Below are 283,786 nucleotides of genomic sequence, written 5' to 3'. Positions count from 1 at the left end.
GCCTGGTGTCAGCGAAAGAAAGAGACAAGCAGATGCACAGAACAGCACCGAGGGCCCAGGAGAGGCTCACGCACTAGTCAGCCCATCTTTCCAGACAGACGGGCAGTCCAGCGGAGAAGGCACAGTCTTTCATCAAGCGGTGCCGGCACGGCTGGAATTCCTACGCAATAAAAAAGAATCTGGAAACAGTCTTTACACCTGTCACACAACAACTAACTCAAATGGCTCATAAAGCTACATGTAAAATGCAAAACTATAGAACTTCTGGAAGAAAACACAGCAGAAGAAAATCTAGGCCACCATGGGCTTGCCAATGATAATGTTTTTAGATACAACCCCAAAAGCATAATCCATTGAAGAAAAATGGATAAGTTGGGCTTTTTTTTTCTGCAGTCCTCACCTGAGGATATTTTTTCCATTGCTTTTCAGAGAGAGAGTGGAAGAGAGAGTGAGACAGAGAGATAAGAACCGATGTGAGATCGCACGTGCCCCCAACCAGGGCCGGGGATCAATCCTGCAACCAAGGTGCGTGCCCTTGGCCGGAATCAAACCTGGGACCCTTCGGTCCGAGGGCTGACGCTCTAACCACTGAGACAACCAGCCAGGGCAAGCTGGACTTCATAAAATCAAAAACTTCTCTGCCAATGACACTGCTAAAAAGAACAAAAACACGAGCCACAGGCTGGGAGAAAATAGTCACAGAACCCATATCTGATAAAGGACCAGCATCTAAACTACACAAACAACCCTTACAACTCAACAAACAATAAGAAAACAACCCAATTTAAAAATGGGGGGAAATCTGAACAGATATCTCACCAAAGAAGATTCACAGAGGGAAAATAAGCATATGGAAAAAATGCTCAAAATCTTTTGTCATTAGGAATTATAAATAACAATAAAATAAATCAAGGAGGTGCTACTACACACCTACCAGAATGGCTAAAATATAAAAAACTGACAGTACTAAGTGCTGATGAGGGGGCAGAGCAACAGGAGCTCTCACTCGTTGCTGTGGAAGCGCAGAATGAAACAGCCACTAAGAAGACAACGCGGAAGGTTCTTTTTTATTGAATTTATTGGCATGACACTGGTTTCAGGAATGCAATTCTACAATACGTCCTCTGCCTATTGTATTGTGTGTTTATCACCAGACAAGGAAGTTTACAAACCTAAACATAGTCTCCCTATGTGATGCAGTGATCATTTAGAGATACTCACCCAACTGATGTGAAGATTCCCACAAAAACCTGTACACAAATGCTATACCAGCTTTATTCATAATCGCCAAAAGCAGGAAGCAGCCAAGATACCCTTCAACAGGTGACTGGATAAATAAACTGTGGTACATCCGTATAATGGCATATTACTCTGCAATAAAAAGACATTCATTATCAAGCCATGAAGATTTAGAGAAAACTTAAATATATATAACTAAGTGAAAGAAGCCGGTCTGAAAAGGCTACATATTATATGATTCCAATTCTATGACATTCTGGAAAAGGCAAAGCTATGGACCATATAAAGACCAGTGGTTGCCAGGGAGATGGGTAGGGGGATCAAATAGACACAGGACAGGGGCAATGAAGCTGCTCTGTGAATACATGATATGATGCATTTGTCAAAAAACCCACAGGGCTTTACAGCACAAAGGATGAAACCTAATATACGCAAAATTTAAAAATCGTTTAGGGGGTCAGGGAATCCCAGAAAGGAGTGAAGACTGTAATAAGAGAATCTAACTCTATTACAAATGCATGAAACAACCTCAGTGGAGGGGATGGGGGGAAAGATGCTGACCCAAGTCGTTCTGGAAATGAGTGGGGTCTGTAAGATGAAGACTGAAGGAGGTGCCGGTGAGCACTGTGCCCCGGTTGGTTAACCACGGGGACAGGTTGCTGCCTCGGACGCTGCTAGACATGGACACTGGAACCTGACAGTTAAGTAAAAGGTTGGTGGCTGGTAGAATCCAGGTGCCTCAGGTTGAAGTGGGACTTTACAGATAAGTGAGGGGAGGAGCTCAAATGATCCGTGGGGTGATGGATCAGACTTGGAGACATCAGCCTGAACTCGAGTTCAGAATCGATACAGATGGTTTTCCATACAGAGATATTCATAGGTATGTGTGTACACATACACGAGTTCCTACACGCCCTTCCCCTTATTCTGCCAGCTGGGAGGGCCCAAAAGCAACAATACCCAGTATTAGAGCACATCCGGCATGCAGACCTTGGTTTTTAATACCATTTTCCAGTCAAAGGAACCAGGGTTCCTTGGAGAAGTGGCCGATTCTGAGGCTGTGGAGGAGAACTGTACAGAATGAGCCTGGGGCACCTTGTAGTGCCAGAGAGTAAGGAAGCACCAAGGGGGGGAAAAAAACAACACCTACAAAGCTGGAACAATTGAAGCAACAAAATAATTAGATTATAATCCAAAGGATGAAATAAATATACATGAGTCCATACTAACGTAAATAAATGATTGAATAAATACAGGGTGGGGCAAAAGTAGGATTACAGTTGTTTGTGTGGAAAAAGACATGCAGGTTATGATTATTACAATAGCTTCATGAACTCTGTGTTTCGAGTACTCACAACTATTAACCTACTTTTGCTCCTCCCTGTGTATAAACACAGGAGACAAGACAATCCTCCCTTGCTGAAGATTTCCAAATAATTTATACAGGTAGTTTGCCCTCCTGGAAAGGGAGTATAGCTCTCTACTCCTTAGAGTGTGGGCTGCAGAGTGACACCCTTCTAAACAGTACGGTATGGAAAGTGGGGAGGGTAACCTTAGAGCAGAGAAATCTGATAAACATCTCAGCCAGGTGACCAAGGTCAACATCACCAGAGATAAGTCATGTGATATCCTGTACCTTTTTTTCCCCCCCCAAATTTTACCTCTACCTTGTTCTAAGAAGAGAGCGTCCCAGCCTCATAACCTGGAGTTTATTGTTATGTGGGTTGTGCACGGTTTTTGCTTTGTTTTGTTTTGTTTTTGTCTCTTTAGGGAAGCCTCGTCCATTGTGTGAAGATGCGATGAGGATGGCACTTTATCTCTGGTTTTCATCCCAAAACCCATAATTCCACTATCATCATCAGAAAAAACATCTGACAAATCCTAGGTGAGGAACATTTTACATAATGCCTGACCTGAACCACCCAAGAGTATCAAGGTCATCAAAAACAAGGAAAGTCTGAAACCTCGCACTTCCAAGAGGAACCTAAGGAGACATGATGAGTAAGTGGAAGGGGATGCTGGGACAGAAAAACACATGGGGTAAAAACTAAAGAAGTCTGCATGGACCACAGTCATTAGTTAATAATAATGTGCCAATATCGGTTCATTAACAGAATGAAAGAGGAAAGAGCCAGTAACATCAAAATAGATCAATAGAAATTATCCAATCTGAAGAACAGAGAGAAATAGGATTTAAAAGAAATGGTCCCCTTCAGGGATCTGTGGGGGCAAGAGCAAAATGCCAACCATACATGTAACTGGAATCACAGAAAGAGGAGGAAGAGACAATGAGGAAGAATAAGCATTTAAAGAAATAATACTTGCCCAGCCGGGCATGGCTCAGCGGTTCAAGGATCCAGGAGATTGCGGTTCAATTCCCAGTCAGGGCACATGCCCCAGTTGAGGGCTTGATCCCCAGTCCGGGGCGTTCAGGAGGCAGCGGATCAATGATGGCTCTCTTGTCATTAATGTTTCAACTCTCTCTCTCCCTCTCCCTTCCTTTCTCTGAAATCAATAAAGACATATTTTTTAAAAAATAAAATAAAATAAAGAAATAATACCCAAGATTTTCCAAATGTGGTGAAAGGCAAAAATTTAAGGATTCAAGAATCTCAGCAGACCCAAAGCAGAATAAAAAGAGCAAACAATAGTTGAATTATTGAAAACCAAAAGCAGAGAAGAAAGTCATAAAAGCAGCCAGAGGAAATGACAGTCACGTACAGAACCATAATTCAAACAGCTGATTTCTCATCAGAAACTATGGAGACAGGGCAACAGTAGAATCACATCTTTAACATGCTGAAAGAAAAACACAAACAAAAAAAACCCTGTCAACTCAAAATGCTACATCCAAAGAAAATATCCTTCTAGAATGAAAGTGAAATGACATTTTCAGGTGAAGGAAAGCTAAGAGAATTAGTGTCCAGCACACCTGCACTGCAGGAAATCTTAAAAGACTTCTTTGTTCAGGTAACAGGATGTTCTCTTTGGCCAACTTGAGCAGGAGAGTCTGGAAGGCTGAGGCCTGAGGCTGGGGCTGCAGGAGGCTGGAGCTTGGCTGGGGCAGGAAGCTTCAGAGTGGAATAAACAAGCAGGGCCAGGAAGCCAGACCCCTTGATCACAGTGGGGAGGAGGGAGCCCTGGGCCCCTCTGTCCCCTCACTCAGGGGAACAGGTCAGGGGACACATGGAGAAAAAACGACAGAGTCTTTGAGAGACAGGTGCCACCATTGCCTCAGAATTCTGTGCACAGCAGCAATGGGACCTCCTACTCAGGAACCCACGGGCATCAGACTGCAGGGTGGGTGGAGAAGCAAACTGGGCTGTGGGCAGCTGGGAGAAAGCACTCCCTGAGGCCCGACCAGGGGCTTGCAAAGGACACAGCACCCCGAAGGTGGTTCTGGGCTTGTTCCCAACACCCAGAGCAGGCTACACAGTCAGCAGCTGGGGCCACTGGGCCTCGGGTGTCAGGGTGGTGTATAGAGCAGGCCCAGCCCAGAGAGAGCTGCTAATTTGAACCAAATGGGCCGGGGCCTCCTGACACACAGCTGTTCCTGAGCGCCTTTGAATGCCCGCATCCTCTCAGCCTGGATGCTGAGATCAGAGCAGATGCTGGGGCCGGTTTCGGGGACGGGAACATACTTCCAGGAAGCTGGAATTGGGGCAGCCTGGTAGCCTGAGGTCGGGCCTCGGGGTGTCTGAGGACACGAGTTACACTGCAGGGATTTGCAGGCAAAGGCACAGCTTCTAGGAGAGGTGAGAGCCAGGGTCAGGTGAACCACAAGGAGGGCACAGGTCCCAGGCCCACCCCAAAAGCCATATGCCCAGGGCTTTGGGCACTCTGACCTTGGCCTTCCTCCCAGATACCTTCCCCAGCTCCCTCTGGCCCCAGCACTTTCCTCTGGGTTTTTCAGCTGTTTGGACCTGTATGTTCCTGGAACAACTTGAGCCAGTGGAAGTCACAATGAGCATTGATTGCATCCAAAAGACCCCTGATGTCTGACTGATGTTTCTCAGAGGTTGAGCGTCCACCCATGAACCAGGGGGTCACGGTTCGATTCCCGGTCAGGGCACATGCCTGGGTTTCGGGCTCTATCCCCAGTAGGGGGTGTGCAGGAGGCAGCCAATCAATGACTCTCTCTCGTCATTGATGTTTCTATCTCTCTCTCCCTCTCCCTTCCTCTTTCTGAAATCAATAAAAACATATTTTGAAAAAAGAAGATGGGGAACTTGTCTACCCCAGAGGGGCAGGTCATGTGGTTGTGCTGACATCATTCCTGTGCAGGTCCCAGGGCTGGGAAACACCTCCAAGGGAGGGGCCTGGGGCCTACAAGCAGGAAAGGATGGTGCAGGGCACAAGGGTGCCCCAGGCCCCAGGCATGACATCGTGGGGAGAGCTAATTCTGGCTAAAGTGCTAAGGGCTGAATGTGCCATCCCTGTGCTCCGCGATGGGGACCTTCATCCTCTGCCTAAGGAAACGGGGCAGATGGAAAGGACAGAAAACCATGAGTCTGACTCGGTGCCATCCCTCCCCTCCCCCACCACAACCCAGAGGTATGGGCTGCTCTCACCCCAGTTTTATGCCTCTTGAGCCTGTTTGATTGTTTTCTGGATTGACAGGGTCCCAACCACTACACCCACCTCTACCCTTCCCATCCCCCTACCTCCAGTTAGGGGCCCAGTGTCCCTGGCCCTGGGATCATCTGTTCCCAGGTCTGGGAAAGCTTCCCTTTTTTCATCACTAAGGTGGCACCCTGCTCAAGACTCACATGGCCACCTACCTGCCAGGCACCCTGTGGAAGAGCGAGTGGGCAGCTTAAGCCTAACCTGGCACCCCCTCCCCTGTTCCCTGTCCCCTCCCAGCCTGCTCCACCCCTTCCTCCCCCAGCTCCCTGTCCCCTCCCAGCCTGCTCCACCCCTTCCTCCCCCAGCTCCCTGTCCCCTCTCAGCCTGCTCCACCCCTTCCTCCCCCATCCCAGCAAATGGCTCCACCTTCCTTCCAGGGTTCAGACCCAAACTTGAGAGTCACCCTTGACTTCTGTCTTCCACCCCAACATCCAACCCATTGTGTATTTCTGTTTCTCCTCCACAGCCAAAGTTCACCCTCATTCCAGCCAGTCCCCACCCACCTCCACAGCCACCACCCTGGTCGGAGCCACCACTGACCGCGCCCACCACAGCCTGTTTCTCCGCACCCAGAAGCATCCTGAAATCCTAAGTTAAATTGCATCACTGCTCTGCTCAGAACCCACCAGGGATGCCCCAACTTACCCCACAGCCCTCACACCAGGGCCACACCAGACCCGGCCTCTAACCCTGCCCTGCCTCCCTGATCTCGGCTACCAGTCTTTCCCTTCCACTGGCCTCCTGCTGTTCCTCAAACCCACTTAGCAAGGCCTGCCTCGGGGCCTTTGCGCTTGCTGTTCCTCGCCTAGAATGTTCGCTCCCGAAACACTCATGCAACTTGCCCCTCTCCTCATTCTGTTTAAACATCACCTCTTCGGCTCCTCTGGGACCTCCCTTCCCATTATTCTCAGTCCCCTCGCCCAATTTTCACTGTCCCACTTAATCTCGCCTGCCATCTTCTACTGGGTCGTTATTTATTTATCCACTGTTTGCCTCCCTCTCTCGGTTGTCAGCGCCCTGAGGTCAGGGTACTGACTTTCTTATGCACTGCTGGAACCCCAGTGCCTAGAAGGGGCTTGGCACACAGTAGAGCAGAATATATATTCATTGAATGAATGAATGAATGAATGAATGAATGAATGAATGAATGACAATTGCATTTCATGTGATGTTCCTGGCACTTTCCCATCCATAGCATTCTTTCACATCCACGGTTTCCCTGGAACACAATCAGGAAAGGGAGGTTCAGAGAGGGTGAGAGATTTGTGCAAAGCCACACAGCTCAAACTTTCCCCTGAGTCTGTCTGGGCCTCTCCCTTCCCCTCATGGGATTCAGGGTGTGTTTGATGGCTCTCGGGGCCTGTGGGGTGAGGGGAAAGTCCCATAGGTGCTCTTCAGGACACAGGGCAGGTAGGGTTTGGAAAGAGCCAGACTGAGGGTGCCACAAGCCTGAACTATTCATTGGGTCCCTGAGCCAGTCAGGTTCCCCAAGTCCCCAGCCCCTTGTCTGTAAAATGTAGGTTCCTGTTGAAAGAACTAGACTAGGAAGAGCACGCACCACTGTAGTAAGGTCAAGACCGTGGGCGCTGGTGTCAGGCTGCCCAGTTCAAATTCCAGACCCTACACCTGCAGGCTGTGTGGCCCTGGACAGGTTACATAACTGCTCTGTGCCTCAGTGTTCTCATCTTTAAAGTGGGCACAACAGTTTCTACCTACCAGACAGGGCTGGTGGAGGGTTAAATGAATGGATGCATGAAAGGGCTTAGCCTAGCGCCAGACCCATAAAACCTGGGGAGATATTAGCAGCAGTAGCAGCAATAATGGAGAGCTCACGGCTCTGTGTGGACCCCCAGTTAGTTCTCAGTAACTTCAACAGGGCTGTACCTCCCATTTGTTCCCTGGCCAGCCCCTCCATCTTCATTGTTCTGAACAACCTAGCCTCCCAGCATGCAAGTAAATCAGGGCTTGTTCCCACTGAGGTGAATGGGATGGATAGGTGCATTGGTGGGTGGGTGGGTGGATAGGTGAGTAGATGGATAAGTGGATTGGTGGATAAGTGGATGGAAGATGGATGGATGGATGGATGGATGATGGATGGATGGATGGATGGATGGATGGATGGATGGATGGATGGATAGATAGGTGAGTGGATGGATAGGTGGATTGGTGGATAAGTGGATGGATGGATGGATGATGGATGGATGGATGGATGGATGGATGGATGGATGGATGGATGGATGATGGATGGATGGATGGATGGATGGATGGATGGATGGATGGATGGATGGACAGGTGGGTGGATGGATAGTTGGGTGGATGGATAGGTGAGTGGATGGATAGGTGGATTGGTGGATAAGTGGATGGATGGATGGATGATGGATAGATGGATGATGGATGGATGGATGGATGGATGGATGGATGGATGGATGGATGATGGATGGATGGATGGATGGATGGATGGATGGATGGATGGATGGGTGGATGGATGGATGGATGATGGATGATGGATGGGTGATGGATGGATGGATGGGTGGATGGATGGATGGATGGATGGATGGATGGATGGATGGATGGATGGATGGATGGATGGATGATGGATGATGGATGGGTGATGGATGGATGGATGGATGGATTATGGATGGATGATGGATGGATGGATAGGTGAGTGGATAGATAGGTGAGTGGATGGATAGTTGGACTGGTGGATAAGTGGATGGATGGATGGATAGATGGATGGATTATGGATGAATGAATGATGGATGGATGGATGGATGGACTGACGGATGGACAGAAGGATGGACAGATGGATGGATGGATGGATGGATGAAGGTATAGGTGGGTAGATGGGTGATGGGATGAATTCCTGGATGAACGAGTGGATGTATGGACGAGTGGGTGGGTAGGTGAAGAGATGGACTCCAGAAACAGTGCTCTTCTTGTGACATCTCACTGAGTCTTTCCCATCATCTGAAACACAAGGAAGCTTTAATATTCTCGGAGATCTAAAAGAAACTAAAATCTTATGAGCCAAACACACTTGACCTCAATGGGCCTCAGTGTCTCCTCATATGACATAGTGAGAACACAAGCCTTTCTATATTTCCAGCTTCCCAGGATGGCCCTGTGAAAGGACAGGTACAGCAGCACCTCGAAAATGCCAAGCGCTGCAAAGAGCTTGTCGGAAGATAATGCCAGTCTCGGCAAGGCGCCAGGGGTGTGGTGGTTAGACAGGCCCTGCCAGGCCTGCCCAGGAGTGCGCATGGGCGTGCCCTGCTGGCAGGCACGCTGGCAGAGGGAGCCAGCAGCCTTCAAGGCACTGGTGCTCTCTGACCCAGTGATTCCACTTCTAGGAACGGACCTGAGGTAATCAAGGATTCCCGCAGAGACTTGGCTGCATGGCCACGGCACACCGCCCCGACGGGGAGGTCCAGCAGCGCGGAGCCCGGCCTCAGCCAGGCCGGCTCTCCTGTGGAATATTAGGCAGCTGTGCACACCAGCTGTTTGAAGAATGACTCAGTGACATAGGGAAATACTTGAAATAAAACCTTAGTGAAAAGAAATAAGATAGGAAACTACATGCGGGGGAAGATGTCAGCCTACTCGGGGAGGAGTCTCTGTATGAGCATGTGCGTGAGAAAGGTCCTCGGCGGATAGACACCCAAATGCCTGGTATCTGGGGAGGGAGTGCTTCCTGGTAGTTTTCCATATAATCCATATGGGGTGCAAACCGGAGGGCTGGCCGTGGGTGGGCCTTGACCTCTGACCTCTTACAAGCAGGGAAGCCCCCTGCCCTGTCCTCCCAGAAGAAGGGGACCAAGTTCACCGGAGCAGGGGAGGGGGCACCCCCTCCAGGCGCCCTGAACAGAGGCCTCCCCCTTTCCAGCAATGGGGTGCATAACCCTCCAGGCCCTCCTGCGAGCCTCTGGGGTGGGATTACGGAGTCTTGCTCGCATGCTTGCTTTGCTGTCTCTCTCGCTCTCTTTTTTTTTTAACCTTCCAGGTTTTCTACAAAGAGCAAGAACAACTTTGCTGATGGAGAAAAGCAACGCCATAGGAAGCCAGCCAGGGGCGTTGGCGGCTCCTGGATTTGTCCGGACCCCCACCACCCTCCACCTGCCTGCAAGGGGCCTGCTCCAACCTGTACTGGACAGAAGCCAGAACCTGCATTGGAGCCAACAGACAGCGTGGGGCTGCTCCCTGCTCTGCCCGGACTAGTGGAGGGTCACGGAGACCCTGTGGCCGAGACTCAGTTTCCCCTTGGATACAGCGAGGATACACGCAAGGATCAGCGGATATTTGCAAAAATAGGGGATGAGGGAGGGTTGAGAGCATGAACTAGGGAGGGCGCCTCCTTTCCCTCCTCCTGGCTCTCACAGCCCTGGGGGCCCCCAGCCCGTTGCCCTGCCCACCCGGCAGGGAACATCTGGCACTGGGGAGGGAGGCAGGAGGATGGGGCGGGCGATGGCTCTGTGCCTGTGGGATTACAGGCAGCAGCTCCTGGGTCTGGGGCCCCTGGTGCTGTGGAAACTGGAGCAGAGTCTCAGACCCCAGCCTCTCCTCTAAACGCTGGGGGCTGCAGGAGGAGGGAGCAGCTGCTTCAGCGGCAGAGACAAAGGGGGGTCAGGACCCCGGATCAGAACATGTTCCCTACCTGAGTCTCTGTAATTAACACTCTGCTGTCTCAATTTATGAGAAAATATATAAAACACGTAATTGCCTTTGTATTTTGGACACTTGTTAGGAGAATAATAAATGTTATTATTTATTAATATGGAAATGAATCATTTGGTTTTTAAAATTAAACATTAAACCGCTCACAAATTAAATGTAAATTATGGGGCCCGGCACTGATGGAGGAGGCTCCCCAGGGAAGGGCCGCTCAGCTTCTCCGCAGAAATGAGCCGCGTGGCCCTTTAATGAGGCGCGGGGGTTTGGAGGCGGCGGGGTGACCCGGGGACACGAGCTGCTCGCAGGGACATCCTGCCCCCTGCCGGCCATGTGAGGAGCCGTGGTGCAATGCGGGAGCTGCCCGCCAGGCGGCTTGTTCTGCAGATCTTTCCAGAAGCACTTAATCCGCACTGGGTACCAGTGCCCCTTGCCTGGCAGACAGCACCCCCAGTCACTCATGAGTTCCGTGGCACAAATCTATTAGGGGTGGGGGTTTGGCCCCCGAAAACCCTGCTCCCCTAGAGGAAAAAATACAGCTCCTGCTTGCATCGGGCTGAGGCAGGGCTCCTTGCCCAGCTATCAGCACTAATCCCCGTGTTCAGCGCCCCCGAAATGAAGGAGCTTTATCCCCACTTGACACGGGAGCAGAGAGCAGCTCAGAGATGTCAGTGACTGGCTGAGGTCACACAGCCGGAATCTGGGGGGGGTCTCGCATTCCAGCCCAGCTGTGCCTGGCCCCCTCCCGGTCAACCTTCAGGTTAAGACTTTCTGGGCACCCTCCCTCACCCCCACCCGACTCTGCCTCCCCTTCACGCTAGTGTCCTAGCGATGGCCGTTGGGCGCTCACGATGTCCCAGGCCCAGTATCATAACGTATGACAGGTGAGGAGCCCGCCAACGGGCCCAGGCTGTGATCTGACCCCAGAGCCCGTGCTCCGTCCCCGCGGGTCTCCGCTGTGCGCCCAGGCAAGGGCACAGCCCCTCAGAAGTGCGCCGGGAGCGTCTGTGGAGGGATCAATGAATGAACGGAGGAAAGCTGCCTTGCGAGTTATCGCCAGGAACCCCTTGAGGGCCTGTGGGGTTGGGTCACTCACTGTCGGACCTGGGTTACCCCTGGGGAGAGCTGGGGCTGGGACCAGGAGCTGATGTGTGCCTGGAGGCAGTCCCGGCACCTCTCTGCACTCGGATCACCCCCCGATTGACGGATGAGTGAGGGGGGCGGCCAGATGTCCCGGCCGCCAAGCAAGCACTGCAGGGGCGCAGAGAAGCCCTGGGGTCCATCTCAGCCTCTGTGACCCTGCCCCCGGGAGCCCAGGTCCCCAGTCACGTCTCAGGCCCCTCTTATCCAACATCTGGTTTGGGAAACGCTTTCTTCCACCCGATGGGACTCTGTCCTCTGCCCTCCTGCCCCCCCGCGCCCCAACCTTGGACGGAGGAGCCCTCAACCTGCCTCTGCCCGCCCAGCTCCCGCCGCGGAGTAGGACAGCCAGCGGCTCCTTGTTGTCTCGGTTATCTCTCAGGGCGGCTCAGACACCAACTAATTTGTTTCAATCTTGCCCCCTCCCTTCCTGATCAATGTTTTAACCCAGCCGCTCTGTTAAATGACTTGTTCCCATAGCAACCATCAGATACACGCGTGGATGCGACTCGTCTGCTTCCTGAGCCCCAGCGCCTCCTAAGAGCTCGGAGGGAACCAGCCTCCTTTCATATCCGCCGCTGCTCGCTGCGAGGCGCGGGGTATTGTTCAGAACAAGTCATTTTAAAAAACAATATTAGAAAAAGAACTTAACCAGGTTTCTCACCAGATATAAAGTTGTTTCATAAGGTGTATCACTCCCAAGAAATATGAAATCAGATCTTTTTAAAAAAAAAAAACACAAAACGTTGACCAAGTTCATCTTTGTTCTGAGACTCTTTTCTTGGGAACTGAGCTGAAACATGCACACAGTTCTCTGCGTGAAGCTATCAGCTGCCTCATTTATAAAGAGGAAAATTGAAAACAGCCTGAAAGTCCAACAACAGAAGATTCAAACAAACGAGGGTCCTCACGCTTAAGGATATTACAGAGGTGTTTAAAACGCTCCCTGCGAAAGGGAAACGTGCGTGTCAGATGATCCGAAGTGAACCGGGGTGAAGAACTGTGCCGCCGGGGGCGGGACACGATGAATGGAAGCGAATCTGAGCTACGTAAGGAGACACTCAGATGAAACATACGCACCAGGATGGGGACAGCGCTGTCTGGGTGGCGGGCCCGCGGTAATTTTTTCTCTATTGTCCTTTATTCAGCAGATAGTCGTGGACTTCCCGCCGGGCCAGCCCTGTGCGAGGCACTGGGAGCCCAGCGGTGAATTGCACTTCCGATCGCTTCCCGAACGTGCTTAATGAAGATGTTCCTTTTCGACGGAAAAACAATGTTTGTAAAGCTAGGGTACGTTTCATTTATCACATTGACGACAAAGTAAAGATAACATATTCCGTTGGCGGGGGGGGGGGCGGCTGTGAGGATACAAGCCTCCTGCTGTGGAAGGATGGACTACAGCTACCCATGAGAGATCCCCCCAATAAAGCCATCTCCCATTGAACGGGCCCCCCATCTCCACTCAGGTAACTTGGGGGTGAAGCACCCCCATGTTGACCTTCACTTCTCTTCCAGGGAGCCTGAGCCGTAACAACCGCCCTCTGCCGAGAAGAAAATGCTGGCAGCGGGCACCACCCGGCAGCTCCTGCAGTTAGTCTCAGGGTGGGGGGGCGGCACGTCTCTTCGCCTCTCCGGCCTCAGTTTCCCCGCTGGCCCGATGAGGGCGACGATGCCGACCTGGCAGGCTTCCCGTGCGGACGGCGCGGGGCCTGGCACGGGGCACACCATCCACACAGGCGCTCGAGTGCTTTTTTTCGCTTTTTTTCTTTTTGCTTCCTGAGATGGAAAGGACAGTGAAAGCTGGCGTGTGGTCACCAGCAAGCTCCCAGTTACAAGCCCCTCTTCCTTCCCTGGGGACCCCTCAGGAGCCTGGGAGAGCGGGCCTCGAGCAGGAGGTCTCCACGGCCACGGACGAAGGGCTTTCCCTGGGCAGGGCCCACAGCCTTGCCTGCACCACACGCAATGGTTTTGACATTCAGCAAATACCCTGGCCCAGCGTTTTCTAGTTTCGACGGGCAGGGTCACAGGGAAAGGGGTCCCTTTGTATTCCCAAGGCTGCCCCCTTCCCCTCCAGGCCCCGATACCAGGCCCACCGGCTTCCATGTCCAGCCCCTGTCCCCTCGACTCCCCCCCTGAACCCCTTGCAGGGGCCACCATGGGGCCACTTGCATGCTGAGTTTGTTCAGCTGTTCCAGGTTATTTGAAAACTGATAAAACCTTGTCTTTACAAAAAAAAAAAAAAGCCCTGTCTTTAATGGGAATCCAGTGTTTTCTTAATAGTCCTAACTCAGCAACTAAAGGAATTTTCCAGACTTGAAAAAAGAGGGGGGGTGAGAACCAGTGATCACCTCTGGTTTCTGACGGAGCATGCACAGGCCTGGCCGCCGTCCAGGTTCAGAGCAGGGGGAGCGGGTGCGGGGAGAGGTTCTGGCTTCCGGGCCGGCGCTGCACCAGGAAGGCTGGGGACGGCGCTCCGCCGGGGGCTGGAGGGTCGGGACCTAGGGCCCTGAGCCTCGGAGGGAACAGCATGGGGTCCGGGAGGAACAGCAGGAGGGTCCTGGGGGAGAGTGGGGGAGAAGGTGGGATTGTTCACATTTTCCGAGCCTGTCCCACATAAGTGCGTGACAAGGGCCCAAGCCGGGTGGGTGGGGATGCCAGGTGTGCGCCTGACTTGGAACAGTGGGGTGATGCTGAGGACTGGGTGGGGCATGTGGGTCCCACCGCCCTTCCTGGAGGGCTCAGGCACCAATCCAAGTCTGCAAACCCCACATGGCCTCAGCCCCAGCAGCTCCGCCTCTGGAAGTTGATCACCAGAAATAAGTGAGGCCGGGAAGGGTGATGTAGCTCTTCTCAGGTTCGTCGCTGCAGCATTTCCGATGCACAATGTTTTCAGTGCACAACGTGGAACGTGCCTGATGCTCACGGGACGGGTTGGATGAAGCAACTTATGCTCAGCCACACTCTGGAATAGAAATAAAAATATTTCTAGGTGATAGATGAGACCATGAAAAGGTGGTCTCACCCAGCCGTCCATGAGAAAAGCAGATTACAGATGCTGTGGACAGTCTGTCGCCAGTCGAGTCTAATGGAATAGCGGAGATAGCTAATCTCTATCTAATTAACACACAGGCAAAAGGAAAGGTCTAGGAGGAAATATACCGAAGTGTTAAAGTTCTGAGTAGCTTCCCTGTTTCAATTCTCTGCATTATCTGATATTTCCCACACAAATTAATGTATGTTTTTGTTCATTTCTGAACATGGCCTGGGCCCAGCCGTTCCTGTGCGGCCTTGGGCAAGTTACTAAACCTCTCTGTGCTTCAGCGTCCTCTCCTTTCCAGCAAGGACAGCACCTGCGGAGGTGAATACATGCAAAATGCTTAGCTCACTGCCGGGGAGATTAAAAGTACCCAAATGTCAGCTGTTTTTATTAATCGCTTGTTTCTCTACCTATAAACATGTCATTGTCTTTGGTGCCGAGATTAAGGCACAGAAAGCTAACCGCCTGGGGAGAACTGACATGAAAGGGGCGCGTGGTTAATTCATTACACTCAGGAGCGATGCTGTTGGGCTCTTGGAGAGCCCTTAGCGGGGGAACCTTTTGAGGATTTTGGTCATCGAAAGAGCAGTGGAAAGCCTGACAGTGAAGAGTCTCAAGCAAGGAGGTGAGCTGAGAAGTGCATGGTTTAGAAACTCACTGTGTGGACACTGTGGACTGAGGGGGGCCCCGGGGAGTGCCTCTAGGCCACGCCAACACACGGGCTACCTCCCTCTAAGGCCGGCACACAGTCCTCAACCCACGCGGTCCTAGAGGCTGTCCCCTGTGCCCAAGTCCCCTACCCACCTGCCTCCGAGTTCACACGGGGAATCCCATCCCTGCCCACCCTGCCGCCTCCCACACCCCCACACCCCCTCCCCCTGCTCCAGCCGCAGGGGCCCCTTGCCGCCTCCTACCCACCAAGCACACTGGCTCCTCGGGACCTCTGCTGCCAGCTCCCTGCCCCAGGACACTTCTCCCAGAGCTCCCGTGGAACCTTCCCGGTTCCTTCCAATCCTGCCAAAACGCCGCCCCCTCTGTCTGGCCTTCCCTGATGGTGCCAGGCCACACGAGCAGCCTCCCATCACCCCCACCCCACCCCCGGGACATAGTATGTGCTCAGTAAACGTTTGTGGAATAAATGTAGACACACAGGGCGACAGATGGAGAGAGACAGTGGAGAGAAGACAGCCCACGCTGTTTGTAGCACTCCTCTCGGGCATTGTGAGTCATTGTGTGTTCTAACCCATACACTCCAGCACTCTCCAAATTTTCCACAGTGAACTAGCATTTCTGCTGGAGTCCTGAGTTTCCAATCATTTGTTAGAACAGGAGTTGAATATCAGAGCACTCTGGGCAGGGAACTGGCCCAGCTCTAACTTTGGGAAGTGAGAGGAGATGCCTGTGGGGCTGGTTCCTCTCCCCCCCACCCCTCCCCCTTCCTTGTTTCCTGCCCAGAGTCCCCTCCAACGGCCCCTCCCGGCCCCTGGGAGGAGTAACATCAGCAACCGGAACCCTCCCGGCACCCACCCTAGTTCTGCACACAGGTGAGGCCTGAAACTTGCCTAAATCCCCCGGGGGACTGGCCTGCACCCAGAAAACATGAGCTCCTCCCCGTTCCTGGTGACTTGTTAATTCTATATGTCACACATGTACACGCAGGAGGGACCGGCCTCTTCTCACTGGGTTGCCCAGGACCCAGCGTGATGTCACCTGGTTGGGGGCAGTGCTGAGTGTAGCAGTTAAGAGCACGGACTCTGGGTCCATACGGTTTGGTGGGACATCCAGCTCTGTCCCTGGATGTCCAGGGACACCCCTTCACCTTCCCAGGCTCCTTTCCTTTATTATTATTATTTTTTTTTTTTAATATATTATTTATTTAAAAAAAATTTTTTTTTTTAATATATCTTTATTGATCTCGGAGAGAGGAAAGGAGAGGGAGAGAGAGAGAGATAGAAACATCAATGATGAGAGAGTCATTGATCCAGCCCGCAACCCGGGCATGTGCCCTGACCGGGAATCGAACCCCGATCGCCTGGATCCTAGGTCGATGCTCAACCGTTGAGCCACGTCCGGCCGGGCAGGCTCCTTTCCTTTAAGTGGGACCCACCAGGGACTGTGAAAATCGAGGAGCAAGAGGTGGCATAGCCCAGCGAGTGTGGCTGGCCGAGCGGCAACCCATGAGCCAAGAGGTCGCTGGTTCCTTTCGGGGCTGGGTCCCCAGTAGGGAGCGTGTAGGAGGCAGCTGAGCAGCGATGTTTCCCTCATTCATGTTTCTATCTCTCTACCCCTCTCCATTCCTCTTTCTGTAAAAACCAATGAAAACATTAAAAAAATAAAAGAGCCGGCATACAGTAAGCACTCAACAGGCGCTAGCTACTGTCAGTCTCCCTGAAGTTTTAGAATAAATCGGGTGGAACCAGGTTAAGCACTGGCCCACCTCCCCCTCCTTCCCCACCCTTGGGGCTGTGCGGCTTCGCACTGTGGCCCGGCCACTTCGGAAATGGCCGGGGATAGCGTACACCCGTGACGGGCTCTGAGCCACTGTGACAGGTTAATGAATTCGGCCGCAGCGCCCAGACACCGCTGGGCCGGGCCGCCGGCCTGGGCCTGACCTTTAAAGGCGAGCGCTAAGCCCCGCACCGCTCACCGCCCATCGATGCTCGCGGACAAGCCCGTCAGAGGGAAGAGCGATGGCTCCCCACCGCCCCCGCACCAAACACTGTGGCTCCTTCCTGAGTCATAACGAAACTGTGCAGAACCGTTTGGTTCTCCCCGCAGCCCTGGCCGTGAAAACTCGGGCACTTTGCGCCGTGCCTGCTGGTGCATGCCAGCCTGGCGGGCTCCTTCACCCACAGGCCCCGGAGGAGGGGGCTCCAGCCTCTCCACAGAGCCCTAGCTTTAATCAGCCTCCCTTTATGACCTTCCCACGCATCTTCTCCACCCCCTTTTGGACAGACATTCACGGAGGACCACCTCAGTTCAGGCGTCTTTGGCTACAAGGAACAGAGAACACCAACCTGAGCTAAAACGATGATAATTTGTATTAGTTCGTGTAACAGGACGTCCGTAGGTCGAGCGGGTTTCAGGTGGGCTGAGTCGGCAGATCGGTGTTGTCCTCAGGGACCCAGGTTCCTGTCCTCTCTCTGCCCTGTGTTCCCGTCTCTCCCCCTCCCCCCCAGCCGTGGTTTTTGCAAACTGGAACCGAGGGCGGCTGCACTGCCGTCCTCATAGCTGGACCCAACATCTCTTCCGGCGACTCCCTTTCTCTGGGAAGAATCTAGGCCCGATAGCAATTCCATAACCTTCCTAAACTCAATCATTGCTATTCTGACACCTCAGACTGTGTGTGTAGCCCTCTCCTCCAGAGCGCACCCCACAGCGCCCCACGGGCAACACCCAATGCAAGGCCCTGGCCTTCCCTCGCGTCCACCGGAGAGTCGGGTTACGATGTCAGTTATCGGCTGTTGGTCAGTGAAACCCTTTGTTTTGCAAAGATTTGAAAATTTTTACTTTTGATTTGCTTGCGTTTTGCACAATTTTAATTCTATCACCAGAAGTCTGTTTTGTTTCTTTACCTCAACAGGGATGAGTTTGGGTACTAGAAGTTCCCGATAAGGGGAAATTGGCTTTGTTAGCTTTCCTGATTGCTACTTTATTTTTAATTTATTCCTAAAAACTGGTTTTACAGTTAGCCAAAGCCTGATTCTTAATTAAATTTCATAACGAATTATTATTTGATTTTAGAAATACAGAAACAATGCTTACATGTTTAAAAAATAATAATTTAACATACTTTAAGCAAATTGGTTCTTTAAAGGGGACTGTGGGCATTTACAGCAGCAGGAAATGTCTTTTCAAAATGTATTTATTGCACACTGTGTGCAGGTGATAGTCACTTGTCATGAATTTTTCCAAAAGTTAACTCCAGAATTAAATACAAATCAACATTTACTACATCCCATTTTGTTCGCCCCATGCTTAAGTTTATTTTCATATTTACCTATTTTTTTTACCATTTAATAATGCAGACAACCTTTTTTAAAAACCCTTGAAAACTTGATTTTCAGCATCTGCGAAGGCCTTGGGTGTTCCTGAGTCTGGCCCATCTAAATGGACGCCCTTTTACAGGTGTGTTTCTACTCCCTCCATAGGACAACTGTTTAATTAAAGCCGGGAAGTTACCGTCACAAAACAAGCAGAATTCGCCCCCAAAAGTCCAAGCCGTTCATTAAACAACATAAAGAGAATCGCTGCACTTGGAGAGCCAATTGCCCCGACAATTATTCCCACCTCGGCCTAAATGTCCTATGTGGTTGGAAGAATTACCCAGCGAGGAGGGACCCGGCCCCTCGCCAGCACCTGACCACGTGCATGCACCACACGTGTTGTGTTTGGGGCGGGGGGGCTTTTACCAGCATCCACCGGCGCCAATCAAGAGACAAAGTTCTCTGCCGAGATCGATCGTCTGGTACCCAGCGGAGCCCAAGGAGCTGGTTACAAGGTCGAGCAATTAAGAGCTAAAGCCGAAAGGACTCACATAATTGCGGAATCGCTCATTTTCACAGCCTGATTGGAAATTGTCAACACTGTGTCTGAGACTAATGAAGCAAAGGAAATGGAAAAGGTGACATTTTCGAATAACATTATTAGTAAACGAATTGACGACGCGTCCATAGCAAAGACGGTTCCGATCCAGGGGTTTATTAGGTCCAGAAAGGCTTCCACGGCAGACTGAGGAGTCGAGATATTAACGCCTTGCTAATTGGGCTCCGATAACAGCGCTAATTGGAACACCTAAAGGAAAGAGACTGGGGAGGCCCTGTCTGCTCTTTAAAATAGTCCCTAAACAAATTACTGGGAGTGAAACGTTCAGACTGGTAAATTAATACCTGGAGATGCGGAGCTCATTACGGAGGCCCCGCCGCGCCTCGTACAAACGCGGCTGTAATGATGCAAGGTGTAACTGCTCCAGGTCAGGCTCGTTCTAGAAAGCCCCGAGATCCAAGGCACGCACAGCATGACTCACCGCCTCTCCCGTCCAAAGCCTGCGTGCAGATCTGCCTTCCGCAGTGAATGGCAGGATCAGAAGGGTGACTAAGTCCGAGCTGTAACAGCACCGCCTGTCTCATCATTATGTGGGTGGGAAAATGACATCAGAACAGGGGGCTCGGCTGTCTCATCCCCCAAGTGGCTGTCCAAGGAATGATATTTGTCAGGCTTTTAAGAGACAAGAGGAGGACCGGGGGTGGAAAATTGTAAATGACTCACTTAGCGGCCTCACTCGGCTTGAATAAATGGGGTACTTACCCTGACAGGGCGGGACACCTCAATGAACTTCAGTGGGAATTGCAGAGATTATCGGGCAGAGCGGTCCTTCAGTCACGCAGGCAAAAGACAGATCCCAGTGCGTGAGAGCCCAGGAAATGTCACGCTCTCAAGCCCTTCCCCGGGAATCTACCAGAAGGCTGGCGACGGGCATTAGGCGTGTTTAACTGTGGGTCTGGGGGAAGTAACATGTAAATATTATGTGCCCTAACAACGTTGGAAGAATGCAATTTGAAACTGGGAGTGGGAGCATCAAGAGAGAAAGGGGGGGAAATGGAACAGACTCATTGATTGTCACGTAAGTAACAGGTGGGAGACAAAGGAGGTCACTTAACGCTGACAAACCGTATAACGTTAGCTCGCACTGCCTGGAACTGCCAATATCTGACCGTTTCTGACCTACGAAAATGACAGCTTTATAGTACTGAAGCTCATTATCAAAGATACTGGAATAGAAACAGCCAATGAAACAAAACTGCAAAGTTCCCTAACTTGCCCAAGAAATGCAAAAACTAAGACATGCTAGGACATGGGGGAAACTTGAGAGCTTGGTGCTGAGTGAAGTGAGGCCACGTGAAATGCCCAGAGCTGTCCAGAGCGACAGGAAGCAGGCTGCCAGGGCCTGCGGGGGGCGGGCATTGTTGCTTAGTGGAGGCAGGATTTCTGTTGGGGGGGTGATGGGAAAGTTTTGGAAATCATGGTGGTGGTTGCACAACACTGTAAAGGAACTGTATGTGCTGTGTTGTACACTTTTAAACGGTTAAAATGATAACGTTTATATTATATATTTTTACTACAATTTTAAAAAATGAGTAATGTTCCAAAAACCATTGAATTGCACACATGAAAAATGGATTAATTGTATGGTATGTGAACTAGATCTCAACAAAGCTGCGTGGCTCAGCCGTTGAGCATCGACCTAGGATCCAGGAGATCGGGGTTCAATTCCTGGTCAGGGCACAGGCCCGGGTTGCAGGCTCCTTAATCCCCAGCAGGGGGCGAGCAGGAGGCAGCCGATCAATGTTTCTCTCTCTCCCTTCCTCTCTCTGAAATCGTTAAAGATATATTTTAAAAATAAAATAAAAATAAGAACAAAGGAAACAGATCACCTAGAGAAAGAAACAGAATCATTGTGATGCAAACTACACAGTAAATATTCTGCAGAGTAAAATGGGAGAGTGGGGGCCTGCGTGTCAATCAGAGCAGTGAATGCAGATCGGCGGAGCTCATCTCTCTGAATCAGGTTTCCAATCAGCTCAGAGCGCAGCCAGCTCTAATCAGAGTGATTGAGGACAACAGACGGTCCCAGGCCGGGCGAGGGGGGGGGCGCGACAGGCGGCGGAAACCAGGCAAGCGCCCCGGTTCCACCCTGATATTAGACAAGGGAGAAGTCGGGCCAAAAGCATTTAATGTGACAAAGACGTTACGCTATTAGGCCCGCAGAGATTTAAGCACCAGGAATGCGGCAAATAGCCTTTGCGGAGACAAAGCCATGGGGGATGTGAGGAGAAACGACTGAAACGTGCTATGGTTTGGGGACAGCGCAGGGCTCTTGGGCGAGTGAGCAAAAAAACCGAGGAAGGTCATAAAATCACTAAATCCAAGCAATAAGGGATATCTGGCATTTCAGCCAAAGAGAACACGCCTTCTCAAATATACGTGAAACATTCACACACACATACACACGCGCACGCACACACCGTCACAGTCCTTTTCATTAAGTAGGCGTGATCGCGATCGACTCTGTTGATCACATCTGTGTTAAAAGCGAGAATTAAAAACATTCAAAAAAGCAAAGCTTCTGCCTGGAAATTCGAAATGTCTCTCCAAGAGCTCTCAGGTAAAGGGCAAAGCAGAAATTGCAGCTGTGGGGTTTCTTTGGGAAAAAAAAAGAACAGCAACAGGCCTCTGGGCCTCCCTGGGAGGGTTTTAAGACAGTTGGGGGGAAATCATGACTTTGAATACTTCTGTCCGTAAAAATAAAACAGTGAAAACAAGCGAGCTAAACCTCCAACTCCAAAGAACTAGAAGCTGAACCGCAAAGTGACGTAAGGAAATGAGGGAGCCGGCGGAAACTGATGAGGCGCCGGGCGTGGCGACCATGCAGCCACTTCGGGGAATCAGTCCGGCAGGTCCCCGAAGGTTAAGCCCAGAGTCAGCCCGTGACTGAGCAATTCCCGGGGTCCGCCCACGAGAGATGAAAACACACCCACACGAAACTCGGACAGGAACGTTTACAGCAGCGTTATCCGTGCTGCGGGGTGATGACGGGTTTTGCAGCCAGAGAGTGGCGCTCCGCACAGCGTAGTGAACACTAAATACCACCCGAGTACGTACTTGAAAATGCTTAATTGAATGTCATGCGCCTTGCACCTCAATTTAAAAAAAAAAAACAATTAATGAGGTAGGCAGTAGAAAAAGCCATAAAGCTAATAAATCAAAATTCTGATCTTTTGGGAAAATGAACTAGAGAAGCCGTTTATTATCAAGAAGAAAGGACTGTGGCGCGTGCGTAAGAGGCCTCGCGAGGAGGCCGCACGCCGCGGGACAGGAGTTGTTAAAAACCGTAATAGACCACTTTGCTCAACTCTGCGAAAATAAATGAAAACCCTGACGAAACGGATAGTTTCCTAAGAGAGTACAATTTACCAAAATCGGTCCCAGCAAAGACACGAAATTTAAACGGCCTATTTTCACAAGAGAAATAGAGAAAATTATGAAGGTCTGCAAAAAGAAATAGGGAGAAAAAGACAGAAACCGGTGAAATTGGTTAGCGACAAGAGCAGAAAACTTAAATCGATTTTCAAATGCTCAGATTCTCTCCGGGTAAGGCAGAATGAGATTTCTCTGAACGTGCCTTTTTAAGTTATTTTGACTTTGAACCGCGTTAGTCTATTACACATTCATAAATTCAACATTTTGGGTGGGAGCTCCGAAACGGAACGCAAACGGAGGCAAATGGATAGATAACTGCATATCGGTTTGAGAACATCCCCGCAGAGAAGACATGAACAATTAACCCAAGTGCTTTTCAAACACGTTAATCTGTTTGTGTAAAGGAGAGAGGAGCTAAAGGAAACCTTGAACTTGACCGAGAAGTTTGTCGTTGGCTGCCGCAGCTCCTAAGCTTGTTTTCTGTGTATTGTAGGATTGAGCAAAAAACTAAACATTTGGATGTTATGAAAAAAACAAAAACAACGGGGTTTTTTGCAGCAGGAAGGGGTACAAAAAAGTGCAGCAGGGGAGAATGGGGAGAATGGGGAGACCCCCCCCCCCCGTGTTGGAATGAAGCTAGAAGTATCAGTATCTTAACTGTTTACTGTCGGGCTCTCCCCACGGAATCTAGAAGCTGCTAACAGGCTTGGGACAAGAAAATCCAATTATTTGTGCCAGGTCGTAAGAAAGCCCTGAAAACTGATGGAGACGCAGGGGGATTTCACAAGAACCAGCTTGTTTGTTTGGATCATTAACATTTCATGAGGTTATAGTTTTGATTAGGTTCGAGCTCATCCTGCCAGCTATTTGTGTTCTATCCCACAGGGTCTCCATTCTCAGCCTGCTCTTCCTCTGCCTGCTTTCGGGTTAAGTATTTTTCATGATTCTTTTGTAGCTCCTTTTTTTTTTTTTTTTTTTTTTTGCCTTATTAAGTGTCTTTATTATTTTTTGTGGTTACTTTCAAGATTACAGCGCACACCTTTAACTTATGAAAAAATATTCCGTTCTGTGTGTAACATAAGAAACTCACAACAGCAGACTTCCTTTTCTTTGGTCTTGCTTGACCTTTGCGCTTCCGTGGTCATATGTTTTTTTCTTTCGTAAATGTGTGAAACCGACAATATATTGTTACTACTTTTCTTTTTAAAGGATTTAAATAACTTTTTAAAATCCTGTCTGTTGACCAACGCAGTTGCCATTTCAGAGACATCATCCCTTTGATAGAGCCGAGTCTCTACGTGGCCCCGTTTCCCTCCGGTTGACATTTCTTTTAGCATTTTCTGCAGTTCAGCTTTTGTTCTTCCCAAAAGGTCTTTATTTCACCGTCACTTTTGAAAGATATTTTCATTAGCTCTGGAAGCCTAGGTTTTCTCCTTTTCATGCTTCAAGGGTGTTGCTCCACTGTCTTCTTGCTTTGATTGTTTCTGATGAGGAATCTGCTGTCATTTTCAGTTTTGTTTCTCTGTAAATGTCTCTTTCTCCCCTGGCTGCGTTTACGATGTCCTCTTTATCACTGGCTTTGAGCAGTTTGATAACGATGGGCTTTCAGATAGTTTTTCTCGGGTTTCTTGTGCTTGGAGCTCATTGAGTTTCTTAGGGGGACTGAGTTTATAGTTGTCATCAAATTTGGAAACAATTTCAGCTATTATTTCTTCAAATGTATTTGGTGTCCTCTCCCTTTCTCCTCTCCCTCCGGGATTCCAATTACCCACATATCAGGCAACTTGGAATTGCCTTACAGCTCGCTAATGTCCTTGTCATTTTTCATTCTCTTTTCCCTGTTTCCTTTCAGATTGTTTCTATTGCTATGATTTCAAGTCCCTTAATCTTTTCTTCTAAAATGTCCAAACTTCTGCTAATACCATTCATTGCATTTTTTCATCTCACAAATCATTGTTTCATCTCTAGAAGTTTGACTCGAGCCATTTGTATCTTAACTTTTGGAAAAAATAGAATACAGTTATAATAGTTGCTCTAATGTCCTGGTCTAGCTCCAACTTCTGTATCACTTCTGGGTTGGTTTCCACTGATTGGTTTCTTTCTCCATTATGGGCTGTAGTTTTCTGCTTCTTTGTATGCCTGGTAGATTTTGCTTAAATAACGGACGTCGTAAATTTTACCTGGTTGGGTGTTGGATAGTGTTTTATTTCTTAAATATTCTTTTTATTTTTTTATGTTTATTGATTTGGGGGTGAGGGAGGGAAAGAGAGAGAGCAACATCAACTTGTTGTTCCACCCATCCATGCATTCATTGGTTGATTCTTGTATGTGCCCTGACCAGGGATTGAACCCACAGCCTTGGCATATCAGCACGACACTCTAACCAACTGAACTACCTGTCCAGGGATATTCCTTAAATATTCTTGAGCTTTGTTCTTGGATGCTGTTAAGAAATATTGTGTCCTTTTGGGTCTTCCTTTTAAGGTCTGTTAAGTGGACCAGAGCAGTGCTCAGCCTAAGATGAGTTATTTCCCGTGACTGAGCAAAGCCCTCTGTGTACTTTACCAAATGCCTCATGAATCTCTGAGGTTTCCGGTGTGGCTGCTTGGAACAGGCTCTAACCCCAGTCCTGCTGAGCACTGAGGACTGTTTCCTCTACCCTTTGGGTGGTCTTTCTCTACATGCACACTCATCGCTGCTGAGCTGAGCATTCAGAAGAGAGCCCATGCTGACCTCTGGGTTCTGTCTGAGCATGACTCTCCCCTCTCGGGTCCCCTGTCCTGAAAATACTAGGTAATTGTCCCCCTCAGAGTCTCACTCCAAGAGTCCACCGAGCTCCACCTCAGAAACCTGCAAGGCAGCGAGCTGGGGCGACGGCACAGCTCACCCCGTTTGTTTTCACCTCTCAGGGATCGCCGACCTTGTTGCCGGAGTCCCCATGTCCTCATTAGCTTGTCCACTCTTTGGTTGATTCAGGAGGAGGAACATATCTGATCCCTGTTGGTTAGAAACAGAAGTCTCTAGCCGTTCATATGTAGGGTACTTATTCATTTTTTTGGGTTTAAATACACATAATTACTGAGATATTTGGGTTTAATAAGTTCTTTACACTCTCCCACTTGATCTATATCTCTTTTTCTCTCTTTTACGATCCACTTTCAATGAATTGTTTTTTATTACTCCAATTTTTTTGCTCTGTGAGCTTGGAAGTTATGCAGTCTTTTATTATTATTCTAGTAGTTACCCTAGAGATTATAACATGCTTCCTGAGCTTATAAAAATCTCATATTAAATGATGCTCTTATGAACAATGCGAAAATCGTAGAACATTTTAACTCTATCTTCCCACACACAAAACATAGGCCGATGTTGCCATGCGTTTTCATTCCATCTGGTTTTTTATTATTGTCGTTGTTGTTTTGTTCATTCCCACCTGAGGATATTTTTCCATTGATTTCTTTCTCTCTCTTTTTTTTTTTTTCTTTTAGGGAGAGTGGAAAGGAGGGGTTGGAGAGAGAGAGAAAGACAGACAGACAGAAAGACATCAGTTGGTTGCCTCCTGAACATGCCCCAACCGGGACTGGGAATCTAACCCAGGACCCTTTGGTGCTCGGGCCAATGCTCTAACCCCTGAGCCACACAGGCCAGGACTCTCTTTGTGTCTTTAACCCACCAGGACATTATTATTGCTCTATACTTTCAACATTTACGTATATCTGCCTGTATATTTACTGCTTTATTGTTCTTTACGCCTCCCTACATTTATCCTTTTGCCTGAAAAATCTCTTAGTATTTTCTCAAGTGTGTTTCTTCTCACACCAAACTCTCTCTGCTTCTGTCTGTCGGAGAGCGTCTTGAATTTACCTTCATTCTTAGAGGGTTATTTTCTTTGCATTAGAAAACCCTGGTTCGGCAGCTACTTTTGTTGTAGCCGTTTAAAGACACCATTCAAATGCCTCTGACTCCCTTTATTTCTGTTGAAAAGCAGCTGTAAGACTAAGGAAAAGCGGTGGACCCCCCTCCCCCTTTGCTCTGGTGGGGACCCAGAACATTCCAGCCTTTTGAGGTAGGGAAGGAAAATTCAGCTTGGTCACCTTACCCCCTAAGCGGGGTGAGCGACCATGGAGTTCTAGCGCCCTCTGGTGCCCGGAGGAAGACTTACTCCTACATCGTGAAGAATTTCTGTCATCTGACAAATACAAGGTCTGTCCCACAACAATCCTGCAAAGAGAAAAGACAAAATGTGTGGAGAGAAAAAACAATAACAAGCCCACAGGCACCCACAGGTCTCAAAATAAATATGTTTAAGGAGATGAAAGACAAGATAGAGGATTTTGGCAGAGCTCTGAAAACTGTAAAAGAAATAAGGTAGTAACCTTGGCCTCCCGAGACCGGTGCAGACTCCCTGGGCCTCACTTGTCCGAGAGCCTCTGGCCGCTCGTTTGCTTCCTCACTTGCAGTGGTAACTGGGCCCATGGGGGCTCCACCCAGCTCCTACCCCAGGTCTTCCCTGTTACTACCGAGACAGGAAAGCCCCGGGACTCACTCAGCTCTCACATATGTGCAGCACAAGGTTGCGGGGAGGGGCAGTCGTCCCTGGAGTGAGCCACCAATGAAGGGGGGCGGCTCCGACTGCTGAGTAAACTTTTCCCCTCCTGCTCCTGAACAGCACCTGCTGAGATTCAGTCACGTTACAGCCTCTTGGAAGATGATGCCACCAGAGAGGGTGGCCATCAGTTGTCACCAGCCCTGTCCCTGCTGTGCCCTGGGCACTCCAGCCCCTCCCTCCTGATCGCCTGATCTCCCCTCTACTGAGCCGGTGCCCCCCCCCCCCGCCCCGTCGTGTTCCAAGTTTGCTGGTTTCTTGTGGCTGCTGTAACCAAGGACCACAACCAGTGGCTAAAACCACAGAAATTCACTCTCACAACCCTGAGGACAGGAGTCTGACATCAAGGCGTCAGCCAGGCTAGGCTCCCTCCAGAGTCTTTCCTGGCTTCTTCCAGCTTCTACGTAGCCCCAGGAGTTGCTCGGCTACAACAGCGTCACCTGGTCTCTGCTCCCTTTTCATGTGGCCTTGTCCCCTTTGCCTTTCTACTGCCTCCCCTCTGTGCTTGCCGGGCTCTGTGTCCAAGTTTCCCCCCCTTTTTATAAGGATGCCGGTCATATTTGATTAGATGTGATATGTATACCTATACACAATGAGATATTATTTAGCCATGAGAAAGAAGAAAATTTTGCATTTGCGACGACATGGATGGACCTACAGGGTATTGTGCTAAGTGAAATAAGTCAGACAGAGAACGACAAATACCATATGATTTCACTTATATGTGGGATCTGAAAAAGCTGAACTCATAGAAACAGAGAGCAGAGTGATGGTGACCAGGGGCTGGGGGCAGGGCAAGGTTGGTCAAAGGGCACAAGCTCCCAGTTTTAAGGTGAGTAAGTTCTGGGGATCTCATGTGCAGCATGGTGACAATAGTTAACGATACTGTATTGTATACCTGAAGGTTGCTAAGACAATAGATATTAAATGTTCTCACCACAGGGGGAAATGGTAATTATGTGAGGTGATGGAGGTGTTAACCAACCCTATTGTGTTAATCATTTATCTCTCTCTACATATATATACACGTATGTATGTGTGTGTGTGTGTGTGTGCGTGCGTGTGTGTGTGTATATATATGTGTATATATATATATATATATATATATAAACTCATCACACTGTCCACCTTAAACTTACACAATGTTCTATGTCAATTATATTTCAATAAAGTGGAGAGAGGGGGTAGATGCTAAGAGGAATAGAGAAGTGGGAAGATCCACCACATATGTGTACACCCTCTTTAGACATGTAAAGAAAACACATGTGTAACGAAACAAAACAATAACTGAACAGTACTTATTCATGGGGGGGCGTGCAGAATAACAATTGAAGAACTTGTGCCCCAGAATTTACCCAAATAGATGAAAGGGGTCAAGCACAGATTTAGGGAAATTGTTAAACCCAAGCAGGAAAAGTAAAAGGAAACACACACCTGGATACATGGTGGCACAACTGCAGGAAACTAAAGCAAAAGAGAAAATAGCCGACATAACCAAACTGTAAAAGACACCTCACTTTCAAAGACTGAGCCCTTCAGTCTCTCAGGACATCCCACACAGAATTAGCAACCCCCTTACCCACCCCCCGGGGAGAAACAACCCCAAAATGCAAGGTTATCTCCCTGGTTTACACTCCTGCCAAGTCCTAGCCCAGTCATTCTTCTCTGTCTTATCATGTCTCTGAGACCTTCAGGAGGTGACGGTTCAGGGCACATGCCCAGGTTGGGGGTTCAACCCCAGTAGGGGGCATGCAGGAGGCAGCCGATCAATGACTCTCTCATCAATGATGTTTCTGTCTCTCTCTCCCTTCCCTCTGAAATCAGTAAAAACATATTCTTTTTTAAAAAAAGAATTTTTCCAAATTACCTGGGTTTCAGGATTACCCGAAGCAAGACCCAAATTTTAATGTTTAAAATGTGTAAGTGCTGCCCGGCTGGGCGTGGCTCAGCGGTTGAGCATCGGCCTAGGATCCAGGTGATCAGGGTTCGATTTCCGGTCAGGGCACATGCCCAAGTTGGGGGCTCGATCAATGACTCTCTCATCATTGATATTTCTATCTCTCTCTCTCCCCCTCCTTTCCTCTCTCTGAAATCAATAAAGATATATTTAAAAATAATAATAAATAAAAGTTTTAAAAAAATAAAAATAAAATGTGTAAGTGCTGATTGGCCCCATAAAAGAGCTCGAGGCCCAGGGGGTTTACAAATGAATGCCAGCTAACATCCAAACAGGGGTGATTTCCACGTTAGTTGAAATATGCCAAGTCACAGAAAAAAGTAGGGAGTTCCTCAGTTCAACTCATGAAGTCAACGTATCCTTAATAGCAAAGCTCTCTTAGGTTATTCTTCAAAAAGAAAAAAACAGTTTTTATTTCGTAAGATGGATGGGAAAATAAGGAAAGCATTTCAAGATCAAATTGAATTTGTATTAAACAAATACGAGATGAATTTATTTTTATGGCAGGAAAACAAGGATGTGCCCCTATCAATTAGACAATAGATAGAACTAATTAAAACAACAACTGGAGTATTAAAAACTAAATTGGAGTAGAAGGAAACTCCTAAACTTAACAGACTATTGGCCAAAAGCCAGCAGCAAACACCCAATGACACAGAGAAATTCCTATAAATATCAGGAATTCGGTATCACCACCGTTACGCAATATCGTCCCGGAGATGGCAGCCAAGTTACAAAATGTGGAAACTAAAAGCCAGAATTCTGCTTTTGGCCTCAGGTTCCAGAACAAATTCTTTCAGGCCTAGCTGAGCTCGCCGAAAATAGGAGAGAAAGTAGCTATGAACTGTGAGCATCAAGTACCCGGGAGGGACGGGAGGGCCCTGAGGACAGAGTGGCAGTGCCCCGGGGACGTGGGCAGACGGGAGCTCCGCCTGCACATCCTGCATGGACACAGGCCTTGGGGGGGTGGGTAGGTGACCCCAACTTGGAGCCATTGCTTGCGTACTGGTAAAAGATGAAGTAAACGTTCCCGTGAGGGAGTTGTCCCCAAGTCAGGCTGGAGGACACCCCCAGAGAAAGGTGAAGCCATAGCTCACAAGCATGGGGGGGGCCTGGGGGGAGCAGAAGAAAAGCAGCACGTTGGGACTCCCCGGATCAGCAAGTAGGGAAATGCATGCGGAGTGGTTAAAGGAGCGTGGACACTGTCACAGCTAACCAAGAGATAACAGGGGCACTGTCATTGTGGGCGGTTTTGTGTGTTTTTTTGTGTTGTTTTTTTTTAAATGTCTTTATTGATTTCAGGGAGAGAGGGAAAGAGAGAGAAACATCAATGATGAGAGTCATTGATCGGCTGCCTCCTGCACGCCCCCTGCTGGGGATCGAGCCCGCAGCCCGGGCATGTGCCCTGACCCGGAATCAAACCGCGACCTCCCGGATCCTAGGCCGATGCTCGAGCGCTGAGCCAGCCGGCCGGGCAATATCACTGAGGGTTTGCTTTGCATTTCCCTGATTAGTGATGCCGAGCACTTTCTGATATACCTGTTGGCTGTTTATGTCTTCCTTTGAGAAATGTCTATTCAGCTCCTGTGCCCCTTGTTTAATTGGGTTGTTTGCTTTATATTGAGTTGCTTGAGTCCCTTATATGTATAGTTTGGACCTGACCCCTTTTAGCTTCCGCCCTGGAGCATGGCCCTGAAGGGCGGGAGAGAAGAGGCCTGTCCAGTCAAGTCCCCCTCTTTCCTGAGCGGCTGCGTGTTGCAGGGGCCAAGGGGCTGAACTGGGGGGGGGGCGCCCCCAGCAGCCCACCATGGTCCGCAGTCCGCAGTTCCCCGCCTGGGCACAGCCTGGGTGTCATGATAGATTTTAACCACCAGACGGCGGGCGATGATCATCTTTGCTCTTAGTCTCAGAAAATTTACTTAGGACCTTAACCCCTTATCACGGGTATGGTTTGCAAACAATTCCTCCCAATCTGCAGGCTGGCTCTCCACTCTGTTGACGGTTTCCTTTGCTGTGCAGAAGTTTTTAGTTTGATGCGATCCCATCGGCCTATTTTTGCTTTTGCTGCGTGGGCTTTTAGGCTCCTATCCAAAAAATGATTGTCGAGACTAATATCAAGTTTTCTCCCCTGTGTTTTCTTCATCAATAATTCTTAAAATTTAATAACATGTTGAAATGGCTATCTTTGGAATGACTTGGGTCAGATGAAATAGATTATTAAAATCAGTTTTGCCTGTTTCTTTTTCACTTTTTTAACACGGCTCCTGGAAAATGTTTACCTGGGCACGTGGCTCGCCTTCGCGCCTCCCAGACCATCTCTCTCAGACCGGCTGCTCCAGGCCCTGGCGGCCCCCAAACTGCATCCCTTAGGCCACCCCGGGTCGAGCCTGCCGCCTCCCGGCCACCTCCCCTCCTCTGCACGTGCCCCACCGGCGCCCTCACGCCCACCTCCAAACCCCCGGGGCCCTTCCAGGCTGCGCGGCCCCTGCCTCGGCCCAGGCCCCTGCGCCTCCGCTCCCTCGGCTCCCTCGGGCCCCAGGGCGCTCACAGTGCACCCGCAGCCTGCAGCCGGGCGATTCTAACACCAAGCCGGCGCCGGTCGAGAAGCTGGAGGAGAGCTGGCAAACGGGGTGACAGGTCCCCCTCCAACTCTCCAGAGCCGAACTCAAGCGGGGCCTGCAGGCAGATGGGCAGCCGGCTGCGTGCCCACTCCAGTGCCCTCTAAAGCTCACCCCCCCACACACACACAAGGCCCTGTGCCCCGTGGGAGAGCTCTCTCCCTATGTCCCTGGGCAACAAGGCAGCCGAGACCATGGACAGGTCCCGCCACGGCTGGCCGCCCGCCACCCTTGGGCACCGGCTCCCCCACGGCAGCCACCCTCCAGCACCCCTCGCCCCCCTCTCCGTTGGCCAATCCCCACTAGATCCCCTTAGGAAAAGCACCTCTCTCCCTCATTCCCTTGCCCTCGGTTTTTCAGTAAGGCTCTGAAAGCCTCGATTCTGGTCCCCAGCTTCTCTCCCCCCACTTTCCCCTGAGCCCTTTGGGTCAGGCTTCCCCCGCTCAGCACTGCAGGGGAACCACCCAGGCCCCTCTGCCTCGCTTGGGATGAAAGCCGAAGTCCTCGCAACGGCCCACAAGGCCCAGCCGGATCCCAGTGTGATCCGGCCGCCCACTGTCACTGCCCTCAGCAGCCACCGTCCCGTGGAGCAGCTGTTTGCAGCCAAAAGCAGGGGAACCTGGAGAACAGGTGAGGGCCAGGGGACCCCTTCTTCGGGGCTGACAAGAGGACCCAGAAATCCTACAGCCGCCCCCCCCCCCCCCCCCAGACACACACACACCCCAGCCAGGATCTCGGCAGAGCAGAGGACAGGAGCAGCAAGAACTCTGATTGCCAAGCGTTTCAGCCGAAGAACCATGAGTTTCTCAAAGGACTGTTTAAACGATCATATTAGAGTAAGGTTACTACCCGGGACTCCGTCCCCTTCTTACCACCCAGCAGATGGTACCGCTCAAGAGAGATCCGATTAATTAAGAAGGAAGATTTAAAAGCCCTGTTTTCTTTGCACATCGGATGCATTGTGAGTGATCTGTGACCCCGCTACACACTCACATATGCACAGAAGACCAAAAAAAGACGAAGACTGAAAAGAAAGAATTCAGACCAAAATATTAATAGTGGTGATGAGTGAGTGAGTGATGACATTAAGAGTGACTTTGTTTTCTTCTTTATATTTTTGTTATTTTCTAATTGTTTCACAATGAGTGAGAGCTAATTTTATAATTAAAAGAGTATTTTCGATTTTTTTTTTTTTTTAATCCTCAGCTGAGGATATTTTTTCCATTGCTTTTCAGACAGAGAGAGAGAAACATTGGTGTGCGAGAGACACATCGATGGGTTGCCTCCTGCATGAGCTCTGACCTGGGCTGGGGATCGGGCCTGCAACTGAGGTACATGGCCTTGCCGGGAATCAAACCCGGGACCCTTCGGTCCGTGGTCCGACGCTCTAACCACTGAAACACCCAGCCAGGGCTCGTATTTTAGATTTTAAAAGAAGATGGGAACTTTCACTTTCAAACAAGATGGAGTAATAGAAATTGGATTTACACTCCTGCCTGAAACAACCAAAATAATGGTTAAATACATGAAACAAGAGTTCTCGAGTCACTGGCTCTCAGGCAACAAAACACAATAATCCTTGAGAATGTGGAAACAAACAGAGTGAACCCCACAGCCATCCAGCTTACTTCCTGGAGAGGGTTTCTAAGCCGTGGCATAGAAAACGGTACCCCAGTGGAACTTGGCCAACCCCTGGAGTTGAGGAGACAGAGCTGAGAGTTCAGGGAGACCAAGATGGATAGAGCAATTAGGACAGAATACCAGAGAAGGGCGAGAACCCAGGGATCTGCAGAGTCCCCCTTGGGCATTCAGCTGAGAACTGATGAGCACGGGCCTCTAAGGAAACAACCCAAGGCTGGGAAAGAACCATCTGAAAGGATCGGTGGTGACTTTGCCTGATATTCACGTACAGCAGGGAACAGTATCTGACCCAACCATCCCGACTGGAAAACTCAGAATTCGTGGGCACTGGGAAAGTACTCAGAAAGGTCTTATCCCAGAAGCGGGCAATAATTAGTCCTAGAATAAAAGCTACTATGTACCTGCCTAGCACGTCATAAAAGCAAGCCCAGAGATTATCAAGCTGTGTGCAAGTAGCTTAACTGTATTCCAAAACAAAGTTCAAGAATATTTATAGCAACAAAAAATATCTAGCACCCGACAAGATCAAATGGACAATATCTGGCATCCAATCAAAAATTTCCAGACATGCGAAAAAAGCAAGAAGACAAAGAGACTACTCAGTCCATCAAAATCAACTCATACCTGAGACAGGTGTTACAATGAGCAGAAAAGACCTTAGAGCAGTTTTTCAAACTGTATTTTGTACATTTGCGTGTTATGTAGAGACATGAAAGACATTTTTTTAAAAAGACCCAAATCAGGTTTTTAGAGATGAGAACTATAATGTGTGAAGTGAAAAGAACACTGGATGAAATTAATAACAAATGGACATTAAAGAAGAAAAATTTAGTTAATTCTAGACAAAGCAATAGAAATTATCCAAAATTAAACCCACAGAGAGAGAAAAACAACAATTTTTTAAATGAACAGACTATCAATGAGCTGTGGGACAACTTTAAATGGCCTAACACACATATAACTGGAGTCCCCAAAAGAGAGGGGTTCAGAAAAATGTTTAAAGAAATAATGGCCCCGTAGCTCTAGCTGGTTTGGCTCAATGGTTAGAGCGTCAGCCCGAGGATTGAAGGGCCTCAGGTTTGATTCTGGCCAAGGGCATGTATCTCGGTTGCAGGCTCAGCCCAGATCGGGGCTCATGAGGGAGGCAACCAGCCAATGCGTCTCTCTCACATCCATGTTTCTCTCTCTGTCTCTCTGTCTCTCAACTTCTCTTCTACTCTCTCTGAAAAGCAATGGGAAAAATATTCCCAGGTGAAGATTTGAAAAAAAAGAAAAAGGAAAGAAAGAAAGAAAGAAAGAAAGAAAGAAAGAAAGAAAGAAAGAAAGAAAGAAAGAAAGAAAGAAAGAAAGAAAGAAAGAAAGAAAGAAAGAAAGAAAGAAAGAAAGAAAGAAAGAAAGAAAGAAAGAAAGAAAGAAAGAAAGAAAGAAAGAAAGAAAGAAAGAAAGAAAGAAAGAAAGAAAGAAAGAAAGAAAGAAAGAAAGAAAGAAAGAAGAAAGAAAGAAAGAAAGAAAGAAAGAAAGAAAGAAAGAAAGAAAGAAAGAAAGAAAGAAAGAAAGGCCCCCAAAATTTCCAAATTTGATGATAACTATAACCCCACAGATCCAGGAATTACAACAAATCCCAAATCCAAAGAACATGATGAAAGCTCCATCGAGGCACATCATAAACAAATTGCTCAAAACCAGTAATAAAGAGAAAATCTTAAAAACAACCAGAAGAAAAAAATTACATCATGTAGAGAAGAACACGGCTAAAAGGAGAGCCCTCACCAGAAACCAACGCCGGTGGCACCTTGAGCAGAGCTGTGGGAAAATGCATCTCTGTTTAGGCCACCAGGCTGCGGGGTCTTGTTGCGCCAGCCTGAGCTGACACACACACCATTGAAACAGCACTGGGGGGGCCTGTAGGACACTAAACGCCCGTAGATAAAAAACAATTTCACATCGATGACCTCAGCATCCACTTTGAGATAGTGGAAATCATCAAAATAGAAAACAGAAAGTAAATAGATAAAATCAGTGAAACCAAAAGCTGATTCTCTGGGAAGATCCATAAGATGGATAAACCTCTCACGAGACTGATGGGGGGGGGGAGAAAGAAGGCACAATATTGTCAAAATCAGGGACAAGAGAGATGCTATCCACAGATGCCACAAATATTAAAAGGATCACAAGGGAATGTTATGAACGTTATGTGCATAAATTAGACAATTCGGATTAAATGCACAAATTCCTTGATTGACAAACGATCAAAGTTCTCTCAAGTAGAAATAGATAACCTGAATTGGTTTATCTATTACCTGTTTATCTAGCGATTATCTGTGTCATGACCTTTGTCTGTTAAAGAAATAGCATTTACTGTGAAAAAACCTTTCCTCAGAGAAAATTCCAGGCCCAGATGTCTTCACTGGTGAATTCTACCAAAAGAGTAAATATTTCCCAATTTATATGAGACCAATATTACCTTGATATTACCAAAAGGAAAGAAAGAAGGAAGGGAGGGAGGGAGGGAGGGAGAGGGAGATAGAAACATCAATGACGAGAGAGAAACATCCCCCGGCTGCCTCCTGCATGCACCCTACCGGGGATTCCGCTGGAGGCAACCCCGGCATGTGCCCTGAGCAGAAATCAAAGTGGCAACCTCTGAGCACACAGGATGACACTCAACCACCTGAGCCACACCGGCCAGGGCTATTTGTTATCTTGACAACAGTGAAGGTTTCATAGCTGCGTGTCCATGTCAATGCCTATCGAGTTGCCCTCTTTAAATATAAGCAGTTCATTGCACGTCAGCCGATTGGACCTCAATAAAGTGAAGATAAGATGAAAAACCCTACACATGAGAAGGTGCCCGCTCTTCCCTTGTCCAAAACCTGCTTCCCTGACTCTCTGCTCTTGACCATTGAATCGCTGGACAGGCTGATGCCAGAGCCCAGGACACCTGGCCTCGGAAAAGCTCGGAATTCCCAACGGGCTGGGCAAAGGCCAAGTTGCAATTTGGTTTAAAAAGCCCGAGTTACTCATTTCCAAGAGGACGGCACCCAGGCAGCCGGGGTTGGGGCCCACTCTGCCCCTCATCTGTGCCCTTTCCCTGGAGCTCCCGGTGGCCGTGCACTTCCTCCCGGAGGCAGTGATTTTGGTGTCATTTCAAAACCACCCAGGCCTGGGTCTTGATGCTCTCAGCAAAGGCTCAGACCAGGGGTTCCCACACTTTGGTGACACCTTCATCAAAGGCGGGGCATGGGGGACGGGCTGAATACAAGCCCCAGAGCAGACTCGGGAACCTGTGTTTTAACAAGCTCCCAAGAGATCCTAACATCCACAAATGTTTGCAAACCCCTCGCTTGGGACTGGCTGACCGCAGCAGGGACCCCAGCATTGTCCCTGGGGCAGTGTGCAGACAGGCTGCGTTCCCCTGAACTCTCCGAGCAGTGGCTCAGAGGAGGAGCCGAGGGCAACGTCTACAGTAAAAGGCAGAATTGCTTCCTGGAGGCCTTTCAGGAGAGTCACTCGAGGGGCAAGGACTGGGTGTGTGGGAGGGAGATGGACCAGATACCTTCAGCCCGGCCAGGCAGAGCCTCTTCTCACTTTCAGAAGGAAAAGACGACCACCAGGCCATAGCAGAAGCCCCCCAGTTTCCCTGCCTCCCTCACTAAGCTGCTCTCCAGGGGCCGGAGGAGGGAACTGGGAGCTCAACCAAAGAGGGGCAGCCTGGGGGGCAGAGGAGGGGGAGCGATGGAGCCACCCCAGGGGGCAGCGGCTGCCCTGCCCGAGGGTTCTCAGGCTGGGGTGCACCGTGGGGCTGCAGCCACCCCCCTGCAGCGGGCACACCGAGAGCTCAGGACGCCTCCCCGGAGAATGCCACAGCCATAGTTTGGACTCAACCACCTGGGGTCCCCATCACACAGGGAGACCGTGGTCCTGTCACAGGAAAACCGCGGACTTTGCATCCGACGGAGGCAACTCACATTCCAGCGTTATCAGTTTCCAGTGTTATCACGTTCACAATCATTCACAGGCTCAAAGGTTCATTGACTGGGAGCTAATTAGCTGACCTGTGGGTCCCTGGCTCCCGGGCCTCCCAGACCCTGACCTCCCTTTATCTTTTTTATTTTTTTAATTTTCTCTTTTAAAAGTAGAAGGCAGCTAATATTCTGATTAATTTCAGAAATCTCTTAATTAGGCTCTAGTTAGCTCGGGGGAGGACACCTCTTTTTAGATTTCATTCGTCCCTGCATCATCACGGATATCTGCCGCAAATACTTGTAAACTACCGCTTGCTCCCAGCATCCTGCCAGGAGGTGGGGGTGTAGCTTTAAACATCTCTCTCCACGTGCAATTTCTAGTCTGGTGGAGAAAACTGGTTTATCACTTAGAAAATGTCATCTGAGATCGAGGAATTAAAACTTAGAAACACGACTTTTTATTGTGACCATATAGAGAGGAGAAAGGGTTTAGAGAAAACTGCTTAGGTGACCCCAGGTTCCGTGAGCAAAAGAGAAACCTAACATACTATGTGTCTCAACAGGTGCTACTAGACACCTCTGTGAACTGGGTAAAATGATTTGGCAGAGGGGACAGTTATCACATGTAAGTGCCCTTGTCTTCTAAAATGTGTCCTTCCCTTTCAAGGAGCCTCCCTAATGTGACAACTTCAGGACTGACAAACTGGATCCACCCCCGAGGTCCCTGGGCCACGTCACCGGGGTAATAATTTCCATCCCGGAGGGTTGTTCTAGGATCAACAGGTTGTGAGTAAGCAGCATGTACCCAGGTGTCCACGCTGGGCACTGGGCACCTTGACCGAGGGGTGCTGCATCATTCGGGTTCTCTCCACACCGGGGGCTCTGAGAAGAAAGTCATGTGGCTCTGCCAGCACATTTAACAGCTTTTTCAAGGAAAATATTTCAATATTTAGGCACTACAGTTTTCTTTCCTTTTTTTTTTTTCCATTGATTTCAAAGAGAGGAAGGGAGAGGGAGAGAGAGAGAGAGAAACATCAATAATGAGAGGGGCATCACTGATCAGCTGCCTCCTGCAGGCTCCCTGCAGGGGATCGAGCCTGCAACCCAGGCACGTGCCCTGACGGGGAATCAAACCCTGATCTCCTGGATCTGAGGTAGACGCTCAAGCACTGAGCCATGTTGGCCGGGCTGTGGTTTTCATATTGGTGCTGGGATCCAAACAACAAAAGCTCAGTCTGCAAAAGGGAGGAGATGAGAAACCAGCAGGTTTATTATCCTATACATCACTGCTCGCGGGTGAACATGCCCACTAATGCCTGCTTAACTAATACACTACATTGCCGTTGGGGCCCTGCCATCGTCTAAATGTCTGTGCACCCCACACCCTCCACCTCAGAGAGCATTGCTGTGAAGTGTGTGGGGCAGATGTAATTGTGTGTCTAACATACAATGTTGTGTGTGCTGAAGCATGTCACGTGTAAACAATGAGCATTTTACAATAAATATTGTATTAAATCACCCCTGATTCTGGGGGGCCAACTGGGCTCAGCTGACTGGTCCTCGCTCGGGGTTTCCCACGCGGGTCAGTCAGTGGCTAGGGGTAGAGTCATCTGAAGACTTTGTCACCCACACACTGCTCTTGGTGCTGCAGGAACACCCACACCTGGCCTCCTCATGAGCACTGGGCTTCCTTACAGCATGGCGGCTGGGTTCTGTCCTGGGAGAAAGCCGTTTAGGACCAAGTCTCAGCAGTCACACAGCACTACACCCACCATCGTCACATGCCTGCTGGGTTCCAAGGGGAGGGAACATAAGTCCCACCTCTGGACGGGAGGAATGTCATTGTCACATAGTAAAAAAGAGCATATGGGGTGGGAGACCTTGTTGGGGTCACCTCTGGTGAGTAATCTGCCTCATGGACCTTCCGAGCACAGAGTAAATAATCACATTTTCCTTTATTTCAAGGCCTGCTGGATGGTTCTCTATGAACCCAGTGTCATTGCCATCTGAGTTATGAACTTGCAACTAATACGCATGCATTTCTTTGAACAAAAATCTACTTCTGACTTTTCACTGTTCAAATTCATCTACCCACTTCTCCCAGTAAACTTGGCTCTGCCACACTTCAGGGCACATTCGTCCCCCAGTCACACTGGCTGCTCCTGAGGCTGGGAGCTTCGCCCCATGTGAGAAGGTGGGTTCCCCAATCGGGTGGGTTAGCGGTTGAGGCACGTGTCTCTGTGGGCAGGGAAACCGACCACAGTTGAAATTCAGATGCAGCGGCCTAGGGCCTTTGCCTGTCTAGATTCAAATCGGCAGAGATGTGGAAGGAACAGAAAGGAGGGCCCACGGCACACAACTCGCACTCTGAGGACACTCTACCCTTGCTGCAGCTGACATGGGCAAGAGAGGCTCTGAGACAGGTCCTGCAGGGCATGACTCAGGGTGACAGGGAGCGTCCTCTAACCAGCCCTGGGCTATATGCCAAGGCCATTCACTCCCACAGGATACCCATTGGAGCTCATTTTTTATGGCTTGTTTCTAGTCTTTTAGCAACTGGGCTGTGTTGGAATTGTTTAGCTCAGACCCTTCCACCGAGGGTTCACTTCTGGGCAGGCTCTGAGCCGGGCCTGGGACAGGGCAGGATTCAGACACAGCGGTGCCTGCTGCAGCTCACAGGTCCCTGCATGGTGTGACAGGCAGTAATGGGGTGCAGGGAAGAGTGGGGACTAAGGGAGCCCAAGAAAGCATGTCAGCCAGGTGATGGAGAAGGGAAGCCCTAGAAGAGCTAGCCAGAGGGGTGGGAGGAGGTGGGGAAGGCACGAATGGCCTCCAGTGCAGGTAGGTATGGGCTTGTAGAAATCCAGGGAGGACACCGCGGTGGTTTTATTAAGGCTGGGGTGAGGAGCGGGGTTGGCGAGGTGGGGGTGAGGGGTGGGGCTGAAGTCAATGGAAGCCAGGTGGCCAAGGTCCTCAGAAGCCACGTCAAGGGGTTGAAGTTCATCTTGAAGGCCCTGGGGAGCTTCTAAAGGGATCTCGGTCAGAAGCGACTGGATCAGATTTGGGTTTTTGTGGGCAGTGGTGGGCAGGAGCCTCTCCCAAGAGGCCCACATGCCTCTCTGGCCCTGGGCACTCCACTTCTCTTAGCCGAAGCTGCCCCTGCTGGAGGAGCGGCCACCCCACGGCTCATTCCTCCCCGGGGCCCTCATCCTCCTGACTCCTTTCCTCGCCTCCTGAAAACCTTGCTCAGCTGCCCAGCTGGTGACTTTGAACCCTTCCAAGACTTGCCGCCCTCGAGATTTAGGGAGTTACCTATTTTCTCATGAACTGTCCCCACCTCCACCTTTGGACTCCTAGTCAGCCCCTCCCCGCCTTTCCACCCGCACGCTCACTGCCCAGCTCTTTCCAGCCCACACGTCACGCATCTCACAGCCTGATCGCAAAGCACTGCGCACCTGGCAGGTGCCATTCCCACCCCGCTCAGCCTGAGCTGTCTCAGCACCTTGGGTGTGTCATGTTGACCCCTCTGCAGGGCCTCCCCTCCCTGAGGTTCGTGCTCTCTCCCGGCAGGGCCTGCTCTCTGCTCCGGGGCCTCATGGGACAGTGGAAAAATCTCAGGGTCCCCAAGCAAAAGACTCTGAGGCAGGCTCGTGGAAATCATGTGACCTAGACAAGCTATTAACTGTCTCTGGCCCCTGGTCTCAAGGTCACCTCTCCTGCTGTCATTGTCCCTCCCCCCCCCCCCCCACTTACACAGACACACCTGGGAGTTCTGACCCCCAGGACCTCAGAATGTGACCTATTTGGAGATGGGTCTTTACAGAGGTGATGAAGTTAAAGTGAGGTCATCAGGGTGGGTGGGCGCTGATCCAATATGACGTGTCCTCGTAAAAAGGAGAAACTGGGACACAGACACGCACAAGGAAGACGTTGTAGAGACACAGGGAGAAGACAGCCATCTAGAAGCCGAGGAGAGAGGCCTGGGACAGATCCTTCCCTGCGGACACCTTGGCTTGGCTGCTGTGCTTAGTGACAGCAGCCCGAGGACACTAATTCCCCCGCCCTGCTGACTTCCTGAAATGAAATAACCACCTGGAGGGGCTGTGCAGAGGCAGGGGCTGAGGGCTCACTCCTGCCTCGAGCAATCATTGAGCACCTACGGTGTGCAGGGGCTACCTCTGGGTGCTGGGGTGGGCATGGGCGCTTGTGTCAAGTCCTTTCTTTGCTTCCTTTATCCTCTGGGCCACCCTTTCAGTGGACTCGGTCTCAGACTGTTACAGTCCTCGCAGCTCCTAATTAATCAGTGGGCTCACAGTAGGTGCCTAATAAAGGCCTACAGAATTGATTTAGTTTAGATTTGTGATAGCTGCAAATTATCCGATGAACAAATCTGTATGTGGGAGGGCTGAATATTTTTAGTCTTCAGCAACATCCAGAAAAACTAATCATAGTTTAGGCCCAAAATAGCGTCATTTATTTCACACCATGATGGGCCATCTCGTTCTGTAGGGTGTAGGATATCGGGCTGCAAGTGACAGCATCTCGTTTACTGTCACAGCCTCGTCGAAACTTCCACAGGCACAGATTGTGGCTTTGGAGAGTGTTGGAAGTGAGGTTACATTTTCTGGGTGTAGCCAACGGTAGATAAAAGGCATTTTGTACGGTGAATCATGCAGAATCTTAATAATCCTAATAACCCTGTAAGTCATTTTTAACTGGCCTTTTGAGAGCTCTGCTTTATTCTTCGGTAAGAAAGACAGGAAGGGATGGAGGGAGGAAGAAAAAACTTATATATTTGAGGCAAAAGCAGTGCCCACAGTGTGTGGACGGCCAGAGACACTGGGCAGAGAGTTTTCAGCACAAAGAGGAAAGAATCCCAAGGCATGCAAGCCAGGAATAGTTACAGACGCCAAGTGTCTCAGCAGAAATCTGCTGGGCATATGGCCCTTTTTTGCCTTCATGCCACTTTTCTTTGCTCCTACGGGGTCCAAAGAAACCAGCGTGAATTCACAGCTGGCCACAGCATCCCAATCCATGAAAAATAAATGAGGGCACATTTTCAAGCTCCAGGGGAACACACTCCCATGTTCAATCCAAAACACATTTACTGAGGGGCTAAAATATGCCAGGTCCCACGGGAGTGCGGGAAGGGTCCTTCACCAAAGGAGGGTACACCCTGCCTGACAGCTCAGTTCTGCGGTCATTTATTGAGTGATTACTGACTACCAGACACCGCGCTCAGCTGGGGGACTGGGGGGAAAAGACCAAGATGAACACGCCATGGTTCCTGCACCTAAAGGGATGATAGATCCATGAAGGAGAGAGATTCACAGAGTACATATTTCCCTTTTCACTCTCATAGCAATCTATGAAGGAGGCACGATCATCACACCCATTTTATAGATGTGGCAACTGTGGCATAAGGTTCGGGCATGTCCCTATAGTGGGGTTAGGAAATAGAGGAGGTGGAATGTGGATCCAGCCTGGCTCTACGTGCTGGGCTAAAGCGGTAATCCCAGCACAAGAGATGTAAGAGATCACAGGTAAGAGATGAGGGGGTGTACAGGTAAGCAGCCCACAGGAGAGGCCAAAGATAATGCTGCCCTAGGGGTGCTGAGCTGGTGCCTTTGAAATCCAGAGGAAGATCGACATCAACAGGGAGATGGGGAGGCATCAGGAATGGGGTAGACTATGAGCTGAGTTTGAAAATTTATGAGGATTTTGATAGGCAAGGAGGCCAGGGAAGCCCAGCACAGGTGCCGCAGGAGCAGAGGCAGGACCAGGAGGGCTGGGGGTGCTGGAGAAGATGAGAGGGATGCAGATGGAGCAGAGGCATCACTAAAAACCGCACGTTAAAAAGATTATACACCATGACCACTGGGATTTATTCCCGGAATGCAAAGATGGTTCAACACACGAAAATCAGGTGATGTAATACACCACTTAACAGAATATAGGGGGGAAAACAAATGATTATCTCAGTTGACGCCAAAAAAGCATTTGACGACATCCAACATCCCTCATGATATAAACACTCAACAAATGGGTAGAAGGAAACTACCCACTGTAATAATGGCTATATACAATAAGCCCACAGCTAACATTACAGTCAATGATGAAAGAGAAAGTTTTCCCTCTAATATCAGGAACAAGGTAAGGATGACTGCTTTTACCACTTCTTTCAACACAGTACTTGAAGTCCTAGCCTGAACAATTAGGTAAGAAAATTTTAAAAGGGGGGCACATCCAAATTGATACAGAAGAAGTAAAGTAGTAAAGTTATCTCTGTTTGCAGACAACATGACCTTATATGGAGAAAATCCTAACGATTCTCTTAAACAAAAACCTGTTAGAATTAATCAGTGAATTCGGCGAAGTTGCAGGATACAAAAATCAACACTCAAAAACAGGTTGTTTCTATAGACTAATAATGAACAACCCAAAAAGGAAATTAAGAAAACAATTCTATTTACAATAGCATCAAAAAGAATAAAGTACTTTAGAAAAAACTTAACCAACGAGGTAAAAAACTTGCACACTCAAAACTATAACACATGGCTGCAAGACATTAAAGAAGGTGCCAGTAAATTAATAGACATCCTGTGCTCAAGGATTAGAAGGTTTAATATTGTTCAGATATCAAAACTACCCAAAGCAGTCTACAGATTTAATGCAATCCCCATCAGAATCCCAATGGCTTTTTTTTTAAGAAATAGAAAAGTGCATCTTAAAAATTTATTTGATGTCTCAAGGGATCCTGACTAGTCAAAGCAACCTTTAAAAAGACAAAAGTTGGGGGGGGGGGGTGTCTCACACTTTCTGGCTTCAAAACACATTACAAAGCAACAGTAATCAAAACAGCATGGTACTGGCATAAAGACAGACATGTAGAACAGCAGAGTGGAATAGAGAGCCCAGAAATAAACCCTCACTCATAAGGTCAAGCGGTTGTCAGAAAGGGTGCCAAGGCCATTCATGGGGAAAGGACAGTCCCTTTGTGAAATGGTTTTGAGAAAACTGAAAATGCAAGGGAATAAAAGTTGGACCCCTGCCTTACACCGTACACAAAAATTAACTCAAAGTGGGTCAAAGGTCTAATCATGAGAGCTAAGACTGTGAGCTCTTAGAGGGAAACACAGAGAAAAAGCTCTGTGGCATTGGGTTTGTCAGTGATTTCTTGGATATGACACCAAAGCACAGCAACAACAAAGGATAAGTTGGACTACGTAAAAAATTAAAACTTCTGTGTCTTAAAAGGCACAATAGAGTGAAAAGACAACCTACAGGATGGGAGAAAATATTTGCAAAAAATATATATGGTAAGGGGCTCATATACAGAATACATAAGGAACTCTAACAACTCAACAACAACAAAAACTAATTAAAAAATTGGCAAAAGATTTGACAAGATTTGACTAGATATTTCTCCAAGGAGGCTATACAGACAGGCAACACGCTTATGAAAAGATGCTCAACATTCCTAGTAATTAGGAAAATGAGAACCAAACCACGATGAGCTATCACCTCACACCAATCAGGTTGGCTGTTATCAGAAGAGAAAAAGACAAAAAACGAGCGCTGGGGAGGGTGTGGGGAATCTGGGACCCCGTGAAAAGAGTTCGAGGGTAGAGCCGGTGGCTCAACGGATAACCCTTCCGACGAGGGATCAGAAAGAAGGTTCCAGGTTCAGCTCCTGGCGGCTCAAGGTTACCCTTCATCATTCCTGGGGAGGCCGGGAGGTGTGCTGTGTCCTTTGTAATCCACGTGTGTCGAAAGAATTGAAGGCAGGGTCTCAAAGAGATATTTGCGCACCCGTGCCCCTAACGGCATCTACTTATTTGTTTTTTAATCCTCACCTGAGAATATTTTTTTCCACTGGCTTTCAGAGAGAGAGGAAGGGGGAGAGAGAAATATCGACGTGGGAGAGACACACAGATTGGTTGCCTCCTGCACGCCCCCCCCCCAAGGGAGCGAACCCACAACCCAGGAGTGTGGCCTTGACCGGGAATCGAACCCGCAACCCTCCATGTGTGAGCCGTCGCTCTAACCACGGAGCCAAACTGGCCAAGGCCCTAAGAGCTTTCCGCACAATAGCAAAAAGGTGGAAGCAATTAAAGCGCCCACCAAGGGGTGAGGGAGAAGACAAATGTGACCTACCCACACGACGGACGGACGATTCCTCGGCTGAAACGAAGAAGGGAGTTCTGGCACCTGTTACGACGAGGGCAAATCTTAAAAAAGATACCGGTCGCAAAAAATAAACCGGTCACAAAAAGACAAAGACTATAGGATTCCCCTTTTTTGGTGGTGGTGTTGTTGTTAATCCTTACCTGAGGATACTTTTTCCATTGCTTTTCAGAGAGAGTCAGAGAGAGTCAGAGAAAGTGGGGGGGGGGGAGAGAAACATCAATGTGAGAGAGACACGTCGACTGGTTGCCTCCTGCATGCACCCCGACCGACCAGGGCAGGGAGGGAACCCACAACCCAGGCACCTGCCCTTGACCGGAAATCAAAGCCGCGACCCTTCGGTGAGCCGGCCGGTGCTCTAACCACTGAGCAACACCGGCCAGGGCTGGTATTCCACTTTTCTGAGGTACCCCCAGTAGTCAAATTCACAGAGACAGAAAGTAGGGTGGTGGGTGCCAGGGCCTGGGGGTGGGGGAGTCATTTCAGTTCTGAGAGGCGAAAAAGTTCTGGACGTGACTATGGATACACTAAACAGTATTGAACTGTACGTTTTAAATGGCTCGCATGGTCATTTTTATGGTATGCGCATCTTACCGCAATTAAACGTTTTTTTAGAAAGGTGGTCTCATTACCTTCCAGTGATGACTTGGGCGGCAGTTCCTGCGAAAGGCCGTCTTTCCCGCCTCCCGGGACAGGCGTTACCTGGGAGGGACTTCTGCTCCCCGGAGCAGGGGCTGTGGAGTTCCGTCCAGATGACGGACAGTTCCTTCTACGCGGAGTCTGCAGGCGCTTCTGGTTTCCACCCAGCGGCCTCTGCAGAGCTCACAGGAACCCCGGAGTGGGCAGGGCGGTTGCATCACATCCGCTTTACAGGGTTCAGGCCGGGCTGCTCCACCCCGCACGGTGGTATTCGGGGAAGGAGGGTTCTCTGTTGTGGGGCTGTCCTGCGCACCGTAGGATGTTCAGCGGCATCCCTGATTTCCAACCTCTAAATGCCAGTAGCGGCTCCCGCAGTTGTGACAACCAAAATATCTACAGACACTGCCAGATGTCCCCGGGGAGACAGCATTGCCCCCATCTGAGAACCACTGATTTGCAGGGTCTGAGCCAAGGTCACACAGAGGCTACACATAGACCGAGCCTTCTCTCTCCACATCTCCCATTCCTCCCCGAACGTCCCCGAGAGCCACCCCAACCCTTCCCGTCCCTGCTCCATGCAGTGGAGCAGAGCATCCAGGGGACTTTGCCGGCCTCCCGGCCCTCCGGCTCCAGGCGGGGGGGCCGGGGGAGGCACAGGTGAGAGAGGGGAAGGAAGGAGAGAGGCCGGCTCCTCAGCCCCCACACGCACTGGGTTCTGAAGGTGACTCAGCGGGGCTCTGGCATCCGGCCTCCCTGGGCGCAGTCAGGCACAGGCACGGCCGGATCCCAGGCCGCCAGCCCGGTGTACTTTACTCTCCCAGTCATTTGCTTGACCCCTGCCTGCCTCTCCGCATAGATTTTTCATTGATTTACTCCCAGTTAGACCTTCTTAACTGGGCCATCTGTTTCCTGTTAAAACCAATAACCCCAAACTTAGGACAAGAGCTCAGACTCAACACTCGGCACGCGGCCGGTGCGCATCCAGGCCCTGCCTTCTGCGGCCTCTTGCGGCTGCGGCCCTCCTCCCCCCCAAACCTCCTGATCCCGGGCGCTAATGCTCTTTGGCCACACATCTCCCGCCTCGGGCTAAGTTACTTCTGTCCTGTCTTACCCCAGCCGTGGGGCGTAGGGATTGGGAGGCAAAAGAAAGGGCTTGTATGTCACCCCCCACACTCATAGACGTGGAATTATAGTTTGTGTTCTTTCTCTTTTCTTCAATTCTTGGATATAAAACTTATTAAAATGTTTTTTTTAACTTTCTTTTGGAACTTCCGTAGATTGTTTTTGGGCAATCTATGAAGCTTTCGGTTTTAGAACCTTCATAGATTCCTCGGTTTGGTTTTTGTAGAGAAAGTACTCCGGGCATGAGCTGTGGCGCTGGTGGTGTTTGGTCCCAGCTGGTGGGGTCCAGCTGGCCGGCAGCATTTATCAGAGCTCTTTTTTGCCTAATAGAGCTCTCCAGGTGCCCTTGGGCCTGGAGGTAGTGACTTTTGAGTGTTTCCTGGGCTCCTCGGAAGTGAATAGGACCTCACGTCAAATCACTGTCCACGGGAGGGCCATGAAACACGTGCGGGCTTACACGGGCATCTCGTTTCATTGTAATCTGACTTAAGTCACTGGCACCCACCTGCTCCCCACTCCTCCACCCCATCTGCAGGCAAAACTTGCAGTGCTGAATAAATAGGCCCATATTCAATAAGAAATGTGGAAAAGAAATGAGGAAAACTGGAGTAGAGGAGTTGGACTTCTAGGGTGGGGAAGCCTCAGGGTGGCCTTGAAGAACTTTACTGTCCAATCCAGGCTACAGGCAGCCCCTTTCTAGGAGAGGTGAGGCGCAGGGGCTGCGAGCCTGGTGGGGCTGGTGACATAGACAGAAGGGGGCCTCGTAAGCACACCCCAGGCTGAGGAGGAGACCAGGGCCTATGAGAAGCAGCAGGGGGTCAGAGAGCAGTCTGAGATGTGGGCCAAACCACAAGGAGCTGCGGAATCCATTTCTTACACAAGCACCAGGCACCAGGAAACACAGAGAGCCAGGTGAGGGCTTCTCTGGGTCCAGGAGACCACAGCTGCAGCACGGCAGGCAGGGCCGGGTTTAAAGTGGCTCCAGAAGGGGCCCTGAGAGCAGGGTAGCTGTGTCATAGGCACCTCTGAAGGTAAGCAAGTGGGAAGAGCTTCTGAGGGTAGGCACAGGGAGGGCACCACGGCCGATTCTGGGTCCAGGGCTGCCTTCTCTCTGCCCCCCTTTGATGGACCACTTCTGCTCCCCAGAGTGAAGCAGCAGGACTCGGTGGGTCTGCTGCTGTGGCCCCAAAGGCCTAGGTGGGGACCTCTCTGATCCTCTAGAGAGACCTCAGAGCCACAGAGGAAGCAGCCCACTGTACAGAGGAGCCAAACATGGAAAAAGCATGGCTAGGTTACCAGGGGCTATCTCAGAAAAGTGTCCCAGAAGGGTGGGGGTATGAAAAGCAGGGGTTTTGTGTGATACACACAGTGCCTTTAAGAACGTGGAAGGTGAGGCATCTCAGAAGAGGTTGCTCTCAGGTACACGTGTGCATGAGCGCGCACACACGAGTGTGAACGCACACTCTATCCCATTCATAGCCTATCACCCCTTCTTACGAGAGCAGGTGCTCCACCTATCTTTAATGATGTCCCTGTAAATGCCCAGTGGCCAGGACACTGCACCCAGTGTCCCCTGTGAACGTTCCCTAACCGATACTGTTCATAGGATGGCCCTCTCTAATGTGGGCAAATGAAGACCAGTTCAATGGCCAGTGAGGAGCACATGTGCCAGGCGATGGTGTTGGTTACAATTTCTCTGATTGCTGTGGTTTCAGGTCATTGGGTGTTAACTAGGCAGCTTTTCTGGTATCTTGTTCCTACACTTCCCCTCAAACTCAAACTGACCTGATAAATACCTAACCTGTCATGCATGGGCACTCTACCCTGAGTGTCAGATCTGTATTTCCATTTGTCACCTAAGACACCTTTACCAGCATGTGGCAGACACAGCTCAGGCTCAACATGTCCCAGAAGTGAAATCACATTCCCTCAGAGACCTGCTGTCTTCTTGAGTCCCTTCGTCATCCGTGTGTTGCCCAAACTACAAACATAGGCATTAGCTTTTTATCCTGCGCTCTGGCTCTCTCCCACCTGAGCGAGTCTACCTCCTCGCTGGGTATTTGTGGTCCTCCCTCTTCTTACTGCCAGAGATGCCTCACCAGCACCCACCTGGGCCATAGCTAGATCCTGGTTTCTCTCCTGGCCTCCTATCTCCTTCCCTAACCTCCACGTTCAGCCACGGATATCTTCTAAAGTGCAAATGTGAGTATGCCACTCCCAGTTTAATATCCTTCAGTGACCCCGAATTGTATTCAAAAGGAAGTCCAATTCCTTGGGAAGGCTTCCTAGGGTCTTAATCAGCAGCCTTTGTTCCTTCCTTCTAATCTCCAGCCCTAAAAAAATACTCACGTGCAGTGCTCTTTCAGGCTTCCAAGCCAGACCACCCTCACCCCAGTCTTTGTCGACTTGCCGCATGCCGTGTTCTTCTGATTGCTGATATTGTTTCCTTCTACCCCGAGGATGTGGAGTGCTTGAGGACAAGGGTAGTGCCTTGTTCTCCATGGGATCCCTTGCACCGTGCTTTGCACATTGCAGGCATCCAGCAAATGTCTGATGAATGAATGAATGAATGAATGAATGAATGAATCAATCAATCAATCAATCAATCAATCAATCAATCAAGTGCTACATCAGGGGCTGTGATACAAGGATATTGGAGGCATGGACTTGTCTCTGAGAAGCTCCCAGCCGCCTTAGAGCTTCATGGTCATAAACTAATAGTTTCAGAACTACTCCTTTTAGATATGGACTTATACTGGGTTTATCATATTGATAGCATGTGTTTTATTTTTTAAATAAAATATTATTAAATTAACTAGGACACTGCTCTCTGCACGTCCTATTTTTCAACTTGTTTTGGAGAAACTATTAACCCACTTAAAAGACTAATCAAAACCCGTTTCTTCTGCACATATAGCTGTTTGAGGTTGTGCAACTTACCGGTAATTATTCCTCTAAAAGTGCACATTTAGACACCTGCAGGCAGCACTTACTTTCAGGACCTCCCACGACAATCACTTTAGATCTCCCCCCCCCCTTGCTGTCTTTTAGCTTTCCCATCGCAGAGCAGCACAGAATAACCAAAAAATGCTTTGCCTGGCAACTTTCGATAAAAAGCGAAAACCGGGGCCTAAGAGATCGCAGTGACTTCCAAGCGCCCGGTTGCTAAGATCAAGCTCCTTAGTTGTCCCGGGTGACGCTGCAGGGCCGCGCACACGTGAAATCCGTTCTCTCCGAGGGTCCTGCTGCCGCACGTGTTTCTCGGCCGCCGATGCCTGGCTCGGGTCTCCGCCGGCTGTTGGCCCTGGACAGACCGCGACGTAGCGAGCGCATGAGTTCACCCTCCCCTGGTAAGCTCAGCTCCCCGGAGCTATCGGCGGGGTGACACAATCACGACACTAGTGGTCACACTGCAGAGGTCCCGTCCTATAGTTTACGATAAAGCCAAATTAGAGGATAAAATAAAAGCCCACTGGCCCAGCTGGAGCCTCCGGATGGGCACCAGTGGGCGGGGCCTGCGCTGGAGGAGAACAGACGGGGGCTTGGTGGGCGGGGCCTCCGCTGGAGAACAGACGGGGCTTGGTGGGCGGGGCCTCCGCTGGAGAACAGACGGGGCTTGGTGGGCGGGGCCTACGCTGGAGAACAGACAGGGACTTGGTGGGCGGGGCCTCCGCTGGAGAACAGACGGGGACTTGGTGGGCGGGGCCTGCGCTGGAGGAGAACAGAGGGGGGCTTGGTGGGCGGGGCCTACGCTGGAGAACAGACAGGGACTTGGTGGGCGGGGCCTCCGCTGGAGAACAGACGGGGGCTTGGTGGGCGGGGCCTACGCTGGAGAACAGACAGGGACTTGGTGGGCGGGGCCTCCGCTGGAGAACAGACGGGGGCTTGGTAGGCGGGACCTGCGCTGGCGGGCGTGGCCTACGCTGGAGGAGGCGGGACGGGGCTTTGTGGGCGTGGCCTACCCTGGAGGAGGCGGGACGGGCACCGGTCGGGGGCACCTAGCGGGGCCCCGCGAAACCGCCGCTCGCGCGGCTTCCGGGCCTCCTAGCTGCCCGGTAGAGTGGCGCGCGGGCGCCCTCGAGTTCGACGAGCACCGCAGCGGCGAGGGAGCGAGGCCGGGCGGCCGCCGTTCGCGCCGGTCCGCGGCCCCCGGTTGCACTAGCTGTTGCCGTCCGTTTCAAACGTGCTGTTTCCGCGCCTCCTTTGCCCCTGCTCTCTCGGTCCCCCACCTCCACCGTGGGCACCGGCCCGTCGCCGTAGTCGCAGCCCCAGTCCTCGGACGCGGCTCGGCTCTCCCGGCCGGAACCTTGCTGCCGCCGCCGCCGCCGCCCGGACCGAGGCTGACGTGAGCCGCCGCACGGCGGGGGCAGCGTGACAAGGCCCCGCGCAGGCGGCGGGGATGCGGGAGAACGTTAGGGCACGTGCGGGCGCCTTGGCCAATGGCAGGGCGCCTAGAGGGCGGTGGGGCGGGGCCTACGCGGGGGCGGGGCGGGCGGCGCCTGGCGGCGGCTGGGGAACGGGCGGGGCGGCCCGGGGAGGGGAGGGACGTCCCGGGGAAGGGGCGGGGCGTCCCGGGGAAGGGGCGGGGCGTCCCGGAGGAGGGGCGGAGAGACGCCGCCGCCGCCGCCGCCGCCGCGGCTGCCGCAGCCTCAGGGAGCCTGGAAAAGGGGAAGCGCGAGCGAGCGAACCGCTCAGTCCCGGGGCGGTGGCGGCGACGGCGGCGGCCGGGAGGGCGCGACGGCCGGGGCGGGGGCGCTGCTGCTGCGGGGGGGTCGGCAGCAGGGGCGGCGGCGGCGGCGGCGGTCCGCATCAGCCATGCCGAATAAAAACAAGAAGGAGAAAGTGAGTCGGGGCCCGGGCCACGGGACGGGACCGGACGGGGCGGGCGGGCAGGGGAGGGAACCGCGCGGAGGGCGGCGGGGAACTGCCCGGGAGCGGGGCGCGGCGGGGCTCGGGGTCCCGCGCCCGACCGCCCGACGCCGGGGTCCTGAGGGCGCTGGGGTGGCGGCCGTGCCCAGGCCGGGCCGGGGGTCCTGAGGGCCGGCGTGGGCGCCCGGGGCGGCGCGCGCGGGGCCGTGAGGGGGCAGGTGCGGCCGCGGAGGTGGTTGACCCCCCTCGTACCCTGGGCGGGGGCCGCGGGCTGGGGGCCGCGGGCGCCTCGGGGGGACCGCGGCCGGGGAGGGGGCGCCGAGGGGCGCCCTGTGCCCGCCGAGGGCCGGCGGCGGCCGAGCGCCGCCCTGGGCCCGGGTCTGTTGGCGCCGGCGGCGGGGATGCTGCGAGCGCGCGGCGCTGCGGGGGCGGTGCTTCGGGCGGAGCGGCAGCGTGCGGGCTTCACCCCAGAAAGCCGCGCTCGGGGCTCGGCGGGGAGGCCGGGGGCTGCGCTGCGGGGCTGTGTCCGTGCCGGCTGCTCCGCTTCTGCCTGTTTCAACCCCAGACGCGGAAGACGGGGGAACGGGTCCGAGCGTGGGGGGCAGGGGGTTCCCAGTGTGAAATCGCTGAACGACTTGATGAGAATTTCTCGCTGGTGTGGACCGAAACTACCCCCAAGTCCTACTTACATTTGATAAATCGGTTTCAGAACCGCATTTTGATTTATCTGTTGTTTAGCAGTCTCAAACTTTGAGAAAACCTAATTAATTCTGTTTGATGTTTCCCAGGAAGGAACAAAAGCCGGAAAAAGTGGAAAAAGTTCAAAAGAAGGACAAGACATAGTAGAACCAGAGGTATCTATTCTCAAATATTCACTTTCTGCGTTTTCACAAACAGCTTTTAACTTAGGGCAGAAAAACCGAGGCTGGTAAAACCTAGGGTTTTGTGGCGTTTCCCTCTAAGAGATTTTCTTCTAGTTCTTTCTTCGCCCTCAATTTTAGCTATTTTGGTTTTTATTCTACTCTGGGTAAATACGGATTTTTCTGTGACCATCGTGTGCATCTGTGCTGCTGTTTGTGGGTTCATTCCCTCCACCTCGAATCTGGCAGCAGTCCGGTGGAGACTGGTTTCACAGGCTCTGTCCAGCTGGGCTGTCCAGCTGGGGTCCTTCGTGTTCCTTTTAGCTTTCATCCTGCCCCTTCCCTCCTTTGCAAGCGCCAGGTCCCCCTTTCAGCAGCCCATTTTCCCACCACCCTTGCTGTGCTGGGTGCTGCTGGTTTCCTGGGCCAGCTCTTTGCTGTCTGATCCCCTTAGCCTCTTTCCCCAATAGTGTTGGTACACTTTGGTTTATCTGGTTTGGGTATTTTTGTACAGTCTTCTGTCTTTTCACATTTTCTTTCTGCCTGTATTGGCCAATTCCGACTTCTTTTGCTTCCTGACTTTGGGCTCATTGCGGAACAGCTGGGACGCCCAGTGGGGTTGTGTTACCTGGTGGGGTCGATGTAGCCTCTGACATAGTTGTGATTTGAGAGCATTTGCAGAGCCAGCCCCTGGCTTTGCCTTTTCTTCCTGTGACTGGCTGTTGAACTGGAGGACCTCAGGCTAAGGGTCCAGGAGCTGTCTGGAGCCCAGCAGAGCTAATAGGCCCTTTGAATCAGTGGGAGCAGAGAAGCTGCTTGATGTAGTGGCCTGGTTCTCTTCCAGAGCCGGATCCAAGGTCTCTGATCTTATCACAGATGATATTAATTTGCAAGTGTCAGACCCCTTCCTGTAAGCCAAATTAGACTGAGTTCAATTCTGCATGGCCATTATCTGTATATGGTAGCCCCCCTTTTTTTTTTTTGAGCCCTAGGTTACCTTTTCAGTATCATTGGGTGCATTCTAAGCATTCAGCAGGTGGTTTATTCCAGCAAATCTGTTGCCCTCCCCAAAGCATAAGGCAGAAATCTTAAAGGTTTCTTGACTGTTGGTAGTTAGGGATTGTCTGGACCAGTCTTTTCCTGTCTTCTCCTTATAGCAGATAATCAAGTTTTACGGTGGCGTTCTTGCATTTCACTTGCTTACTTCCATGTCACTCTTTTGACTAAATCGACTTAAATGCAATTTAGTGTCTCCAAAAGGGTGTATGCTTTTTAGGGTTTTTTTTATTAGTTTGTGGATCTTTCATTAAAACTGCTAAGACTTCCTAGTGCTCCCTCAGCCTTTCTTGCTCACATACCCGCTCCTCCCACTGTTCTCATCACAAAGAAGCTTCAACAGCTATGGTTCACTTGTTCCTGTTTTAGCCGAAAGAATCTGGCTGTAAGGATGGATAATGTTAAGTTTGAACCTGAAAAAATCAGTAACTGAAGGATAACCAAACCACAAAATATATAAAATGGGTGATTTTAAGGTAGATTGGGTTCCCAGACTTACAGTTGCTGAAGACTCTTTGGGTGTGGCCTTCAGTGTCTGATGTGATGCCCCAGTTGTCTTTTTGTATTTTTTCTGGTGCTACTGTCTTAAGAGCTAGAGTGACAGAGCTTGAAGTCACCCCTGAAAAACACTGAGATGTTGGGCCCTTCACTCCTTCCTCACGAGGGTACCAGAGGCAACATGTCATGTTCAGCATGACACTAGGCAGGTGACTGTGTAAATGATTTTGCAGGGATACAGATTGAGGCACTCAGTTGATCTGAACTTTGAGTCGAACCTTACTTTTTTATTGCTGTTTTCTCCCCTCAGTGTTCATCCCACTTCCTCACATCGAGTTCCACCCACTTAGCAAACATGATTGACTTGGACAGGTGGATTAAGCCATTCCTACACACTCTTTCCCTTCCTCACCTTGCAGTATTACCCTGAACTTGAATATTGTAACCAGGATTCATTTTGTTTTGACATTCCTGTGTTGCTTTTTATTTTTATTTTTTGTTAATCCTTACCTGAGGATATTTTTTCCCATTGTTTTTCAGAGAGAGTAGAAGGAAGGGAGGGAGGGAGCAAGGGAGCGAGCAAAACATTGATGTGAAAGAGAGACATCGACTGATTGCCTACTCATGCAAGCCCTGACCAGGGGCAGGGAGTGAGCTAGCAACTAAGGTACATGCCCTTGACCAGGAATCGAACCCACAACCCTTCAGTGCATGGGCTGACTCTCCAGCCACTGGGCCACACTGGCCAGGGCTCAAAGCCTTTTTAATACTGCATTGTCTTCAGCCTTTGCTCAGGTTACCCTGTGCACGTACCTCTGTCAGGACAGGTGCACTTTCGGGGCTACAGCCCAAGATATGTGCAGGACAAGAGATGTGCCAGGGCGGGTTGGCCAGGGCTGGGTATAGTCCCCACAGAGAACACGTCCCAGAGTGTGGCCTACAGTTGAGCGACTGCACGGCTCCAAGTGTGGGAAGGTCCTGACGCTGCAGTCCTGGCTGGCTGTTGCCTAGGCTCTCAGGAGAGGGGCCCGTGGCTTACGTTGCAGAACACCTTTTGGTTCAAACAAGGAACGTTTGATGACCTGGGTCCTTAGCAGGGAAATGAAGTCCCAAAGTAAAGTATAGAGGTGTGGGAACATCTCAGCCCTAGGTTGGCTGAAGAAAATGCTGACCCCTGGTGGCCTCAATCAGTGACCTAGTTCCTGCGGCCCTGGTTCCTCCTCTCTAAGGTGACTTGGTGGGTTTAAGATTTGGCCATTTTTTTACTGAATGGGACTAGGAATGGCCCCTCTTGAAAAAAGAGTTCCCTGCCATGTGTGGCAGGATATCTTTCAGTGTGACAAAATACTGGTCATAACTGCTGCTGTGCAGCTTCGGCCTTTTTCTAGAAATTTCTGCTCCTTGGATAATATGTGTTGGTACATTTTTCTTTTTTTTCTTTTTTTCTGTTTCAAATAGAATGTTTACGTTTGACTTGCTTGTCCACATGTGTCCTGGGAATAAAAGTTTCTGCCCAGCACCTGCTGCTGGTTCATTTCATGGCGCACTTTTAAGGAGGGAGGCCACAAATGGGCTCATGAGCCACTTGAAGTGGGACATTCTGGAGGTTGACGGAGGAACTTGTCTTGGAGCAGCTGCTCTTGGTGTAACACTCACAGCTGTGGAAACATAACTGGGGACATCTTACAAATATTTAAAATGTTAATAAATTGCTCAGAGGGTCCTAAAGGCCATTTTGGAGGATCACATCATGCGATGATGTGTTTTGTTTTTTAATTCGTGTACTGTACCCAGAGTTACAATTTAAAAAGTGTTAATGCTTTTTGTAAAGTGATTCGTTTTAAGCATATTAACGGTTGCCCAAGGGTTGTTCCCCAGCAGTGCATTTTGCACATCCTATCTCAGTTCGGTTTTTGTTCGAAAGTCTCTACATTAACTCTTAACATAATATCTGTGCTTTAAAGAAAGCTGAACAATCCATTCTCCATCTTGATAGCTCATTTTAACACCTACGTGTAGTAATAACTTCTTTCTCTTTATAACCTGTTCCTTTACATTTCCCTGCTGCCGCCCCCTAGTGTCTCAGGGACAGGGAGCCAGGCCAAGCCCACTTAGGTCCCATAGGTGTAGGGGATGGAGTCATGTTTTAGAAACTAAAACTGAAGTTTTTAAAATGTTGCCCAGCCGGGCATGGCTCAGCGGTTGAGCTTCGACCTATGATCCAGATTGGGGTTCGATTCCTGGTCAGGGCACATGCCCGGGTTGCAGGCTGCATCCAATCAGTGACTCTCTCATCATCGATGTTTGTCTCTCCCCCCCCTTCCTCTCTCTGAAATCAATAAAGATATATTTTTTAAAAATAAATAAATGTTTATTAATTCCTCTAATAATAATACCCATTACATGTTAACATAAACAGCATTTTTATGAAAAATGCGTTTTCAAGAAAATTGTTTTGACGTTCTAGTAATTTGTCTCTGTAGTAGAAATTTTAACCAGAGTTGGAAGAGAACAAGGAAAGTCGTTTTGTCGGCAGGTGTGTTTTCTGGGGAGGCAGCTGTGCCTATCACCCGGAAGGGGAGACTCCCCGCTCCCCGCCCCAGAGCACCAAAAGCCACTCTGTAGTCTCAGTTCTGAACTCGGGCTCTGCTGGGGGCTCTCTTTCCGTCGTTCTGTTCCCAGCTATTTCCCGCAACCCTAGACTGGACTGTGGAGAAATTCTGAGATGACCCAAGGAATGGTGCCTTAAATATTTTTGAAATCCATGTGTAATTATAATGTAGGAAATGGAATTCCCCACTTTTATTTTTTTTAAATATATCTTTATTGATTTTCAGAGAGAGGAAGGGAGAGGGAGAGAGAGAAACATCAGTGATGAGAGTCATTGATCGGCTGCCTTCTGCATGCCCCCGACTGGGGATCGAGCCTGCAACCTGGGCATGTGCCCTGACCGGGAATCAAACCTTGACCTCCTGGATCCTAGGTCGATGCCCAACTACTGAGCCACGCAGGCTGCGTGGAATTCCCCACTTTCCATCGTCACGTCTTGGTTCATTCTCGCCAGCAGCTCTGTTGAGGAAAGCTGAGGCTCTGCAGAGAAGACAGTCAGGGGTGGGAAGGCATTTGAGTTCGGAGGAGGGGAGCCAGGAGCTTGCCTCCCTCAGGGCAGTGGGGAAGCAGTTCTTCCCCGAGCTGTCCCCTTTCTCGTGCCCACTCCTGTCCTGCTTCCAAGCTGGACGCTTGGTAGACTCTGGGTGCCTCCTGTGAGATCCACCGCTCTGGGGCAGGCATCCCACCCCCGCTACCTGTGTGGGCCACTGCTCCCGTGGTCCTGTGCTCTGTAGGAAGTTCACCACCGTCCTTGCCCTTCCCAGGAGATGCCGGTAGCCCCCCACTTCCTCCAGTGTGACAACCACAAGTGACTTCAGACATTACTGGATGCCTCCTGGAGGGCAAAATGGCCTGCTGTTGAGACCACTGCTCTAGCAAGACTCCTTCACAAAGTACATTAGCTCATAAGTCATACCCAGCACGTACACGCCTGAGAGTAGCGTCTCCTTCCTTTCCCGCAGCAGTGCTCAGGCAGAAGGGGTGTCAGCACCTTTACGACCTTGTAAGTTAGTGGGGACCCCAAAGAGCTTTATTTAGTGAGTTATTGCTGCCTGACAGGTTTCATAGAGAAATTAAAACGGAACATTTTAAAATATTAATTCATCTAGAAATAACACCATAAATCACATATTTTTATGAGAAATAAAGACAAAAATTCACTGAGAAAATGGCACTGCTCTGTTTTTGCAAATCTCTTAATGTCTGGTTTAATTGGAGGTACCTGGCTTCTCAGGTCCGCTCCTACGTTCAGTTGGTTTTGATCATGTGTCTTGTAGCCATTGAAAAATGAAAATGATGGTTGTGTCTTACTGTTGTCATAAAAACAGCGGACCCCAGAAAGGGCCTAAGGCCCCAGCTTGGAGAATGGCCATTACCCTCTCCTGTCCTCCCTGCTGCCATCTGAAGCCTTTCACCGTTTTAGCTGCAGCTCCAGTCCTTTATCTTGAGGACTAAGGAGGATTTTTCTCCCCATCTTGGGCCATATTTTTTCCATCTTTTAAATTCAAGTAGCAATTATTTGCTCTACTGGTGATGATCTGTACTGCCGGGACCCCTTCATTTACCTGTGACTTGCCTCCCCAGCTAGATTGCGTCATTGAGGACAGCATTTAACCTGATGCTGCTTTGCACCTGCCTTTTCTGTTGGAGCCTGGAGGCAGGAAGTATGTGATGGTGGAGCGGCCCCCTGCTGCATCTGGGGAAGCTGGGGAGTCAGTCTGCCACCAGCATGAGTCATGGTGACATTTTCCTAAGTCACAGGGAAAATGCATCTGAATGATTTCAGCTATAAAAAGTCTCCAAGGTTCCCTAAAACGTTGGGAACCCACCAAGGTCAGGATACTGTGGCGTCTAGTGCAGCAACATCCTAGGTGATTGTTTTGCAGGTTCTGTTATTGTCTCAATTTTTGTTCGGCAAAGCACCCCCCCCCTTCTTGGCAGGTTGGAGAGCACCCTCTGCGGAAGTGCCCGTGCCGCTTCCCAAACCCAAACCTACCGCCACCTTCCTTTTCTCCACCTGGGGGAGCAAGAGAACAAGCCTGGAAGTTCAGCTCTCCTGGGAAGTGCTGTATTGGTTGGAGGACATTGGATTTTCTTAAGTTTATTTTTGTTTTTAGAACAAAAGGGGTGTTGCTCTGACCTCGTGCCATGTTTGCCCAGGGGGACTGTTGAAGTGCCTGGGAGCCCTGCTGTTAGACCTGCACTGTGCATACGGCAGCCTCTGGCCACGAGTGTCTATTGAAATTAATGAAAATTAACTTTAGAAATTCAGTTCCTTGGTCACAGGAGCCACATCACAGGTGCTCCAGAGCCACATGTGGCTAGTGGCTACGCTGTTGGACAGCAGACAGATCATCTGCTTCACAGAAAGTTCCATCAGTCAGAGCTGCCTTACACCCTAGCAGGGTTTTTCAAACTGTTTCTAATGTGAGTACGTTTAACTTTGTTAGCTATCACTTTTTGATATGAAATATCAAATTTAAGATTAAATTTAAAAGAAAACAAATTTGCAAAGGAGAAAGAAGTGGAATAAATTGGGAACAGAAGGGAAGGAAGAAGAAGAGGTAATTCAGTGGTAAGGTAGGAGGGAGGCCCTGTCACCACTGGGCCTGGGAGCCCCTATGCTCTGAGGACCTGACATGCAGATGAGGACCTGCTGTTGCCAAAGGAGTGGGCCTAGAGACCCAAGGGAAAGTGTCCTTCTTGACTTTCTTTTTAGATACTTTATCTTTATTTATGAAAACACAGTTTAAAAATAAAATTGTACAAAAATCTATAGTTCCCATGTCCCCTGATCCACTGTCAGTACCCCACAGCAGAGCAGACCTCTTTCCACTGTTGTGCTGATTGACCCCGCATCTAGACCCCTGGGAAGCAGACCTGTGTGGTGAGGGCGGGGCCCCCTGCAGCCAGGCCCCCCTGCTCAGGGGACTGGACTGTCCTTTTAGCTCTCTGTCCCTCTCCTCCCTTTATCTTGGCTGTTCTCTTATATGTTGCTGACTCCCTCCTGTTGATTCATTTGAGTCACCCAGCAGGGTGACTACATTCTGAGATCCTGCTGTGAGCTGAGCGCCATCGTGGGTGCTGGGGACTCAGCAGTGTAGGACACAGCCGCGGTTTGCTCCCAGTGAGTGCTATGTGCGCTAGTGCTTTTAAGGGGCACTGGTGACTTTGGTGTAAGAGCGTCTCACACTTTGCAGAGCAGTGGCCCTGGGGCTCCAGGCACCAGTAGCTCCCTCTGGTCACTGTGTTCCCAGAACTGTACTCACAGATTTCCAGAAACCCCTAGTGGGGCAGGACCACATCTGACAGCCCCCTTGCTAGAGACGCAGGTGGTCAGGGATGGTCTTGCCAAGGAGATGATGTTAAAGATGAGACCAGAATGTGAAGGAGCCAGTGGTGCAAAGATCTCAGGAAGGGTGGTCCAGCTGGCAGAAGCAGGTAGTGCAAAGGCCCTGCAGCACAAGGCAGCTTGTGTGTCCTCCAGAGAGAAGGCCGGTTTGTCTGAAGAGAAGTGAGGGTGGCTCAGGTAGGAGGGGTGAAGCTGGAGAGATGGGCGCAGGCAGGGTCCAGTGGGATCTTGTCAACAGCCATCAGCAGGGTTTGGGGTTTTTATCTAAGCTAATGGGAGGCCAATGAGGAATTTTGAACAGGAAGTGAAATTATCTGACTTAATATTTAAAAGATCTCTGAGAAATAGAGAAGCAAGAATTGAAGAGGGGAGACCACTAGAAGACGACGCCCTGTCTGATGCAAAGGTGAGGCCCTGGAGCAGCTGATGGTGGGCTCTGGACTTGGGCGGCTTGCCAGCTGATCACTTGCTTTATAGGCCTGAACTGAGAGCTGGCTCTTGTGGCTTCTGACCCCTGAAGGCCAGAGTGCAGAGATTTGCTGGGAGGGGCAGCTCCAGCACCAGCAGCCTCAGTTTTCCTAGACAGCTTGGTCTCTCCTCCTAAACACTGGTTCACCAGAGTCATGCAGACGTTCAGTGGCTGTGGACAGGTCATTCGGACTAAAAACTAATCTTTTCCTTTCTACATCTTATTCCGCTCAGGGTTTCTGAGTTCTGAATCCTGAGCCTCTCGGGGGCTCTGTGAGGACAGATCACCTCCTTCCCCACCCCACCCCCACCCCACCCCTTGCACCCACCTCTCCATCTCCTTTCTGCTCCCCAGGCATCTGTTGACTGCTCTTGTCCTGCACCAACGACTCCCCATGCAGGGCTTTTGTAGTGGAGGTTTTAACCTCCCCATTCCTTCATTATCACTTGTAATGGGGGCTCACAGGTTTGCTGATGGGTGTGAGTGCCTGGTCAGACTTGAGTGTGAATAACTCCCTGTCCTTCCCTTATTTTCACCTCTCAGCCAGGGATTGTTGGCCTAGTGTAGAGGTCAGGAAACTTTTTCTGTAAAGGGCCAGATAATAAGTACTTTAGGCTTTGAGGGCCATACATTCTCTGTTGCAACTACTTAGCTTTCCTGTTGCAGCAAGTAAGCAATAGACAGCATGTAAACAGATAACCGTGGCTGGGTGCCAATAAAACTTTATTCACAAAATAGGCAGGAGGCCAAATACGGGCTGAAGCTTGATGACCCCTGGCCTGGTGGAATCCAAATCAATTTCTGCACTTAGAGAAACTCTGGCAGAAGCTGGGCACTGTTGGCACTTGGAGGGTCTCTGCATGGGCGCTTACCTGAGACCAGCAGGGGTTGCACCCCGTGAAAGAAGTAGTGCTTTGTTTTGTTTTGTTCTGTTTTTTCACTCCACTCACCATCTAGAAGCTATTGAGAGACCAGTGGTTTGACCTCGATGGAACAATGAATGCCCTACGTCTCACTGTAAATGTTTAGGCCTGCAGCGTTGGAATGGAAGGGAGAGGCGCTGCTAGTATAGTGATCCCCATACGGGAAGATGCCTAGGAATGAGGCTTTGTCACAATTCCAGGTGCCTGGTTTGTGGTTTGACGGAAATATCTCCAAGTACAGAAAACCTTCCAAACACTTGGGGATTTTTTTCACTCTAAATGTGTGGGGTGCTGTTGCCTGGCTGCATAGAAGTTTGGGTTGGGGGCTGGGGGTGACTGCGAGGCACTGGGATATGCAGGCTTGATGCATCTTGTTAGAAACTGCAGTGGGTCACTTTTCCTGAGGTGAAGGAAGCCTCTAGAATCTTGTTCCCTCTGCCTTCCAGGGTGCAGCCATGCGCACTGGCTGCTGTGGAGGAATTGAGGGGCGTGCCTGGCACCCCTTAGGCAGACAGTGCTTGTTGCCCCTGCACCTGCCTGTGGGCCGGGCACTGTGTAAGTGAGTGTACACATTTTTGTTTGAACACCTGTTTTCAGTTTTTTGGGGCATTTACCAGGGAGTGAGATTGCTGGGTCCAGCCCTGCCTGGGGCTGGCCACTTCCCTCCCCGTCCTGTAGGACCCACTGCCAGAGCTTCGAGGATCCCAGCTCCCCACACTGAAAACCCCTCTGTGGAAGGGCACAGCTCCCACTTCGCTGGCATAGCTTCAGGCTGAGTCTCAAACAGTGTTCTCAGATCATCCCAAAGCCCCCACGTCCCTCCGAGGAAATGCAGTTGCCTCTGAATGTGGTGAGGGCCACATGCTCTCTCAGAAGCTCAGGGCTGCGACCCAGTGACAGGGAAAGGTTGGCCATTTTGATTTGGGTTTGATACATAACACTGACTTTAATAAATAATTTCCGTCACTGAACCAAAAATAGGCTGCAGTCAATCCTGCGCATCTGTTGCTCCACGGAATGAGGAGGTAGAGTCAGAACTGCTGTCCCCTCCGTTCCAGGAGTGACAGGAAGATCTGAGTCCGCTCAGATGTTACCCAAGTCAAGTAGCTAAACACGACCATACCTCTGCAAAACTCTCATCAGGACAGATAATCCAGGGTCCGTGCTGGGAGTAAACACCTAAACCAAGCAGCACAGCTGTTGTTTGTCACTTAGTGTCCCGCCGGCGGTCCTGCCTCCCTGGGCCAGGCACAGCCGGCCTTCAAAGCAGGCATGCCCGCTGGCACCGGGGCCTGCTGTTCCGTCCCCCTCAAAGAATGAGGGGGACAGAGGGTGGCACCGTTTAGGAAGGGGGGCTAGCGGTCAGACGTGGGTGCCTCTGCCCTCCAGTGCCCCTCCCCTGCTGTGCACCCGGCACTGGCCTTGCTGCCAGGCTCCTGGCTGAGCTTCCAGCCTCCGCAGAGAGGTACCCGCCAGCCCCGTTGAGAGGACACGCGCAGGCCGGTCTAGAGGTCGGGCACAGAGGAAGGCTGCTCCTGGCTGTGCCTGGGACAGTGCGGGCGGCTGGACGGGGCTCCTGACCAAGCTGAAAGGGAACAGATGAAACGCTCTCTTACATGCATGAGACACACATACGTTCACCACTACTGACTGCTCACAGTGTCGCGCAGCGGCCACCGCTGTCCACTTCCAGAGCTTGGTCCTCACCCCGTGAGGCAGTCACCCTGCGTCCCAGCCCCTGGCAGCACTGGCCTGCCTCTTCCTTCTGGGGAGGGCCTGTCCTGGGTGTTTCATGTCCGTGGATCGTCCAGCACGGGGCCTGTGAGTACTTCATTCTTTCTCATGGCTGAATAATGCTCCATCGCCCGGCCGTGACATTTGTTTCATCAGGATGGACACTCTAGTCGCTTCTGTCCTTGGTTTTCTTAAGCACTGCTGCTCTGAGTGTGAGCCCCTGTGCGAGTCTGTTTGCACACCTGTGTCAGTTCTTTGGGTGTGCACCTCGGAGTGGGATGGCTGCGTCCTGAGGTAACTGGGAAGCTACCAAGGACCCGCCGGCCTGGTGTCCACAGCAGCTGCGCCGCTTTCCTCCCACGGCGGTGTCGGGGTCCCAGCTCCTCCCCGTCCTTCCCATCACTGTTTTCCATTTTGTAAAACTCTAGCCACCCCGGTGGGTGTGAAGTGGTCTCACTGTGGCTTTCATTTCCCTGGTGGCTAACGATGTTAGGCATCTTGTCATGAGCTTATTGGCCATTGTATAGCGCCTACGTCACCATTCAGCATGACCAGACCCCTCTTCTCCCAAACACGCGCGGCCCTCCTGAGACCCTGCTGCTCCCCTGATGCCGCCTGCTTGCTCCTGCCACCGCGCTTCTCAGAGGTGTCGGGGATGCCCTGCGTCTTCCTGCCTCGCCCTCCGCTCCCTTGCCCGCCCCACAGCCTCTGCCACCCCCAGGCCATCAGACACTGGCTTTAGTGGCATTTAGCAGGGTTGACCCTCCTTCCTTCCTGAACGGCTCTGCCCTCCGCCTCATGGTGCCCCATCTTCGTTTGCCTCACTGGCTGGGTCTCCGCAGCCCCCGTGTCGCCGCCTCCTTTGCCCTCTCTGCTCACTGCATGCTCTTGTGCTCCACGGTCTCATTCATTCTCTGACCGCGGTGACCAGGTAGCGAGTTGACCCCAGGTTGGCATCTTGGCTCAGAGGACGGTGTCCTGAGTGCTAGCTGTGTGACACCAACTGGTCCAGGCTCTGGTCCCTGAGGTGGACAAGACAGATGAAGACAGGCCAGTCTTGCTGTGTCCAAACCCAGTGGGACAGACAGTGACCAAGGAGAATGGCCGCTGGGGCCGGGGTAACAGAGAAGAAGGGTGTGGAGGCAAAGGCAGAGGGGTCATTGGAACTCCTCACCTGGGACACTGGCGTCGCCATGGGGGCACCTCAGGCTAGCACATCCAGTTAGACTCTTTCTCCCCATGTTTCTCTCCTGTCTCAGCGACCTGTCCCACTGTCCTCCACCGTATGTCAGCCAGAGGTCCGGGAGGTCTCCCTGACCCCGTGTTGTCCTGCACGTCCACTCTGTCACCCAGCACCTTGATTTTTGGCCCAAGCGCTCTGCTCTGCCCAGTGTTCATTTACAGTCCTTGTCGCTCATCTGGACAGCTGGAAAGGCTTCTGCTTCTCTCGCCCTCCAGACTGCACCCCACACCAGAGCCTTGGGGCCTTTTACAGGAAAAACATGTTGGTGTTATTGCCTCACTCAGACACTTTCACTGGGCTTCAAGTTGCCCTTGAGAACCTGGGTTGGTGGCTCTGAGACTCCTGCCGCCACTCCAGCCCCACCCTGTGCCTGCCTGACTCTGCTGTGACCTGCAGCTGTGCTTGAGCCCCTTGGCTCCCAGTGATGCCTGCATGGACACTGCTCCACGCGCGCGCGTGCACACTCTTCTCTCCTGCGGGCCCCCACACGCCCTCAGAGGAGCCTTCCTCTCCTTGCAGGTTCCTCGGACTCCTGTCAGGTACTGGGCAGCCCTGTGTTTTTCCCAGAACCAGACAGTGCGGTGTCCGGGGCAGGCAGGGTCAGCGCTGGTTACAGAGAGGCCAGGGCTGAGGCGCAGTGAGGCTGGCCCACCTGGACAGAGCCATCTTTTCTGGGAGTCGCTGCCGCCTCGCCTCGAGGAGGAAAGTGCTCGGGAGGGAGGCCAGGGGGTGAGGCCAGCAGGGCCCAGGGAGAGGAGCCATGGTGTGGAGTCGGCAGGCCATGGGGAGAGCTTGCTTTTCTCAGGCAGGGGAAGCCTTACTTCAGCGTGCCCCGCAGTGGACTGTGGGTCCCACGCATTTGTTCTGTTTCATGACTTAGCCAGTTGCCACTGTAGTGTGGAGGTCGTTCTGTCGAGGGGGAGGGCAGCAGGAAGCGCTCCCGTTCCAGGTTGACCCAGGCGCCCCCAGGGTAGTTGTGTGGGCAGCACCGGATGCGGTATTACAGAAATAAAAAGCCCGTGTAAACTCATCTCCAGGACATGGGTGTGTAACATTGAAAACAAGGACATCTGGGAGGAGCTGTTGCTGTCTGGGGAATAGATAGTAGGCTTTTCTGGGAGCATCTATAGAGAGCAGAGCAGGAGAGTTTTGAGGTCGGGAAGCCCGAGGAGGAGGAGAGCGGTGGGCGAGGTTTTCGAGGAGGAATGACAGGACTTTCGTGGTCAGGTGGGAGAATGACAAATGTCAGGGACAGAGGCCAAGATACCCATTGAGGAAGCAGCTCACACTGCGGGGAGGAAGGGAGCCCAGGCCCTCGCCCTGTGCAGGTGCGTCAGCGATGCACTCTGACGGCCTGGAAAATGTCCTGGGACCGCGTTCTTAAGCCCCTTGGTAAAGGTAAAGCAGCCAGCCAGTGGGGCTCAGGGGGTTCAGCATCATTCATGCAACCAGTAGGCCACCTGTGTGAGATTCCTGGTCAGGGCACATGCCTAGGTTTCAGGCTCCATCTGCAGTGGAGGACATGCAGGAGGTAGCCAGTCGATGCTCCTCTCTCATCAGTGTTTCTGTCTCCCCTTTTCTTTCTGAAGTCAATAAAAAAAATTTTTTTTAAAGTAAAGCAGGCCCACTTCTTAGTAAAACTTACTTCTTGGTAAAACTTCCATTCAAGGATGAGAGTAAATAATTAGGGGTCCGAATCGATAGGTCTGCTCTCCTTGGCCCTGTGTGATTGGAGGGGTGTGTGGGTGTATGTTTCTAGGATGAGTTTGGTCAGCTTTCAAAGATCATGTGTGTGGGTACAAAGTCCATTTCTCCGGCAGACTGCAGGGCAGGGAGAGCGGGCATCTTCGCTGCCCAAAGAACCTGGGTGGCTGACACTCACCAGTGTACCTCTCTGCTGTCACTACCAGGGCCAAGCACAGCTGAGCTCCACAGGGCTCCCTGCACCTGCTGGTCCCTTTGGGCCTATTCAGATGACAGAGGACCCCACTCCGCCGCATGTGCCCTCAGCATTCATCCACCTCTGCTTGAGTGTGTGCGCTGCTCCTCACCTTGCAGGCCGGCTGTGTGTCCTGGGACAACCTGGTTGTTGCAGTGCAGTCTGGAGATGAGCACTGAATCTGGAGCCAGGAGGGAAATGCGAGAAGAGAGCAGCTAGAAAGAGCATTTCCTGAGACTCAAGGGCAAAGCGCTCTCCTGTAGCCTTTCCTGAGCCCCAATGCCCAGTGGTGAGCCAGCGGGGAAACCTGTCATTTATGGCCTGGTCAGCAGATTAGCTTCCTGTTGCTGCTGCACAAATGACCGCACGCTTAGTGGCTTAAAAGAACATCAGCTTTCTTCTATCTTACAGTTCTAGAGTACAGAGTCTGAAATGGGGCTGAAATTAAGGTGTCGGCATGGCTAGTTCCTTCTGCAAGCTCTAGAAAAGAATTTGTTTCCTTGAGTTTCCCAACTTTTAGAAGCTGCCTGCACTCCTTGGCTCACAGTCCCTTCCTCCATCTTCAGAGCCAGCTCGTGCACATGCCAGCCTCTCTCTGACCTCCGAGTCTTCATCTCATTGCCCTCTGTTTTGTAAAGACCTGTGTGGTTAACCGGGGTTTACCCTGATGTCCCAGGGTCACCTGCCTTTGCAGGACCCTTCACCTCATCACATCTGCAGAGTCCATTGCCAAGCGAGGTCCCAGGATTAGAATGTGAACGTCTTTGGATGGTCATTATCAGCAGCCAGTATACATATCAGCCTGTATGGTAAATATTTAAAAGTCAAGGGGAAGATAAAGGAAATTAGGTAGATCTGTGATCTCTCGAGGTAGAGCATACAGGAGGTAGGTGGAGCCCCACAGTCCAGAAACCGTAAGGAATTATGTTGTTTGCGGCGGAGTGGAGGGTACTGTCGCAGAGTAAAGCTTGTGTACACCATTTCCGTACTCTAATTGTGCTAAAAATAAATCATCTGACATACTCATTTGTTTTTGTTTTTATTTTGTAAACAGATTTCCATCAGGAAAAACAGCCTTGTTGGTGTCCAGTCTACAGTATCTAGTAAAATAAAAGTGCCGTCCATTCAGCCCCTAGTGAAGAAAGACAAACGGCAAAATTCCTCCAGGTTTAGTGCCAGCAATAATCGAGAACTTCAAAAACTAGCATCTTTAAAAGGTAATTTTTATTATTTGTCTCATAAAGATAAATGTTGCCTGCTTCGGGAAGCATAACGTTTTGAGTTTGCTGTTCTTATACCTTTGCTGTGTTTATATTCTGTAGGCTCATCTTTTCTTCTTTATTGAGGTTTTTTTTTTAGATTAAATGCCATTAACTTATTTCCTCAAGCAGTATTTTAAGCTCCAGTGCTACTTAAGATAAAAATCTAACCATGAATGTGTAATAGGTATAATACACTAAAAAATAACAGGGAAGACTTAAAAGCTTCTCATGAATTCTGACTAAGCCAGCCAGTTCTCTCCGGGCGAGTCTTCTCTTTCATCTGTCTCAGGGCTCTACAACTGAGACAGGCGCCACCCCAGTTCGAGGAACTGTGAAGACTGTGGTAGAACCCCTTGGTTCTTCTGGTGTTGGAGGAGTGAGCACTGGAATCACAGTCCTTGGTGGACTTTCTCCTATGAGTCAGGGAATAGAGCTCTTTGCTTTGAATTTTCCCTAAAATGGCACAGTTGCCCCCTTTCTACCTGAGGGTGTTCAGTTCCTAAAAGTGTTCCTCCAGGAGATTTTGAGATTGAAGTACATAAAACTTTTTCAAAGAAAATAGGGTAGGGATCCCAGAGTCAAATGTGAACCTCTGAAAGACTTTGTATTTACTAAATCTAAGACTGGCATAATCCATAAAATAGACATATTTCATACCTCAAGCACATCATCATTCGCCTTTTACAATTCTCATTTTGTATGAGCTCAGGATTTGGTGCAGATGTGTGGGGTAGTAGGGTGCAGGGAGGGATGGAGGAAGGGTTGGTGGAGGGAAAGACTTACAGATTCTTGGATGCACTTCCTGCTCCTAGGTTGATAGGAACCCACTCAGTGCAGTTTACAGAGCTTGAATCTGACTTGTGTTTGGTTTAGCTTTGTGGCAGATAATATTCGTTCTAAGTCATTTTTGAAGAGTCTTCCCCTCCCAAATAGTCCATGCCTTTCTCATGCCATTCATTCATTCAGCAAATGCTGTATTAAGCACCTACAGAAATGCCCTGTATTAGGTACTGGGGTGCAGCATTAAACAAAAACCGGGGCCTGCTCTGCTGGCGCCAACATCCTGTCCCAATGGGGGAAACAGCCAGAGAAGAGTGTGTGCCCATGACTCCTTCCAGTACCCCTCGGAGGCCGGCCGCAGACATGGGATGTCTGTGGTGGAGAAGGTGTCCCATGACCATCATTGAGCCTTCTCTGTTCAAGCCCCATCCCTAGTACCCATCACGGAGATGGGGCTTGGCTCCTGCCATTAGGGCTTAGGGCCCCATGCAGAGGCCCAGGCCTGCAGGTTCTTGCTGGCTTCCTATGGTCTTCCAAGGACTCTCTGCACAAGCCTCTTCCTCCAGGTCTCAGTTTGCGATTCTTAACCTCCACTTTCTCTTTTTCTCTTTACACCGAGTAAGAATGGCACGCAGGCTGCTTGCACTTTCCCAGAGAGACCTGTTTTCTGTTGTACGTCCACGTGCCCAGGGAATTTCACACTGGTCAAGTCAGTTCCCTTCGCTGGTCTTGTTTGATCAGTCTCTCTTGGCCATTCTGAAACACTAGTTCTTCTGCATATATGTTAAAATAATTTTGTCTAGTTCAGAAAAATAGGAATTGATCGGAATGACACTGAAGTTATATGTTAGTTTGGGGAAGATGGACACTTTCATGATGCTCGTTTTCCCATCGAGGAAGATGGGGTATATCTTCCCCTTTTCTGGGTCTTGTTTTCTGACTTTCTATGAGATTTTATGATTTTCTTTTAAATCTCTACCTTTTCATTAAATTTATTCCTGAGTACTTTATATTTTTGTTATTTTTATGACTGGGTTGTATTTTTTTATTTCTGCTTCTAATTAGCTCTTGCTAATCTAATGAAAAGCTGTTGGGGTTTTTTTAACATTTTCTTATTCTGTCATCTTACCAAATTTTCTTATTAATCTTAGTAATTTTTTTACTGGAGTCTGCATATATAGTCTTGTAATTTGTAATTAGGTACTTTTATCTCTCTTCCAATATTTATGCCAATATATACTAGTTACTTTAGGACCAGTAAAACATAGATATCACAGATGAGAGCAGGCCTCCCCGCTTTCTCCCATTTTGGTAAAAGGCTTCAGCATGCCCTGGTTTTTTATGAAAATGGCCTTTGGTTTCTGGTAAAGGGCCCCAACCCAGAGTGCAGATAGTCCACGGTCCACCTTCGCATGGCTCTCACTGCCCCCGTGCCACATGATTGATGCCAAGTACTACTGCTGAGTTTTATCAGATTCTGTATGGTTTTTCTCCTTAAGATGTTAACTAATTGTGTGTTGATAGACTTTCTGCTTTTGAACTACCCTTGCATTACGAGGATAAACCTCAGTATGGCGCAGTATTTGATGACATTTATGTGGTTCAGTTTACTAGTTTTTATTAGAGTCTGTGCTTCTGTATTTGCCACGTGAAGCTGGTCTGTAGTGGTCTTCCTTTCCATGCCACTGTATTTTATCCGCTCTAAGATGTGTTGATACTGGTACGTCGTGATCTTTACTGAAGATGGCCTGCAGGTTTCCTGCATCTCTCTCACTCTGTGTCCGATGGTAGGGACTGCTCAGCAGTAATCAGACAGGGAATGGCTCATGTGGTCTTCAAGTCCAGGACGCAGGGTTGAGGATCGACTTAGAACTCAGTGGGCCTGGCTTTTCTCAGTGATAAATCTGTAGATTCCTTCCATGTTGGGTCATTTTAGAGTGGATCGTGTGTTAACTCATATATTATGTTCTTAACATATCTTTTAACGCCTTCCACATCTGTGGTAGCGATGCCTCCTAATGAGCTCATTTATTCTTTTGATTATTTTGTTTTCAGTATCATTCATTTTCACTTCTATCTTTAATTTCTTATTCTATTTTGTTTTATTTTCCCATTTATTGAATACAGAGCTCACTTATTTTTAGTTTGTTTTTAATAATAAAAGAATGTAAAGCTGTGTATTTCTCTGAATATAACTCCAGCTATAGTCATAGATTATCTTTCTTTTTTTTTTCAAATCATAGATTTTTTAGTCTTACTGAGGCATAATTTACATGCTGTAAAATTTACTACTTGAAAATGGAAATTTTCATTATTTTAATAAATGTGTAGAGTTGTGCAGCCATGACCACAATTTGGTTTTAGAATGTTTCCATTCAAAAAAAGTCACCTTGTGCCATTTGCCATCAATCTGTACCCCTATCCCCAGCTGGCAATGCTGATCAGCTTTCTGTCTCTGATTTGCTTTTTCTGGCCATTTCCTGTCAATGAAATCATGCAGTATGTAGCCCTTTACCTACTGGAACATCTGGTTCTTTCGTAGTATAATGGTTTTGAGGTTCATCCCGCTGAATAGTTTGTTTGTTTCCAATGCTGAATGATGCTCTGTTACGTGAGCATCCCACCCTTGTTTTCCATTCACGAACTGATGGGTGTTCGCGTTGTTCTTTGGTGTAATGAACACTCGCGGACAAGTCTGAGTATAAATTTTCCTCTGCCTTGGTCGGATACCTAGGAGTGGAATTGCTGGCTTGTATGGTAAGTTTATGTTTCATTTTTTTAAAGAAACCTGCCAAACTGTTTTCCAAAGCGGTTGCACCATTTTACATCCACATTCTTGCTGCTACTTGCTATTGCCTGCCTTTTGGATTATAGCCTTTCTTGTGGGTGTGTAGTGGAATCTCCTTCTGGTTTAATTTGCATTGCCCCAATGACTGCCGCTGGCACACGGCTTTTCACATACCTGCTGGCCATTTCTGTATCTTCTTTAATGAAATGTCTATCAAAGCTTTTGCCTGTTTTTAAATTGGCTGTCCTCCCGTTACTGAATTACAGTTGATCCCTGAACAATGTGGAGGTTAGGGATGCCAGCCCCCTGTACAGCCGAAAATCCACATATAACTTCCGACTCCCCAAAAATTCGAGAGGGGGGGAGGGGGAGAAGTTGGGGAGGGAGAAGGAGATTAGAGAGGAGGGACTTGGACTCTAGAGCTCTAGCTTAGGTTATTTTTGTGACATTTTCAAAAACATGGCAGCTCACCTTCTTGGAGCCCTGATTCAGTCTCTTCCCAGGCTTCTACCTCAACCTGCTTTTCCCATTTCCTCTCTGTCCCACTGCTGCTCAGTCGGGATTCTCTTCCCAGCACTTTCTCCCCTGTGGGCCTAGTTCTGGAAGGGGCCCTCAGCTGCTGAGTTTTGAGGGTTCTGGGCTCAGGCAGGTTCGGCCCCTTCAGACTTGGCCGTGGCCACTTTGCTCTCGCCACTGGAGGTACAGCCCCTTTAGTTTGCAGTGCTGTTCTAGGTGGGCTCACCCAGCTGTCTGATTGTTTCTGAGCTTCAGCTCCAGCAGCAGCCCCAGCTTCTCTGCTGTCTTCCTCACAGACTCCAGAGCATGCAGGTTTTGTAGCTGCTGGTCGTCCACCCCTTAGGCTCACATGTGTATGAGGACACATTGTCAGCTAATTCTGTTGCTGATGGTGGCCACAGGCTTTTGGTTCTACCATCTTAGTTGCTCTGTATGACTTTGTGCAAGAATTTAGAGAGATTAAAAAACTATGCCACACTTTTTTCATAATTGCCGAAACATGGAAGCCACCAAGATGTCCTTCAGTTGTTGAATGGAGAAATAAACTGTGGCCCATCCAGACAATGGAATATTGTTCAACAATAAAAAGAAATGAGCTATCAGGCCATGAAAAGACATGGAAGAACCTTAAATGCATATTACTGAGTGAAAGAAGCCAGTCTGATAAGGCTGCATCTGTATGATTCCAAGCATATGACATTCTGGAAAAGGCAAAACTGTGGGGACAGTAAAAAGATCAGTGGCTGCACTGGCTGGTGTGGCTCAGCATCGTCTCATGTACCAAAGGTTGCAGGCTCGATTCCCAGTCGGGGCGCATGTGGAAGGCAGCCAGTCGATGTTCTCTCTCAAATCAATGCCCCCCCTCCTCTCCCTCCCTTCCCCCCTCCCCCTTTCCCTGTCTCTAAAATCAGGGAGCATGTCCTCAGGTGAGCATTAAGAAAAAAGGTTGGTGGCTGCCAGGAGTTGGGAGGAGGGAGGGATGAACAGATGTAGGACAGGATAGTTTTAGGGCAGGGAAACTTCTCTGTGATACCACAGTGGTGACTACGTGGATGGCATTTTGCATTTGTCAGAACCCACAGGTGTATACCACGGAGTGCCCCTGATGTAAACTGTAGTCTTTAGTTACGTTAAGTCCATGAAGCGTAACGAGTGTACCACACTAACGCGAGAGGGTAGTAATAGGGAAGGGGGGGTACTTTACGCTCAGTTTTTCTGTAAACCTGAAAATTACAGTCTGTTCATTTTTTTTAAAGCAATGCTGCTTTTGGATATTTGAAGCCCAGCCTTTTAAAACCGTCCGTCACTGTGTTTGTTTTGTCTGTGGTCACCTAGAGTGGCCCACTCATTGGTCACTTGTCCTCCACCCTTTTTGCAACTAACACTTTCTGGACCTCAGACACCACGGCCATTCTCCTGTTTAAATCATCATTTAGAATTGTCTTTAACGAGAGCCTGCCAGTGGCGAGTTCTCGAATTCGTTTATCTGGAAAATGTCTTTATTTTGCCCTTGTTCCTGAAATACACTCGCTGAGTATGAGCCGTGGGGTGACCTGTTGCCTCCGGGACACGGAGGATAAACAGCTGGTGGCCCTGACTGCTTCCCTGGACGTTGGGAAGCCAGAGCCACTCTTCGAGGGGGTGCTGGGAGCTCTGACCACTTTCCTGATTTTTGTCCCTGACTTTGGTTTTCAGTAGTTTCAGGGGTTTCTTTTTATCAGTCTTGGGGATTCTTCTGGGATCTGGATTGTTTTTTCCTCATAGTGAAGACTCTTTTCTTTCTGAACTTTTTCGTTTCCTGTCTTTTTAACCCTCGCCTCTCTGCCTTTCTGTTTACATGCTGTGTGCTTTTTTTACTCCTCACCCGAGGATGTGTTTTTATTGATTTTAGAGAGAAAGGAAGGGGGAGAGAGAGAGAAACATTGACCTTGCCTCCCATACGTGCCCGACCGGGGCTCACACCCAGAGCGTTTGTGGTACACGGGCGATGCCCAGCTGACCGAGCCACCCCCGGGCTCCAGCGAGCCTCCTGCCCAGTCTCAGCATCATTCATCTGTGGGCCAGTTTCTTTTTCTTCATTTTCAACTCACCACTGACTCATACTTTCAAAAAATACAATGAAAATAAATTACTATAAAAATGAAATACAAGACAACCACCAATTACTTTATTATTATAGTCAGTAGACATGAAATTACCTTGTTAAATTGCTGTCCAAATTTCTAAACAGCATTCGCAGTTTCTGTTACCTCATAGAGAACCTTCGGGTGAGTCTAACATGTATTTTGTCAAACCCACCTATTGAGGTTTTAATTTCAGAGGTTTTAATTTAAATACTCGTTTTTCATTCATTGGAAGCTCTGTTTTTAATCTGCATTGTGCTTTTTAAAATGTTTTCCTATTCTCTTGCAGATACCATAAAACTTGTCATTTCTTTAAGCATAGTAGGCACAGCTGCCTTGTACGTAGTCTCCATCAGATAATTCTGGTGTCTGAAGCCCTGGTCATAGTTGGCTCATGAAGTCTTATTTCCTTGTGTACCTGACTAGTTTTTATTCTGTGCTGATTGTTGTGCTCAAATATTTGAAATCAGCTGAAAGCTAGAATGAAAGTATCTCCCACAGGGATTCGATTTTGCTTCTGCCAGACACCTGGGGTCACTACCGGTCTGGGAGTGCCAGTGAACAACAACACTGGTCACGATTAGTTAAATTAGCCAAGCCAGTTGTCCAGTAAAATGTCCCCTTTTTTCCCTGTGGTTCCTATAAGTGGAAACCTTTTTTATGGAATACATAGAGATGGTGCTGTGTAACTCGGAAGATAGTGTCATTATTGTGGGGGATGCGTACTATGAAGTGACTATCAGAAGTGATGCAAAATTTTACCCCTGTGATAGGGTGGCGACAGATTGAGCTCTCCAGTGATGTTTTTCTTTGCAATTCAGAAGGTACTAGTGGGGCCCTGGCCAGTGTGTCTCGGTTGGAGCGTCATCCTGTACACCAGAAGGTTGTGGGTTCGATTTCTGATCAAGAGGGCGCATACCTGGGGTTGCTGGTTCTGTCTCCGGTCCAGGCGCATGCAGGAAGCCATTGATTGATGGTTCCCTTTCTCTTCATTGTTTCTCTCTCCCTCTCTCTCTCCCTTTCTATCTCTAAAAATCAGTAAACATGTCCTCAGGTGAGGACTTTTTTAAAAAAGATACCAGTGGTAACCCGCAAGGTATATTTGGCCTCCAGCCAGGCGTGTTCCCTGCCACCGGCACGCTCACTCCGTGCCCGCCGCTGGCCAGCCCTCGCCGAGTCAGTGGTTTCGCTGGGGAGCTCAGCATTTCACCTGGCATCCTCCTGACAGCAGAGGGATTCCTTACCAGCTGGAGATGTGTGGTGGTTTTATCATAGTTCCTGCTGGCAAGTTAGGATAAGCTGAATTCTTTGCCGAGTTACCATTTTTCCTCAAATACTGAAAACTCAAAGTTTTTTCCTGGCTTTCTCTTTTTTGAATATTATTATAGACTCATGTGTTTCATTGGTTTCAGTGTGTTTAGTCATTAATTTTTCCGACATGCAGATACATAATTGTAAGCACTGTGTATTTTCTGACATGGCTTCATTTCTGTGATTCCTTGATTTCTGACACATACGATGTCCCTCGGCTTGTGTGTGCCCTCCCAGCCCGACTTGGAATCGGCCACTTTTCCGAGAGCCCTCGCGCCTTGCAGTGGGGAACAGTAAGAGGCCAAGATCTGGGCACTGAGGTGCTCATTGCTACTGGGCCGATGTTGTTGCTCTTAGGTGCTTTCCATTAAAGAAGCTAGGATATAAATATAAATATATTTTTAGTTGTGCATTCATATTGATATTTCAAATTCAACTTTAACATTGTAGTTTTCACTTGTTTTTGAATTTTCATAATTTTATCTCTTACACTGAAAGTCTTTCTTACATTGTTGACATAATTATTGCTGTATCCTATTAAAACAATTCACGGTAACAACATTAGTATTATTACAAACAGTAGGAACTATGAATTGACTGTTTCATTGTTGGTGTTTTTATTGGGATCTCATCAGATTTTAAAAACATCCAGGGAAGATTTGCTTCTTGGGGATGTTTGCCGCCTCCTGAGAGTGCGCTGCATCCTTCCGTTTGTTCAAGGCCACTTGCGTTTCCTTTAGGGTGTTTTTAAGTTTCCCTCCTGTGGGTTTTGCACATTACTTAGTAAGTGTCTGCCCAGATATTCTGTTGTTACTATACATGGGGTCTTCTCTCCCATGGTGTCTTCCAAATAGTTGCTGATTGTTTATGTGAAGGCTGTAGAGTTGTGTCTTCCACAGCTGCTCCCCTACTGAATTATCTTCTTGTTTGCAGTCGTTTTTCAGTTGATTGTCTTGGGTGTCCAGGTATCTAACTAGATTTGCACGTGAAGATAATCTCACCTCTTTGTTCCTGATTCTCATATTTCTGGTGTCTTTCTCTTGAGTTGACTGAAAATTCCACTAAGGGGTTCCGTGCGGCAGTGCAAGTGGATGTGTTTGTCTATTCCTGACTTTCATGGAAATGGAAGCATGATTTTTAACATCCATTTATTATTCCATTCTCTGGGCACCCCGGGTTTTGTGCTGCTATACACTGGGCTGTAATGTAAGTCCTTTGTTCTTATTGTTCACATCCTTGAACCTCTGAAAGCTACATTGAAGGAACAGAAGTACTGGACCAAAGATGCATTTTCAAGAGCCCTTCATGCATACTTTCCAGAGATGACACCGTACACACACTGCCCCGAGCACGGGAGAGGCCTGTCCCAGTCCTGGGGTCACTTAGAAGCTTTAGTATTTCCTATTTTTATTTAAGGCTAGTGAAATAAGTCAGTGAAACACAAATACCATGTGACTTTACTTATATATGCAATCTAAAAAACAAAGCAGAAATGGACTTATAGACGCAGAGAACAAACAAATGGTTGCCAGAGCGGGGGACAGAGGTGAGGGAGGGACATGCTTCCAGATATGCAGTAAATAAGTCACAGGGATGTAAAGTACAGCATAGGGAATATAGTCAATAACAGTGTAATAACTTTGTACGGTGACAGTTACTAGACTTACCTTGATCTTTGTGTAAGGGGTAAAAATGCCAAGTCACTATGTCACACACCAGAAACTAATGTGATGTTGTATGTCAGCTGTATTTCAGTTTTGGGTTTTTTTTTAAGTGAGACTAAATGTGTTCTCCAGGCCCTGTTTATGCAAAGATTTTTCTGAATTAGTCCCCTTTTTTAACATTTTTGGTCTAGAAGGTAGAAGTCTTAAATGTTAAATGAAGAGACCACTTTTTTTAAGTGACTTACGGGAGGTTAGATTAATTCTGGGCTCTGTTTCTTGAGGCACTCTCTCTGTGTTAGAAAAGAAAGGCCTGGGAGGGTCAAAGTTAAAATAGAACAAGGTAGGACTTAAATATTTGGTCTTTTAGGAAAGAAGTTGCAACATTATTGGGAGAATTTACTAGAATTTCTAAAAACTGGCTTTTGAGTCGCAGTTAAAAGTTTATATTTCTCGCTCTCCTTTTGTGAAAATATAATACTTCAGCCTCATTCAGCACAATATTTTTTCTGATACAGTTGAAAGTTTTGCCACCACGGGGATTATTTTCCTGTCTAAACATGAATTAGAGGAGCTTAGCCTCTTGCCCATTAGTTGAAGAATAACAGAAATGGAGAGGGCAGTTCCCAGAGCAGACACTGCTCTCGTCAGGCTTTTCTTCTGTGGTCCAGTTGTGTCCTCTATCATGTCTTGATTTCCATGTCTTCTCCTGACACAGTAATGAGCGGGAGTGGCCCTGGACGTGGTGAGGCAGGTGCCAGTTCCCAGCAGGTATTTACTGTCCACCTGGGTTGTGTGGAGCGTGGAGCAGTGATCAGGACGACAGCAGATCCAGACGATTCTCCCCTCCATGGTTGTCCAGCTCTGGCCCCTCCTGGCTGTGTTCTGCTAGCAGCTGGGCAGCAGAGGTGCCATCATGGCTGCTGTTGTAAATAAGCGAGAGCTGGTCTCACGTCAAACAGCCTGAGCCCAGCCGCAAGCCGCAGCCAGCCCAGCCCTTTCAGGGAACCCTCCTGCCCACTGTTCTCGGGCCACAGATGTGGCTGTTACTCCATGGGTGAGTCTCAGGCCTCTGCAAGACCCTCTGGGCAGAGCCTGGGGTTTGGTGTCAGCGGGTAGCTGTAATCACACACTGAATGTTTAGCTCAGGCCTTCCCCAAACCTCACCTGGATTTCTCCCAGCACCTTACATTCAGCACACGCTCTCTCTCTCCCTCCCCCGCCGCCCCCAACACATTGTTCCTAGGATGGTCCCATCCTGTCCAGTCCCTCCAGGCCCCATGGATTTCCTCGGTGCCTGCCTTCCCCAGAGGCAGCCTCCCCGCCCTGCTGGTTCTGTCCCCTCCAGGGTCTCCTGAACCACCCTGGTTGGAACCTGCCTTATCTTTTTTAAATTGTGGTAAAATATACATAGCATAATATTTGCCGTTTTAACCATTCTTAAGTGTGTAACTTAGTGGCATTGAATATATTCACAACACCTTGTGCCCGTCACTGTTGTCTGTTCACCACCCCACCAAACCCCTGTGCTCTTCATCCAGCCATCGCCCCCGCCCCTGGCAGCCACCGTCTGTCTCTCTGGTTTCAACTCCCCTCGGTCCCTCATAAGTGGATCATACAGTGTTTGTCCTTTTGTGACCGGCTTTTCCACTGAGCATGACGTCCGCAGGCTCATCCGCGTTGCAGCATCTGTCAGAGTCTCCTTCCTTTGCAGGCTGAGTGGCACCTGCATGGCTGGGCCTGTTGCTTGTCCTCGCCCGCGTGGCCTGGGGTCTCAGAGCGCTGTGCACGCGCTGCTTCGCCCACCACGCACGCTGCCTGCAGCCTCCCCCGTGGCAGGGCAGAGGCGGTCTGTGCGTCTGTCGTGGTACCTGGACCAGTATCTGTCAAGGGCCCCAGAAACACGTTTACTGAAGAAATGTAAAGCACTTCGGGCCCCCACCTGTTCCTTTCCACAGAATTGCTGTAGTGTCACCCCTCGTGGGGCAGCCAGACTCCGTCCAGGTTCATCACTCCCCCTGCCTCAGGTCCTTTGTAAAATGGGGTTGTCACTGCAAGTTGACACGAAAGCACTTGGGTAGATCACGTGTTCTCTGTCTACTCTGTGTTTCGTTCCCGCCTCCTCAGGACAAGGAAGGGCTGGGGGACCTGCTGGCTTTGAAGGTTCCCCAGCCCAGGTCCCCTGACAGCACTCCAGAGAAACTTTCCTCTGTCCCCTCCATGTCCTCCGGGGCCTGCTGGTCCACCCTTTCTAATCACTTGCAGGACTTGCTCACATCAACACCACAAGCGCCTGTCCCTTTGCCCTTGCTGTTGGCAGCAGGAAGTTCCCTGGCAACCTTTGAACACAGCTGAATGCCAGGTAGCTTTGATCTGCCTAAGGAAAAAGTCTATTTTAAACTGTAAGTGAAGCCAAATTTTTTAGGTTAGATTCTTACCCGACGAAACATATGTCGTCACACACAGTTTCCAGTTAAAGCAGTGACAGCGCCCGCGCCTGCAGTTAAGGTGCCTGGTGTCTGGGTCCGAAAAGACTACTGTCTCTTAATGAAGCAGATGTAAAACTTCGTCACTAAAGTGAGCACATATTTACTTTTCCTACAGAATTGCTGGGGATGTGCAAAATAAAGCCTTCGGCTGAATTTAGAAACTAGAATTTGAAAGCTGTATTCAGAAATGCTCCCTAGAGAGAAGACCAGTGGGAAGTATTTATAGGCCATTTGTTTTTAAATAAAGACCAAAACGAAGTGACAGAGACACCAGAGGAGGGAGGATTATTCCTTTCTAAACCTTAGTTCTGGAGCAGCACAGAGATGCTGATCTGCGGTGTCCCTGGGAATGCACTGAGACCTGGGGCTGTTTGCACCCCTTCTCAGAGTGAGCTCAAGCCCTTCCCAGTGCGCCAGGGTGAGGGAGGAGAGGGGCTGGTGTCACAGATAGGCAGCGAGCCACAGAAGGCAAGGAGGACCGTCACAGCGGGACTGGAGTGCAGGACTGGAGTGTTGGCAGACTGAGCCAGGCTTCCGTGTTGGGGGGAAGGAGTTCTCCTCCACGCGATCAGATGGCACATGTTTCAGAGTTCTGTGCCACAGGGAAGGTGTTTAAGAGTAGTAAGGGTTTTTGTAGGGTCAGAATTGGGCATTACTCCTGGATTCATCCATTCTCTTAACTTTGGTTGCGCACTTCTGTGCTGAGCACCGCCTAGGGGCTGGACTGGGAGGGAGCCTGGGCCCAGGGAAGGAAAGGGAAGGCCTCCTGGAGGGGTTAATCCAAGCAGAGAGCCTTAATGTGGCTCTGCCACACCCCCCACTGCAGCCTGAGGGATCTTTCTAAAGTGTATCAGTGTCCCCTGCTCCCCTGCTGCCTGCATCTCACTTGTCATGGCCAGAGAGACAGTGTGTGGTGGGATCCTGCCTGGGTCATAGCTGTTTTCTCCTGAGCTCTTCACCCCAGCAGAGCCATATAGCACCACCACCCACCCCCCGTTGTAATATTCCCATCTCCTAACAAGTGAGAAGTAGGGAGAACACATATACCCCTTTCACAGATGAGGAAGGACCTCTAGCCCAGGGTTGTTCAAGGCGGCCTTTCCCCAAGCAGGTGATGAAAACTTGTGTCCTGGTGCCAGCTACATGGCTGCGACTGCGTTGGAGCCTCTCCTGGGTGGCACTGCTGGGTGCTTGTTGCATCAGGGAGCGGCTGAGCCTATAGCCAGGAGGAGCACATGGGTTCCACGCAGCGTTGACAGCCTTTCAGTAAATAGTGAAGTCATCCATAACTGATCCTTCCAGACGGGAGTTGACATCCTCTGCCTTGTCGGTTTAGTTTGTCATGCCTGATGAGGCTAATTTTTGTGTGTGTTTTTACGTACATGATCTCCTTTGTGCATTACAACAGCCCTTTCCATCCTATTGCCTGGCTTCCCATCACAGCACGTTCTCTGTTCTCAGCCTACCCCTGAGAGACAGCAGTGATGAGGGATTCTCCCTACTGTAATTTAATCTGTATATCTTTTCAAAAATCATTATTTTTAATTTTCATGGAAGTATTATATGCTTATTTTAGCAGTACTGAAAAATATAGAGAGGTTTCAGAAAGAAAAACATTTGTAGCCATAACACTCAACAGTGACTACTGTTAATATATGGGGAGTATTTTTTTTTTATTTATGATTATGCTATTTCTAAAAAAATTATACTTTTCACTTACACTTTTATTTTACAAATTTATAAATATTTTTTATATAGTATTTTACTGTGTGATATAATCCCTTTGCATTAAGGTAGTTTCTGATATTTCAGAATCATAAATAAAAGTGTGATGCTCTTAAAAAGAATAAAATACTCAGGAATTAACCTAACCAAGGAGGTGAAAGACTTGGACATTGAAGTCTATACAGTGTGTTGTGAAGACATTAAAGAACACAAATAAGTAGAGAGACACCTGTGTCTGCGGGCCAGAAGATTAACATTGTTCAGATGTCAGTACTGACCAAAGGGACCTACTGGCTCAATACAGTACCTGTCAAAATTCTAACAGTGTTTTTTCCCAGAAATAGAAAAATCCATCCTAAAATTCACATGGAATCTCAAGGGACCCTGATAGCTAAAGCAATCTTGAAAAAGACAAAGTTGGAGGTCTTACACTTACCCATATCAAAACTTACTGCAAAGCTACAGTAATCAAAACAGCATGGTACAGGCATAAAGACAGACACGTAGAACAGTGGAATAGAGCGCCCAGAAATAACCCTCACACATACGATCAAATGGTTGCCAACAAGGGTGCCACCCATTCATGGGAAAAGGACAGTCTCTTCAAGAAATGGTTTTGAGAAAACTGGATGTCCACCTGGAAAAGAATAAAGTTGGACCCTTACCTTACACCACACACAAACACTAACTCAGAGTGGATCAAAGACCTAAGTATAAGGGCTAAGACTCTGAACTCTTGGTGGGAAACATAGAGGAAAAGCTCTGTGGCGTTGGATTTGTCGATGATTTCTTGACTGTGACACCAAAGCACAGGCAACAACAATAGAAAGGATAAATTAGACCATCAGAATGTGAAACCTCTGTGATCCAAGGACACAGTCAACAAAGTGAGAAGGCAACCCACAGAATGGGAAAAAGACTTGGAAATCGTTTATCTGATAAGGGATTGATATCCAGAATTTATAAAGAACTTCTACAACTCGCCCTGCCAGGCGTGGCTCAGTGGTTGAGCGTCAACCTAGGATCCAGGCAATCGGGGTTCAATTCCCTGTCAGGGCACATGCCCGGGTTTTGGGCTGGATCCCCAGCAGGGGGTGTGCAAGAGGCAGTCAATCAATGACTTTCTCATCATTGATGTTTCTTTTTTTTTAAATATATCTTTATTGATTTCAGAGAGAGGAAGGGAGAGGGAGAGAGATAGAAACATCAATGATGAGAGAGTCATTGATTGGCTGCAGCCCATAACCTGGGCATGTACCCTGACCGGGAACCGAACCCCGATCGCCTGGATCCTAGGTCGACGCTTAACCACTGAGCCACGCCCGGCCGGGCTCATCATTGATGTTTCTATCTCTGACTCTCCTCCTCTCCTTTCCTCTGTCTGAAATCAATAAAGATATATTTAAAAAAAAGAACTCAACCATAAGAAAACAAACAATCCTGTTTAAAAATGTGCAAAGGATTTGAATAGACATTTCTCCAAAGAAGATACACAGATGGCCAATAAGCACATGAAAACATGATCAACATCACTGATCATTAGAAAAATGCAAATCAAAACCACAGCAAGATACCACTTTACACCCATTAGGTTGGCTATTATCAATCAATCAAAAAAAAAATAAGCCTTGGCAAGGATGTGGAGAAATTGGAACCCTTGTGACTGTTGGTGGGATTGTACAATGATGCCGCCACTGTGGAAAACTACACGGCAATTCATCAGAAAATTAGAACTAGAAATACCATATGATCCAGCACTTCCACTTCCCAAAAGAATTGGAAGCAGGGACTTAAATAGACATTTGTTCGCCTGTGGTATATTTACCCATTATTTATATTATCCAAAAGGCAGAAGCAAACCAGTGTTCATTAAGGGATGAATGGAACAAGATGTGGTTCGTCCATGTAGTGGAATATTATTCATCCCAGAAAAGGAAAGAAACTCTGACAACATGGATGGACCTTGAGGACATTACTCTGAGTGAAATAGTCTTGTCACAGACAAATTCTATATGACTCCACTCATATGAGGTCCCTGGAATAGTCAGATTCATAGACAGACGGCGGAATGGTGGGTGTGGGCGCTGTGGGAGGGGATGAAGAGGTCCTGTTTGTTGGGGACCGAGTTTCAGTTTCACAGGATGAGAGTCCTGCAGATGAGTGGTGGCGATGGCTACACAGCAGTGTGAGTGTACTCGGTGCCACTGAACTGTGCACTAAAAAGTGGTTAAGATGATAAATTTTGTGTTATGCGTATTTTAGCACAATTTTTAAAAGTTAAGAAAATGTAATGCTCATTCATGGCTACTGTATTTCTAGAATGGATTCCCAGAAGTAAAATTACTTAAAGAACCTTGACACATATTACCAAATTATTTTCCAGAGGGATCAGAACCATTTCTAGATTTGTCGGGAGGGTTATAGCTTGCTTTTACCAGTATTGAGTAATTATCATTCTTAAAAATTATTGCTGATTTGATAGGTGAAGAAATACTTTTTTTTTTTTTTTAATCCTGACCCAAAGGTATTTTTTCCGTTGCTTTTTAGAGAGAGTGGAAGGGGGAGAGAGAGAAACATCGATGTGAGAGAGACACATTGACTGGTTGCGTCCTGCACATGCTCCAGATGGGGCTGAGCTTGCAACCAAGGTACATGCCCTTGGCTGGAATCGAACCCGGGACCCTTCAGTCCTTGAACCAATCTCTAACCACTGAGCCAGACCAGCTAGGGCAAAAAATACTTTTTCATACATTTATTAATTATAGTTCTTTTGTGAACTGAATCATTTAAACATTGAGACCTCAGTTTTTTTCTTAATCAGTTATAGTATATTAATTCCTTGCATTTGTAGCATTTTTATTTCCTTTTGTTTTTCAGAGGGAACATGCAGAAATTTGAAATTTTTTAATGTGAGCAATATCCCTTAGGGGTTCGGTGTTTTTAAATGTTTGCTTCTGCTTGAAAATTGACGTCCACTTCCCTTTTCTTCTAAAGGCAGTGGAGACTTGAGGTTGTCATTTCAGTCTGTTTTTACTTAACTGTTTAACCCAACTCAGATCTTATGTTGGCATGCAGTTAAGACTTAAATTGATTTCCCCACATATAGCGAACCAGTCACCCTTTCCATTGATTTGAGGTTCATTCTTTATCATGGTATTACAATTGTGTAAGTATTTTTATCGATTTGAGGCTGTTGCCTCTGTCCCATCCACCTGCCCCTAAGCCCATGTCACACTGTCACTAAGTCATACCCTTTATAGTTGGTAGGGCTGGCCTTTCTCATTGGAAGTGCTCTCATTCTTCCTGCTGCTTACTTTTCCTGGTGAACTTCAGGATTATTTTGTCAACTACCCAGAAAAATAAAGAGACACAGGTGAATTTTACTGTAAACCAGTTTGGGGAAGAATTAACACCGGCCTGTTTACAGTATTTATACTTCCAGTCCAGAAGCATACCTTATCTTCATTTGTTCAAGTTTTTTCTTCCCCATGCTATGGTTTGTTTGTTTATATTTTAGAGTGTGTTTCATGGGTGATTTCCAGATCACAGTCTTTCAGTTCTTTAAAAAACTACATACGCATAAGGTGTCAGAAGAGCACGGGAGTCGCAGAGAAAGTTGAGTTCCTTTGATCTGAGACCATCAGGAAATGTCTTCACTTTTTCTTTCACTTCTACTCTGAATGTTTTACATAAGGATTCTAGGAGTTTTCTCCCTTATTTCTGCATCCCAGTTCATCAGCATGGTCTTAGGACAGGCACATTCCCCATCTCATCTCAGATGAAAAATTAAGTATTTGAGGGCAGGTCTGTCTTTTTAAAGTGCAGACCTGCAGTAAGCATGTGCTTCTGGACCCATTGCCAAGCCCCCTGCACGCCTCATTCCTAATTGTACTTAAGTCTGAGTTCACCTGGCATCACTCCCTGGGTGAGGGGGTGAGGGTGAGTCTGAGGGAGCGAATCCTGGGGAGCCATCTCACCCACCTCCGACGAACCCAGAGGGTCAGCACCCAGAATCTAAATTCACATCACCTGACTCCAGGCACAGGTCGTCCACATGGCAGAGGAGCCAGGCAGGCGGGAGGCCCCCGCACCGATGGCCACTCCCCGTTGCTTGTTATAATTTCGTGGCCGGCTGTGGGCTCCAGCAGCATCCTCAGCTCTGCGGAAGGAAGGGCCAGGGTGGGGTTTGGTTACTTTCACTTGTTTGTTTGTTTTTGGGGGGGTTTTCTAATCCTCGTCTGAGGATATGTTTTTATTGATTTTAGAGAGAGAGGAAGGGAGAGCGAGAGAAACACCCACTGGCTGCCTCCCATACTCGCCCTGGCCAGGGCTCCAGCCCGCAGTCTAGGTGTGTGCCCTGACTGGGAATGGAACCCACAGCCAGCCTTTTGGTGTACGGGACAGTGCTCCAGGCAACTGAGCCCCCAGGCCAGGGCAGTTGTTTGTTTTTTTAATGGCTGTTGATACACATAGTAAAAACTACATTCTTACTAGTGAGGGGGACTTAATAAGCACCTTGAACAGCGCACAGTGAAATGGGAACATCGTGCAGGTGTGACTGCTAACCCCAGTCGTGTCCAGGTGTTTCTCCCCACTGTGAGCATGTTTAGGAGCCAAAGATGTTTCTGCATTCTTTTATCTTTTTTGTTAATCTTTTTTGTTAATCCTCGCCTGAGGATAATTTTCCCATCGATTTTTAAAGAGAGTGGGGGGCGGGCCGGAGAGAAGCAAACATCGATGTGAGAGAGACACATCCGTTGCTTGCCTCCCATACACGTCCCGACTATGAAACCTGCAACTGAGGTACTTGCCCTTGACAGGGAATCGAACCAGAGACCCTCCAGTGCTCTAACCACTGGGCATACCCGCCAGGGCGTTTTCTGCATTCTTGTTCAGAAGTAAGTGGGGTGGGAGGAGTGGTGTGAGAAATTATAAAAAGAGAAGACGTGGTTCAGACAGATTTAGTTGTACTTGTGAAGAAGTGAGGACTTTCTTAAGTTCTGCCTGCAGAGAGATTCTTCTTAGAGTTTATGTGTTTTTATTTGATGCTCATAATGACATTTTTATTTTTTTTTGTGGGGAATCTGTCCAACCCCACACACACCCCACCCCAGTACTCCAATTGACAGCTTTTTCATTAACCCTTTTTACAGATAGGGAATTAAGATCTGAACAAAAGCTTTTAATACTAGCTCCATAAAAATAATTGAAATATATTTTTAATTTAAATTTTTTAATGTAAACAAAATATCTAAAACTTAAACGATCCTAATATGTTGACATCTTTAAAATGCAAAAATAAACACTGAATTTTATTTTGACTTTTTAAACTACTTTCTAGCTATTTAAATTTTTTATTTTCCATACAATTTTTAATTTTTTAAGTTTTAACTGAATTTTTCCAATAAAAATTAGATCTGGAGAATAGCCAGTGTTTACGGGTTATAAGTTTATAACTTGGTGGCAGGAGACGTTGACAAGAATCCAAATTCACGAATTGGGACTGTGTAATATTTGAATAGCCATTTGATTTTTTTAAAAACCAGGATTGCCAAAATGCTAACTAACATACAGACATTAAAGTCATTAGAATTAAAAATAGAAGGCTGCCAGGTGGGTATAAAAATCCATTTACTTGGGGGTACCAGCTAGGGGACTGCTGAAATGTCAGGTCCCGTACACACACCCACACACACTTGTTCTGGTAGCTCTCAGACCATCTGTTTACAGTCTGGCGGGGCTGTGGCCTCGGTCCTGCCCCCTGAGAGATGGGACCTTTGCCTAAAAGTTATTGAAATGAAGACCGCAGAAGCCGAAAATGCCCAGGTTTCTCGTGCACGCTGACAGCAAACAGAAGGCTCTTTCCATTTGCAGGTTTTCTTAGTGTCATTTTAAGTTGCAGCTTCCGGCCAATGGGCGGGCTCCGTGCTGCTGACGTCACGCGGCAGCCAGTTCCCTCCAGCTGCAGAGCTTCAGTTTGGCTTTTTTTTTAAACTAAAATGGAGGCTGCTTTCTTGCCTTAAGGAGTCCATTGCCTTCCCCGCCGAGTCTAGATGTTGACATGTAATAAAGCGGGCAGGATGGTGGTGGATGCGGCCAACTCCAACGGGCCTTTCCAGCCCGTGGCCCTTCTCCATATTCGAGGTAAGTCAGCGTGCGTTTCCCCGAGTGGGAGCCTCCGTGGCTGGTTAATAAATGGCTATTGTGCTTCAGATAAGACCAGCAGGAAGTCCTTTCCCGCAGAAGTCGCCGGTGCCCTGCAGACGGGACCAGGGGCGGCTGGGCGTGGCCCTGCAGTTGGGCATTTTACAGTCTACTCACAGAATTTGAGTCTTGAGAGAGGCCTTGCATGCATAGTTCAAAGCTGGTTTTTCTGCTTTCTGCTCGCTCTCCCATCCCCCTTCCCGAGCTGTGCTGATGTCAAAGGATGTGAAGTCACCGCCTGGGGAAGGTGTTGGGTGGGGGGAGGAAGGAGAGGCGGGTGGCAGTGCCTGGCCAAGTTGTCCGTCCACAGAGTTTCTGTTACATCTGTGTTGCTTAATACTGCAAAGGCGGCGTCGGGGGCACATCTCTGAATTAAGATGAACTGCAGTCAGGAAATGTGCAGAAACCATTAGAAAAGAACTTCCATTAAAAGGATTGTTTCCTTCTTGCTGCGGAGCCTAAAAGAGACATACATCTGTGCTCTGAAATGTTGAAATCCATTGTGGGTCATGATTTCTGAAATGTTAGCGCTTTCCTGGACACCTGGGAACTGTTTTGCATTTAAATTGACTCTGTATTGCCGTTTGACTTTAAAATTTAACATGGCAACAAGTTTTCAGTGTGTATATAGGTTACTTTCAATAATTACAGTTTGCCTGTTATAGTTTATACAAAATTTGGCTTAACACAAATTTAGCTTAAAAGACAATAATAGGAACATCGAAATGTGAGTGGTGGTGGAGTGTGCTTATTCTTAGTTGATATTTTAAAACATTTGTCATGCAAATTTTGTTCAAAATTGAGTTAAATAGAAAATAGATGTTACACTTCTTCCGAACACTTTAAAATGTGTAATATCACAGCTGTGCCTTAACCAGACAGTTCGACCTGTCGGAATCCCCTCTGCAGCCCGTGGGAAGGAAGGGTGGGGGAGCAATTTCTCGGTGACGTCCGTGTGACTAAGATGCCGGGCAGGGTTTCCCAGATCCCAGGGTGGACCCAGGGAAGATAAGCGCACAGGAAGACCCAGTCAGTTGGAATAAAATGGGTGTTGCTTTTCTCTCCAACCCTCTTTACTGGAGAGGGTGGAAATTAGAGTCCACAGTGGCCAACTTGTAGGCCGGGCTGTGGATTCGCTGTTTTGCAGTGCTCCCAGGAAACAGCAACCGTTGCCGAGCATGGCCTGTAGGTAATTCAGCTGCAGACCCAAGCAGACAAAAACACATGCCATTGTTTTTACATTTAAGTTAGTTCTGAAACACTACTTAGCAAGAAGATGGTTGTATTGCATATAAAATCTACATTTTTATACTTTTAAAGTATCTTATCAATAATAGACATTTTGGGTTTGTGAGTTTCCTGATTTTATTAGACAGGATACCAGTTATTTTTTTGAACTATGAATTTATTCTGAAATGAAATCATTTGACTTTATATCTTACACCACATTGGGTTTTTAATTTTTTTTTTAATTCCAAGACCTCGTTATGGCCTGTTTGTACTTTCTGCAGTTGGGTGAGTGGTTGATTGATTGCCCTCTAACCAGAGGGAAAGGGGTGGAGTGCACTAACCTGAAGGGACTGGAGTTCTTAAGAAGGGGTCACCTTTAGGGACCTAAAACTAATTTCTAATTCAAACAGTGGGGGTACTTTCTAATTTCTAATTGAAGAGTGCTTGATTTACTCATGAGGACTTTCTAAGAGAAAGCATGTTAATGAGAGGTTCAGCAAAGTATTTTATTTATATTGGCTTGTAGAGTCTTGATCAGTTTAATGTCCAGTTAGTACCTCTGCTGTGTGTCCAGTGAGGGTCAGGTCATTAAAAGTGACTGAGACAGTGCAGCAGAGGAACCCTGGTTCAGTGGAAACCCAGCAGGGGCCCTGGTGTGCGGGACCTGGTGTAGTGATGCTGGGAAAGGGCCCAGGGGCAGCACTGAGGGGCCCTCCCTCCCTCCCTGGGGATACCTCGCTTCCCACTTAGGAGAGTCTTCCACAGGGCAGGGACAACAACCTGCCCAAGGTCACAGGGCCTGTAAGTGGCAGAGCCCGGACCCAAACCCAGACAGTTGTGTGCCTTTGTTTAGATGGTAAAAAAAAAAAAAACCACCTCATTTAAAATGGAAATCTGGGCTGTTTGTAGAACCTCTGCCACAGGATTAATAGCAGTTTTTCCCAAGGCCTTATCAACACCCATCTGTTTCGGCAGCCTCTTTTGTGTGACAGTTTTGTGCCCAGGGCCCATTTCTTCATTTATTATACAGATATTTGTTCAGTCCCTGCCTCTTCCTGCCAAGCAGGGTCCTAACTTGGAACTTGAAGCAATGGTGATGGCCTGGCTTTCCCAGAGTTTAAAGTGGTCCCTGAGGGCACGCAGGGGGCAGTCAAGTAAACAAATAAATCAATACTATCACTACACTGATTAGTAGTCCCAATTGGCTGGGTAGTTTCCTCCTATTAGATGGTCTGTTGTTTTCCAGTTAGCATATTCTAAAAAGCTCACATGTGAAAGGGACATACTGTTGAAACTTAGTGTAAACTTTTCTGCTGGTGAAAGGAGGGAAGTGCCTGAACCCCACGGCTGTGAGTTTAGCTTGATGACTTAAATCCTGTACTTCCCGCGCTGGCCAGGAGAGCTGTCTCCTCAGCAGAAATGTTATCTGTGCTGTCTGTCCACTGCCATGGTGGCCCCTGGCACATGTGACTGTTGAGCACTTAAAATGTGGCTAGTGCCACTGAGCAATTGAATTTTAAATTGTATTTTATTTCAAATTTAAGTAGGCGCATGTGCCTAGTGGCTGCTGTATTGGACAGCACAGCTCTGGGTGGGACTGACAGTGTTTTCCGTTTATGGGCAGTCACTATTTTTGGCTGTGATGAAAGCAGCCATAGACAGTAAGTAAACGAAGGGGTGTGACAGTGTTCAGTAAAGCTCCATGTACAAAAGCAGGTGGCATATTTCATTGGACCCAAGGGCCATCGTTTTCGGGCCCCTGTTCTAGACTGTTGCTTGAATTTTTTTAATCCTCACCTGAGGATATGTTTTTACTGACTTGAGAGAGAGAGAGAAACATGATGTGAGAGAGAAACATAGATTGGTCGCCTCCTATACGCGCCCCAACTGGGGATCGAACCTGCAACCCAGGTATGTGCCCTGACCAGGAATTGGACCCTCAACCTTTTTGGTGACCAACCCAGTTGGTCCAACCAGCTGAGCCCCTGCCGGAACTGTTGCTTGAAGTTTTTAGTTGCCTGTTAAGATAAGCAAAATAGGTGTCGTGTGGTCTTCCTTGTACTTGGTGGCTTGGCGGGGTTCCGGGAGCTAGGCCCTCCATAGAGCTCACGTTCACGTCCAGAGCTGGGCTAAGGCAGGAAGAGCCAAGCCAGGAAGACGCCGCTGGCCAGAGAGGAAGAAGCTGTCTGACCCTTTTCCAGGGGCTGTTACTCTGGCCTCAGAAAGCTGCTAACGGCTCTCGTCTTGCTCTGGTCGTTCGCAAGCTCCCCGTCTGTGCGTCTGTGTTTGAAAGACTGGTGGGAGCCAGAGAGCAAATGACGTTTTGTGTAAACGCATTCTTCCTGGGAAGTGGGGGTCTGATGATAGAGAAGTTTGTCTCACGAGTCTTCCTGGATCACCGGTTAGATGGAAACCTTCACCTTCCCAGTCAAAAGTTAGAGAGGAACGTACAGGACGCCGTCGGGAAGATGCGCTCCACGGTGCCGTTTCCTGCTGCGCTCCATCTAATGGCTTCGCCGGCGCTACTAGTAAAAGCTGCGCACACACGTGGGCCCCTCCACGGACAACACGCCTGCTGATGTGCAGTCAGGGAATGCCAGCGAGGACATGCCTCGGATGACCCTCCTTCCCCCAGATCAGGAAGGAAAAGTGTTCCAGTGATGACCAAAAGCAAAAGACCCTTCCTTCAAAAGATCAGCCAGTGGCTCATCCCTGAAGAGTGCAGCCGCTGCGGGTTTCTTCACAAGCACCTGTGTGTTGCATACCTGCCCCCTGCCCTGAGCTCCCTGCAGTGCCCCCTGCGTAAGGAGTTTCTCCTGTATTCCTGAGGTGTGGCACTTAACCAGAGCAGCACAGGGGAGGGGGCATGTTTGTTTGCAGCCTGCCCACCCCTGGTAATTGGTCTGCCCTCAAACTTGGGTACAGCATCTGATCATGACTCCTGGCTTGCAGCAAAGCTGAACTCCGAGAATTGTCCATTAAAATATATTACTTGTGTTGAAGAGTAAGAGAAAAAAGAGGTAGTTAGTCGTCAAGAAAAGTGTGTGTTTAAGCCTAGGAAAGGACCGACACCTCACCAGCAGAGTGGCTGGGTGCATGCGACCTCTGGCCCCATCTGTCTCGCGTCATGGCAGGGCGGTTCTCTAACCGTACAGCACAGGTCCCCTCCTGGGAGGTGAGCAGGATGTGTCCTGCCGTCTCTCTTCCCAAGGTCACCAGCTTGGAAGGCCAAGTCCAGTGCCCCTGCCTGGTCGGCTGTCCCGGGAGGGGAGGCACACGTATGGAGCACCTCCAGTGTGTGGGCCAGGGCCCGGCCGCCCCTCTGTTCTCCCGCTGAGCCCCAGCACTGTGAGGCAGTGTCACTGGTCTGTTCTAGAAGAGCAGGGGGCACCCTTTTGCCCAGGGCCACAGAGATAAGTAAAGTGGCAGTCAGCCCAGCTCCCTAGGTGCCAGGGCAGGGTGTTGAGGGGTGGCTGTAAAAGCTCCCGTCACCTGTACCTCCTGATTATGTTTTCTGTAGTGGAATATGTTTGAGTGTCTGGAGTTCACTCATCTCAGGTTTGAGCGAGAGTTTATGAAGCTCCACGCGCACATTCTTGGTATGAGGGAGAGTTGAAATGTCCTTTCCCTGCTGTCCCATCTCACGAAGTCGGCCAGGTGTGCATCGTTGGCTTAATTTTCTCATTTCCATGAATCATAGCACCTTGGGGAAGGCCGTGGTCAGCTGGGTATTTCTCATGGCATCTGAGACCATCTCCGAGTGTGAGCTCTGGTGGATTGAAAATAAAAAGTTATTTCTCTGAATGACCACGCAGAAAGCATAGTTATTTGGTGTATTTCTTAGATAATTACTTGGTCAGTTAAATAGTACTTGTCAGGCTCATGAGAAGCTGTGCAAGGTGCCTGGTTGAAAAAGTTGGCACTGGTAACCAGTCTGCTGGGGCCCTCCTCTCCTCTTCCCTGTCCAGTGGAGACAGTGCCACCAAGGATGTGGAGACAGAGAAGAGAACTCTGAAAAACGGGCAGCTCACCCTCTCATGATGTACTGAAAGACAGGCCTATCGAGTCGGGAAGACATTGGCTCAGGGCACAAGGATAGCAGGCTAATACAGCAAGTGACGTCTGGCTTTGCTTCATCCATAAATCAAAAACTCTTCCAGCTTAGAAAACCAAACTTAAGAGATGTAATAGTGAAATACAGTGAGCAAATCTGTATTGGATCTCTGTTCTAAAAAAACAAAGTCAAACCACAGAAGACATTGTTGGGGCATTTGGGGAATTCTGACCCTCTTAACGGCAGGTGCAGCAGGGCCGCTGTCAGGCTGTCCTACCCTCAGGGCTGCAGGCGGGTCCAGGAGGGCCCAGCGCCATCTCCGGGAGGACTTCAGACAACAGAGAAAAGCTGCTGTGCTGCGAGGGTGCTCAAATGCGAGCACCTGCCGGATCTGGGGAATGGGTGTTCCGGTGTCCGCTCAGCTTCTCTGCAGGTTTAAACTTTTCCATAATGTTGGAGAAAAGTATCTTTAAAGTGTTTAAAGTGTTCTGCTTTAGGGAAAATGTGCAGAAAAAATGTCATTACTTAGAATTGTTTCCTGAATTGTGAGCAGTGGCCTTTTATGTTCGAGCTTCGGCTTTTCCTGTGTTTTCCTTTTTATTTCATTGTTGATAAATTAGTGGCCGGCAGTGAGATAATCAGGCTGAGCCATGTGGGTGGGCAAGGTTGAGACCTGTGCCAGCGCCTGGGTACCAGTGGCCCCTGGGTGCTGCAGCCTCACAGGGGCACCCACCTGCTGGCACGGCCTCCTTGCTAACTCCCTAGTGGCTGCACAGACCACTGCTGCATTATCTTACCAAACGGTATTTTGGGGGTGTACACCTTTTTTGATGTTTATTGGCATTTTTATTGGTCTTTTAAAGGGCAACAGCCTTTAAGGCACACTGTAGGAGAAAACCAAGGTTCCCTCTGAACTTGAGAGGCAGGGTGCTTGGTGGTTGAGGGCAGGGAGGGGTTCTAAAACCACAGGGTTGGGGTGAGATTCCCCACCCCCACCCCACCCTGCTCTAGTCTTGGGAAAGCGACTCAGCTCTCTGTGCCTGGACCCAGGAGTGACATGAGAACGAGGTGACTGCCTCTGGGTTCAGTGAGGGTAAAATGAGTGAGGTTGTATACAGTGGGGAAGATGGTGAGACTCAGAGTGCTGGTGGTCGCCGCGGTCCTCCCTTTCCTAGGTCACATGTGGCACCTCAGAACCAGCACCTTAACCACACTCGCTTTATTACCTGTCTTTGTTTCTCCTGTCACTTCACCACCTGAAGAAATGAGAGCCATCCTAGTCCTGGAGTGTGTGCTGTGGCTGCTGCGGGGTTGTGTATGTGAAGTTTCCTTGTAGGACAAGCCCATTCCCCATCTCCAGGGCGGCTCCATCCAGGGTGCAGACTGCTCCGCGGTTGCTCCCGTGGGTCCATCTGTTAAGTAAAATAAGAGACCAGCATTTAGACACATTCCTCCCCTGCCCATTTTAGCTCTTCTGAAGAAAAGCATTTTTACATAACAGTCATAAGGGCTTATTTAGAAGTTAGAGACGTTATATGTGATTGTCACAAATAGGACGACTTCACTTGTCACTTCCCTTTAGCTGTTTTTAATGCAGACGTTGCTTTCTGTTCATTAGCAACTTGACTTCCAGAAACTTCCTGTCTTATTGTCAAATCAAGAATATGAAACTCCTGGATGCGTTTTTTGTGTTGAGGTTTTTTAATTGAGATAGTATATGAACTAAGTGGGATCTCAGCCATCACCTTATATCTTATTGTTTCACATTTTAATGCTGTGATATTTTTAATAGAATTGGAGCTTTAACACTGTTTGGTTAGATTTTTCAGTCTTATTGATGTAGATGAACTTTTAGTGCAACACTTGGATTCTTTTTTTTATTTTTATTGAGAGAGAGAGAGAGAAAAACATCAACTTGTTGTTCCTCTTATTTATGCAGCATTGGTTGATTCTTGTATGTTCCCTGACTGGATGAAACCCAAAACCTTGGTGTATCAGGACGATGCTCTAACCAACTGAGCTACTGGCTAGGGCACAAGATTTGGATTCTGGTCTGCTGGTTGTGTTACCTACGAGCAGTGTGCTCTGATGACAGCATTTTGACTTACTGTAGAAAGTTAAGGAGAAGAGGAATGTTCACTCAGGAAACAAACCCAGCTCTCCCTGAGCTGCTGGTGCCTGGTTCTTGGTGGGGAGGGTGGCATGTACGTGTGTGCGTTGTCCACAGTGTCCGCCCATATGTACAGCTGGGACTTGTTTTCACCTTTATGCAACAAGCTGAGCTTATCCGGGACGGCACTTGCTGGCCGTGTTCTCAGAGCTCGGAAGCTGTGAGGGTGTCCTCAGTCCTTACGCAGGGCAGCGCCACGGAGGAATCCCAGAGCCACTTCCGGGGGTCTGCGAGGCCACGACTGTCTTCATAAGAATACCGAGGCCTCGGCTGCCCTTCCGCTGCGTGGCCAGTTGCCTGCATGTGCCAAGGCAGCGGTCGCTTCGGAGGCTGCCTTGTCCGTAGAGCAGGGCAGCAGTGTGCAGCCAGCGCCGCTGTCCTCCCCCAGGTGCGCTCCGGCCCGACCTAAGAATTCCGGGTGAAGCATGAGATGCTCAGTTTTATTGAATCTCAATCCTGCGTACACAGCTTTTCACACTGTGCGATGAACGCAGAGTCCACGTAAAGCCCTCGGCATGCCGGAGCACAGTGCTGTCTCCAGGAAACGGGCAGCCTTGTGAGTTGCAAGCTGAACTAGCCACTTTTCTCAGGAATGTCATTTTTACTTGAAAGAACAAAAGGCAGGGTGGTTATTAAGACTTGAGTATTTGACAGGCCGTTTCCTCAAAAAGGAGTAAAGTGAGCCTGTCAACTCGAGGGAAACAACAGTGACCCCATTGGTCGCCTGTGATAAAATTCGAGCTTGCAAACAAAAATGTGGGTTTTGGAGAACTTGAATCTGCCAGCGTGAGCTTGACCGCTGCCATGGGAATGAGTGATGTTGACACGCGGCTTCTTGACGTGGACAGGGAAAGGAGGTCTGTCTGAGTCCACGCCAGCACTGGCCAGATGCTGCCGCAGAACAGGCGTGGGCAGAGGAGCCGCTCCAGTGCAGGACGCGCCCAGGCGTTGACGTAACTGGAACACCCAGCATGTAACCAGCACGGTTTCAGGTTCCATGGTGCAGCTGATCTTTAAGAAACTGCCACTTGTTGAATCTTAGTGTAGAATCAAAGAGCATTACAATTTTTTTTAAGGCCATTGAAATACTTCCCTTTTGTAACTAAACGTGTCTATGTGAGGCTGGGCTTTTGCTCAGAAACGTCAGCCAAAACAGCATATGAAACAGACTGGATGCAGAAGCCAAAATGTGAGCCCCCTGTCTTCTGCCAGGTCAGACACTGAGATGTGCGACAATGCAAGAGGGCTACCCTTCCTAGTTTTCTAATGAAGGCGTTTTCTAATGATACTTAAGTTAATGTGAAATAAGCCCATTCTTGTTCTTTTCAGTGAATTAATAAGTATTTTAAACATTCTCTAATCTGGTCAGCATCATAGGTTTAACCCCCATAACCCAAGCTCTTCAGGCTCCTTCATGCTTTTTTATAGTGTGCATGGGTCCTGACACCAAAACACTGAAAACCCTTGAGCCAGGTAATCTCTCTAGCGTGAGCTGGATGTTACCCTGACCCTATTTTCACAAACTTCTGTCTTTTTTCTCTTCCCCATGAAAAAAAAAATCCCCATTCATTAATTAGCCAGCTAATAATGTAAACGGGCCTCTTGGACCACAGTGAGGCAGTGGCTGCACCCAGCCCCTGTGCAGTGGGCAGTCGAGTCACCCCAGGACCTGGAGCCACCTTTTCTGCCTTAGCTGCCTTTTATCTCCTTCTGATCTTTTTAAAGAATCCGTATGTGAAGATAACCACTTTTAAATTTTTAAAAAATTACAAATAAAACTAAAATTCTCCCTGGCCTTATCCCCCAAATCAGTCTCCTACCTTTCCCGGCCATCTCAAAGTAAATTCTTTGGAGTTTGCTGTGTATCATTCCAGACACACGAGCGTGTGTGTTTTCACATAAATAACATAAATATGCATTTATTCATAGGAAGTATATAGTATTTTTTGTTTCTTCTTGGGGTCCTTCCTGGGATCCTTGATGAAGTCTCCATCCCTGCCTGCACCTGTGCACATGTCAGGTTTAAAAATGCACTTGATTGAATTACTTCTTTGGGGGGAATTGAAAGGAAGACGCTTAGCTTGCCTCCAGCCTGCTGCCCCCGGGACACCACACAGTGAGGATGCACAGATTCCCCCTCAGGAGACTGCTGTGCCTGTAGAAAACTCAAGCCACGGCCCCGTGAGGGAGGGCTTTTAAGACTAATAAATCCAGCTTTTTTTTTTTTTTGCAGATAAAGTCACAGATGACATATTGAAAAAGTATTACTCATTTTAAACAGAGGTTAACTTAAGTTTACACTTTAAACCAAAGTTAAGCTTATGATCTGAAATTTCTTACTTCCTCTGTCCCTACTTCCTCCCCTCAAGCACTTTCTTATTTTATCTCATTTATTTTCCAGGTGAGGCCTTCAGGTATTGAAATGACCTTTTCCTAAGACATGTGAACTCTCTTATTCAAATAGTGCAATGCAGTGGTTATGGATCCTGCATTTTTTAATAAGTGTTGTGCATTATATGCATATTAATCTTGAATTTTGCATTTAATTTTGATACGAGGTGCAATTATCAGTATCCAATTAAATGAACATAGATTGTCCTGCCTCCATAGGTTAGAAAAGTACACGTGGGGGGAGTGCGTATGTGTGCACCTGTTTATGTGAAGCCAGATACCACCTTATGAAAACTAGCTCAGTCTGTAGTCTTGTTACTTAGTATAATTGATGGGCTTCAGCATTTGTTTATTTGAGACTTTTCTCTATTTTTAAAAAGGGGGAGAGCTTTTAAGTGGAATGTAAGATAAACTTAAGCCCCCAAAATAGTTTTCATGCTATACTTCACATTTAAATGTTAAAAACAATAATAATAAAGGGAGGTTTAAGAAGTATGTTCAGCAGAGCGCTCTTTGGCAGGAAACGGGAACTTATCAGCCAGTCAATAGCCTTAACTGTGGCATCCACGGTAACTACCACATGCTGCCCGAGTAAATATTTATACCAGCCCAGTGTGTGTGGAACGAGGCACAGCCCGAGAGTCGATCAGCTCCTCTCTGCCACCTTGCACAGATCCGGGCGCCAAGCCTTTCCTTCGCTTGTTTCTCCCTGGGTTTTCCCCGTTGTTTGAGAAGAGAAGTATACTGGGAGCACTTCGGTACTCCTGGTCGCAGCTCGATGGACACCAAAGGAGAATGCTGGGACATGTTTGTCATTAACACCCAGGAACCTTTCTGATCTTCAAAGCTCCTTGCAAGTGTTCATTAACCATCTTCTTTCCAATGAGCTGCAAACAGGTCTTGTTAGTCCCCTTTTTACAGCTGTGGAAACCAAAGCAGAGAGGCTCCCGACTGCCTGAGGTCCCAGGAGGAGCTGGTGACAGAGAGCGGGCGAGCACAGGGTTTCTGACTCAGGCTGTGGCTCACACCTCTGTGCGCACCAGCTGCTCCTGCAGGTTCCTTATCACCGCGATCTAGCCACACAGTGCCTCATGCTCCCGGTTTGTACGGCGGTGTAGAGCGCAGTGCAGCTGAAACCAGGCTAGCTCATCTATGGTGTCATCTAGAACAGCAAGAGATGCAGATTCTGGGTCACGAAGGTAAGGCTGTACCTTGGGGGTTTGTGGTTATGGAGAAAATGAACTCAACTGAGCCTCACATTGTCTGGCAGCCCGCAGGGCCCCCTTGCCCCTTAGCGTAGCCTGGCAGCGCTGAAGAAACCCAAACCCTCATGACAGTTTTCCTCTTGGTGTAAGGATTTTGTACATCCTGAGGGAGTCACATTGAAGTTGCATCTTCGGCACAGCCGAGGAGAGAGTTTCAGTGCTAAACATCACCTGACTGCTACCAGAGGCTGCTCATGAGTCCTCTTAGAGTTGGGTTGGGTGTATTGCTCCATGGGTGGTGATGCAGTGAGGACCTCTTTGGGGGGTCAGGGAGAGGCATTCTTTACCTGAAAACTGGCTGTTTTAGGATAGGCAGTTGTCCAAGGGGAGACAGAACTACTTCTTGATGCTGCACACAGTTGGGGGGTTGTTTACACTGTATTAAGGAAAGTCTGCAACCCTGTTCCTGATTCCCATGAAGCTCTGCTGATGTCTCCTTCCTCATGGCCCGCTTTCCGCGCTCTTGCTCACCTCGGTCGCCTGGTGGTATAGCAGCCCTGCGCTCTTGCCTCTGCCAGATGAGGTCAAAATTAAAACCGAAAATTTCAGTTAACTGAGTTCATTCAAAAGGCAGGAACACGCTGTGGAATATACTGAACACAGAAAGGAGAACACAGTTTAGCTTTGACTTCTGCCTTACAGCCACCAAAAGCCCTGTTTAGCGGAGGGCATGCCCGCGCCTGCCCCGCAAGGCAGAGGGGTGCGGGCGGCGGGCGGGCGGGGCCTCCCAGGAGTCCCACTGATCAGCTCCGCGGTGGTCCCGGGGAGCAGTCGGACCCGGTGGGGTGACTCGCTCGGCAGCCTGGGGAGTGTAGGGGATGGGCTGTGGCAGGGGGAAACCCTGGAGAAGGGTTTGTATCGAGTGAGCACTGACTCTTTGTGGACCTGCGGCCTCAGCCAGCGACTGAGTGGGGCGGGGGTCGCCGAGCGGGCCGCAGGCCATTATCACTCCGCAGGAGGCCGGAGGACGTCTTATGGTTCTGAGTGAAACTCAGGCAAGAAATTGAAAGTGATGTACCGGTGTATATTTGAGCCATGTGAACATATTTTCTATTTAAGGAATTAAAGGAAAAGAAGAGAGGGCACTAAAAGTAAGAGGGTGTCCTGAGGACTAGTCCTCAGTCAGAGCAGGGGTTGCTGTCGTGGCACCTTTGAGGTTACCGCTGTGCTTTCAGTCAGCTAACTGGCTAGAACACACATTGAAAGGCTGAGATCTGGCCCAGCCGGCGTGGCTCAGCCAGTGAGCATCGACCTAGGATCCAGGAGATTGCAGTTCGATTCCCGGTCGGGGCACATGCCCGGGTTGCGGGCTCGATTCCCAGTAGGGGGCGAGCAGGAGGCAGCCGATCAGTGACTCTCCCATCATTAACGTTTCCATCTCTCTCTCTCCCTCCCTCTCCCTTCCTCTCTGAAATCAAATAAAGATATATAATCAAAAAAAGAAAGGCTGAGATCTGGGCTCGGATGTGAGACCTGGCCAGGAATGAGCTCTGCCCGTCCTTCCCCAGCCTTGGCTCCCGCTCCTGCCCGGCCTCGTTGAGTACTCTCCTCTTTCAAGAGGGTGCCGTGTGAGGATGCAGGTGGACGGGGCGGGCAGCCACCCCACAATATCCTACCCAGGCCTCACTCAGATGGCATCATTCTGGTGAAGCTGACCGGCTCTTGTTGTGTGTCACTTAGTTGAATGAACCAGTTTTGCTGTATGTCAGACATTGTCACTGCAGCCAGCCCTATTCCTTTCTTATCTGTGAATAAAGGCTGTGAGAACCAAGTCTGCCGGAAACCAGAAAGTTCAGTGTCATCTTCAGCCGAGAGGCTTCTCACAAATTTCTGGGGCAGGGAGGGACTTTAAAGGAAGTTGTTGGAGGTAAGGCCTAATGTCATTGGTTTTCCTGGTGGCACAAGAGAGGAGGCCTGTGCAGAAAATCGAGACAGGGAGTGTGGAGAATGAAGGAGCTGACCAGAGACAGGGGAACATGGAGTGGCCTGAAGGGCATGGTCAAAAGGGTGGTCGGGACTTTGTCACAGCAAAGTCTTCATATACAAGGTGGGGCAAAAGGAGTTTGCAGTTGTTGGTATGAAAAGTGATACAATTATTAATAAAAAGCGTAAACTCTGTTTTGTGTACTCGGAGCTGTAAACCTACTCTTGCCCCACCCTGTATCTTGATGCCAGTTCCTTGTAGATAGATAAGCGCTGCAAATATTTTCCCGTCTCTGGGTTGCTTTCACTTTCTTGATGGTATCATTTGCAGCACAAATGTTTTTAATTTAGATGAAGTCCAAGTTATCTAATTTATCTTTTGTTGCTGTGTTTTTAGTGTCATATCTAAGAAACCATTGCCTAATCTAAAGATTTGCTCTCATGTTTTCTTTCAGGAGTTTTATAACCTATCTCTCACATTTGGTCTTTAATCCATCTTGCGTTAATTTTTGTATATGGTATTAGGGAATGGTCCGGGTTCATCCTTTTACAGGTGGATGTCCAGTGGTCCCAGCACCCTTTGTTGAAAAGGCTGTTCTTTCTCATTAAGTGGACTTAGCATGCTTGTTGAAAATCAATGGACCAAAATATGTGGGCTTATTTCTGAACTCTGTTCTATTCCTTGGTCTGTATGTTTGCACCAATCTTGATTACTGTAGCTTTGTCGGAACTTATAAAATCAGGAAGTGTGAATCCTCCAGCTCTGTTCTTTTTCAGAATTGTTTTGGTGTTGGCGTCCCTGGCATTTCCATGTGAATTTCAGGGCCATTTTGTCAGCACTGAGCCCCATGTGCACTCGGGTTGGGTAGATCAGGACAGTGTGGCCCAGACCCTCCCTGGCAGAAGCTCCAGCTCTGAGGGGAGACCCTTCCTGTGGGGCATCCAGGACCTTGGCCCAATATGGTCTAAGAACCCCCAGAATGTATGTTTCTGAAATCTCAGCATTTGTCATTAAAAGCGAATTGAATTTTGTATTTTATAACTATCACAGTTAATGTAAAAATATTGAACATGATTGAACTACATTGTAAACTGATGTTCTAGGGAGTGTATCGTGTTTACCCTGTGGCTCTATGCACCCCCAGAATGCATACCCCAGTCTAAAAGGCCCAGCTGAGGAGAAGCCTGCCTATTAGAGTGCTTGTCTTTGTAAAGGTGGCAGATGTAACCCTGGCTGGCCCGCGTCCACACTGGCCAGTGGTGAGTCCTGACTCACAGCATGGTGGTGTCTCCTGCAAAGCTGCCATCCTCTCTGTGGACTCTTGAGCTAGATTTAGATCCTGTCAGCCTTGGCCATCAAAAAGATTTCATTCTTACGGGATGAAATCCATTTCATGCCTAAGTTATCTTTTTTTAAAAAATATATATATATCTTTATTGATTTCAGAGAGAGGAAAGGAGAGGGAGAGAGAGAGAAACATCAATGATGAGAGAGTCATTGATGGAGCCCACAACCAGGGCATGTGCCCTGACTGGGAATCGAACCCCCATCACCTGGATGCTAGGTTGACCGACAGGCAACCGCTAAGCCACGCCCAGCCGGGCGCTAAGTTATCTTTTTTGGAAAATCAAGTTCTTGGCCAGGGAGCACGCGTACTTACTTCACCTAGGTGCAGGTGTACCAGAGGTGGTGGTCCAGGCTCAGGCGTTCCCAGACGCCGTGCCTCTGTGGCAAGGCCTTTAACTGTCCACGACAAAAATAAAGGTGACGTGTGTTTTTCAGAAAGCTAAGTTTATTTCGTTTATAGGACCACTTTCTGTTCTAAGGCTGTCCTTTTGGGTATTAAAATGTTTTTTCTGTTACGATTTTTTTTAATGTTCTAATTTGTTAGGGTGGTAAACCAATGTCAGTCTTTAAGATTCTTTACAAAATTTTACTGGTCGGTGAATTTCTAACTCCAGAACATCATTTCAAACCACAGATCCTAGATTTTCACCTTGTTTACATTTGGAATTACCATGTAGTATTTCAGATATTTTATGTAACTTAAAAGCTCATTTTTTAATTCCTTTTATATGACATGTCCAGGATCGGTAACTCCATGGAAAGAGAGTGCAGATTAGAGGTGCCAGGGCCTGGGGGAGCAGGAGGATGGGGAGTGAGCACGTAAAGGGTGTTATTCTGGGATAAAGAAAGTTTTGAAACTAGAGGGAGGTGGTGGCTACACAACAGTGTGAATGCATTAATGCCACTGAATTGTACACTTTAAAATGTTTACTATATGTTACGTGAATTTCACCAGTATAATTATATATATATGGAGTGGGAGGGGGAGTGTTTTACTCAGGTTATATGAATCTTGGTGAGCTCACAATACACACACACATACACACACGAATGTACACATGCTTCACATACATCATTCATTTGTATCTCGAAGCATAACCATTAGAAGCTATTGGGTAGACAGCCTTTCTGCTCTGGGTCACAAGAAGGTTTGTTTAGCGCTCCCTGAGACACAGATTTCCCTGGTCTGGCCTCAGAAACAATACGCATCCGCCATCTTTTGCAGCCTCACCCTGGAGAGTTGAAGTTCTGAAATCACCTTCAGGAGGAATCTGTCAAGTGTCTCCTCCTGCTCTGTCTAGTGGGTGGATCTGTTCTCCGTGTTCACTGGGCCACTGGCCACCAAGCCAAGGGCAGGGAGCCAGCCCTGTTCTATAAATTGTGAGAGGCAGCGTGAGATCTGCCCTTCCCTCCCCCAGGAAGGGGAGGGGAGGGGGAGGGGAGGGAAAGGGAAAAGACCCCGCATTATGTTGAAGTGAGTGAAGTCCTGTGACTTCTAAGGGCAGCGTTCCTTAGACTCTCTCCCTGCTGCTTCCAGAAGGAGCCCACAAAGGGGAAATGCCAGGTCAGGTCCCCGCCTGGGCTTGGAGTTCTGGGACGACCTGAGCATTCACTACTGTTCAGGCTTCTAGTTTTCTAAAATAATTGAGCTTGTTGCCAAATGTCACCTAAACTACTGATTGTGCTTTACTTTCCATAGAACAGTAAGATCTCTTATAACTCCATAAAGTTGGAATGTCTTCAAGAAAGATGATTTTTTCACTTAACTTGGACTGTGTTTGTAAATGTGTTGTGTGTTGTCAATGTTCAGATGGTTTTCTGTACATCGACCCTGATCATGGGACAGCCTCACACACCCTGGTCACACAGGAGGAAATCAGACCCACCACCCCACTTGGTGGCAATCCTGGCCCCAAGCCCCACCCCATCACCCTGAACTGCACCTTCAAATTGCATTTCCTCAGGAGCCAGCAGCTCGGCCCCACTTTTGTTGTTGTCGTTTTCTTTCTTAAAGGATTGAAATTGTGCTCCTAGAAACCGACGCTGGTTTAGTGTCTATAATGACAAACTAGAAAAGCTTTCCGAAATTGTCTCTTCAGTCCCCTGACAGCACAGTTTGGCATTCTTGCCTCGTAAGAGCTGGAGCTGAAATTAGGATATGTGTGGTGTTATCTGAGCCTCGGAGTCTGGGAATAACAATTTTATAAGAGCACACCTGGTTTTTCAGGCCTGTCATTGAGACAGAAGATCTCAGATATATTTTGACAAAGAAGCACTGATGTGTAATTCCTAATGATGCCAGATTGCCCTCCCCCTGGTTCTTGAAGACTCACTGTGCCTAGTCCATAGGAGAGAGAATTTCCAAACCCATCAACCCCGGTCCCTGTTCCAGCCCACATTCACCACCCTGAAACACGCGTCTTTCTGGCTCTCCTGTTTGTGATGTTAAAACCCTAAGGAAGATGCCTCCCGTGTGATGTGTACGATGGGACGCCCGCCTGTCACAGTATGTTCCTTAAACAAGTAAAAGAAGGAGCCTGCTGTTTACATTGCTTGAAGTTGAGTTTAATTTGTCCAGAGGTACTCTTTTTTTTTTTTTAAATATGTCTTTATTGATTTCAGAGAGAGTAAGGGAGAGGGAGGGAGAGAGAGAGAGAAACATCAATGATGAGAGAGTCATTGGTCGGCTGCCTCCTGCACGCCCCCGACCAGAGATCGAGCCCACAACCCGGGCATGTGCCCTGACCAGGAATTAAACCCCGATCGCCTGGATCCTAGGTTGATGCTCAACCGTTGAGCCACGCCCAGCCGGGCTCCAAAGGTGCTCTTCAATTAGCAGTATTACGATGTAAATATGAAGGCAAAACTGAAAAGAGCCAGTCGATAGTCTGAGACTGGTCTAGAGAGTCTAACACTGGGTTTCTAAATAGTATTTAATTTATAGACGTAAATGCTGGCCAGGGGATCAGCAGAAGCTGAGAAGACTTGTCTGTCTGTCCTCTCAGTGTGAGAAACATGACGTACAATAGGAGTAGAATGATCTTGGCCCTCTTTCAGGACAGGCGACAGAGACGCCAGAACCTGCGCTGTGCTGAGCAGTAACAGCATAGAATCTGTGAATTAGGGTAAATTAGGGGTTCCTGTTCTGGGCTTTCCTTTACTTGTTGGGTGGCCCAGGATTCCTGAGCGCCGGAGACGCACCCCACCCGGGGTATGGGAGATAATTCGGTGATCAGAGTTGAACATTGTTTTAATAATTATCTGTTTCAAATCCATGATTTCTTGGGTTACTGTTGCTTAGGTCAGAGCTTAGTAAAAATTGTGTCCGTTTAAAGAAAAGCACTAAGTAAATAAAAGCATGACTGGGCACAGTTGTGGCAGAAATCAAGAAGCAGTTGGTGAATGAACGCCGAAGTGCGGGAACCGGGCCGCCCGCTCTGCTCTCTCCTGGAAGACTGTTCGGAAGGAGTTTGGTTCCAGGCACTGGAGCCCCTGCAGCTGCCCTGGGAGGCTGGCAGCCAGGATCCTGGCGGCCTGGGGGAGGGGCACCCCCGGCACAAGTCACAGCTCCCTCCCTGGCAGCCTCCACCCCCTGCCCGCCTCTTCACTTCTCCGTGGAATTATGGCAGGAGCCAGTTACTTAACCTGCTAAATACCTGCTGCTGCTTTTGCAGAAGGGGACTAATAGCAATTCTCCCGTGGAACAGCTGTGGGTATTTAGTGAGAGGAGGGTTTGAACGCTTGGTACAGTCTGGAACACACTAACGTCAGTAATGTTAGCAATGACAATGGGTCGATCTGCCCTGTTCTTCCATGTTTCCAAATTGAGATTCCAGTCAGTGAAAACTGATCTTGATAGCTTCAGTTTTCAAGAGAAATGCTTTGATTTGGCCAAAACATTGCCCTCTAATCAAGTTGTTTACTCTTGGCCCAAGCTGCCTGGGAGGGGGTGGGGTCCAGGTGTTACAAACACCTGCAGCTATTGTGGGCCTGTGGGTGCTGGGTACTGCTGTTAACTGGCTGGTGTTGGGGCGCTCTCGTTAGCCTGGGCAGGGCGGGGGCTCCCACTCCAAGGCGGCCTCCACCCTTCTGGTGTGAGCAGTCTTGCCCAGCTTGGTCTGATGGAGCAGAGGTTTTAAGAAGGTGGATTATTGAATGTCAGCTAGATTCCTAGACTCACAAAGTTTGGCACAAGTTGTTACAGGATCACAGTGTTGCCTGAAACAACTGATTTAATTACTGGTTTGATAATTCTTCAGAAACCACCACCATGGTGACCCACTGTGCTTAATCTTGCATTCGTGCTGGGCTCTGATCACCCAGCTCCAGAGCCCCCTCCACCCTGCATTCCAAGAGGACACAGTGTGATGGAGTGGGAGGGCCTGAGTTTGAGCTGTCTCTCCCAACTTTTGTCAAGTCAGGTAACTATTCCACAATGGAGTTTTCTCCTGGGTTTGTGGTCAGGATCAAGCAGCATGTTGTTTATAACTATGTGTCTAAAACATCGAAGTACTGCAAGTAGGTTTTCTTACCAATTTTCTCTCCCGTAAGGCAGCGGGGAGAGCTTTGGCTTTATTTCCGATTCACTGAACCCAGAGTTTGAATGGTCTGTTCCTCAGATTAACCAAGTGGTCCAGTAGGGACAGTCATGTCACATGTGAAGGCCACCTAGAGCATGTGAGCAGAGTGATGTGTTGACCTGGGACCCTCAGGCCTAGCTCTGGAGCTAGACAGCCCTTGACCTCGTCTGTTCTGCTTGTCCCCTCGTTCAGGCTGCTGAAGTCAAATGTGGGGCTGGAAGCAGTGACAGCGATACTGAGGCCAGTCTCAGGAAGATGTGGTCTTTTCCATCTGTACAAAAAACAGCCTCCACAAAAAAGGAGGTGAAGAAAGATGATGACATGATAAGGCATCTAGGTGTAGCTGTTGACGTCCTCCGGCCACCAGTAATTTAACCTGGGTGGGTCTTTTCCTCTGTTGTTCCGGTGGCTGTTCCAGGACAAATGGCTCAAGGGAAATGCTCTTTCCAGACTCACTGTCTTATAGGTGAAACGTCAGTCCTGGCATCAGAGTCCCCTCAATTATGAGGCCATATAATGGCCGTCAGGTTGCTTAGGGGCTTTTGTACGAAGGATTTATACAGTAAGATGCTAATTTGGTTTATTTGGAGTCTGGATGGGGATTAGAGGAGCGAATCTTGATTGTGTGCTAGGAAGATCAGAAATTAACCCTCTCGTAGACCACCACTAGCCTGTCGCCTCCAGGTGACCCGGCCAAAGAGCTCTGAGAAAAAGTCCTCAAATCTCAAAGGCGCTTTCTTAAATTCAGCTCCTGTGAGCACGTGATAAAAGACCCTTAGGTCAGGTCTGGCAGGAGCTTCTGTTTTGCTTCCCTTTCTCGACAGGTTCCTGGAGAAGCATCTCCCTTTCAGGAGTGTCCCAAACAGTAACAGTGAGGGAAGCATGGCCTTCGTCCTCTATGCAGGGTCTCTGATTCTGTCTGGCTGATGGCCACTGGCCGGGAGCTGTTCCTTACAGCCCAGGGACCATGGCTCCTTGGCAGCGGGAGTTGAAGGAAGACACTGGCACACACAGGGACAGCAATGTTCTTGGCCCTTTAGACCAAAATCACAGCTTCTGGGATCGTGCACATGCCCATAGCTAGTTTCTATGACATGCAATCTTTATTGTAAAAGCCATTCTGTAATTTTGGGAATTTATATCTCAAGGATCTGAAGATCTTCAAAATGCTATTTAAACTGAATAAATTTATTTAAGTATAATATCTAATGGGGTATTAAATACATTTTTCTAGGCTAGCAAAGTCTAAGGATTACTTCCATACATCTGAGTTACATTTACCCTAATATGTAACCAGTTGAGCAAATATGGCTCTAACTTTGGCCTTAAATCCTAAAACGAAATGGGTGATGTGCTGTGTAGAAGGGCATTAAAAAGAACGGGAGAAATATGAAAAAGAAAAAAGAAATATGTGAGCATGTTAACCTAAAATACAAGGCCTTTCATAGTGAGAGGCAACAGCATTTAGTTGAGATCAGGAAGAATAGTTTTACCTGATGTACTGATTCAGGCAGAAGGCCGAGCAGTGTTCCGATGAGACAAACGCAGAGGGGGGGGAACAGTTGCACCCATAGAAGAAGGCCTTTCTCTTGGTGCAGATAAGCTAACACAGTGATGCTAATTCTGAACAGCTTAATTTTCTGTCCAGTTCTCATCAGGCCAGTAGTCGTAATATCTGCTTTCTTGCTATCTTTGCAAAGTTCTTTGGGCACCAGGTTGTTTAGGCCGAGTGCAGAGGTTCTTTTGCCTGCTTTAACGTTCCTCTGGCGTGGCAGCTCTGGCTCCAATTTCTACTAGTTTTTGACACACAAATGGCAATAGCAGGGGCCAAGACCTTTATTCTGGGCAAAGGTGATTGATTCAGGCAGGAAAGATTCAGGCAGGCAGGAGTGCTTCCTCACGCCAAAGCATGGTTCCAGGATGACAAAACCACTGTGAGCATACGTGGCCTAGTGATGGAACCACAAGAGCTGGAGGGACACAGACCCTGAGGCCAGGGGTGGAGGGAGATGCACCCACTCCCAGAGCAGATGGTGACCAGAGTTATTACAGCAAAACAGGAGAGACTTCTGAGAGCAGGTGTTAGTGGGGTTTTAAGTTTAACATACAAACATTCACAGAGAAAGGCTCTGCAGTTTGTCAAAATTTGAAATGAGTAGAGACCACATTCTCTCATGTGATGCAGTAAAAATAGAGTAAGTGCGGAGGTAGAAGCAGGCCTCCTGGTTGGTGCCGGGTGGCCTCCTGGACCTTCCGCGGGCCTGGCCCTCTGGCTCCTCGTTAGCTTCCCTATTTCAGCCGGACCCATCCTTGGGGGCCGGCCCCTGGTGCCATCTAACCCATCACTAGGGTTTCTTCTTTCCGAAAATTGTTTTATTGGTGTTTTGGTTTTGTTTTTACTTGCTTGTCTCCCCCACTTGACTGAGCTCTCCATTAAGGCAGGGACCTTACCTGTCGGGGTGGAAGCTGTTTCCTCAAAGTTTACGGCACTGCCTGGCACTCGGCAGACTTTGAGCAGGGTGTTCAAATGAACCACAACTAGTAATAGGAACAACTGTGCTGCAAGGACCGTCCCAAGCACTGATATTATTATCACAATTACTCCTTACATTCACCCCAAAGGAGGCACGGCCAGCGTCCCCATTGTCCCGTTAAGGGTCGAAGCATAAGCTCAGCAAACCGCCCAGGAAGTGACAGCAGGTGAGCAGGAGGGCTGAGCGCTCAGACCCCGGCCCCCCAGGCAGGCCTCCGTGAGCGACTGTGAAGTGGGGTGTCCTACGGAGGTAATGTGTAGACGCTTATTAAATAAGAATGAGAAGAAATTAAACACTTTTTTTAAAAGATAGAAAAGGGCCGAAGTAAATGAAAGAATTTCTGTACTCCATAAAGACAGAAGCGGAAATGGATGGTGAGGAAACTGCAAACAGAAAAGGGTAAGCCTGAGAGCCGGTTGGGGGGCAGAAAGGCACCCACGAGGGGCCTGTGGCAGAAGTCACCGCGCAGTGTGTCCGGTCAGAGGAAAATGCCTGGACGTCTCCATAAATCTGAAGGTAGCATCTGGTGAAATTTAACTTCCATTCCTTATGTTTGCGGTATGTTTGTTTTTAACCTTTTGAAATAATTTCAAATGTATGGAAAGTTGTAGAAAAGTACAAAGAATTTTCTTTACCAAGTTTCACCCATTTGTCAGCGTTCTGCGACATTTTCTCTGTCGTTCTGCTCAGATACAGATTTACGTTCAGGGAGCATGGTGGTCCAAGCAGCCCCTCCTGCCTTCAGGGCCCTGGGTTTCTTTCTGCCTTGAGACAGACAGGGCAACCCCAGATGCAGGGCTCAACTCTTGGGTTTCTGTTGTCTTCTTGAGCATATAATTTCTATTTTGTGAGCTTATTGGTGCCTTTAAACACATTGTTGTAAAAATATTTTCTTGCTGCAGAGGAGAGACCTCTAGTTTTTTAAAGAAACTGAAAAAAAAATGGTTTGATAAATTATATCACACATGTACAGTGAAATTTCAAACAATTGCAAATGATGTTTTAATTCCACATTTTTCTGAAAACAAAATTCTTTAAAAAGATGTACATCATGTATTAGCAGTTGAATACTAAGTTCCAGTTTTATTTAAAGACCAGTGGTCAACCATATGGAGAGAGAAAGATTTCACGTGTAGATTCACGCCCTGGGCTTTTTGTATGTTCCTCCTGTGGTACCCATTTACTAGTTCTTGTCCTGGATTTAAAAAGAAAACTAACGCAGTCCTTCCCTGTTCCTGTCTAGAGACCCCGCTGTGTTTCCATCCTGACCACTGCTGGGTTCTGAGGGAAGGGCTCTTTCCATCTCGTGGAGCCAGAGTAACCTAGCTCTTCAGATATGGAAACTGAGGCCCAGAAATCCCAAGCAGCTGGGACAACTGGGTCACCACAGTGTTTCCTGCCGCTCGGTGTGCTAGCCACTTTCCAGTTTTATTTATCTTCTTACCCTGTTAGCTTCTAGCCCTCCCTCCACTCCCCAAAAAAGCTCCACCATAATCCTTTATAAGCCTATCAAACTTTAAGGATATTTTTCCATTCAAATCTAGTTATGCCACAAATTGATAGAAACTAAACCGTCAGTGAACTCGCCGGAGGATCGGCCCCTCGGCGGCTGCTGGACACATGTGCCGTAATTGGATTGGGGTTCGCTCGGCCTCTCGCCACGTGTGGAGCTGCCCTCGCCCTGCGCTACTCGGGAGCCAGAGCAGCGCGCGGCCCTGGGCCCCGCTCGCCGGCACCGCCGCGCAGTTGTGTTAGGCGCAGCCAGACACCACCGCCGAGAGCCCACCTTGCCATGGGGACAGATTGAGTTGCTGAGTACAGTGCGTTAGTGGCCTGCGTGGAAATGCCTGGGGAGGAGGGAAAGTGCTGCTTCCATAATGGACATGTTTTTAAGGACAGGAGCGTAAACAATATAGAGTGATAAAAGCAAAGACGTCTCCTGGCGCCTAGTGAGCAAAAAACAAAACCCAGGAGCGTTTATTGTGGACGTATTCTGTCTCAGACGTTCCTCGAGCACATCACTGCTGTTCATTCACAGCAGCCCACTAGAGATAGCAATCCCCATTTTCCAGTTAGGAAACTGAGGCCCAAAGAAGTGAAATGCCGTGCCCACAGTCACCAGGGTGGTAACAGGTGGTGTCCCTGCCTTCCACTCAAGTTCCAACCCCTTTGTTCGGCTGCTGCCGGTGTCTCAGGAGCTCTGTTAGTGTTTGCAGAGTGAGGGATTCGGCGACAGAAACCAAGGGGCAGCTGCATCTGGTGATGGCCTCAGAGAACCACAAGCATATGTTGTTTTGACTTAACTATAAAACTTGTACCATAAAGAACAAGTTTTTGAGAGTACTTTGTACAGACTGGTAGAATTTAGAGGGCTAGACCATGGAGGCTCCTCAAGAAGGCACCGGCTCAGGTCACCGGAGTCGCGGGCAGCTCCAGCATGGAGCACAGGGCGGCGTCCTGCTCCAGGTCCCACACGTGTGCTCTGTGTCCGGTCGGGTGCTGCCACTGCTGGGTATACCGGCGTGGCCTCCCGTTTGTAGTCAAGCCCTCTGGTTGCAAACACAGCAGTCGGGAGTGACGGTTTCGGGGGATGGGCAGCAGGCCAGGAGCAGGGCCTGAGATGGGCAAGTGACCAGGGGCCGGCATCTCGCCCGGAAGAGCACATCCGGCTGCCCTGCCTCAAAACCACTGGGCTACAGCTCCCAGGGGAACTTCTTGTGCGTGTTTCCTTTTGGTGGTTCCTCTTGGCGAGTGGACAGTGGAGCTCCTCTTCCCAGGCCCAGGGCCGCTGACATAGCCACAGGTGGAGCCCCATGTCCCCAGCAGACTTAACCCTCACCAAACCCTGCCACCTCAAGAAAGGAGGAATTGCATGGAAGTGTGTACATATATGATTTGAAGCATAATTTCCGTTTCTTTTGTAATTTTTAAAAAAATTTATTGAATTCATTAGGGTGACGTTGGTTAATAACATTATTTAGGTTTTAGGTGTACTGTTCTATAACACATCACCTGTATATTGTGTGTTCACTACCCAGAGTCAAGTCTCCTTCTATCACCATTTATCCCCTCTACCCTTTTCTACCTCCCTCACCCCCTTTCATTTTCTTGTGCAATTTGGGATCAAATACATAGAAAAGGATCCGCTAAATGTCTTTCAACAGATTCCAGAACACTGGTGTTTCTGGGCTTAACTAATAAAATGTCAGATATTAAGGTGGCGTGTTCTCCAGGGAAGTGGGCTTTATGGTCAGCTCCTAGGATGATGCGTTAAATGGATACAGTTGCGTGTGATTGGGCAGCGTGATGTATTCGGGCCCTTTTATAAAGTGGAGAGAGGTGCGTGTCGTCCGGGCCAGAGTCTCTGCACGCCTGCTCCCTTTGTCAGGGGCGCTGCTGCGCTCCAGACTGCTCACCTCGCTTAGTGGTTTGCTTTGTGCAGCTGGGGAGCTGCCACTGGCGAGTCTCCTGAAAAATGGCAATGAACTTGACTTTTGCCCTCTGACTGTTTGTGCTCCGTCCAAGGACCTGCCTATACTCGTTGCTTCAGAGCCATGACTCCCCTGTGACAGGGATGTTGGGGCAGGACGCACCGCAGAGCGGTGTCACCGCTAATTACCCCTGCCTTGAAGAGGCCTGCTGTGAGGGGGCGCAGGCGTGGGAGTGAGCATGGTGCTGGTGTCACCCCAGGATTACCCTCCAGTTTCACAGACCTGGGACCAGGCCCTGGTCCGTCACACCTGCCAGGCACAGGTGGACAGACCTGCGTGGGCTCGTCCTCCTGCCAGAGCAGCCTTCCAGTGTTTCTGTCTTATTGTATCTAAGCTCTGAGTTAAAAGCCTTCTCTTTATTTATTTATTATTTGGTTATTCCTGACCCAAGGATATTTTTTTCCATTGATTTTTAGAGAGAATGGAAAGCGGGAGAGAGAAACATCGATGTGAGAGAGACGTCAGGTGGTTGGTGTCCCATCATCTCCCCCCCCTTCCCCCCCACATACACCCAACTGGGGCCGGGGATTGAGCCTGCAACCCTTTGGTGTGAGGGCCGACGCTCTAACCATGGAGCCACACCTGCCAAGGCTAAAAGCCTTCTCTTTATAATTTATGTATTGAGACAGTAAAGTGACAGGCGCAGGCAGTGTGGATGTTTCCACTCAGTTTACGCCTCAGGACTTTTTCTTGCCTCTACCTTGCGCATCCCACCTGGCCCAAGAGCACCCTGACTGGGGGCCCCTGCACAGGAGTGTGGGACTCACTGGCTATGAACACCTGCAGCTTTGTCCCCTCAGCGTTATTAGTTTATGTGACACATTTGTTGAGCGCCTGTCATTTGCTGGATACAGGGGAGGTGGAGGGTGCCACACCTACTCTCGGCCTCTGTTCCCAGGATTACAGTGTGAGTTCTGTGTCAGAGCAAATCCAGGGCCCCCACTGGGGAGGCTTGTCCAGTCCCCAGGAGGCCATAGGCCACTCCCCACCACCAGAGCTGCCGGGCCCTTGGAGACAGGAGGACCTATCATTTCTCTTTATTGGCTTGTATCTTTAACACTTTTCCTCCTACCAGGATTAGTTGATGCCCAGGTGAGATGAAGAGTGGAACCCAGCATAGGCTAATATTAACAGTTAACTAATATGACCCCACAGGGGTGGAGATGAGGTCAGCAGGACCTGGGAGTAGGGACTAGAGGGGTCCAGCACCGATTTTCATCTGCTTCATCTCCCCACGGGGGACACAGAGTCCCTGGTTCCGTGGTTCCCTGTGCACGTTATGATGCTGGTATCACTTTAGGGCCCCGTGTCCCAGGGCTCTCTCCCAGGCCCTAGCACACGGGCCCTGAGGCTTACTTGACTCCATTGTCCCTTGATTGCCACCTGCTGTAGCTCTGGGTCAGAGGTCGTGTGTGAAGAGCCCAGAACTCACCTTGAGAGAGCACATGTCCAAAAAGATCACTCCTATCTGTCAGACAGAGGAGGGAAGAGAGAATAGGAAATAGAAACTGGAAAGAGTGTGTGCATATTTTCAGTACATCCTTCCCACAGCTCTACACTGTTCTGTCTGCTGGTAAACGTAGTCCAAGCTCTGGACTCTTCCTTTGGCAGTTTCTTTTTTTTTAATTTATCTTTGTTGTTAAAAGTATTACAGATGTCCCCTTTTTCCCCCATCGACCCTTCCACCTCACACCCACTCCCCACCCCAGGCCTTCACCACACTATTGTCTGTGCCCATGGGTTATGCATATAAATTCTTTGGTTAATATCTCTCCCCACCTCCACCTTCCCTCCAACATTCGTCAGCCTGTTCCATGCTTCTATGTCACTGAATCTGTTTTGTTCATCAGTTTATTGTTCTTTAGATTCCACATATAAGTGAGATCATGTGGTGTTTGTCTTTCTCTGCCTGACTTATTTCACTGAGCATAATACTCTCCAGGTCCCTCCATGCTGTCCCAAAGGGTACAAGCCAGTGATCCCACTTCTAGGACTATATCCTAAGAATCCGAAACACTAATCAGAAAGAACTTATGCACCCCTGTGTTCATAGCAGCGCAATTTACAACAGCTAAGACCTGGAAACAGCCCAAGTGCCCGTCAGTAGATGAGTGGATAAAAAGCTGTGGGACATTTACACCATGGAATACTATGCAGCTGTGAAGAAGAAGGATCTCGTACCGTTTGGGACAGCATGGAGGGACCTGGAGAGTATTATGCTAAGTGAAATAAGCCAGGCAGAGAAAGACAAACATCACACGATCTCAATTCAGCTGTTTCTTGTTGGTCAACTGTGATAAAAGCAGTTGCTTTTCCTGAAATGGTACCTGTCCTTGGGCTTTAGATGATGAGCTCCTATGCTGCTGGAGCTATTGGTCACCAGGTGCATGCAGTAAGATTATTTAATGTTCAGTGTTTCACCAGAAGTGCTTGTCTAAGTGGGTGAAGAGACGTGGCTCCACTGAAGTGTTGAACTCGCTTATCCTAATGGGGAGTGTCTAGCCAAGGCTGCAAGTTCAGCTAAGATCTCTTGAGTTCCTCTTGCGTGTCACCTGTCCCAGGAGGTGAGGACACATTTCTGAATGTACATGTGTTTCCACAAGAGGCCTTATAGCTTATGGAACCTGAGGCTTAGATTGTCATGACTTCACTCCATTCTTACTGTGGCAGAATCGAGACTAGGAATCATTCATTTCTCCCAGGATGCTTCCTTCCCTGAAAAATTCACTCACCTTCATGAAGAGCTTTTCTGCGGAAACCAGTCTCCCCTGGCCCGCTCTTATCTCCCGTGCCACTCCCTCCCCGCCCAGCCAGTCCCCGTGAGGATGCCAGTTCTCAGGGCAGAGGGCAGGGCCAACTAGACCAGCCATTGCTTTTTGAAATGGAAATATCTGTCTTACAAAATTACACTGTAATTTCATGAGAAAGGGGCAGTGAGGGGTGGGGGGCAGGGGGAAGTTGTGAGGAAAGTGAATGTCACCCCTTTCTGTGTGTGCAGATAGAGGGGAACTGAAGAATCAGAGAAGCCCGAAGGGAGGGAGGCCTCTAATGTCCGAGGAGGGAGGAGAGAGCCTCAGGTTGTGGGATCTGCACCAGGTCTGCTCGTCCTGAACAGGTTGGCCCCCTGGTAGAAGATCTTGTTTTTCAGGGAGGAGAATGTAGCCTGGGTGCCTGGGTGACACTCAGTACGACATGCTGACTGGCCACAGAGCTGGGTTTAAAGGGAACACTCATAATGGATATTGAGCTGTAGGTTCTAAGAAAATATTAGTTTAAGGTGAAAGTGTGGATGTAGAAACTGTAGCCAGCATTATATTGTTACCACATTTCTGTGCAAATTAGCAGGCAGGAGGCCTGGGAGAGGGCACAGCGTGCTGGGGACAGGAACGCTGGCTGCTCCTGGTTGTTTCTCCTGGACCACCACATTGTGCTTCAGAGTCCTGTCTGCTTCGCATCACCGCTGTCACTGTGTTGTTGTTTTTTAATATATATATATTTTTTAATATATCTTTATTGATTTCAGAAAGAGGAAGGGGGAGAGAGAGATAGAAACACCAATGATAAGAGAGTCATTGATCAGCGGCCTCCTGCACATTCCCGACTGGGGATCGAGTCCGCAACCCAGGCATGTGCCCTGACCAGGAATCGAACGTCGATCTCCTGGATCCTAGGTCGACGCTCAGCAGCTGAGCCACCTCGGGTGGGCTCACTGTCTCCTTGACATTAGGTCATGTAGACAGCATGAGGGGCCTCTGGCTGTTTATAAAATAACACCCGCCGAGAGACCTGACCAGAGTCACAGCCTGTGTGCTGAGGCCAAACCAGTGTCTCCTCGAGGCAGAGTGCTCCTGAGCTGAGGGAGCACAGCCGTTTTTAAGGGTCGCCAAGAGAGGAGGGAAAACCACCGTCAAGTGAAAGGCGCAACTTGATTTGTGGATGTTCGTTTGGAAAATGTATACGTTAGAATGGACAAACTGTGACACTGCATTTTGATATTGAGAAACTTACTGTCATCTTGAAAATCATCAAGTTAGGAACAGTTGGAGAGAATTAACTCAACTTTGAAATTACGTGGAGGCTAAGGGTCAGGGTAGAAGTTCGTCTTATCCTGTCATCTACATAGAAGTGAGTATTTCACTGCCATGTTCATCACACTTTCAGGTTGTAGAAGTTGGATTTATAGGGTCACAAGTCGCTGTTAGCAAAGATGACCCTGCCAGGCCAGCGCCTGAGGAACCAGAGTTCGGATGTCGTGGTCGCCTCCTGAGAAGACTGGGGAACTGGTTTCATGGACTCGCCTTCTCCGTCCAAGTAGAACTTTTTTTTTTTAAATACGTCTTTATTGATTCCAGAGAGAGGAAGGGATGGGGGGAGAGAGAGAAATAGAAACATCAGTGATGAGAGAGTCATTGATCGGCTGCCTCCTGCACGCCCCTGACTGGAGACTGAGCCCGCAGCCTGGGCATGTGCCCTGACCGGGAATCAAGCTGCGATCTCCTGGATCCTAGGCCGACGCTCAACCGCTGAGCCACGCCCAGCCGGGCCCAAGTAGAACTTCCTGCTCTGGCATCTTAATTTCAGTCCCTGGGTCCCTCCTGAACAGACCTTTCTTATTCCCAGATCAAGTGCGTTGCTCATCTGCTTCAAAGCCTCTGTGGTCCAAATCTCTCTACCCCCAGTGCTGTTCCCGTTTCTCTCTCAGAGCACCTCTGCCAGCCAGACCCAGGGTGCCAACATGCCTATTAGGAGCAGCTTCTTTGAAGACCTTAATTTTATCTTAAGTTTGTGTAGACTCCGCATTCTACTCTGATATATGTGGCATTCTTTGAATGTAAGTAGGTTTTAAATTATGGTATCTCTCAATTAAATTACCTGAATTTGTTTCCTTCAGATTGATTTGTTCATTCAACAAATATTTGAGGTGCCGCTGTGCTCAGCCAGTGTTCCCTCCAGAGGCTCAGTGGTGAACAAGACGGGGGCCGTCCTCTGAGGATTTCTGAGAAGGACCCAGTATGATTGAGGGCTTGTAAGATAGAATCAGTAGCGTCCTTGTTTAAGGTTCTGTCTTTTGTGGGGGTTGGTTTTCCAGGAAAATGCACCCTATTTCACTTGTCCTCTAACTTCCAGGCCCTCTGGTTTGAGAAGTGGCATCTGTAGATGACGCCTTCCCCCCGAGTGGGGCTTCAGTCCCTCCGCAGCACGCCTCCGCCTCCTCGTGCTGACATGGCTGCTGCTCACTCTTCTCCGAGGCCAAGCCCAAGGGCCCCCGGGAAACGCTTCCGTCACCCTGCATCCGCATCTCCCAACCCCCGAGTCCCAGTGCACCTCATAATTCTCAGTCATAGCACTTGTCGCTTCTCACATGATCTAGTTGTTTTCTTTTAGGTCAAGTACAGTCGTCCCCCCTTATCTGCGGAGGGAACATCCCAGGTTCCCCAGTGGGTGCCTGAAACCGTGGCTAGTACTGAGCCCTCCATACACTATGCTTTTCCTGTACATACACACCTGCGATAAAGCTTGACTTAGAAAGATTGCACCGTAAGAGATTAATAATAATGAACAGTAAGTACAACAGTTATAAGAATATACTGCAGTAAGTGTATGGCTGTGTTCTCGTAACTGTCCTCACCCTCCTTGCGATAACGTGAGATGACAGTGTCTGCGCGATGAGATGAAGGGGGTATGGCGTGGGTGTTGTGACCTAGCGTCAGGCTACTACCAGGTGACTTGAGCACAGCACTGAGGCGCCACTGCAGCCGATCTGATAACCAAGGCAGGTAGCACATGCAGCGTGGGGACACTGGACGGGATCAGTCGTGTCCTGCATGGGACAGAGTGCGCAACACAAGTTTTTATCGTACTACTCAGAGCGACACACAATTTGAAACTTATGAATTGTTTATTTCCGGAATTTTCAACTTAATATTTTTGGACCTCGGTTGACCACAGGGAACTGAAACGCAGATAAAGGGGACTACTGTGTCATGTTTTGGTTTGTCTCTGTGTTGTCAGTGCCTAGACAGTACCTGGCACGTATGTTGGGTACATTTTTTAATTATTCCTTATGATACAGGCTACGTACTCAAGGTTGGAGCCTACTCACACCTCAGCTTCCACGTCTCAGGTGCTTCACACTAGATGCGTTAGATCCAATAAGCAAGTCATATCTCCAGTTTAGATTATACATTTGGGATCATAATTGCTCATCTTAGGGGGAGGGAGAAACTTTAAGTGGAAAAAAATTAGAGATCACTTATAACTTCATCTTGATTGGGAAATTTTTTCAGTTTAAAAAAAAGATATCCAGAGCTTAAATTCTTCAACATAAACACTCTGTACAGGAACGTTAGAAAATGTGTTGGTGGTGTGTGTGTGTTTGTGTGTGTGTGTTTCAAGGTTAGTTTGGAGGTTTTCAGAGTTAATTGATCTCCAGCGTTGTGGGAAAAGGCTTACATGTACATGCAGTATGCCTGGGCTGGGCACACACCAACTGGTGACACTGGGTGCCTTTGGGAAGAGAGGGCTTTTTTGCCATATGCACATATTATGTACCCTTTTAAGTTTGAACTATAACTCACATACAGAAGCATATGAAACAAGTGTAATGAGTAGTTATAAAGCAAGTGCTCGTGTAACCACCAGTGAGACCAGGCACTCAGAAGCCCCCTCTAGGTTCTTTGTAGGTTTCAGCGGACCTGTCTCCATGCTTTATATAAATGAAATCACACTGAATTAATTCTTTCATCTCGCCTCTTCCACTCAGCTGTGTTGTGTAAGAGTGATCCTTATTGTGTGTAGCTGTACTTCATTCGTCTTTACAGTTTTGGAATATTGTAAAATGTCCACTACTGATGGACATGGGGCTGCTGCGAGCATCCCCCTGCCTACGCTGTGGTGCACGTGTGTGCGCCCCCCGGGCCACGTGCCGCGACACGTGTCTGCCCTGCACTCAGCCTCGCCTGCAGCCTGCTCAGCGGCGTGTGGGAACCAGCTCTGCACCTCCCAGCACTGCGTCCTCAGACTGTTTAATGATTGTCTGTGAGGTGTCTAATGGTATCTCATTGTGGTTTCCGTTCGCATTTCTCTAGTTATTAATGGGTGACAATCCATTTGGGTATATTTTGTGAAGTGCCTGGTTAAGACTTTTGCCTACTTTTCTCTTGGTACTCTGGATTTTTCTTACTGACTTATTGGAAAAGTTAATATATTCTGGACATGAATCCATTTGCTATATGTATTCAAGTAGTTCCCCTACTCTGTGGCTTGTCTTTTCATTCTTGATGGTGTCTTGATGAAGAAAAGTGTTTGGTTTTATATAGTTCAACTGATTGATCTTTTAATGACCCCTGTGTTTATACCTTAAGTCCTTCTCTGCCTCTTCCTCTACGTAATAATTTTTCTCTATTATTTTCCAAAAGCATTAGTGCTCGGTCTTTCAGATTGAAGTCCCAACCTTCCAGGAGCTTATATTTCTTTTTTGTATATAATATAATCCAACATATTTTTTCTTTCTTTTCCTCTCCCTCCCTCCTTCCCTCTATTTCTTTTCTTTCCCCTTCCTTTCTTCCTCGTTGTCCCTACTTGTTCCACACCATATACTATGTATTTAAGCCTGGCCTTTCTCCGCTGCTTTGTGATCCAGTTGTCATAAGTCACATATCCCCATGTGCATGGGCGTGTTCTGGACTCTGTTCTCTGTAGCATTTCAGGCTGGCTGTTTTCATTAGTAAAGGTTTGCTATTAGTCTAGATTTCTGGAACAGCAAGCCCCCACCTGTTTTTCTTCGGCCAGTGTCCTGGTTAGTGTTGACCTTTGCGTTTCCATGTGCATTTTAGAATCCACTTGTCCAGCTGTGCGGTGTCTGTTCGGATGGGGCTGAGATAGCACGGGCCTGTAGGTCAGCTCCTTAGCCTGGGAGGTGTTACCCGCAGAGCCCCAGCGCAAGCATCAGACTCGGCCGTGAAGCAGCCAGAGCTTCCCCGAGATGGGCAAGAGGTGAGGATGCTGCTCTGGCCACTTCCTCGAAGCTCACGTGAGAGAAAGAACAGCAGTGGCATTTGCAGATGAAAGGACGTAGACACAGAAAACCAGAGGATTGACAGCTACTTCTTAGAATTAATGAGCTAATAAGCAAGCTAGCCAGATACAAAAGTAATACCCAAGTTATTTCTTCGGTCTCACAGCAGCAGCTAGAAAATTGTCTTTTTAAAGACACTTCACAATCGCAACAGGACATAAATACCTAAGAATAAATCTAAAAAATGATGTGTGACACATTTTTAAGAGAAAATTGTAAACTTTATTGGAAGACATTTGAGGGAAACTCAAGTCATTGGGGAAATATTTCGTGTTCACAGAGTGGAGGACCGAGTATTGCGAAGACCTGCACTGTCCCCAGACTAACATGGGAAGTTCAGAAACCATGAATAGTGGAGATGTGGCACAGAGACGGCAGAAACGGCGAAGGGCTGAGCCCGGCGGGCGGTTAGTCTTACTCTAAGGCTCCAATGCGCAAGTGCGGGGAGCGGGGACCGCCACCAAAGAGTGCCTGTGCCTGGGGACACTTGTCTAGGCCAGAGGACACACAGGAAGCAGGGGAAGTGGTCAGTTCAGAAAATGGTGCGTGAATTTTATCTTTCAAAAACCAAATCATATTGTTGAACTTTGTTTTCTTAGTGGGGGAACTTGCCATCTGCTCAGTGTCCTCATACAGGAAATCGAGCTAAGTGGAATTGAGTGCCTTTTAATGAAGAATCCAAAATTCACTCCAAACTGTTCGTAGTTGGACTTAATTTTATTCCTGCTCACTTTGTACTAAGAATAACTGTATTGGAAAGACAGTGACGCCACAGCTGGAGGTTTGGCTCTTGGCTTTGGTGGCTCGTGTGTTTTCCTTTACTTTCACAGACCCTCGTGGGCCCCACGCGCCATGCCCTTGAGAAGGTGGCATGAACACTCAGGGTGTGGTGACACGTGGTCTCCCCTGAGACTCAAGCTGCTTTCGCTGCTTAGCTAGTGGCATGCGGGGGTGACCAGGCAGTAGTTCCCACCCTCGTGAGCATACCTGCGGGACGCCTCCTGAGTGGCATTCTCTAGGCCTGTGGTTTGTGCAGCTCTGTCTCTGCCTCACTGGGGTCACGGCTGTTTGGGAAGAACCATCGTGTGTGTGCATACGGCCTGGCTCTGCTGTCTGTGTGTAGCTGTCCTGAAGAGACTTGGTCCTTTTGTATCTTGGTCTTCTTACCACCAAGACTTGTCAGGAGGAAATGAGCTTGGCTTTTGTCTTTTAAATTCTTCTGCACAGAGTTTCCATGGTGCCTCTTCGTATACAGCGACAGTTTGGTAATTCAGCCTTGTCCTGTCACACCCTGCGATTTGGTGGCTGAGGTGTCTGTAAGCGTTAGACATGTTGCTGGCGGCACCTGTGCAGGTGGCTGTGCTGATTGGCCATTTCGGACCCTGTACAGGCCGCGTAGCTCCCTACAGCCTCCCGTGGTCGCCAAGACCCAGTTGCACACACTTGGCTGAAGAGCAGTAGAAAATATAAGTGGAAGTTTGTTGTCACCTCGGGTAACCCTCAGGGCTCACCTCCACCTTGGAGGTCAGAGGTCAGTGGAACAAGTCCGCTCTGTAGCCTGCTCTGTGCCGCTGGTGCACTGTGGGGCCAGGAACGCTGCCGAGCCAGAAATGGGTGCCCCCGCCTGCCGTGCTGCTCCCCTTCACTGAGCTGCTCCTCGCCGTGGATTAACTACAGGTTCCTTGAGCACATGTGTTTTTGAAAGAATCATACATGCAGTCTCATCTCCACCTTCTTTGCGTTACTTCCAACGCCAGGGTCAGTGTCGTCTTCCCTTCTCCCCTGCAGGTTTTGCACAAGGACATCCATACGTTTTGCTCCTGAAATCATTAAGGATTGACCTTGAAATGGTTGGGAAGTATCCCAAGTTCAGCATAGCAGATCAGTGAAAATGCAGGGGCAGGGAGTGAAGAGACCTACACAGACCTAAGGTGCTCGTGGTATTATTTGTGTAGAAGACTGTCACAGCTCTGAAATTTAAAAATAATAAGAGGAAGCATTAATTAATATGAAGACTGTCAGCCTTAACCGTGATAGCCTCTTTATGTTCCGCGTTCTCTTAGGTCAGCAGTTTCAGCAGTGTTGGACTTTAGGGCGATGTCATGGGACTTCTCCTGGCGGGCGTCCTTTCTACACCCCTTTCTAGTTAGAGCACTATCCTCGGGCCGCTTCAGCACGCCACACCCAAGTTTTGCCTCGTGTTGTGCTGTTTAGTTGATGCTTGCTCTTGGGATCAAGACTAGAGCAAGTGTCAGAGTTACTGCTCTGTGTACAACCTAAAGTAAGCCACTGTTACTCACCAGAAGGCTTCACCATTCATGTTTTTATACTGCCCCAAGAGGTCATTGTAAGATTTGGGTCACATCGTAGGGTCACGATTGACCAAGTAAGAGTCGGGCCGCCCTGAACACCAAGCATGGACGTGTAATGCACCAACAGTGTCGGTCCCGGTTAGTTCTCATGTTTGGTCCACATCGCATGGGTAACCGAAGGAGTAGAGTCACATATAGCTTATGTTCTGTCGTACCCTTTTTCTTCTGTCAAGATTAGCAGTGCTAACTTATAAAGACTTTATTTTTAATCTCACAAATAACTCACTTATATTGTTAAACTGTCAGAATACATAAAGGCCTGAAGCACATTCTTCCCCCGCCTGCACTGGTTTCCATGCCCCGGTGGTGCGGTCCTGTTAGCACAGCAGGAAGCAGACTTTTTCAATACGCTGACCAGTAAGAGGCTAAATTAAGTTGCATTCAAAATGCATATGGAAGTATTTGAAAGGGACAAGGGATGCAAGGTTTTTATTGTTGTGCTCAATTTGATTGTTATAATACAGATTTTTTAAAACAGTGGAATTGTAAAAATAGCCAAATGAGGTTTTAGAAAGTAGAAAGAGCTCATGAAATTATAATCACAAACTTTTTCATAAACTATAAACAAAAATAATGCAGTAACATCTTCACTCTCTGGAACCTGGAAGAAATGACATGTAATTACAGAGGTTTTCTTGCCGTTTAGAAGAATCTTAGGAATTTTATGGGAGAAAAAGGGATTTTAGTCTGCTCTTCCTTCTTAATTATAATGGATTTGTTTTAGTGTTTTGGTGACAACCAAGTCTTTCTTCTGAATGTTGGTTACTGTCCTGTGTTTTAAAGTGGCCGATGCTTTCAGAGCCTTTTGGTGCATATAAGACTTTGAGGCCATCTGGAATGGCCCCAGCATTGCCTTGTGTCCCTGTGCCACAGTGTTAGAGTATATTGTGCAGTCACATCTGTGCTGTGCCCCTTAGCGGCGTGGCGGCTGCGGGCAAGACATCTGGGCGCTCAGTGTGTGCTCCTCTCCATGTGGGACAGCGGTGCCTGCCTGGCACTGGCCTGATACAGTTCATGGGGTGTGCGGAGAGCGTTCGCAGGCTTCTTAGAAGCCACGCTGAGAGTGTCAGGGTAGCCCTTAGGGGTAAATATGGGCTAGTTCTCTGCAGTGCCAAGAACGTGAGTAAGCCAGAAGGTTCCAAATATACAAGCTGTGACCACAGAATGAGCTCCTAAGGTAACCCTGCAAACCAGAGGGTGAACAAAGGCATAGGAGTGAATGAGGATTGAAGTCAGGCAAGGAGGCCACTCAGAAAATGACAGCTTTTCATTGAAAACGGCTGGATGTTTCAATGTTAAGAGACCCACACATTATAATGACGTCACTCATTTAAAATGGTTGCACAGTCCCCGAGTAATTACAGTGTTTATGTATCACATTTGGTTCCCATGGTCTCCTAAGTATCCTGTAGGCCGTAATGCCCTCACCCTGCTGCACGTAGTACAGGAACTAGAGGAGCCACAGGTCGATTCAGGTTTGGGCATTGGGGGGCAGAGAGGTGGAAAACTTCATCACCTGGCACCTGCCCTCCAAAAGCATCTCGGGGGGAAGAAATGCCAGGCAAGGCAGCTCCCTGGTTAAAGCAACAGGACGTGCTGAGCGGCGGCTCAGAGCTATACATCTGCTCTGACTCGGAAGGCAGGAGAGGCCTATAAAAGGACCCTGAGCAGGAGGTGGATGGTCGGGTGGGCGAGAGGAGCAGGAGGACTCGATGGGAAGGGACGGTGAGCTGAGCAGACAGAAGCCCTGGGCGTGCGCCCGGGGCAGGCTGGCGTAGGGCAGGTCTCAGGACCCCTTCACGCTCAGAAAAATTGTGTCGGACTCCAAAGAGCTTTTGTGATGTGGGTTTAGCTACCATTATTGACCACATTCGAAATTAAACCACAAAAAAAAGTTGAAGCATTACTCATTAATTCATTACTAAAATGGCAAACCTATTGCATGTTAACAGAAGTAGATCTTGTTATGAAAATAGCTGTGTTTTCTAAAACAAAAACAAATTTAGTGGGAGGGAAGTGTTTTCTATTTTTGCAAACCTTTAATGTCTGGCTTCGTGGGAGATGGCTGGATTCTGCGGGTGCCTCTGAGCTCCGTCTGCCAAGGGCCCTGTTTTGGTTGAAGGCTCGGAAGATGTGGTTGGGAAGAGTAGTTTAATAGTTCAGGTCGTCCTGGACATTTTCTTTGATATCACATTGAAACTTAACAATGGGTAGTTTCTTGAAGGAACCTGCAATGTGGAATCTGAAACCATATCAATAAGCTGTCTGTATATTTATTACATTAAAGTCCAGAGGACTATCTTGCACTTTGAATGGCTCTTTTGTCCTTGAACGGTATTGAAACACCATTTATTGATCCCTTGGAAAATACTGGTCACTGAGTTACACAAGTCTTCTAAGACAGTTTTCAGTATCTGTATCAATAAATCCCATTGTTAGCATCACCCTGACCTCATCCTCGCCCCGGGGAAGCTGTTAAGCTCACCCTGGCAGATAGAAGTTTTCCAGCGTCCCGGAATTCTGGAAAGTCTTACAGAGCTCCATTAATCTTGTATCATCGTGAAGGTTACATGAAAACAATGTGTAAATATGTGTACAGCTGTTAAGATGGTACCTGGTCCAGGTAAGCACTCAAATAGTAGCGATTGTTGTCGTTTGCACTTTTCTGTGTTGCCATCATCGTATGTGTTGACCGGAGCCCAGAAAGAGGAATGGAAGGTGCTTTTTGGAGCACCAGGGTAGCGACTCCTGCTGAGTGTGTGAAACAGCTCATTTGGGCAAGCTTCAGACTTCCCCTGTACGGTCACAGCAGCAGCAGACCTGAGGGAACGTCCTTCGTGTGGCCTTTTCTTGCCTTGCCTGCCCCTAAGATCTCAGTTGTCACATTGGTGTGAGTGTCCACACCCCTCACCTGTCTTCATTTCCCTTTTGTTCATAGCTCACGGTGCCGGCATGTGGTACCTGGTGCTCAGATGATATTTGAATGGATACGTTTAGAGAGAATTGGTTTTGAACAGCACTCAGCGTGGTTTTAGACTCAAGAAGTATAGAAACTTGATCATATGAAGCACATGACCTGAGCAGTGACTGCTGGTTTTTTCTTTTCATTTATTTAAGGAATGTTTAACCTCTCTTCACCCCGTCCCGTCTCTTTTTTCTTGAATATGTATCAATTCAAACTAAAAATAGTAGAAGGCTCAAAGTGTTTTGCAATAATTTGGGGTTAAGTACTTTTGTGATCAATATACTTTCCTTCCTGCTTTTCAGATGTTCCTCCTGCTGATCAAGAGAAGCTTTTTATCCAGAAGTTACGTCAGTGTTGTGTCCTCTTTGACTTTGTTTCCGATCCACTAAGTGACCTAAAGTGGAAGGAAGTAAAACGAGCTGCTTTAAGTGAGATGGTGGAATACATCACCCACAATCGGAATGTGATCACAGAGCCTATCTACCCGGAAGTGGTCCATATGGTAAGTGAGAGAGCTCGGCCAGCGTGTCCCACCCTGAGTGTGACAGCGCTTCCCGCAGAAAATCCTCCTGCTCCAGGGCTTGTACCTGCACCCTGAAGAATGAAAATCTCTGTAACGTGCCCTGGATTATAGTGATAATAGTGAGGGACATCCGGTGCCTTCTAGGGACCTGTTGAAGAGTTAATTCACTTACTCCTCACAGTTACCAAATGGGGTAGAAGTGTTAGGACTTCCGTTTGTGCTTAGTATCTTGTCCTCTTTAAATGTTTGTTCTTAACATATATGACCTTAATATAATAAAGCCCATACATGTTATAGAAGTAAACATGTTCTCCACACATGTACAGGAAAATTCTGGTGGTGGGGCCCAGTGCGGATAGTGACGGGACCCAGCTGGTGTCAGGACAGTCTGTCCTGACGGGCTGCGCGGCCTCCATCTGTCATTGCCAGTCCAGACACACCCAGCTCTGTCCTGCAGGCAGCAGCTCAAGGCTGCTTCCACGCAGCCCCAAGTCTCAGTCCTCCACTGTCTCCTACTTTACCTGTTTCAGGTCCTCTGCAGGGTCTCACTGTGACCTAGTGGCTACCACCTGGAAACATCACATGCAATGCCTGAAGTTACTAAAACTTACTGTTTGGCACTGAACTCAGTTTTCTGTTGTTTTTTTAAATTGTTGATATTTTATCTGCCTTTGAAATTAGTACTCCGCAGTTGCTAGGGAGTCCTTGTTGCTGAATATAATATTTTAAATTCTTATTTTCATTGAACTCCTTACGTTCAATGATTTATCTTCCCCCCTCAAAGCTATGTATTTCAGAATTGACTAGACTTGTTGACCTAAAATATGTTTATTTCTCACTTTAGTATGTTTGCTTTGGAAAAGAAGATGGAAGTAATGTACTTTTTGTAATTCACAATCTGTTGTGTTAGGAGTTGAGATCAACTTGGTTATTTTCATGTATTATTATTAACTCTTAACATTCCAAATTTACCAGCATATAGTCAGATGAGGGCTGCGAAGGCCGCTTAGGTTCCTTCCCCAAGCTCACGCCTGAAGAGTAGTCACAGGTGCATATGCTGAACGGTAAATATGCTAAAACCTTACCCCTTAGATTAAGGAAAATTGGAGAATATTTTTTTCCTCCTCTTTTTTTTGTTTTTTTTAAATATGTTTTCATTGATTTCAGAGAGAGGAAGGGAGAGGGGGAGAGAGAGAGAGAGAGAGAGAGAGAGAGATCAATGATGAGAGTCATTGATCGGCTGCCTCCTGCACGCCCCCTGCTGGGCATCGAGCCCGAAACCCAGGCATGTGCCCTGATTGGGAATCAAACTGTGATGTCCTAGTTCATAGGTTGATGCTCAACCACTGAGCCACACCGGCCCAGCTGGGTCTCACTTTTTTAGTCAATCAGACAATCTCTGCCTTCTGATTGGGGTGTTCAAGACATTTACTTTCCATGTGAGTGTTGATGTGTTGAGTTGAAATCTACTGTTTTGCTATATTTTTTTCTATTTATCCCATCTGTTTTCTGTTCCCTTTTTCTCCTGTTCTGCTTTCTTTGGGGTCAGCTGAGTATTTCTTATGATTACATTTTATCTCCTTTATTGGCTTTTTAACTATAACTGTTACTCTTTGGTCTCAGTTACTTATTTAACTTTTCTAGAATATATCTTTAATTTATCACAGTCTTCCCTCAAACAGTAACATACCGTTTCAACAGCACAATTTTATTTCATCTCTCCCAGTCTTTTTGCTATTGTCAGCATACATTTTACTTCTTCATATGTTATGAACCCCATAATATATTATTTTTTATTTTTAAATAATTATTTTTTAAAGGGATTTAAGTAATTTTTATTTTTTTTAAGTAATTTTTAAATCATTTTGTACTTCTTATTTACCTTTTTCAGTGTTCTTTTTCTTTTTAAGTATGTTTTTGTTGATTTTAGAAAGAGAGGAAGGAAGAGGGAGAGAGAGAGAAATATCAATGAGAGAGAAACATCAATTGGCTGCCTCCTGCACGCCCCCAACCAGGGATCAAACCCACAACCTGAGCATGTGCTCTGACCGGAAGTCAAATTGGTGACCTCTCAGAGCACAGGGCGACACTCAAACCAACTGAGCCACACTGGCCAGGGCCATTCTCAGTGTTCTTCACACCATTGTTTACACCCAGAAACCCACCTGATACCAATTTCTTTCTGCCTGAAGGACTTTCTTGAATATTTCTCATAGCACAGGTCTACTGTTGATTAAACTTTCCAATTTTGTATGTTCAAAAAGTCTTTCTTTTGCTTTTAATTTTGAAAGATGTGCTTGCGGGGTAGAGAACTCCAGGTCTGAGTCTTATCCTTTCACGGTTTTACTCCACTGTCGTCTTATTCTCATTGTTCCTGTGATAAATCTGCTGCCAGTCCTGTCTTTGTTCCTCTGCACAAAATTTATCTTTATTCCCCACTGGCTACTTTTGTAATTTTTAGTGATTTTTAAACAATTTGATTATAATGTGTGTTGGTGTGGTTTCCTTCTTTGTCTTGTATTTGGAGTTTTTTTATAGTTCTCATCAAATTTGGAAAAGTATTTGGTTCTTATTTCTTTAAATATTTTTTCTGTCCCCTCCCCTGTCCAGCAGGGACTCCAGTCCAGCATTAGGTTTCTTCCATTTGTCCCACAGCTCACTGGTGCTCTTTTCCTTTCCAGCCTTTTTTCTTTCTTTGTTTCACTTGGTAGTTCTCTTTGCCATCTTCAAGTTCACTAATCTTTCTGCAGTGTCTTATCTGGTGTTAATTCCCACCCAGTAAATTTTTTTCCTCTCACACACTGCAGTCTAAGCCTCCAGTAGTTTATTGGTGTCTTTTTTATATCTTCGTAGTAGCATACTGTTTTAATGCCCTCGTCTGCTTAGTCACATGTCAGCTCCAGGTCAGTTCAGTTGATTGGTTTTTCTCTTGTTATAAATGATATTTTCCTGCTGCTTTGCATGTCTGGTAATTTTTTATTGGATATCTGATATAGTTAAGTTACTTGCAAATGTAATAAAAGGTTTTATCCTTTTAGGTCTTGCTTTTAAGATGTGTTAGGAAGAACCAGAGCCACAGAACTTCTATGGCAAATTATCCCCATGATTGATCAGGCACTGTTCCCACCCCGGGCAAGGACAGGTCTCTCCGATCTTTTCAGGTGGTTCTTTTCACAGTCTCTGGTGGTTTCCTTGCACAAATACAGTGATCAGTCCTCTGCTGTGGAGCTGAGGGGACCTCCGCAATCTCATGTTCTCTCTGCAGCTCTCTTCTCCTGGGCCTTTGTCTTGCAGATTCTAACCACCGATGTCTGTGGGCTCCCTCTCGGTTCTTCCTCCCTGTACTACAACCTGGAAGTTCTACCCAGGCGAGAATCTGGGCATTTGTAGGCTCTCCGCACTGTTTCCCAGCTCTCAGGGTCCTGTCCTTTTTTTTTTTTTTTTTTTAATATATCTTTATTGATTTCAGAGAGAGGAAAGGAGAGGGAGAGGGAGAGAGATAGAAACATCAATGATGAGAGAGTCATTGATCGGTTGCAGCCCACAACCCGGCATGTGCCTTGACTGGGAATCAAACCCTGATTGCCTGGATCCTAGGTCGACGCTTAACCACTGAGCCACGCCCGGCCGGGCTCAGGGTCCTGTCCTTCACCTGAAGGCCAGTGTCCTGACAGCTATAAATCCATATATATTTTTCCCAGCTTTTTGGTCAGGAAGTAGAGTAAATCCCATTCCTGTTACTCTAAGTATAAGTTCCTGCTTCATTATAATAAATAATCAATACAACTCCATCCAACAGTGATTCTAAAAAGATATACTGATCAAAGGCCATTTGTTTAATTTGCAATTCCATAACTATATGCATCTAGTATGTGGTTGGGTCATAGCATGGAAATGGTTAGCTATGCATACATGACTGGGAAGTCAGTACTTGAGCTCTGAAGCTTCTCTTTTCAGTTTATTTATATCATGTAGGCTACAGGATATATAGTTTGCTATTCTAAAGCATTTCTAAACTTTCTCACATTTTACTGCAAAAAAGATCAGGATATGTAATAAAGCAAATATGTTAGGATGTAAATGCAAAACCTTACTGGAGGCTACACAGCTGTTCCCTGTAGGATTAGACTTTTTTTATTGGTATTTTTCATAACAAAATATTGGGGAAGATACATTATTCAGAATCTGTGCAGAACTAACCTTTGGTCCAGAGTTGATCACTTAAGAGAAAGCTCTAAATTCAGTGTTATCTCTAAATAACACTAATTGAATTAAATTATAAGTACAGTAAGCCCTCACTTAACCTCATCAATAGGTTCTTGGAAACTGTGACTTTAAGTGAAACAATGTAGTATAGCAATGCCAGTTTGTACCCTAGGCTAATTGATACAAACAATAGTTAAGTTCCTGTAGCCTACGTCTGGTTGCAGAAACATCACTAAACTTGTAAATGAAGCCCCAAAACATTTCTAACATTAAACATTGAAATAAATGTGAGCTCTGCAGACATCTAAGAATGATGAACTAAAAGAAGTCAGGCCCCTTCCCCAGCTGCCAGGAAGGTGCTCGGCTCTTCCGAGGAAGCTAAGGATGCATTGGGGTGAGGCCCTCGCTTCATCCAACGACTAGCCCCACTCCCAGCAGCACTGGCCTACACCGTGGCCTCTGTCTCAGAGCTCACCTGTATGTGCTCAGCCCTTATCCTGCGTGACAGTGAGGTGACAGTGACAGGATAAGATCAGTGCCCTCATTAAAGCAGCTGGTGTAAATGTTGAACCTTTCTGGCTGGGCTTGTTTGCAAAGGCTCCGGCCAGTGTCAACATTGGGAGCCTCCTGCAATGTAGGGGCTGGTGGACCTGCCCCAGCAGCTAGTGCTGCCCCAGCAGGAGGTCCTGCCCCTCCACCCCTGCAGCCCCAGCCGAGGAGAGGAAAGTGGAGGCAAAGAAAGAAGAGTCTGAGGAGTCTGATGACAACATGGGGTTTGGTCTTTTTGACTAAACCTTTTGTAACACATTCAATAAAAGGGTCTCTGTTGACCAAAAAAAAAAACAACAAAAAAGTCAGATCATGATTTCCCAACCCGATAATTCCAGTTCAGGGTCACACGTGACAAGCCTCTCCTGGCTTCTCAGGGTGATCCCACCCTGGACAGGCCACCCTCCCATCGCAGGTGAACTCACACCCACTCACACTTACACTCACACTGGAACGGTGTAGACACCATTCACCTCCCTTGTTCGGCTCTGTGACATGGGAGGAAACTGGAATTCCTGGAGAAAACCCACGCAGACACCGGGGCACCGGGCACACTCCAGGGACAGTGGCCCCAGACAGGAAACTGTTGTTTTTTTCCTCAAAAACATTATCTTGAAACGATGTGAAACAAAATGACATTATTCAAGGAACTGCTATATTACAAATTATTGCTTATCTTGTCTTAGTAATTTTTCTATTTTAAACTAAAAAATAAGAATAAACTCATACACATAATTATAAATAACTAGCATATTTTCATGCTTATCTGAAGATGATATTGTACATTTAGTCATGAAGTCATAAAAAAATGAAACTAAACTTCCTTTAAAAGGTTTTTAGTTCTTCATAGGTTTTTTATTCCACAATATCTTTAACTGTTATTTAAGAACATATTTGAATGATTATAAAAATAAGCTATTCAAAATAAGAATTTAACTAGTAGTTCTTTTCTTAAATATCACATTGTGGTATCTACTTGGAAATAAACTATGTTCTTTAAGGGTTCTTGCCTTCGTACAGTCCCCAGTATTTTGTTACGAAAAATACCAATTGAAAAGTGGGGCTGTCGCTTTGTGGAAGGGGGGCCCTGCTTCACCCTGTTTACTGAATGCTACTCTGTGCCAGGCAGTGTGATGACCTGGGAGGCAGTGCTGGGGAAAGACGTTAACCCGAGAATGACCCAGCCATCGGTTATACTTGAGACAGACATCAGGAAGAAATGTGCAGCCTGACAGGACCAATTACGTCTGGCTCGGGGCAGGCTTCCTGACTGTGCCGCAGCTGGGATCTCAGGTGTCAGCCGAAAATGGTCACAGGTTTCAGTAATTAAGGTTGCTGCTAGGACTTTTATTACCCGCCTGAATTCTAAGTGACACCCATTGAGTTCATCAAAAATCCAGTTAGAATTATGTGTAAGATTGCATTCGGTGTGAGCTGCCTTGTGGAGAAGTGACATCTTGCTACTGTGACATCCCCCCACCCTGGAGAGCGGCCAGCCCCGTTGCCCGTTGGGGAGCTCTCCAGTGCCCTTCCTTAGGCCTGGTAACTAGCTGGCAGTGCGTCCCTTGGCCATTGTGGCCATGTACCTGGGTCCTATCAGCTATGTTTCCATGTTGCGTGTTAGTGGAGAGGGTGTTGTCATTAGGTTTGTATTTTTGGGTTTTGTTGGGTTTTGTATCCGTGGCCCAGCTGAGATGGTCTCTCTGTTGCCTCTATTGATTTTTCCACATACGTTATATTATTTACAAGCAAATACAATTTTTTTGTTTTAAAAAGATGTAGATGGGCTTCCCCCGCCCCAGTATGTCTCTCAGCAACATGACTCCGAACCTTGTATTCCTATTACAGGAGGAATGGTGTCTGGAGGGACTGTAGTTTGGCCTTCGGTGGACTCTCCTTTATGAATCCTCCTCACGTGCACAAAACAGCATCGATATCATAGTAGAGTAGCCCTCGTGGTGTCGCACAAAGAACTGAATAATGAACTTCTCTTTCCTCGTCGTCTCTGAAATTAGATTACGGTGGTGTCCTCTGGAGTGAATCCCTTCATCTCTTACACCCCCACACGTCCCCTGCACTGCAGTGACCTCCATCGTGAGTGTTTTACTACTTTCCCTGCTAGTGACGGCTACCAGGATAGAAAGGCTCTGTAATCCTGCTGCCCAGGCCATTTGGTTGGCATCTAATTCAGTGAACGTAGTGATTTGGTGGGCTGGTTTTAAGTACTGAAAGTGGAAGAGTCCAGAAGGCCGTAAAAGCAGATGCTGGCTAACATTACAGAGTCCACTCCACCACAGTAGCCGTGTAGGCCACAGACTCGTGCCCACCCTCGAGGTGATTCTTCATGCCTAGTGCTTTCCCACTTCACCTGTGCCCATGCAAAGGGGATTTACTGCTCTCAGATGAGTAAACCAAGGCTTAGGGGCAGGATTTTCAGCCTAGGGTCGTGCTTTTGGGTGAGAGGAGGCCAGGAGAGGCTGTCCCCCAAGGCCATGCTGTTCTCTGTGTCACCAGACTCTAGCTGCATTGAGCCCAGTGAGCACTCGCACTGGGATTTCAGCTGAGTGGCACAGGGGGCCTGTGATCACATCAGACCTCAGACTTCCAGACCGATGGGAGACAGGAGGTTCCCTGTGGCTTCCGGGGCATGACGTTAACGAAGGTCACGTTGTTTCTCTTAGACAGAACTCCACACAGCTGGGCAGCACTCTCCCTTTGAGCACACAGACATCAGAACCATGGCACTCATACTTGACCTCCAAAGCTTTTGTGCTAAGAAATATTGCTAGGATAGAAACCCACGAATAACTCGCAGTGGCCTCCTGTTTGCCATCTTCTCTTCTAGCCTTTTTAAAACATGAGCATTAAGTTAATGCAGTGCAGTGTGGTAGGAAAGGAGGGTATAAATGACAGTGGGAGATTTGTTTGTTGCCTAAAATAAATAACTTTTTATCAATTAGAGTTGGTTAAATGACACTTTCTGGGTCATGGGCGATCACACTTCAGGGCCACCGAAAGGGGACTTCTGCAGTAAAAGCAACTTGGCCCACATCCCCTGCAGCCTCTAGCTCAGCATCTGGGACTCGGTGAGGTGCAGGCATTGGGGACGGGCCGAGGCTGCCGGAACGCCCTGCGTGGGGGCTTCACCGTAAAACCAGAGCCAGCCCACTGCCATAGTCACAGTGATCAGAGAACAGACCAGCGGGTGGGGACAGAGGTTGATGGAACTGTCAGCCTGTGGAGGGAACTGTCAGGGAAGGGAACTGTCAGCCTGTGGAGGCTACTGGGCGAGGCGAGCCCCATGGGGCAGGGCCGGGCTGGACTAGGGCAGGGCTGGCAGCTGTCCACATGGGATTCCTTCTTCCTCAGGGACCACAGTGTCACTCCTAAGATTTTTCAACTGGCTGGGTTGAAAAATGATGTTAAGGTTTGGGGTTTGGTGTCAATAACAGTGAAGACAGGATGAAACTCAGTGGGGGCACGTCCTGGACTCTCCGTGGGTATGTTCTAGTTGTTTTCATGAAGTCAGGCTGTCATTAGGGTCAAGTGTTTGATTTTGTGCTTTGGGGTATGATGGGACCAGGGACTTTTCTGATCACCTTTAAGAGCCCAACTCTGTTAACGGGCAGGTGGTAGGTTCAGACTCAGTAAGGTAGCTGATCATATTTAAACTTACTACCAAAATAAGTGGGCCATATAGAGAAACTGAACTTTTTCATTTATATCATGAATGTTTCAGTTATGTTGTGCTTTGTTTAGAGAGCTAACTTCATATTAACCACATGGGCATTAAAACGCACCTGTGCTCCAGAGAACCCTAGACTGAATGCAGAAAATATCTGTTCTAAAACACATTGATTCTTTTGTTGTTATTGTTAATCTTCACCTGAGGATACTGATTTTGGATTTTCCAATGATTTTTAGAGAGGTTGGAAGGGAGAGAGGGATGGGGGGGGGGAGAAAGAGAGAAACATCAATCAGTTGCCTCCTGCACGTGCCCCGACTGGGGCCAGGAATCGAACCTGCAACCCAGATACACACCCTTGACCGGGAATTGAACCCACAACCCTTCAGTGCCTGGGCCGACTCTCCAACCACTGAGCCACACCAGCCAGGGCCATTGATTCATTTTTATGAAGTTGAAAATAAATGGAGCCTGGGATGAGGGACTGGTGATGGGCATATAAAGATGGGGATCTGAGAAAAGAGTTGTGAGTCCTACGAAGATATCACCCAAACCACAGAGAAACGTCTTCTCCCTAAGTCATTTCTTTGTGAGTACAAACACTCAGGGAAGTCATAGCTGTCGTGTCCCTGGGCACACAGCCAGGCTGTCCTGTGCCAGTTCTTGCCAGCATGCAGCCTGCCTCTAACAGTGACCCTCCAGCTGCGCACTGAGAAGTCCCCATCTTGACTGTCACCATCAGTGTTGATTGCAGAGGGCTCTGCATCAGTCACAGGGTGTCCCCGTGCAAAGTGGCATTTGCCACATATCACCATCTTCAGTTCTTTATCTCTGCTCTTTCCTTCACAATCTCACCCTTTCCTTACTAGACTTGGAATGTTTTTCTTGCTTTTGCACTGACTGGATATAATAAAGGCCTTAGATGCCATCACTGCCATCGGCATCTGTAGGTGCTGTTTGTCTCTGAAAGTCAGCAGCTCAGAGTCAGGTGGGCATCTTGGGCTGCCTGTCCACAGCCACATTTCCTGCTGTGGTTTTGACCAGGATCTCGGTGGGGGCCCACATTGCTTCTGAATTTTGAGATAGATAACCACTGGAGTCAGATCTCATTAGAATTACTTAAGATTGTTTTCAATGTTCCTTGTAATATTTTTAATGTCCTGGTTATAATCATAGACTATGTGGATTTTAGTTTGCAGTTAACATGTTTCGAACATTACCACCTTCCTCCAATCCTACGGGAGCAGAATTTGACCCAGAAGAAGATGAACCAACATTAGAAGCGGCCTGGCCTCACCTACAGGTACTGAACTGGGGATTGCGCCAGAAACGGGCATTAGTGAGGTGCGCGTGTTCGTGGGTCTTCCTCTACCACAGGTGCACCAGCCCAAGGGCCTCACCCTGGCTGGTTGCAGGTGGACCTCTGATCGTTCTGGCCTTGCACACCTGTGTGTACGTGAAACGTGTTTTAGCAGAAGAGAGAACATTTGATGGTTTTTCTTTGTGTGGATGGTCTGTATGTCAGCAACAGAGATGGAATTTGTCAGTATGTCTTTGATGGAAATGACCACTTTGCTGGCGGCCGTTGAATTGAGGCCTGGGGGACTCGCACACTTCCCAGTTTGGGTACTTAGATTTAACGTGCTCCTCAGCGCACCCTCTGACCAATGCCTTTCTCAGAGCATTTGTGAGGCGAGAGGTTGATGGGGAGCATGCCTGTGGGGGGCACTGAGCCCACCCTGAGCAGAGTGCTGGGTAGCGAGGTCTGGGTGATTCTAGGAGGGGAGGTGGAGAGGTGAGAATTCCAGGAAGGAGCCAGGTGGAGAACAGGCTGAAACGGAGGACTGTCCCGGTAGCAAAGCGTTCCTGCCCGTGGCACCTGAGACCCCTGCATAACCATCTGTGACCTCACTGACCAGTCCCAGCTGCTGTCCACCTGGCTCTCCCAGGACACTCGGAGGTGACAGGCTACAAATCCCACCCAGAGCTTGGTCACGGCCAGCTGTGGCTGCTGTGCACTGTGGTCTCAGCAGCATAATTTAAACATTGGTGACATCAGCACAGAAATCATTTTGTTAAATGCCATTTAAGGAGATAGTCTTTGGTTCTTTGTGAAACAGTTACCATCTTCAGTTTTAATTAAATTAGGTCATGGAATTTGGCATTAATTCTATAGATACATGGCTTTTTTAAGCCTAATATTTGCACACAAAGATTCAACTCAGGGTGTATTTTTAATCTCCAGTTAATAAAATACCATGTTTTTGACTCATTGTTGTTTTTTTTCTCCTAGCTTGTTTATGAATTTTTCTTAAGATTTTTAGAGTCTCCTGATTTCCAACCTAATATAGCGAAGAAATATATTGATCAGAAGTTTGTATTGCAGGTAAGGTATCAATTAGCTGAAGCCACGAATCCCTGATTCACAGGAGAATCCCAGGTCACTAAGTGTCTTTTTTCTTCTTAAAGCTTTTAGAGCTCTTTGACAGTGAAGATCCTCGAGAGAGAGATTTTCTTAAAACTACCCTTCACAGAATCTACGGGAAATTCTTAGGCTTAAGAGCTTACATCAGAAAACAGATAAATAATATATTTTATAGGTAAGTCAGTGGGGGTGACGTCTGTCTGCACAGTGATGTTCGTTTTCATGCTTAATGCCCCCACCTCATGGTTCCTTCAGCAGGTGACCAAGGAGCAGCAGGGGCTGTTTCTGAGCCGCCAGCTGGCAGCTGGTCATGTCCGGGTGGCTCCAGTCTGCACCTGTGTCTCTGTGCTGGGCTGGGGCTGGCCTGACCCCTTCCCACCCCCTCCCCACAGCCCACTCCCAGCATCTCACCAAAGCTAAGTTCCTCCCTCCCCGGTTCCTTCATCCGTCCCCATTGCACCTCAGTGAAAGGCTCAGGAGATCTGAGCCCGACATCAGAGGTTTGGGCACTGCCCTGTGCATCCAGGGGAAAGGCGGCCCTGCTGGGAGCAGCACGTGGAGGCCAGGCAGCTGTCAGCGGTCACGACCACCCCCACCCCTAGGCCTGCGGGGCCACGGAGACTGGGAATGTAGTCACGGGAGTTTATGAGGAGGAGGGCATAGCCCATGGCTCATGAGAGAATGTTCCATAATGTTCTGTGTGCAGTGTTCACCTTGACCTCTTGACCCCAACCCTCCACACCCAGTCTTGACAGCCCTCCAACATCCCTTCCTCTCTGCTGCTGCTGCCTCTGAGTCACTCAGTGACCGATGTCCTCTGGGCGAACAGGTGTTAAGTCCTGGGCAGGGCACTGGGTCCCGCAGGTCCAGCTCCTCACAGTCAACTCCCTGCTCAGCTTCGGCTCCTTCCACACCACCACTTGACTGCCTTGTTTGATCTTCCTGGGATGTTCTTTCCCACCAGCCCTTCTCCTCAACCTGCCAGGCTTCTGGAAACACCTGCCGCCAGGAGAGCCTCCCTGGCCTGGTGGGTGGGTATGGTCTCCCCGTGAGGGCAGGTTTTGTGTCAGTTGCTCTGTCACACACCCAGTGCCAGCTCATGCCCAGCCATGGTGGCACCAAATAAATGGCAGTGAATGAAACAGTTAATGCAGTTTCTTATCTGTCCCTGGAAGGCTTACTAAATTAGTAGTTTGTTCTATGAATTGTGGCTTCTCAGGAAGGCTTACCCTAAGGCCCCCACTCCAGGATGGCTCAAGGCAGTGACAGGTCCTAGTGGGGACAGGCACAGTGTGCAGGTCTGACCCTCTGTGAGATAGTCTAGCTACAGCACCAGTGAGAATAGGGACCCCAGCGGGAGCACCATAGAGGCCAGGTGGGTCCCCTAGACACCATGACCAAGCATAGGAGAAGGAAAGGACCAAGACGGATGGGTAGATGGAAAATATCCCACAGATGAGTCCAGCAACCTCTCTGGGGAGTCTGTCACCAGTTCCTCTCGTCCTGTCTCCAGCCTGGCCCTGGTGTAGGACCCAGTCCTTGAGGTCTCCCTGGCCTGCGCTTCTGTGGTCATCAGGGTGTAATCCTCTCCCTGTCTTCACATTTGATGCGGGGTTCCAAAGTCAGAGCCTTCCCGTGTGAGTGGCTGCCCTCTGAATTCCCCACGTCCACTTTCATAGCAGCCCAGCCACACAGCCCTGCACCCAGACAGTGACGCCATGTGCATGGGCCTCGTTATGTTCTTGGTGTCATATCTCCTCGTTAACAAGATCATTACTTGGCTGGTGTACTTATCTATCAAAACATAATATACATTATTTAAGTGAGAGGTGCAATGTATATTTTGGTCTTTTAGGCCTAAAATTAGAGCTCCACCTAAAGTAGGTTTTTTGTCCTTAAATGGAGGTTTTGTTCTGATGATCACAAATCAATACCTGCATTAAAGAGCCCTAACTTAGTAACTGAAATACTTAAAAAGATTATTGAAAAGTTACTACACATAGTTTAGTTCTGTTCTCACTAAATGCTCAATGCGAGAGTGTGGTGTGTGTTTTTTCAGTAATTTTTTTCTGTAATCATCATTCTTGAGACATACAATCAAAAGTAAGCATATCAGGTAGAGTCCATGTCATTTGGGTCTCCACCCTCAACACTACTACCTCCTCATTTCACGTGAGAAACAATTCAGGAGAATGACCTTGAGAAACATTCAGCTCATCGAAGTTCCTCGTAGCACAGCTGTATCTTATAAAAAAAGGGTATGCCAAACATTTGCTCCACCTTACTGAAAAGTTAAGTTCCGATTTCTATAGTTTCTCATCTAATCAGCATTTTTAAGATGTGGTTTAAAGAGAGCTGAGATAGCGGGAACGCCTGCTTGGGCAAACAGTGGACCCGAAGGTTAGGTGCCTGGGTGGGGCCGGGCTTCTGTCCCCTACTGCGTAGCAAACCAGCCCCCATCTGAGTGGCTGAAACCACAATGTGCTCTTTCTCACGATTCTTACACCGGGCTCACGGTGTCCAGGAGGGCCGGGGTGGCCACAGTGGCTCGGGGCAGCGCGATCTCTGGGCCACAGCAGCTCCCAGAGGGGGAGCGAGGCTGCCAGGCCTCGAGGGCGTGGCCGGGATGGTTCAGACCCCCACCCTGTGTGTGGGCCTCAGCCCCTCGGCCAGGGCTGGACAGCCCAGACTCGGAGGAGCAGGAAGTGGCCCCACCTCTTCACAGAGGGCAGGGCTCGTCCTGCAGGGAGGAGGGGACTCCATGGGTCCTCTTTGGAGGCCTTCTATGACAAGCAGTGTTGAGAGGGTCCTAATTCCTTTCATGCTGAAGGGGCGAGAGCCCTCGCCTGCTCTGCACGGATTGCCCTGGCTTCCCTCCCATCTCGCTCCCTGCTGTTTTGTCTCCCACTGGAAAAGTGAGGAGAAAACTTTCTCTTTTTTATACCTATCTCAAGTCAGGTTAAAATAATTAGGAATTAAGAACTTACCAAAAAGAAAATAGTATTGACTTAGGGAAACAACATGCTCGTCATAGCTAAAAGTCCCCTTATTCAAACATTAAAGCTGGCCGAGCCGGTCAGAAGCAGTGCAGGGGCGGGGGGCATGGTCAGGCTCCTCTGTTTGTCGGCCGGGGCTCCCCCAGGTCTATATCTCAGACACCCAGGCCCCCGCCCAAAGGCCTGCGTCGCAGGCCTGGACTCCCGCAGTCTGAGGGAGGGGAATCGTACCGGAAGGTGCTGGGGTGTACCGCATGCAGCGCTGTAGCTCTGTACTTTAAACTGTCTTGAGTATTTCACAGCCCTGAAGCAGAAGGGAGCCTTCAGGCTGTTTCACGAATTCAAGTGCTTCCTGGTATAGATGGCCACGGAGGCCGTGGCGTCACGTGAAGGGCGCACAGGCCAGTGCCAAAGGAAGGGCAGTGGCAGCGAAGGGATGTGTCTGCTGGTGGCACAGCCCCCCCCCACCGGCTGCCACGCTCCATTTGACACTTCTCTGCCGACCTTTGTGCCGCCACCAGATTCGCTTCCTTGTCACTGTTTTGCTGACCCTGCCGCCTGTGGGCTCGGATCCGAGTTGGTCTCAGCTGGCCTCCAGCCTCCACGGGCCGCCCTGCCCACCTTCCCGCAGGTGCCTGCTGCCCACTCGGAGTCACAGACCTTTGTTCTGGCCAAATGAGTTCTCCCCCCACTCCACACCCGTTTTTAAAAACCTGGGAGTTCTCCCTCGGCGCAGTTCAAGCACCGGCCCCTCAGTGGACAGGCCGCCCAGTTTTATACGGGGTGGGGCAGGAGGTTTGCAGTTGTTCATATGGAAGGTAGTACAGTAATTAATAAATGACATACAAGAATAAACTGGTTTGCTTACTCGTGACTGTAAACCTCCTTTGCCCACGCCGCCGATGCGTTAGGCTGTCCTGCGGGATTATTTTACATCCTGTGGGTGTTCATGTTTCCAAACGAGGACATTGGCATTGGAGTGACATTCTTTATCATTCACGAACTTCTTTTTGGCTTAGAGCTGTGTCTACACTAACTTTCGGCCCCACAGGCAGGAACTGTTTTCCAACACCCTCAGTCCGTCCGAATCAGCCGTGGGCTGGTTTAGACTAACCCGGCGCGCGGGTGTGAGGCAGGGCCCGGCTTCTGAGCCGATCCTTTAGGAAGAACACGCCTTGCTCTTTTGTGTCCCTGTTCCTGCCCACTGTCCCAGTTTATTCAACACACGTGTGAAGTAGATGATGGCCGGTGGGCCGGTCCCGGCGCCGGCCCTCAGGCTGCCCTGCGGCCTCGGCTGCCCGGTGCCGGAGGGGCTGGGGGGGGGGGGCAGCGAGGCGGCCACTGGTCAGGAAGGAGCTCTGCCATTTCAGAGACTAAGTGGCGGAGGCGTCAAGATTAAGACGCCCACTTACGTTGAAATGCAGCAAAAAAAAAAAATTTGATTAATGGATGGACAGAGGGATGAATGGCAGGATCCGATAAAGCAAACAGCAGATTGTTCGTTGTCGAATCTCAGTGGTTGAAACACAGGTGCTCCCTATAAAATTCTTTCAACTTTTCTTTTTGTTTGAAAACTTTCAAAATAAAATGTTGGGGGAAATTTTGAGCAGGCTTTGCTCTGCCGTCCAGGCGTTCACATGTCAGGCTGTGAGTTTATTTGGTGACCAGGGACAGTGCCCCCAGGACGGTTTTCCCCAATCGATGTACCTGTTGTGGCCTGGCTGCATGATTGTCCTCCTAGAAGCACTGTTTTCTGTGCAGCGGATTTTAGTCTTTATAGCTGTTACATCGATGTCTGATTCCAAATGACGAATCTTTTCCAGGTTTATTTATGAAACAGAGCGTCACAATGGCATAGCAGAGTTACTGGAAATACTGGGAAGGTGAGTGTCTCTGTGTTGTTGGTAGTGATTGGCTTTAGATGGAATTTATAGCAGAATGATCCTGTCCATTGAGTTCAGCTGCTCCTCCCCAGAGCAAGGCAGCTTAAGCCATTCTCTAAAAAACCTAAACAAGATCTCACTTAAGGAAGGCTGGGGGCTCTGGGAGGAGGACACCCTCGACGGCAGGTATCTTCCACGATGCGCTTCTGCACGTAGGCTCCACCTGTACCTCAGGAGCATTACTATGGAAACACGAGTTCAGTTACTTCCTCGAGAGCAGAGCTAAAAATAGTTACAGTGAGGTTTATACTTGACACTTAGAAGAATAGATCATTTACTGCACATTTGAGAAACTTAGTAAATGCTGATATTTCAGATTGCTTTGATCTTATAAAGTTTTCGTGTTTTTTATACTTATAAAATAATTAACATTTCAAATTTTTTATTTTAATCCAGGGAAATGCTTGCTATCATTTTCTAATTGATGACTATAGGTTTTATGCCAGGCTTCCAAACCCGCAGTTTCCAAGTCCTCAGGGTTCCATGGCCGGATAGACTTGAGAGGGCTGTTTCTCCAGCTTCTTTCTTGGGGATCCGGTGCACAATGGCAGCTATAGGTTCTGAGACTCCTGCAGTGAAAAAGGCCTGTGCACTTTTGTTTAATGGTCCCCAGACTATTGGAACATAAGAAGCTTTTCTTAAGGAGCACTGGCCATCCTATGGCTCTGGTCCTGCCCCGTAGTTCCAAGAAAAATAATCCTTGCTGTTTTAGGTGCAATTTGAAAAACTGTTAGTCCTCGTGGACAGTTCTACTTTGATTAGTGTCAACACATTCGGCAGGTTCCTCTCCCTCAGTAGAGTGTAGCGAGCGGTTAGGCGTGTGCCCCTTACAGGTTATACGACCTTGGGCAAGTTACTTACCATTCTCCGTCTGTTTCCTTCCTTACCTGTGAAATGGGGAGATAATTATGTTCACCTGCTGGGTTGTCGCGAGGTAGGGTGAGTGGTCTGCAGTGTCCAGCACAGCCATGTGGCGCACACAGGGCCTCCATGTCCTCCCACGACAAGGCTTGACTATCCTTCCAGAAGAGGGGTCCAGTCTTGAGGGTTTCCCCCATGTGAGTGAGCATATTGCCCTTGATGGCCACTTGAGACTGTCCCTGAGATTCATGAATGATGGGGGAACAATTTAGAAAACACTTTAACTGCTCCTGTAGCTCTCAGTAACATTTATCTGCACCTGCCTAATTATAAAACCAAATGGATGAACTACTTGATATTAGAGGCAGAAACTGGTTTGCAGGTAAAGAGTGAGACCCCCTGTCTTTGAAGAAGGGAACAGGTTTCTTGCTGATCTTTAACCAAAGCCATTCTGTGCACTCAGACTCTGTCCTGCCAGCATTAGATTGATGAGTCCAAATTTCTCCTGGAAAGTGAATTCCTAAGGACAGGTGAAGGCCGAGGGCAGGTGCTGGGTGTGGGCACCCTACAGCTGGGGTCCCACCTGAGCTGCCCAGTCTCTGTGGCCTAAGGAAGGAGGTCTTGCCCCAGAGATTCCCACTATTCCAGGCAACACCCTGTCAACCCAGAAACTTGAAATCACCCTGTAGTTATAAAGATAAAATCTATTCTGCTTCCGTAAAGGTGTTTAATTTTCTTTAGAATATCTGCTGACACCTTCCTTTTTTCTGAAATGTATCTTTTGCTTGCTGGTTTTCATGATGAAAACAAAAAACGGGAAGAAAAACAGCAAGATATCTTTTTTAATCTGGAATTTGTCAATATTCAAACTTTGCATGAATTCTGTTTTCACAGTATAATTAATGGATTTGCCTTACCACTAAAAGAAGAGCACAAGATTTTCTTATTGAAGGTGTTACTACCTTTGCACAAAGTGAAATCTCTGAGTGTCTACCACCCCCAGGTAAGGTCCTCAGCAGTGCAGGGGCTCGCTAGCCCGGCCATCTTCCCTGACCCGTGCTGAGTGGGGACACCAGGCCCAGCCTGTTAGCTGGAGTGCTTCCTCTTACATCACATCACTGATCAGGAACCAAGGCTCTGGTGATAGATGGAAGGAAAGAGGGTAAAGAGAGATTCCTTTTAAGAAAATCAGAAAAATCTCAGAAGTGAAGAATTTCAAAATGAGTTCTAAGCCTAGAAAAGGGAGTGACTGGCTTAATGAGAGGAGTTGAGGAAGGCTTCTCAGAGGAAAATTTGTCTGTGATGTCATTTAAAATCTAGGACCTCAAAGAAAAGGCCTGTGTGTCTGTAGCCAGTGAAATGGCCAATGAGAAGGTTTGTTTTTAAATGATGGATTTTTATAACATTGTGAAAAATCTAATCACAGTCATACTGAAAAGTGGGTCCGTAACGTGGTTGCTAACCACTGTGTGCACCCAGGAGATCTGGTTTTTCCTTCACTCTTATATCAGTTCTGTGTGTACAAACCTTGGCTAAGCCGGAGGCAACACTGAGCTTGGGGGCCCCCACCTTCAGCTGCACCCATGTGTTGGTTCCTTGAGGCTAGTGTGTTCCAGAACCCGGGAAGCTCTGCGGGGCCTCACTTTGGGAGTTTGCAGCGTGGGATAAATTGCAGAAAGTACTGTTGACCCTTGAACAACGCAGGTTTGAACTGCATGGATCTACTTTGCATCAGTTTTTTTCAGTTGACCCACGCAGTTCAGACCCACGTTGTTCAAGGGTAAACTGGTAGTTGGGAATCTGTGTGCGAGGCTGGCGTGAGTTGCACGTGAGTTTTTAATGCACAGGCATTGGCCCCAACCCCTGCAATGTCCATGGCTCAACTGTATATTCTTTAGATGACTCTAAGGACACTGGCCTCCTGGGAAATATTTTGCTTAGAGTTCTCTGATCACTTTACATCCAGCCCTGTTGATATCATATTAATTGTTCTAGAAATCAATAGTTCAGAGATTCAAGGAGGAACCAGATTTTAATTTGATTTTTCCCATCTGTCAGATTACTTGTTCATTAGTCTCCAAAAAAATGCAAGAAAAGTCCCTATCAGACCTGGGCTGACATCTTGGTGTTAACCCAAAAGACAGTTTCTTGTTTTCTTTAGCTTTCTGTTGTACTTTATGCAACTGAGGAGAGAGAAGAACTTTGCTGGCCTGCGGTGGGGCCTGGTGTGGGGATCCCACCCTGCTTGGCCAGGGACACCCCAGGCAGCACCTGAGCGCGGCAGACCCTTGTCTCAGCAAAGGAAGTTGTTTAACAGTGATGCTGGGATCCTAGAAGCACAGCGGCGTTTCCATGTCATAACAAACCGTTAATACTTTTCTCCTTTGCTCGCCAGCTTGCATACTGTGTCGTGCAGTTTCTGGAGAAGGACAGCACCCTCACGGAGCCAGTAAGTGCCCCTGCACTGCCCCGTCGCCAGCTGCCCACCTGCCCACAGGGTGCTCGGTGTCGACACCCCACTGTCTGCTCAGCACACAGCTGTGCAGCCCTGTCCTCAGCTACAGTCCTGATGAACACACTGTGTTCACTGGGCTACAGATTTCCCAGGCGTGGTCCTTTTAGTGACAGGTCCCTTGACTGCAGTGGCTTTATGCCCCGATGCCACTTTGTCCCTCACTGTACTTGGAACGCACAGCGCTCGGCAGTGGTTGCCAGCAAGTCGAGTGCACTTTACCACTCCCTCTGCTGGTTCCGTGGCCCATGAACTGCCTTCAGTTGGGGGACTGTGGTGAGAGTGCACAGGCTGTCATACCGAAGAGGCTCCACTGTCCAGAAGTCTTTCCCATCTGAGGCACCGGTTTCCTGGTCACTGCATCGTAAGGGAATGTCACCTCACTGTCGTTCAGTGCTTAGGTTTCTCAGCTTCTTGGCATTTTATCTTTATTAAAACTACAAAAGCTATTGTAGCCTAGATTAGCAAAGTTGGCGTGTCAGGTGCCAGGGGAACATTTGAAGACACTTTTTTAACAGCTTTATTGAGGTACAATTCACATACCACACAGTGCACCCATTTAATGCGTACAGTTCAGTGGGTTTTGGTATATTATGTTATTAACTTTTTTAATTGTGGTAAAATACACAACATAAACTTTATCATTTTAGGTGTCAAATTCATTGGCATTAATGACATTCACAGAGTTGTGCAGCTGTCACCACCACTGTTTCCAAAACTTTGTCATCACCCCAAATAGAAACTCTGCGCTCACTAAACACTAACCCCGTCTCCTCCCCCCTGCCTCTGAGTTTCCCCACTGCAGGGCTTGTCCTCTGACTGGCTGTTTCCCTCAGCATAGTGTTGTCAGGGCCCATCCGTCTTGCAGCAGGTGTCAGAGTTTCATTCCTTATGGCTGAAGACTGTTCCGTTGTGTGCATGGGCCAGGTTTTGTCCTTCATCTGTCCGAGGACACCCGCGTTGTTTCCATGTCTTGGCTACTGTGGATAATGCTGCTGTGCACATGGGCATTACATGAACATACAGATATGTTCAGGTGCCTGCTTTCAGGTCCTGTGGGGCATTCCCAGGAGTGGAATTGCTGATCCCATGGTAGTTCCAGGGTTAGCTCCTGAGGACCGTCCAAACTCTCCTCCAGGGTGGCTGCCCGTGTTACCCTCCCCAGCAGCACACAGGTCCCAGTGTCTCCCTTCCTCGCCAGCACGCTTTCGTCCTGATTCTAGCCATCCCCCTGGCGTGAAGTTGTGGCTTGATTTGCATCTGACTAATGATGTTGGGCACCTCTTCATGTGTGTGTTGGCCATTTGTATGTCTCTTTTGGAAACATATCTTTAAATCCATTGTCTATTCTTCAATTGGGTTGTTTTTTTTACTATCAAGTAACAAAATAGAAAGTGTTAGATGGAGTCTTTCAGTTTTCTTGTGAAAATACATGAAGTCCTAATGCTGTGTTCCTGGTGAACCTGACTTCAGATCTCTGCTTTCTTTTAAGCTTCTAAATGCTGTGTGGAGACTCCCCTATCTCACCCAGAGATTCAGGACCAGCTCTGATCACGGCCCTCAGCTGCTGCCTGCAGAGGTGACGGGCAACCACTTTCAAAGTGGCCCATCCCTGCACTGTCCTCCCTGGGGTCTCCTCACGCCTCTGCCACAGCTCTTAGAATCTGAAAGCCCCCAAGGAAATGTCTAGGCTCCAGAATTCTTTGTTTCTTTTTGTTCGTTTGTTTTGGGGTTCCAGGATTCTTAAAGTGTAATCCATTTAAAAGACATTTGTTGCTTTTGAAATCTGTAATAGTTTTTATTTGCAAACTTTATACAGTGCTCAAAAGTGCTCTGGGCATGTCGAGCACATACACTGTTGTAAGAACAGAAGCTCATCAGGTGGCAAGAGAAGCAAAATCGTGTTCTCATTGCCCCGCTGTCTCTTTAGGCCACTACATGGCCTGGTGGGAACTCATTCTTTCCCTGGTGTGCCAGGGCAGGAGGGGGACTCCCCAGGATGCCAGGCAGGAGCCATTGGCATGCACCCTGGGCTTCCTGTCCCCTCCAAAGAGCGGGTGGCCATTGAGCTTGCTGAGGAGAGCCCCAGTCTTGAAGTGTTCCCAGCAGCCTGCGGTCATTGTTGCTGTGATTAGCATTCCCCGAGCAGACACCCTCTTCTGCAAAATGCCAGTGCACTCTCAAACAGTTGGTGACTGATGTATTCACAGGTGGTTCCAAATAGTGTGAAAAGCCAGTCCAGGGTGTGACTGATTCCAGGAATCATTCCTTCCCGTGAGAGGCTATATCAGTTGTTCTACAGCTCAAATACTGTGTTCCTCCTATAAAATTCTGTCCGTCAGGTGACAAGGGGCATGGGTTGCGTGGTGATGTGCGTCTGTCTCCTGCACAGCGGTTCCATACGTACAGAGTGTAGTGGGTGCTTGGGAAATGTCTCTTCAGTTATTTTGAGCAAAAAGTAGGAGGAAAATCATTAAATGATGCATTTTTTAAAAATAATTTCTTTTAAAGACAGTTGTGTTGTAAGTTATGTCAGATGTCGAAACTAGGAGCACTTTTTTATAACTTTTGGCGTTTTATAAAGTGCAGTATCAAAGATCACCCAGGAGCCTGAAGACCACAAGCACCAAAACAGAATTGTTCTAAATGAGTGCTGCTCAGAGGTGCCCGTGTCTCTCACCACAGTGGTGACTGACTAAGGCTGGTCCGCTGAGCAGTGAGTTGTGTGGTCTTCAGGCTGGAGATGACTAGAGATGGAGCCACCAGCCATCCGTACCAAGCAACGTTGTGGTGACTTCCACATGCTCCTGACACTGGCGGCTGGCTGGTGCTTTCAGAGGCCACACAGCACTTTCAGGTAACAGGTTACAGGAGTTTAAGGATATGTGCTCACAGGTAAATGCGGCTCTGGATTGTTGTGCTGTTTTAACTTAAGATGACTAAACTCTAGAAACATTAGTCTGCACACAGTCAAGTCTGGTATTTTAGATGGACAGTATTTACTGGTCTGATAGTGGTAGGAAATTTGGAAACTATAGAAATGCGATAAAGAAAGGTTGCCAAGCAGAAAAGCTACCTGTCTGACTTGGGCAAGGAACAGAGCCTCTAACACCTACAGATCAGGAAGCCACTGCCATGGGACCGAACATGCCTCCAAGGGCGCAGGCCACACAGACACTGTCTAGGTTGGGCCCTAGCTACAGGCCAGCAGTCCCCGGGCAGCTGCGTGGATTTCATAGTCAGGTCCTCACAGCAGCCCTGGGGCAGGTGGCGGTGTGCCCCTGGTTGTTGACGAGGGCTCTGAGGCACTGAGGGGTTGGTGACCAGTCCAAGGTCGTGCTCACAGAAGGCAGTGTAGGCCCAAGCCCAGGTCCCTCCGTGACCTGGGTGGCATGAGCTAATAACACTAGCTCATTTCATGTCACTCTTATGTGTTTTAGCACCATTGAAAACACACACAGTGGCCCTGGCCAGTTTGGCTCAGTGGTTAGAGTGTCTGCCTACAGACTGAAGGGTCCTGGGTTCGATTCCACCAAGGGCACGTACCTCGGTTGCAGGCTCCGGCCCCTGGGCCACATGCAGGAGGCAGCCAATAGATGCGTCCCTCTCACATCGATGTTTCTCTCCCCCCCCCCTCCCCCCGAAAAGCAGTGGGAAAACATCCTCAGGTGAGGTTTAAAAACACCACACACGCAGTGTCCGAATGTTTGTGTATAAATGTACACGAGCACCCAGTTAGTTTGAGAAAGCAACGGAGCCTGTGCGCATGTATGCGTCACCAGCAATTTCAGAGCCGGACACTAAAACATATACAATTCATGTGCTCTGTGTTTGTCCATTAGTCTTTTCTCTCTAAACTCTCCTAACTGCCTTGTTTTTTTACTTTTTTAAAGGAACTGACACTGAAACTGGTCAGAGTGAATGGGTCACATATATTAAAGTTTTGGTTCTAAAGTGTACAAAATTAGGCCTGTTTCTCTAATTATAAAACAGCCCGGTAGCGATCGACTGAATCACTGCTCACACCACCTTATTTTGTGGCTTTGCAATGGGGACCAGAAAGCAGACCTCATTAACAGACATCATAGACGTCACCCTATGTTGCTTCTTCCGTAGGTGGTAATGGCACTGCTCAAATACTGGCCAAAGACTCACAGTCCAAAAGAAGTAATGTTCTTGAATGAGTTAGAAGAAATTTTAGATGTGATCGAACCATCAGAATTTGTCAAGATCATGGAGCCACTCTTCCGGCAATTGGCCAAGTGCGTCTCCAGCCCGCACTTCCAGGTATGGGTGTGGGGGCCATGGGGGGCGGGTGCAGAGGGTGGTGAGTGGCTACAGGGTGAGCTCCTGTGGGGTTGGCCAGTGACAAGTTTCTGGGTGTGCAGTCACGTGCTTCTCATGTGATTTGAAGGTAAACTTTAAGTTTTTACTTTAATCACACTTCAAAATAAGATGCTATGGCTTTATTTATTTATTTTATCCTGAAGATATTTTTTCCATTGGTTTTCAGAGAGAGTGAAGGGTGGGGAGAGAGAGAGAGAAACATCGATGTGAGAGAGACACATTGATTGGTTGTCTCCTGCACTCTCCCCAGTCAGGGCTGGGAATCAAGCCTGCAACCAAGGTGCGTGCCCTTGGCCGGAATCAAATCCGGGAGCCGTCAGTCTGAGGACTGACACTCTAACCACTGAGCAGAACCAGCCAGGGCAATGCTAAGGCTTTAATTCTATAAAATATGCATTAGTATCTCGTTTCCATCACTGACAACACTTCTTTATAAAAGGAATTCAAAATGGCTCTCGCCCTCACCAGTTTCAGCTTTTGTCATCTCATGGCACATAAACTGCTAAAATTCTGCAGCACACCGAAAGATATATTTTTGCCAATCTGACAAAAAAAAAATAGATATAATTTTGATTGGTTTACAAAAAAGATGATAGTAGTAATGACTCTTTTTGCTCCAAAGTTACCTGTTTAAAACTCAGGTGCCTATACATGTACGTGAAGATTTCTGGTACCAAGAATTAACCAATCAGACGCAACCTTATTATGTGATGTGACCAATAAGATGCAGCTCTGTTGTTATGACCTATACATCTATGGTTCAAGACGGCATTCACACCGGGCGGCTATTGTGTTGGCTGTTGTCACTTTTTTAATTTGACAGTCTAAGGGGAAAGAGGCCAGTGCCCCATCTAAATAGGTCAAGTGTTGCGTATCTTAAGTTCTTGAGGCATGCCCGGAGAAGAGCGCCCGCCGAGGGTGTTTTGAATTTGTAGCAGTAACAGCAGCTGTCCTGCGCAGCATCCGGCACTGCCCCGCTCTCGGGCGTCGGAGGGAGGGTGTTCGCTGATCGCTTTCGGTCACGACCCGGACGGGGCGCGCTCTTGCTGTGTTCCAGGTGGCGGAGCGCGCGCTGTACTACTGGAACAATGAGTACATCATGAGCCTGATCAGTGACAACGCGGCCAAGATCCTGCCCATCATGTTCCCGTCCTTGTACCGCAACTCAAAGACCCACTGGAACAAGTGAGCAGGCGGGCCAGCATCGCGTCTACGTGTTGTTATTTATTCCTGTTTTATTTCTCAGTTACACTTTGCATTCAACATTATTTATATTAATTTCAGGTGTAGTGTCTGTGTATTTTTACATTTGCATATTCTACTCTAGTTCAAACCAGTTAGGATTGAAATCCAAGTCTGAGGTATCAGTTAAGGAATGAGAGGTTGATTTCTTATTGGACTTGTAATTAAGTGGGCGTGTGGCCTTTAATTTGCATCCTTGCCCACAGTCCAAACGCACGTGTTCACACCCACGTCCTGGCCGTGAGAGCAGCAGCGTCTTGTTACATTCCTTGCAGAGCTCACAGGGCTTAGCCTCGCAGAAGGGTAGGAGTGCAGTGGCCACCCCAGTCTGGGCGCCCTCAAGCTCTGCTGTCACCGCCTGGTGAGCCCTCTGGTGTGACCAGGAACTACCACTGTGCTCCTGCCTGGGGAGCAGGTGATCTGAACGCAGCCTGAGGAATCCTGTGCTTGCTCTGCCTCTCCTGCGACCTTAGCCTCAGTATGGGCACTGCTCACTGTGGCAGGTGGAGCAGATACTCGTGTTATTTACAGAAATGTGGGTGCCAGGTGGTGCTTTCTCCTCCCCTCATTTCTCTCCTTTCTGTATTCTAACCAGCAAGTGAGGACTTAAAGCAGGAGGAGCAGAGCCGGGACCTCCTGCCCTGCCCCCTCGTGTACAGGCGAGGCGACAGGACTCCGGGGACAGCAGCCCACCTGCCATCCGCTGGGTCTCGGGTGCCTGCCCACAGCCGACTAAAGCTCCCTGCCAGTCTCCTCCTCAGTGTTTTGTGGTGACTGAGCAGGACGATGTTAGTACACAGGCACACCTGCTTTAGTGCACCTCATGGGCGTGCTTTTCACAAAACGAAGGCAGGACCCTCCACCTGCAACAAGGTGACAGCTCGCTCTGTGGTGGTGGTCTGGAACCAAAGCCCACATCACCTCGGGGGCTTCGACACAGAGCAGTGTGCTTTGCGGTGGCCTTCATGTTAAGATGGAGTTAACATGTCACAGCCCTGACCACACCCCAAGCCCACTTGCCACAGTCTTGTGGCTGGGACCATCCTTGAGTTGTCCAGTCGTTGTTAACATGTTAACTTTGAACAGCTCTTGGTTGCGTCCGTTTTTATTGAGGTTAGTGGGTGATTGAGTTCCTGAGCGTGACTGAGCACGACCTCTGCCAGTGCCCAGGAAGAAAGGCTCTTACTAGGATTTGGGTTTATTATAAAGTGAATTAGAAAGTTGTTATGGTTTGGAAGTTTAGTTTTTTGTTTTGGATTTCAGTTTAACTACTGTTTTGTTGTTGCTCATTCCGTGGGTTGACAAGACTCCGCTGCACAGTGTCTCTGCCGTCACCAGGGGTCACTTACGTGGCTGCACTGATGACAGCTGGGACATGAGTCACCCGAGGCTCCGTGGGACACAGAGCAGCCAGGCCCCTCCTGTGTGTCAGAGCCCGCAGCGAAGTTTGAGCTGCTCTGTGGCGATTTTATGTTCCACCTACCCGAGCTCTACAGGCATTGTTAAAATTAAATTTTCTGTCCTCAGTGAGTAAGATTGAAAGGAAACTGACAGTTATAGGAAATGAAATATTTCCATTATTGTCCTCTGCGTAATTCAGTTTGTCTCAGTTATACTTGTTCAAGTTTCTACATCTTTTACTCAGTTTCCGAGTAAGGAGACTTTGGCTGCAGTTAGCCGGGGCCGTAAGCTGAAGGCCAGAGGTCAGCAAGCTTGGCCGTGAGGGAGGCCACAGGCTGCAGGCCGGCTGTGAGTCAAAAGCGCAGCTTCTGTCCTTCGAAGCCGAGGGAGCTTGTGAAATTGGGCTGTTGAAATGGCCTGATGTGTCTGGGTGGAAATGGGTTGTAGCCGAGGAGAAGGGAAGCAGGTAAAAAGATCACATGTTGTGAGTTTCAACATAGAGTTTTATTTTTAGGACAATACATGGCTTGATATACAACGCGCTGAAACTCTTCATGGAGATGAACCAAAAACTATTTGATGACTGCACCCAGCAGTTTAAAGCAGAGAAACTGAAGTAAGTGGCTCCTTTCAAAAATTAACCTTTCAAGGATTTTCCCCCTTAACCCTGAATAAACCTCTCCCGTGGGTTTGTCCTAATGTGTCATCCTTCACTTTAAAGCAAAATCCTTTCATACTTGAAAAGCAAATAAAGACTTTGTTATGACAGCTTATTTTCAGAGCACACAAAGTTAGCTGTTTCCTCCATTATGCTGCTGGTTTAATCATTTTTGCAAAAAGTGCATGTGCAGTCAAGAATGTAACTTTCAGAGTTTTTGCTTTTCTCAGGACACTTCCAGGCTATGACATGTAGTGATTTTCCATGTTCATAGGCAGGAGTTTGAATTGCACTCTGTAAGGTCCCTGTGAGAGAGCAGGAGCCTTCACCTCCACGCACCTGTGTTCCAATTTGGTAACATCCGTACCTCGGGCATTCTCTGAGTCTCACTGTGTCCTTCCCAGAGCCAGGCCCTGGGCTCATGCTGCGCAGGGACAGTCTAAGCGACAGGGCACTGTCCTGAGTAATTATGTGATTGATTAGTTACACCCCAGCTTCAGAGTCAAGTGTAAACCACGGGCAGATTTTATTCTGTGCTTGTCACTTGACACTGGCTAAGGCAAATACACTGGACTGGATGTGATAAACATTGCAGTCTGTACCCAACAGTCATGTTCGTTCTTTACACAGTAAGTGTCTGCCTCTGCCAGGCCTGCCTCGGTTCTGGCAACACAGCAGTGAGCAAAACAAACAAAACTCTAGGCTTTGTGGGGTTTATGGTCTGGGCAGTGTGGAAAGAGGCAGCCAAGTCCAAATACGTAAGATATGGAGTATGAGATACATGAGCAGGGCGGGGCCCCGGGAGGCACAGGGAGTTCTTTTTTTTTTTAAATATATGTTTATTGATTTCAGAGAGAGAAAGGGAGAGGGAGAGAGAGAGATAGAAACATCAACGATGAGAGAGTCATCGATCAGCCACCTCCTGCACACCCCCTGACCAGGAATCGAACTGCGATCTCCTGGATCCTAGGCGAGGCTCAACCGCTGAGCCATGCCCGGCGGGCAGCACAGGGAGTTCTTTACCCTTCCAGCTGCCTGGTCCCTTGCCGCGGCTGAGTGCAGTGTTCGGGTGTGAAATACAGAAACATCGGGCTTTTCCGATGGCATGCCTTCTCTGAGTATCAGAGTTTTCTGAAAGGGACCCTGACGACCACGTAGCACATCTTCTGGATTTACAGAAAAAATTGAGTTCAGTGACTGAAGGTGATGTGACTCATTAGCAGCACTGCTCCTTTTTAGTGTCATCAGCGTTGGGATGTCGGCCCTTCTCACCTGGGTCCCCTACCACTGTGGTGTGGCCTCACTTTCCGCGGAGATGTCAGCTTCCCGTCTCCTCTGTACGCCCTATGGGGAAGCAGCTAAGCGGGAAGGATGGACGCAGAAGTACTTTCACACGTGTTTTTAAGAACTGACGTTCTCAGACTTGTCACAATTTTTGCTTTTTGCTTTTTTTTAATGTTTTTCCTCTGAGTCTTGGTGGTTTTTTCATTTTGCTTTTCGTGCCGCGTATGTTGCGGTCCCCACTGCGAGGGAGACGGGACCTTGGCACTGCCCGTTCAGAGTTTTCCCCTTTCGCGGCTCCTTGCATTTGATCGTCTCTAACACCAAGGACATTTTACTGTTTTTCAGAGAGAAGCTAAAAATGAAAGAACGAGAAGAAGCGTGGGTTAAAATCGAAAGTCTAGCCAAAGCAAACCCCCAGGTACTGAGAGACTCGAACGGCCGCGGGTGTGGGTGTGCCTGGCTGTGTTTGTAAGTCGGGCCTGCGGCTTCATCGTGGGAAGGAGGGAATCGGGTTCTCTGGCGTGTGTGAGACAAGCCCCAAAAGAATCACTTTTCCACTTCATACAAGTACTTATTTTGCCCCAAAAAGTTTTTGCCACAGGATTCACATTTTTTCTTCTGCTTTTTAAATAATATCGGAAACTGACGAATATACTATGGTAAGAAAAAAAACAGGATGCAGGCTCTGTTTGGGCCAAGATTGTAATTTGCTTTCTCTCACGAATGTCATAGATGCTGTAGCTCAAACTATGATTCGCTTCTTTTTAATGTCAGGTTCTGAAAGAAAGGAAAGGAGACTTGGAACAGATTGAGCACAAAATCTGTGTCCTCTTTCCTAAAATTAGGTTCCTGTAGGCTGAGCCTTTTTTTTAATATGTCTTTATTGATTTCAGAGAGGGAGACGGAGAGGGAGAGAGACACATCAGTGATGAGAGTCATCGATGGGCTGCCTCCTGCACGCCCCCTGCTGGGGATCGAGCCCACAACCTGGGCCTGGGCCCTGACTGGGAATCAAACCGCGATCACCTGGACCATAGGTCGATACCCAACCGCTGAGCCACGCTGGCCGGTCTAGGCTAAGCCTTTTGTTGTTTAAAAAGTTGCCTGACTTCTGCCATGTGAGCTATTGGCCCTTTCCCCCATCCCAGCCGGGAGGGTCCGTGCGCTCTGGCAGGAGAGCACAGATGCCTGTCTTCCAGAGCAGCCAAGCGTGGAGCCGTGTCCTGCGCAGCATTAGCTCTTGAGTCGGCTCCCAGGGCAGCCGGGCTCTGGGGGCTGGAGTTGTGGTCTTTGGTGTTCTGTCTGTGGGTCCAGGTGACTGGAGCCCTGTCGCTGCAGAAATTCCTGTCAGTCATCACAGGGCCTGGGCTTCCTGAGAAGCGTGTGTGTGTCTTTGGCATGTTGAGAATTCTCAGGCTTTCTCCAACTCCCCAGGAAAGAGAAGATTTTACTTTATGAGGAGAGTTTCTCAGCTACCCCCAGGACCCTCGTTGGTTCAGTGAGGTGAACTAGATCATGAGCGATCGTTTCCTTTGATGAGAGATGCACATAAGTACCTATTACCTAAGTTTCAGTTAGTGTGTAGGTTTTTAAATCTCTCTCACATTTAATAAAAAGCGATACATGAATATAAAGTTAAGAGCATATATTTTACTTATATAATAACATTGATTTGTATATCTTTTGCTAAAACTACAGTCAAGAGACTTAAACCATAGGAAAATTGAGTGACATTCTTAATTATTTCCTTGATTCCACCTAACACAAATAACCAGCATCATTCTAACAATATTTATTCCATGCTGTTACATCAAAATGCTATTTTAAGATTTCTGTGAAACTGTACAGTACTTGATTTAGTAGATAGCTATGGGTACCTGCTTTAAAAAATAGAGTTTATGTTGAAAGTAAGATTAAAATACTGACATTTGTTTCAAAGTAGAGTAAAGCCATAAATCTGGGCAGATGTAGGTGCAGAGGGCAGTCGGACAAAATCCCCGCTAGGGCTGTCGGGACCCGACCCTAACCCATCACACGCACACTCGAAACCAGCCAACCCCCGGGAGGGCAGGCGACATAGGTACAAATCAGAGTCTGATCTTACTGGTTTTACCTAGAATATAGACATCACCTCAGAGGAAGCTGCGTAAACTTTAGCAGCTTAGTGACGAGGGGGGTGCTGGGTGACTGCGTTCACCGCAGAGCCGGGACCGGTGTTCCTTCTGAATGTGGGCTGGTCTGGCCTCTCCCGGAGCTTTCCGACGTCACATTCCTGTTCCCTGTGGTTGCTCTCTTTACAAACGTCTCGGTGCCCAGGGCAGTGCGGAGAATCCTCCTGCCCTCCGAGCTGTCCCGACGCATCTCTGTGTCAGTACCATCTGTGCCTTGACCCCAGCAAACCTGTCTGTGTGCAAACGGAAAATACTTCATGGCCAACCTCAGGGCTAGAACCCAGGGCCTCAGTCTCGCTGCAGTTCCCTCGAGAGAAAATCTTTCCCAATTCCAATGACTGCTGCCATTCACGGCAAAAAGTAAATAATTTGTTTCTTATCTCTGTGACAAAAATAGTTGGGTTTCTGAAGCTTGGTTCTCGATCTCAGATCTGCCTTTTTGAGAATTAATAGCTTCTTTTGTTAAGACAGACTCCCAGTAATTCACTGTTCACTGATGTGTGTCAAGAAGCCTTCTGGACAGCTCCTGTTTTTTACAAACCAAGTGTTTTGTGTTCTGGCAGCCACATGCTATGGGTCCCTGTGGGGGCGGGAAAGGGGTGCCCTCCGAATTCTTAGTCTGCTCTGGCGGTGGTGGCAGCTTGTGGGGCTGGTGTGGCCTCCGTGGCATGTGTCCCTTTCCCCCTTTGTGAACTTGAGCCTTGATGGAGGTGTCCATCCCTAGTAAGGACCCTGTCCTGCCACGTGACTTTGATGTTGCTGTGACAGTTTCGTCCCACCCTTGTTGACACTGTTCTCTGCCCTGGGCCCAGCGAGGGCGCGGCCAGGCTCCCTGGAGCACCCTCTTTCTTCACTCAGAGGAGCCGGAGCTGATGCTGGCTCAGTGCATCAGACCCCAGTATGGGGATGAGGGGGCCAGGTGGGAGTCCAGAGGTCAGGTCAGGTGGCCAGAGTGTAGCGCACCAAGTGATGATGGCTGGGGGCCATGGTCAGGCTTCGTCGGTCTGAATCCGGGGAGGGGGCTCACGTCAGAGAGAGAGGACAGCAGCAAAGCCGAGTTGTTCAGCACAGGTGGCCTCTGGGCCACTGCTCTTCCTGGAAGCTCGCCGGGGCGATAGGAGGTGAGGGAGGCCAGAGGGCAGGGGACACCATCCTGAGGCAGATTGAAGGATGCCAGCTGCCCTCACTGCCCCCTCCGTGCCTCAGTCCTCATCAAACACTCCATAGCACCCACTTCACGGGTCTGTCGAAAGATGTGGAAACCCCTAGAATAGCACCCAGCTCACAGCAGACTTGTGGGTTCCTTCCTTTCCCTTTCCTCACCCTGAGAGAAAGTGGGCACTAGATGCTAACAGTAATCCAGCTGTTTCTGTCCCTTGGCTCAATTAACCGTCCCAACAACCCTCTAATATTATCCCCATGTCACAGTCAGGTGAACACAGTCCCAAAGGCCCGTCTGCAATTCATACCAAGCCCAGAGCCCAGGGACAGTGGGGAGGTGGCAAGGGAGCCGCTGGGAGGCCTGTGGGGCTAGGCCCCACAGACAGGAGGTCCTGGACTTGGGGGTACACTGGTCCTTCCCTGCAGTGCCACTTGGGTGGCAGCTGGGCAGTTTGGGGGTGGAAAGTGTGTGGTCCATGGTGGAGCTGAAGCAAGTTAGGAAGATGGAGTAAAGGATCCAGGAAGGGGGATGCGAGAGGAAGGGGAAAGGGCCTCCATCGGCAGGCGGTATGCAAAGGTTGGGAGGTTAGAGGTGGCGTTTTCAGCATGGAGCGGGCCCCAGTGGCTAATGCAGGGCATGTGGAGTCAGGACACCAAAGGCTGCAAGGCAGGTGCCCACCTGCCCCCAGCCCCAGGGAGAGTGGAGTGACCAATGAGACCAGCTCTGCCCGCCCACCCACCTGCGGCCAGAACTGTAGGGCCTACAAGTGGTCTGCGGCAGGGCTGGGCCCTGCAGGCAGAGGCAGCAGAGGGCCCTGGGGGTGGGGGTGGGAGGTTGTGCCCGACCAGGAGGAGACCCTGGCTTCAGACCCCGGGCACTAACAGAGAGTGTCCACACTTTGCATTGCAGTACACGGTACTTAGTCAAGCGAGCACCATGAGCATCCCGGTTGCCATGGAGACAGATGGGCCCTTATTTGAAGATGTGCAGAGGCTGAGAAAGGCAGTGAGCGAAGAGGCTCGGCAGGTAAAAGTGCGCAGAGCTCAGCTGGGAGGCGCTCGCTGTAGATTTGCTTTGAAACGCATATAATTGTGTAGGTGAGGTGCTGTACGCAGAGCCTTCTGTGCCAGCCAGCGTTAAAAATTAAACTTCAGTAATCTCAGTGATCCATTTACTAGAAACAGTTTTTAAGAATTAAGTATGTGTCCGCAAGTTGTCTCTTCGTTTATTTTAACAGTAGTAATCCCTACCCGTAACTCTTTCAGTGTTAACTTGAGCAAAAATTCAAAAGCTTCGCAATAACGTCCTGCCGCTCTCCTTTCCCTCTTCCTCCCTCCAACTTCTGCTCTGGCCCAGCGGGTCCCCCTTAGTCCCCAGTTGTAGTGACGGCCAAGCTCAGCAGCCCAGACACCTGGTGGAGCTTTGTCTCTCTCCCCACAGAGAACCGCTCCGCCTGTGGGGCCTGTGCAGGGCCCAGGCTCTGGTGGGGTTCCTGGAGCTAGGGGCTCTGTCGGAACCACCACAGCTAGTACCCTTGCGTGAGCAGTTTTGTTTCCGCTGTGGTGGAAATGCCTATGTAGATCCCCACTAGTCCAAAGGTAGACTCTAATTACTGAATTGAGAACATATATACCGTGGGTTGTAGGGAGGGTAACGCACTAGCTCCTACCTTGTGCGACGAACCTCCTGGTGCTGTGCCTCTCTGAGCAGGCCTCCCCATTCCTATCCATGTAAGCTGGCATGGCCAGGGACCTGGGCCTCTGACTTCGAACTCTAATCCCCTCTCACCAGGGAAAGAGTTTCCAAAGACATCAGCACTGGGATTCTGACACGTGAGAAGTTAGCAGCTGGAGTTACACTGTGTACTGTGTGCAGTGGTTCCTAAGTGCTGGTGTCGTTTGGAGCTCAGTTAAACGGGGGTTAATCTGTTTGATTTTAAATCTTTTTTTAAATTACGTTCTTTTATTGATTTCAGAGAGAGGAAGGGAGAGGGAGCGAGAAGTAGAAACATCAAAGATGAGTCATCTATCAGCTGCCTCCTGCATGCTCCCCACTGGGGATCGAGCCCCCGAAGCCCTGAGCAGGAATCGAACCGTGACCTCCTGGTTCACGGGTCAATGCTCAGCCACAGAGCCATGCCAGCCGGGCTTAATCTGTTTGATTTTAATTCAAGTAAATTGTATTTCCCACCTGGTCAGACAGGATCAGACGTTTCCCAGAGCATACGATCCAGACCGTCCAGACTGCACTGTCCTCCCCACAGCCACGCAGCTGCTGCGCACTGAAATGTGGCCGTGGGCACTGAGCTGTGCTGTCACTCAGACTCGGGGATTCCCAGGCTTACTGTGAGGAAAAAAAGTAAAACATCTCATTCGTCATTTTTTATTATTATGTTAAAATGATAATATTTTTAATATGCTGGGTTAAATAAAACGTTAAAATTAATTCTACCTATTGCTATTGCTTTTTACTTTTTTGACATGGCTACTAGAAAATTTGGAATTACGTACGTGGCTGGCATTACCTTTTGACTGGGCAGCCCTAGTCTGGACTCTTTTTCTCCTTGGTGCTGCAAAGGAGGTACCGGCGCTGACCACAGTCACGCCACTTCCAACAGGGGGTATGGAGATGGTGTTTTTTGAGAACTCGTAACATGTTTGTTTTTATGACCTTTGAAATTAGATTACATAATGCAGTTTTTCATGTAATTGATATTCTTGCAAAAATTATTCTCCCACCCTTACCTTTAGATTTCTGTGGATCACTTCCAGGGTTGGGAGACTTGATGCCATTAAGATATCAGTTCTCCCCAAATTAGCACAATCTTAATCAAAGTCCCAGCAGCTTTTTTTTTTTAAGAAATTGACAAGCTGATTCTAAAATTCATATGGAAATACTGAGGACTTAGAATAAATAGCTAAAATAATGCCAAAAAAATAATAAAGCTAAAAGATGAACACTCCTCAACCTCAAGACTTACTATGGATTTCTAGGGATCAATTGAATCCTCCTCAGATCTCAGCCCGTCTAGGTGAAGATATTTGTTGTGCAGTCTCTTAGGTATGACATTTGCTATGATAGACCTTCTTAATCTGAAAATGTTCAGTCATATTCCTGAAATGCTCAGAACACCGTTGTTAAAGACACTGAGATTCAGGGGGAAAATGTATGTAGCTAAAAATTAAGTCTTTAGTATTTCCAGTGCCTTTTTAATTTTATTTTCAGCTAATTTTATTTTTCCAAAATAATTCCACTTTTTTTTTAATGACTCGAGTGGTGGCTCAGGACATGGCACGTGAGGTAAATGATAGTACTGAGGGAGGGAGGGAGGCCCTAAGGCCAGTAGAATGTAGCTGGTTGGAATTCTGTGGAGAAATACAACTGTATGTTTACCTGTCAGACCATATTTGCATTTCTTTTGAGAAACTTGTATAACCCTACGGAGAGCATCTAAGAAAATTAGTAAATTTCATGTGAATGACATTTCTACCAGAGACATTTAAAATGTTTACAATTCTCATTTTGACAGTCGGTCGGGAGAAAAGCAGTGCCCGCCATGCAAATCAGGAAGGTGTAGAAAGACGGAGGAGGGAAGCACAGGTATTCTTTACTCCCCTGGAGAGTCTCCTTAAGGCTGTTCTGCTCAGGAAAAGGCTGACAAGCTCATGTCGTGGACATGAAGTATTTTCCCTGTCATTCCAGCTTGTGTGGTGAAGACCAGGAAATCTGTCCCTTAAGAAATTTTCATTAGTTCTGCCCTAATTTAAGTACTAAAAACACGCACAATTATGTGCACCCAACCCCCGGTGTTCTGTTACTCACTGTAAATTCAGTATCTTAGCTCTGCCTTTATGCTGCAGAGCAGGCCGTTCCTCCCGGCTTGCACCACAGCAGGACATCACAGTCATGCCTCTGCCTGTCTGTCTGTCTGTCTGTCTATTCCATGTGTCTTGTCTGTTCCACCCACTGCCCGCATGTCCACCAGCACGGCCTCTCCACCGAGTGTCCCTCACCTAGGTGACCATCTGCATGGTGTCTCCTGCTCTCCTGCTCCTGTTTCTCTGACTTCTCCATGTGGCTTGTAAAGTTACTCTCCGTCTTACACACCAATTAAAAAGCCTGCACAGAGCGTCTCTGCTGCACCCAGTACACCTCTGCCCTTTGAGAGCCCCAGGCCTGTGTGCCCAGTTTGCATCGGCTGGCTCCAGTGCCCAGGGCTTTGCTGTCGCCTTGGAATGCCTGTCCTGGCTTCGGGAAGTACTTCCAGGATCAGGTCCTGGTTTGTGTGGCTCGCTTCACTCTGTTTTGCAGCTCACCCTGAACAGGACGTGAACTCAGGTGGGACTGCCCTCTGAGTTCCCCGTCGTCGAGGCAGACCTGCTTCACAAATGAGGGCATCCTCACAAGCGCTATGACCACGACCGACAGGCTGCTGGCTTCCCTGGCACCTCACGCCAGTTTCCAGGGGAAAATAAAATCCCTGCCTTTACCATGAATGAATATTAACATTCAAGTAACATCATAGAAATAATCTTAAAATCATGTTACACAAACTTATTTCTAAACCCTGACTTTATTGCTGTTTCCGTAGCTAAATCTGCAAGGAACTCTAAGAAATAATAGCTCTGCAAAAAATTGTGAACTTTTTATGTATGACTTCCTCAGGTCCTTGAATTTTATTTTATTTTTTAAATCTATTGATTTCAGGGAGAGAGAGAGAGAAACATCAATGATGAGAGTCACTGATCGGCTGCCTCCCGCACGCTGCCAACTGGGGATCAGGTCCCCAACCCGGGCATGTGCCCTGACCAGGAATCAAACCGCCTGGATCCTAGGCCGATGCTCAACCTCCCAGCCACGCCCGGCCGGGCTGTCCTTGAACTTTTCATTGAAGCAAAGTTACGGACTATACCAAACTTAGGACTCTGGAGACTACAAGAAGCTGTTTTGTGTGTGTTTTTTTGTTAATCCACACCCAAGGATTTTTTTTCCATTGATTTTTATTTTTTTATTTTTTATATCTTTATTGATTTCAGAGAGAGGAAAGGAGAGGGGGAGAGAGAGAGAGAAATATCAATGATGAGAGAGTCATTGATCAAGCCCGCAACCCGGGCATGTGTCCTGACCGGGAATCAAACCCCGATCGCCTGGATCCTAGGTAGATGCTCAATCGCTGAGCCACTCCCGGCCAGGCTCCATTGATTTTTAAAGTGAGTGGAAGGGAAGGAGGGAGGGAAACATCGATGTGAGAGAGACATTGATTGGTTGCCTCCCACACATGCCCCGGCCAGGGCCAGGTATGAACCTGCAACCCAGGTACGTGCCCTTGACCGGGAATCAAACCCAAGACCCTTTGGTCCCTGGGCCAACACTCTCTACTGAGCCACACTGGCCAGGGCTGGACCACGGGAAGTTTTACCATTAAATTCTTTCCGTTGTCAAATGATTGACTTAAAACAAGTTTTCTCGGGTAGACGTTTGTTCCCCACCACAAAGCAGATTCTCCTCTGTAATGCTGTCTTCTTTCTGATGGTGACACTGGCAGGAAAGACTTGGCTCAGGTCCCCGTGTCTTACCGACAGTCTTCTGTATGTCCCTGGTATTTGGAGGAGTCAGACAGCTTGTCCTGTGTCCAAAGTACTGCTGCTGGTGCAGTGCCCTGCCTCAAACCTGAACGACTGTGTCACTGTGGTTCTTGGAAATGGCGCTTTGGGGGGAAATGCCCCATTCAGGCCCCTCTCTCTGCAGACACAGTCCTCCAGATTTTCCTGAGAAAGTGGGATTCTTTTAATTTTTTTTAAGTAAAACCCAAATGTCCTAGAGTTCAGGAAGAGAATGGGATGGAAAAGGGAGTCTTTTATTATACTTAATGTTGGGAAATTTTATGTAAATAATTAAAAGTTTTTCTAAGTTGTAGAGGGTTTTATCCTCTACATGACCTGCCTGATGTCTCCTAAAGTATCTTTTTCTAAATTTGATAGAAGTTTGAAATGTTTTAAACGGTTTTCATCTGTTTTATTTACCTACAGAGGAAATTTCCACTTTCTGAACTGCCTCTGGAGTGGACAGAGCCATAGAATGGGTTTGGGAACATTTTGCCAAATGGGAGGCGTTTACGATGTGTGGGATTGGCTCACCCTGGTGAATCTGCAGAACAGAGGCACTGAGCACTCTGTGCAAACTGCACGTCTTAGGGGAGAAAGCACAGTGCCGTGCCCGTCCCTCCCTGGTCGGGACATTGTTTCTAACAGACGTGACGTTTTGGGGTAATGACCACAGAGGGAATAGTTGCCTCCGCCTGCCCCTTAGAGTGCGGAGGCCCTGGGTGTGCTGCCGCGGTGCGCAGCTGCCCCTCGCGACGAGGCTGACGTGCGCTCACTGCGGGGACAGCGTGGTTCGTAGCCAACGCGCTGCGTTTGTGATTCCAGGCACAGAAGGACCTGAAGAAGGACCGGGCTCTGATGCGCCGCAAGTCCGAGCTGCCTCAGGACCTCCACACCAAGAACGCCTTGGAGGCTCACTGCAGAGCCGACGAGCTGCTGCCCCAGGACGGCCGCTAGCCGCCCGCTCGGGCCGGGTTCTGTAGAAAACGTCCCTTCGTGCCATACAGATCAGTCACACTCAGAGTCAGAGCTTTCTTCGCCCCGTCCCGTGTCCGTCCCATAGGCAGTACGCACTCCCGCCCAGCTCGAGATCAGGAGTTCAAACAATGGTGACTCGGACCCAGGCCGCGCTGGCCACGCGTCCCCGCGCGGTCCCAAACATGACAGCGTCCCAAATCAGAGCTAAGGCAAGTACCCCGGCCATCACCGTCACGCTCTACCCAGTGGAATGGTGATCGTTAAACTAGGTGGTTCTAAGAGAATATCACTGTCTTTCAAATCAAAGGAATGCTTTTAAAAAATATTTCATATTTTAAGACTTAACAGCCTTTGAACTTGTTTCCACGTGATTGTTTACACCAGCAGTTTCTTCTTTCTGGTTTTGGTGTTTTTTTTCAATTTCATTGAAATGGTTTTTTGCTGTCGTTCTAACACAGGAAAAGTGACAATCCTCAGCCGCTGTTTTCCTGAGGTACCTTCACTTTGAGTAACGGCAGGTACACGTGTCCGACTTCTTCATGTATTTCTAAAGCCATATTTGCCCGTCGGTCCAGCCCCAGGACCCCAGGAGCGAGCTCGGGGGGAATGCATCCCGCAGCGAGCTTTCTGTCTCCTTGGCTAGAATTGGAATTTGAAACGATGTGCTCATTTTTGAGTTTGCAGAATTTTTTTCTGTACTTACACATTGTTGCCCTTTATCAAGGCTCTTGAATTAATAAAATGAGAGTCTCTAAGAATTCCACACTTTGTAGAAAGCTAGAACGAGGACATTTTGAGTAAAGCCAGTTCTTGGCTGAGTGCAAACGGCAGCTGCCTTTGGGCAAAGGTAACAACAGTAGCACCGTCTGCGCCGGGCGCTGGCGTGGCAGTCGCCGCTGTTGTGACGGTCCTGAGAGCTGAGGGAGTGACAGGGAGTATGACTTCAGGTGAGTCCTTATGTTGAAACGAGCACACATTATATGCACCTCGTGAGGAAAATCCCGTCTGAGTTTTCATCAAATGCTGCTATATATTTCCCAGACTCCCTTGCATGTGTGGAGCTTCTCGTTTTCGATGGAATAGCACGAGGAAAATTCTTTAAACTTAGTGCTTTGTATGTTCTTTATTTCTCTCAGGGTGGCCAGTATCTTGACTTATTTATCCTGCTTGAAAGCTGTTTGAGATGTGTGCTGCTCCTCTACACAGCGGTTCTCCTTCCTTTTGTCTCGGCATATGATTAGATAACTTAATGTAAATGTCTCGATGCATCAGAGACACAGTGTGGCTTCTTTTAGGGTCTGTCTTCTAATCAAGGTCTTGGTATCCACGCAAACGCTGTAAAAGCAGACATCGCTCCCTGCCACTTAAGCCCGTGGGCGGTGTGTCCGGCGCCCTGGAGGACACCCACTCGGGGGAGGGCACTTGTGTGAAGCCTGCGCCGATCCGCGCCCGGCGGAGGGCAACCCGCTGGCGAGCAGACACGCTTCCTGAGAAACTTGACGAGTATCTGTCCAGTTACCATATGAAATTCACCATTTACAAAAGTTCAAATGCCTTCTCCTTCTGAGGGAAAAAGGGTGCTTTTTACTGTATAAAGCAGCGTCTCATGTGTTTTGATACCATTGTTTGAACTTCCGTCTTTGGCTGACAGATGCTCAGATACCCTTGACTCTGTATGCTCAGTGTGTTTGTGAGAGAGCTTTCTGGAAGACTCTTGCCCTAGGAAAAAAGCAAAATTTCACTGTTTGGGTGACTGTGTAAAGCTCAAGGTATAAGACATCTAGGTTTTATTTCTGCTCTTTATCGAAGACAAACATTCACCAAAAAGGGAAAAAAAGTTTTGCGAGAAACTAATTTACTTTGACAAGAGTATTATTTAATATTTTGGCCTATTAAAGGTTTCCTAGTTAGTATTCAGATGCCCTGTGCTAATTGTTCAGCTTATATATTATTATATAGATACGTTGTTTCTTCTGTACCAAACCGATTTCAAAAGTACTCCATTGACAATAAACTGGTGACTGTTTTTCTTCATAAAGTCCCGCGTTTGGCATCTTCACTTGTCCCCAGACGTCCCCGTACATCAGAAATGTCACTTTTCCCGTGTCTTTAGTGTGGCTTTAGTACAGCTTTCTTTTAATATTGTACATACATTGTATCTTTGTTTTATGGTAATAAGTAATAAAAATGTAGACTTCATATTTTGTACAAAATGTCCTATGTACAGAATAAAAAAGTTCATAGAAACAGCAAAAATAGGTAAGTGGCACAATTATTTTTCCTTAGAAAATATCTGTAACTTTATGCTTTAGTGAAATGTTAAGTACCTACATATTTTTTAACATTTTGTAACTCAAAACTTTTTGTTTTGACATTGTTTATGAAGAGGAACTTCATACACTTGCCATTTAATATGCTCTTTTATCTAATTTTAAAAGACTCTAAAAATGGTGTATTATATGGACTAAATAAAGAACATGTGAATTTTATCGCTCATCATGAAACTGCATGCAGCGTGGTGTTGGGCCAGCTGCTCTGACCGTGCCGAGTCTGTCAGGGTCCGGCCGCCACGCCCAGGACGCTGGCTGGAAGGTGGGGCCGGTGTCCCCCACGCAGCCCACGCTGAGCTCGTTCCGCTTTCTCACGGGAGAAGTAGAGGCGTCTTCGTATCGACCACCTCTCACCCTGAGCAGGCAAATGTGGATCGGAGCAGTTCGTGGAGATGGAATTATTAGAGCCCTGATCATGTTTAAGTTCTTTTTTGTGTTTGCTAATCCTCACAAGGACATTTTTTCCATTGACTTTTTTTAGAGGGGGGAGGGAGCGCGAGAGAGAGAAACATCGATGTGAAAGAGACACATGGATTGGTTGTGTGCACCCCAATCGGGGCCAGGGATTGAACCCAAAGCCCAGGTCATGCCCTTGACCGGGAATCGGCGCCTGGACCAACGCTCTAGCCGCTGAGCAGCACCGGCCAGGGCTAAAATGATTCTTGAGACGCCATTAATGTCTGGGAAACAGAGTAGACTGGTTGAGAGTGAGTCAGGGGTCGGGGGTGACTCACCCCCTGCGCAGCGAGCTCACTGTCCTCACCGAGGCTGTTACTGAGAAGTGGACGAGAGGCGGCCCGGGATGGCGGTTTCATCCCCGCAGTTGCGCTTGAGCAACACTCCAGCAGGTGGGTTGTGACCTATATCCTGAGTGTTTTCATCTGTCGGGTGGTGTCAGTGACTCCTCCCACTGGAAGAAGTCACTCTAGGAGCCGGGTGCCCTGAAGAGACCGAGCCCCAGGTGGCGGCGGGTGGCCCTGGGACCTCCCCACGAGCCTGTGGCCTGAGCGTCTGGTAACCCTGTGGGGTAGTTTGGGAATCACACAATCCCCGCGTCCGCCCAGGAGCAGGTGCGCTGCAGCTCTCACACTGCGTCCCCACGCTCGGTGTCCCGCGTCCCGTCCTGAGGAGGCCACAGCGGTCAGGAATTCCGGAGAAGCAGGATGGAGGCGGGCTGCCCCCCGACCCGGCTTCTGCTGCACTTGTTCGCCAGCAAGAGGCCTGAGAGCAACGCTGAGCTGGCTCCATGGTCCTTCCCTGAGCTGCTCGGACGCTCAGCGGGGATGACAGTAACCCTTTCCTTACCGCCACCTTTAGCCTCAGCCGCTGTCGGTGCCTCGTTTACCTGTGAGTTCATGCTCACAACCCACCACAGGTGAGGAAACTGAGGCACGCAAAGGCTCAGCTACTGGCCCAAGGAGCCAGGTTTCAGCCCACGGCGTAGCCCGGGAGTCCCAGCCCCTCCCCACTGCGGACACTGGAAACACCCAGAGCATCTCAGGGGAAGGCCACCAATACGTGACGGGGCCGAGGGTGACCAGAGAGAGGCCGTGGGGCTGTGGTGTCACGGGGTGGCCGTGAACTCCTAGAACTGGAAGAACCTCAGAAACCATCTAGTCGGGTGGCCGGCGCCCACACTTCAGAAGCTATAGTTTTTATGTAAATTACATTCTGCAATATTTTAACTACTTTTTAAAAAGCACTGAAATGTACCAAATTTCAACACTTTGGAGACCAGCAGCTCATTAGCTTGTTTTCATTAACTTTGTACTAACATGAACCTATAAATTTATCAAAAATTCAGCTTTTATTTGTTTAGATGTGGTTTCACATAAGATTTCATGGGGGGAGGAGGGGTTCCACTACCAAAAAGTTTGAAATGCACTAAGATTAGCACTTTTTTAGAAACAGTAGTAGTTCCTAGAGGTGAAGATACAAGTATTCCCCCACTCCTGCGTGCTGTGCTGTCTCTTGTTTTTCTGCTTTTTACAAAAGCATTATGCAAATCCCACAGAAAGGCGTGGGGAGTGGGGTACAGAAACTCTAATTCACCTTTTCTGTCCGAAGCTTTTCCTGATCACATCCAGGAGCATGCAGGGTGGGCCGCCTGCAGGGTGGGCCGCCTGCAGGCGTCTCGGAGTCGGGCTGGCGAGGGCCCGCGAGTGTGGTGCTCGACATGCTATCGCGATGTGATTACTGCAAGTCCAGTTACCACCCGTCTCGAGTAATTACCAAGGCAGTTTCCGTAACAAGCAGCCAACAGCAGGCACTTTGGGTGAGCTCGGTGCAGTCGGGACGGAAGAAGAGCCGTGTGGACTGAGGGCCTTCACCCCAGGCTCAGGAGCGCCCAGGAACCCCCGGAATTATGTGTCTGTATCTTCTCTGCAAGAAACAGCGTTTATCAAATGGGTCTGTGTCCCAGGAGTTTCTATCACACTCCTCCCCCCCCCCCCCCCCCCCACACACACACACACGGATTCCAGGGGGCAAAAGGACAAAGGGCAGATCCTGGCACTAAACTGTAACGAAGTCAGTCTAAAGCTGAGCACTCAGGTGCGGTGGCCTCGTTAGTCTCCATTTCTGTCTCCAAATCGACCTGGCCTTTGGTGTAAAGGTCAGGGCACTTTCTGGCCGGTGACTGCACCAGGCCAGTAACCCTTCCCTCTGGGGTTCCCGAGGCGGGTGGACAGCGCCCCAGGGCACCTGTTTACCGTACACTTGGTCAGAGGGTGTGGGGACCTGACTGAAAAGGGCCCTTTCACCAGGAGTTACCCCAGAGTGAGCACACTGCCCCACGGCGGGAGACCAGAGCAGGGTCGCCTCCTGAACAGCAGCGAGGCCTCGGAACCCCCATGCTGGGCACCGTGCGGACTCTGCCACAGCCCCTGCCAGCCAGGCGGACCCCCAGGGCACCTTGTCTGTGCCCAGCTGTGACCGAGCAGAAACGGGAAGGCCTGGCATCCGTCTCTCTCTGACTTGCCATATTGTTCAACATTTTAAAAAAGAACAACGTCCTTGCATCCCTCTGTGCCTTATCCCCCAAAGCCAGCCGCCGGCCGGCCAGCTCCACTCCCAGGGGCAAACTGTTAGGACCTGGGGCATTTTTTCAGATTCTTTATCTGGGCTCCGACCTGGGCGGGCGCCCGGTCCCGCTCGCCCATCAGAACCCGGCTCTTCGCGCGCCCCTCCTGGGTGGCACCCCGACCCTCCCCCACCCCCCTCCCCATCACTCCCCTGGCTCTGTTTCAATCACGTGATTGTCACCTACGAGAGTGTTGCTCTGAATCAGAGCCCGGAGGACCTTAGGGATGGAGTCCGGCTCCCACGCTTCACAGACGGGGAAACGGAGCCCAGGAAGTCTCAGGTTTCTAAGTCCAGCTCCCTCCTGCCCCTGCATCCTTCAGCCCCAGGGGCCAAAGTCACGCCCTCGACCCGTCTGCACCCCGCCCAGCAGCCCCCCGGGTCAGCGCCGGGCCCTGCTCCCTTCTCCGCTCCGACAGGAGCCTCGCCCGGGGGCCGACGCCCTGCTGACCCCCCCCGCCCCGGCTGGTCACTAGCTCTCTGTCCCTCCGCTCGGTGACCGGCCCCGAGGCGCTCACAGCTCCGCCCGGCTCCCCAACTTCACGTCGCCGGGAGAACGGCTCGCTCGTGCGGGGGCGCGGGGCCGGGGCCGCCCCGCAGCGCGCAGGCCCGACCGGCACTGGGTGGGCGGAGGGATGAACGAGCGCCCCCCGCCGGAGGAGCGGGCCCAGGAGGCGGCGGGCGGGCCGGGCTGTGAGCAGGTCGCCGCGCTGCGGAGGAGCCAGGGCGGCCGACTCCCGGCCCCACGCGCGCGTCCGTGAGCGCCCGCGGCCGGCCCCGCGAGCCCTGCGAGGTCCCGGGCGTGAGTCCCGCGGAGGCCCCGCCCACCGCGAGCCCGGAGCCACGCCTACGCAGCCTCGGCTGCAGGTAACGTGGCGGGGGCCACGCCCCCAGAGCCCAGCCAAGGGCCGCGGCTGAGATGCCCCGAGTCCAGCTGGAGCGCGGGCCAGGCCCGGCAGCCGTGAGGGAGGCAGGGGCTCCGGGCGGGAGGGGACGGCGCCGGGAGGCCCTGGGGTCCACGTTACGAAGCCCGTCCCACCGTCTGCGCCACAGGGACCGGACAGGCCCCGCGCCCAAGGCCGGCTCAGAAAGATGACGAGGGCGGCGAGCCAGGCGGCGCCTGTACGCGCTGCCCCACCCCGCCCGGTGCATTGTGGGGCTTAGAGTCGCCCGCCCCACCTCGAATCTCGCGAGCGAGCGAGATTCACGCGGATGACAGGATTGGGCGGGGAAGGGCTGTCGAGGCTTCCCCTCCTCGGAGCAAAGTCCCGCCCCAGGGCCGGGATGAGCCAATCCAAGGCTCGCGGCTCTGGCCGCGGGGATTGGCCCGAGCGCTCACGTGACGGCGCAGGGCACGTGACCGAGCCGGCTCCCCCCCCGCCCCGGGCACGTGATGGAGACCGCGGTACCCTCGAAACTGGGTTCCAGCTGCAGCGGGAAGGGGCTGGAAAGACCCAGGCCCCGAGCCGGGGTTCGGGCCCTCCTGAGGACGGGGCCCGCCCGCTGCGCCCCGGCTCTCGCTCCCGGAGGGGCCCGGACACAGCGTCGCTGGAGAGCGAAGCGGCGCTGGGCCTGCGGTGGCCTCGCGGCCTGGAAACGCACCGCCGTGGGGGGCGGGCCCGCGCCCGCTGCTCGGGAGGCCCGCGGTGGGGCGGGGCCGGCGCAGGCGGAGCCCTGGCCCGGCCCGAGGCGGCGCCGCGGAAAGGACTTGGCGTTTCACCCTGGGCCGGAGCGGCCCGGCGGGTCCCGCGGCAGCCTCCCCCGCCGTCCCGCAGCCTCGCTGCTGTTCCCACCGAGCTGGGCACCCCGGCCGGGAAGGCAGCGTGTCCTCTGCTCCCGAAACCCCAAACCTCGCCGGCGTCTCTCGCACCTTCCCCCAGGGAGAGGCCGCAGCCCCTGCTCGGGGTCCGGACCCAGCCCCCGCCTTCGGCCTGGCTCTCCCACCCCTGACCCCACCCCGGCCTGCGGGACCTCGGTCGGGGAGCCTGGCCCGGCCCGGTGTCAGCCCCAGGCGGGCCCAGCAGGGGTGCAGTGGCCGCACTGACCAGCCCGGGGCGGCTGCGCTGGCAGGTGCAGCGTTTACAGCTTCGGGCGGGGCGCAGCCAGCGCGAACCCCCTTCCCGAGTCCCAGAGCTGCCCGCCCGCCGCCAGCGCGTCGGGTCCCTCGGGCCCTGGTCCTGCGAGTTCTTCATTGGGGGCAGAAGATGAATCTTAACCACCTGCACCCGCAACGTCCGCTGCAGTCGCCAGAGGCGCCCGGCAGGCGAAGCTGTTGGCAGGTCCCTCACATTTAAGGACAAGACTAAATGCCACTTCAGTATAAAAACGAATCGCGCCCTGGCCGGTGTGGCTCAGTGGCCGGGCATTGTCCCTGCACCGGGAGGTTGCTGGTTTGATTCCCAGTCAGGGCACGTGCCTGGGTTGTGGGCTCGGCCCCCGATAGGGGGCATGCGGGAGGCGGCCAGTTGATGTTTCCATCTCTCAGTGTTTCTCTAAAAATCAGTTTTAAAAATCTTAAAAAAAAAAGTCACATGATGCTGGACTGGGGCGCTGAAACCAGCGTGTTGCCATCACATGCCAAGGATTTGCCAAAAGTATCTTTGTGCCACGTCAGACACGCAGGTCTTTATCTTTAGCACTGTTTTGTGGAGGGCAGGGCGGCAGACTGACCAGTGGCTGACTTGCCCACAGCCGTAGGAAGCCTGACAACTTTGTTTGCTGGCAGAAGGAGCCCCCGTTCCCTCTGTCCTGCTGTCCTGAAGCTCCCGTGGTGCAGGACTCGGGGTCCAGGGGCAGCAGTGCTTTAATCCTCTGGGGTGCCCTAGCAGGTTACCTCAGGCTGGTGGCTCAGACAGAATTTACTCTCGCGCAGTTCCGAGGGCCAGACCTCTGAAATCCAGGCCGGCAGGGCTGGTTTCTTCCGGGGACCTAGGGAGGCTCGGTCCCAGGCGTCTCTCCAGCTCCTGGCACTGCCAGCAACCCTTGGTGTCCTCAGCTCGTAGCGCTGTTCCTTCCCATGTGGGCCTGTGTCCCCGGGCCCAGGTCTCCCTCTTATAAGAACACCAGTCAGAGACATGGAAGCATGCAACGGAGTTAAGAATTTCAGAGGGAAGGGGGCGTGCGGGGAAGAGATTAACCTAAGAACTTACATGCATAACCCAGGGACAGACGACAGTGTGGTGGAGGCCTGGGCTGGGGCGGATGCCGGGTGGAAGGGATCGGCAGGGTTAGCTTTTCGGCCAGACAGAGATGTGAGGGAACTGTAATACTTTCAGCAACAAAGATAATTTTTTTAAAATATATCTTTATTTCAAGGAGAGGGAGAGAGAAATAGAAACATCAGTGATGAGCCATTGATCAGCTGCCTCCTGCATGCCCCCCACTGGGGATCGAGCCCGAAACCCCAGGCATGTGCCCCGACCGGGACTCGAAGGATCCTAGGTCAATGCTCAACGGCTGAGCCACGCCCAGCCTGGCCAACAATAAAGATAAATTAAAAACACCAAAAAAAACCCAGTCATAAGATTTAGGGCCTGTGCTAATCTAGAATGGCATCTTCATTACATCTGCAAGGACCCCATTTCCAAATAAGGTCACGTTGAGGTTAGGACTTCAACGTTTTGGGGAACAAAATTCAGCCCACAACACGTGGCCTCCCACATCCCCAGCTGTCCGGGGAAGTGACTTCGTCAGGGTGCATCAAGAACTTTGTACAGGGCGCCTCCTCAGTCTTGAATGAAGGGGTGCATTGTGGCTGCCACTGTGACCAGGGATGGCAGTAAGAAGCATCACGCAGGGAAATTGGGGGGGGGGTAGGTAAAGGGGTGAGCGGCAGGGGGGTTGTTTTGTTAAATATATCTTTATTGATTTCGGAGAGAGGAAGGGAGAGGGAAAGAGAGAGAGAGATAGAAACATCAGTGATGAGAGAGTCATTGATGGGCCGCCCCTTGCACGCCCCCAACTGGGGATGGAGCCCACAACCCGGGCATGTGCCCTGACCAGGGATCGAACCCTGATCACCTGGATCCTAGGTTGACCCTCAACCTCTGAGCCACGCCCAGCCGGGCAGGGGGGTTGTTTTGGAGACGGGGTCAAAGAGGTTCCGTCTAAAGGGTCACCCTTGAGCAGAGGTCTGACTTAGAGAAGGGGCCAGCCCTTTAGGGCCCTGGAGAAAGAAAGTTCTGGAAAAAGGGAAAGACCCTCAGGCTGAGGTGTGCCTTGTGTCACCGGGGACGAAAGGCAGCCAGCAGGCCTCGGGGACAGAAGTGGGAGGTGGGTTTGGAGGGAGAGCCAAGGGCCAGATGGCTCAGGGACAAGCCAAGGCCGTTTTCCCCCAGTGAGATGAGACGCCGCAGGAGCGCTGGGCAGAGCTGCGGGCTCCGGACCTGCGTTTATGAAGACTGTTCCCCTCGCGCCTGGACGGCAGCTGTGACCGGAGCCTGGGTGAGAGCCGGGGGCCTGACCCAGGGCTGGGCTGAGCTGAGCTGACGTCAGGAGGGGAGCAGCAGGGTTTGCTGTTGGACCAGGTAGAGATGTGAGGGCACAAGGGGCCCTGGCCAGGTAGCCCAGCTGGGAGAGCATTTCCAGTCCCAGCCCCAGTCACAGCCCATACAAGCATCAACCATGAAAACGTAAGTGGGACGCAAATCCGTATTTCTCTCTTCCTCTCTCTCTCTAAAGTCAATCCATTAAAAAAAACTAAATGATGAAGGGGTCTGTTCATTAAAAAGCCCATGACTGCCCTATGTTTATGCATCTAGTGACGGCTTCAGAACACATGGAGCCAAAGCAGGTCTCACTGCGAGGGGAGGCGAGTGCTCGGGAATCGACAGACCGGCGGGACTGTGGGCAGGGATCCGGGGCACTCGGCAGGCACTGCCAGCCCGCGGCCGAGTCGGCGTTTCCCGGGACACCGCGCCCGGCGGCGGGGGGCAGGCCTGCTGGGGAGGGCGTCGCGGCCTAGAGGGGTCCTGACTGTCGCGGCGGAGGCCGCCTGGGCAGGTGGCGCATGGCCTCTGACGGCTGAGCACTGGGCCTTCGAGCCTTCGGAGGTTGGAAAGAGGGCAGGACCCGCACCCAGCGAAGGAGACGGCGCGGGAGCCGCGGCCCTGAGGCCGGCGAGGGCGGTGTGGCCGCCGAGGCCAGGCACAGGAGCGTGTAAGGCGGGGCGCCCGGGCGGCCGGTGGGGGCCACGGGTGACCCGCGCAGGGCAGAGGCACCCCACCTGGGCTCACCCTCAAGGAGTTTTGCCGAGAAGGGCAGCGAGAGGTGCCGAGGGCCTGGCTTTTCTTTTTCGAGAAGAGATGCGTTGGAATAGGCTGGACACGGTTGGGAGTAATGCAGGAGGTGGAGAGGACGCTCGGGAGCCGGGCGACCACTTCAGGGGCGACGTCCATCCGCGAGAGGGGGTGCGGTCCGTGCGCCCGGGACGCCCGCGCGGTGGCCGTGGCGGGGGACACGGTTCTTAAGTAAGAGAAGGGCCCAGGGCCCTGCTAGGGGCTCAGCGAGCCGGTGCCAGTGGGCGCGCGGTGGGCCGCGGGCTGGCATCGCTCGCTCTGGGACCCAGCTCGAGGGACTCGGGCGACCTTGGGACGCGAGCCTGGCGGCGCCGCAGCGACAGGAGGGAGCGGGCGGGGCGGGGCCTCCCGCCGCGGGAGGCGGGTCCGCGGTGCGGGCGCCTCTGCGCCACCAGAGGGCGCCAGGGGACCGCCCCGCGCCCCGCCCGCGCCCCGCCCCCGCGCAGCTGGGCGCGCAGCCCCCGGGAGCCGCGTTTGGCCCCCGCCGTCCCGCGGGGCTCTGGACTCGGGACGGAGCCGGAAAGGGGGTGGGTCCTCGGAGGAGCTTCAGCAGCAAACGCCCCGTAGCCTGGGGGGGGGCGGGGTGGAGCCCCGCGCCGGCAGCCGCTGGGAAGGTCAAACTCCAAAGTGTGCGCCGTGGAGCAGACTCCGCTGCCCCCCCCTCCCGCACCCCACACCCCGGCACCCCGCTCTCGGGGCAAGGTCCCGGGTTCACGGCCGTAGCCAGCGCGCGTGGGGCGAGGGACTGGAGGAGCGGGCGAGCCCCGCGCGCAGTTTCCAGGGCGAGGAGGGGGCGTCCCGGGAGCGGGGCCTGAACGCGCTGCGCCCGCGGGGCTTCGGCCGAGACGCGCGGGCGGCGGGAGGGGCAGGCGCCGGCGGAAATGGGCCCGACCCGGCTCGGACCCGGGGCCGCCCGAGCGGGACTTTGAAGAGACGGCGAGGGGCGGATGCGGCCTCCCCCGTGCCGACAGGTCCACTCCAACCGCCGATAGAACACAAGCGCCCCCTTAGCAGCCACGATCGCCCCCCTGGACTTAGAAGGAGCCCGGCCTCCAGCACCCCCTGCCCACTGCCAACTGAAAGACGGTGCCGCCGGGGACAGGACACAGCTGGGACACCCAACCCAGCAGGCAGAGGGGCGGCCAGGCTTGGGTGCCCGCCCCCCCAGGCTCAGCTTGGGGCCTGATGCGGGGAGGGCCGGGGTCCGGCAGCCAGAGGCCTCAGGGGCACCTCACAAGAGCAGGACTCTCACCTTCCAGCCCCGGGGCAGTCCAGCGGCCCCCAGGATGGGGGCCCAGAGCGCTTAGCACCCTGTGACCAGCAGCACCCGATGTCTGTTGGCCATTCTCGGCATTTATTAAATACAGCAAACACCCTTAGAAAACAGAAACGCAGGAGCCTTGCAGGCGGGTGGTTCGGGTTCCCCGTTTCCATCTCGGGCAGGAACGCTTCTGGCCCCCAGCCTGTCCCACAGGGCTGCACACCTGGAGCGGCACCCGCGCCCTGGCTGGGGGCCCGGTTGCAGGTGTGGGAGTCAGTCCCTCAGGTGCTGGAGCGGCTGTGTCCGGGTGGGTGCTGACTCACCCAGCAGCTCTCCCGCAGCCTCTGGCCGCCCGCCAGGTCGCTGCTGGACTTCTGGGTCTCAGGGGGTCAGTTCAGGCGTCACTGATCTGCACCTAATAGGCTTTCCTCTTTGCCCCGGCTCCTACCCCGAGGGCATGGGGTGGGGAAGAACTCAGCAGAGTGCCTGGCGCTGAGTGCTGGCTGCTGCTGGTGTTGCCATTAATTACCGTTAGGATCCTAGCCCAGACCCGTGGCAGCCGCTTTCATTGTTCCCGGGAGGTCATTTCCCTCTGCTGGGGCACGTCACCCGAGGGCAGACTGCGGGGCAGGAGGGTGGGGCAGTAATCCTTCCTTTCCATCAGGTCCCTGAAGACAGCAATCAGCTGACTGGTCTCCGGGTTCCAGCAGCCGCCGGGGCCTGGCACCTGGTGACTGAGCCCGGATAACGTTAGGTCTCCGGGTTTTCCGAAGATGATTTGGGGAACCCACATCATCCCATCATCCTCCCACCAATCAGGATTCAGCTCTCTGACTGTGCACTTTGATATAAAAATAACGCCTTTGGCTTCCCTTCCTCCATGCAATTTAAGAGGCAAGTTAGGGATCTGCACTATCAAAGGTCAACTAAAAGAAAATGCCACCTCTAAACCAAGACTGTGCACTAAATAAATAAATGGGGGCCACCTGGATTCCGGCCCTAATGCCACTGTAGTGTAAGGAAGGAGGCGCAGGGGGGTGGGAGCCGGGGGACCCCTAGCCGGCCAGGCCCCTCAGCCCGCGCCTTCTGTGGACCCAGGTGCTCAGGCCCGCCAGTGGCAGTGCCAGCCCCCCGCCTGCGAGCGGAGCATCGCCCTTCTAGGTGGAAGCGCTCACCCAGGCCTCCCTCTTGGTCCTCACAGCATCCTGGGGGAATTGTTCTGTCCTTCGCAGCTTTGCCCACAGTCCGGGGGTTCATCTCTCAGCTTTGCCTAACACTGCCTGCAGTCAGAGCTGCAGCTGCAGCCCTCAGGCCTCGGCCCGGGAATGAACCCCCCCAATCTCCCTTTGCAGCCCAGCCTCCTGGCACGTGCCTGGGCACGCTCCCCACCTTCTCCCCTCTGATAAATGTCCGCACCTCCCTATAGATCCAATAACACATAGGTCGTGAGTATATATTTTAGCACCTAACACACTGTAGTCATTCCCTCGTTCAACGGGAGAACGGGGCTAAGTGCTTAGAACAGAGTCAGGCACAAGCTAAGTGCTGAAAAAGCATCAGCTCGCATCACATCACCATTCATTCATTCATTCACTCGTTCATTCATACGTTCATTCATTCATTTGTTCATTCAGTATTTGCGGCGTGTCTCAGCTCTGCGCTGTTCGCTGCGGCCACAGCAGTAAACAAGACGAAAAGTAGGCCGTGACCACCTTTCTCTGCCCCGCGGGCCAAGTTCCCATTTTCAAGGACTTGAGGTGCTGAGACGCAGGGTCCCGCCCAACGCTGGGACTACAAGTCCCAGAAGGCTGCACGGCAGCGCCGCCGGGGGCTCGCCGCCGCGCATGCGCGACGTCCTGACGCCGGGGCCGCGAGCGGGCGCCAGTGGCTGCGGCGGGGGGGCGGGGCCGCCGGGCGGTGGCCTTTAGGGCGGAGCCGGTGCCCGCTCTTCTCTCAGTCGGCCGCAGGGTAGCGGCGGTCGGCGTCTGGCGCCCGTTTCTCTCGCTCGCGCGCTCCCTCGCCCTCGCGCGGAGCCTCGGCCGCCTTCTCTGCACCGCCTGCGGGTCCCGAGCGCGGCGTCATGTCGGAGCCCGGCGGCGGCGGCGAGGACGGCTCGGCCGGCCTGGAGGTGTCGGCCGTGCAGAACGTGGCGGACGTTTCGGTGCTGCAGAAGCACCTGCGCAAGCTGGTGCCGCTGCTGCTGGAGGACGGCGGCGAGGCGCCGGCCGCGCTGGAGGCGGCCCTGGAGGAGAAGAGCGCGCTGGAGCAGATGCGCAAGTTCCTGTCGGACCCGCAGGTCCACACGGTGCTGGTGGAGCGCTCCACGCTCAAAGGTGCGGCCCGGGCGCCGCTTCCGGGTGGCGGCGGGAGGGGGCGGCCCCGGCGGCCGGCGGCCGCAACAATGGGGCCGCTTTGTCTGTCGGGCCTCAAGATGGCCGAGCTGGGTGGAGACGGCGCCTCCCGGGCGGCGCGCGGCGGGCGGAGGCCGCATCCCGGCTCCCCTGTCACATGAGCGTCTCGGTGTGGATGTGCGTCCGGGTCATTCCAGCTCTGGAGGGACGGGTCAGGACGGGCCAGGGGCAGGCCGCGGGGCACCCCCGCCCCCCCGCCCGGCCCGGCGCTGACCCGGCCGCCGGGACCCGGGTGACAGGGCTGCGAGCCGGGCACCCCTCGAGGGTGGGTGGGTGGGTGCGTGCGCGTAGGTCCGCCGCTGGGTTCCTCACAGGGTCCATACCGGGCGGGCGGATCTTCCCATTTACACGCGGGGAAACTGAGGCTCCGGCGAAGTGAGCCAAGGTCGCCAGCCGAGCCTCGTCCTTAGACTCGACGGCTCCGTTTCCAGCCCACGCTCATCGTACCTGAGGATTGTGGAAAGCTTAGGTGATCCTTAGGATGACCCTGTGATACTCGAGTCTGTTTGACTGTTTTTTTTAAAAAAAAAGAGAGATTCCGGTTAGGCCGCTAGTGGGGGAGGAGGCGAGGGGCGACCTCCCCCAGAAGTAGGGCCGGGTCGTCCGGAGGGGAGAGCCTGCCCGCAGGGCGGGGCCCGCGGGCCCGGTAGGACCCCTGGGTGGAGGACGGTGACGCTGCGCTGCGGGCTGAGCGGCGGCGCGCAGGGTGGCACCGCCCCCCTGGGAACCCAGGGCTGAGGTGCTGGGAAGTGTGAATTAGTACCAGTGATTGTGCATTATCGGAAAATGTTCCCCAGGAAGCGCTTATAATCTCGAGAAGCTGTGTGGCTCCGTGAGGAGGAGAACCTGTGCGATTGGCCTCGCCCAGCGCACTCGCAGGGTCTCTTTGTGATACTTTGTTTCTTTCAGAGGCTACTCTTCTCGGGAGGTGCTTCATTGTAGCCTCTGCTTCTGCTGAAGGTCAGAGAGCGTGAAAGAATCGTTTTCTTAGAGCCACAGGGAGTGTTAAAGCAAATAAGCCCTGCCGGGTGATTTAGAGTATTAATGTGTTAATGCTTGGGGTTTCTTGTTATGATGGGGTTAATGTTTTACTGAATGGAAGCCCACTAGCGTCTGTGTGTTTTCTAAAGCACATTTAATTCATCTACTCTTTTTCAAAAAGTATATACATAGTCATGGTAGAAAACTTTAAAGTATACAGATAAAATCTAAATCATTTGGAATCCTTCGACCCAGCTGTAACCACTGTCAGCATACACTGTCAGCATTTTTCAATGAATGCACATTATTTTATTAAAATATGTTTTAACCTTTGTTGTTTAAGTTCATTGTATTTTGAGTAGTTTGACCTTGGCTAGTTCTTGATCATATTTTCATTGCGCACTTGATGTATTGAAATCGGGGATTTCTACCTTGAGTTTTTTTTTTTGGAGGGAAAAAAAAATGTGTTTCCCTTTGCTTTTAGAGTGCTCATAAGTAATTGACTTTTCTCAAACACCTGGGAATTGGACTTTGCTAATTATCAGGTGGAACCCTGTTTCTCTAGTGCGCGTTCTAGTTAGTGTAGATCTGCTGTCTCTCTGATTTCTTGACAGGCACATCTTTCAGTGAAGTGAGTATCCAGCGCCCAGATCTCGGCTCCATAATGACTTGCACTTTAGAACGCTGACTAAGGAACGAGACTATCTAAAATTGAAATCCTGCCTCATTCCTGCGTTTCTAAAAAGCCCTAAAGCCCTGGCCAGTGTGGCTCAGTTGGTTGGAGTGTCATCCCATATACCAAAAGGTTGGGGGTCCGATTCCCAGCCAGGGCACATACCTAGGTTGCGGGTTCAATCTCTGGTTGGGCATACAGGAGGCAACCAGTCAGTGTTCTCTTTCACATCAATGTTTCTCCCTCCCTCCTTCCTCCCCTCCCTCCCTCCCTCCCTCCCCTCCCTCCCTCCTTCTCTCCCTTTCTTCCTCCCTCCCTTCAATAAGCATATCCTTAGGTGAGGATTTAAAAAGAAAATCCCTGAAGTATTTCAAGTAATTCAGCCTGCCTGTGATTTATTTTTCACTTAGGAAGCGTCTGAGGAAAGACTGTGGTTCCATCAGTCCAGTTAGCATCTCGGCTCCACTAACATAATGGAAATAGAAGTACAGACCCGGGTCACTTGGTCGGAGGGTTTTCTTCAGGGTGGTTTTTATGAGTTAGCTTTGGCATTTGTATATTTAAGCAAATATGAGCCTCCAGTAGTAACTGCAGTGACAAGGTAGGCTTGCCCATCTGGTTTGACTCAGTGGTTAGAGCACCGGCCCAAGGACTGAAGGGTCCCAGGTTCAATTCCAGCCAAGGGCACATACAGGTCTGGAACCTTAATGTAGAACTGGAAGTCTGAAAATAGTGGCTACCCTTAGCACTGATCCTGCGCTTAGAATTCTAGTTTTCCCTGAGATGCAGAGTCAAAGGGGCTCACCTCCCTCTCATTAGCACAGAGGTAGGTAGGGACTGGACTCTGAAAGCAAGCCAGTGCCGTGTACAGCATCCGCTTCTCAGCTGTAACAGTCTGGGAAGTTGTGTGGGGAATTGTGTGTATTTAAAAAATTTTTTTGCCTGGCCCTGGCTGGTTTGGCTCAGTGGTTCGAGCATCGGCCTGTGGACTGAAAGGTCCTGGTTCAATTCCAGCCAAAGGCACAAACCTCAGCTGCAGGTTCCATCCCAGCCCTGGTCAGGGCTTATGCAGGAGGCAACCCATCGTGTGTCTCTCACATCGATGTTTCTCTCTCTCTCTTCCCCTCCCTCCCTCTGTCCCTCCCTCGCTCCCTCCCTCCCTCCCTCCCTTCTACTGTTTCTGAAATGCAATGGAAAATATCCTCGGGTAAGGGTTAACAAAAAAATTATCTGTCTGAGGACTTAATTTCCCTAAAGGACAAAGAATGAGGTAGATTGATGACTAAAAAGCATTTGTTTGGGGCCTTTGCTTAGCCCCCGAGATGGTTAGTAAAATAGTTAATAAGTTCCCAGGAAGCGTTTTCTCTGGCACTGGGCTGTCTCGGTCCCCAGCCAGGAGCCCACGGCCACGACGGCCCTGCCCGTCACCGGACAGACCCCCTGCAGGAGGCTAGTGGGGGTGCAGCTGGCACTGGGAGGAAACATGGACGGCAGAGGGAAACTGCTGTCGCTTCTTTTTATTTTTATTTTTTGTTACTCCGCACCCAGAGATGGTTTCCTATTGATTTTTTAGAATGGGGGGGGACACATCAGTGATGAGAGTCATTGATCAGCTGACTCCTGCACGCCCTGGACTGGGGATCGAGCTGGAAACCCGGGCCTGTGCCCCGACCGGGAATTGAGCCATGATCTCCTGGATCCCAGGTCGACGCTCAACTGCTGAGCCACGCTGGACGGGCTACTTTCTATGGCTTTTAAAATAAATTTCTGTTATTTAAAAATAATACTGCCTTAAGCCCTTTAAGCATTAGTCATTTACTAGTTTTCAAGTCCTTATTTCTCTTTTTGTCTGGAAATATCAAAATGGACCCCAGTTTTGCATTGTGTGCAAGTATGATGTGGGGTCAACTCTCCCTTCACATCCCGAAGTGCTACAAGGGCAGGCTTCAGGCTGGAGGGACACTCAGACTTCCTCAGCAGCCGTCAGCCTTGTCCCCGAGCCTGCGTGGCTGGGGCGGGGAAGTCACAGCCCCTCCGAAGGAGAACGAAGGGTGAACACAGGCGACAGGAGAAGGCACCAGAGCTGGGACGGGACGGAAGCCACCGCATGGGGGAAAAGGGACAACATCTGATAGTGGCGGCCAGAATCTCGGGGTGCAGGTGTGTGATAGTGATGGCCAGAATCTTGGGGTGCAGGCGTGTGATAGTGATGGCCAGAATCTCGGGGTGCAGGTGTGTGATAGTGATGGCCAGAATCTCGGGGTGCAGGTGTGTGATCGTGATGGCCAGAATCTCGGGGTGCAGGCGTGTGATAGTGATGGCCAGAATCTTGGGGTGCAGGTGTGGTTTTGGTTTTAAGGGACAAGACGATGGAAGACAGAGCGGGGAACAGGTAACCAGTAAATTGGTGGTGCAAGGGCTGGAGAGGATGCCTGGCTTCATTCACTGTGGGAAGAGACCTGCCCGAGGGAAGCGGGAGTGAGGGGATGCCCGCAGGCGCAGTGAGCCAGGCCGCCGTGCCCGTCCTCTGCCAGCGTGCGCTGCCCCTCTTCCAGCTGCTCTTCACCAGGCTGTGTGGAAACATCCTGGTCTACCCAGGACAGGTAGTTTGAGTCCTTTGTGGGGGTTTTGTTTTGTTTTGAGAGAGAGAGGGAGGAACATTGATTGGTAGCCTCCTGTACACGCCCCAACCGGGGACTGAACCTGCAACCCTTTGTGCACAGGATGATGCTCCAGCCCCTGAGCCACCGGCCAGGGCGGTAGTTTGAGTCGTAAGGTCGTTGAATGTGCTCCTTTTTCTGTTTCATCGAGGAGGCATGATGTCCACCTAATTCACAGTGTAACCGTGTGAATCACTCATAGTTTGAAGTAAACGAGTCCTTCGGTAGAAACATTCACAGATTGTGCTAACCGACACTGAACACCTCTAGAAACGTGGCCAAGTCTCGGAAGTTAGCCAGAGAGACGCCCACTGGCCGATGTAACGGGCGGCCCAGCACGCCTAGTCCTTTGGTTCTTTGACTGTTAGCAGGCAGTGCAGTGTCGGTCATTCTGTATTAGCCAGTGACACTGAGTCAAACGTTACTGAAAGATACTACCTAATAACGCGCAGTTTGTGTTTGTATATAAGCTTCTAAATATAGCAGGATGAACAGCCTCTTCGTTATTAAGAATTAGCTGTCAAGTGTCTTCCCTCATCTGAACAATTTTTAATATTTCTGCAGAACTAAAATGTCAAGTTGTTGTTTGGAAGATGGAATCATTTACAGAGAGACACAAAGGTTAGATTATTGGATGGCAGTTTATAAAAGTGTCATAAATTCTCTGTGGGAGTTAGACATACTCAGACTTCATTTAATCTCTGTATTTATGGGGATTAGGCATTAAAAATAAATCCAGGATGTATTCTATGAGCAATTAATAGCAGCATTGGTTAGTTACTGTCATCAAGAGAAGGTAGAATTCGACCTGGCCGGTGTGGCCCAGTGGTTAAAACGTCAGCCCACACTCCAAAGGGTCTCTGGTTTGATCCCTGGTCGAGAGCACGTACCTGGGTTGCAGGTTCAATCCCTGGCCCCTGTTGGGGTGTGTGCAGGAGGCAACCAGTTGATGTGTGTGTGTGTGTGTGTCTGTCCGTCCGTCTCTTTCTTCCCCCCCTTCCACTTTCTCTAAAAATCAACGGAAGGAATATCCTCAGTTGAGGATTTAAAAATAAATAAATAAAAGAATGGGTAGACTTCCGCAGAGCAGCTGGAGAGTTCCCGCTTGCCTGCCCGAGTCTGGGGGCTGTGTCGCCGGGTGTGCCTCCTGCGCCCAGCCCCCTCTGCTGCATTGCGGTGTCCTGTGCGGAGCCCCAGGAGCCGTGACTCATCCCTAAGCCTGGCCTGCTGCCCACTTCCTGGCCCTGGCCGCATTAGGGAGTGTGGGCAGCATCCTTGGACGCTGCGTCCGGTCTGTCAGTTTGTATAGTGACGAATCTTTAGCCGGGAGGAAGAAATGATTGTTGTCAGAGACTTCCTTGGCTGATTCTGGAATGTTACGTTTAGTTCCTATATGCGGCGTGGGTGTTATTTTGATGAGGTGTTTTTTATTTGAATTATAGAACAGTATTATGGAAAGTTCGAAAACGAAGGGAGAAGGTATTTCATCCTGCCTCCCCGACAGCTGTCTGGGTTTGAGATGTTTCCCGATGCTCTGTCCGGTGCTCGCACTGCGCACTGAGTTACGTGTGGCTGGCGCGAGGCAGTGTGGTTTATCTTACCTGTGGTGTAGCCACATTTTGGTGGTCAGAACACTCAGCTGATTTGTGTAGCTGGGTTTTTGTTTTGTTTTGTTTTGCTTTTTAGTCATTTTTTAAAAATAGCTTATAAGTACCTGGCATACCAGGATGTTCTACCCCCCCTTCCTAAAATTATACCCAAAGCAGTATTTTGAAAGAGTTACTGTCTTACTGATAGAGTAACATTGTACACACTTTAAGTGTGGGTTTTGTTTCATGTTAAAACCAGTGAAGCAGGTGGCTTTGCCCAGGCCATATATGTTCAGATTTCCTAGATTTGAGAGCTTAAAGAAACGGTGTAGACCACCTGACGTAACACCCACCCCACCCCTCTGCTGGCCACGTCACATCTCGTGAATTAGAAGCCCAGAGGAAGAGGGATGACTTTCCCAGGATCACGCAGCTCTGTCGCCGCCTTTGCTGGTACATCCCAAGGTGAAAGTGAAGGTGAACCAGTATCTATCATGTTGAGTTAACCCTGGGATGGTGATTTTTGCTAACAAGGCTCCGTATCGCGCATTCGTCACTGCGAGGGTACCCCGACTAGAGCGTTAGCCTCTAGTGGGTTAGTGCCAGACCCAGAGGTTTGCATCATTTCCATTCTTACACATTTTTTATTTTAATCTTTCAATTTTGATTTTCAACTGTTTAGAAGTTTTGTTCACATGTATCTTGAGCTATATTACTATTAAATCCAGTAAACTTTTAAAATGGCCCCTGGGCATCAGGAGCTCACAGTTGGGGAGGAAGCGGGTACCTAAGGCGACCCCCAGCAGGCCCTGAGAAGTGCTACGGGAGCAGAGGGGAGGCCCAGTGAAGGCCTCTCAGGGACCCTGGGTGTTTCTACATAGCAGTTTCTTGATAGGGGTTTGCCCGGGGGGCCTGGGTGAGGGAGGGGCAGCCTGTGTTCTGGTGAGGACCCTGGGTTTGGAATCACAGGCTTCTGAAGTCTTACTCTGCCCCTTTCCAGCCATGTGTCTAAGGGCAGTTTGCTTGCCTGCCTTACCTGGGAAACCAGGATAGTGACAGTCATGCCAGCCCCCAGAGGGTTGTCGGAGGGTTAAGGGCATGATTTACCTGAAGTCCCTAGTATAGTGCTTGTTACATAGTAAGTGCTGAGTAAGAACCTGAGCAGAATGCAGGGGGAGATGAGGGAGGCGACTTCTGTCCAGAGCACAGCAGGTGGGACTGGGGGGGAGCCCAGAGAACTGGCTGTAAGGCCCACCCCCCAGCACGCTGACCAGGCCCTGCTCCAGCACTGCCCAGCGACAGCCTGGGCAGCAACAGCGTGTTAGTGCGTCCAGCAGCACAGGCCGGTGGCCGTGCCGGTTTACGGGCACTGAATCATGGGTTGCAGAGAGGTTCACCCCCTTGCCCAACTTTATGTGGCAAAGAAGTGCCCAGTCAGGAGTCAGACAGAATGGGTAGGAAGGGAAAAATAGGGAGAGCCGATTGAAAATGGGAAGTGCTGGCAGGAGAGTGATGTAATGTTTGTTGTGGTTTGCAGAGGATGTCGGTGATGAAGGAGAAGAAGAGAAGGAATTCATTTCCTACAACATTAACATAGACATTCATTACGGAGTCAAGTCCAACAGGTGAGTGACGCGAACGGGCCATAGTCTCGGGTCTGAGCTTGTGAGATAGGCGACAGTCAGACCGACTAGGCAAAGACAGTAAGGAAACAACGATTTCTGCGCCTTATCTTTGCTTTCATGAGTTCAAGTTAAGAGGATTTCCAAATTACTATAAATTCTAAAATATTTTACTTTAACCTCCATGTCGTGGCACCCATTTTAGGTTTGACCATAATGTACTTTACATAGCTAATAGTACTCTTTGGCTGTGTCTGAATCTTGGTTACAAATAACTAGTAGACGTTGTTAGGTACAGGTGTGAGTCTGTAGGATGAGTCCCCAGCAGCAGTGTTACAGGTTCAGGCGTGGTGCATCATTGGCATCTTGAATGCGTTACCAGATTTTCCACCCTCTAGAGAGGCAGTGCCGACTTACTCTCCGGTAGACATATCCAGATTTAAATACGTGTTATAATTGATTCTGCGTTGGCTTTTAAAAACCTTTTATTTTGGGTAATTTCAAGCTTACGGGAGCTTCATGAGTAGTGTCTAGAACCCCCAGGTGTCAGTTGTTAACATGTAGCACGTTGGCAGTCTCAGTTTTTTCCTGAACTATTTTGAGGTGGTTATAGACAACCTGCCTCTTTCCCCCGAGTGCTTCAGGGCATCTCCTAAGACAAGGACGTTCTTGTTCTGAGCTGCAGTCACCACATTCAGGAAGTGCAGTGTTGGACTAACGCTGTTCCCCAGGTGCAGTGCTCCGACTGGCCCGGAATTCGGTTCTGTGTCTTTCTGTGTTGACCCTTTGTGTCTTTCATGACATGAACATTTTTGATAGGACAGATGGTGGTCTGCAGCATATCCCTCAGTTGGGTTTGTGTGATGTTGTCCGTGATCAGGTTCCAGTTGTGCATTGTTGGCAGGAATTCCTTTGTGACTTTGCTCCTCTTGGTGCGTCACATCAGGAAGCCTCAGTATTATCGCGTGTAAAGTACTGGCCTGGGAACCGGGAAATTCACATATCCATTTTCTTAAAGATATTAATTCAACCACCTTTGGCACTGCTGTACGTAAGACACTTGGTAGGTGTGCAAAGCAGTAAAACCTGGATTCTGTTCCTGAGAAGCTAGCTGTCTTGGGAGGAAGATTGGTGACTACACAGCTAACAAACACTTGACAGTCTTAGAGGTGCGAGCTGCCGTGAGACAGGGAGGAAGCAATGCAGGAAGGGTTGCGAGGGTTACTTGGGATTTTAGCAGCTGAATATAGCTTTCTTAAGCAGAGGCACAAAAGCACATGATAGGTTTGGAGAAGGGAACATCTAGCTTAAGTAGTGACTCGGGCGGGGGGTGGTGCACAGCAGAAGATAAACCGGGAGAATCATGGGGCCTGGAATGCCCATTTTCACTTCAACCTGGGGGTGACTTTGTTTATTCAAGCTGATATGTGGTTAGTGCTGTGAGTGAGTGCTGCAGATTAGTACAAGATCAGATTTAAGTATGTTGTGGCTTGCCGCTGGCAGTTGCTGGGAGGTTATTAGTTTAATGGGGCCAAGGTTGTGATTGTAACCCATTTATGACACAAAGGAACTTTGCCTGGTTTCACAGTCCTTGCTGCAACCATAACCTTGCCTTGATTAGTTCTCACGAGTAAAGAAAGGTAAGTGCTGTGTTTTACTGTTGGAAAAGCAGCAATGTAGTCTCTTCTTAGTGGGATTTTAAATTAAACATTCAAATGAGTTTTTCATTTATATGCAACCCCGAGCAGGCCACAGTTGTCAGGACCGGTTGGGAATGAGACCACCTTTGTTCTAAAGTCTTCCTCTGCTTGCTCTAGCTTGGCCTTCATTAAACGCACTCCAGTGATTGACGCAGACAAGCCCGTGTCGTCCCAGCTCCGTGTCCTGACGCTCAGCGAGGACTCCCCATACGAAACCCTGCACTCTTTCATCAGCAATGCGGTGGCTCCTTTCTTCAAGTCCTACATCAGAGAGTCGGGCAAGGCAGACAGGTAACAGCCATTTCCCTTTGTTGGTTCAAATCATATTTCACTGAGTTCACGAGACACTGAGAGAGGATGTGAAACTCAGGAATCGGAGGGTGAAGCTGACAGCCAAGAGGATATAGGCCCATTGCATTGATAAAATGTGTATTGTTACTCTGACAGACCTGAAGTACGAGCATGTCTGTGGGGCCAGCAGTGCACCAAGTGTTGAGATGTTTCCTGTCTTTTTAGGGATGGTGATAAAATGGCTCCTTCAGTTGAGAAAAAGATTGCGGAACTTGAGATGGGACTCCTACACCTGCAGCAGAACATTGAGATCCCCGAGATCAGCCTACCCATCCACCCGATCATCACGAACGTTGCCAAGCAGTGCTACGAGCGTGGAGAAAAGCCAAAAGTTACAGACTTTGGAGACAAGGTGGAAGACCCCACTTTTCTCAACCAGCTACAATCTGGAGTTAACCGCTGGATCCGCGAAATCCAGAAAGTAAGAGCATGGTCGAAAGTAGTGTGAATGCTTCACTCTCTGATTTCCTAGAAACCTGGCCTGGGCTTTTGCCAGGGAGGTAAATTCTGTGGTGACCGTTGGCCGTACCTGCCCTTGATCCTGGGTCTGCTCCACTGGGGGCCAGCAGGCCCAGAAAGTGGGAGACTACACATTCACCCTGAGAGCATTTGTCCTGCCTCTCTCCTTCCTGTGATCTCAAGTTCAACTACTTACCGTTTGTAGGCAGGAAATCTCAAAATGTGAAAACTAAATCATGATGCATGTGTGTGGTTAACGATACTTTCCCACTTTTGTGTAAATGTGAATGCTCTTCAGTGTTGTTTTATGTTTAAAGGTGACCAAGCTTGATCGAGACCCGGCCTCAGGAACTGCCTTACAGGAAATCAGTTTTTGGCTGAACTTGGAGCGTGCGCTGTACCGCATACAGGAGAAGCGCGAGAGCCCAGAGGTCCTGCTGACGCTGGACATCCTGAAGCACGGCAAGCGCTTCCACGCCACCGTCAGCTTCGACACCGACACAGGTAAAGCAGAGCTGATGACCCGGTCAGTAGTTACTCTGGCTTTTGTAAGACCTTGATGACAATTTAGATGAAGATTAACATATGCACCGTCTTTCCTGCTATTTCCGCTCTTGCGTCATCTCATCTTCACCCATCCTAGGTAATGAAAATGGTTTTTCCACGTACCTCCCAGGGTGTGAGAACATAGTTTCCTGGCTTGAGGGTAGAGAGCCAAGGGAATCCCATCCTGTCCCACTACTTGGTCCCCTGACCAGGCTGTTTTCAGTGTAAAGTCGGTGCCTCCGACATTCGGGCAGGAAGATGCTCACGGAAGCAGAATTAATTGATTTGCCCACAGGGCTGGGGACGGAGGGCTGCTCAGTGCTTTCTCTCCCTCCTCTCACCTGCCCCATCCCGCTCTCTGCTCTCCTCTCTGTTCTGAAAGGGGGCGAGGTGCCCTCAGCTTTCTGCGTGGGCAGCTGTGAGTGGTGTTGCGTTAGCACACAGTGGGGCCATGAACGTTGGAGCGACCAGGTACAGTTAGCACGTCTGTACGACTCCGTGCCCATGGGCTTGTTAGAACCAGCAGTCAGGACTGCAGTTGGGCCGTGCCCTCTCGTTCCCTCCAAGATATGTTGCCAACGTTTAAATGTTAGAGGAAGTTCCAGGCGGAAATCGTCCCATTACATTGATCGCATTGTACACGGTCCCTGGGCATTTACTAAAAAGTACACCTTGAATTTTCTGTAACTCCTCTGAAACCTTTATTTCTTTCTAACACGTTTTTTTAAAATATTATGCCAGAGAAGTAAAAAAATAGACTAGGTCCCAGGGGCTTCTGTGATTGTGTCAATAGCACACTCACCCAATTTGAGCCATGGGTATAAAAGTTAGATTTTAGTGTTTTTAAAGATGGTAAAATTTTAGTTTCTCTAAACTATTAGTAGAACATCTAGATGGTAAAGCAAACCCAAGACGAATGATGAGGGTGTCCCATAGCCATAGGGCGTGACACTGATTCTCTTTGACGAGTGGAAATGAGACGATGCAAGGCGCTGTTAGTGACAGAGGTTTTTCCTCAAATATGAAGGAGTTTCTGTGTCACTGAGTCGTTTGCAACATCAGAATGTCCCATCGTGAGGACAGGTTTCCGTTTACTTACCCAGTGAGGGCCTGTGCGGAATATCCTGCCGGTTGCATTGCTTTTCAGCTGAGGTAAAATGACCCGTACCATTATGTTATGTGTGGTGTTACTTCATGTGAAAACCACTGTGGTCGTCTCTTCCCCCAGGTCTAAAACAGGCATTGGAAACCGTGAACGACTACAACCCTCTGATGAAAGATTTCCCGCTGAACGATTTGCTGTCTGCCACTGAGCTGGACAAAATACGGCAGGCGCTGGTGGCGATTTTCACCCACCTGAGGAAGATCCGGAACACCAAGTACCCCATTCAGAGGGCGCTGCGCCTGGTGGAGGCCATTTCCAGGGACCTGAGCTCTCAGCTGCTGAAAGTGCTGGGCACCAGGAAACTAATGCACGTGGCTTATGAAGAGTTTGAGAAAGTGAGTTTCACCCTCTCAGGCACCAACCTCCGGGCGTTGGGACGCAACTGCGTTTTAATAACAAGCCCCCTTGGTCAATTGCTCCCAGGTCATGGTCGCGTGCTTCGAGGTGTTCCAGACCTGGGACGACGAATATGAGAAACTCCAGGTGCTGCTGAGGGACATCGTGAAGAGGAAGCGGGAGGAGAACCTGAAGATGGTGTGGCGGATCAACCCCGCCCACAGGAAGCTGCAGGCCCGCCTCGACCAGATGCGCAAGTTCCGGCGCCAGCACGAGCAGCTGAGGGCCGTCATCGTCAGGGTCCTGCGGCCCCAGGTGTGACGCCGCTCCGGGAACCCGCGCGGGGGTTCTGGCGATGCCCTGTTTTTCAGTGTTAGAGTTACCCACCGGTTTCTGATTTGCACCGTGAGCACTTGTTTAGCTCCGTCTCCATCCTGCTGTCGCCTTCACGAGCTAGTGATTCTGTTCCATTGTTTCAGTCCAACCTTTAACTCCTCCATCCACTCACTCCTACCCTCGGACTGCAGGGACCCGAGAGCCACACTGCCAGGCTCCTGCCCCGTAACCCACGGTTGACGAGCTGTGTGACTTGGACACGGTATCTAACGTTTTCTCCAGGTTCCTCTTCTGTAGAATGTGGACCATACTCGCATATGCTTGAGGCTTGTTAAAATACATAAATGGCTCATTTCCTTCATACATTGTTTCTTCACTTCTCAATCCAGCTTTCTCTTCTCTTCACCAGTGCAGGGTGCGCCTGCTTGCCAAGTGTTTGATGGGCGAAAGTGCTCTTCTTGTCTGTCTGACACTTGTATACAGGGTGGGACAGAGTAGGTTTACAGTTACAGCTGTGAGTACGCAAAACACAGAGTTGATTCTTGTATTGTTGTTAATTACTGTGTTATTGTCCATACGAACAACTGTAAAGCTACTTTTGCCCACCCTGTGTGTTAGCAACCCAGCAACAGGGTCGTAAGTTTTGTTTTAAACAGTCATTTGCGTTTTAGAAAAGTTAGGGGAAAAGAAAAACATCTTTCACATTTGTCAACATGTTCACATTTTCCAGGTCTCTGTTCCTTCTTGTGGGTCTGAGTTGGTTTCTGGTGTCTTTTCCTCTTGGACCAAAGGGATTCTGCCAGTATTTCTCCCTTGTTCCATAGGTCTGCTGCCAACAGGTTTCCTCATTTTTTAAATCCTCACCCTAGGATATGAGAGAGAGAGAGAGAGAGAGAGAAACATCGATGTGAGAGACACATCAGTTGGTTGCCTCCGGGGATCGAGCCTTCAACCAGGGTACGTGCCCTTGGCTGGAATTGAACCCTAGACCCTTCAAGGCCGATGCTCTAACCACTGAGCCAAACCAGCCAGGGCAGTTTCCTCATTTTCTATTTATCAAGAAAAATGTTTTGCTTTCATATTTGAACTGGTTTCACTAAATATAGAATTCTTGGTTAACAAGCAAATTGTAAATCTCCCCAGATTTTCATTCTCACAGGGCTCGCTGGGGTCTCCCGTGTGGGTGTGACTTCCTAGCTCAGCCCTTCTCAGACTCTCGTCTACAGAATCTCCCATTCAGCATGGTGCTGCTCTGCTCCCGCCAGCAGGGCTACAGGTTCTCCTGCCTGAGCTGGGGGTGGGCACGCCTCCGGCAGAGGCCCTGACCTCACCATGTACCTGGTGTTGCAGGGAAATCACTTCCCAAGCTGTTGGCTGCTTGGGTTCTTTCCCATTGTCCTGAAATGGCTGCTTTTTAATAGTTTTGTTCTCACACAACCATTACCAGAAGTCCTCAGAATGTCCTAAATGCATAAAACAAAACACATAGGTTTATAGAAGAAACTGTTGCCAGTGATTTTTGAAGTTGTGATCTGGTGATACATGTGCTTCTCCATGAACACACAAAATAGACCAAGCAAAAGGCCTGGTGCCTTAACTCTGAAATAGAGCTGGTGTAAGTGAGGCCTGGGACGGGACAGCTGCGGCTGTCGCATTTGTCATTGTAGGACAGTTTGAGTTTAGAAAATGTGGATTTTAATTTTCCCAAAGTCACAGACTGTCTAAATTTCACCTGAGGCATCTGTGGACCCTGGGTCAAGACCCCTGCTTCTCTTTACAGTTCTATTGGGGGTGGGCATGAGCCAAGTGTGGAGTCTGGCACTTCTTGCAGGAAAGAGCATGTGTCTGCTCCGGACTGAGTGGAGGTTTCTGACGTTTCTCTAGCACTTCAGCTGTCCCTCTGCCGTGTGCTTACCCAAGGGCTGTAACTTAGGGTTTTAAGAGTCAGAAAGGAAACCTGTTGGACACTGAGTTTGTCCGTAGCACTCCTGTGAATTACCGGGCTCTCCTACATAGTTCCACTTGCCGACTAACCATTGAGGAGGGAAGTGCCCCACACCCAGGCTTTGGCAGATCGATTATCTCCTTAAGCAGAAAAGTGCCTTTGTCAGATCTGTGTAGTGCAGAGTTAAAATTGACTATGTTGTGTTTTACTTTACTTTGTTGAGTTGTGGACACAGCGTTTGGCTGGAAGTTGTGAACCCCGCAGCTGACTGGTAATTTGCGTATGTGCTCCGCTGGTTCCAACAGAAAACCAGTGTTCGATGGTAACCTTGTCCCGCATCCCGCCCTTTCAGGTCACTGCGGTCGCACAGCAGAATCAAGGGGAGGTCCCTGAACCCCAGGATATGAAAGTAGCCGAGGTTCTCTTTGATGCTGCCGACGCAAATGCTATTGAGGAGGTGAACCTCGCTTATGAGAATGTCAAGGAGGTGGACGGACTCGATGTCTCCAAGGAAGGCACGGAGGCCTGGGAGGCCGCCATGAAGAGATACGACGAGAGGATCGACAGGGTGGAGACCCGGATCACCGCTCGCCTGCGAGATCAGCTGGGCACGGCCAAGAATGCCAACGAGATGTTCAGGATCTTCTCCAGGTTCAACGCACTGTTTGTGAGACCGCACATCCGCGGGGCCATCCGCGAGTACCAGACCCAGCTTATCCAGCGGGTGAAGGACGACATCGAGTCCCTGCACGACAAGTTCAAAGTGCAGTACCCGCAGAGCCAGGCCTGCAAGATGAGCCACGTGCGCGACCTGCCGCCGGTGTCGGGGTCCATCATCTGGGCGAAGCAGATCGACAGGCAGCTGACCGCCTACATGAAGCGCGTGGAGGACGTCCTGGGCAAGGGCTGGGAGAACCACGTGGAGGGGCAGAAGCTGAAACAGGACGGCGACAGCTTCCGCATGAAGCTCAACACTCAGGAAATATTTGACGACTGGGCCCGGAAGGTGCAGCAGCGGAACCTGGGCGTCTCGGGGCGCATCTTCACCATCGAAAGCACCCGGGTTCGGGGCCGATCCGGGAATGTCCTCAAGCTCAAGGTCAACTTCCTTCCCGAGATCATCACGCTTTCAAAAGAAGTTCGCAACCTCAAGTGGCTCGGTTTCCGCGTCCCTCTGGCAATTGTGAACAAAGCCCACCAAGCCAACCAGCTCTACCCGTTCGCCATCTCCCTGATCGAGAGCGTGCGCACCTACGAGCGCACCTGTGAGAAGGTGGAGGAGCGGAACACCATCTCCCTGCTGGTGGCCGGCCTGAAGAAGGAAGTGCAGGCCCTGATCGCAGAGGGCATCGCGCTGGTGTGGGAGTCCTACAAGCTCGACCCCTACGTGCAGCGACTGGCAGAGACTGTCTTCAACTTCCAGGAGAAGGTGAGTTCCCAGTCGGCTCCCCTGTGTCCCGGGAGGGAGCTGAGCACAGTAACAGCTGGCGCAACACACTAGTTCCCCGTCAGCGTGGTGATCGGTGCCGCAGGAGACGTGGGAGCTGAAAGGGAGAAGGACCCTTTACTCACTGGGCTGTGTGGTGGAGCTGGGGCTTTAGGGAGGCCATTCAGTAACTAACACCTGAGTTCAGAAATCAGTGGAGAGATGACGGGCACAGGACTCAGATAGTGAAACGAGAGCTTCATTACTGATGCTGCCTGTAGGTCATGGCTCTTGATCTGCAGCCAGGGCGCATGCTGACGCTCCACCCTGACCTAGACTTCTGCCTCAGGCTCCCGCAGCTGGGTGGTGTCAGCCTGTTGGCCCAGCGCCTGCCCTGCGAGCCTGGTGCACGAGCTGGCTCCCGAGGACAGAAAGCGCCACATGGAGCTGATCTTACTTCCTGCTCTCAGACTTGTCAGTCAGGGGCTGCCCCCCCCCCCCCCCGTGAGCAGGAGGGAGGAGGGGGCAAACTGACAGTTTCCACACATTTCCCTTTTCTCTCACCCAGTAGGACTACCTGTTTATGGGAGAACTCTGCCTCGAGCATTTTTAATTAGCTGAGAAGACTGTATGTAAAAATTAAGAGGTACAGTGTTTTAAATATTAAGTATACTTTCCTTCAGGTGGATGACCTATTGATCATTGAAGAAAAAATAGACCTGGAAGTGCGTTCATTGGAGACCTGTATGTACGATCACAAGACTTTCTCCGAGATCCTGAACAGAGTCCAGAAAGCCGTGGATGACCTGAACCTGCACTCTTACTCCAACCTGCCCATCTGGGTCAACAAGCTGGACATGGAGGTGAGGCTGGGCCCATCTGAGTGGTGTTCCTCATGCTGTGCTCCAGCACAGGGCTGGGTCCTGCTGCGTGAGTTTACTAGCTCGTCACCAAAAAGTATTTTTCTGTAGCAGTTGTCAGGCATAGTCCGGTTTCCCTCCAGAAATCTCGTTGAACTAACAATAGAGCTGAAGTGTGGTGCTAGCAGCACTCATGCCGGTCCAGTTGGAGACAGGGCGCTAAGGCAGGAGAGAGTTCCTTTTGTCTCCTGGGTATGTGGCAACCTGCTGGCCCTTTCCTACCCTTCTAATTTTAGGGCATCCTTCCTGCCCTCCCCTCCCAGCCTCCTTCTCTGATAATCCTGCCCCCCTCCACCATGCACTGTAAAAAGAAATACCCAACAGCAAATACCCAGTAGAGGTGTGTGGGGAGTGGGGGTCGGGGGGTAGGACAGACAGAGTGCACGCATGCATGTGTAGCATACTCACCACCCCCTGGCTCTTGAGTTGGTGGATGTCTCTGACAGTCTTGGGATGGACGATGTTTTGCAGAGGTCACTCGGGGAGTTCAGAAGCTGTTTGTGGGCAGCTCTTTTCTTCTCTTTGAAATGGTCAGTCAGTGGTCATGTGTTCACACAAGGGGACACCCACAGAGTGAAAGCTAACAAAGCCCACTCCTCTGAGGCCACCAGAAGTCCCGGCCTTCTTCACGGCTGCCCTCTGCATTCCTGGGTGGTCCTGTGGCCAAGGCCGACCTTCACTGGGACACACAGACGTCCTGTTTATAGGAAACTTACTTGTCTCGTTGTAGGTCAGAGAGAAGACCTTGTCTTTATTTGTAACAAGGACAATAGTCACTATGTAGGGTGACAGATGTTAACTAGGCTATTGTGACCATTTTGCAACATATACAAGTGTCGAATCATTCAGTGTCTGCCTGAATCTAATGTAGCACGTATGTCAGTGATACCTCAACACCAAGAAAAAGAGAATGGATTAACCTTCAGATTATAGTTTCTTAGTTCTATCTCTGAGGCAGCCAGGAAAACACTTTTGTGAGTTTTTATTATATTAAACAGATCTCGAGACCGTAGCTGCATGTGCTGCATTCGTGCTGGTCTCATCACGCCTGTGCCCTCAGATGGGGACAAGGTCAGCCTAGCAGGAGGCAGTTATCTCAGGCGGGGAAAGCACCGGGAGCTAGACTCAGAGTGGAGGGAGGGTTATAGTTAAAGCTTTACCTTTGACTTGAAGCCTCTGCTTTCTCTGTGACATTCACTGTTGGAGGAGTCAGTGTTTTTCAACCCCACTTTCTCTGTAGATTGAAAGAATACTCGGTGTCCGCCTGCAAGCTGGCCTGAGAGCTTGGACCCAGGTGCTTCTCGGACAAGCTGAAGATAAATCCGAAGTTGACATGGACACGGACGCGCCACAAGTCAGTCACAAGCCTGGTGGAGAGCCAAAGATCAAGGTATTTCCCAGAGCATTCCATTTGCAAGTAAATAAGTTCTCCCCTGAAACGTACCAGTGAAAAAGCCCCATTTCCAAGGAGAAACACGACAGATGCCACCTCGCCTGGTGACCCAGGTCAGTGTCCCCCGGGCCATGGTATAGGGCTGTGTGCGGTGTGAGCAGAGGGCGCCTCACCTCTATGGTCTTTCCCAAATTGCTTGACCGCTTTCTAGTCATAAGAAAAACACAAGGCAACCCCAATTGAGGGTCATTTTGCAAAACCCCTGACCAGCACTCTCCAAGTGTTAAGGTCATGAGGAAAAGAAAAGGGAAGACTGGGAAATGTCATGTGATGTGGTCTAACCCGGGAGGGTTAGTCCCTGGGAAGTGTGGCTAAGGCTGTCAGTTAATAGTTTTGTGTCGGTGTTCATCTCGCTGTTGTGGTCACCGTGCCATGGTAGGTGTCCACATTAGAGCCAGCGGGGGAAACTCTTCCTGCTTTCCCTGCAAGTCTAAAGTTGTTTCAAACACAAGTTTCTAAAAAACCAAAAATAAGTTTACATGGAAAATAAAAACCCTCTGCTTCCCAAGCATATGTACAAGAAGTCATTTTAGGTACTGACCATAATCTACTCCAACTGGACATTCCAGCTGTGACCCTGCACTGCCCCCCCGTCTCCACTCAAATCCAAGCAGAGCCTCAGGAGAACTCGTGATAGCTCGGTACTCACACACTGGATACAGTTCATGTCTCCAAGCACCTGCTTCCCATCCATGGGAAGAGGTGGTCAGTGGAGCCTAACAAGTTTTCTAGAAAGTTCTATAAATTCAAACTGCAAATAGCCACTGTCTTCTGATGTGGGTGGTAGTCAGAAAGGTGCATACCTCCCAGGAATCTGCTAAGCGCCATGTTGTGTTATGTAGTTTGTTTATCAGTTAAAAAGGTCTTGCAAATCAGAACCTAAAAGAATTGAAAGTAAAACTCTGATCTGGGAGAAACATTTGGCTTTTTTTTTCCCTTCCCAGACTTTACCTTCTCAGTTTTTTCACTTAATGTTTAAAAAATGTGCTTGAGTATTACAGATATTTATCCCCAGAGCATACTTTTTAAAATACTGAGATTCAGGAAAGCGAATGCATGTGTCTAAGTGGTAGAGTCAAGTGGAGACCTGGTGGGAGTTCCTGATGAGCCCCCAGCTCCAGCAGGTGGCACAGACATACCCAGCTTGGCGGACCTGCGTCAGCGAGCTGGAGCCCAGCAGTGAGTGCCAGCCCTTGTCCCTGACGCAGCGGCACTGGTCCCAGTGGATGGTGCTTCATTGAGCACCCAGGCACGTGGGGCTCGAGAGGAACCTCCGCAGGCCTGCCCTGACTTACGTCCCCTGGGGAGGGCACAGACTGCAAGCATGGCACTGCAGAGGGTCGTGTCTAGTAGAGTGACCAGCTTTGATGTTCAGACTGAAGTGGTTCAGTAATTTAGAGATGACACATCAGAACCATTGTGTTGAAACAGATCGCTGAGTGAGACGTGAACTGTTTCCTTTTCAGAATGTTGTCCACGAGCTCAGAATCACCAATCAGGTTATCTACTTGAACCCACCCATCGAAGAGTGCAGGTACAAGCTGTACCAGGAAATGTTTGCCTGGAAGATGATTGTGCTGTCTCTCCCCAGGATCCAGAGTCAGAGGTACCAGGTGAGCCTCCTGACCGGGCCCCGGGCTCTGCAACACCGCCTCGCCCCCGGTCTCTCTAAGTGCAGCTCCAGGCTTCGGGCTCAGCTGAGGGAAGAAGCCATGTGCCCTGACTTGCTCCCAGGGGTTACTTCTCCCAGTAGTTGTGTTTGCAGCTCTGATCGCAGTGGGCTCTTGGAAAGTCCCTCCAGGAACTTGGGGAGTTTTATTTCCTGCTTCTCCCCTCCACCCCTACATTTTATTATGGACGTTTACAAACATACACAGAAGTAGGGGGGTCATGAGTTCACATAACCTCAATTCATTTATCAACGTATGGCCAGTTTTGTTTGTTTACGCTCCCCTCCATGCCTCCACCAGGTTATTTTCAGGCAAATTCCGTATGTAGTACATCCTTCGTAGTATATGCTCCTAGAGCAAAACAAAAACTCCGGACCAGTTAGTCCACCCGGCCGCTAGGCGTATCCCTGCTAAACAGGACTGGCAGTTTTCAGATAAACAGCTTCCACAACCACTGCTCTAATAGGCTCATCTAGAAAGAAGTGGTCCTGTTAGGAAGCGTGCCTTTTCTTAACTCTCAACACAAAGTCAGTTCTGAGGTTTTTCTGCAGCAGCAGCTGCCCGTGGGCTCGCAGTCTCTACAATGTCGGCCTGGACGTGGCGACATGCACTGAGGGGAATGAGCTGTGGATGACTCCTGCCCTTTGAGGGGCCGGGGCATATCCTGTTGCTTCTCCTGCCTGTCCCCAGCCATTTCTGTTTGCAGTTCTCCTGTTTGTCTCCCACTTGAGTGAACTAAAACCAGCCTAGGGCTCAGTAGTTCCTCCCTCTCTTCTGAGTCTTCCTGTCAGTGAATAAATTTGACCTTGTCCCCCTCTGGCCACCTAATTTCTCTGCTCCTCTTGGTGGCAGACATGGAAGAGTTGCCTGCCTGGCTGCTCCAGGGCCCCTGCCCCTTAGGTGTGCCCACCCCTCTGCCACCACTGTCTGCCCAGTGTCACCAGCCCCTCAGATGTGGTTAATCTGCTCTTCCTTTTATTGGCTTGATGATTAAATATAAGCAGGCTTCTGGTCACTTGTGACTGATAAGCAATGTCCCTTAAGTGCCATTTTTATCATGGGCCATTCTTTGTTCATTTTAATTGAATGTGAGGTGTCACTAAGGGTAAACAGTTTTGCCCACCTGTGCTCACCTCCAGCTCTGCTTGGCTAGGTGGGTGTGCATTATGAATTGACCGAAGAGGAGAAGTTCTACCGGAATGCCCTGACGCGGATGCCAGACGGCCCCGTGGCCCTGGAAGAGTCCTACTCTGCAGTCATGGGCATTGTAACTGAGGTCGAACAGTACGTCAAGGTGAGACGCTCCGAATGTCTGTTTCAGACACTCAGGAGCATGAGGTGTAACGAACACAGAGCTAGAAGGTCTTGACTGAATGTATTATGATTCCCTAGATATGTGCTATTTTAATGCAAAGAATGAAGAGTTGGACAAATCTCATGGGGTATTAACTGTCATTTTGGAGAATTGTAAAGTTTAGTCTTTTTTGATGTGAAAATTCTGAGAATTTGAGGTGGGAGTTTTTCTAACAGTGATGAATGAACATGAACCTTTTTAGCAGAACATGAGGATATATATTAATGTTCTGCAGAATGAAAGGTCAAACTGCTGTCTGACGGCATTCTCCTGTGCAGGTCTGGCTACAGTACCAGTGCCTGTGGGACATGCAGGCTGAGAACATCTACAACAGACTCGGGGAGGACCTCAGCAAGTGGCAGGCTCTCCTGGTGCAGATACGGAAGGCCAGGGGGACCTTTGACAACGCAGAGACCAAGAAGGAGTTCGGACCCGTGGTCATTGACTACGGCAAGGTGAGCCTGCTGACTTGCTGAAAGGTGTTGGTTGGTCACTCTGAAGGCAACAGCTCTGTGTGGCTTGATGACATGGGCGTGCAGACTCACAGCTGAGGAAGGATGTGTCCTCTTGTGTCACTCATGCAGGTGCAGTCCAAGGTGAACCTGAAGTACGACTCCTGGCACAAGGAGGTCCTCAGCAAGTTTGGGCAGATGCTTGGATCCAACATGACAGAATTCCATTCGCAGATCTCCAAGGTGAGGGGCGGGCCCCGCCAGCGCAGGAGTCTGCGGGTTAACCTCGCCCCGTGCTAACCTCTGTGCTCTCTCAAACAGTCTCGCCAGGAGCTGGAGCAACACTCCGTGGACACGGCCAGCACCTCAGATGCGGTGACGTTCATCACCTACGTGCAGTCTCTGAAGCGGAAGATCAAGCAGTTTGAGAAGCAAGTTGAGGTGAGTTCTAGAGTAGTCGAAATTCTCACCAATGCTCTGACTCCCCATCAGCCCTTTAGGTGCCTGTCTCAGGTGCGTCCACAGATCACCTGTATCATTACCACCTGCTGTGCTTGTTAACATGCACATCTGGGTATCTGCATTTTAAACAGCTCTGCAGGTGATTCCTCTGCACACCGAAACCTGAGAACCACTGCTTTTTGTCTTTTAAGATCTTATATTTTAGTTGTTGATCTTCAAGTCATCAAACTTGAGTTTCCTTTTATAATTTAGGGTGGGGGTGGAGGAAGCACAGCTCTGGTGTGCAGAGGTCCTCTCCAGGGCCTCCAGGATGCAGCTAGATGCCCAGCTGGATTGCCAGGGCAGGCTCTCCTGGCACTGCCTCTCATCATAGCACCCAGGTGACGCCAGCACCCAGGGCGGAGGCTTCTGGAGAAGGGCAAACATGTTGACGTTCTGTGTTCTGTAGCCACCGTGTCTTCTCTGTCAGAGACTGAGTTTGATGACTTGAAGATCAACTAAAATAAAAAGATCTTAGAAGACAGTAGTTTTTGTTATTGTTACGGAAGAAAACATTGAATTTACTTTTTACCTCTCAAAGCTCTACCGCAATGGTCAGCGCTTGCTGGAGAAGCAGAGGTTCCAGTTCCCGCCCTCCTGGCTGTACATTGACAACATCGAGGGCGAGTGGGGGGCCTTCAATGACATCATGCGGCGGAAGGACTCTGCCATTCAGCAGCAGGTAGCAAACCTGCAGATGAAGATCGTGCAGGAGGACCGGGCTGTGGAGAGCCGCACCACTGACCTGCTGACCGACTGGGAAAAGACCAAGCCTGTCACGGTGAGTCTGGCCCCACTGCTCCCTGTGAGCCCTAAGCCAGCAGCATGATCCCATGTCTGTCTTTTAAACTAAAAGGCCTTGCCATGGCTTTGTTTTCTGATAATGAAGACTCTTTTGTAGTTAAAGAAGCAGAACTTCCAGATGGTACAGTTGGAAACGTGAGCACCAACTTCCACCTCTTGGCCCAGAACCCTCACGACATTCCCTTCAGTCAGGAGGTGGTTTAAGACTGAAAGATTTTCTATTAAGTTACCGTCTTAGGTGCACTCAAAAATTACCACTGTGTTCTAGGCATCTTGTGGGCATCGGGGGTACAGCAGTGATCAACAAAGACTGGAGCCTGCCCTCGTGGAGTTACACTCCCATGGGAGGGATGGATAACAAAGAAGGGCATGGAAACACACTGAGAGCCATGGGCCATGTGCCGTGGGAATGGTGGGGCAGGGGAGAAGGTGGGGTGCAGTACTGCTGTGTCAGGAGGTGCCGCCTGCATGGAGCCCGGCAGGCAGGGAGCTGGCAAGTCACGCAGGTGCCTGAGGGGGTGGGGGCGTCCAGGCAGAGGAGAAGGGAGCACGAGGTGGGGTGAGAGGATAAGCGGAGATCAAGTCTCATCCGTTTAGGAATGTAACACATAAGCATAGACAGGAAGGATCTTACAGTGCCCTGAACCTTCACCTGTCTGTGGTTTGAGGTCTCAGGTTTCCACACCAGGCCTGGTGTCCGGTTTAGCTCCCACCATGCGCCAGTCCGGGCTCTGCCCTGCCCTCAGCCCTGTGAGCCTAAATATCCTTGTTTGTATTTGACTTTGGTTCAAGAAGCTCTTGTCTTGAGGTCTCTGCAGAATGCTAGCTGTGGTGAGGGAGTGAGCACTGACCACCAACACCTGGATGGCTCCTTCTCCTCGCCTTACTGGTGGTGTGTTGTCAAGACTGTAGCTGACGTTTCAGTTGTTCTCAGAAGTCAGTAACATCGAAGGAAGTGTGAATGGTCAAGCCGAGGCCGCCCCCAGGGGGCAAGAGACCATGGGGGGGGAACAATGCTTGGTTTCTTGGGCTTCTCTTGGGAACTGATGTGACAATTGTGTCAGGGAGGGTGTGGTTGGCAGTCTCCTCAGATCAAGACTGTCCCTGTTGCTCTAGGCCCAGGTCTGTCCTGACTCTCTCTTCCTCCCCCAGGGCACTTAGTGAGCCGATGGCTGACCTGAGAGGCGCCCCACCTTCCTTACTTACATTTTCACTTTGTCAGATACAGACGTAAACATTATGCTCAGAATGTTACAAGTGTCCAGGACCCCAGTAGGCTCCCTTCCCAGTTTCGGAGCCACTGTGCCCGTCTCTCCTGGATGCATCCCTGCAACCCTCTGCTATGTCTGCTTTCAGGGCAATCTCCGCCCGGAGGAGGCTCTCCAGGCTCTCACCATATACGAGGGCAAGTTTGGCAGGCTGAAGGATGACCGTGAGAAATGTGCAAAGGCCAAGGAGGCACTGGAGTTGACAGACACGGGGCTGCTGAGCGGCAGCGAGGAGCGTGTCCAGGTGCGCACCCCCTGGGGAGGCAGGGGCATGGTTCCTTGTCCTGACTCTGCCCTCGACCTGCCACATTCTGGCACGGTTTCCATTTCTGCAGCCTTACTGCTTTACTGTTCTTACAGGTGGCCCTAGAGGAATTACAGGACCTCAAGGGCGTGTGGTCGGAACTCTCTAAAGTCTGGGAACAGATCGATCAGATGAAGGAGCAGCCATGGGTCTCAGTGCAGCCTCGGAAGGTACATCTCAGTAATGTGTGTACCTGCAGGCGCTGGGAGGTACAGGCTTTACTTAGAGACCTGCAAGCAGGGAGCTGCACCACAGTTCACAGACCGTCACAGAGCAGCCCTGCGAGTCATCACACTGCTCGGCCAGCCTAGTGTGACATTTTTCTACAGCCGTTTTGTAAACATAAAGGAACATTGATTAACTCAGTACTGCTGTGTCTCTCTCGACAGCTTCGACAGAACTTGGATGGCCTCCTGAACCAGCTGAAAAACTTCCCTGCGCGCTTGCGGCAATATGCTTCCTATGAGTTTGTGCAGCGGCTTCTGAAAGGCTACCTGAAGGTGGGTGACTGGCCACTGCAGTCGTGGGGTCTGCTGGGAGCTGCCGCTCCGGGTGACTCGCTGTCTCTCTCCACAGATCAACATGCTGGTGATCGAGCTGAAGTCCGAGGCCCTGAAGGATCGCCACTGGAAGCAGCTGATGAAGAGGCTGCACGTGAACTGGGTGGTGTCCGAGCTCACCCTTGGGCAGATCTGGGACGTCGACCTACAGAAAAACGAGGCCATTGTCAAGGACGTGCTGCTTGTGGCACAAGGCGAGATGGCGTTGGAAGAGTTTTTGAAGCAGGTGAATACTGGGACTGGTGGCCTCGGTCCCCTTTGTCCCTGTCACGTGGTTGCTTGTACAGCTGATGAACGCCCACAGTGATGACCTGCTTTCTGGTTTTGCTGCAGATAAGAGAAGTGTGGAATACGTACGAATTAGACTTGGTTAACTATCAGAACAAGTGTCGCTTGATTCGTGGCTGGGACGACCTCTTCAACAAGGTCAAAGAGCACATCAACAGCGTCTCCGCCATGAAGCTGTCTCCGTACTACAAGGTACTGTGTCGGAACCTCCCTCCCTGATCAGGGCTTCTGCACTGTCTCTGTCATACCTTTGGCGACAGTCCCTGGCCTGCTTTTTAGACATGAGCTGGATACCCGGGTGGGGTCCCGCCTGCACCCTCAGTGCCTTTGCCTGTCTGCCGGGTGGAAGTTGAGTGTTGAGCTCGTCCTCCCGCCTGCCCCAGGTCTTTGAGGAGGATGCCCTGAGCTGGGAAGATAAGCTGAACCGCATCATGGCCCTCTTTGACGTGTGGATCGACGTGCAGAGGCGCTGGGTCTACCTGGAAGGCATCTTCACAGGCAGCGCGGATATCAAGCACCTGCTGCCCGTGGAAACCCAGCGGTTCCAGAGGTAGGGCCTTGCCCAGGGTGAGACAGGGCTGGGAGCCACTCCTCACCAAGGCCAACCTCGGTTTCAACTTGCTTTATAGCATCAGCACCGAGTTTCTGGCGCTCATGAAAAAAGTATCCAAGTCTCCCCTCGTGATGGATGTTCTCAACATCCAGGGGGTGCAGAGATCTCTGGAGAGACTGGCAGACCTGCTGGGGAAGATCCAGAAAGCCCTGGGAGAGTACCTGGAAAGGGAGCGGTCGTCTTTCCCCAGGTAAGATGTCAGCTGTGCTTTCTCCCAGCCCTTCTCTCCCTCTGGGCCTGGGTGTTGGCCACTTCTGAGGTCAAGGGTTTTGTCACTGATCAGCCAATACCCTTTCCCTTTCACTCACTGATGCTTAAGTGTAACCGGTGATCCTTAATTTCCCACCTGGATTTGCTGATCAAGCTTTAAACTCTCACCATCCACCCAGGCAGCTTGCATCTCTTACAAATTAGCTCTGATTGTTTTCTAAGTGGCATCTCTTCCTTTCTGAATAGGTTGCTTAATGTAAACCAACAGGTTTTTTAAAATGAGTTTGAAGTGAAGTACCTGACGTGAGACTTAGTGAATTCCTGTTCAGTGTCTGTTAGGCTAGGGTGTATGTCAGGCTGGGGCTGGGCGGGGTTGGGGCGGGGCTGAGTCGAGGGGAAGGCGGAGGCAGAGGCTGGGCACAGTCCTGCGAGTGCCCCTTCCCTTTCGCAGTCTGGAGCTGCGCCTTGATCCCCCCATCTGTCTCAGTAACATTTGAGGAACTTGGGTGCTATTTTAATTCTAGGTTCTATTTTGTGGGTGACGAAGATTTGCTTGAAATCATTGGAAACAGCAAGAATGTAGCTAAGTTACAGAAGCACTTCAAGAAAATGTTCGCCGGAGTTTCCAGCATCATCCTGAACGAGGACAACACTGTTGTCTTGGGCATCTCGTCCCGCGAAGGAGAGGAGGTAGGGCGCTGGTGCTTGCAGCTTAGAAAGCTCCTTTCCCCTTTTTCCACGTTTTAATCCTTAGGTTTCACTTATTTCAGGTTATATTTAAAACTCCCGTGTCAATCACTGAACATCCCAAAATCAACGAGTGGCTCACGCTGGTGGAGAAGGAGATGAGGGTCACGCTGGCCAAACTCCTGGCCGAGTCTGTGACAGAGGTGGAGATTTTTGGTAAAGCCACTTCAATCGACCCCAACACCTACATCACTTGGATCGATAAATACCAGGTAGCACAGGGCAGAAGGGGTGGGCTACAGGTGAGGGCAGGCTGATCCAAAACAACCCTCTTAGACCTGTGTCTCGTGTCTTTCAGGCCCAGCTTGTGGTTTTGTCGGCCCAGATAGCCTGGTCTGAAAACGTGGAGACGGCACTGAGCAGCACGAGTGGAAGCGGGGACGCGGCAACCCTGCAGTCGGTGCTGAGCAACGTGGAGGTCACCCTCAACGTGCTGGCCGACTCGGTCCTCATGGAGCAGCCCCCGCTCCGCCGGCGGAAGCTAGAGCACCTGGTCAGTCCCGTGCCTGACTCATCCCCTCCCGTTGGGCTCTGTGCCTTCACCTCAAGCAGGTGTATCACGCTGGGAAACTATTCTAATTGCGTTAGGGAAAGCAGTGGATATTGCACCGATGAGCCCTGGCTGGGGGTGGGGCTCTGGGTTCCGCTGAAGGTAATCTGGGTGCAGCACAGGGGTTATGTGTGCGACATTCTCCTGGTGAAGGAGGTGACGCCCTTTACCAAGGGTCTTCACTCCTTATCATTGTCTCCTTCCAAGGAGGTGCAGAGGCTCTGTGAGCTCGACACAGCTCTCAGCCAGTTCCTCTGTGGCTGGCTCTGTGCCCCAAGCACAGCAGAGAGATGCTGGGACAGAGACAGCGGTTCTCCTGTTGGGTCTTGCTGGTTGTAGAGTTGGCATCTAGCGGGGTGTTCGGTGTTTGTCGCCACTCTTGACTCTGTTTAATTGCACTAGCGTTTCTGAAAGTGAGTTTGTGTCTTGGAGTGTCATGAGGACAAACCCAGCTCTCTGTTTAGGTCTCCCAAATCATCCACAGGCCCAGAGGGCATGGCACTGCTCAAGCGCTTGATGAGCTCTCACAGGGGTCTCTTTGCAGATTACAGAGCTGGTTCATCAGAGAGACGTCACCCGGTCCCTGATCAAGAGCAAGATCGACAACAGCAAGTCCTTCGAATGGCTCAGCCAGATGCGGTTTTACTTCGACCCAAAGCAGACGGATGTGTTGCAGCAGCTGTCGATCCAGATGGCAAATGCCAAGTTTAACTATGGCTTTGAGTACCTGGGAGTCCAGGACAAGCTGGTCCAGACTCCCCTCACCGACCGCTGCTACTTGACAATGACCCAAGCCCTAGAGGCCCGGCTGGGCGGGTCCCCTTTCGGTAAGTTACTCCACAGACCTGGACGGGTGGAGTCCAGTAGCAAACATCATTTTTAAAGATGAAGTGAATAATTTAAATTTCTTTCTTTTTTTTAAAAAATTTATCTTTATGGTTGAAAGCTTTAAAAATGTCCCCTTGCCCAGCCAGGTCTGGCTCAGTAGTTGAGCATCAACCTAGGATCCAGAAGATCGCTGTTCAATTCCCAGTCAGGGCACATGCCCGGGTTGCGGGCTCGCAGCTGATCAATGACTCCTCTCTAATCATTGATGTTTCAACTTTCTCTCCTCCTCCCTTCTTCTCTCTGAAATCAATAAAGAATAAACAAACAAACTGGGGAAACTTTCCCTTTAAAAAAAAAAAGTCCACTTTTTTCCCCGTTGATCCCCTCCCCCCTGTACCCCTCCCCCCAGGCCTTCACCCCACTATTTTCTGTGTCCATGCGTTATACATATAAGTTCTTAGGTTAATCTCTTCTCCCCCCACATCTCCACCCTGCCTTTCCTCTGAGATTTCTCAGTCTGTTCCATGTTTCTATGTCTCTGTGTCTATTTTGTTCATCAATTTTAAATATATTTCTTAATCACATGGCTGTGTTCTAAAAACTTTAAGTTTGTTTTCACTTATTACGTCTACTTTTTTAAATGAACTACTTTTCCCAGTTGTCTTAAAGCTAAAGCTGTATTCACAGCTGAGTGATGGACTCAGGCACTGTGTTACTTTTCTTGTGTCACAGGGCCCGCAGGGACCGGGAAGACCGAGTCTGTCAAAGCTCTGGGCCATCAGCTGGGACGTTTCGTTTTGGTTTTCAACTGTGATGAAACCTTTGATTTCCAGGTGAGCAGCTTTGTGGGATCCACGCAAAATCTGATGGCCTGAGCAGGTCAGGTGGGGAGCACCACACTTGTGCCTCTGAAAGCCATCGGCCTTGTTGCCCAGCTGGGCCTCGGGGGCCTTGGGCACGTGGCTGTGGTACCCGAGTGTGCTTCGACATCAAGCTCCATTTTTGCAAAGGTCCCTCTTTAGTGAAACATGTTGTTTTTCGTAAAGGGCAGTTTCTTAAAGAACTGGTTAAGCTGTATCTGGTCATAAACAGATGTTATACAAAAGGTTTTCTAATCAGAAAGTGACAGAATAAAAGCTACAGCTTTGTCATTAGGACGTGGGCACAGGAGGAAAAGGCAGGATCGTCCTCTGTGTACTAGGATTACTTCATTCTTTTTGTTAATCACCCGAGGGTATTTTTTCCATTGATTTTTAGACAGAGTGGAAGGGGGGGCCAGAGATCGAACTCACAACCCAGGTATGTGCCCTTGACTGGGAATCGAACCTGGGGCCCTTTGGTGTACGGGCCAACGCTCTAACCACCGAGCCACACCAGCCTGGGCACTGAGGCTCACTCTTACCGATGAAGCGCTTGCTGTGGTAGGCGGGCCCTCGCCTCACCTGTGCACCTGATTTCACCTTCACCGCCACCTCGGGAGGGAGGTGCTCTTAGACCCACTTCAAAGATGAGCACACGTGGGTTCCAGGTGGCACTTGCCCAGGGCTGGACAGGTCACCGCAGTCAGAACTTGAGCCTTTGAAGCCAGTGCTGAGGCGGCTGGTTTTAGCGCCTTCCTTCCGTTCTGTCTGTTCCAGGCGATGGGACGCATCTTCGTGGGGCTCTGCCAAGTGGGCGCCTGGGGCTGTTTTGACGAGTTCAACCGGCTAGAGGAGCGGATGCTGTCGGCCGTGTCCCAGCAGGTGCAGTGCATCCAGGAAGCACTGCGGGAGCACTCCAACCCCAACTTCGACAAGAGTAAGGCCGCCTTCCTCCAAGGAGACTTTACCCCTGCCTTTATAGAAGTGAATGGGCATTTAATTAGCTCCCAGGACTCATTGTTGCAAGCAGATGGTGAGTCCCAAGTGCAGCTGGAAGGGAAGATCCAGAGTAACTCAGCATTAGCAGTTTGTACGTCTGTCCTAGAGCAGCCCCAGCCTAATCATCCCTGTGCCCCTCCCACAGCATGGCCCTGAAACAAGTGTCGGGCCTATGTGGCCTTCGTGCCCCCTCTTCCTCCTCAAGCCGGCCTTCCTAGTGCCTTTTGGGCAGAGTTCTTCTGGAGCTTAGGGAGCCTCCAGAGAGGCTCTGAGGGGCAGAGGCACAAGGGGGCAGATGCACCCACGTGTCGACGTCAGGTAGTTCTCACAGTTTAACTTTAGTGTTTCCATTTACTCCAGAGTGATAGTAACTTGTCCTACCAAACAAAGTCCAGACCTAAATAAAACAAATAAGAGTGTCCAGGAAATCAGTATTGTGTGCTCAAGGCTCTGGGCAGGTGCACACCACCCCAGCGGCTCAGTGTGGGCTGTTTCTAACAATCCTTGGAAAGCCAGCCAGTTGTGTCACATGGACTGGGTCTTTATTTCTGCCGCTGCCGCTAGACTGCATCTGAGCCCAGCACTGACCCTGTGACACATGGTGTCACATGCTAGAACAGTGGGCTCCCTGTCCTGAAGCTCAGTCTGTGCCATAGTCAGACACGCCCATGTGGGTGAGGCGTATGGAGATGGGTGTCTGCGGAGAGGCTGGAGCAGCTCCCTGCAGCCCTGGGCTGTGGGCTACAAGGCCAGCAGGGAAATGGGAGCTTTGTGATTGTAGAGATTTTCAAATAGTGTTTTCAACATTGTGAGTCTTCACCGTCATCTGGTTTCAGCCTCTGCCCCCATCACTTGTGAGCTGCTGAACAAGCAGGTTAAGGTGAGCCCGGACATGGCCATCTTCATCACCATGAACCCCGGCTACGCGGGCCGCTCCAACCTGCCCGACAACCTGAAGAAGCTGTTCCGGAGCCTGGCCATGACCAAACCCGACCGCCAGCTGATCGCCCAGGTGATGCTGTACTCGCAGGGCTTCCGCACGGCCGAGGTCCTCGCCAACAAGATCGTGCCCTTCTTTAAGTGAGTGGCTCAGGTTTCACCATCACACGTCTGGCCTGTGGTCAGTGCGCCGTTTAGAATCCGCCCCCAGTCACAGTGCACTTTTTACAGTGGCCCCAGGTTTGCTGGCATGACACTGCCGTTGGTAAAGTGTTGGGAGTTTTAGAAAACGCTTTCTCTTCCAGGCTGTGTGACGAGCAGCTCTCCTCCCAGAGCCACTATGACTTTGGGCTCCGAGCTCTGAAGAGCGTGCTGGTGAGTGCGGGAAACGTGAAGAGGGAGCGGATTCAGAAGATAAAGAGAGAGAAGGAAGAGCGGGGCGAAGTCGTGGACGAGGGAGAGGTTGCAGAAAACCTGCCCGAGCAGGAGGTTTGTCTTCACGCCCCTTCCGTCGCTGAAACTTGGGCACTGGTTAAACTCAGCCTCCAACATGAGCCCGACAGGAGTGCTCGGTGATGCACATGCTTGGGGCGGGGGGCTGGCGTCCCAGTGCATTGCTGAGCGAGAGGAGAGCTCGGCTGGCCGTGGGGTGGACGTGCCCCCGGAGCTCAGCCCCTCCTCCCCACGCAGATTCTGATCCAGAGCGTCTGCGAGACGATGGTGCCCAAGCTGGTGGCAGAGGACATCCCGCTGCTCTTCAGCCTCCTGTCGGACGTGTTCCCCGGAGTCCAGTACCACCGCGGGGAGATGACTGCACTCCGGGAGGAGCTGAAGAAAGTGTGTCAGGAGATGTATCTGACCTACGGAGATGGGGAGGAAGTTGGCGGAATGTGGGTTGAAAAGGTAACTGGATTGTTGTGTTGGTGGGGCTGCTGCAGCGATGGTGACTGGGGGACTCCGCACGTGAGGAAACCACTGGACAGGCCTGTCCTTGGAGGCTGGGGACTCACTGGTTCATGAAGATTTGCCCCTAAGCCTGTTTGGGCTTTTTTCTTTTAATTTTTTTAGGTTTAAAAAATATATATTATTATTGACTTTTAGAGAGGGTAAGGGAGAGAAAAACATGGATTGGCTGCCTCCTGCATAGCCCCTACCGGGACCGAGCCCACAAACTGGGCATGTGCCCTGAGGGGAATCAAAGCAGCGAGCGACCTTTCAGTTTGCAGGACAGCACTCAACCAACTGAGTCACACTGGCCAGGCTGGACTTTTTTCTTAACTTAAATGTGGAGATAGCAAAATTTACCTGACAATTTTACTTACGTGGGATAGTTTATTCTCTGAAAATGCTGGCTAAGGGTGTACGTTTAGCCCTTCCTGGTTTTATCAGTGGTTTAGAGCGTCGGCCTGTGAGTCAAAGAATCTTGGGCTTGATTGCTGGTCAAGGGCACGTACCTCAGTTGCAGGTTCAGTTTCCAGCCCCAGTTGGGGCTCATGCGGGAGGTAGCCCATCGATGTGTCTCTCACATTAATGTTTCTCTCTCTCGCCCCCTCCTCTCTTTGAAAACCAATGAAAACATATCCTCAGGCGAGGATTAAAAAAATTTTTTCTTAAAGTTCCCGTACTTGCCTTTGACAAGCTGAGCTGCACGTTTCTTACTCACTGACACGGGAGTTGGCTGGAGGAGCTCACCATCCTCTCTGGAAGGTCACTAATGGGCTGGTGTGTCTGCCCTCAGGTCCTCCAGCTCTACCAGATCACCCAGATCAACCATGGTCTGATGATGGTGGGGCCCTCGGGCAGCGGGAAGAGCATGGCCTGGCGCGTTCTTCTCAAGGCTCTGGAGAGGCTCGAGGGGGTGGAAGGTGTGGCCCATATCATCGACCCCAAGGCCATCAGCAAAGACCACCTGTACGGAACCCTGGACCCCAACACCAGGGAATGGACCGATGGGCTGTTCACACACGTCCTGAGGAAGTAAGTCTCCCAGCCAGTGTCTGTCCCAGCGAAGGCAGGACCTGGTGCTCAGTCCAGCCCCCATTTGAGCAGATTAGAGTCACTGAGAAACCATTACCGGGCAAGCACTTTGAATCTTGGTCGTTAGTCCACAGCTGTGCGAACCCTTCCCACCAGGATCATCGACAACGTGCGAGGTGAGCTGCAGAAGCGCCAGTGGATCGTCTTCGACGGTGACGTGGACCCCGAGTGGGTGGAGAACCTGAACTCGGTGCTGGACGACAACAAGCTCCTGACTCTGCCCAACGGGGAGCGTCTCAGCCTCCCCCCCAATGTGAGCACGCGCAGTGTCCCATCCCCCCTGCGGGTCCACCACATGCTGGCAGAGCTTGGCCCTGGGCATGGACTCGTCCCAGGGGGCAGCTGGTTGTGCAGATAATTCTCTGCACGCTGGATTTGCCCACTCCCAGGGCTAGTGAGAATATTTTGGCAGGATTTATAAGTAACTTGCCACTCCTTGTTGAATATTAGGCACAGTCAACCCTTTTTACAACCTGTGAGGTGAGGTTGGAGTAAGGATTTCTGAAGCTACTGTACACAAGGTGGCAGCACCTGGGGGATTCAGGTAGCAACACTTTCACAGCTATTCTTTGGAACGAGCCTTAGATCGGGCCCTAAACACCGCTGGCAGACTCAGGTGCATGGGCACGCCTGGCACAGGTTCGTGTTCATTCTTGACCCAGCATTTTTGGAGTGGCATTGAGTGGGGGCCCATTCCAGATGCTGGAATAAACAGCGTAGACAAACCTTTGTTGTTCTGGGGCTCACAGTTTGCTGGGAAGACAGGCGGGCAAGATAAGTGGTAATGGTGGTGAGCAGAAAGCAAGCTGGGAAAGGGCAGTCTGTGTTGGTGGCAGTGAGAGGCGGCCGAGGAGTCCTGGGAAGGTAGGTTTTAGCAGAGATTGAGGGGTTGAGGAGTGAGCTCGTGGGCTTCCAGGCATTGTGGGTGAGGGACAAATGGCAGGAGGAACGGTTGCGTGTGCCTGGTGTGCACAAGGACAGCAGGGGCGGCCGGCTGGTGTGGACAGAACTAGGGGAGAAGTCAGGTGGGACCACAGAGCACATGGGGCGCGATCAGGTCAGGCCCCGGGTTCCTTGTGAGGACGGAGCTTGCCCACCGGGTGAGCTGAAGCGTGAGTGAGTCTGGTTCAGGACAGTGTCACTGTTTCTTGACAAAGATCCCTCCGGCTGCTGTTTGGAGGACAGTCTGGGAACAAGGGGACCACTGGAGGCTGCATGGTGTCCCAGGCACAGCCGTGGTGGGGGTGGGAAGTGAAGGAGTTAGGGAGTGGCCGATGGACTACAGGTGGGTGTGGGAGAAGCTGGTGGAGTGTGCCCCGAGGTGTTTGGCTGGAGCAGCTGGTGAGTGTGAGCCTTGATCATGAAGGCCAGCATCGGTCGCTGTCTTCACTTCAGAACCAAGCCGTGGGTGCTCAGTGCCAGTCTGACCGTGGGTGCCCACTCAGACTCCTGTCTCAATTTGACTTGTCAGGGTCTTTCCTCAGAGCACATTGTCCAGTAGATCCTGACTTGTGCAAAGGAGATTGCTCCCCTGGAGGCATCCTGGCACCGAGGGCGGGGCCCTGGAATCAGGGCATCTGGTCTGAATCTCGGCCTGCCGTCTGCTAGCTGGGGGACCTGGGCAAGTCCCAGCGCCGTCTGTGACGCGGAGATGCTATGGGCCTGTCCCAGGCCCTGGCCGAGGGCTGAGCAGGGAGCGCTGGCCATGAGGGGTGGTGCTGACTGCTGGCATCCCCTTCATGGGAGCCGTGGCTTCTCTTCCACCAGGAGCCCATTTTGTGGGTGTCACCGCTTTCCCCACCACGCCCCCCACCCAGGTTCTCACGGAGAGGGTGGTGGACGTTGTAGTGATGCAAAGTAGACATTTTACTGTTAAACTAAGAGCCAAAAAATTAGATATAAGTCGCCCTTTTGAGGTGTGTGTAGGTAAGAGTTTTAACATCCAGGTTTCTGCCAAACCTGCATCGTTCAACCTGCTCGATGTGTTTCCTCGAGGTGCGAATCATGTTTGAGGTGCAGGACTTGAAGTACGCCACGCTGGCCACGGTGTCGCGCTGTGGCATGGTCTGGTTCAGCGAGGACGTGCTCAGCACCGACATGATCTTCAACAACTTCCTGGCCCGGCTGCGCAGCATCCCCCTAGACGAAGGCGAGGACGAGGCCCAGCGCCGGCGCAAGGGCAAAGAGGATGAGGGGGAGGAGGCCGCGTCCCCGATGCTGCAGGTGCGCAGTGGGCCGGGCGTCGGGGGTTGTGTTTTCTCCCCGTGTGCGCGCACACATGCACACACATGCATGCACACACATGCACACACGCACACGGATGCCGGGCATGCTCGGGGCTTATCCTGCACCAGCCCCTAAGGAAGCCCGGTCGCCGCAGTGGCCGGAGTTGAGACACACGGGACAGTGGAAGGAGCCCTCGGTTGTCTGTCTCCCCTGCAGAGTGACGGACGTCTGCCCTTCCACGTCGGTGGGACCAGGGTTCCCAGGAAGCGCAGTTTTCGAGAACTGCCGGGGTGGAGGGACGAAGATTGGCCCTCTGACCTTCATCCTTCACTTTTTAATCCAACACGTGTTCTGGAGGTCACATGACCCTTCCCGGGCTAGGTTAGCGGCGCTAAGACGCCCAGGCTCTTGAGAGGAGCTCAGCAGCATCTCCTCCCCGGCAGATCCAAAGGGACGCGGCCACCATCATGCAGCCGTACTTCACGTCCAACGGCCTGGTCACCAAGGCCCTGGAGCACGCCTTCAAGCTGGAGCACATCATGGACCTGACGCGGCTCCGCTGCCTGGGCTCGCTCTTCTCCATGCTGCACCAGGCCTGCCGCAACGTGGCGCAGTACAACGCCAACCACCCCGACTTCCCCATGCAGATCGAGCAGCTGGAGCGCTACATCCAGGTCAGGACCGCCGCGGGGGCCCCCAGCAGGCCAGCGGCGTGCGCGCTGAGCCTCCCGTGCCCGGGAATGCCAAAGGGCCGTGCTGCCGTGGGCACCCGGCTTGTTCTGGAACCCGGTAGAAAGCCCGCTGCTTCCTCCTCTGTCCCGCAGCGGTACCTGGTCTACGCCATTCTCTGGTCGCTGTCTGGGGACAGCCGGCTGAAGATGAGAGCGGAGCTGGGCGAGTACATCAGGAGGATCACAACCGTGCCCCTGCCCGCCGCGCCCAGTGTCCCCATCATCGATTACGAGGTGAGTGGGCGGAGGCAGCCCCCGGACCCTCGCCGTGTTGGTTTGCATCCTTCTGGAGCCTCCGCGCTGTGGGCCGGATCCCACCTCCACCTCACGGGGCAGCTTCTCCGTGTAGTCTGAGCCGTACGCGGACTCAGATTAGTGGGAAAGCTGCGACCGTGACAGTGGGCGTGTTCGTAAGCGAGGAGGCGTGTGGGCCCCGCGGGTGACCACGCCCCGTGTGTGCAGGTGTCCATCAGTGGGGAGTGGTCGCCGTGGCAGGCCAAGGTGCCGCAGATTGAAGTGGAGACCCACAAGGTGGCGGCCCCTGACGTCGTGGTGCCGACCCTGGACACGGTCCGCCACGAGGCCCTGCTGTACACCTGGCTGGCCGAGCACAAGCCGCTGGTCCTGTGTGGCCCCCCCGGGTCCGGCAAGACCATGACACTCTTCAGCGCCCTCCGGGCCCTGCCCGACATGGAGGTAATGGGGCAGGAGGTGGCGAGGCAGGCAGCAGGCTGTGTGGCTGAGCCAGCCCCGCAGTACTGAGTCGTGTCCCCCGTTCCGCAGGTTGTGGGTCTGAACTTCTCTAGTGCCACGACACCGGAGCTGCTGCTGAAGACATTTGACCACTACTGCGAGTACAGGCGCACGCCCAACGGGGTGGTCCTCGCTCCTGTGCAGCTTGGCAAGTGGCTGGTGCTGTTCTGTGATGAGATCAACCTGCCAGACATGGACAAATACGGGACACAGAGGGTCATCTCCTTCATCAGACAGGTTTGTCTGCCCGCGAGCCCCTGTGGGAGCCCTGATCCCACCCCCCACGGCTCTTGTTCACATTCGCTCCTGACGTCACCCTCCTGCTTCCTTCAGATGGTGGAACATGGAGGCTTTTACCGAACCTCAGATCAAACCTGGGTGAAGCTGGAAAGAATCCAGTTTGTCGGGGCTTGTAATCCGCCCACAGATCCTGGGAGAAAGCCGCTCTCTCACAGGTAACAGCTCTGCCGACTTCGCTGGCCTCACACAGTTCCAGGGCAGCTTTAAACGCAGCATGACAGACATCTGGGTTCAAGTGCTTTGCATCTGCTATTATATGTCAGACTTAGGCCTGGGCTGTGTGGCGTAACCTCAGGGGACTGTTGTGAAACTCATGTAGGTGGGTCAGGGAGCAGCCTGGGTCCAGCCCAGGACAGGTGCCACACTGGGCACACTGCTCCTCCCAGCAGAGGCTGAGCCCACTGTCTGCGCAGGTTCTTGCGGCACGTGCCAGTGGTGTATGTGGACTACCCGGGGCCTGCCTCCCTGACGCAGATCTACGGCACCTTCAACCGAGCCATGCTGCGGCTCATCCCCTCGCTGCGCACGTACGCGGAGCCACTCACTGCCGCCATGGTGGAGTTCTACACCATGTCCCAGGTATGCGGCCTCTCCGCCCCTCTGGTCATGGAAGGGCTCTGCTGGAAGATGGAGCTTTATCCCAAGCCCTTGTTTAGCCAAGAGCCTTTCTCCAGAATCTGCCATTCAGCTGGTCCCCTAGGCAGGTACCGACTGCAAACGCTCCTGTGCTGCTTCCTGCCGTCCTTGTGCACATGTGGACATGTGCCCCACCGGCCAGGCCCGAGGGCTTTGGGGGGCTACCAAGCATGTTGCAAACATGTTCCCTAGCTTTTAACTTGCTTTTGATTTTGTATAATTGTAGTTTTTTCCTACAGAACTTTTAGTGTCATCATTGTAAAAGTTTTCCTTTGTTTCTGCTTTTAATTTTTTGTTGTTGTTGTTTTTTGAAATGTATTTTATTGATGTCAGAGGAAGGGAGAGGGAGAGAGAAACATCAATGATGAGAGTCACTGATCGGCTGCCTCCTGCACGCCCCCTGCTGGGGATCGAGCCCACAACCCGGGCATGTGCCCCGACCGGGAATCGAATGGCAATCTCCTGGATCCTAGGTCGATGCTTAACTGCTGAGCCACACCGGCTGGGCTCACTTCTGTTTTTAATGGAAGTCTTGCTTAGAAAGGCTTTCGCTCAACTTTAGGAATTACGTTTTTTAAATGTTTTCAGAATAATTTTTTTGTAGTTTTATTTTTCTTTTTAATGTAAAATGAGGGACTTGGATCTTTGTTCTGGACAGTTGCCCAGTTGCTGTAACATTATTTAATCCATCCTTAAGTATTCCAGGGTCTAGACTCTATTAATGTAAAAATGTTAATACAGCTTTTGACTTTTTACCCACTTTCATGTCTTAAGATGTTTACATGTAACTTCCATCTTTCCAATCCCTGCAGGAGAGATTCACACAGGACACGCAACCCCACTACATCTATTCACCCCGTGAAATGACGAGGTGGGTGCGCGGCATCTTTGAGGCCCTGAGGCCCCTAGAGACCCTGCCTGTGGAGGGACTCATCAGGATTTGGGCCCACGAAGCCCTCCGCCTCTTCCAAGACAGGTAAGGCCAAGGGTCCAGGTAGCACCATGCCCCCCCTTTGCGTCCTAGTTGGGGTCAGGCTGTGCTGGGGTGGAAGGGAATGGAGGTGGCAAAGGCAGCCTTGCATCTGGGAATTGATCGCGACCACCCCGACAGAATGGGGTTCAGCACACTGTGACTGCCCACCACTAGCTACCTGTGTGACCTTGGGGAGGGCACCTTAGCCTCTGTCTGTCGAGCGGACACCACACAAGGCAGGAGTAACCTGTGATAACCTGTCAGAGCAGAGAGCTTCCTGGCGAGGTGAAGCGCCTCTAATGCTACGGAGCCACTGCGCCTCCCTTGTCCCAGTCTGTTCTCATCAAGGATTTCACAGCTGTGTCCTGAGGACACTGGCTTTCTGTTTCTGTGGCCGCTTATGTCAGCTCTTGTCTTGTAAGTTCTGAGTTTCCCTGGTTACTTCGGGGAAGGAATTACTGATGACTGTGGAGATCAGGATCCATGGCAGAAGGTTGGGGTCTGAGTCAGATCAAGTGTCATAATAAAAGCTGAGTCTTTCTCTTTTAAGGCACCTGAAAGGTATTGACCTTATAAAGTCCAGACTGTTTCTTGCATTCTTTATATAGTTCTGGGCAACCTTTGTTTCATAATAAATTCTTAATTTTTGTGCTCCTACCCTGTCAATTTTTTTCTTGAGTCCTAATGTTATGTATCTCAGCATTGCAGTCCTTCACAGAATTGAAGGCTCATTTTAGGTTAGTGTGAAGAGGTTAAGTTTGTGTTGCTTTAACTAAACGCCTAGTAAACAGACCTGCTGTTTTACTGACTTGCTGTTTATACAGCACCCGTTTCCTGTTGGAAGTCACTGGGGGAAATGTGCTCAAGAGCCAGGTCTCAGGACAAGCAGGACAGACTGCAGAGTGCACAAGGGCAGGGCAGGGCCCTCACTCCTGGGGACGTCCGAGGTCTCTCAAGTGGCCCATCTAAGCAGCACCAGGCCAGCTTCGCTGACCACTGGTCATAGCAGATGCAGGGAGTTGCTGGTAGCTAGTTAATAGTTACTCCCCTGGGGAAAGCCTGGCCCATGGCTGCCTCCAGACTAAGACAGACTGAGAAGGAAGTGTTTGGCAGTTACCCCTGGGGACCAGCTATGTTGCCCCAGGTGGCTGTTTTCATCTTGCTGCCGGGGTCTCGGTGCTGCTTTGTCATAGACCCATGGTTTCCAGGCCACGCTGCGTGGCGTTCCTGGGTCCATGGGGCTGCCTTACCCAGAGCCAGGGGCGAGTGCCTGAGGCAGGGCCCAGGAGGGAGCATGTGAGCCCTGGTGGCCTGTGGTTGGGGTCCTACCACTTTAAAAATACAGTCTTTTTATTGTTATGTGAGCTGCCTTCACTCTCCCGTTTTTAGTTTTAAACCAGAATTTTCAGTTATAGTACAATTTTCACAGCTTTCACAAAATACCAGAGGTGGTTTTGTTTAGATTCGAATGTAGCCATAGCAACTGTGCATCTCAGTTCTGATTGATGGCAATAACTCCATGACATGCCTGCTCAGTGTGCCGTATGCACACAGCGTCCCACACCTGCAGGGACGGGCACAGCCTCACCTGCGTGCTCTGCATTTTATTCACAAGCCTTGTGCCCGAGCTGCACACACCGCAGTTCCTTACCCCTGTCCTCTCAGTGCCTGATGCTCAGAGTGTTTATAATAAGCGCAGGAACTGGAACCCCATTTTCATTTTTATTTTATTATACATATATCTTTATTGATTTCAGAGAGAGGAAAGGAGAGGGAGAGAGATAGAAACATCAATGAGGTGAGAGTCATTGATCAAGCCCGCAACCCGGGCATGTGCCCTGACCAGGAACCGAACCGATCGCCTGGATCCCAGGTCGATGCTCAACCGCTGAGCCACGCCTGGCCAGGCCCATTTTCATTTTTAAAACCCACATGATTAAACCTTTTTAAGGGAACTGTCTTCATTGTGGTGCCATAGTCCTGAGGGGCTTTATATTTAATGTTAAAATTCTGGATGGCGTAAGCCGTCTCATTCAGATTCTCAGGTTTTTCCGTTTGTAGAAATTGAAAGTTTCTGGTAAAGACTGATCCCAGCCCTTGGAGTCGCCCACAGCACACGCACAACCTGGTGTTTCCCCCCACGGCTCTGGGCTCACGCGCTGCTCTCCCCCCTCTAGGCTCGTCGAGGACGAGGAGCGGCGCTGGACCGACGAGAACATCGACATGGTGGCTCTGAAGCACTTCCCCAACATAGACAAGGAGAGGGCCATGAGCCGGCCCATCCTCTACAGCAACTGGCTCTCGAAGGTGAGTGACCGGGCCCTTCATTCAGAGGTGCCCTTTCGCTGCCGTCCCGTAGGGTAGAACGAGCTTCTACCAGAAATGTCTGTCTCGGGGGGTGTGGCCTGTGAAGCTGGTTATGTGCGTGACGATGGCCGCTGATGACTTAGGGGTTTGGGGTAGATAGTCCTGGGAGTGTGGCTGTGACGGCGGCCGGCTGTTTCTTCCTCCCCTGTGGTGGCTGCTCCAGCCAGCAGACAGCCAGTGTTTGCAGAGAGAGCCTCTGCTTCCCCTTTGCTTACTTCCCTCACTAAAAATGGGGTGGTTGTGAGTAATTTGTGGAAAATACTTCGTACACTAAAGTACCAAACAAAGGTGATGTTTCCAGCATAGCTGTGAGCTGCCCTTTTCTCTGCAACAGAGGTCGGAATGTTTCAGTAAGTTGTCTTGCCGTGCATGTCATTCGGGCAGCTGATGCGGCCGAGGCGGGTTCACAGTGTAAAGGGGTGAGATGGGGAGGTGGCTCAGCTGGCAGAGGGCTCCGTAGAGCTGCCCTCGCTTTGGGCCTTCAGGGGCGCGCAGGCCAGGCAGAGGGCCTGACAGGAGCGAGAACTGCAGGCAGGTCTGTTCAGTGCACTAGAACCTTTACTCCTGGACTCGAGGTGCTGATCCTGTTCATTTACAGGCAGTAGCTCCTCCCAGTGGCTGGTCTTTTTGCTCTTTAGTATCTTTGGAAAAACAAACGTTCTTAAAGGAGGACCATTTAAATCTACAATTCATCAGCAGCTTTGTGTGTGGAATGAGCTATGGGCACATTTTCTTTGTTTTTTTTCAAGGGCATAATAGTTTATTTTTTTTTAAAAACTGTACCACACTGACCTTGATGACCAGCATACACGTTATGATGGCTTTTCTCTTGGACATTCACATCCCAGTATCTCTGTGTACTGAAATGTTTCAACAGGACCAAGAACACTAGAGGAGGGAAGATCTCGGATGGGAATGAGCACTAAGAATTCAGGTGTCCTATCCAGAGAATTAACTTAGCCTCCATGGCCCGGCGGCATAGCACTGCTGTCTCCATGAATGAAAGTTCTGTTGGCAGTGTGGGCCTGCACTTCCCGCGCCTTATCTTTAGTTTGTACAATTTAACCAATGTCCCTGCGGCCCGAGCACAATCAGGCCGGACACCTCAGGTCATTTCCAGGCTACCATAGCACAAGTTTAGTGATCTTACTTAAAAAAAAAAAATTCAAATCAAACCACCATCAAAATAGAGGCAAAGAAAACTAATTTTCAAGTCATTTGAAAAGCTTGTGTCTAATACAGACCTGACTTAAATGCTGTCATTATAATCTCCCAACTCCTGCCATAAAATTAACATTTACACACATAAAGGTTTTGCTTATCAAACTGTACTTTGCAATTATTCAGAGGAAGTTACTTTTTCGAGAACATTGTATTTGGTTACAGTCCCACATGTCCGCAGCAGACAACACCGCGTGATGTTAAATCCGGCTCTGTGTTACCTAAGGTGCAAGGTTTTCATCAAAATTAAGATGCTCTGATCTTAAAAACCCAACCCATAAGAGATTACTTTCAAGAGAAATTGTGCTGTCGAGTAACTGTTTCAGGTCACCCTCTTCTTCAGTCGCTGTGACGGCCACCATTTCACTGACCCTTGATCTCTCACTCCCTGGTCACCATTCCAACGCCCAGGGGCTTCTGAGCCAGCTTAAGGTCTCACTTCACAAAAACAGTAGATTCGTTAACCTTTCAGTGACACGATTTACATCTGTAAACGCAAGGATCACACTGTTCAGCTCAGCAACTGCGAGAAACATTGAGATTCTGGCATTTCCAGCCAGAATCCCTTTGTGCTTTTTAAATGCAGCTGCTTTGGAATCTTTTTGGTATTTCTCAGCCATTTGTATTTCCCTTATAATTATAAGACTATATTTAAGATGATTTTTAATGTGAAATATCCTGGGGGTTTATTGGTATTTAAAAAACAAAGTTACTTCTCGCTCTCAGCATCTGGAATAGTAGGAAGTATTTGTGGTCCCTCCTTAGATCAACCCTACTTTTCACCACGTGAAACACTGAATTTTACAGACATCCCTGAAAAGTGTTTGATTAAGTAAATGAGTGAATCACAGTGGAGTCTTGAGCAGTTAACAGTGTAGATCCATTAAAAAATAATAATAATAACACTGAATAGTAAAAGAAAATCTTCAAGCTAAAAAGAAAAGAGAGAAAAGCCTCCTAAGTGTCCTCACTGATTCTGGGCTGTGTCCCCGGCTGACTAGCCCCCTCCACTTCCTCTGGGTTGGGAGACGTGTCCGTGTGACCTCCACGCCAGGTTCCTGGGACGCCGGCGTGGAGGCCACCCTGCTGGAGCCTCTGAGGGAACCGAGTGGCACCATCTCCCCTCTAATGGACTCCCGCTCCCGGGTGAGGGTCGAGTCTCCCTCTGCTGCGCTCACATGACCAGGAGACGAAACCCTCAAGCAGGTGACAGCTGATCCCCCCACCGCCCCAGTGCCAGCGCGAAGTCACCGGCGTCTGCCACTGTCTGCGCTGGCCTTTCGCGCTCTCAGTCAGGAGAGTTGCGGTTACTGAAGGAAGGGGGGAGGGAGAAATGAAAAACCAGGAGTCTAAAGGCAGGAAATCGCATAGCTGCTCTAGCTGGAGTTTGTAAACAGAGGACAGGCTGAATTTCGGGGCCCCAATCTGTGAGAGGGAACGGCATCAGGGGGCTGCGCCGGGCCCCCGACCCTGGGGGTCCGAGGTGAGCCGCGCACGCACTGAAACACCCACCCTTCAGGAAGCAGTAAGGCAAATGGTATACTCACTGTCCCCCAAGTCACAGCGGCGGTGTAGGCGCGCACAGCGTAACTTAGCGACAGCTCGGCCGCAGCGGCCGTCTCCTCCCTACGTCATTACACGTTCAGCCCGGTTCCTGTCGACACAAAACCGGCCTTGTACCACCACTGAGAGTGGGCAATCGCTCTTTGATAGCAGTTTTTACGCTGCTGCAGAAATTATTCTTGAACAAGTCTGCCATCCGACGTCTAGTCGTTAAACACTGTCATATTTGTGAAGCGCTTCTTCCCATTTCTGCGTCACTTTTTGGAAAAATATTATTTGTTGCTGTAAGAAGTGCTGCATCTGTGATTTGAAGTCTCTGACTCGAATCTGATGGAAGTGTTGAGGGAGCATTTTCAATTTCCCTGTGGACACCCATTATCCCAGTGCTGTTTGTTGCGTGACTCTCTGCAGTGTCACCGTGAAACTAGATTCCCTGTGTGCATGGGTCTGTCAGCTCTGTCCCATCCACTGATGGGCCTGTCACTTCCTGAGCTCAAACCACATTGTCCCTATGACACTGACATGTCTGAAGGGCTAGGTCCTCACACCTGGCTCTTCTGTGTGGGGGTCCTGACCTCTTGGGCCTCTCCTCTCCAAATGACATTTAGAATTGGCTTGTCAGGTTATAGCAAAACCACCATCCACCACTGTGGTTTTGACTGGGTCCCATTGATTCTCGGTGTCAGTGTGATGGAGGTGACACATGTACAGTCGGTGCTTTTTCTGCAGGACCAAGGTCATGTCCGCATTTACGCAGGTTTTCATGTGTCTTCCAGGAGAGTCCGCTTTCTCTACACAGATTCTCCACGTTTTTAGACCTAGTCCTACTTACCAAGTATTTTTGATGCTATGTCATAAATGACATCTTTTGCTACATTTTTAACGGTTTCTTAGGATGTGGGATATAACTGATTGTGGTACAGTAACTAAGACAACTTCTTGGTAATTTGGGTCTTACCTTTTCCTACAGGACTACATCCCAGTAGACCAAGAAGAGTTGAGAGATTATGTCAAAGCGAGGCTCAAGGTCTTCTATGAGGAAGAGCTTGACGTTCCCCTCGTCCTGTTCAATGAAGTGCTGGACCACGTGCTCAGGATCGACCGGTGGGTTTTCTGTTGTCTCAGCTCCCCAGTCGCCTGAGCTGCTCCTGATTTACTAGGAGGCAAGAGGGGTGCTGGGCCCTATGCTCTTCTCCTGACTGACCTCCCTCCACCCCCACCTCAGCCCTCCCTGCCAGGTGGCTCCCCACCTCTTCTAAGTCCAGCTTTTCTGTCCCACGCTGGCCTGCTAAGCAGACTCCGTCTGTTCCTCCTCACTCTGCACACCTGTGTGCTGACACCCTTCCACCTCCCCCTAGACCTGTCTCCCTCCTGTCATGAGTATCTGCTGGGCAGGACCATGTCTTACTGATCTTTGCATCCCCCAGTACCTGGCAAATAACAGTGTTTACAAGTTCAAGCTAGAACACATTACAAATGTAGACTGAATCCTGGGAAAGCCCAGGACGGGAGAGTCAAAGGGGAATGTCACGTAAGAGCCTTAACATTTGTTCTCTGGCACCGTTTCAGAATATTCCGCCAGCCCCAAGGCCACCTGCTTCTGATTGGTGTCAGTGGGGCGGGAAAAACCACCCTGTCCCGGTTCGTGGCCTGGATGAACGGTTTGAGTGTGTACCAGATCAAGGTGGGTCTCTGCAGCCTCCTCTCCCCAGCAGTGAGTTCTTGATTCCTGCATGTGGCTCCTGGAATAAGAGTGGACCTAACCTCCCAACTGCTTCTGCAGGTCCACAGAAAGTACACAGGGGAAGACTTCGATGAAGACCTTCGGACAGTGTTGAGACGTTCTGGCTGTAAAAATGAAAAGATAGCATTTATAATGGATGAGTCCAATGTGTTAGACTCTGGATTCCTGGAGCGAATGAACACGCTTCTGGCCAACGGAGAGGTAACCTAGTGGCCTGTTGCATTGTGTGGCACATGCCGTGGTCACACTACGAGGACCAGTCAGGCACGGTGCGGTTTCCTTTCCTAGGTCCCTGGTCTGTTCGAAGGAGACGAGTATGCCACCTTGATGACCCAGTGCAAGGAGGGCGCCCAGAAGGAGGGCCTGATGCTGGACTCGCACGAGGAGCTGTACAAGTGGTTCACCAGCCAGGTCATCCGCAACCTGCATGTCGTCTTCACCATGAACCCATCCTCAGAGGGGCTCAAGGACCGTGCGGCCACGTCCCCCGCACTTTTCAACAGGTACGCAGCCTGCGCCCAGCTCTGGGTCGGCACGTAGGCTCCCTCCCAGGGGCACACCCTGCCCGGGCATCCGTACTGAGACTCGGGCGTCTTCGTAGGTGTGTGTTGAACTGGTTTGGGGACTGGTCCACGGAAGCGCTCTATCAGGTTGGCAAAGAATTCACCAGTAAGATGGACCTGGAGAAGCCAAACTACATCGTGCCTGACTACATGCCGGTCGTGTACGACAAGCTCCCGCAGCCGCCCTCGCACCGGGAGGCCATTGTGAACAGCTGCGTGTTCGTCCATCAGACTCTTCACCAGGTGGGGACAGGCGGGCCCTGGGGGACCTCTCAGTTGACCCTGTGCATCATCTGCAACAGAGACAGCTTGCCCTCCTGTTTGCTTACCTCTGTCGACATCCTTCATGTCCCTGCCCATCACTGCCCCAGTTCGACCTCTACAGTGCTCTCTCCTCTGCTCACTCCCCCGTGCTCTCCTCGGCCAGAAATCCGCACACCGTTTCGTAAAGGGCCAGACAGGAAAAGTTTCAGGCTTTGCGGGCAGACGGGTGGCTCTCTGGCTCCGCCTTGTAGCACAGAAGCCCCACAGTCTGTGTGTAGACAGGTGGGGGTGCTCTGCCCCCCCCCACTTCGTACACGGACACAGGCAGGATCTACCTACCAGCCGTGGCTGCTGACCTCTCTCCACTTCCCGTCCACTTCCACTTGAAAAGCCTGTAAAAGTGAAAAGTACTCCGAGCTTGTGGTATCCTGGTGGCCCCTGCCCTGCCCCCCACATACCTGCAGGCCACCTGCATGGCTCCCGCTGGCCTCATCTTCCACCGCCCTGCTGCACACGTCCCCCTGTGGCAGAGGGAACTAGAGCAGGAGTGAGAGCCTGTGCGGCCTCGCCTGCAGGCTGGTCTCTTGTTCTGGTGTCTGGAAGGTGAGCAGTGGGCAGTAGAGGAGGCGTAATTAACACTACAGAGTAGCGATCGCTAGGTTTAGTTAACCTTTCCCTGGAAAGCACACCTGAGGTTGTCATCACCTTCCTCGTCTTAGAGGAGTTTGAGAAGAAAGTTTAGGTTTAAGGGACTTTCAAGATCTCGTGGGAGACCGAATGAAGGCCCCAGCTCGAGTGTCGTGGCTCCTGAGGGCTGGGTCTACGCCACTGTATCACACTGGGGTCCAGCAGGTGGAGCAATAGGGTTTTTTGAGGTTAAATCGCAGAGAACATCCTGGAGAGAGAAAAGTTTAACTTTGTTTTCTAAAAGGCTAACGCTCGGCTCGCTAAGCGGGGCGGCAGGACCATGGCCATCACGCCGCGCCACTACCTGGACTTCATCAACCACTATGCCAACCTGTTCCACGAGAAGCGGAGTGAGCTGGAGGAGCAGCAGATGCACCTGAATGTCGGGCTCCGGAAGATCAAGGAGACCGTCGACCAGGTGCTCGCCGGCGGAGCGCGTTTACTATGGATGGGCTGCCGGGGGGCCCTTCGAGGTGCTGGCCCCCAGTTCTCCTTCCCTGACACAGCTCTTGGTCTTTAGGTAGAAGAGCTGCGTCGTGACCTGAGGATAAAGAGCCAGGAGCTGGAGGTAAAGAACGCAGCAGCTAACGACAAGCTGAAGAAGATGGTGAAGGACCAGCAGGAGGCCGAGAAGAAAAAGGTGTGTTTTCATTTAGGGCCTGTGGCCTGGGGAGCGGGGCTAGCGTCGTCAGCCTCTGAAGAGAGTGGGACTGCGGGCTGCGGTGGCTCTCAGCGTTTAGTGGGTTATTTGGGGTGGGGAGTGCGGTTCTAGGAGCCACCAGCAGGGTCCCCATTTAACCCAGTGCTGTGCCAACCCTCCCTTCTAGGTCATGAGCCAGGAAATCCAGGAGCAGCTGCACAAGCAGCAGGAAGTCATCGCAGACAAGCAGATGAGTGTGAAAGAAGACCTGGACAAGGTGGAGCCTGCCGTCATCGAGGCCCAGAATGGTAGGGCGCGCGGTCGGGGCTCTGCTCTCACGAAGGGTGTCCGCTCCACGTGCCTGCAGTTCCAGGGCTGGCAGGACGTGGCAGGGTCAGAGCCCTGCCCCCCAGGAAGGGTGCAGAGATTGTCTTTGGGCCCTTAAGTGAAAGTTCCTGTAGAGTTAGGCTGCTTCCACCATAGCAGAGCCTTTCTCATGAGGAAACTGACAGAATTTCTAAGTTCCTTGATAAAATTTTTTTTTTAAATCTGGTGATCACTTAAATACACTATTTGTAATCCTGACTTGAAATTCACCAAGCAATACTCTGAGGTGTGCAGCATTGCTCTCTTCATTTCTGAGAGTGCTCTGGTCGTGGGCTTCAGCTACTGGTTAAGTGGACGGCAGTACTTCCTAGTCCTCCCGCCTTGGTTCGCGTCCTGTGAACACGGCTGCTATGGGGCTGGACCTGCCACCACTTTCATTGGCAGTCCACCCACTAATCAGGAGACGCCTAACCCTGTGTACCCGCCTGCCCACTGACAGTAAACTCGTTTCCACATCACACCACAAGGTGAATGAACAGGCATCATCCACACTACATTTTATTTATAGTTGGACTTAGAAAAAGTGTCTTAAATCAAGTTCAGGCTGGAAAACTGCCTGGCAGCCTGTGGGAGGCACTGACCGTTCTCTTAGGGCTGTGAGCTCCACGTCTCACCCAGCCAGTCAGACAACTTCTAAATTGGCCGGCTGGAAGCATCTGTTAAAATTGTATGAAATGCATTTACAATGCTTAACCTATAGCTGCATTGTTTTTAAATTTAAAAACATTTTAGGAATTTATCTGGAGGCCTTCATGAGGCAGTTTTAAAGGTAACATCCTGCTTTTCATAAAGTGTTGCAGTCTGTGCTTAGTACACTAAGATCCTCATAATTGCTTGAAAGCTCAGCCTCGGAAGCTATTCTGGAGGTTTGGGGACAAATGGGTCCGTTCCCCGGCTCTTCTGAGCAGGCTTCCCTGTTCTAATTGGAGTCACAGCGTCTGGCTTTGGTTTGGTTCCCTTCTCACCGCCTTCCTGTCTTCTCTCCCCCAAACCTCCCCCGCGTCGGCCACGCTCAGCCGTGAAGTCCATAAAGAAGCAGCACCTGGTGGAGGTGCGGTCCATGGCCAATCCCCCGGCTGCCGTGAAGCTGGCGCTCGAGTCCATCTGCCTGCTGCTGGGGGAGAGCACCACGGACTGGAAGCAAATCCGCTCCATCATCATGCGAGAGAACTTCATCCCCACCATCGTGAACTTCTCCGCCGAGGAGATCAGGCAAGTGTGGTGGGCGGCAGGAGGAACGGCCCAGGTGTTGAGGTTTCCTTGGTGTCTCTGGCGTCGGTTCATCACACAGGTGCCTTTCTGGGCACTTCCACTAAGAGGAGTCAGGGGTCTCCCGGTGACCCCGGCAGGGGTTTTCTGATCCCTTCACCCCTGCGAGCCGAGTCCCGGCTGCCACAGAGCCCGGCCACCCACGTGCTGCAGTGGAGCCTGTCCTGTGGGGGGGTCCGAGTCCTCGGCAGCAGTGTTCACCGTCCCCCAGAACGAGAGTCCAAGTGGTTCGTCCTCTGTGGTCGCTGGGGCAGCAGATGGGAACTGGCCTTTCCCTTTGATTTCCTAAATGCTCCGCCTCACCCGGCCCGGCGCCTGCTTACCGAGCTCCTCTGTTGCAGTGACGCCATACGGGAGAAGATGAAGAAGAACTACATGTCCAACCCCAGCTACAACTACGAGATCGTGAACCGGGCCTCCCTGGCCTGCGGCCCGATGGTGAAGTGGGCGATCGCACAGGTAAGAACCGGCAGGAGCCCCTGTGCGTGGGACCTGTGCAGTTCCTCGTGAGTGAGAGTCCCATCGCCCTCCTCAGCTTAACTACGCGGACATGCTGAAGCGCGTGGAGCCCCTGCGCAATGAGCTGCAGAAGCTGGAGGATGACGCCAAGGACAACCAGCAGAAAGCCAACGAGGTGGAGCAGATGATCCGGGACCTGGAAGCCAGCATTGCCCGCTACAAGGAGGAATACGCAGTGCTCATCTCCGAGGCCCAGGCCATCAAGGCCGACCTGGCGGCCGTCGAGGCGAAAGTGAGTCCTGAGGGATCCGTGAGCTTCCTGCCACGCCCCTGAAAGACTCTCTTAGCTGCACACACCACGTTCGTCTCAGCGAATTAGCTGGCATGTCTAAGAGGGTCCTGGGGAGTGAGTGGCGCTTAGGTAGATGTCCCTGGGCAGTCCAGAGCCAGTGCGCCCCTCCCCCTCCAAACCTGGACTTCATCATTGGGGTCACTGAGGGCCTCTTCGTCTGGGTCTCCTGCCTACTACGTCCCATCAGCGCTTACACCCGCTCTCCTCTGAATCCTCAAGCACTCTAATCTCTGCCCCAGCCTCTCCCCTGCAGGGCCGCCTTCTCCCAGCTGTTCCTCCCACCTTTCTTCTTCCTGCCCATCTCTGCTCACACCCAGGCTGGCATGGGCCAGCACTAATTCCCTGCACCCACTTCACGCCCCATCAGACCCCTACTGGTCACAGCGGGGGGGCCCCGGGCCCCATCTCCTTTGGGCTGTGAACTGGAGCCTGTTTGTGTCTCCAGCCCCCCCGAGCCCTGGACACGGTGGGGGAACAGCTCACGCGTCTGTGTAAATCCTGCTGCTCGTCCTTCTAGGTAAACAGGAGCACCGCCCTCCTGAAGAGCTTGTCTGCTGAACGCGAGCGATGGGAAAAAACAAGTGAAACCTTCAAAAACCAGATGTCGACCATTGCTGGGGACTGTCTCCTGTCAGCGGCGTTCATTGCATACGCAGGCTACTTTGACCAGCAGATGCGGCAGAACCTGTTCACCACGTGGTCTCATCACTTGCAGCAGGCCAACATCCAGGTACCGTCCCTGGCGCTGCGCGGTGGGCACCTGACCGGGTCTGGGAGGCTGCGTGGCCCCACCCAGCCCGGATGAAGGTGGGAGAGCTAACTGCCCTGCCCCGCACCCCGCAGTTCCGCACAGATATCGCCAGGACGGAATACCTTTCCAACGCGGACGAGCGGCTGCGCTGGCAGGCCAGCTCCCTACCTGCCGATGATCTGTGTACAGAAAACGCCATCATGCTCAAACGCTTCAACAGGTATGGGCGGGTTGCAGGGTGGGGGTGGTGTGCAGGGACCCCCTTTCAAACACTCCTCCTCCGAAGAGGTGTGCGGACACTGGGAGAGGGCAGGCAGTGCTGGCGGGTTTGCGCTCCAGTCCGAGGGCCAGGCACGCCCTGCTGTCCTCTCGGCAGCCCAGATGCTCTGTAGTGACTGTTCCCACTGTAGCCTTCTGCACCTGAATGGCCGAGTGGACATTAAAACAGACTCTCCCTTAAAACGTTAGAACTGAAAACATTCAGCTAGAAGTAATTACAGGGGAAATTGCTGCCTGGCTTTCGGTTTAAGGCTAGAGTAAGGCGTGGAGCTCACGTGACTTGGCGAAATTGGGCTGGACCCTGCAGGTCACAGAGTCCTCGGGCCCGACCATGACGTCACCAGGCGCCGAGACTTGGCCTCCTCTGTGGAGACTCTCACACCCAGCTCCCTTGGTGTTCTGCTTTTTCTTTAAAGAGTTTTTAAGTTGATCTTTAGAGAGGGGAAGGGAGAGGGAGAGATACATCCGTGTGAGAGATACATCCATGTGAGAGATACATCCGTGTGAGAGAGCTAAACATCAGTTGGCTGCTGCCTGCATGCCTCCTACTAGGGATCGAGCTTGTAACCCGGGCATGTGCCCTGACCGGGAATCGAGTCGTCAACCTTTCCATACCCACTCAACCAACTAAGCCACACTAGTCAGGGGTGTGTTCTCTTTTCTTAAAAAACTTGCCCACCCCACCCAGATTTCTTTTTAACCTTGTCTGAATGTCCTGGAACTTTGGCCCCTTGCTGTGTGCCACTGTCCCAGGGACAGAGTGGTGAGGACTCTTCCCATGTTGTTTGATTTTTATGAACAAACCCTCGGGTCCTACAAATGGCTGCGCATCTCACCTGATGGTGCTGGTGAGAATGTTGATCATGGGTGGTGCGTGCGTGCGTGGAGCCGGATCCGTCTGATGAAAACACGCTTTAGGTGTTTATTCGATAGCCAGACACGTGTGGGCAGAGTGCCCAGGTACCAGGGCCATCACAGATGGGGTGCATCTCCACCGGGGAGGCCAGAGTCCTTGCCACCCCTCCATCCACACAGCCTGGGTGTGTGCCAAGGGCGGCTCCAGCAGGCGGAGTGAGAGGCCAGGTGCTGAGCAAGGGGTGTGCTCCCCTTGGACACACGTGTCTGTAAACACCTAAACACGTGGACAGGCCGAAAACGGGGCCATAGGGGGGATTCTCCCCACTCTTTGTAGCTTCTGAATTCTGTAGAGGTACGTGTGTCTATATTACGTGTTCTTGTGTGTATTTTTACGTCAGCTCCGTGACCCTGAGCACACTTGAGCCTCTTTGTGCCGCTTTCCTCGTTTATGAAAGTGGGTGTGACAGCGTCTATCTCAGAGGGTCGCTGCTGACAGGTGCTGCTGTGGCGCCAACGTTCACACCTACCCGCGTTCCGGGGTTCACTGGCAAAGGGCGGTAACCAGCACGATCAGTGATTCCAGCCAGGCGTGCTCGGCTGGGAGCCGTTCTAGCTACAGCCCTGCTGAGCGCTGCTCTTCTGTCCCATTGTCTCCGTCAGTCAGTCGGCGGCAGCCTCTCCACCTGCCTGGTCAGGCTCTGCACCCCCCCACCTGTTCCCATGCTTCCTGTGTCCTTCCACAACCTGCTCCTCTGCCTTGTCCTCAGGTACCCGCTGATCATCGACCCCTCGGGACAGGCCACGGAGTTCATCATGAACGAGTACAAGGACCGCAAGATCACACGGACCAGCTTCCTGGACGACGCCTTCAGGAAGAACCTGGAGAGTGCTCTGCGGTTCGGGAACCCCCTCCTGGTCCAGGTCTGTGTGCCTTGGAGCTCTCCAGAGTCTGCTTCCAAGAGCAAATTCCTCTTAGGGCAACATTTAGTATTTTTCAAACACAGTTTATGTGAAATAAAACTAAATGATGTAATAGTGTCAGATTTTGAACCTTGTAAGACTTCATACATCAGAGCAAGAAAAAACTTTGAGATTGTTCTGTTAGAAAACAAATCCAACAAAAGCAGCGTTTGTCCTTAGATTCCTTCCGCTCAGTCTGGACCCTCACGGTCCCCGGCGCTCTGCAGTGAGGGAGGAGCTCTGTAGTCCGCTGGGCATGTCTCCAGTTGATGGGACTAAGGGGTGGAAGGTTTAATTAACGACAGCCACGCATGGCTAGTGCTCTGGATTGGCCAGCACGGTCTGAAGGGCTGGGTGCCTCTGGGAAGGTGTGTTTATTTGGAGCAGGAAGTCTGTTACCTGGGGGAGCACAGTGTTGACCATCAAACTTCACCCGTGCGTGCAGGACGTGGAGAGCTACGACCCAGTGCTGAATCCAGTGCTAAACCGCGAGGTGCGGCGCACGGGAGGGAGAGTGCTGATTACCCTCGGGGACCAGGACATTGACCTGTCCCCCTCGTTCGTCATCTTCCTGTCCACCCGCGATCCAACCGTAAGGAGCGAGCCCTTCACGTACGACAGTGTGACAGTATTGGTGGTGTGGCACAAAGCCGACTGTCCTGTTTCCCCTTCCGGCAGGTGGAGTTCCCCCCAGACCTCTGCTCCCGGGTCACCTTCGTCAACTTCACCGTCACCCGCAGCAGTTTACAGAGCCAATGTCTCAACGAGGTACTTAAAGCAGAGCGACCTGACGTGGACGAGAAGCGCTCCGACCTTCTTAAGCTTCAGGGTACGTCCTGGGTGCAGGTGGGGGCTGGGCCTCTGAGGGACCAGATGTCTCAGGCCTGTGCCGAGCTCTGCAGAGCTTCCCTTCAGAAAGGAGCTAAGTGCTGCCTCAAACTCCGGATGTCGGTCCTTTAGGGGAGTTCCAGCTGCGCCTGCGTCAGCTGGAGAAGTCTCTGCTGCAAGCGCTGAACGAAGTGAAAGGGCGCATCCTAGACGACGACACGATCATCACGACACTGGAGAACCTCAAGCGGGAGGCAGCGGAGGTGACGCGAAAGGTGGAGGAGACCGACATCGTGATGCAGGAGGTGGAGACCGTGTCCCAGCAGTACCTGCCGCTGTCCACCGCCTGCAGCAGCATCTACTTCACCATGGAGTCCCTGAAGCAGGTGACTGCGCGGCGGGGAGCGCAGCCGGGCGCCAGCCTGCGCACTGTGCGTGGGTGCTGACGGCCGTGTCACTGTCCCCCTGCAGATACACTTCCTGTACCAGTACTCCCTGCAGTTCTTCCTGGACATTTACCACAACGTCCTGTACGAGAACCCGAACCTGAAGGGCATCACCGACCACACACAGCGCCTCTGCATCATCACCAAGGACCTCTTCCAGGTGCGGCCACGCTCGCCGTCTTCGGGGGAGGGGGCGGGAGGGGCAGGGGGAAGGCAGAGGGGGCTCCTCGGAGCAGCAGCGTCTCCTGCTTTGGTCCTCAGGTGGCATTCAATCGGGTGGCCAGGGGCATGCTGCACCAGGACCACATCACCTTTGCCATGCTGCTGGCCAGGATCAAGCTGAAGGGCACCATCGGGTAAGGCGGCCCCTGGCCACCTCCGTCCTGGGCAGTGGTGCTCTGCAGGTGGCCTGTGAGCTTTGCCCAGTAGGATAAATTCTCTTTCTGTAAGCCGTGACTGCTCTTTAGTGACGTAGGATGACTCTGAGACCCTACTAACCCACCACCCCTTCGCAGGGAGCCCACCTACGATGCCGAGTTCCAGCACTTCCTGAGAGGGAAAGAGATTGTGCTGACGGCTGGCTCGACGCCCACGATCCAGGGTCTGACCGTGGAACAGGCTGAAGCCGTCGTGAGGCTGAGCTGTCTCCCTGCTTTCAGAGACCTGATCGCAAAGGTCCAGGCCGACCAGGTGGGTGTTCTGAACATTTCTTTCCCCAGGAAACCAGTGGCAGGAGTTGTGTGAACCCAGAGCCTCATGTTTGTGCACTTGTGTCAAATGTCCAGTACCCGGGGCCATCCTGTGCCCACAAACATGGGCACTGCTCCCTGGTGACTCTCCACTATTGTCTCTGCAGCAATTTGGCATCTGGCTGGACAGCAGCTCCCCAGAGCAGACGGTGCCCTACCTCTGGAGTGAAGAGAGCCCCGCAAGTGAGCCCCCCTCAGCCTTGCTGTTGCTCCCATCCTGGGCTTTGCTGCCAAAACTAGCCACTGGTTCCCAAGAGCAGTGTGTCCACTGGGGAGCTTTAGGAGCTGCTTGGAAAGTGGGAGAGCAAACATTTGCTAATTCCTGTTCCAAACGAGAAACAATAGGAAGGCCCTTGTCCAACACTGAGGGGGGAATGGGCTGTTATTAAGTGGGTTACCTGAGGGCCTGAGCTAGCCAGGCTCCTAGAGGTGGGCAGGGAGTGACCTCCACCCAGCCGCAGATCACCAGGGAGCCGGTGACAACTGTCATCTATAGACTCTGAGGATTCAGAGCTTCTGTCTGCAGTGGTGGGTACAGTGGAATCATTTAAAACCATAATTGCTACTGTGCCCACGAAGGTGTTGTCATGGGTTTGTCCAGAGGGCTTCCTGAGGACACAGGATGGGGGCAGTTCCCCTGGGGCAGAGAGGACCAGAGGCAGTGTCATGATTTCTGAGGGGCTGTTTGAGCTGAGTCTTGAAATCCCAAGTGTTTCCTGATCAGAGGCTCATCACAAGAACGGGGGGGGGGGCTCAACTCACAGTCTGTGCCATCACCAACTCCTCAACTCTTCACACGGCCTCATTTCAGCACCCATTGGGCAAGCTATCCACCGCCTGCTCCTGATTCAGGCTTTCCGCCCCGACCGCCTGCTGGCCATGGCCCACGTGTTTGTCTCCACGAACCTCGGGGAGTCCTTCATGTCCATCATGGAGCAGCCGCTCGACCTGACGCACATCGTGGACACAGAGGTGCACCTTGCCACTCTGGCCAGGGCTCCCCCCACTTTGCACGGGGCCACACTGTCCGCTGGGACACCCAGGCTGAATCTCGACTTCTCCATCTGCAGGTGAAGCCAAACACACCCGTCCTCATGTGCTCTGTGCCTGGTTATGATGCCAGCGGGCACGTGGAAGACCTGGCGGCCGAGCAGAACACGCAGATCACATCGATCGCCATCGGTGAGGCTTAGGGTGGGGGTGGGGGTGAGGGTGCTTGGTCGCCTGGGATGAAGCCCCACAGAACTTGCTGTCGCGCCCGCCGTGCTGATTGTAAGCTTCCTGGCTGCAGGCTCTGCTGAAGGCTTCAACCAGGCAGACAAGGCGATAAACACAGCAGTGAAGTCGGGCAGGTAGGCCTGTCTCATTTGTTCAGGAACGTGGCTCCCAGGAGCTCAGGGAGGAGGCCTGAGCGTGGCTGTGGCTCTCGCCTTCCCACAGGTGGGTGATGCTGAAGAACGTGCACCTGGCCCCAGGGTGGCTGATGCAGCTGGAGAAGAAGCTGCACTCCCTGCAGCCGCACGCCTGCTTCCGGCTCTTCCTCACCATGGAGATCAACCCCAAGGTGTGCCGAGGGGGCTGGTGTGCATGCTGGGGGACAGCTCTGCCACAGCTGAGCCAGCACCCCGCACATCAGAGTGGTGACGGGCGCCCTGTCTTCCTCAGGTGCCCGTGAACCTGCTCCGAGCCGGCCGCATCTTCGTGTTTGAGCCGCCCCCAGGTGTGAAGGCCAACATGCTGAGGACGTTCAGCAGCATCCCCGTGTCTCGGATATGCAAGGTAAGAACCGTGTTCTGTTTTAGCCCCAAAGACAGGCCTGTCGCTGAATTCAGATGCAGGCCTTTGTGTTCCGCAGAAACACCAGAGTGGCTCACTGTACAGGTATTTTCTTAACTGCTGGCAGAACTTACTGTGAAAAGTTGAAGTTACATATACATGGTGTTTGGTGGCCAGGCTGTGAGACTCCCATGGTAAAGCTCTGGCCAGAACCCAGATTCGTATCCCAGGTGTCAGGGAATCTGCTGATCCCAGCCCAGGCTGCCCTGGAACCCAGCAGTGCCCTCTGGACACCCAGCAAAAAGACAGAGTGTGGGCAGGAGAGGGGATTCTTAAATGCTCCAGTGACCCTTGAACAATGCAACCTCCATGCAAACATCCACATATGAAAGAAAATCTGTGTGTGACTTTTGACTCCCCCAAAACTTCAGAGTCACCTCTCGGTATCTGTGGGATTGGTTCCAGGGCCCCTGTAGATACCAGAATCCATAGTACTCAAGTCCCCTGTGTAAATGGGGTAGATCAATGCACGTAGTCAGCCCTCCCCATCTGCAGATGCAACACCCAGTGAGACCAAGGGCTGGCTGTGTATAATTTATCTCAACAGTGAAAAGCCCTTGGTCACGGAATCGTGCCTAATACTTGTGTTAACTGCTTCATGGTAATAAGCCCTGAAGTTCAGGGTGGTTCAGGTTAGGGCTTGGCAAGCTCTTCTCAAAGCTTCAGTTCCAACAAGGTCTGCACTGTTTTCTTAGCTAGAAAGGGTGCTGCTCTCCGGTGATTCTGTCATTGGTAACTTTCCTTCCGTAGTCCCCCAATGAGCGGGCTCGCCTGTACTTCCTGCTGGCCTGGTTCCACGCCATCATCCAAGAACGCCTACGATACGCACCCCTGGGGTGGTCCAAGAAATATGAGTTTGGGGAGTCTGACCTGAGGTCGGCCTGTGACACCGTGGACACGTGGCTGGATGACACAGCAAAGGCAAGTGTGGGCTGCACCTGTTAGAGGTGGAGGGGAAGCCCCTGGACACTTCCCAGGTGTGTGGCGCCTTAGAACACAGCGGACGGCGGGGACGCCTCGTTAGATGTGAGGAAGGAAGGAAACCAGCACACTAACCAGCCCTTCCTCGCCCAGGGCCGGCAGAACATCTCTCCAGATAAGATCCCGTGGTCTGCGCTGAAGACCCTGATGGCCCAGTCCATCTACGGTGGGCGAGTGGACAACGAGTTTGACCAGCGCCTACTGAACACCTTCCTGGAGCGTCTCTTCACGACCAAGAGTTTCGACAGCGAGTTCAAGCTGGCCTGCAAGGTGGACGGGCACAAAGACATTCAGATGCCCGACGGCATCAGGTATGGGCTGCCTCCCTCGCCCGCACGGTCGAGATGCTGGGCGGCGTCCGGGTCACACCTGACAGCTTTTCCGTGTGCGCTGGTTTTCCAGGCGGGAGGAGTTCGTGCAGTGGGTGGAGCTGCTCCCCGACACCCAGACGCCCTCCTGGCTGGGCCTGCCCAACAACGCCGAGAGGGTCCTCCTCACCACCCAGGGTGAGTGCCCCCGTGCCCGGTCCCCTGCCCCACCCTTCGCCACCTAACTGCTCCCAGGGGAAGCCAAGAAAATCTCCAGCCCAGCAGTGTCTTTTCTGCAGGCTCGGTGCCGGGTGGAGGCTGCCATTTACCCAAATGAGGCTCCTGTCTTCCATTCAGGAATAACCCTGTTTTGTCTTCTTAAGAGTTGGAAAGTACCTGGTATTAAGTGCTGTTTTTAAGCCATTAGCTTCTTATTGGAATATTGTTTTAGAATCTTTTTTTTTACTTGCCAGTTGGTTTCAATAAGCCAAAGTGGTCCCCAGACCCGCAGCCTCAGCTGGAAATTCTTAGAAAGGCTGATTCCCACCCTGACCTCCTGACTTCACGCTGGGTGCTAGGGCCCAGCCACCTGTTTTTTAAATTGATTTTAGAGGGAGAGGGAGGGAGCGGCATCCTCGTGAGAGGGAGCCATGGCCAGGCACCCTCCACATGCGCCGGCGGCTCCCTGCGGGCGCCTCACTGTGGCCACCTATTTAAACCCTTCCCTCCTCTGCTCTCCCGTCGCCTCCCTCCCTCCCCACGGCCCAGGCGTGGACATGATCAGTAAGATGCTGAAGATGCAGATGCTGGAGGACGAAGAGGACCTGGCCTACGCGGAGACGGAGAAGAAGGCGCGGGCGGACTCCACGCCCGACGGGCGCCCCGCCTGGATGAGGACCCTGCACACCACCGCCTCCAACTGGCTGCACCTCATACCCCAGACGCTCAGCCACCTCAAGCGGACGGTGGACAACATCAAGGTGGCCGGGCGGGGGGGGCAGGGCCACCTCAGTGTCCGGGGGCTCGAGGTGCTCTTAGCAAGTGGGTGGGTGACGGGCTGTGCCTGTGTCATCTCGGGAGGCACAGGCCTGAGCCGGGCGGAAGGGTGGTCCTCGCTGCGCTACTCACGAGTCCCGGAAGGTGGTCGTCTTCTGGGCTGGCAGTGTTGGCAGGGCCCTGGCAGATCCGACCAGCTTTGTGGAGGTTGGGTCCCAGGTCATACTCAGGGTGGCCATGGGAACCTGGACGGCGCTATGGATTCTAGGGCTCCCCCTGGATCCTGGGGCTCCCCCTGGAGGGTGGGTTACTCTGGAGGAGGGACCTCTTCTCAGCCCTCTTCCCTTCACTATGGCCCTCTATTCCCACAATCTTAGGACCCTTTGTTCCGATTCTTCGAGAGAGAAGTGAAGATGGGAGCAAAATTGCTGCAGGACGTCCGCCAGGACCTCGCCGATGTCGTCCAAGTGTGTGAAGGGAAGAAAAAGCAGACCAACTACCTGCGCACGCTCATTAACGAGCTCGTGAAAGGTGCGCTCAGAGGCAGGGCGGCCGTCCTGTGCCCGCTTCTCCAGCAGCTGGTCCACTGAGCATTTACAAAAGTCTTTATGCAACTTCTACAGTATTTAGGAGTGGGGGCAGGAAAGGGGGGGCCTTGGGTGCAGAGATATAGGGTGGCCCCAGATGCCTTCCATCAACCCCAAGAGCCTGAATCACCAGAGTCCCTCCAAGCGGAGCTGTGGGACAAGAGGCCGGGGCGGTACTCGGGTGGTTGGGTCCTCCAGACGCCCCCATTGGGTGCACTGGGCTCTTATAGAGCAGGTGCAGCCAGAGGGAGGCATCGGAGTGCACACCTGTGGGCACACTCAGCACGCAGGTGAGGGCCGGCAGATCCCCAGTCTGTGCGGGGATGGTGGGAACTGACACCGGCCTGGGGCCTCCTTGCCGCAGGGATCCTGCCGCGGAGCTGGTCCCACTACACGGTACCTGCGGGCATGACCGTCATCCAGTGGGTGGCCGACTTCAGCGAGAGGGTCAAGCAGCTGCAGAACATCTCACTGGCAGCGGCATCTGGCGGCGCCAAGGAGCTGAAGGTGGTGACAGGCTGCTGAGGGGGCCGGGGGAGGGGCAGCAGCAGCTGGGGGGACAAGCGGAGGCCAGGTCTGAGCCGGGAGGACGCAGGGGCGTGCTCCTCACCGGGGCTCCTCCTCCCCACAGAACATCCACGTGTGCCTGGGTGGCCTGTTCGTGCCCGAGGCGTACATCACGGCCACGCGGCAGTACGTGGCCCAGGCCAACAGCTGGTCGCTGGAGGAGCTGTGCCTGGAGGTCAACGTCACCACTTCGCAGAACGCCACGCTCGACGCCTGCAGCTTTGGGGTCACGGGTGAGCGGGTGGGCCCAGCCCCGAGTGTCACTCCCAAATGCGTTTAGGGAAGTTGGGTGGCCAGGAGCTCGAGCTGGACGTGGCGGGCCCCGAGCACCACAGGGCAGGGCGACACTGTCCCGCGCTGACGGGCCGACTCCTCCCTCAGGCCTGAAGCTGCAGGGGGCCACGTGCAGCAACAACAAGCTCTCGCTCTCCAACGCCATCTCCACCGTGCTGCCTCTCACGCAGCTGCGCTGGGTCAAGCAGACAAACGCAGAGAAAAAGGCCAACGTGGTAGGTGGCACCTCCCAGCCTCTGCGCTCGGAGATGCCGTGGCCCCCGTGCCTGGGCAGTCGTCTCCCCTCTCCTCCCTGGGAGTCGTGCCTGTGGCTAGTCACCTCTGTCCTGGGGGAAACGCACCCCTTCCTTCCGCAGAGGCCCTCGCCCAGTCCCCAGGCCACCTTCAGCCAGGTCTCCCTCCTCGCCCCGTAGGTGACCTTACCCGTGTACCTGAACTTCACCCGGGCAGACCTCATCTTCACAGTGGACTTTGAGATCGCCACCAAGGAAGATCCCCGCAGCTTCTACGAGCGCGGCGTCGCTGTGCTGTGCACGGAGTGAGCTGCAGGGAAAATGCGGTATTTAACACTCACTCTTGAAGCCTTCGGAAGGTGTGCGCCTGTCGGAGCAGAGTCGTGGTTGGAGCTTGAGAATCGTGAGGGAAGACTGACGTCGGGACTGGTGGGATGTGGAGGGTCCACGCGTGTGTTTTGAGGGTCAGTCGCATGGCTAGTTTTATGAAATAAAACACTAAGCATGACCTGCTCCCACCTCTTCTGTCTCAGCACTGGCCTCGGGCTCCAGGTGAGCTCTGTCCGCTGCGGCTACGGAATTACAAACCCAGGGTGGGGACGCCATCAGGACACAGGACAGCCAGATATGCCCGGAACAGCCCTGGCCCGTCCTGGATCAGTAACTGCCACCTTAGCTTGTGTAGCTCCCCCTGGTGGAGCTGGGCGGTGTTTTTGTGTCACAGACGAGGGTGCTGATGCCCCATCCGGCTCTGCCACCCCTCCTGTCTCCTTCCCGGATCTCATTCCTGAAGACCCCAGGGTGGCAGCAGGTGGAGGCGGCGGGCAGCCTGGGTGCTGTTCCTGTTCACGGGGACGGGAGGGTGTGGCCTCCCTGCGAGAACAGGCTCTGGCCTCGGTGCCCTGTGAGAATTCCCAAGGCTCAGCGGTGAGGCCCAGGCCCTGTGACAGAAGCTGCTGTCCTCCCAGTGGCCCTGTGAGCCACGTGGCCTGAGTGAGGGTCTGAGTCCTGCCCGGACACTCAGGTCCTCACCCCCAACCCCAGGGGCTTCTGTGGAGCCGCCAGGCTCAGCGTCCCCAGGCGGGGAGCCTGAGACGAGAGCCAGAGCCGCTGCCTCACGCACCTCTGGAGCCCTCCTCAGAGGCTTGATTGCAGCCCAAAGCTGGAGTCCATTGAGAAGGGGTCCATTGCAAACAGGCCCATTTTATAACTGGGTTTCTCCCAGTAAATGAGGATCCTTTGCATTTGTGCAGCAGGAGCCCTAGAGGTGTGGCAGGTTCACACCTGAGCCCACAGAAAAGCCCCGCGGGTGAGAGTTCCCGTCCGGCCATGAGCTCACCCCCCTTACAGACGAGGGCCCAGGCATAGAGACTGACGTGGTGCCAGGCGAGGGCTCTGGGCACAAGAGGAACTCGCCCTGTGACCCGCAGAGGCCCAGCTGGTTGGGATGCAGAGCAGCTCCCCACAGGGCAGCTCCATTACAGGCCACTCAGCCACCGAGACACCGTCCCCCCGCCCTCAGCCTGGGGCAGGTTACCGCAGGTTCCCCATCGAGGGCTGCCAGGTAGACCCCACAAGGAATGTCCAAGGCACCTGCTGGCCTCCCAACCTAATGCCCAAGGTGATAACACCAGTCAGGGCCTCCTCAAGCCTCACCCCCACCCAGCCCCTCGCTGACTCCATCCATGGGGCCTGAGTTGGGAACCGTCTCTGGGACCACCACCGGCCCTGCAGCTGAAGGGTCTGGCTAGAAATGGGCCACAGCCCTACCCGTCCTCACAGGCAGAGCTGGCAGAAAAGGGGACCTGAGGGGGCCTGGGAGGCATATAACCACCCACCCAAGGGACCAGCTCCACCACACACACCACCAGCCCGGCGTCCCTGTGGAGGAGAGGGGGACTCCCAGGCCAGGTGCCCCCACCACCAGGAAGGACACCAGGCTCCTGTCCTTGGAGACTCCCTTTTATTGTCACTGAGCACAGGGTGGTCCCGGGGCCTGTGGACAGTAGCCACCGCACAGGGTGGGGCCACATGATGCTGACACCGATTCTCGAATGGCCCGTGGTCCGTGCCTGCAAGGAGGTGAAATGCTTGGTGAAATGGGAAGCGTGAAGCCACTGCCCCGCTGTCTTTAGATGTCACTACCATGTTACTACCTCGAGACCGTGCCGGCACCCCAGCGAGCCAAGGCCAGTGTCCCAGGCGTCCCTGATGGGCAGCAGTGGGACAGGAACAAGGACAGGGCTATGAAGACGTCCATCAGCACGAGCACTGCCCCGGCCTGCCCCGGTCACCCTCCCTGAGCCTCCCGCTCCCCTGGGCCTGGCCCCCCTGGGTCTAGGCTCCCCTGGGCCTGGCCCCCCTGGGTCTAGGCTCCCCTGGGCCTGGCTCCCCTGGGTCTAGGCTCCCCTGGGTCTAGGCTCCCCTGGGCCTGGGCCTGGGCCCCCTGGGTCTAGGCTCACCTGGGTCTAGGCTCCCCTGGGCCTGGCTCCCCTGGGCCTGGCTCCCCTGGGTCTAGGCTCCCCTGGGTCTAGGCTCCCCTGGGCCTGGGCCTGGGCCTGGGCCCCCTGGGTCTAGGCTCACCTGGGTCTAGGCTCCCCTGGGCCTGGCTCCCCTGGACCTGGCCCCCCCTGGGTCTAGGCGACGTAGGGCTTCCTCCTCTTCCTCTTCTCGGGCTCTGACAGCAGCAGCTCCAGTTTCCTCTTGGACAGTATGAGCCTGGGCGCCTTGTCCCTCTCACTCCCGAGTCTAGGTGTCAGCCGTGACACTCTGGCCCTGCCCTGCACACGGTGGCCAGTCTCGGGGGGCTCCACAGCAGGGAGGAGGGGCCCCCAGTCTTCCTCCGTCATTTCTGCGGGCTGCATGTCCACATCATTGAACCCCGGGGACGCAGGGTTCCCGCCGGTGGCTCTCACCACAACGAGGGCTGGAGTTTCTGGTGAGAGAGGGTCTGAGTGCGCTTCCGGGCTCCTGGGTGTTGGGGTGTGCGAAGGCGGGTGGCAGGTCGTGGCACTTGGAGAACAGTCCTTGAAGCTGCAGGCCAGGTGGGCAGGGATGTCCTCCAAACCAGGGTAGGGATCTAAAAGCTGAGGACACCACGCCACTGAGCCCCCGAGCCCCTCCCCGCAGCGGGGCAGCTGCAGCTCCTTGTTACGGTCATTTCTCCCCTCCCTGATGCCGGCAAACCTTGCACGATCTGCCTTGCACATAAATCCTTCAAAATGCATCAGACAGATCACACAGCACCCAAAATTCCTGAGGGTCCACTGTCGCCAGGGCCCAGCCTGAGCCCTGTCATTTAAAGCCCTTTGCCCCAGGGCTGGGCTCAGGCAGGCCCAGCTGGCTCGGTGCACGTGGCCCGGCCAGGGGTCTGAACCCATTCCTGCCCAATGCCCCCTCCAAGGCACAGCATCCCTGGTGCAGGACAAACTCGGCCCTGGCCTGCTCCTGACCAGGCCTGTGCCCACGTGCCCGTTGCTGCCCACTGCCCCTTGCACAGGCGGCCAAAAGAACCTGAGATGGGCGCTCAGGTCCAACTGCCCCGTTTTCAGAGGTGCCATGGTCTGTTCTCGAAGGCGCGTGGGCAGTGTGTCTGAGCAGCAGGCAGGAGCCACCCCCACCCCAGGGCAGTGACCACAGCCCAAGGGGGGTCCGGAGCTTCCTGGGTGTCTAGTAGCAGCCCCCCCGCCCCTGACCTTTGTCAGCATTTCCTACTTACTCGGCCTCTATTTTACCTTCGCCACCAGCACTCTTGGGGGGGGGGCGCCCGGCAGTGAAGGTCCCCAGAGAGCGTCTAAGTCTCTGAGGCTAATCACTGCCCCCTCCCGCACTCACCCGAGCGGCTCTCTCTCACTGCTTTGGGTGCTGTGTGGAGACATCCTTCCAAATACACCACGAGGACCCGTGAAGACGGGAAATCCATCGGGCTGATCAACAGACCCAACGTTCCTGCGCCCCAGTGTCTCCCTCTCACTGACCCCACACGTGGCTTCCTGACACCCAGCCGGGACCCAGGGCGGGGTCAGTGCAGGGACCCTGTGGGCAGTGGAGACCCTGGGAGCTCATTTCCTCTCTGGACAGCTGATACTGTTCTTTATCCCCCAAAGGGGTAAATAAGAAAATAAAGGCCGTAATCTGTAGGCAACTGTCGTGGGTTCAGATTCAGAAAGTGGTCGGAGCTGCTGGGACCACAAAGCCAGCATCACCCACTGTGTGACCCCCCGAGGAGCAGGTGGGGGTGCAGGTGGGGGTGACAGTCTCTCGCTGTGAACAAACCCTGAGATGCCCGGTGGGACACACTCGGGTTTGGGTGAGAGTGACAATGGCACGCAGAGCTGCTCTTCAGTGTTACCCGGTGCCCTAAAACACCCCGAGCCAGGCAGTAACTGCGCCTCGAGGGTCAGGATTCATTTTCATTTTGATTGAGGATTTTAAAATTGACTAATTGTAAAACGATAGTCTTGTCAATCCTCCAGGCAAAATACTTCATCGTTTTATCTTATTTTTAAAAATTTTTTAAAGCCCAGCTGGACGTGGCTCAGTGGTTGAGCGTCGACCTGGGATCCAGGTGATCGGGGTTCGATTCCCCGTCAGGGCACATGCCCGGGGTGTGGGCTCCATCCCCAGTCAGGGGCGTGCAGGAGGCCGCTGATCAATGACTCTCTCATCATTGATGTTTCTACCTCTCTCTCTCTCTCTGAAATCAATAAAGATATATTTTAAAAAGTAAAAATCAAAATTTTTTAAAGAGTAAAAAAAATTTAAATATCAAAATGAATTTTTTTTCCAAAATATGGAAACACAACAAGGCAGGGAAGAGTCCACGCAGCAGGCTGGAGGCTGGCCCTTGGCTGGCCCTGGGGGGGGCGGCTCCAGCCATTCCCTCCACAAGAGCAGCAGCGGGTGGCCCTGGCAGGGCAGTTGGTTAGAGCGTTGTCCCGATACACCAAGGTTGTGGGTTCGATCCCCGGTCAGGGCACATACAAGAAGCAACTAGTGAATGTATAAATAATGGAACAACAAGTCGATGTTTCTCTCTCCCTTTCTATCTCTAAAATCATAAACCTTTAAAAGTTAAAAATAAATAAAACTTAAAAGAGTGGCCGCCGTCTAACGTACCTCTCTCCAGATTCCTTCAACAAAGTCCACGTGGTTCTTTCTGTGATTGACCTGAGGGAAAAACGTCCTGAACAATCCTTCCAATCGAGGGAGGCAGATGGTAGCTTAGTGTTCAAAGCAAGAGCCAGGGTGCCCACTGCCCAGGCCAGCGGTCTCTGCCACGGCTTCTGGCGGGGGGGGGGGGGACAAGGAGATGCTTCCGGAGTCTGAGCAGGGGCAGAAGGGCCCTTAGAGGTTTGGTTGAGGGACTGAAATGCAAAGCTGGGCCCCAGCCGGTTTGGCTCAGTGGTTAGAGCGTCGGCCTGCAGAGTGAAGGGTCCTGGGTTCAATTCCAGCCAAGGGCATGGACCTCGCTTGCAGCCTTGATCCCCGACTCCAGTCAGGGTGCTTGGGGGAGGCAACCAATTGATGTGTCTCTCACATCAATGTTTCTCTCTCTCTCCCTTCCACTCTCTCCAAAAAGCAATGAAAAAATATCCTCAGATTAGGATTAAAATGTAAAGCTCGGCCACTCTGAACCAGGAAAGCACTGAAAGAAGCAAAAATGACCCACGGGCCCCGCAGGGCAGCCCACACTCGTTCCGCACGAACGCGACTGGCCACCCGCCCTTCCCTGCAGAGGCCCAGGCGGGCCAGGCGTCCACGTTCCAGAACCCTCCCCACCGGGCGCAGGCTGCCCAGGAAAGCAACTCCCCAAGGACGGGGGCTTGAACACCTCTGATCTGGGGAGGAGAAGACCTGTAAGGACGACCCCAAGCACCAACGACATTTCCAAGGAGGCTCGGCCCGGGCAGAGCTCCCGCCCCGGGCGCAGGGCCCCCTCCCGTCCCGCCCTCTGCGCGTCCCGCCGGGGGACAGGCCGCGGCAGGAAGCACCTTGAGGAGATGGAGCGCGTTTCTCTGCCTCCTCCGGAAGCCCGCCCTGGTGCTGGTGGCGCCGAACGCGGCCCGGATGCAGCTGGGGCGGCCGGCCCTCAGACCCGCCATGGCTCGGGCAGGCGAAAGCCGCTCACTGCACTACAGCCCCGCTCCTGGGACGAAGCGGGTCAGCGGGTCAGGGGCGAGTGAAGGGCTGACCACCAAAGGCCGGAGGGAACCTTCTGGATGTAGGAACCCGTCCTGCCTGTGGCGGTCGCTCCACCGGGTACACTTGTCAAAGGTCAGCGCTGTGCGCCCAGAGGGTGAGCTTCGCTGTAAGTCACACGTCAGCGAGACAAATCCGGGGAGCGTTCAGAATCTTTTTAATGAAAAGAAACCCCACAGGCCGCTGGCGGTGCAGGCAGGTCACCCAGGATCAATACCTCAGCCTGGGGAAAGCCCCTCACGGGGAAATGTCACACCGTCATGGACACGGAGAGTTCTGGAACACGGGAGTGCAGAGGGGACCACCATCCAGCTCAAATGTCCTCCCTGCTTTGTTTTGTTTCTTAACAGATAAATTTAAGCCCAGGCTGGGGACTGACTCACCCAAAGTGATATAAACTCAGCTTTTCCTAAAAACTTTGGAGTTGTTAAAAACAAATTTTTAAAAAAATGTGGAACACTAGCCCAGCCGGCGTGGCTCAGTGGTTGAGTTTTGACCTGTGAACCAGGAGATCGCGGTTCGATTCCCGGTCAGGGCACATGCACTGGCTGTGGGCTCGCTCCCCAGCAGGGGGCGAGCAGGAGGCAGCCGATCAGTGACTCTCATCATGGATGTTTCTCTCTCTCTCCCTTCCTCTCTCTGAAATCAAGAAAAACATATTAAAAACAAAAAACTATACACCCAAAAAAACAGAGAACATCTACTCTAAAAACAAACAAACATAAAAACCAAAACAAAACTAAGAGAGCAGGAGTCTACCAACCTCCGTGGAGTTTCATGTCACGCGGTTTCCTCGAGAATCCCGGGGGAGGCTCCACGAGACCTGTTGGAAATCGTCCGTCACAAACAAGCACCACCTGCAGCAGGCTTTGCCTGAGGGACGCAGGTTCCCAAACTGGGCTCCTCGGAACACCCGTTCTCAGGCCTAGAAAGCAACGGTTCAGAGAAACACAAAATTGTACACACCAGACCTGAAGGCAGCGATTTTCAACACTTTTCATCTCACAGCACATAAACTAATGACTAAAATTCTTCAGCACACCAAAAAATATATATTTTTTGCTGATCTGACAAAAAAGTAGGCATAATTTTGATTCATCCACACTGGATGGCTACTGTTGTGTTGGCTGTTGTCATTTTTTATTTGACAATTTAAGGGAAAGGAGGTCAGTGACCCTGACTACTCAGGTACTGCTTGTTTTAAAAATTCTTGCGGCACCTGGTTGAAGATCGCTGCCCTACGGCATCCTCGTTTGAAATGTCCCTAATGAAGAGTTCAGAAGTCACCACTCTGCCCAAGAGTCACCAAATCTCTACCTTCAAGCAAGCTCTGTCCATGAAGCTCCGAGTGCCCACTGCCCCTCTGGCACCTGTCCAGGTGCATGCAAGAGCACACACATGCACACACACGCACACGCACGCACACGCACGCACAGCCATGTGAACACACACTTCACACCATGTGTCATTCTGGTCCCAAGGCTCCACCCACCACCTCTGGTGACCCCCGTTTTCATCTCCCACCTCCAAACCCCCGCACCCCACTGCCCAGCTTCCTGTGGGGTTTCTAGTAGGTTCTTCCAACAGCAGAGAGGTCTGGATCAGACTCTCCGCTGGAGCCTCCAGAGGGAGCCACCCAACACCTGGACTTCAGACTCTGGCCTCCAGGACTGAGAGGATGCATCTCTGTTGTTAGAAGCCACCCAGCTGGTGGTCATCTGTTAGGGCCACCACCGGAAAGCAATGCACCCTGTTAGGTACAAGGGCTATTATTCAGAGGAAAGTGACGTGATCTTAAAGATTTCCACTCTTTTTGTTTGAACAAGAGCAGCCTGGTCGGCGTGGCCCAGCGGCTGAGTGTCCACCCAGGAACCACGAGGTCACATTTCAATTCCCCCTCAGGGCACATGCCCCTGTTGCGGGCTCGATCCCCAGTAGGGGGCGTGCAGGAGGCACCTGCTCAATGATTCTCATCATTGATGTTTCTCTCTTGCTCCCTCTCCCTTCCTCTCTCTGAAATCAATAAAATATATTTAAAAGAAGAGCCAGTCGGGGCCTGTCTACTCTGTGAGGAATGCGAGACACGCCAGTCTGGGCTGGAGGCTGGAATCCAACATTTAAGTACCAAGGGCAGCAAAAGACCGGGCTGGACATGAAATCACCCTGAACCCAATCCTGGTGGCCAAAACGTCAATCATTTAAAGTGACGCCATTTCCAATATGTGGGAGAAATAACCCAACTAGTGGGGAACACAGAGAAAAAGGGAAGGGAAAAAAGTTCTATTTTTTAAAGGTATCATTCCCCAATGTTATATTTGAGCTTTAGATAGTAAAAAACAGAAACAATCCCAGCCCCCCCTCCCCACTCCCCCCCACCCCCACAACCTAGGAAAAAGTCACTTTCAGACTCACCTCAGGGGTGTCAAGAAGTCATAAGCTGGCAACCTGAAGTTTTAGAACAGAAAAGTTAGGGAGCAGCAAATCAACTTCTGGCCAGTTCTTCCTTATAGCCCTTGCCCATCCTGGCCCCACCCCATCCATCCTGGCCCCGCCCCCGTCCGTCCTGGCCCCGCCCCCGTCCGTCCTGGCCCCACCCCGCCCGTCCTGGCCCCGCCCCTGTCCATCCTGGCCCCGCCCCCTGCCCATCCTGGCCCCACCCCATCCATCCTGGCCCCGCCCCCGTCCGTCCTGGCCCCGCCCCCGTCCGTCCTGGCCCCACCCCGCCCGTCCTGGCTCCGCCCCTGTCCATCCTGGCCCCGCCCCTGTCAATCCTGGCTCCACCCCCTGTCCACCCTGGCCCCGCCCCTGTCCTGACTCCACCCTCTGTCCATCCTGGCCCCGCCCCTGTCCATCCTGGCTCCACCCCCTGTCCATCCTGGCCCCGCCCCTGTCCTGACTCCACCCTCTGTCTATCCTGGCCCCGCCCCGCCCATCCTGGCCCCGCCCCTGCCCATCCTGGCCCAGCCCCCTGCCCATCCTGGCAAATTTTCCTAATGAAGCTTTTTAAACTTTTGTAAATAGAATGTGTAACGCATGAGAGAACACTGGATAATAGCAAAATAATTTTTTTTAAATAATACAAACTAAATGCCTGTCGACAAGGCAAGAAGGGGGAGAAGATGATGGGTCGGGACCTTCCCAAACAGTCCAAAATCCCAGGGGGGAGTGGCCAGGCCTGAGAGCCCACAGCTCTGCCTGGGGACCGGCCCCGCCTCCACCCCTGGAGCCAGGCCCAGGAGTGGCCCTGGGGGGACAGGCCAGCTCCCCGGCCGGCTGCCCCTGTGGGCGCCGACCGGGAGCCTGGGGGCCCCCAGGAGCAGGGGCTGCCGACGGAGGGTGGCGGTGCCGTCCAGGGAGCCAGCCGCTGAGAGGAGGGGTCAGGGCGGGCCGCTGGCCTGAGAACCAAGGGGGCGGTCAGGGCGGGTGCAAAACGGGTTCGGAAGTTCTCCCGACGGCCCTCGGCAGCCGACCAGCGCCTCCCGCTCACTTTCCCGGGACCCGCGGGCTGCCTCCTGCGACCCCGCGCGGACCAAGCCCCCGCCTGCAGCCCCCCGGGCGGGCCTCACCTGCTGGCTGCGCGCCGGCCTCTCCACGGAGCCCGGGCTCCTCGCGGGCCATCAGATCACCAGGCTCTACAACCAGAAAGGAAAGCGTTTCCGGGCGCAGGGGCGCGCGGCGCGCACAGCGCAGCACCCCGCGGGCCTGACTTCTCGCTTCTGATCGCTTTCCTTCGAGGGGGCCGCGGCTAAAACTGCATTTTGGAGGAAATACTGAGCGGCTCGGCCCGCCGACGCCAACCGGCCGCAGGCGAGTCCGGGTACCCAGGATCCTCCTGTGGGTCTGGGGGTGTGGGCGGGGGCCACTGCCCACGCGCAGGCTGGTTGCCCCCCAGGGCCAAGCAGGGGCAGCCCCGGCCACCCCGTGACGGACGCCGCAGGGGGCGCCCTTTCTCAATTCCTCGCTCATACCCGGGTGAGCCGGACGCGCCCCCACACCAGCCCCCACCTCACACCAGGGTCTGCGAAGCAGGGACCCCCCTCACGGGGTGAGAGCGGGGTGTGGCGAGGTCCTCGCTCCCGAAGGGCAGGGACAGCCCCCCACACCCTTTTGGGGGGGCAACGCCCTCACTCCCACGGGGCAGGGACCCCCACGCAGGAGCCGGGCTGCGCGGCCTCGGGGCCCCCCCTTTCTGAGGGAGGCACCCCTCTCCTGTCCGGGCCAGCCCGCAGCCCGCAGCCCCTGGCGCCTGGCGGGCGCACGTGGCCCGCGCACCTGGCCTCGCAGGCCGCGCCCACCTGCCGCACTCGGGGGGCTGCGCCCCCGCTTCCCGGCCCCCGTGCAACCTCCGGGGTGGCAGGGAACTGGGGCGGGAGGGTGGCTCCGAGAAGGGGCGCCGTCACTCCAGTCGGGGCCACCGGAGTCGGGGACGCTGACCCCGCGCAGCTGGGGCGGCCTGCAAGGGCCGGGGTGCGGGGCGCGGGCCGGCGCCGCACCCACCTCCTGCGCGGCTCGTCCATTTTGCGCGCAGAGGGATGGTTCCTGAGTCAGGAAGGAAGGTCTGGGGGCCAGACCCCCGCTGTGTGACGTCACAGGCATCTCCATGGCAACGAAGCACGCGGCTCCCGGGAGCCGGGATGGGGCCCGCGCCCCCCGAGGGGCGGAGTGTCTCCTGCGCGCCCGCCGCCCAGCCAGCCCCTCGGCAAAGCTCCGGATCCTTCCTTCCGCGGGGCCCGCTCCACGCGGGACCGGGGAGGGCTTTTCTAATGCATAATTTTGCCGCAAAACCTTGAGCGACTCCCCCGTGCCCTGGGACGTCCAAGCCCTTCCCCGTGGCCGCGCGCTCGCCCCGAGACCCGTCCGCGCGCCAGGGCTGCAGCCACGCGCGCCCCTCCCAACGCGGGGAGGCTCCAAGCGCTCTCCCCGCCGACCACCCACAGCGCTGACTTCGCCCGGAGATGCGCCCCCCACCCCGCCTCCACCCCGCCTCCACCTCGCCAGCGTAACTTCTGTGGCCTACTTTGGCACCGCCTCCAGGAAGCCTTCCTTGACCTCCGAGATCCGGGTTAGGAGCCGCTCCTCGGTGCGCCCACTGCCGACCGGCCTCCCTAGAAGGCGCCTGTTGATTTCTACGTGGCCCCTTAGACCGTCCTCCGCAGCCCAGAGATGCTCAACCCCCATCCCCCCCACCTCCCGCACAGGAACTGCTCAGCAACATATTTTGGACGAACGATGAACTGGTGAATTAAAGATGCCACAACTAAGGTTACCTGCTCAGCCACTTACTACTATTATTATTATTAGCAGTTTTGGAAGTCAGAAACTGAGGGTCTTTCAACTTTGTCTATTTTCAAGATCGTTTGGCCCGGCCGGCGTGGCTCAGTGGTTGAGAGCAGACCCATGAATCAGGAGGAGAGCGGGTCTGGCTTGGGTCAGGGCTCACGTGCCGCTGCAGGCCCAGTAGGGGTGCAGGAGGCAGCCGAGAGTGACTCATCATTGATTTTCTCTCTCTCCCGCTCCCTTCCTCTCTCAAATCAGTAAAAACGTATTTTTTTAAAAAAAAATTATTTGGCTCTTCTGGGTCCCTTGCTTTTCCATGTGAATTTTAGAAACGACTTGCCGATTTGTGAAACAAACGCCAGCGGGATTTTGCTAAGGATTGTTGCGAAGCGGTAGCTCACCCTGCGAGTCCTGCCGTCTTAGCATTGTGCCTCCCAGCGCCGGAGCGAGGGATGTCCTTTCCTGTATTAGGTCTTCTTTGTTTTAGCAAAGTTCTGTGGGTTTTTGCGTGTGAGTCATATATTTCTTTTGTTCAATTTATTTCTAAGTGTTTTTGATGCTATTGTAAAAATAGAACTGTTTTCTTAGTTTTATCTTTGGATTGTTCATTGTTCGTGTATAGAAATACAACCGACTTTCGAACGTTGACCTTGTGTCCTGAAACCTTGCCGAACTTGTTCTAATGGGGGGTGGGGGGGGGAGAGAGTCCTTATAATTTTCTATATACAAGATCATGTCACCCACAGATAGAGATAATTTTTTCTGCTTCCTGACCAATCAGGATGCCTTCTCTCCTTTTCTCTTGCCTGATGGCCCTGGCCCCAACCTGGAGCGCAGTGTTGAACAGCACTGGTGACAATGAACAGGATCCTGCCTTACTCTCGCTGTGTTTCCTCTCGGAACCAAGTGCCTGGAGTATGTCCCAGTTACACAGATGTGCTCAGGGATGGATGAAGGGCTTACAGGTGAAACCATGTCACAAAATCCAGGGGATGCTTCAGAAAGCCCGGAGGGGGTGCTTCGGGGGCTGTGGTTCTATCCATCCAACCATGTAACAAGTGGGTGGCTGATCTATCAACTTTTTCATTCGGATTTGTTAGGGTTTTGTTCGTTTTTTATCTGGAATTTAAAAAACAACACTGCTTCTTTTGGGACCCCCGTTCCAGCTCTAGAACGTTCATTGGTCAAGTGCTGAAGCCCTAATGTACTTTCATAAGAAGAGGCTGGCCCAGCCGACGTTGAGCGTGATCTATGAACCAGGAGGTCAGGGTTCGATTCCTGGTCAGGGCACATGTCCGGGTTTCGGGCTCGGTCCCCAGTGGGGGGCGTGCAGGAGGCAGCGAATCGATGAATCTCTCACTGTTGATGTTTCTCTCTCTCTCTCTGAAATCAATAAAAACATATTTAAAAAAAAAAAAAATGTGTTTTTCAAGCAGGCGAACACCGTTGGCAAACGACGTGCTCAGCCCACTGGCTCTTCGGATCATCATGGAATCTTTGTTCAGTTTTTAATGGAGCTATTAATACACCATGACTCACCCAGGGCCCTGCTTCCTGGAGTGTTCTGCCCGGGGAGGGGAAGCAATGTTCCTTCCTACGGACTTTCAAAGGTTGGAGCAGATCTTGAAGGCTTAGAAAGGGAACAAAAGGTTCCCGAATTATACAAAGTTATTTACACAAATTTTCATCCCCACAGGAAGGGGGAAACCTAACAAATTATATGTGCCCAGCTATTCATTCACATCCACAAATATGTACCAGGGGCACCGGCTGGTGGCGACGAATGCCACACACCTTCCCTCGTGGGGACAGGCAAAGGGGGGAGGTCGGACTGAACACCAGTCGCCGCAGGACAACTGTGAGAAATGCCACGAAGGGAGAGGCTACAGGGGCCAGACAGAGGTAGGATTTAGGCCAGTCCTAGGGGGCATGAGGACCATTGCAGGCGACTTACTGCTTAATGGGTAGGCTTCTGTTTGGGATACGTAAAGGTTCTGGAACTAGGCCCTGTCCAGGCAGTTCGGTTGGTTAGAGCATCATCCCAAAACACCAAGGCTGCAGGTTCGATCCCTGGTCAGGGCACATACAAGAAACCAATGACGCGTCAATAAGTGGAACAACAAATCCATGTCTCTCTCTCTCTCTTCCCCCCTTCCTCTCTCTCTCTCTGAGATCAATAAAAAGAGGAAAAAATAGATACTGGAAATAAATACTGGTGATGGCTGCACATTTTAAATGTAGTTAATGCCACTGAACTGTACACCGAAAATGGTAAATTGCATGTTCTGTACATTTTACCACAATTAAAAACAATAAGACTGCCCTGGTCAGTGTGGCTCAGTTAGTTGGGCTTTGTCCTGTGCGATGAAAGGCCACTGGTTCAGGTTCAATGTCCAGTCAGGGCACATGTGCAGGTTGTGGCTCAGTCCCCGGTAGGGGGCAGGTGTACAGAGGCGGCCAGTCTATGTTTTTCTCTCCCTCCCTCCCTCCCTCCTTCCCTCCCTCTTCCTCTCTCTCTAAGAATCAATAATAATGTTTTTGAAAAAACATAAGACCATTCCTAGAAGGGTAACTCTGGCGCATGAATACCTTGAGAGAGGGGCTCTGTCAGGTTTGCACAGCCCACCTGCGTGCTGAGACTTCCCTGCCTCAGGAGGCCAGTGGGAGATGAAAGGGAGTTTGGAAATCTCCAAAATAAGTTAAAAAAAATGAAGGAGTGTAAGCTAAAGTGTCTGTAAGCTGATATGCTTAGGCTCATTTATTAACAAGTATCTGAGCGTGTGCCACGTGCCAGACACTGTTTAAAGCATTTGGGACAGATCAATACTGCATGTTTATTCTCAAAACTCAGGACAGGTCACGTGGGCTCCCCTCAACCCCGTCTTCAGAGGCAGAGCGGAGCCTCAGACGCCCACCCCAGGTTTGACCCTAGTGCTGAGGGGCAGGGAGACCACAGGGGTTGTCAAGGAGCCTGCGCCCTCCGATCGGTTTCCTCTGTAAGACAACATGGGGGGGGGGCTGGGATGGAGCAAGGGGCCACAGGACAGGATGGTGGCACTGACTTACCAAACCACCTCAGTGTTGCTGGCGTTAAGGACATTTTCCAGGGTGGGCATGGGCCCCACTATTTAGAAGCAGCCACCAGCACAGGCCACGGGCCGTCCCAGCAGGTGAGCTGTGCAGCAGTCCCGGTCCAGGCCTGCGGGCCGGGCTCACGGTCCAGACACACGGTTCGTGATTTCTACCCTCCAGCTCTCTCATCACTCAGACCGTCCACTCTTCCTTCCCAAGGCCGAGCCGTCCAGGCTCTCAAGCCTGGCGATGCCCCCTCCCTCGTCCTGGCGAGCTCCCTGCGCCCCTCTGTTGAAATAAGGTCAACCTTATGCCAGCAGTTACCGTCTTCCAGGAGCTTCCCCACACCTTGCCCCTCCTTGCTGTCCTTATACCTCCCCTGGGGGCCTCATGGCCTTCACTGTAGCCACCATAGCTGCGTTGCTCTGCCCACCTTCCCCAATGACACCGTTTTCGTGTGTGGCCCCACCAGACTGTACTGGGCCAGCTCTTAGTGGGTGTTCAATAAAAGCGATGAACACATGTGCCTGGTAGGGATAGCTAGAAGTTCAGAGGACCAGAGACGGTGAGGGTGGAAGTAGTCTAGGAAAACTTCCTGGAGGAGGCGAGGCTTAGACTGGGGCTTGCTGGACGTTACACTCTGGACATTATCTGGTAGAAGCGAGCCTGAGTAAGGTGATCTCATAGGACAACAGGAGGAAAGGTCCCACCTGAGTAGGTGAGTCTTTGGAAGGAACAGCTGTCAGTTGCTGAGCACTTGGTAACGCCAAGCACCTGCTGAGTCTGTTCACCTGGAAAATGGCAGAACAGCCTTGAAGGGACTAATTTACAAATGAGGCCCGAATGCAGGGGTCCATGGGCTTGCTCAAGGTCACTTTTGGACGCCAGGAGGCTGCTTTCTACATCTTTGCTTCTTTTTTTTTTTAAAGATATATTTTTTATAAATATATCTATTGATTTCAGAGAGAGGAAAGGAGAGGGAGAGCTAGAAACATCAATGATGAGAGTCACTGATCGGCTGCAGCCTGCAACCCGGGCATGTGCCCTGACCGGGAATCGAACCCTGATCGCCTGGATCCTAGGTCGACGCTTAACCGCTGAGCCACGCCTGGCCGGGCGCTTCTCTTTTCTCATGAGCTATTAGGTATAGCCCACCATTAAACTCACCCATTTTAAGCTCTATGGACTTTAATAAATATATACACCTGCGCAATCATCATTTCAAGTTTTTGGACACTTACAAATGTTCTCTCCTGCTCCTCCACAATCAATCCCACCAGGACTCCTGGTGGGCCCCAGATTACCCACTTTTCCACCCTCTGATGTACTTTTGCTTTTTTTGGAATTATATGAAATCACATCGTATGTAGCTTTCACTTAGCATAATGCTTTCCAGAACCCACAACTTAACGCTGTTTTCCAACACTGCTCCTGTTTACCCAGGTCTCTCATTTTTTAGTTCTGTGCCCAGGTGTTGCAAAGCCTTCTGTAAAGCTTGTTTTTATTTAGTATATTACTGTGAATGAACAGAGATTTAACGCTTGTCGCTAACACAAATTCAATTGGGTTTTGTATATTTATCTTCTAAGACTTTGCTAAATTCAGTTTTCAGACCGTTTTTGTAAATTCCTTACTGGTTATCTACAGATAACCAAGTAATCTGTGAATGAATTTTATCTTTTCCAGTCTGTACCCATCTTTGCTTTTTCAGTGCAAATTTTAGCATCCAGTCCCCCCTCAGCAGGATGGGACTAATTACAGGTGTAAAACCACATTGGTTTTTTTAAAAAATATATCTTTATTGATTTCAGAGGGGAAGGGAGAGGGAGAGAAACATCGATGAGTCACTGAGCAGCTGCCTCCTGCACACCCCCTACTGGGGACTGAGCCTGCAACCCGGGCATGTGCCCTGACCGGTAATCAAACTGCAATCTCCTGGATCCTAGGTCGATGCTCAACCGCTGAGCCACGCCGGCTAGTCCACATTGGGTTTTAAAGCAGCAGGTGAGGGACTTCTGGTGGCCTCTTCCTGGGGTGCCAGCATGGTGTGTATGCCCCACCCACTGGCCAGGCGTCCCTGCTCCGTGTGGGTTACAGGGGGACAGTTCCAGATACACAGTCCTTGTCTACTTGCCATAAACGTTCTCCCAGTGACTCGGAGGGAGGGCAAACTCAGTGGGAGACCACTTACAGAAGTCCTTGGCTTGCAAGTTCCCTCAAGCACCTGCAGCTTGGATTTGAATGCAATCTTGAATACTCTTACGAGAAGCGTTGGCACCTCCCTGTTGCCCTTGCCAGTCAACCCCTAGTTTCAGCAGGTATACCCTACACTTCCCCCAGCTGGTAACCTCTCAGTAAGGCACAAAGGCAGGAAGACTAGGGGCTTTGGGGTTAAATGTGGGCTCAAATACTGATGCCTCAATTGAATTCCTAACAACCCCACCTCAGAGTATTTTAAGGAGTAAATGCGATCAGTGTTCACCAGGCACTAAGTACCTACTGAGCACGGACTAGGGCACTGACCTTCCCCAGTGTCTAGAATCCCACGCTCCCCCTCCTCCATTAGCCACTATCGCCTTTTATAGGTGGCCTTAGACTCCAAACCCAAATCCTATATGGACCAATTTTTCTTAAAAAAAAAAACAAGAACAAAACACTACATTAGGACTTCAGCCATCCCTGTCCCCAGCCCCCAGGAGGGACCATGCTTCTCCTCTCATCACTCTCTACCCACCATTACCCGCAGCTCAGCATCTAGCCGTGCACCCTGCCTCAAGCTCAGTAAAGCAACAGAAAGAACAAGGCAAGGTATTGGGGGGTCGGCAGTAAGTAGGTTAAGAAAGAATTTGGAGACATTCCTAAAGTCAAGGTTTCAAGGGGCTCTATTGAGACTGCAAGGTGTTCTGGAAATGCCATAAAAAGGAAGTTTGGACATGATACCCCCCTAAGGTAGACCTGTCGATTAGAGAATGTATTGGAGGGAGACGGGGAGTGTGTGCTGTCTGATAGACATTCTCTCACACCTGCCACCTGTGTCCCCCGGGAAGGTCACAGTGAGACCCAGGGCAGTCAATGTGAACCATCTTTTTCCTGGACTCTTCTGGGCAAGGTGTGTGTACCTAATGCTGTTACATCCTGGGTTCATCTCTAACAGCCCCCCAAGTAAGACATTTTCACATAACTTTTCCTTTTAATTTGTCTGTATTTGCAACAACCTTTTAAAGCAGAACATGACAAGCGCTACATTTCTATTCACAAAACTTGCTCCGGGGAACTGCTGAAGGGCTTTACAACATGCCTGGGTCAGCTTACAGTTCTGAAGCTACTCTAAACACTTCTCTGAAACAAGCCCTATGGAAAGCTCCTCCCATCAAGCTGCTCAGCTCAGCACACTAACTTCTAGAGGCCGTACATGCAGTTGATAACTACAGGGTGTGTGAGGCTTAGAAAGTAGATCCTAGGGGATGAAAGTTGTTTTAACCATGGATGTATCTCAGAAAACTTCAGCGACAGAAGATCTTGTCTACTCAGGAATCTGCTTGAGATAAACACTTTAGACCACAAAGCTAACAAACAATAGGCAACACGTATCTTACAGCAAACATAACCCCGTTGTTAAAACAGGCCAACGCGAACTAGGAAAGCACGGTGAACTCTGCTTTAGTGCTTGGAGCATCACAGTATCATACACCTAGAGGGAAAGAAACCGGATCTTTCCTTTAAGCAGTTATCATGCCATACACGTTTTTAAAATGTTAACAAAAATAAAGAAAGAAGTCCTTGAAAATATATCATCCAAGGGAATGAAGGTAAAGTATCGAACACGTGTGCAGGTCACCCTCCAGTGAGCTCAGTCGACTTCCTCCATGCGTGAGGTGTCGTCGTCTCCTTCCAGGGGCGGCATCTCTTCGGTCACAGCAGCACTGCTCTCGTCAGCAGTGGGGTCATCTTCATCGATACCTGTTTGGAAATAAAAGCTGTGTATTAGATTTCTTAAAACCAACTAGCCTAATACTACTACTGGTTTAGAACCACTTTCAATGGTGAGCAATTACAGGGTATACGAGTCTCAGCTCCATTTTTTAGCCCTTACGGACTAAGGACCTATTTATCCAGCCCTTCAACACGTGACTTTAATGTTTCCCAAGCAGGGTGAGATAGTCCAATTGTGACCAAGGTGCTAAGAGTTACCCCCTTCATCAGTCACGATAAGTTCCTTCTTTGGACAACACAGACTTACCAAGACCCAGCTTGATCATCCTGTAGATCCTGTTAGCATGTGTCTGGGGGTCCTCCAGACTGAAGCCAGAGGACAGCAGCGCAGTCTCATAGAGCAGGATGACCAGGTCCTTCACAGACTTGTCGTTCTTGTCTGCCTCCGCCTTCTGCCTCAAGGTCTCGATGATGGAATGGTCTGGGTTTATCTCCAGGTGTTTCTTGGCTGCCATGTAACCCATTGTTGAGTTGTCTCTCAGGGCTTGAGCCTTCATGATCCTTTCCATGTTTGCTGTCCAGCCATATGTGCTTGTGACAATGCAGCACGGGGATGTCACCAATCGGTTTGACACAACCACCTGCAATCAAAGTATTAAGTGATGAACGGGGCTAGAAAGATTCTGTCACTGCAACTTCTCAGCACCTGTCCCATCTTTACTGTGAAATGAAGTCTCAGGAGCCCGAGTACTGAGGAATCAGAAATATCATGCACTTGCAAACTTAGGCATCCCACTGAACGGAAAGGCTGAAGCTTTCTATTCTAAATTAAGAGGATTTATATGGGGGCCATGTATGGCTCAACTTTAAAGAAAAAAAAAATTCTAACATAGCTTCTAACAAGTGTAAAAAATTAGCAAATGTAAGTAGCAAGAAAACATACCTTTTCCACTTTTTTCTCCAAGATGTCCTTCATGATTTTGCACAGGTTTTCAAACTTGGTTTTTTTCTCTTCCTGTTTCTTTTTCTCTTCTTCATCTTCTGGAAGTTCCAGGCCCTCTTTGGTGACCGACACTAAAGTCTTGCCCTCGAATTCCTTCAGCTGCTGCACACAATACTCGTCAATAGGCTCGATCATGTAGATCACCTCCAGGCCGTGCTTCCGGAGGCGCTCCACAAAGGCCGAGTTAGCGACCTGGTCCTTGGTCTCACCTGGTATTGAAGAGTTACTTTTAGACCTTTCACAAGAGGTTTCCCTTCCTTTGACTTTTCTCATCTAGTCAGATCTAACCACCACCGGTATGGCCAGCTCATGTTAACTACCTTGCCTAGACTAGCACCTACTAACATGTAGGTACTGCCACACGGGTAGGAAACACCCACAGTTCCTGTGAGGTTACAAGAACCGAGGTGAGACGTGACGTGACCACTCGTCCATTACCTGTGATGTAGTAGATGTGCTTCTGGTTCTCCTTCATCCGTGTGCAGTAGTCCTTGAGGGAGACCATCTCGTCACCAGACGCGGATGTGTAGTATCGCAACAGCTCCGAGAGCTTCTTCCGATTTTGAGAGTCTTCATGGATTCCAAGCTGAAAGAGAACATTAGCTTTAGAAAAAATTTTCCTGCATTAAAAAAAAAAAAAGTCATTTAAAATCTGAGAAGCCAGTTTTCATTATCGCTAACACTGGAATGTGTTTGCACCAACCTTAATGTTTTTAGAGAACTGCTCGTAAAACTTTTTGTAGTTCTCCTTATCTTCTGCCAGCTCAGTGAAGAGTTCTAAGCATTTTTTGACCAAATTCTTTCTGATGACTTTCAAAATTTTGCTTTGTTGCAGCATCTCCCGGGAAATATTTAGAGGAAGATCCTCAGAGTCTACCACACCTCGAATGAAGTCTGAAAGAATATAAAAACCAGAGTCACTCCACAAATATGTAAACCCCCAAACCAAAGAGGAAGGACTCCCCTCCCCCACGCTTAAATCAAGAACGACTTGAACCAGTGACAGTGGTCGAACCTCACACCCAACCCCACTTACTCAGGTACTCGGGGATCAGCTCCTCGCAGTTGTCCATGATGAAAACCCTGCGCACATACAGCTTAATGTTGTTCTTCTTCTTTCGGTTTTCAAACAGGTCAAAGGGAGCACGTCTTGGGACAAAAAGAAGTGCCCTGAATTCCAGCTGTCCTTCCACTGAAAAATGCTGCAATAAAGCACACACGGCATCACAATCGTGGACAAACACCTGCAGCTGCAGCTCAAAGCCCTTTAGAGGGGTAGGGATGAGAAAACTTGACTCCAGGCAGAAGCCGCAGAGGCTGTGCTATCACTCACCTTCACCGCCAAGTGGTCCTCCCAGTCATTGGTCAGGCTCTTGTAGAATTCCCCGTACTCCTCGTTGGTGATGTCGTCGGGGTTCCGGGTCCAGATAGGCTTGGTCTTGTTCAGCTCCTCCCGGTCCACATACTTCTCCTTGATCTTCTTCTTCTTCCGGGCCCCGTCCTTCTTCTCTCCCTCCTCCTCGTCAGAGCCCACATCCTCGATCTCCGGCTTGTCCTCGGGCTCCTTGTCCTCCTTCCCCCGCTCCTCCTCCTTCTCCTCCTTCTCGTCGGCCTCGTCGTCGCTGACCTCTTTATCACGTTCCTTCTCCACCTGCAGAGACAGTCCCTTCCAGCGTGAGGACGTTGACCGAACAGAGGGGAGAGACCTCACACCAAAGCCCATGACCCGAGAAACACGAACCAAAAACTTCTCGTCAATACTTGATGTCCGTAACTAAATACAGCCCTGAGCACCTGGCGGGAGGAACAGACTTCACACTGGTCCAGGAACTACGGCCAGTGTGGGTGTTTGCCGGAGCAGATCGCACAGGACTCAGCCCCTCTGGTCATCCGCACACAGGCTGTGGAAACTTACAAAGAGTGTGATGGGGTAGCCGATGAACTGGGAGTGCTTCTTCACGATCTCCTTGATCCTCCTCTCCTCCAGGTACTCGGTCTGGTCCTCTTTCAGGTGCAGGATGACCTTCGTTCCACGGCCCATGGGTTCCCCTGGGGGAGGAGCAGAGAAACCAATTTAACTTCAATCTCAATGGCCAAGTCAAGGTAAAAAAACCACCACCTATCAGCTCTCAAAGGCATACCTGACCCTTTTTGAACAAACTTATAAAGCAAGCTTTACTGTTACTGGATGGAGCCCCACAGCCGTTACCTGCCTCACCCAAGATAAACAGCCAGGATGTTAGGCTATCACACTATCGCTGCTCCCCAGCTCCGGCCCCAAGGTCAGGCAAACTTCACAGCGGACACTGCCTATGCCCCGCTCCCTCCACGCCCCCACCAGCTTGCCCAGCGCGTTAGGCCCTTAGGCGCCTACCTACGTCGGTCCTGACGGTGAAGGACCCTCCCGCGGAAGACTCCCAGGCATACTGCTCGTCGTCGTTATGCTTGGTGATCACAGTCACTTTCTCAGCAACCAAGTAGGCCGAATAAAAGCCGACACCAAACTGGCCGATCATAGAGATATCCGCGCCAGCCTGCAGGGCTTCCATGAACGCCTTGGTTCCCGACTTGGCAATAGTACCCAGGTTATTGATCAAATCGGCCTTGGTCATTCCAATCCCCGTATCCACGATGGTGAGGGTCCGGTCTTGCTTGTTTGGAATGAGGTTAATGTGCAGCTCTTTCCCAGAGTCTAGCTTACTAGGATCGGTCAGGCTTTCGTACCTGATCTTGTCCAGGGCCTATCAAAAAACGCACATCGTTAAGCGCAAGAGCCTCTAGATGTTGAAATTACCCTCAAACCAACCCCCCCCCCCCCGCAGGAAGAGACGACTTACGTCTGACGAATTTGAAATAAGCTCCCTCAGGAAGATCTCCTTATTCGAATAGAAAGTGTTGATGATCAAGGACATCAGCTGGGCGATTTCCGCCTGGAAGGCGAACGTCTCCACCTCCTCCTCCTCCATCGGCTGGTCGTGGGCCTGGGTCTCCTCCGGCATCTGCGAACGACCCCGGGAGCCGGTGGGAACCCCGCGCGCACGTCCGCAGCAGCGCCGGGGCCCAAGAGCCGCCCCCCGTGTGTGCAGAGCCTCACTTCCGACACACGCGAGACCGCGGGGACCCGAGAACGGGGGGCGGCCCGCAAGGCGATGACCTCATTCCGGGCCGCGCGGCCCGCGGGGCGCGCTCCCCCCGAGCGCCGGCTGCTCGCAGGCCGCGGGCGCCGCCTCGCTGCAGCTCGGACCCGGGGCAGGCCTTCCGGGCGCCGAGCGGCCCCCTCCCGCTGCCCCCGCGCCCCACGGAGCCCGCCGCCCGCCGCCCCCGAGGGGGAGCGAGCCCGCAGCAGGCCGAGGCCTCCGCGCCGGACCACGGCCGCCCCGCACCGGCCGGCGGACGGGCCTCGGGGCCGGGCCGGGTCCCCCCGCCGCCGCCCCGCCGCCCCCCGAGCCCCCCGAGCCCCCCGTTTCCCCCCCGCGCCCCGCCCAGAGGCCCCCCGCCGCCCCTCACCTTGACTAAGGGTCCACGAAGGCTCCGCAGCGACGCGACACCAGGACGCAGAAGCAACTGGCGCGCACGTCCGCGCCGCCCTTATATAGACGCGGGCCCGCCCTGCGCGCGCCGCGCCTTTTCCAGAAGCCTCGCGAACCTTCCGGAAGCACCCGCCCCAACCGCTGCCGCGGCCGCGCGCCCGCGCCTGCGCGCTGGCCGCCGCCCGCGCCGCCCCCAACCGCCGCCGCAGCGCGCCTGCGCGGCCCGGAATTCTCCCGAAGGTCTCGCGCGCGCGCAGCCGCCCCCCGCCCGGCCCCGCCCCCTCCGCCGGCGCGCGGGTCCCGCGCCCCGCGCCCCCCGCCCGGCGGCGCCCCTGCCGCTCGCCGCCTGCGCCCGGGGCCTGGGGGCCGGGCCGCGCTCGCGCCCGGTGGCGTCCGCGAAAGTGAACTTGTGCTTCTCGTGTCCCCGGGGTGTCAGCTGCGAGCGTTAAGGGCAGGGCAGACCCCCCATTCCTGCAGGCGGCGCTCGCGGCCCCAGAACCGGGTCCCCCAGCGTCGGGGGCTCGGTGCCAGGCTCAGGCAGGGGTGGGGGGCAACGAGGAGAGGCTCCGGGCCACTTTTAGGGGCTTGGGGGCGGGGTTGCGGGCTGGGCAGCCTTGGGGAGGTTGGGGTAGCTATGGGGGGCCGGGGGGCCGGGGGTGGGAGACCGGACCGCATTGCATCGGGCAGTGGAATTCGGGAAACACGTGCGGGGTGACCAGGGCATGCTCCCCGGGAGGTACCCCGACCCCTGGTTTCTGCCTTCGCGAGAGGGGAGCCCCCCACCCCGCGAGGGGCGCGCTCCCGACCCCCGGAGGTAATGCTGAGGGTCCGCGCGCCCCCAGGATCCGGGGCGCAGGCCACTGCGCGCCTGCGGGGCTGGTCGGGTCCCCACGCCCGCCGCGCGCAGGGGACACGCTGGATGGCACGCGGACGTGGTCCCCCCGAGTTCCCCAAACCCACGCGCAGCCCCTCGGTTTCCCTAAAACCGCGCGCCCTGCGCACTCCGAGGGCCCCTTGGTCTGAAATTCCGACGTTTCGTGGACAACGTGCTGCGCCCCCAGCGACACCCTTCGTGTCGCTGATTTTGCTGATTTCAGGGGTCCCTCTAGGTACCTAACTCGTGGCTGGGACGGTTAACATGCCCCAAAAGCCAGTTTCTAGTTGGGGACGAACCCGCCAAGTGCCTGGAGCCAGGCCAGGGGGGAGGGTAAGACGGGGCGGACCCTGCGGCTGGGCGCTTGGGGGGAGGCAGCTGAGCCCCCCACCCCGACCCTGACCCTTGGGGGACCCCCGGCTCGGCTCCTTTGTCTCTGGCCCCTCCCACCGCCGCCCCCTCCTCCGCACGCCCCGGGCCTTCTGGAACCGTCTAGAAGCTCCTTACGATGTAATAAAAACTTGTCGGAGCGGCCCCTCCCCTGGCTCGCCCAGTTTTTCCGGGGACCGGGTTTTCACCCCGGGGCCCGGGCCCCACTAGGAGCGCGTGCAGCCGGCGCGGGGCGTCCCGAGCCGCGTCAGAGCGGGAGCCGCAGGACGGAAACCCCGCCCACGTGGGGAGGCCCGCGGGGCGCAGCGGCCCTGCCCCCAGCTGCCGCAGGGCTGGGTTTCCCGGCGGCCTGGCCGCGGGGGCGGCGAGGGGGGCCGGGGAAGAGAGACGGGGCGCGACGGCAGCTGCAGGTTCCCGGTGAAGGTTCCCACGCGCTGTGGCGGCAGGTGCCTCCCCACCGCCCTGCTGCTCCCCCGACTTGGAGGCCTGGCGCACTTGTTTCCACCAGGAGGGTTAGGATTCCCTGCAGATGAGCCATTGCCGCCCCAGCGGTGAAATTCTCTCTGGGTTCCTGGAGCCCTCTCCGCTCTCCAGGGAACTTGCCCCAAGGCTGCCCGGGGACCTGTTTCCCAGCAAGCCCCGGCTGTCCCGTCCCTGCCACCTTCCAGGCCCTCCTGCCCTCTAGCTCTCTCCAGCCTGCCTGGGTTGGGACCGGGGGTTTCGGTCCTGTCCTCTTTGACCTCTGGGTCACCACCACTGCCCTCCTGAGGCCTCTGCCTCGGTTCCACCATCCGCTTGCTGTCCTTTCGGTTCCTCCCGCCCGCTGGAGGCTGCTTCTGTCTCCTCCGCAGACTCTTCCCGCTCCCTGGCCTGGTGCTGGAGCTCTTGGCACAGTACCCAGGCCAGGCCTCTTCTAGCTCCAGACCTGGACGCTGAGGCACTTCCCCCACCTACCGGGCCTTCTTCCAGGGCACTCTGGCCAGGCGATGGTCCCGCCGTCTTCTAGAAGCCCAGGCATCCCGGCAGGGGACCTGGATGAGCCCTGCATTTATGCCTCCTGAATACCTCCAGCCCACCCTCCTCTCTCCACTGTCACTCCACAACCACCTCCCTAAGTCCCTCAGCGCTGTCCACACGACCATCAGTTCACCTGGAAGACGTCTGCAGCCACCTGACTGCTCCGTGCTCCTGCTCAGGTCTGTCTCCACCCTGTAGCCAGAGCGAGCTTTGAGAACACAGATCTCACCCTGTGAATCCCCTCCTCCACACACTCCCCAAGCCCTCAGGGACACCCCACCACCCCTAGGAGAAAGGCAGCTCCCACGGTGCTCCCTGTCACTCCTTTTTAAGCCTCACTCCAGGACCCACCCCACAGGGCTGTGCACATGCTGTTCCTAGGGCCTGGAACACCATTCCCCGTTTTTCTTCTAATATCCTTCCCAGTGGACCTTCAGCTCACGTATTTCCTTAGGGACCCCTTCCCACCCCCACCTTGCCCTGAGGTGAAAAGGCTCTAGAACTTGAGCACCTCCTTCCCAGCATGAGCCACATGGCTCACCCACTTCACAGCCCTCCAGCCCCCCTTGTCCACTCCCAGTCACTTCCTTTTCTGCCCAGCCTCTTCCTGCCTCCTCAACTCTGTATTTCTAACACATCTCCAAATCCTGCAGATTTAGCTCCTAATTATTTGCTGAACTTGTCCCAGCATGATTTTGCTGTTGGGGGAAGCTGACATTTGAAACTGCCTCCATTGGAAATCCTCAGTGTCCCTCCATTCAGCTGGGTTACGAGGCGCAGACTCTAGATCCAGGTGCCCTGGATTCAAATCCCAGCTCTGCGTTTGCCTGCCTGTGTGACACAGGCATGTCATTTACCCTCTCTGTGCCTCTGGCGCAGCATCTGTAAAATGGGCATGAAAATGCCTTCCTCACAGGGTTGCTATGAGGCTTACATGGTTTGGGAAATGGCCAGGACGGGGTCTGGCTCGCAGTAACTGCTATGCACGTGTTCATGAAAGTAAATAACCTTCTGATTTCCCTTTCGATTTCTTCTTTGACTCATGGGTGATTTTCAAAAGTGTTGGTTTCCAGATATTTGGAGACCTTCCAGATATCTTTTTATTATTGGTTTGTGATATTTAATTCCATTGTGATCAGAGATCACTTGGTGTGATTTAAATTCTTCCAAATTTATCGAGAGTTATCTTGGTAAATGTCCTGTAACAAAATGATTATGCTGAGGGAAAGATGCCAGTCATTTATATAGAATTTTAGAAAATGCAAAGTAACCTATAGCATTAGAAGGCAGATTAGTGGTTGCGTGTGCATGTGTGTGTGTGTGTGTGTGTGTGTGTTCGGGGTAGGGCTGCTGCGGCCAGGAGGGGGATGCAGGGGCAGGAGGACACTGGGTGACGAACCTGCTCACTCGCTAGTTTGCAATGATGGTTTCACGGGTGGGTGCCTGTGCTAACGCATGTCAAACTGCACTTTAAACATGCCCAGTTCATAGCATATGGCAACTATACCTCATAAAGCTGCTTTTTTAAAAAAATGATGTTTAGCGAAGACCTAGGAGATGTGTTGAAAATCAAGTTATACGGAAAATTCAGTGGTTCTACTTTGGAGAGAGAGACAATTGACTGGGGAGGGTTGGGCAGTGAAAGCACAGGGCGCTGGGCCAGGGGCTTGACATGTGGCCTGAGGACCATAGGAGACACTGGAGGCCTCCCCTGGGGCCCCAGTCAGACCTGCTGCCACTCTGACTGGTGTGGGTGAAGTTGGGACCAGCAAGACCCAAGAAGGAGCAACTGTAGAGCTGGTGGGTGGAGAGGGGTTAGGCTTGGGAGGGACCAAGGAGCTAACAGGCTGGGCGAGGCCATGGAGTCCACAGGATCCTGCCTGGATGGGGGTGTGGTCACCATGTTGTAGCAGGTGATCAGTTCAATGTTGCCAGTGTTGGGCCTGAACATCTATGGGGCATCCGAGTGGATGGGTGTCCAGTAAACAACAGGGTGCTGGGGATGTGAGCATGAATGGGTGGGAGGGATGGATGGGAAGGAGGGGACCTGCCGGGCTTGGAAGGCGCAGGATGGCAGTCTCTGTGAAGGCAAGGGCTGGGAACTGGGAGGGAGAGGAAACTGGGGACAGGAGGCTGGCCTTCCAGGGGGATGCAGTGTGGGGCACCTGGGTGGCAGGACTCTCCCTCCCTTCACCCTCCCACCTCCCCAGTCTCTTTCGGACGCCCCCCTGCTTTGAGTCAGGCAATGGACAGGTGTGCACTGAGCCCTCCCCCACACAGCCGGAGGAATCTCAGCAGCACCCCCAGGAGCTTACATGCTAGTAGGGGGTGTGGGGTGCAAAGTATAAACATGCAAACAAGGAGCGGGGCCAGTTCAGGTAGCTCTTCAGGCCCGCAGGAAGCAGCAGGCCCGACCATGAACTTGAGGCTCTTCCCGGAAGCACCGGCATTGCCCCTTGACCCACCGTCAGGCCTCCCGAGGCCTCTGATTCGTCCTTCCCCCTCCAAGTTCTGCCAAGTCTGCAGGGTTCTTCCTGTAAAGTGTCCTGTCTCTTCATGCCCAGGGTCCTGCTTCGTGGTGACCTTCAGCTGGTGCTCGCTGGGTTTATCTGTTCTGCGTTCCTGTCCCCACCTGCCCCTTTCCCAGTACAGAAATGTCGGGGCTCCCAGGACATGAAGCCAGTAGTCCCTGTCTAAGTGGAGAGGCCCAGGGCCCAGCTGCCCAGCTCTTCCGTCCCCTGGGCCCCTTTTCCTCCAGCCTCATCCTCCCGATCTGCATGCCTGACCTGGGGCTCTCGGACCTGGAACGCTGGCTGCAGACACCCACACGTCACCCAGGCCCCGCAGGCCCTGCCCACAACCCCACTGACTGTCCCGAGGAGGAGGCTCCACGGTCAGCCCTGACCAGGTGGCCTGGAATTTCAGAGACCTGGCTGGTGTGGCTCAGTTGGTTGCATGTTGTCCCATGTACCAGGAGGTTGCCGGTTCGATTCCTGGTCAGGGCACCTGCCCAGGTGGTGGATTCAGTCCCCAGTAGGGGGCGTGCAGGGGGCTGATTCTTGTTTCTCTCCTCCCTTCCTCTCTGAAATCAATAAAAACATGTTGAAAATATATATATTAAAAAGGTAAGAACATAGCAGAGAAATTGACAGTGAGGGAGGAAGAACAGAACATGAAAGTCCGGGGGGGCACCAAGAATATGCTGCTGCATCATTTCCTGGTCTCCCTCCTCCATGCTCTCAGCGCCCCCCCCCAACCCTGGGAGCAGGAAAGATCAGCTGCCTGTGAGGCAGGGCCCGTCGCCCTCGGGTGAAGCATTCCCATGGCGCCTTCATTCATTCACTGCAGATTATGCAGCAAAGCAAGGACTTGACGGTCTGGTCCTGATCTTCTCTCCGGACCCTTCTCTGTCCAGTCTCAGCTTCTCCCCAAACATGCCCGGAACCTCAAGGCAATTCCTCCACCTCCCACACCCGTCACCTCTTCTGCAGGTCGACACCTGTCTACCAAGCTCAGCTCAACTTGGAATCACCTCCTGTAGCCAAATTCACTCCAGATGCCTCCTCTGCAGCTCTTAGCCCAGGGCGCCAAACTGAAATTAAACTTTTTCTCACCCAAGCCCAGCTCAGGACCCAGCGCCTGGCAGGCGGCCACATAGGTGGGGAATGAATGAATAGGGTGAGCCTCACTTAACATCGGAGATAGGTTCTCGGAAACTGCAACTTTAAGCAAAACCACGTACGTAGTATAGCAAAGCCAGTTGTACCCTAGGCTAATTGATGCAAACGAGTTCAGTTCCTACAGCCTACTTCTGGTCACAGAACCATCACCAAACTTCTAAACGAAGACCCCAAACGTTTCTATCATTAAACACTGAAATAGGTGTGAGCTATACAGACATCTAAGAATGATGAACTAAAAGAAGTCAGGTCATGATTTTACAACCCACTGATTCCAGGTCAGGGTCACAGGTGGCTGGAGGCTCTCCTGGCTGCTCGGGGTGCAAGGTGGGACCACCCTGGACAGGCCGCCCTCCCATCGCAGGTGAACTCTCAGCCACTCACACACACTGGGATGGTGTAGACACTCCATTCGCCTCCCGTGCTCAGCTCTGTGACCAGGGAGGAAACTGGAATCCCTGGAGAAAACCCACGGGGACATGGGGACACAGGGCACACTCCAGGGACAGTGGCCCCAGACAGGAAACGTTTCCTGTTGTTTTTTCTCATCAACTTTAAAGTGAAACCACCTTGCCCGGCCGGGCATGGCTCAGCGGTGGAGCGTCGACCTAGGATCTGGGAGATCGGGGTTCGATTGCCAGATCGGGGTTCGATTGCCGGGTTGCGGGCTCAATCAATGACTCATCATTGATGTTTCTGTCTCTCTCTCTCCCTATCCCTTCCTCTCTCTGAAATCAATAAAGATATATTTAAAAATAAATAAATAAATAAAATAAAATGAAACCACCTTGAAGGACAAGGCCCAGCAGGGACCTGCTGTAAGTGAAGGCACAGGTTGGAGCCCTTCAGCCACAGGCAGCGGTTGATCTTCGGCGCCACCTGGTGGCCGGCTGATTGGTTGTGCTTGAGGCCTCCAACACGAAGAGGCTTTGGTGTGCAGGGATCTCACGTTTTACTTTTCCCATGAACTGGGGAATTGGGAGGAGGCGGCAAAGCACAAGCTGCATCCCCTGATAAGCTCAGCCCTTTAAAAGGGCCTGGGGATGGCGACTCTGGAAATTAACAGTGACACAGATGGAAACGGGAACAACCAGTCACGGCACGCTCTCCTGTTTCCAAGTGGAAGGACTTCAGCTTCAGGAGCTCCAGGAATTCTTAACCTCTTGGCGGTATTAGTTTCCCGTGGCTGCTGTAACAAGCGATCACAAGCTGGGGGGCCTAAAGCAACAGAGATTTATTCTCTCACAGTCTGGACGCCAGGAGTCCAACATCGAGGTGTCGGCAGGGCTGGGCTCCGTCCAAAGACTGCAGGGGAGGGTCCTTCCTGGTCTCGTCCAGCTTCTGGTGACCCAGGCGCTCCCGGGCTTGTGGCTGCCTCACTCCAGTCTCCGCCTCTATGTTCACATGGCCTCTTCCAGTGTCTGTATCTCTCCTCTGTGTGTCTTTAAGGACACCTGTCATTGGATTTAGGGTCCACCTGGGTAATCCAGAACAATCTCATTTCAGGATCCTTAATTACACCCACAAAGGCCCTTTTTCCAAATAAGGTGACATTCGTAGGTTTCAGGGATCAGGACGTGAATATATCTTTTTAAAATCTCTATGTATTTTTTATTGATTTTTAGAGAGCAAGGAAAGGAGAGAGAAAGAGAAACATCGATGTAGGAGCGGACACCGGCTGCCTCCTGCACGCCTCCTACCGGGGATCGAGCCCGCAAACTGCGTAAGTGCCCTGACCAGGAATCGAACCGGAAACCTTTCCGTGAACAGGATGCCACCCAACCAACCGAGCCACACCGGCCAGGGCGAATGCATCTTTTTTAAGGCCAGCATTCAGCCCAGTACAGAGTCTAATGAGCGCTGGTGAACCCGCAGTTGGGACAAGTTCCTGGAGGCAGAGCCTGGGACAGAGGTTCTTGTACAGGTGACTCATGGAGGGAGTGCTCCAAGGGGAAAGGGAGTGAGGGGAGCAGGCTCGGGCTGGGACGCAAGCTCAGCAAGGTCATCTTAGCCCAGCCTGACCTCCTGAGGTGCCCCGGAGCATGGACTGCACCACACAGCTGTTCCCACCTTGAGGCAAGGGGGCAGCCTTTGTTCCCTCAGGTCAATCAGTTTCCCCTGGTGGGGGCAGGTGTAGCCTTTCTGGGTAGAGGTGCCCTTTTGGCCAAGGGAAAAAAATCATCAAAGGGGGCAGCGGGCACAGCAGCCCTGGGGTGGGTTAAAGGGACCTGGCCAAGATACCCAAACATTTTCTACAGGCTCTCCAGGGAAATCGCGCGCGCGCACACACACACACACACACACACACACACACACAGTTCAATTTCAGGGACTCACAGGCCCTCAGAAGCCAAGGACTGCAGATGAGGGCCTGTGGCTGCTGACCTAACACGGTGGCCTGCACCCCACCTGGCACCTCTCCTTCTCTCTTGGAGGAGCTGATTGATGTTTGGGGTGGGGCACCCTCAAAGCAACCCCCTCCGGTCGCCCAGCTGCGCAGGGCAGGCACCCTGGCCTGCCGTCTGCCCGAGGGAGGGGCCTGCCACTGTCCCACCGGCTCTGACAGGGAGGGTGAGATGACTTCTAAGGGATTCTAATTCCAAGGCAAGGCCCTTTGGCCACAGACGTAGAGCCTTCTTTCTAACCAGCGCTTCAGTAATCACGCTAATAGCTTAATCCCCACCGGCCCACCTCCTGGGAGCCTCAAGTACAGTAGTTCTGAGCTCAGGCAGGGAAGCAGCGGGATGGTCCCAAACCTCTCAAGACCCCAAATCATCTCATAAAAGACAGAGGTGCTCAAAGTGTGACCTGCGGGCTGGCCGCCAATTCACACACTGTCGCCCGACCGACTGCTTCTCCCAGGACCACCGGCACCCTGCTTCCTCGAGAGCGCCGGCTGGGCTCGGCCCCACGGAGATGACCTGATTCCGGCCCTGCGAGCGGCACCCACATAATCGGCTTGACGGACCCGGGGTGGCTGAACCCAGACACTAATGAAGATGTGGGACCTGCAGGAAGGACGCTCACCTGAAACGGGGAGCACACTGAGTATAAGTTTAAAAAGCAGCAACATTAGACTCAAGGCGATGTAATGGTAACGAAAGTCATTAAGGGGTGAGTGTGCCTGGAGGCAGCGTCCGGGCACCGGAGAGGTTTGGTCCTGAGGTCCCTGTAGGGAAGAGAAACAGAGAAACGGGGGGGGGGGGGAGCGCGTTCTTGATGGGCAGTGGGGTGGGGGCTGGCGTGTTTGGGAGGCAGCTGCCACTCCTGGGGTATCTCTTCCCCTCACTTGCAGGGATCCCCTCGGGCAGTTCTACAATGTGCTCATGTGTCTGTAAGTTTTGAAAAAATGAGCTATTTCCCCCGACACGGTTAAGACCACGGTCTGTATCCCCTCCGCCGGCACCGTCACCCTCCTCCCGTGGGACAGCGACACCTAGTCTGGGTTTGGGGGGCTGCGTTAAAGGGGTGCCGCTGCTGCGTAGTTGAGGCGTCCCTGGCCTGCCCAAGGGGTCAGCGTTGCAGGGCCCGCGGTTTCCTGATGTGAACGTGTCCTACTGTGCCTGGACCGGGACAGTGCCCAGCCGGGCAGAGGCCGGGCGTGAAGTCCACGGCGCAGCGGGTGGCTGGGGGGAGAGCCTTCAGTTAGCGGAGGTGGGAGGTGTCGATGGAGGGAGGCCTCAGTTCTCAGCCAGGCCTGCTCAGGACAGGAGGCGTCTTCTGCTAGGAATGTGCTCAATGAGGCAGCAATGCGATGCTAAACACAGCACAGATTTTTAAATTTTTTTAAAATATATTTTTATTGATTTTAGAGAAGAAAGGAGAGGGGGAGAGAGAGAAACATCAATGATCTGCTGGGGAGCGAGCCCACAACCCCAGGCATGTGGCCTGACCCGGAGTCAACCTCTTGGTGCATGGGTCGGTGCTCAACCACTGAGCCACACCGGCCGGGCCACATTTTTTATTTTTTAGGGATTATGTGAAATCGACTTGATCAGAACTCCCGGGTCCTATGCAAGAACCAGCAGCAACACTGCGAATGGCCAAGGACACTGTGTGAAGTCACGGTGTTCTCCGGCCCCGTCTCCTGGAGCGCGGGCTCGCCTGTCTCGTGCGTCTCACCTGAGGGAGTCTCCCAGGAAAAGCTGCCCCGGAGGCGGCAGAACAGCCTCAGAAACAAGGGCAAAGCTCCGCACGTTTTCCTCGGTAAGTCAGCCTATGAAGCACAAAAACAATTGGATGACAACCCTGTGGTGCGAGACAACTCGGCGGCCGGGACCCATTTGAACTGTTACTTGGGTACGTCTTCCTAATTCCAGATTCATTTTGTAGGTTCTTTCCAAATTTCAGATCACACCAAAATTCAAATCCGGTGAAAAGGTGGTAAGCCGGTGGAAGCGGACACACGAGGATGAGAGACGCTGGGCAGGAAGTTCAAAATGTTCAAAATGATCGTCCCGTCCCAGGGGACGCTAGCAATCCTCAGGGCCAAACTCAGGAAGATAAGGGAGAGGGTCATGACAGACGAGAAAAACAGGTCATGGAACTGAAAACGGCAGAGATCAAGGAGATGATGGGAATCGAGACCCTCCCGGAAGGAACTAGAAAAGCAGATGAAACAACAAAGTCTGTGTGTTGCACAGAACGTCAAGGGAGCTCAGCCGACCTCGGCAAACGGCAAAATCGTCCACCAGGGCCCGTTTCAATGAGCTCGTGAGCCCCGGGCCAGCAGCCTGCTCCTGAGCACGCAGCCGCGGGCAGGCTCCTCGGGCCCGGGGACGCGCGTGAGGATGTTCGCTGCGATGCTGCTGATGTATTTGTGTGCACAGCGGCTTTGGATTTCTGTACATAATTTCATACCCGTCACACCGAGTTCTCTGAATGGCAGTGTTCCAGTCGATTCTCTTGGGTTTTCTAGGTGCTTGATCATATCACCGACAAATAGTAAAAGTTTTGCTTCTTCTATTCTGATTTTGTTTTTAGAATCCCCCCCCCCCCAAATATATCTTTATTAATTTCAGAGAGAGTAAGGGAAAGAGAGAGAAACATCAATGATGAGAGAGTCAATGATCGGCTGCCATGCCCCCCCCTCCCGGGGATCGAGCCCCTAATGGGGGCATGTGCCCCGACCAGGAATTGGACCTCGATCTCCTGGCTCCTAGGTCGATGCTCAACCGCTGACCCACGCCGGCCAGGCTATTCTGATTTTTATGCATTGACTGTCTCCTGTCCGACTGCTTTGGCTAAAACCTTCAGTACGATGTTGAACAGTAGTAGAAAAAAATGGACGGCCTTGTCTTATCCTGGTTTTAGTAGGGCTAGGGCATTACGTTTCATTTAATTTTTACTATGTAACTAGAACGTCGGTGTGAGCAGAACACCGACCAGCTGCCTCCTAGGCCTCCTCCTGGGATGGAGCCCACAGCCCACGCGTGCGCCCCGACCGGGAACCCGGCCGGCAGCCTTTTGCTGCATGGACGGTGCCCGGTGGATGAGCCGCAGCGGCCAGGGCGGTTCCCTGAGTTGTGGAGAACTGCAGAACCGCTCTCCAAAGGCGTCGTACCAACTCACACTTTCGGCTGCTCCGTTTCCTCTCCAGCGCCTGGTTTTCCAGACCCTTCCGCTGGAGCCATTCCAGGGGGAGTGAGGGGCATCGCTGTCCCCGAGGCCTGACGGCGCTGGACCACAGGCCAGCACAACGTCGTCCGTCGTGAAGGGGGCCGAGTCTTCTGCCCACTGAAAAAACTGTGGGCCCTTTCTGGTTGACTTGCTCTGTGCATTTTTTTTTTTTAATCCTCACCTGAGGCTATTTTTTCCATTGCATTTCAGAGAGAGTGAAAAGGAGACAGAGAGAGAGAGAAACATCTGTGTGAGAGAGAAACCCCAATTGGTTGCCTCCTGCTCACGAGCCGACCAGGGCCGGGGATGGAGCCTCAACCAAGGTACCTGCCCTCGGTTGGAATTGAACTCGGGGCCCTTTAGTCCCCCAGCTGACGCCCCAACCACTGAGCCAAACCGGCCAGGGCGCTCTGCGCACTTTTTATAGGTAACGTAAAATTGGACTCCAGAAAGTTCACATCAGGTTACATTCCTGCCAAGTTTATGAAGATGCTAGTTCTCCCACACCCTCTCCAGTGTCATTACCAAATTTTCCAAAGTTCGCCAATATGCCAGTATGGCAGGGGTGCAAGGTATTTCATTATTACTGTGTTTTTAACTTTCTTTTCAAAATTGTGGAAGGATTCACACACACACACACACACACACATATAGGAGTATATGTAAAATATATGCACCTAATGAAAAGAATGGGACTGAAACCAATGCCAGGTTTCGTTCTCAGTCACTGAGCGCGATCCTTGAGGGGTACACACCAAGGTGGTAAAGCCGCTGGGAAAGCGAGGGAATGTGTGGTGGGTTTTGCCCACCGAGCCCCACTCTCCCTCCCCCGTGGCGACAGCGGTCCCCAGGCACAGGGCCGTCCCCAGGCCCCTACTCCTCGCCAGCCCCTGCGGGCGTGGATGGCGAGTGACTAAGGTCTTGCTTGTGGAGCCTCGGCAGACGGGCCGGCAGCTCTGGGCCCAGGTCTGAGGCTTCAGGGCGTCTCCCCCACTCCTGCAACCTTGGCACATCGGGGCGGCGCTCTAACCAACTGAGCGCCGGCCAGGGCTAATCAGGATACTCCTCGCGCCCGGCCTGGTGGGCTCAGCGGCTGAGCGTCGACCTAGGGCCCAGGAGGTCGCGGTGCGATTCTGGGTCGGGGCACATGCCCGGGCTGCGGGCTCGGTCCCCAGCAGGGGGCGCGCAGGAGGCAGCCGATCACTGACTTATTATTGATGTTTCTGTCTCTTCCTCTCTGAAATCAATAAAGATATATTTAAAAAAAAAAAAAAGATACTACTCGTAACTTTCATTTGGCTTAGCATCTCCTGTGTGCAGAAACTCTGTTTTGCCTCTGCCAGAGAATAAACTTTCAGTCCCCTGCTAACATGGGGAATCTAGATTTGCAAGGGTCTATATCAAATAAACGCCAAGGACTGGGACTGCCGGACCGAAACGCACATTTTAGGCTTGGATTAGCCAAATTATTCTCTGTTGAGCAGGGGACACCATCACCAGCAACATACGCGAGCGTCGGTTTCCTCGTACCCTGTAAACAGCTGCCAGGCTCTGGCTCTGGCCGGGTGGCCCAGCTGGTTCCTGCGACACCCCACGTCCTGCGTCAGGGCCCCAAGGAGCCGCGCCCAACGAGCGGCTGGGTAAGTGGAACAACAAGTCGGTGTTTCTCTCCCCCCCTTCCTCTTTCTCTAAAATCAATCATCAAAAGGCCATTTATCTCTGTTTTTTTTAAAAAAATATATATCTTCATTTATCTCTATTTTATTTACATTTTCCTGACATTTGAGACCGAGGGCCACCTCCTGGTGGAGGAACGTGTTTCCGTTCATTTCCTCAGAGGCGTTTGCCGGCGGCCTGTGCCCGCTGGACTGTCAGTCTGTCTGTATCTCTACAAGCTCTTTACTTTTTCCGGTCTCTCGTTTCTTGCTTTTGCGTACAGTGGTTTATCAGGAAACATTTTTTAAACAAAGCAAACTCTTTTATTATTTTCTATGCGAAGGGGGTTCAGAGGATTTGTGTAAAGGGGGGAGGGAGCAGCGGGCGGGGAGCTTTCTGTACGAATTGCTTGTTGATGTCCTTTGTCTTTTGTTTTTTTCTTCTTCTACTGGATTATTTTTCTTTATAATTGATTTTTTAAAAAGCCTCTTTATTTTTAGGGATGTTATCTCTTGCCGTACATGTTACAATCCTATTTTTCCAAGCTGGTCATCTTTTTAATGACGCTTCGTACCGTGCAAGACGTGGAATAGAAACGTCCTATGGCTTCTGAGTTCTCGGCTATTTTTAGAAAAGCCATTTCAAGACTATATTTATTCAAGTAGTTTCTTTTTGGACTCTGATGGTTAATTTTTATATTTAAATCTCTGTTCCATCTGGAGTTTATTTTGGGAAGAGGAGGGCAGTAGGAATCTGCATTTCTTTTGTCATACGTGGCTAATTGTTTCAATACCTTTCGTTAAATTAACCATGCCACCTTACCGTCCGGTCACTTTTACCAGGATCTAGTTCTGCACTCCTGAATTCCATTAAAGAGGTTTTATAATATATGTTAATATTTGGAAGAAAAGTCCTCCCCCAACATTCCTCTTCTTCTTCAGAATTTTCCATAGTGATTCTTAAATATTTATTCTTCCAAATGAAACTGAGAATAATTTCAACAGTTTTTTTGAGACTGTTTCTATTTTATTTTGCTAATTGGAGTCTACATATAATCGTACGGTACTTGTCTTTCTCTGACTGGCTCATTTCACTCAGCGCAATACTCTCCAGGTCCATCCACGGCGATATTTTCTCTGGTTATATTCAAATTGGTGACTATTTTGACATGAGAAAGTTATTGATGTTTGAATGTTAATTTTATAACCTGCTACCCTGTGACACTGTCTTCTTGTTTAGAGTTTTTTTAGTTGATCCCCTTGGGTTTTCCCAGCACACAGTCATAAGTAACGACAGTCTCATTTTGGGCTTTTGCTCACTGCGCTTCCAACACCACACGGGGTAACGGGATCATGAATAGAACCCGTGTCATGTTTTTTAACCTTAAGCCCATCACCTGTTTTGGGCACATGTTCAACCTGCTAAGCTGTCCCTGAGTGCCAACCACCTATAAAGCCTTGTTCTATATGAGAAAAACATGGTAGAAAGAAAAATAGTTCCATGTCCAACTTCATCATCTTTTCTGTCCCAGTAAACAGACCTAGAGCCACGACAAATACCCAGTTGATAATCCTTTTGCGGTTAAAACCTCTCCAGCAAATTCGATATTCTCCCCGATTATGTTGAAATGTGGCCCGAAAGAATGATAGGACAGTGCTTTGTTTTGGGGGAGAGGGAGCTGGAATCAGCTGGGTCTAGGGGAGAGACTGAACAATGGGCATGTTAAATGTTTCCTCCAAAGCCAAATCCATAAACTAAGTAAGGGGCCAATCCCCCGCCCCCGAAGCTAGCAGCAGAGCCTCAGGCAGAGCGGAAGCTCAGGGTCAGGCCTAGAGAAGCATGAACGCCACGTGTCCGGGGTGTGAGCTGCAATCATGTGGCGCCAACCGCCCCGGGAGACCATCCACGGTCCAGTTAAGCATTAACGCAAAGGGCTCAGGGCTGGACAATGTCTCTCAAGGGCGGCGAGTCATTCACTTGGCCGATGTATATTGTGTGCCGGCTGGAAGTCAGGCCCCATCTGGATACAAAACACCAAACAAAGAAGACAGGGTCCCCGTTCCCAAGGGGCCTGCAGTCCACTGGGGGAGGCGGGTGACGTGTAGGTGACCGTGAAAATGGGCGGATGCGTAATGAATACGCCGTTAGAATTGTGGTAAGTGCTGTAAGGGAAAAGCGAGGCTGAGGAGACCATATAAAGTGACGTCACTGAGACCTGGGGAGCCAGGGAGAGGCTCTCGGAGGGAACAGGCCTGTAGCCGGGGCCCGAGGGACGAACAGGCAGAGGGGACTTGTGGTGGAGGCTTGGAGGATGCGGCGCATTCCATCCCCTCGGGCAGCCAGAGCGGAAAGGACACCCCGCTTGTGCCAAGGCACGAAGGCCCCGGTGTGACAGGAATGAGGAACCTCAGGTACCACGGGTGAGCGAGGGAGCATGCAGAAAGGGGGACCCCAGGACGGGAAAGGGGGTGGAGATAAAAACATGAAGACCGGAAAGGAGAAAACCAGAAATAAATGCAGGAGGCGTTGGGCGTTGCCACGTGCCTCACCATCTACGCGGGGCTCCCACCTCTGGAGAGTGGCCCCTGCCTCGGTGAGCTCAGCGCCCCGCCCGGTGACCACCACTGTCCGCCGCCCTTTACGGTGACCTTCCCGAGAGCACCACTCCCTCCCTGCCTCAGGCTAGATCTTGCTTTTCCAAATAAGAACTCCTAAAATGGATTTTGTTGTTAATCTTCGAAACCCGAGGATATTTTTCCCATTGATTTTGAGAGAGAGTGGGAGGAAGGGAGGGAAGGGGGGAGAGAGAAAAGTCGATGTGAGCACGACACATCGAGGGGTTGCCTCCCACATGCGCCCCGACTGGGCCAGAGATTAAACCTGCAACCCGGGTCCATGCCCTTGACCGGGAAACGAACCCGCGACCCTTCGGTGTGCAGGCTGACGCTTTAACCACTGAGCCACACCAGCCAGGGCCAAAAATGGATTTTTAAGTTAACAAATGCATCTTATTTCGGGTCACAGGCCCCCAGACATGACTCCGCAGAAGACGATGGCTGTAGGTCACTCAGCAGCCAGCGACGTGGGCGAGGCTCCAGGCGACTGACAAGGACTGGACGTCTGGTCGCACCGGGGAGACACGCGACTCCCTCCGTATACGCAGAGCACCAACTCGCCCCTTCAGTCTCCCCTCTCCTGTCCCCGGTTCTCGGGCGGAGTGAGAAACTGTCACCAGGCTATCGGGCCTGGGCGCCCCGGCTCTAATCTCTGAGATAAAACCCACAGTATTTACTGGGCCGCTTGGACAGGCTGCCACTGAACCGATAACTGGGGGAGCTTAACAGTGAGAATAAAGCTGGTTCCACCTACAAACAGTGGTGTCCTGGTCCCGGTGCAGTGCTAAGAGGACTCTAGTAACTCAGCCGGTTCTGTGTCTGTGACGGATGTCACAGCCCGGGACAGCCGATTCTCTCATTTTCTTCATATGCTTTGCCCTCCGTTACTGTGGTTTGGAACCCACGTTCCTGTCGTCTCCCGGGAGCCTAAGAGAATTGGAACAGCACACAGGTGAGGGGGCGGGAGTCGGCTGTGAGTCCTTTAAGGCTGCGGCCAGAGAGATGGTGAGATAGGTGGAGGTTTTGTTTTTAGTCGGGGAGGGAGAGCAGTCCTGTTGACAACCACACCGCGGCCAGGCTCTCGGGCGCACTGCCCACTGTTTCCTCTTTGCTGCTACTGTTCCTTGCTGGGCATGTTTACAGGGCGGGGAGGAGGAGGGGGTGCGGTGGGGGGGGGGGAGTGCCCAGGAGACGTGGTAGGTGAGGCACTGCTGGAGCCTGGTGGCCTGGAGGAGATGAGAGGGACTAGAGGAGCCCGACGGAGAATTCGTTTTCAAAACAAGAGATACACCTTCCTTAGGTCCTAAAAGAAAAGCGGGGGAATGGGTTCAGGTAGAGATAAAAATGCAGGTCCAACTTGGAAATGAAGGGATGTTCGGGTCTTGTTTTTTTTTTTTTTAAAAAAATGTCTTTATTGATTTCAGAGAGAGGAAGGGAGAGGGGGAGAGAAACATCAACGATGAGAGCCATTGATGGGCTGCCTCCTGCACGCCCCCTGCTGGGGATCCAGCCCACAGCCCGGGCACGTGCCCCGACCGGGAATCGAACCTCCACCTCCTGGTCCACAGGCTGACGCTCAGTCGCTGAGCCACGCTGGCCGGGCTGGCTCAGGTCTCAGGGTGGAGATTCTCGGACTGACTGGTTCTCAGAGCGCTTAGTGTCTCAGTAACTTCATGCCACCCCTTGACCGAAGGAATACTAGCAGGTCCACTTACTAGGTGAGGCCGAACCACCTAACACGTATTTATTCCTCATGACTTAGTAGCTGTCTGAGACATAACTTGGGCACCATACAGGGTGTGCTCCGGTTTTAACAGCACATACAATTCACCCATTTACAGTGTACAATTCAGTGTATATTCAGAATTGTGCAACCATCAACGCAATCACTATTAGCACATTTTTGTCACCCCAAATGAGACTCTGTATGAGGCACCCCTCCCGCCCCCCCTTACCACCTCTAGGCAACCGCTCACCTGTTTTCTGTCTCAACAAATCTGCCTGCTCCTGACATTCCCTATAATGGAACCACACACTCTGCAGCCCTTTGCGTCTGCCTCCTTTCACCTGGCGTGACGTTCTCAAGGTTTACCCAGGTTGCGTGAGGCACGCACCCGCACGAATCAGCACTTCACGCCTTCTTACGGCTAATACTGGACCGTACTGTGCACCTGTTCACCAGAGAGCGGACATTTGGTTGGCTTTTCCTTTGCGTGGACATGGCTTCACTTCTCTTGGGTGGATACCAGGAGTGGAACTGCTGGGTCACATGGCAGATGTGTAAACATTTTTTTTAAGTTTTTTTTTAATCCTCACTTGAGGATATGTTTTTATTGACTTTTTAGAGCGAGAGGAAGGGAGGGAGAGAGAGAGAAACATCTATGTGAGAGAGACACATCGGTGTGGGGATCAAGCCCGCAGTTGATCACATTTTAAACTGCAAACGACCCCACACACTCCTGACCCGCCTTCTCTGGCTCTGCTGCTTTTCCTAGCACAACGGCTGTTTTTCTTGTGTTTACTGTTTACACTTTGTCTTCTTGCAAGAATATAAATTCCACGGGTGAGGGATTTTTGTTTACTGTTGCCTTCCAAAGGCTAGAACAGGGTGGCGTGTGTGGGCACCCAAATATTTGAGGATGCAAAGAATATGAACGAGGTCCCTTGTATCCCAGAGTGAGCATACAGCCTGGCTGAACTGCAGCGGGTTACATACCAAAAGATAAACATCAATAAAAGGTAATTAGCATATGTTGATAAATACCAACACAATTAGCATATACTAATAAATACCAATACAATTAGCATATGCTGATAAATATGAATACAATTAGCATATGCTAATACCAAAAGAAGGTAACAGTAAAAGATGAGAGAAGTGCCACAGGAGTTGAGAGAGGTAATTTTTAAATTTTTGGGGGGAAAGGTGGTCACACCTCTTTGAACATCTAATGAAGGGCTGTAGACTTCAATACTATAATGAATATAATGAACAATAATATAATGAACAAAATTCTGAATACAAGTACAGAGAATTCAAGCAGTTCCTGAAGCCAGCCATGTGTCCTGAATTGAGAATCCTTGGTTTCAAACACGGTTTTGTCACCCAGGGCTTGGGGAAGGCTTGGTGAAGGTGGGACTTAAACTAGGTCTGAAGGGGAAGCAGAGGAAAGCGGGTTCTTTTCCAGCAAGACAGAGAGCTAAGGGCGATGCAGAGCAGCCTGACTGGAATGCAGGCTTTCTGCAATACCTGAGGACAGGCTGAGAACTGCCGGGCGCACAACTTCAATAATACGGCTATTGCAAGTCATTGAAAGTTTCTGGGCAAGAGCATGTTTTAAGTAATGTTTTAAGAAAATGTGGGGATGTAAAGTACAGCACAGGGAATATAGTCAATAATATTGTAATAACTATGCATGGTGCCAGGTGGGTACTGGACATTTTGGGGGACCACTTTGTAAAGTATATGATTGTCTAACCACTATGCTGTACACCTGAAACCAATACAAAATAATACTGAATGTAAACTGTAACTGATAAGAATTTAAAAAGTAAAAGAATGTAAAAAAAATATTAAAAAAAAGAAAACTAATTTGGAAGTTGTTTATAGGAGTACGGTTGAGAGAAAAGATGAAATTAAGGAACTCATTCATAAAGCCATTATATAATAAATTTGAAGAAAAGGAAAGGGAACTGATAAGGTTTAGAGACTAATGAATCTGAGGTACAAATCCAAGTACCAGGAAACTGAAAATCAGAAATGAACCTCAGGTCAGATCCAGTTATATACACTCAGGTGTTACTTACTGAAGCCTTGAGTGGGGGGGGGAAGCTACAAGGGAAAACATGTTAAGAATAGAAATTATTCCAAGGCTTTGGATGGGACAAAGTGAACAGCCTGTTATAACTGTGATCCCAATAAAATATGTTAAATGTATATAGAATAAAACCATAATAGAATGCTTGAGGCATATTATGGGTAATTGAAAGTTGTGGTTGAGGGCCAACAAAATTTTTTTGTTTTAACTTTCGCTTGCCAAGTTATTTTTTTCCTCCAAAAAAGTATTCCCTTGATAACAGGAAAACAGCTGAATTATTTTTAGATGATTCAGGATGTCACTATCCCTCAAGGTGATCATTATAAATATATATTTTCAATGTAAAAAAACACAGTTATAGAAAATTGGGACCAATCCATGGTGACCACAAAAGACATCCTGGTATTTTTAAAAGACTTCTGATGTCTATTTGACTTTTACGTCAAATGCAGATAACATCCAAACAACAACAAGAAAATGTCATAATGTATTTTAGGGGCCTATTAATTAAGTAGAATGTTAGTGCTTTTTTTTGCCAACAAAGGATACAGGCTGTTAGTGTCAAATGCATTATTACATCACTGGCAGTTTCCACTGGCATCGACCTGCTTTGTGATACATAAGATGTTTATGATTTAGGCTCCTCTGACTTTGGAACTCACCTCCCGCCGCTTCTTTTGTGACCCCCCCGGCTGTGATGAGAACTTGGAGGGCGATTTCGTTCTGGCTGTAACAAATGTTGCACCCGCCCTCCGCGAGCTGTCACAATGTTTCCGCCGCTTCAGAAACTTTCTTACTACCTCGTGCAACACGCCGACTGTTTCACCTTCGGCACGTGGGCCCGTCCTTACATATCTGGACGTAATACAGTTACAGGCACAAAACCATGCCTGGGAAACAACTTAGCAGATGCCACTCGAGCCTCTTTAAAAAAAAAAATCAAAAAAAATCAACGGTCTGTAAACCATTGAGTAGGGTGAGCGAGTC

The 283,786-nt window shown here is 51.1% G+C and overlaps 3 protein-coding genes and 1 pseudogene across 7 annotated transcripts; 3 read left to right on the top strand and 1 right to left on the bottom strand.

The window, feature by feature from the left end:
- Positions 1-52,221: 52,221 nt before the first annotated feature.
- Positions 52,222-167,269, top strand: PPP2R5C (protein phosphatase 2 regulatory subunit B'gamma). 4 transcript variants are annotated; one of them, XM_087818170.1, is made up of 16 exons: positions 52,222-52,264; positions 53,080-53,145; positions 68,030-68,192; positions 126,537-126,736; positions 136,390-136,500; positions 137,491-137,583; positions 137,667-137,797; positions 142,442-142,501; positions 144,317-144,425; positions 145,818-145,871; positions 150,051-150,221; positions 151,339-151,466; positions 153,439-153,540; positions 155,212-155,284; positions 159,109-159,225; positions 164,628-167,269. In XM_087818170.1, exons 1-16 carry the CDS (start codon positions 52,238-52,240, stop codon positions 164,757-164,759), a joined length of 1,737 nt encoding a protein of 578 aa, XP_087674296.1. In that variant the 5' UTR covers positions 52,222-52,237; the 3' UTR covers positions 164,760-167,269. The 4 variants fall into 4 exon arrangements, with proteins under 4 accessions (XP_087674296.1, XP_087674300.1, XP_016067704.2 ...); XM_087818174.1 differs by lacking the exon at positions 159,109-159,225; XM_016212218.2 differs by lacking the exons at positions 52,222-52,264; positions 53,080-53,145; positions 68,030-68,192 and adding an exon at positions 87,594-87,774.
- LOC107536481 (large ribosomal subunit protein P1 pseudogene) lies at positions 130,065-131,780 on the top strand (annotated as a pseudogene).
- Positions 167,270-178,696: 11,427 nt separating the features above from the next.
- DYNC1H1 (dynein cytoplasmic 1 heavy chain 1) lies at positions 178,697-240,622 on the top strand. Of its 2 annotated transcripts, XM_087818163.1 has the most exons (78): positions 178,697-179,082; positions 186,601-186,688; positions 188,503-188,676; positions 188,902-189,157; positions 189,513-189,699; positions 190,970-191,241; positions 191,330-191,557; positions 193,876-194,952; positions 195,633-195,812; positions 197,110-197,259; positions 198,789-198,935; positions 200,146-200,286; positions 200,625-200,801; positions 200,931-201,041; positions 201,120-201,239; positions 201,841-202,080; positions 203,460-203,615; positions 203,732-203,845; positions 204,065-204,175; positions 204,252-204,461; positions 204,569-204,715; positions 204,907-205,073; positions 205,153-205,326; positions 205,871-206,036; positions 206,117-206,305; positions 206,392-206,586; positions 207,188-207,470; positions 208,204-208,304; positions 209,109-209,268; positions 210,167-210,410; positions 210,575-210,758; positions 210,960-211,172; positions 212,008-212,246; positions 212,403-212,559; positions 214,302-214,529; positions 214,976-215,206; positions 215,357-215,497; positions 215,726-215,959; positions 216,047-216,253; positions 216,350-216,471; positions 216,730-216,895; positions 217,765-217,928; positions 220,103-220,232; positions 224,047-224,180; positions 224,646-224,760; positions 224,860-225,021; positions 225,109-225,323; positions 225,422-225,626; positions 226,579-226,752; positions 226,855-226,974; positions 227,162-227,282; positions 228,378-228,573; positions 228,972-229,089; positions 229,166-229,381; positions 229,959-230,171; positions 230,285-230,412; positions 232,097-232,250; positions 232,735-232,881; positions 232,968-233,118; positions 233,250-233,503; positions 233,589-233,723; positions 233,825-233,919; positions 234,079-234,253; positions 234,420-234,495; positions 235,124-235,284; positions 235,383-235,494; positions 235,604-235,664; positions 235,753-235,876; positions 235,978-236,091; positions 236,899-237,069; positions 237,223-237,440; positions 237,532-237,635; positions 238,206-238,417; positions 238,811-238,964; positions 239,385-239,527; positions 239,652-239,820; positions 239,969-240,096; positions 240,295-240,622. In XM_087818163.1, the coding sequence occupies exons 1-78, from the start codon at positions 178,830-178,832 to the stop codon at positions 240,421-240,423; spliced, it is 13,938 nt and encodes a 4,645-aa protein (XP_087674289.1). In that variant the 5' UTR covers positions 178,697-178,829; the 3' UTR covers positions 240,424-240,622. The 2 variants fall into 2 exon arrangements, with proteins under 2 accessions (XP_087674289.1, XP_087674295.1); XM_087818169.1 differs by lacking the exons at positions 178,697-179,082; positions 186,601-186,688; positions 188,503-188,676; ... (2 more) ...; positions 190,970-191,241; positions 191,330-191,557 and adding an exon at positions 191,619-191,840.
- Positions 240,623-257,846: 17,224 nt separating this feature from the next.
- HSP90AA1 (heat shock protein 90 alpha family class A member 1) lies at positions 257,847-263,176 on the bottom strand. The gene is made up of 11 exons (XM_087818158.1): positions 263,108-263,176; positions 262,438-262,599; positions 261,975-262,341; positions 261,516-261,649; positions 260,934-261,251; positions 260,637-260,802; positions 260,304-260,494; positions 260,039-260,186; positions 259,541-259,809; positions 258,905-259,238; positions 257,847-258,624 (listed from the first exon to the last, which is right to left on the bottom strand). Exons 2-11 carry the CDS (start codon positions 262,597-262,599, stop codon positions 258,515-258,517), a joined length of 2,199 nt encoding a protein of 732 aa, XP_087674284.1. The 5' UTR covers positions 263,108-263,176; the 3' UTR covers positions 257,847-258,514.
- Between the last annotated feature and the right edge of the window lie 20,610 nt (positions 263,177-283,786).

The sequence above is a fragment of the Miniopterus natalensis genome, chromosome 1 (genome assembly GCF_054644295.1).
Source record: "Miniopterus natalensis isolate mMinNat1 chromosome 1, mMinNat1.hap1, whole genome shotgun sequence".
In the NCBI taxonomy this organism is placed as follows: Eukaryota; Metazoa; Chordata; class Mammalia; order Chiroptera; family Miniopteridae; genus Miniopterus; species Miniopterus natalensis.
The sequence above is the reverse complement of the archived record's forward strand: the minus strand, read 5'-3'. Positions and strand labels throughout refer to the sequence as shown.

What these genes read in the sequence shown, in the direction of transcription:
- PPP2R5C (XM_087818170.1), top strand. Translation starts at nt 52,238, where the DNA reads ATGCCGAATAAAAACAAGAAGGAGAAA. An exon ending in TGAGTGTCTACCACCCCCAG is followed by an intron (nt 144,426 to 145,817) that starts GTAAGGTCCTCA and finishes TTTGCTCGCCAG; the next exon opens with CTTGCATACTGTGTCGTGCA. An exon ending in ACAGCACCCTCACGGAGCCA is followed by an intron (nt 145,872 to 150,050) that starts GTAAGTGCCCCT and finishes CTTCTTCCGTAG; the next exon opens with GTGGTAATGGCACTGCTCAA.
- DYNC1H1 (XM_087818163.1), top strand. Translation starts at nt 178,830, where the DNA reads ATGTCGGAGCCCGGCGGCGGCGGCGAGGACGGCTCGGCCGGCCTGGAG. An exon ending in CCGTGTCTCGGATATGCAAG is followed by an intron (nt 236,092 to 236,898) that starts GTAAGAACCGTG and finishes TTCCTTCCGTAG; the next exon opens with TCCCCCAATGAGCGGGCTCG. An exon ending in CAGATGCCCGACGGCATCAG is followed by an intron (nt 237,441 to 237,531) that starts GTATGGGCTGCC and finishes CTGGTTTTCCAG; the next exon opens with GCGGGAGGAGTTCGTGCAGT.
- HSP90AA1 (XM_087818158.1), bottom strand. Translation starts at nt 262,599, where the DNA reads ATGCCGGAGGAGACCCAGGCCCACGACCAGCCGATGGAGGAGGAGGAG. An exon ending in TTATTTCAAATTCGTCAGAC is followed by an intron (nt 262,342 to 262,437) that starts GTAAGTCGTCTC and finishes GTTTTTTGATAG; the next exon opens with GCCCTGGACAAGATCAGGTA. An exon ending in GCACATCTACTACATCACAG is followed by an intron (nt 259,810 to 260,038) that starts GTAATGGACGAG and finishes CTTCAATACCAG; the next exon opens with GTGAGACCAAGGACCAGGTC.